The sequence below is a fragment of the Trachypithecus francoisi genome, unplaced genomic scaffold, assembly GCF_009764315.1.
Source record: "Trachypithecus francoisi isolate TF-2019V2 unplaced genomic scaffold, Tfra_2.0 Lachesis_group0, whole genome shotgun sequence".
Lineage (NCBI taxonomy): Eukaryota > Metazoa > Chordata > Mammalia > Primates > Cercopithecidae > Trachypithecus > Trachypithecus francoisi.
This window is the reverse complement of record NW_022681453.1, coordinates 129923584-130168202: the sequence shown is the minus strand read 5'-3', so window position 1 is coordinate 130168202 and position 244619 is coordinate 129923584. Positions and strand designations below refer to the sequence as shown.

Genomic DNA, 244619 nt, shown 5'->3' with positions numbered 1-244619 from the left:
TGCAACCTCCACCTCCTGGGTTCAAGTGATTCCCCTGCCTCAGCCCCCCGAGTAGCTGGGATTATGGGTGCCCACCACCATGCCAGGCTGATTTTTGTGTTTTTAGTAGAGACAGCGTTTTACCATGTTGGCTAGTCTGGTCTCAAACTCCTGACCTCAGATGATCCACCCGACTCGGCCTACCAAAGTGCTGGGATTACAGGAACTACTGCGCCTGGCCAGGTTTGCATTTTTTTTTACTGTTATATTGAGTAATGGTGCTGTGCACATTCATGTACAAGTAAGTATTTGCTTGAGTATCTGTTTTCACTTCTTTTAGGTATATGCCTAGGATTGGAAGTGCTGAGTCATATCGTAATTCTGTGTTTAACTTTTAAATGAGGAACGGCCAAACTATTTTCCAAAGCAGTTGTACCAGTTTACATTCCTATCTGTAGAGTATGAGGGTTCTAATTTCTCCACATCCTCAGCAACACTTGTTATTGCCTCTCTTTTTGATTAAAGCAATCTTAGTGGGTATGAAGTAATACCTTATTGTGATTTTGATAAGCATTTCCCAAATGTTGAGCAGCTTTTCTTTTTCTTTCCTTTTTTTTTGAGTCTTGCTCTGTCACCCAGGCCGGAGTACAGTGGTGCGCTCTCAGCTCACTGCAACCTCCGCCTCCCAGGTTCAAGTGATTCTTCTGCCTCAGCCTCCCAAGTAGCTGGGACTACAGGCGCCTACCACCACACCCAGCTAATTTTTTGTATTTTTAGTAGAGACGGGGTTTCACCCTGTTAGCCAGGATGGTCTCTGTCTCCTGACCTCATGATCCACCCACCTCGGCCTCCCAAAGTGCTGGGATTACAGGCATGAGCCACTGCGCCCGGCTGAGCATCTTTTCATGTCCTTGTTGGCCATTTGTATATCTTCTCTGGAGAAATGTCCTATTCAAATCTTATGTCCATTAAATTTTTTTTTTTTTTCTTTTTGGAGACGAAGGTTTGCTCTTGTTGCCCAGGCTGGAGTGCAATGGTATGATCTTGGCTCACTGCAGCCTCCACCTTCTGGGTTCAAGCGATTCTCGTGCCTCAGCCTCCCAAGTAGCTGGGATTACAGGCATGCACCACCATGCCCCGCTAATTTTTTGTGTTTTTAGTAGAGATGGGGTTTCTCCATGTTGGTCAGGTTGATCTCGAACTCCCGACCTCAGGTTATCCGTCCGCCTTGGCCTCCCAAAGTGCTGGGATTACAGGTGTGAGCCACCTCGCCCAGCCTAAATATTTTTTTGACTGTGGTAAAAAGCATAACATTTACCATCTTAACCATTTTTAAGTGTACAGTCAGTAGTGTTGAGTATATTCACATTGTTATACAACAGATATCCAGAACTATTTCATCCTCCAAAACTGAAACTCTATTCCCATTAAACAATTCCTTATTTTTCCCTGCCCCTGACTCCAGGTAACCACAAATCTGCATTATTTTTGTATAAATTTGACTACTTTAGATGCCTCACATAAGTAGAATCATATAGTACTTGTCTTTTTGTGACTGGCTGACTTCACTTAGCGTAATGTCCTCAAAATTCATTCATGTCGATGCATGTGATAGGATTTCGTTCACTTTCATGATTGAATAATATTCCATTATAGGTATATACCACATTGTGTGTATTCATTTATCCTTTGATGGACATTGAGTTGCTTTCATCTCTTGCCTATTATGAATAGTGCTTCTATGAACATGAGTGTGCAAATATCACTTTGATACCCTGTTTTTAACTCTTCTGGCATATATCCAGAAGGGGGATTGCTGGATCATACAGTATTTCTGTGTTTCATTTGTTAAGGAACTGCCATACTGTTTTTCATAGTGGCTTCACCATTTTAGTCCTGCCAATAGTGCGCAAGGGTTTCAATTTCTCCACATCCTTTTGAACACTTGTTATTTTCTGTTTTTGTTTGCTTGTTTTGACGGTAGCCATCCTAATGGGTATGAGGTGATATCTCATTGTAACTTTGATTTTCATTTCTCTGATTATTAGTGATGTTGAGCATTTTTCATATACTTGTTGGCCATTTGCATATCATTTTTGGAGAAATGTCAAGTCCTTTGCCCCTTAAAAAAATTTAGGTTATTTGATATTTTTATTGTTGTTGAGTTGTAGGCATTCTTTACATATTCTGGATATTAACCCCTTGTATATGATTTATAAATACATTTTCCTATTCCATAGATTGCCTTTCAATCTGTTGATTGTGTTCATTGATGCACAAAAGTTTTTGAGTTTGATATAGACCCATTTGTCTATCTTTGCTTTTGTTGCCTGTGCTTATGGTGTCATATCCAGTAAATTACTGCCAAGTCCAATGTCATAAAGCTTTCCTCTTATGTTTTGTTTTGTTTTCTTTTTTTTTTTTTTTTGAGAAGAGTCTTGCTCTGTTGCCCAGGCTGGAATGCAGTGGTGTGATCTCAGCTCACTGCAACCTCCACCTTCCAGGTTCAGGCGATTCTCCTGCCTCAGCCTCCCGAGCAGCTGGGATTATAGGCTACAGGTGTGTGCCACCACTCCCAGCTAATTTTTGTATTTTTAGTAGAGACAGGGTTTCATCACATTGACCAGGCTGGTCTCGAACTCCTGGCCTCAAATGATCTGCCTGCGTCATCTCTTATGTTTTCTTATAGGAGTTTTATAGTTTTTAGTCTTATTTTTAGGTCTTTGATCCATTTTGAGTTAATTTTTGTTTATGGTATAAAGTAAGGAACTAACTTTATCTTTTCTTCTGGATTTTCATTTTTCCTGACACTGATTTGTTGAAAAACCTGTCCTTTCCCTACTCAGTGGTTTTGGCACCCTTGTCAAAGACCATTTGAACATGAGAGCTTATTTCTGGTCTTTTTCTACTCCATTGGTCTATATGTTTACCTTCATGTCAGTACCACACTGTTTTGATTCATATAACTTTGTTGTAGTATGTTTTGAAGTCAGAAATTGTGAGTCTTCCACGTTTTGTTTTGTTTTGTTTTTTTGAGATAGAGTCTCACTCTGTTGCCCAGGCCACAGTGTAGTGGTGCGATCTCAGCTCACTGCAACCTCTGCCTCCTGGGTTCAGGTGATTCTCCTGCCTCAGCCTCCCGAGTAGCTGGGATTACAGGTGTGTGTCATCACTCCTGGCTAATTTTTTTTGTATTTTTAGTAGAGACAGGGTTTCACCATGTTCCAGGCTGGTCTAGTACTCCTGACCTCAGGTGATCCACCAACCTCAGCCTTCCAAAGTGCTGGGATTACAGGTGTGAGCCACTGTGCCCAACCTGTTCTCTCTTTTTTTAAAAAATTATTTTGGCTATACAGGATCCCTTGATATTCCATATGAATTTTAGGATGGGTTTTTCTATTCTTATAATAAATGCTATTGGCATATTCATAGAGATTGCATTGAGTCTATAGATTGCTTGGGATAGTATTGACATCTTAACAATACAAAGTCTTCCAGTCTTGAACACAGAGTATCTTTCCATGCATTTGTCATCTTAAATTCCTTTTAGCAATGTCTTTTCCTTGGTTAGGTTTATTCCTAGGGTTTTTGTTGTTGTTTATTGAGGCTATTGTAAATTGCTTTCTTAATTTTGTTTTTGGATTGTTCATTGTTAATGTATACAAATGCAAACAATTTTGGTGTGTGGATTTTGTATCTTGTAACTTTGTGGAACTTAACAGTTCAAACTGTGTGTGTGTGTGTGTGGATTATTTAGGGTTTTCTAACATAAGATCATGTCATCTGCAAGTAGAGATAATTTTATTTCTTCCTTTCCAATTTGAATGACTTTATCTGGTTTTCTTGCCTAATTCCTCTGATTAGGACTTCAGTACTGTGTTGAATAGAAGTGGTGAAAACTGGTATCCTTGTCTTGTTTCTGATCTTAGAGGAAAAGCTTTCTGTCTTTGACCAATGTGTATGATGTGATGGGTTTGTCATATAGCACCTTTATTATCTTGATGTACTTTCCCTCTATTCTTAGCTTGTTGAGTGTTTTAATCATGAAAGGGTGTTGAATCGTGTCAAATGTTTTTTTCTGCATCAGTTGAGGTGATCATGTGCCCAGGTGATCAGGTAGGGCCTCACCGAGACATCTGAATAAGTACCTAAAAAAATGAGGTAGTAAGCCATGCATGTATCTGGGAAGGCTTTATAGGCAGAGAAAATAGAAACTGTAAGGGCTCTGAGTTGGCAACAAGCCTGGCGTGTTTAAGGAATATCAAGGAGGCTGTCAGGCTGGGGAGGGGGAGGGCGTAAGGAGAACAAGATATGAGGTCAGAGATAATAGGTAGCAAATTGTCATTCAGTTAATGTGGTATATATTTTGATGATTGAGTTTTCTGTATTGAACCATTCTTTCATTCCAGGAATAACTTGGTCGTGATGTATAATTTGCTACTATTTTGTTGAGAATGTTTGCACCAATATTCATCAGGGATATTGGCCTGTATTTTTCTTGTCTTATAGCCTCTTTGGCTTTGTTTGGTATTCGAGTAATGCTGTCTTCACAGAATGAGTTTGGAAGTGTTGCTTTTTCTTCAATTTTTTTGAGAGTTTGAAGATGATTGGTGTTAATTTTTAAATGTTTGGTAGAATTCTCCAGGGAAGTCATCTTGTTCCTGGGCTTTTCTTTGTTGGGAGGTTTTATGCCCATTTAAAAAAAAATTTTTTTTTTTTTTGAGACAGTCTCACGCCCATCACCCAGGCAGGAGTGCAGTGGCGTGATGCGGCTCACTGCAGCCTTGACCTCCTAGACTCGAGCAGTCCTCTTGCCTCATTTTTTTGTAGAGACAGAGTCTCACTATGTTGCCAAGGCTGATCTCAAACTCCTCGGCTCAAGTGATCCTCCCACCTCAGTCTCCCAAATTGCTGGGATTACAGGTGTGAGCCACCATGCCCAGCCTAATTTGGTTATCTTGTATTGTTGACTTGTAAGAGTTCTTTATATATTCTAGATATTAGACCTTTATCAGGTATGTGACTTACAAATATTTTCTACTAGTCTGTGGATTGTCTTATTACTTTCTTAATAGTGTCTTATGGCACAAAAGTTTAATTTTTTTTTTTTTTTGAGACAGAGTCTTGCTCTGTTGCCCAGGCTGGAGTACAGTGGCGTGAACTCAGCCCACTGCAACCTCTGCCTCCCGGGTTCAAGTGATTCTTCTGCCTCAGCCTCCTGAGTAGCTGGGACTACAGGCACATATCACCACACCCGGCTAATGTCTTTCTTTGTATTTTTAGTAGAGACGGAGTTTCACTGTGTTAGCCAGGATGATCTCAATCTCCTGACCTCATGATCCGCCCACCTTGGCTTCCCGAAGTGCTGGGATTACAGGTGTGAGCCACCGTGCCCAGCCACGTTTAATTTTTATTAAGTTCAATTTTATCTATTTTTTTCTCTTATTACTTGCACTTCAGGTATCACACCATTGCCTAATCCAACGTCAGAAGATTTTTACTTATGTGTCCAAGAGTTTTATAGTTTCAGATTATCATTTGGTATTTGATTTGTTTAGGTTAATTTCTGTATAACGCCTGAGGTGGGGATCCAAATTAATTCTTTTACCTGTGGATATCCAGTTGTCCCTGCACCATTTGTTGACAAGACAGTTCTCTCCCCATTGAATGTCTTGGCACCCTTGCTAGAAATCAGTTGCCTATAAATGTATGGATTTATTTTTGGATTCTCAATTTTAATGTCTATGTCCTTCCTTATGTCAGAACCACACAGTCTTGATTACTATAACTTTGTAGTAAAATTTTAGAATCAAGAAGTGTGTCTTCCAACTTTGTTCTTTTTCAAGATTGTTTTGGTTTCTCTCTGAGTCTCTTGCACTTCCATATAAATAATAAGATCTGCATGTCAATTTTTGCAAAAGAAGCCAGCTGGTTTTTGATAGGGTTTGTGTTGAAATTGTAGATCAGTTTTGGAACCACTCATACATTTTGCTTCACTATGTCATGTGTCCATATAATGTTCTTGATTTCTAGTGCCATCACCTTCATTTGAATTCCTTGATGTTTGCAGTGGCTTTTTATCTCTATGGATTTTGTCTGCTTCTCTTCCAACCACTTGTTCTCACTCTTGTCAGGATGATTTAGCTAAAAGGCTTAAGATCCTCTGGTAACTCCCCATGGCTTTCAGAAATGATTCACTAACTTATTCAAATAAATGTCTCTTAAGTCCTTAATGTGCCAGGCATTATTCTGGGAATACAGCAGTGAACGAAACAATAATAGTTACCCTCATGGAGCTTACATTCTAGTGTTGGGGATGTAATAAACAAAATCAGTCAAGTATACAGTGTGATATGTAGTGCTGCAGAGGGAAAATGAAGCAGGGAAGGGGTAAGGAGAGGATGCAATTTTAAAGAGGGTGATCAGGTAGGGCCTCACCGAGACATCTGAATAAGTACCTAAAACAATGAGGTAGTAAGCCATGCATGTATCTGGGAAGGCTTTGTAGGCAGAGAAAATAGAAACTGTAAGGGCTCTGAGTTGGCAACAAGCCTGGCGTGTTTAAGGAATATCAAGGAGGCTGTCAGGCTGGGGAAGGGGAGGGGGTAAGGAGAACAAGATACAAGGTCAGAGATAACAGGTAGCAAATTGTATATGGCCTTGTAGGCTATTATTAGTGCTGTGGCTTTTACAGTGAGATGGGAAGTCATTGGAGGGGTGGGAAGTCATTGGAGGGGTAGCAAGTCCTGACTAGTTTTAATAAAATTACTTTAGCTGATGTGTTGACAAAAATCCTGTTGTGTCGGGGGGTAGAGTGGAGGTAAGATGAAAGTCGGGGATCAGTTGTGGTAGGCAGCCTCTAAAATGCCCCCAGTGGTCCCTGCCTTCTGGGATTCACACTCTTGTGTAATCTCTTCCCCTTGAGTATGGTCTGGACTTAGTGACTTGCTTCTAATGAGTAGAATATGGCAAAGTGATGAGACATCACTTCTGAGATTAGGTTATAAATAGCTTCCATCTTGCATGCCCTCTCTTGCTCACTTGGTTGGAAGCCAGCTGTCATTTTGTAAGCTGCCTTTTTGAGAGGTCCGTGAGGGAAGGAACTGAGAGCAGTCTCTAGCCAACAGCCAGTAAGAAACTGAAACTCCTTAGTACAGCAACCCATAAAGAACTAAATCATACAATCACATTAATGAGCTTGGCTGCAGGTGATAGATGATACTGCGGCTCTGACAGTTTGACTGCCGCCTTGTGAAAGACCTTGAGGCTTTGGTACCCAGATAATCTGCACCCATATCCTGGATCCATAGAAACGGGAATAAAGTCTATTGTTTTATGATGCAAAATTTTGGGGAATTTTTTTATGCAGCAATACAGAACTAATATGTCAGTTAAAGAGTTAATGCAATTATCCTGAGATGATGGTGACTTAGACCAGGGTGATAACCAGGTTGACAAAAACTCTAAATATTAATGTATTTGAACTCTGGATATATTTTAAAGGTAGGTCTAACTATTTTCTGAGGAAGTAGATATAAATGGGGGGGGGTGCGGTGGTGGTGGTCATAGTGTAGTAAGAAACATCACAACCAAGTGGGATTTATTTTAAGGATGCAAAGTTGGTTTAACATTCGAAAATCAACCAAGGTAGACTGGGTGTGGTGGCTCATGCGTGTAATCCCAGCACTCTGGGAGGCTGAGGTGGGAGGATTCCTCAAGCTCAGGAGTTGTAGATCAGCCTGGGCAACATAGTGATACTCTTGTCTCTACAAAAAATTTAAAAATCGGCTGGGTGTGGTGGTGTGTTCCTGTAATCCTAGCTACTTGGGAGGCTGAAGTGGGAGGACTGCTTGAGGCCAGGAGTTCCAGGCTGCAGTGGAACTGCAAGTGTGCCACTGCACTCCAGCCTAGGCAATGGGGTGACTCTGTCTTTTAAACAAAAAACCATAATCAGCCAAGGTAATTCACTGTATTATCAAACTAAAAAAATTAAAACACATCATCTCAGTAAATGGAAAAAAAGCATTTTTCAAAATTCAACACCTATTCATGGTTTTAACCATGCCTATATAACACTGTACCAGTGTTACAGCACACTGTACTAGCTAGTGTGCAGGGCAGCAACAAGTAATTATAGGCATAAAGATTGGAAAGAAAAAAACCTTTTAGTTCTCAGATGACGTGACTGTATATGGGAAAACCCAAAGGATTCTATACAAAAGAATCATTTGAATGTGAATATAAAGTGAATATGGTAAGGTTGTAGGTTAACAAAGTTAAAATTAATTTGTCCAGGATCATATCCTTATTTTTTTTAACTTTTTTTTTTTTTTGTGAGACAGAGTCTCGCTCTGTCACCCAGGTTGGAGTGCAGTGGTGTGATCTTGGCTCACTGCAATCTTTGCCTCCTGGGTTCAAGTGATTCTCCTGCCTCAGCCTCCCAAGTAGCTAGGATTATAGGCATGCACCAACATGCTCAGCTAATTTTGTGTTTTTAGTAGAGACGGGGTTTCACCATGTTGGCCAGGGTGGTTTTGATCTCTTGACCTTGTGATCTGCCCGCCTTGCCCTCCCAAAGCACTGGGATTACAGGTGTGAGCCACCGCACCCTGCCCCTTATTTCATATTTTATTTCTGTGTTCTAGTAAGGCTAATAGGAAAATAAATTTGAAAATGATTCCCCTTAACGTAGCATAAAAAATCATAAAAAATTAGGACTTTAACAAGAGTAATTGCCAGATATCTACACTAAAGACTACCAGACATGGCTGAGAGAAATTAAAGAAGACCTAAATAAATGGATATATCATGTTCATGGATTGGAGGACTCAAGATGTCTGTTCTTTCCAAACTGATGTATAGATTCAGAAAAATACAAATGAAAACCACATCAGATTTTTTTTTTTTTTGAAAAGTCAATTCATTTTAAACAGAGGCACCATACCAATTCAATGGAGAAGGAGAATATTGTAAAGAAATGGGGTTAAACCAGATAACCTTGTCAGGGGTGGGGGGAGTTGCGGGGAAGGACAATCCTCATTCCTTGCCGCCTTGCATCATACTCAAATGAATTTGAGATATCTTTGACCTAAACATAAAAGAAGTTAAGACTAATGCTTTCAGAAGAAAACACGGGAAAATTTCTTCATGACCTTAGGGCTGACAGAGTTTTTAGAAGTCATGAAAAGCACCTAACTATAAAAGGGAAAAAAATCGGACTTCATCAAAATAAAACGCTTCTGCTCCCCAGAGTGACAACTAAGAAAATAAATAGGCAAGCCACAAACTGGGTGGAAAATGCTAGCAATACATACATAAGACAAAGGACTTATATCCTTACCTTAAAGATTCCTACCATTCAGTCCAGTCTCCAACTCCCAGCGCGAGCGACACAGAAGACCGGTGATTTCTGCATTTTCAACTGAGGTACTGGGGTCATCTCACTAGGGAGTGCCGGACAATCGGTGCTGGTCAGCTGCTGCAGCCTGACCAGCGAGAGCTGAAGCAGGGCGAGGCATTGCCTCACCTGGAAGCGCAAGGGGGAAGGGAATCCCTTTTCCTGGCCAGGGGAACTGAGACACACAACAAACACCTGGAAAATCGGGTAACTCCCACCCCAATACTGCGCTTTAAGCAAACAGGCACACCAGGAGAATATATCCCACACCTGGCCGGGAGGGTCCCACGCCCACGGAGCCTCCCTCATTGCTAACACAGCAGTCTGTGGCGATCTATCCACAAGGCAGCAGCGAGGCTGGGGGAGGGGTGCCCACCATTGCTGAGGCTTAAGTAGGTAAACAAAGCCGCTGGGAAGCTCGAACTGGGTGGAGCGCACAGCAGCTCAAGGAAGCCTGCCTGTCTCTGTAGACTCCACCTCTGGGGACAGCGCACAGCTGAAGACCAACGGGAAGCAGCGGGGGCCTGTGCAGACGTGAACGACTCTGTCTGACAGCTTTGGGGAGAGCCGTGGATCTCCCAACACGGAGGTTGAGATCTGAGAACGGACAGACTGCCTGCTCAGGTGGGTCCCTGACCCGAGTAGCCTAGATGGGAGACATCCCCCACTAGGGGCAGTCTGACACCCCATACCTCACAGGGTGGAGTACACCCCTGAGAGGAAGCTTCCAAAGGAAGAATCAGACAGGTACACTCGCTGTTCAGCAATATTCTATCTTCTGCAACCTCTGCTGCTGATACCCAGGCAAACAGGGTCGGGAGTGGACCTCAAGCAATCTCCAACAGACCTATAGCTGAGGGTCCTGACTGTCAGAAGGAAAACTATCAAACAGGAAGGACACCTATACCAAAACCCCATCAGTATGTCACCATCATCAAAGACCAGAGACAGATAAAACCACAAAGATGGGGAAAAAGCAGGGCAGAAAAGCTGGAAATTCAAAAAATAAGAGCACATCTCCCCCTGCAAAGGAGTGCAGCCCATCGCCAGCAACAGATCAAAGCTGGTCAGAGAATGACTTTGACGAGATGAGAGAAGAAGGCTCCAGTCCATCAAACTTCTCAGAGCTAAAGGAGGAATTACGTACCCAGCGCAAAGAAACTAAAACTCTTGAAAAAAGAGTGGAAGAATTGACAGCTAGACTAATTAATGCAGAGAAAGTCATAAACGAAATGACAAGAGATGAAAACCATGACACGAGAAATACGTGACAAATGCACAAGCTTCAGTAACCGACTCGATCAACTGGAAGAAAGAGTATCAGCGATTGAGGATCAAATGAATGAAATGAAGCGAGAAGAGAAACCAAAAGAAAAAAGAAGAAAAAGAATGAACAAAGCCTGCAAGAAGTATGGGATTATGTAAAAAGACCAAATCTACGTCTGATTGGGGTGCCTGAAAGTGAGGGGGAAAATGGAACCAAGTTGGAAAACACTCTTCAGGATATCATCCAGGAGAACTTCCCCAACCTAGTAGGGCAGGCCAACATTCAAATTCAGGAAATACAGAGAACGCCACAAAGATACTCCTCCAGAAGAGCAACTCCAAGACACATCATTGCCAGATTCACCAAAGCTGAAATGAAGGAAAAAATGTTAAGGGCAGCCAGAGAGAAAGGTCGGGTTACCCACAAAGGGAAGCCCATCAGACTAACATCAGACCTCTCAGCAGAAACTCTACAAGCCAGAAGAGAGTGGGGGCCAATATTGAATGTTCTTAAAGAAAAGAATTTTCAACCCAGAATTTCATATCCAGCCAAACTAAGTTTCATAAGTGAAGGAGAAATAAAATCCTTTACAGATAAGCAAATGCTTAGAGATTTTGTCACCACCAGGCCTGCCTTACAAGAGACCCTGAAGGAAGCCCTAAACATGGAAAGGAACAACCAGTACCCGCCATGGCAAAAACATGCCAAAATGTAAAGACCGTCGAGGCTAGGAAGAAACTGCATCAACTAACGAGCAAAATAACCAGTTAATATCATAATGACAGGATCAAGTTCACACATAACAATATTAACCTTAAATGTAAATGGATGAAATGCTCCAATTAAAAGACACAGACTGGCAAACTGGATAAAGAGTCAAGACCCATCAGTCTGCTGTATTCAGGAGACCCATCTCACATGCAGAGACATACATAGGCTCAAAATAAAGGGATGGAGGAAGATCTACCAAGCAAATGGAGAACAAAAAAAAAAAGCACGGGGTTGCAATCCTAGTCTCTGATAAAACAGACTTTAAACCATCAAAGATCAAGAGACAAGGCCATTACATAATGGTAATGGGATCAATTCAACAGGAAGAGCTAACTATCCTAAATATATATGCACCCAATACAGGAGCACCCAGATTCATAAAGCAAGTCCTTAGAGACTTACAAAGAGACTTAGACTCCCATACAATAATAATGGGAGACTTCAACACTCCACTGTCAACATTAGACAGATCAACGAGACAGAAAGTTAACAAGGATATCCAGGAATTGAACTCATCTCTGCACCAAGCGGACCTAATAGACATCTATAGAACTCTCCACCCCAAATCAACAGAATATACATTCTTCTCAGCACCACATCGCACTTTTGACCACATAATTGGAAGTCAAGCACTCCTCAGCAAATGTAAAAGAACAGAAATTATAACAAACTGTCTCTCAGACCACAGTGCAATCAAACTAGAACTCAGGGCTAAGAAACTCAATCAAACCGCTCAACTACATGGAAACTGAACAACCTGCTCCTGAATGACTACTGGGTACATAACGAAATGAAAGCAGAAATAAAGATGTTCTTTGAAACCAATGAGAACAAAGATACAACATACCAGAATCTCTGGGACACATTTAAAGCAGTGTGTAGAGGGAAATTTATAGCACTAAATGCCCACAAGAGAAAGCAGGAAAGATCTAAAATTGACACTCTAACATCACAATTAAAAGAACTAGAGACGCAAGAGCAAACACATTCAAAAGCTAGCAGAAGGCAAGAAATAACTAAGATCAGAGCAGAACTGAAGGATAGAGACACAAAAAACCCTCCAAAAAATCAATGAATCCAGGAGTTGGTTTTTTGAAAAGATCAACAAAATTGACAGACTGCTAGCAAGACTAATAAAGAAGAAAAGAGAGAGGAATCAAATAGACACAATAAAAAATGATAAAGGGGATATCACCACCGACCCACAGAAATACAACCATCAGAGAGTACTATAAACGCCTCTATGCAAATCAACTAGAAAATCTAGAAGAAATGGATATTTCCTGGACACTTACAGTCCCCAAGACTAAACCAGGAAGAATTGAATCCCTGAATAGACCAATAGCAGGCTCTGAAATTGAGGCAACAATTAATAGCCTACCCACCAAAAAAAGTCCAGGAACAGATGGATTCACAGCTGAATTCTACCAGAGGTACAAGGAGGAGCTGGTACCATTCCTTCTGAAACTATTTCAATCAATAGAAAAGGAGGGAATCCTCCCTAACTCATTTTATGAGGCTAACATCATCCTGATACCAAAGCCTGGCAGAGACACAACAAAAAAAGAGAATTTTAGACCAATATCTCTGATGAACATCGATGCAAAAATTCTCAATAAAATACTGGCAAACCGATTCAGCAGCACATCAAAAAGCTTATCCACCATGATCAAGTGGGCTTCATCCCTGGGATGCAAGGCTGGTTCAACATTCGCAAATCAATAAACGTAATCCAGCATATAAACAGAACCAAGACAAGAACCACATGATTATCTCAATAGATGCAGAAAAGGCTTTTGACAAAATTCAACAGCCCTTCATGCTAAAAACGCTCAATAAATTTGGTATTGATGGAACGTACCTCAAAATAATAAGAGCTATTTATGACAAACCCACAGCTAATACCATACTGAATGGGCAAAAACTGGAAAAATTCCCTTTGAAAACTGGCACAAGACAGGGATGCCCTCTCTCACCACTCCTATTCAACATAGTGTTGGAAGTTCTGGCTAGGGCAATCAGGCAAGAGAAAGAAATCAAGGGTATCCAGTTAGGAAAAGAAGAAGTCAAATTGTCCCTGTTTGCAGATGACATGATTGTATATTTAGAAAACCCCATTGTCTCAGCCCAAAATCTCCTTAAGCTGATAAGCAACTTCAGGAAAGTCTCAGGATACAAAATTAATGTGCAAAATCACAAGCATTCTTATACACCAGTAACAGACAAGCAGAGAGCCAAATCAGGAATGAACTTCCATTCACAATTGCTTCAGAGAGAATAAAATACCTAGGAATCCAACTTACAAGGTGTCAAGGACCTCTTCAAGGAGAACTACAAACCACTGCTCAGTGAAATAAAAGAGGACACAAACAAATGGAAGAACATACCATGCTCATGGATAGGAAGAATCAATATTGTGAAAATGGCCATACTGCCCAAGGTTATTTATAGATTCAATGTCATCCCCATCAAGCTACCAATGAGTTTCTTCACAGAATTGGAAAAACTGCTTTAAAGTTCATATGGAACCAAAAAAGAGCCCACATTGCCAAGACAATCCTAAGTCAAAAGGACAAAGCTGGAGGCGTCACGCTACCTGACTTCAAACTATACTACAAGGCTACAGTAACCAAAACAGCATGGTACTGGTACCAAAACAGAGATATAGACCAATGGAACAGAACACAGTCCTCAGAAATAATACCACACATCTACAGCCATCTGATCTTTGACAAACGTGAGAGAAATAAGAAATGGGGAAAGGATCCCCTATTCAATAAATGGTGCTGGGAAAATTGGCTAGCCATAAGTAGAAAGCTGAAACTGGATCCTTTCCTTACCCCTTATACGAAGATTAATTCAAGATGGATTAGAGACTTAAATGTTAGACCTAATACCATAAAAACCCTAGAAGAAAATCTAGGTAGTACCATTCAGGACGTAGGCATGGGCAAGGACTTCATGTCTAAAACACCAAAAGCAATGGCAGCAAAAGCCAAAATTGACAAATCGGATCTCATTAAACTAAAGAGCTTCTGCACAGCAAAAGAAACTACCATCAGAGTGAACAGGCAACCTACAGAATGGGAGAAAATTTTTGCAACCTACTCATCTGACAAAGGGCTAATATCCAGAATCTACAAAGAACTCAAACAAATATACAAGAAAAAAACACCCCATCAAAAAGTGGGGAAAGGATATGAACAGACATTCTCAAAAGAAGACATTCATACAGCCAACAGACACATGAAAAAATGCTCATCATCACTGGCCATCAGAGAAATGCAAATCAAACCACAATGAGATACCATCTCACACCAGTTAGAATGGCAATCATTAAGAAGTCAGGAAACAACAGGTGCTGGAGGGATGTGGAGAAATAGGAACACTTTTACACTGTTGGTGGGATTGTAAACTAGTTCAACCATTATGGAAAACAGTATGGCAATTCCTCAAGGATCTAGAACTAAATGTACCATATGACCCAGCCATCCCACTACTGGGTATATACCCAAAGGTTATAAATTATTCTACTACAAAGACACATGCACACGTATGTTTATTGCGGCACTATTCACAATAGCAAGACTTGGAATCAACCCAAATGTCCATCTGTGACAGACTGGATTAAAAAATGTGGCACATATACACCATGGAATACTATGCAGCCATAAAAAAGGATGAGTTTGCATCCTTTGTAGGGACATGGATGCAGCTGGAAACCATCATTCTTAGCAAACTATCACAAGAAGAGAAAACCAAACACCGCATGTTCTCACTCATAGTGGGAACTGAACAATGAGATCACTTGGACTCGGGAAGGGGAACATCACATACTGGGGCCTATTATGGGGAGGGGGGAGGAGGGATTGCATTGGGGAGTTATACATGATATAAATGATGAATTGATGGGTGCTGACGAGTTGATGGGTGCAGCACACCAATATGGCATAAGTATACATATGTAACAAACCTGCATGTTATGCACATGTACCCTAGAACTTAAAGTATAATAAAAAAATATATATATTTTTAATTAAAAAAAAAATTCCTACCATTCAGTAACAAGAAAAGTAGCCTAATGAAAAAATGGCCAGACTTTAACAGACATCTTGAAAAAATCATAAATCACCAGTGAGCATATGAAGAGGATTAAACATCATCATGCAAATAACCACACTGAGATACTTTATTAGAATGGCTAAAATTAAAAAGACACCACCAAATGTTGGCAACTGGGACTCTCATAGTTGCTGGTGGGAGTGTCAAATAGTACATACAGCCACTGTGGAAAACTTTTTGATAGTTTCTTATAAACCTACCCTATGACCCTGCAATTCTACTCCTAGTTATTTCACAAAAGAAGTGAAAACATAAGTCCACAAAGGATGTTCATAATAACTTTATTTAACAATAGCCCCAAACTGTAAAAAAACACATGTCCATAAAGAGGAGAAAGGACAAATTGTGGTACATTCATGCAATGAAACACTACTGAGTAGCAGAAAGAAAACCATGGGTCCTGGCACAACATAGATGAGTCTCTCAGACACGCTGAGCAACAACGCCAGACACAAAAGTGACACACTGTGTATTGTCATTTACATAAAATTCAAGATTAGGCAAAACTAATCTATGACAACAGGAATCAGAAAATGGTTGCTGGGACAGGACCAAGAGGGGAATAAATTCACCGCAAAAGGCACAAGGGAACCTTGAGGAATGACTGAAGGATTTTTAACCTGGTTTGGGGTAAGGGTTACATGGGCGTAGAGCTTTATCAAAAGTGAGTAACTATAATCCTAAAATCTATACATTTTACTGTGTACAAATTATATCTGAATACAAACCATTTAACCTTAAATTAGTATTTAAAAATTTGATTTATCACAGGAATCGGGCTGTTCATAGAGAGGTGTGGTGACTTATCTCCATTTACAGTAGGCTTTCCTTTGAGTCAGCTCTTCAATATAAAACTTGAATTTTTGAATTCACTAATTTTCCAGTGAAATGCTTCTATTTTTTTGTCCTAAATTTCTTGTTCATTATTCATCATGTTCTACTTGTATATTAGAAGTTAAAGACAGTAGTCGTCCTAAAAATAGTCCAAACACTCCTTTTTAAATATAAAAACAGATGCCTAAACTGATTGATTTGTCTAGGATCATATTCTTATTACATCTCAAAAATACATTACATTACATAAATCATGCATTGTCATCCTTTGCAAATACTAACAAACAGCTGGGCAAAGACAACAGCTTAACTTTTTAAGCAGATGTAGATTAGACAATTATGTCTGTTCTAACTGGCAACCGAGGAAGCAGTGAAAATAACTGGGTGTCAGGAAACGGGAATATTTTATAGGGAAGTATACATTCTATCATCAGTTATATTTTTTTAAAAATCACATATTTTCTATGAACCAGGGCATTTCCAAATTCACAAGTGCTCTTTGCTGGCTTTTCAGGAATGATGCAATTTCTAGTCTAGTTGAGGTATGCCGGTCTTTACAGCTGGCGCATTCTTATCAGAGTCTTTTCCAGGAGTTGTACTGATGATCTATAAAAGCTGGGTAAGAACTACATTTTAAAAAACTGCAGTCAGTGAAAGGCATAAATGATATCCCTGTCCTCTAATGAAGGGTAAATACAGTAAAATTTAACTTGAAACAAGTTTGGCAGTGAAGGTTGTGATAAAGAGAGAAGCTTAAAATGCTTAAATAAAAGAACACTTTTAATTATATAGGAAAATTTTTATTTGATAAATATAACTTCATAAACTTTAAAAAATTACTGAGAGCTGTACAATAATATACTACATTTACTGACAATGCAGATAATTTTTAAAGGATTACATTAGACAGCCACAGTGTCTCAGGTCCAAAATTTTAAACTAAAAGTATTGCTACAATATTTCCAGATACTCATTCTTCATAAAAATCTAACAATTACCATTATTACAAATGTATCATTAGTTATCTATTTTTTGTAGGAACAACATTCAAGTTATTTCACATAAAACAGCACTTTAATAATGTTTTACTTATATGAAAATAGGTAACTCCTAGAAATAGAATGTAAGTGGGGACCAAAATCAATAAAACATGTTTTACAGAACTCTTTGGTGTGCTATTTTTATTAATACCTGCCCAATATCATACCCCAAACCGATCTTTACAGGAAAAACACCAACATGGAAGATTCTCCCTTTTCCTACAGCCTTCACGAGATTTTCAGAGTAGCATATTTTAAAAACTTTTGGCTCTTAACTGTCAATTTTCTAGTGGCCTTGACTCCTGCTTCTCAGGAGTCTCCAGCTCTCAGGTAAGTTCAATCTCACAATCTTCTGCGGCAGAAACGGCCTCAGTCCTGGCACTAACCGTAGGGCAGAATGCAAGTGTTCCCTAAGGCTGATTTGCCTCTGTGTAGTCTCCTGTTCAGGACACTGCCAGGGCGGGGCCCAGCTCTGGAAGCCTTTGTATATCATGAGCTTTAGACCCAAGAAAGGATGGTTAGAAAATTCAGACCATAGATTCTCCCCTTTTGTCAACTCAACAGCAGGTCTTCGTAGCTGTAGTTCTCCCTGGCCCGTACTTTGCTCCGCCCAGGGTGAGCCTATGCCTGCTAAAGCTGAGGCAGGGTGCTGAGTCACTTAAAGCCTTAGCTGAGGGGCAATTTTGGAAACTGACTTGGTGCTTGCCACTATCTTCAGGCTTACAGCCCTCAGACAAGGCAAAGGGAGGCAAATCGATTTGAGACCACTGGTTAACTAGCAATAACATATTCAGCATTTTGCTCTGCTTCTGGCAGATAAGGGTTATTTATCAACATCATACTTTCCAAAGAATTTTAAAGAAATATGCAAAGGGGACACTTTCCTTGTGATTACTGGTTACGTAGTAAGAGTTTTACAAGATGAATATAGCACTAGGAAACTACTGAAAGCTTGTAGACTGCATTGTTACTTTCTTAAATAGAAAATTCTTCTTAAAATCAAGATAATTTTGCTTTAAAAACGGAGTGGATTTGGAGTAACAGTTTAGGATGAGCACACTAGTGGATGCCATTTACTTTTTTTTTTAAAAAAATAAAGTTCTCTTAACTAACTTCAAATGGTGAGTACAGAAAATTATATCAATCACACTTTAAGCACCATTCTAGGCGAGCTGACCTCCTGTCTTGCTGCAGTTGGTCATAGGCTACTTTATGACTTTGGAGTCTTTGTCTAGTGTCAGTACTCAGTTTATTTGATGGCAAATAAACACTGTCATGTAAATGTAATGCAGGCCTATTGAATGTCATTTTGTTATATGTATGTTTTATAAGAGACTTTATAAGCAAATTTCCATATCCTCCACTAAAGTACTCTACTGAGTATATCTGCAGTATTCCTTTTCTGGAACATGAATTAGTGAATGCAGACACTGTACGGTGTATTATTCTTTTAAAGTATTTCCAGAATAACAGATCTTCCTAAATCCAGCTATGGAATATCTTAAGTTAAAGAAGGACTGTTTTTGAAAATTAATATTTAGCTTAATAACAATATCCTTACATCACTGGAACAGACAAATGTTACATTAGCAAGAAAATAGTTTACAAGCAAACAAAGATAAAGTCTTAATTTTTGTCTCAACCATTCTTTCCCCTGCCAGCCCAATTCTAGAAGCCTTATATTCATGAAATGGGAAGGAAGCTTAGGGCTGCACAATAAATCTCCATAAAAGAATGACATTTTCAAGGGAAAACTTGGTAAAACCGCATTTAACCATTTTCTTAATATGTATACAATCATTATTTGCTTAGAGCTTGGTAGTAATTCTTAAGCTAATAATCACTTCTAAATCTTAAGACAACATTTCAACAAAACAAAAACAAATGACAATACAGAACTACTTGATAAATTCAGGATGGAAGTTAGGTTTTGAAGTGCAATGAGTTAACTACAGTAACATCTACCCGATTAATCATTCTTAGCATTGTAATTTATTGCTAACGTTACCTGATACAAGTTTAGCATTTTAGACTTTAACAATTTACATTCCATAGCCACACCTGAAAATATGCCTTGCACTGGGACACTGGCAGAACCCACTGTATTGTGGTAGTGTGCTATAACTTAGATAACATAACCTGAAAATAAGATTATTAACTGAAACCCTTTATTCTAAAATCTAGCTTACAAGGGGAAGAGCAATTCTAAGTTGGCCGCAGAAAGAGGCTCTTCTCTTTTTATTGATTTAATTACCCATACTATTCTGATTTGTATAATTAAACATATTTGCAATATTTAAATACTGTCCAAACTTTTTATTGATATAAACTTTACAACGATGCCATGAAATACTATACACAGAGCCTTCGGGTAAAGAGAAAAAAAGCAAATTTAAATGTGTTAACCAGATTAAAGCATGCAAAAGATCCAATGATAAAGACATTAAATTAATTATATGTTAATGGTATCTAATTTACCCACTATAGGGTCTTCATACTCTGTCACAAAAATATTAGTAAACATCAATTTGAAGTTCGGTGAACAGACCTGATCCCTGATTTGTATATCTGATACACCCTTGCATTTATGTGGCTAACTTTACAGGCTGTGTTACAGTACAGTTAGAGGAATTGGTATCCATACTGCAGTAAATAATGGTTGGAAATGATTCTCCTAATTTGCTCTGTGAACTCAGAATGCACTAATGAATTAACAACACAGGTCACTGAGGGACCAAAATTCCTCAGTATTCACATTAACTTTTCCCATGAAAAGTTTCAATATAACTCTAATAAAAAAATAGAGTTCTCAAGGCAAACTTTCAGCATAATTTACAGAAGCAGATTTAAATAGAAGAGTCAATAATCAGGCTAATACTAAAAAATACACATGACTAAGATTTATCTCTTTTTTCTACATTTATATTAAAATATAATGGCCTCAGCAACAGACTGAAATGCCATTAGGAGTCCCATAAGCACAAGGGACAAACCAGACAAAGAGATGAAAAATGTCTCTTCTCCAATTTTAACATGTTCAGATTCAAATTAAGGGTGTTAGGAGGGGCTTGTATTAATGCTTTCTGTTTGTCTGCCATTGTAACTCAGAGTGGGTGTGAACTGTTACAAAGATTTCGGAAATTAATTTCAGAGCTAGTGTGGCCATTAACAGGGTGAACACACTGAATTTTAGGAAAGGAGGCGAAATGGCTCCCACAAAGCACTACAGCCCCTTTAACAAGTAGATGAGTCCATTGTGGAGAGAGTCAAGATGCTCCTGTCGTTGGTATAGAAAGGATCCGATGCACTCCATGATCTAAAGTAACAATAAGAGAAAAGTTTGGCTCACCAGGACCTATGTTTTAATTGAGAAAAAAATTTACTCTAAAACTTAGGACCCAAATGCAATCACTGATTGATTCATTTAAATGGTAAAGAGAGGTTCTTCATACTAGTATTGAATGCCCAAACTTTCTATTTATATTATATAAAAACTTGGGAAAAATAATGCTCTAGTCATTATATAAAAATATTAGCCAAAATTCAAACATTCATTAGCATTAAAACAGTTTCTATATGTAGTAAAGCATGAGATGCTTTTTAAAGTCTTAACAATTCAATAAGAAGTATGTTATTAAGAGTTATGCACATTCAGTTTTACTGAAAAGTTCAGTTTACAAAAACAAACCCAAATCCCACTTACCAAAGGCTTTGGAATGAAACAGTAGTATGTTCCTATTATTGATCATTTCATTTCAGCTATAAATCCTATTCTAAAGACTTCAGCATAATTAGCTTGAATGTAGTGAATGATGTATTCAAAAGGCATCAAAGACACCTGTAGGTCACTAGTGTTTTCACTTAACTAAGAACAAACAATCCTCTACTGGTCTGGAAAAGTTAACTGGTGTCTGAATGATAAGGCCCTAAAGCAATTCATTACATAATACTTTATGTGCAGCTGTAAACTTAAATTAGCTTGAATTAATTTAAGCTAAAATAACTCAAGACCAAAAGTAGCCTGCCATGCTTAAAATAGACTAACCTAGTTCAAGGACAATGTTAGGACTGCCAAGTGAAAGGTTGCTTTTCTTACTAGACTAAACACATTTAACAATAAATACATTTTATGTAACTTTTTCCAGGGTTCCCACCTTCCCTAAACAGAGATGTTACAGGAAGAGACGAGCATTAAAAATGGCTCCAATTCACCTTTGTCAAATATTTTCTTTTTCCCAGAGATGCTAAGTTTGTATGTAGCTCAACTTTAATTCGACTAGTTTCTAGAAAAGCTGGAACAGTATCTACCTTAGGTTAGGGAAGGACTAGTTCACTACTGTCTGCCTAGCATCTAGAATTGTGTCTGACATATATTAGGCACCCAGTGTTTGCAGAATAAATGAATAAAATGAGAAGATGAAAATTTCTTTAACAGTAAGTATTTACAGGGGAAAAGTATGCTTTTAACTATAACTTTTAAATATAATATCTATCAATATCCCAGTTATCTGGAGTCAGATGTTCAATTCCAAACTGCCATACTTTATATTAGTTTTTCTTCTTTCCACATTGCTTACACCCAAGAATCTTATTAGATAACGTCTCCTTCATTTAAAATTTTTTTTTCAAAGCACACATTGTGCATTCATATGTTAAATATAATTTTTGACAGAACATTAAACACTTGAACTACGTATTACTTTCTATTTAGAAGATAGTTTTGATTAGGATAAAGTAACTTAACTGTTAGTAATATACGAACAGAAAATCTTTTATTGCTAAAATCCAGCTCTTTAGGGTGCAACATGGCATATCCTTTCTATAGCACCATGATGCTCCCTTTGAAACTAAGCTTGCAATATGGGATACTTCACTGACACCACCAATTAATAAAATGTAAGTCGATTTTTGTGCCTGGATGGTAAAAATGTAATCACCAAAGAAATCTGTCATATAAAAAACACTGGTGGTATTTCTCAAGCGATGCCCATTTACTCTTGAGTTTAATATGTTAATGGAACACACAGCCAAGGGCTTCCACATCTCGTAATGGCAGTCTCAGCCTTGCCTACTTCTTAGACATGAAATAGAAATGTAGAATAGATGCTGCTCTAAAGTCACAATGGAAATGCCCACCACATTTCACAAATACAATTATATGTAAAAAACAAAACCAGAACTCTACATATCAAAATGACTTTGAAAGTTTAAATATAATGTTAATGCATCTACGGCAATTTTCACATAGCCCTTGAAAAGCACCAGGTAGCTTGGTGTTATTATATGACTTATCCCCTAGAAAAGAATGAACAGGTCTGAAAAGACTTTCTAGATTATTCACATGAGAAAAAAGCTAAGAAAATAATAGTAACCAATAATATAACCTGTGATGTTGGAGAAAACTGGAAGGGCATTTATAGCCTGTCAAATATGATATTAATTACTAAGTTAAACATTTTATTAGGAGAATAAAAAATTCAGACAAAAAGAATGTGGCATAATTTTAAGTGAAAAGAAGTATAGATGATAATAGCTACATGTCAAAGTAAATTCAGTAACTCCTGGGGCAGGTTCCAAAGAGGTAATGCCGCATCAAAATGGCTACGTAAAGAATAAAGGGGGTATATTACCTACATAATTGATATCAAGAAAATTTTTATAATTTCTATATAGTAGAAAAAATTTGGGGCTCATTTAAAATTAATTCTAGTTTAAAAAAATCACTAACAAAACCATATATTGTCATTAAAGAGAAATTTTCATTGAAACAGAAGTTGAAAAAATTCTGTAGAGGTTCTATTGTATCTTAGTCTAACTCCTATCTTCATTCTGTGCAATGAAGCTGTGTTATTAGGTAAAATAATATTATAAATCAAGCTCTTTTAGAACTTCCTTTGGGAAACTTGCTGGCCTAGGTACATGACAGAGCCACATTTTATAATACAATTATGTGAATCATAACAAAGTCCCAGAGTTTAAGTGCTCATCCTTCTACATGAAATGAAATTACTACAAAATGATATCACAGCATTATGGAAATATTTCAGATCACATGTTATAATCAAGTCAGAATAAATGGGGATTGAAACCACAGACATATGTTAACATAAGAATGCTATTTATAAATTCAATCGTAACATAAAGGCATGGCTAAGCTAAAGCTAAAGTGAGGAACTAATAAGTTCACCAGTAAAAGTTACCTGAATTTTATAATAGATGAATGATATCATACTCATTTTTTTTAAAAACACAAAGCTAACCAAATAATAAAAATCCCTTTTCCAGTAGATAGGAGTAGTGCCTTCTTCACTCTTTATAACCTGTTCCTGGGGTAATTTCCAACCTTTTCCAAGCCCTGGCACATGTACAAAGTGCTAATATTCATGTAGCACATTTGGGACAATGGGAAACAACATCTCTCCCTGCCCATTTGTACCCTCCAAGCATACCGTGTACTGCTGCACTGATTTTGAGAATATGGTATCATTCACCTAAAGAACACCAAGGGTGGAAAAAGCGCTTTCTACCCCCTAACATCCTCTAAATAGTGATATAACTCTTGGAGACATGTATGAATAAATAAATTAATTGCACGTTTCAATGGATTTTAAATGGTATTTACCAAAAGGTGGTATTTGTTGTTGTTGTTGTTGTTATGGTGCACAACAGCAGGCATGGTGATAAATCTCATTCAAGAAATAGATTTAGAAGGGGACAAAAATGCTAAGATTCTTTTACTCCATAATTTAAAGAGCCTGTTCTAACTCATACACTTTTAATTAGACAATAACTACCAAGCAAAAGAAACTTAAAAATCACAACTCATTTCAAAACTTCATTACAGACATAAGAAGATGTAGGGGAGCAGAAATACAGCCTTTTGTGTTTATAAATACCTCAAAGCCTCAAATAATCAACTGGAAAATATACATACAGAGTAAGAAAAGGAAAGCCTTTGGCTTCACTGTTATGTTATTATTTTGTAAAGACAAAAAGCAAAAAAAATTAAAAAAATAATAAAAAGGAAATAGTATATGTATAATTTAAAAAAGAAAGTTATACAAACCATGAAAGAGTACCATATACACACTCCTACTCAGCACATTTTAGAAAGACTATGAGACAAAATGTTTTGTTCATTAGATGAAGTCTCTTCAAAGGTGCTTTCTCTTCCTTTGTGAGTGAAAAAGCCCTTACCCCAAAGCCACAAAGTGAAATCTACCACCAAGGAATGCTAATAAATAGCAGACTTCCTGCTTCAGTTGGTAAAACCAGCTGCTGATTTATTAGGTATCTAGAGCTGCAGGTTCATCCTGTTCCAGATAGGATACTCATTTGAAGCAAAGGCTACTTAGAGATATTTCACACCTGCTGATGTGGGTCGGACTACATCTTCCTATAACTCGTTCCAGCATTCTTCCAACAGATGTGCATGCTGCTTCTCCTTCCGGGAAACAGCACATGGAGTCCAAGCACTTGATACCTGCATTTGTTTCAGTAAGCTGCAGAGGCGAAGCAGAAAACACTAGTTATTTAAAGATCTGGACTTCTAAAAAGCATTAGAAAATTACAAGCACTTTCAAATCAAAGGTAATATATATAAACTAACTAACATGTTTTTCTATAATATGGGAAACATATGAAAGGCTTTAATTTACTAGAGTATAACCATCCAAAATTATTTTAAAACCTTGTATCCTAAATTAGAGGTCTAGTAAAATAATTACATACATTAAGAAGCTGGATATTATTTAAATCTACTTTCAATGTTTTATTTCAATCATTTATTACGGTCAAAATGATTTCCATCAACCACTCAGGAATGTAATGAATTCCAATTCTGCATGGAGTTTTTCTTTAGGTAAAATGCTCCTGCAATTTCAATGAAAAATGTCTAACAACCGAGATAAGTGGAGTATGAACTATCTTGAAGACTGGGAAATAACAATCAGGCAGGGCCTCACCCCAATCTTCAATAACAACAACAATGGCAGCAAACACTTTACGTATGCTTTACTATGTGCCAGGTTCTAAGCACTCTACAGATAGCCCCTCCATACTTATCTTTGAAAAAAGCATCATTTATCATAAATTGCTAAAAACTTTTAAGTGGCAATCATCCCATCATCAGCTCATCCTGCTTTTTAACAGTTAGCTGACAGCACATAGATTACAATTTATTAAACAAGTGAATAAGTAGTACTATCAAGATTTGAAACTGAATTACTTTCTGAAAATATGCAAGATTTATGTTGATTCAGGCATAAATAGCCCAGCAAGATAATTTTATTCCACACTACTAACAATTTTAACTGAACAAAAATGAGGGGGAAAGATGGTATGACCACGTAAATCGATGAATCCCAACCCTGGTATTGTTTGTCAAGGATGCTCCGAAATTTTTCAAGGGCTGTTGTTTTTTTAAAAAAACACCTTATTTCAATTCACTGTCTTTTACATATATAACATCCTGCATAACACATCTTTTGAGGATAGAGGAGAATAAATACAGGGTTGCACTTCCACGAAGGTTGGGCGTCACCACGTGCTGGGTGCAGGCATTGGCAATAGAGGATGTTTGTGGAGATGCTCACAATGAACAGAAGAGACAGACATGGTGGAACAGAAACCTGGCATTCTGAACATAAGCAACTGCTGATGTCCTGCAAGATGCATGCTCAGAAGATTCGACACCACCCAGTGTGAAACAACGTGGTTCTTATCTGGCAACTGCCTGATGACAGTGCCCTAGAATCAGCTAAGCACTGAGAAAGAGCTAAACTTTACTTGTTCATTACAATACTCTTGGTTTAGAATTGTGTAGGGCACTGTTTCTTAAACTGTTTTGTGAGCTATTTACACACATTTCATGAAAAAAAAAAAGGCTGTGTTCAATTAAATTTGGGAAACACGAATTTAACAAAGTTCTAAACAGACTTTTAAAGTAGAGGACGGTCAAGTCAGGATACATGGTCATCTCCATGGGGGAAGCCTGAGATATTGTAATTCTCCCACTCATTTTCTTAGTGGGAGAAACCATACACTTCCACCCTCCCAACCAGGAAACACTAAGCAACACCAGGAGGATCATTCATATTCAGAGGAATAGTTTAGGAAATGCTGGTTTAGGTAACAGGATTTCATGAGTTTTCCAATGTCCTCTTTGGGTCACTGGACTCCAGTTTCTCCAATCTCAAATTTACCCCTTGTAGCAACCCAGACTCCAGGGCTCCTACATGCTCAAAGGATAAAGCCCCACACCCCATGAAGCCTTGAAGGCCTTTTACAGCCTGACCCCAGGCTGCCTTTCCTGCTCTGCTTCCCAATGCTCTGGTGCAGTATCCACTCCAGCCAACCAGGCAGTGTTCCCTGCCCGGAGGCATGTGTCGGGGCCTGCCATCAATCAGGGTCAGAATGCTGACCCCTACACCAGGGTTCAGCTTAAACCCCACCGTCTCCATCTAACTTCCCTCACCTCTCCAACTATGAGTCATCTCTTTTTCTGATTCTATTTCACTGCTTATTTGTATCACTTAATTGGCACAAGCACTTAAACTTCTATTCATTGAGCAAGGTACTGTGCCAGTTTCCACAGGAGATAGTAACCCTGTGCTCAATCAGGTGAGGTAACAGTAAGGAAGAAGGTGGGAGAGAGGACAAGTCAGGAAGACATACTAACAGCAGTTACATTAGTGGAGTGCTCACCACGTATGCCCCAGTGACTATGTAAGATGCTTCTCACGGATTGTCTCACTGAAAACTTCAATAGCCCTTAGGAATAGGCATCATGATCACCCCCAGTTTAAAGAGGAGGAAACAGTTAAGAATTTGTTCAAGGTCACCCACTTAATCTGGGGCTTGAATCTTGGTTTCTTTGCTTTCAGAGCCCAAACCCCTTTACCACGTCACTATTCTGCCTTATGATTGTAAGAGGCAGACTACTCAGAAAATAGGAGGGAAAGCTCAAACCCAGTTGCTGTTAGTGGTACTGGTGGGAGGGCATGAAGATTTGATGAAAAAGGTGGCATTTAAAATACATCTTAAAGGACTCGGGAGGCATTTCAATACAGCAGGAGACGGCGGAGAAGAGATATTCTAGGCTGAGGGAGGAGAAAGAGTGGCTATGTGTGGGCAGCAGTGTGGTATGTATTCAGCACAAGCTTAGCCTAAGTGTAAGGGAGTGGTACTGTCCCCTTGCGAAAAGACCAGTTGTGACTCAAAGTGTGGTCCATGGATCAATGCTAATCCATAAACACTATTACTGGTCCATGAAGAAATAAGCATTTCTAATCTGTGAGAATAAGAGCTTAGAAATTTTTACAGCAGTTGGACAAAGTATGTTTATAACTGTTAAATTCAGTAATTTAAAAATTGGGGCTTATTTTATATATCTTTTAGATTTCATTTTCCTGTAATTCATTTTTTATTGTATTTGTAAAAGCATTGGCTCAAGATAAACTGGAAATTAAAACAAAACAAGAAAATAACAAACTGGTCCTTTACTACATTTACTTGGGAAGAACTAAACCAGAAACTCAAAAGAGCAAGGATCTTGTCTGACACTTTTTAGTTTAACAACATGTGCTGTGCTCAAAGCTGGTGCTCAACCAAACTGAGAAGAAATTCATCGAGATGACACCCAGAAGGTAGCCAGCACTTGAGTATCCATATATACGCAAGACACGGCCTTGGTCTGGATCTGACCTTACGTAATCATCTTGCTTTGCATTAATCACCTTTCACTTTATTTTTATTATTTTTAGAGACGGGGTCTTGCTCTGTCATCCAGGCTGGAGTACAGTAGCACAACCGATCATAGCTCACTGCAGTCTCAACCTCCTGGGCTCAAGCAATCCTTCCACCTCAGCCTCCTGGGTGGCTACTACAGGTGTGCGTCATCATGTCAGGCTAATTTTTAATTTTAGTAGAGACAGGGTCTTACTACACTGCCCAGGCTGGTCTCAAACTCCTGGCCTCCAGTGGTCCTCCCACTTCAGTCCCTCAAAGTGCTGGCATTACAGGTATGAGCTACTGAGCCTGGCCATCCTTCGCTTTAAAACTGAAGGACAGTTATTAAAATATAGACATCCCAACAGAGAAGGTAAACATCTTGAAATGTCAAAAATTTTAAGAAATGACTTCTTTGGATCACTTTTTGAACTTGTATATGTGTATATATAGTTTGTATTTATATGTTTCCTTTCTTCTCTAAAGAAAAAAAAGAACTCAGCTGCCTGTTTTTTTTGGGTTTTTTTTGTTTTTTTTGAGACTGAGTCTCACTCTGTTGCCCAGGCTGGAGTGCAGTGGTGCAATCTCGGTTCACTGCAACCTCCGCCTCCTGGGTTCAAGCAATTCTCATGCCTCAGCCTCCTGAGTAGCTGGGACTACAGGCGCCCGCCACCACGCCCAGCTAATTTTTTGTATTTTAGTAGAGATGAGGTTTCACCATGTTGTCCAGGCTGGTCTCAATCTTCTGAGCTCAGACAATCCGCCCACCTCAGCCTCCCAAAGTGCTAGGATTACAAGCATGAGCCACTGTGGCCAGCCTCAGCTGCTGTTAAAATGCTGAATGCTGGCTGTGTTTCTGTAAAGCTATCTATAGAAAATGCTATACTGTTCTCCAGCAAACCTCTAAGCTCTACTACTTTCCCATATATATATCTTTGATCTCAATATTCAGGAACTGACAGCTCGGCCAGAGTACCTGTACAGCCATAGTTGCCAGTATAATTGGGCAAGGGAGAATGGAGTTGACCATTCAAGCTCATTTCATTCAAAGTAAGGAGAGGAAATCATTACATTTTTTGGGAGACCACTTATAAATAATAAAAAAGAAAAAAAAAGCATAGTAATGGGAGTGAGACCCTACCTGGTGGTATCAAGAGGTAACTTTTCATTTACTAGAAGTTGTGATTGGTAAGCCTCACTTTCCACCACACTTGCTCCCAGGAATGACCACATAATTTAGTGCTAGAAAGGCTGTCAAGCAAAACAACTATGCCTATTCAACATGACTATGCACAGATAATAAAAATGCTCATCTTCACAGAAATTGCCCTTTGAAATAAATTCTGGTTCACTGCTTTTATTTCCATTATTTTCATGTCAATGACAATAAACAGATATTTCTTATTGCTTATACAAAATATCTTCCTGAAACCTTACAACCTTCCTTAAATCTTATAAATTTTAGAAAAATATCTTACATTTCTAACATTTTTTAGTCACACCTATGACATTCTATCAAATCAAATAAAGGTTTTTGTTTTTTGAAGTTTAGATAATAACTGTCAAACAATTAACTATGCTAGATCTTTTGCCCTGAAAGGTGTTTTATATACTATATAATCAAAGTGAGCACCTTGCATGGCCTTAAAGGAGTTATTTGGAAAGAAGCTTTCAACTCTAATTATAAAAACAAAATGAAAAAAGAGGAGGTTTGTGTTTAAGGAAATGTTTTTCTTTCTAATGTAAAATCAAGTCATCAAATATTACATTTTCAAATCTGATTAAGAATCATAACATCTCTAAAACAAGTAATAAGCTTCATCTCGTAATTCAGAATTGTGATGGAGATAGCCATGAAGTGATGAAATCTGGGTAACTGGTATATCTTACTCAAGGCCTGTTTCTCCAAAACATTCTTCAAGCTCATATTCACTCTTCTAAACTCCCTTTCCTCTCTCCTTCCCTCTAAGTAAAATAAACAACTTAGAAAGATGGTTATAAAATACTTCCATACTGTCTTTTAGGAATTTCTTGAGAAGGAGATTTCTGTATGTATTACCTAAATTTAAGTATGAAAATAAGAATATGGGCCGGGCACAGTGGCTCACATCTGTAATCCCAGAACTATGGGAGGCAAGGAAGGTGAATCACTTGAGGCCAGGAGTTCGAGACCAGCCTGGCCAACAAGGCGAAACCCTGTCTCTACTAAATATACAAAAATTAGCTGCATGTGTAGTCCCAGCTAGTCTGTCGGCTGAGGCAGGAGAACTGCTTGAACTCAGGAGGTGGAGGTTGCAGTGAGCTGAGATGGTGCCTCTGCACTCCAGCCTGGGCAACACAGTGAGACTCTATCTCTATCTCAAAAAAGAAAACAAAAATATGATGAGAATTATACTGATTTGGTAAATTTATTTTGATAATCTGGCTTATTCCTAGTTTGAAAGAGGACTAAGGGCCTTCTGTTTTAATGATATACTCACTCTACTGGTTACATAAATAACAACATATGACCAGGAATTTGTAGTTTAGGTGAGGAAGAAATTAATACCTGTGAAAAATGATAAAATCCCCAAACTTAATGTAGAGGGTAAATTAACATCACAGGGTGTAAGAGATAATTCACTTATCATTCCTTTGCAAAAGTCACCATAATAAGGCTTCTGTTATTTAATGGGAACATTCTAAGAACCCAATTCTCAACTGTATTGTACATTTAATGGACATATTAAAGCAAAGCAGTATCAGATCCACATCGTATGAAATATCCACTAGAACTCGAATGTGTGGGGAACTTTTATCACAGAGGACACAATCTTATAGTTTTGGTATTATCAGGTCTCAAGTAGATAATCTGCTTTGTAGACTGTCCAGGGCATAACATAAATCCTAGGCAGCAGCAAGCTCTTCACATGAACTTTCTTTGGAGCTCAATCAGAGCATATTAAAAAAAACTAAACATCTTTCTACAGCAAGGCACAATGCAAGAGAAATATACTGTAAATATCATATGAAGCATACCAAAACAAATAAAAATTCCGAATTCTTCTGAATCTTTTCAACTGATATTTAATAATAGAGTTGATTAATTTTTCATGTAGGGCAATCCACTAATCTAATTTAAAAACTGTATCTTATAGAATAGTTCAGATTCTTTAAATTATTCTACCTGTTCCAAGGTCTGATTTATAGTGCTGTTAAAAGATTTACAATTTTCAAGTGGCTTTGTTACAAAATGTCATCACTGCTTATCCCAACAGCACTTTCTTGACTAGTAATGACAATAAATAAAATAGCAATTAGTCCAAATAATACAATTATTAGTGGCAGGAAATTTTATCCTCCATAATTACTACCAATCAAAATATTCTGCATATCCCAATTAGGTCTAGAAATGTTGTCAGGGTTATTCCTCAAGAGAAGAGAAAATCAAGCTCTCATCAGTTATTTCTTTTTTTTTTGAGATGGAATCTCATTCTGTCGCCCAGGCTGGAGTGCAGTGGCGTGATCTCAGCTCACTGCAAGCTCCGCCTCCCAGGTTCATGCCATTCTCCTGCCTCAGCCTCCCAAGTAGCTGGGACTACAGGCGTCCACCACAACATCCAGCTAATGATTTGTGTTTTTAGTAGAGATGGGGTTTCATGTGTCCGCCAGGATGGTCTCAATCTCCTGACCTCATGATCCACCTACCTCAGCCCCCAAAGTGCTGGGATTACAGGCATGAGCCACCACGCCCGGCCTTTTAAAAAAATTTTTTATTAAAAAGATACAACTATGAAAATTTATGAGCCAGGTGTGGTGGTTCACACCTATATCCCAGCACTTTGGGAGGCTGAGGCAGGTAGATCGCGTGAGCCCAGGGGTTTGAGACCAGTGTGGGCAACATGGCGAGACCCAATACAAAAAACTAGCTGGGCATGGTGGGATGCACCTGTAGTCCCAGCTACAGGAGAAAGGTCTGGGGTGGGAGGACCACTTGAGCCCGGGAGATTGAGGCTGCAGTGAGCCATGATCGTGCCACTGCACTCTAGCCTGGGCGATGAAATGAGACCCTGTTTCAAAAGATTTATGAAACGAATGGAAAGTTTGTTGAATATCAGTCAGCAGAAAATTTCTCAGTACTAAGTCTAAGCACCCTACTCTTTGATCATTCAACTTAAAAGGTGACTTAGATAAGTAATTCAGTATCTAACTACATTAAGACGGATAAATGATACACAACTACAACTTCAAGGGGGAAAATGATTTCAGAGAAAGCAGAACTAGCAAGACATTTTCAAAAGGAGAAGTGAAAAGGAGTATTTTCTTGAATGTAAGACAATAGGTTGTGAGAATATCTTCACAGCTTAGAATGTGAGGTGAAGTCTGATTTATCTTTGGAACTCTAAAGAGAGATTGACAAAATTTTCAGGGATGGACATATGAAAAATGAGATCACAAAAAAGGAAAACAATGAAACCAAAACAACATATGAGGAACAGTGAAGGAATTAGTAACGAAATGGAAATGTTCGGTCAGGTGTCCCATGACATGCCCCCCAAGCATGAGAACTTAGCGGATGAGTCCCCGGGAAGGTCCAGCGCAGTACTACCTAGTGCACGCAACAACTGTCCTGCTGGCTGCAAGCCTCAGCTAGCAGGTGCCTACTGTCCTCCCCTCTGTGCTGGCTTTCAGCAAATTCATATGCTGAGCTGACTGAACCCTTATCTTCTTCCATCTGGAAGGACAGAAAAGCAACAAGTCTCGTATTACAGAATGATACTCTTCACCATATAGAGGTTTAAAATCAAAGCAACAAGTTGGCATCCACAATCTGAGGCACAAAAGAAATGTTCAAAGAACAGCGCATTTACTGTCACAAAAGAGGGCTAACGGGAACTTTTTAAAAAAAATGTATATTTTAATAAGTATAAAGTGTATAAACAATTACGTAAGCTTGTGGAGAAGCTGACCAAGACACATAAATCAGGAAATACAAGTGTCCATCTAAATTTTCTATATTTCATTTTTTTCATAGTATTTATTAAAGGTGTTTAATATACAGTTTCTCATCTGTCATTTTGGAAGTCCTTTATTGTAAAGACAATTCTATTGTCTGATGACAAACAGCAGCCACCATGGTTATTCAGTACCTCCACATTGGATAAATTCAATTTCTTCTTGAGACACAAGTTTCCTTCTGTATTTCTAAGGTAATGTTTTTATTATTTCTGCAGTATCTGGTGGACCCTGATACATCAGCAAATCTGGTGATTTACTTCCCTTAGAATGTTGTGAAATTACAGAAGAGTGAGATGGTAGCCCTGCTGATCTCAAAGCTTCCGATACATTGGGTTTAGGATTGTCTCGTCTGTCAGGAAACCTTATTAATGGAGTGTGTGGTTTGACTACCTGAACGACCCTACTGGCAGACGCCATCTTGCTGCCCATCATGACCCCCAAGAAGGGGCAGTTTCCCTAATGGGAACTTCTTAAGGGGAACATAAGCACACAAAATAAAGCCATGATTTTCCAGTGCACAAAGCTCTAACTAAATATATATTACAACTAAGTTAAAACCAAATTTCTTTCAATAAAATTCAGTTTCTTCTATTAAATTCATTTGCCACCAAGATTTAGGGTTCTTATTGCAAAGGTATGTCCAATTTCTCATCTTTCCTGCTTCCCTTCTCAGAAGACTTCTCTACTCTAACTGGACTTCATGGCCTTAGAAATGTTGAGCATGTGTGCAAAGCGCTTTACCTGATCTATTTGTTAACAAAATAAATTTAATCCTCAATTTGAAACAGATTTTTAATGAGGGTCAATAATTTACACACATTTCAGTTCTTTTTCTGTATTTGTATTAGAGACCTTCTAAGGAAGTTTAAAGTGTGTCTACAGCCATCCTTATTTTGAACTTATTAAATTACAAGAAATGTCCTTAATGAATAAAAAACAATTTTGCCTTATCTCTATGTATTTTCCCAGGATTAAGACTGACCAATAATTATTTCTATGAAAGATGCAATGCTGAATTTCTGATATAAACAAAAGATTAGCAGAATTTTTTGGTTTCAAGCGTATAGTAAGTTTATGTGAAGATATCTTAATAGCTTTGCCTATAATACAGGGGAAGAGTAGAAGGGAAAATACTCAAAATGAGTTTTGTTTATTCAAAAGAAAATTGTTAATAGTTTTGTATTTTTTTGTTTTTTGTTTTTTAAAGAAGTAGTCCCACTCTGTTGTCCAGGCTGGAGTGAACTGGCATGATCTTGGCTCACTGCAACCTCCATCTCCTGGCTTCAAGCGATTCTCTTGTCTCAGCCTCTCAAGTAGCTGGGATTACAGTTGTCTGCCACCACGCCCAGCTAATTTTTGTATTTTTAGTAGACATGGGGTTTCACCATGTTGGCTAGGATGGCCTCGAACTCTTGACCTTAAGGGATCCACCCACCTTGGCCTCCCAAAGTGCTGGGATTACAGGTGTGAGCCACCGCCTGGCCTTAATTGTCCTTAAGAAGTACTAACTTGATTAAAGAAGAAAAAGCTCTTAAAGATATCTGATATCCATACAGTTTTCCTCTCTGTCACAGGAGTAAACAGTTACGCTACTATGGATCACACCCATGGAATACTGCTCAATGCAGTTTAAAAAACCGATGCATTCAAAATTCAGAGGCTGCATCAGCAGAAAGATGTATATGGGCACTTACTCTCCATGCAGCTATGAACAAATGCCCACCTAGTGGTCACTCACTGTTCAATCTGAGTAACTGTTTCTCTGCCTGGCTTTTAGTTGAGCACAGTATTTCTTCTTTTTGTTTTTCTATGATGCTGATGGTAACTAAGCAGACCACAGTATGTAAAATGATCATGTGACAGGTGAAGAACCTGGAGGCCCAGAGTTTAAGTGACTTGGTTAGGACCTACTGGGAGTAGCACCAGCTGCAGCATCAGCATTCAGGCCTGCCGCTCTCTGAACAGCATTCTTTCCCACTTGTTACACGACTGATTGGAGAGTGGCTTGCAGAATGAATACTCAAAATGAGTTTTGTTTATTCAAAAGAAAATTGTTAATAGTTTTGTATTGTTACACGACCTGATTGGAGAGTGGCTTGCAGAATGACCATCTCATCCATATCCTGTTCTCATTGTGACCTTTCACAGATCAATGTTCAGCTTACTGTTTTATCAGAGTATTACAGAATCAGTGATTTCCTTGATTTATGATTTCCTTTCTCCATTATTCTTAAATCTAGCTTTGCTAAAAAAATGTGGTTTGATTTAAGCCAGTATGATATGTGAAAATATGATTTCATAAAAATATGATTATTCACAATATAAAAGTTATCTTTATATGACAAAAAACAGTTGGCCAGAGTGTGCTTTTAAATAATGAGCTTTCCTGCTTTAGAGTTAAATAATTAGATGCTAAAAAATGTGATAGAAAGCCACTGTTTTTAAAGTCACCTACTGATAAAATTGTGATACACATATTTGGCTGAGCCAAAAGTGAAGGTAAATCTTTGTTTTAATTTATTTCTCATTTTAAATATAAAATTTAGTTGACTACCACTTAAACACCCATTTGTATACTCATCTGTAATTATTACACCATTATAATTTGAAATAGAGTATTTTTTAAAGTTGAAGTTAATAATAACCTGAAAGGTTTAATAAATCTTTAAATGGCTCAATATTATGAACTTATAGAGTTTTATAAAAGGTTATTTAAGTGGTGCTGTGTAAAAGCCATTCATTTGATCAGAAAAACACAGAAAGATTAGACACCTTGAGAATAAAAAAGAATTTAAAATTCAAATGAACATAGAGAAAGATTAGAAACCTTGAGAATAAAAAAGAATTTTAAAAAATACGTGATTAAGAATCTGTAAGAAACCAATAGAGCAAGAAATGGAAAAGTGCCAATTTCTAAAAAGAAAAATAATAAGTTATATTACTTTCCCCCTTCAAACCATACCTAATACATAGTTTTAGTATCTTAATATAGAAAGTCCTAAAATTTAAGCTTTCATCCCTTTCTATCAAAAGACATCTCTATACTATTATTTTTTGTACAAACTGACAGAATGCATCTGTCTGTGGAGATAAAGATAAGACATACACACACATTGTTCAATTTATAGATGCACTAAATAGTAGCCAGGATATGAAATGCTTCAGCAGCCATTACAGTATACAAACATAAATATGCACATGTATTTACAATACAAATTAAGGCAAGATTAAAAAATGGGCAACTCTCACTTCCAAATATGTAGCTTTAATTACTCAACATGCAGGAGCATTCATAAATATGAATAACATGACAAGCAGAAGCATTAGAGTTGTACTAGAAAAGATAGTTAAGGTGTACAAATATATTAACAAGGTATAGATCTCTGTTCTGTGATCACGTTGAATTTTTATCTGAATTTTCTTCTCAAAGAAGAAATGGATTTTTTTTTTTTTTTTAGGTTTTAACGTATATGTTAATAAAGGTCAAATTAGCCAGAGACAGGGCCATGCTAACAAAAATGCCCCACTCTTTATTCATGCCTCTGCCCATCTTTTGATATTGTTTAATTGACCTTTAGCATGCAGAAGAGTTAATGAGGTTCTACTCCTCCTACTCTACCTAAGTTTGCTCAGCTGATTCCTTGCCCTCGACAATGGCTGCAGTGCGATGAACTCGTCACTTAAAGCAACTGTGTTGGAGTACATCTATAAGTGGACAGAAAAGGGATGGACACACAACAAGTCAGTGAGCTGTATTCATCACCTAAGAGAGACACAGGACACGCTTTATAAATACATCTGTTCCTACAGGAGGAATAAATATCATACGTGATACACATACATGACTAACATTTGTAGGGCTGTTGGCTGTGCCATCAAAAGAATTTATTATTCACTCTTAACACCACATTGTTATTTTGGAGAAAAACAAGGCTCAGAAAACATGCTGACAGCTCTTCCTTTGATACGATTTTTCTTGCTACTTTTGGTAAACAATGAAGTAGCTGACAGTTTTCTAGCCATTTCTCCATCATTTGAAATCAGGAATGATATAAAGCTAAAATAATGATTACTGACCATAACAAAGGAATAATGTTACATATAGGATTTCAATGACCATATACTGTTTCAGAAAAAAAAAAGGAAAGGAAAAAATACACCAACCCCAGCAGGCTAGAAGATCCCTGAGTAGAAGCAGAGATTTCCTTCTTGGATTAGACCACCTAGAACATCCAGTTAAGTCATTTAGAAGTAAATTTAGTGAGCCAAGAAGGGAGACTATACTAGCTTTTACACATAGATAAAATGATTGATCCACTGTACATTCCATTTTTAATCAAATAGACTAAATCAATTTTAGCTTTATAGTGAAAGAACCAGAATATATATAAGCACTTTTAATTTTTAACTTGTCTAATGGCCTACCTTAAGGTAGTCCAAATATTTCCTATGTATTCCTTTAAAAAGAGGCTACTGGAAAGGTAACAAGAACTAATATTATCACCTTTTATATTATTAAGAAACCTCTATGAACACGTGTAAGTTTGCAAATGCTCTGCCTAAAGTAGATTTTCTAAGGATACATATAAATAAATCTGATTACAGGTTGAGGATCTCCAATCTGAAAATCCAAAATCTGAAACTTTCTGAGTGCAGACATGATGCTCAAAGAAAATGCTAATTGAAGCATTTCAGATTTTGTATTAAGGATGCTGAATCAATAAGTATAATGCAAGTACTCTTTAAACAATCTGAAATCTGAAACAAGCATTTTGGATAAAGGATACTGAACCTATATTTACTCTTATAAAGAATTAAGTATATATTTTTTTGTGAGACGGAGTCTCACTTTGTCGCCTAAGGTGGAGTGCAGTGGCGCAATCTTGGCTCACTGCAACCTCTGCCTCCCAGATTCAAGCGATTCTTGTGCCTTAGCCTCCTGAGTAGCTGGGACTACAGGAGTGTGCTACCATGCCTGGCTAATTTACGTTTTTTTTTTTTTTTTTTTTTTTTTTTGAGACGGAGTCTCGCTCTGTCGCCCAGGCTGGAGTTCTGTGGCCGGATCTCAGGCCATTCTCCTGCCTCAGCCTCCCGAGTAGCTGGGACTACAGGCGCCTGCCACCTCACCCGGCTAATTTTTTGTATTTTTAGTAGGGACGGGGTTTCACCATGTTAGCCAGGATGGTCTCGATCTCCTGATGTCGTGATCCGCCCGTCTCGGCCTCCCAAAGTGCTGGGATTATAGGCTTGAGCCACCGCGCCCGGCCTAATTTACGTTTTTAAATTTTTATTTATTATTATTTTTTGAGACGGAGTCTCACTCTGTTGCCCAGGCTGGAGTGCAGTGGCGCCATCTCAGCTCACTGCAACCTCCACCTCCCAGGTTCAAACGATTCTCCTCCCAAGTAGCTGGGACTACAGGCGCCCGCCGCCACATCCGGCTAATTTTTATGTATTTTTAGTAGAGACTGTGTTTCACCATGTTGGCCAGGATGGTCTCCATCTCCTGACCTCGTGATCCACCTGTCTTGGCCTCCCAAAGTGCTGGGATTACAAGCGTGAGCCACCGTGCCCGGCCTATTGTTTTAATTTTTAGTAGAGACCTAGGCTTTTGCCATGTTGGCCAGGCTGGTCTCAAATTCCTGAGCTCAAGCCATCCACCTGCCTTGGCCTCCCAAAGTGCTGGAATTACAGGTGTGAGCCACTGCACCCAGCCTCAAGAATTAAGTCTTTAAAACAATGCCATCCATATATTTTGGTGAAATATAACTATATTTAGGTCAAAACAGGGAGACAAATTATTCTCCATAAAGATCTAGAGTAAATATAATGAACAAAGCCTTAAAAATAGTACTCTATTATTGTAAATTTTTTTTCCAGAGGATTAGGAATAGTAAGCTAGGCAAACCTTCTGATATATGTTTAAGTAATATGTTGCAGAGTAGAAAAGTCTGTCCACACTGATATAAATATATATGCATGGACAGATAGAGGAATCAGATTATGCAAATTTTTTAGCCCCATTTGGAGATCAGTATAACAGAGTAACATTCTCATCTTCATTTTACTTATAATGATAACTGTTTTACTGAGGATCAACTATATACAGGCTCAGTGTGAGGCACTTCATACTCATTATCTCTAACAACCATGTAAAGTAGTAATTATTTATCTGATTTTATAGAGGAGGAAACGGAGGCTTATGAAGTGCTTGATCAAGGACATACATATGAACTGTTGAAACAGTATCTGAATTCAAGTTTGTCAGGCTTCACAAGCCTATGCTGTCTCAATGGTGTGAATGTGTATACTGGCTAGGATTTGGTTATTGAAGCAAACAAATGCTAAAGAAATGTTGTGGACATGACCAACTGAAATTAAAACTAATGCACTGGTCAGGAAGCCTAACTTACATCACTAAATGTTTAGGAAGTAGTTTTTCTATTTGTAGGATGAATATACAACTAAATTTCCAAAATTCATCTGGCATGCTACAAGCGTGTTTAAAAAATCTCAACCTGGGAAGAACTAAATGATTAATAAACTCAGGGCATAAGAGTTGGCTAGAATATATTTTTGAGAGTATTTATCCAATACTACAATATAGTTAAAAGGACAAATTGAGAGATTTCTAGCTCAGGTACTACTCAAATATATAAAAGAGGCACATTCAACTAAATAGCTACAATTTTTGACCATCTAATATGTATTTGGAAATTTTTTCATTTAATCTTCACTAGAAAGGTAATAAAAAAGATATTTCTATCATAATTTTACCAATGAAGAAACTGAGATTTAAAGTCACAGAGATACCAAATGGAAGACCTGGGATTTGAACTGAGATCTATCAGGCCCCCAAGATTCTTAAGCACTACGTAACATACTGCTAGTATTTGCTGTAGTTTAATGTTTATTAATACATGTTTAGTGAGATAATATGTTTTTAAAAATTCTATTCTGTACAAATTATTGAGGTTAAAGACCTCATTTCATACTTTTTTGATGAAAATAATATGATCAGAAAAAATATTACTCAGCCAGGTGCAGTAGCTCACGTCTGTAATCCCAGCGCTCTGGGAGGCCGAGGCAGGAGGATCACGAGGTCAGGAGATTGAGACCAGTCTAGCCAAAATGGTGAAACCCCGTCTCTACTAAAAATGCAAAAAATAGCCGTGTGTAGAGGCAAGTGCCTGTAATCCCAGCTACTCATGAGGCTGAGGCAGGAGAAGTGCTTGAACCCAGGAGGCGGAGGTTGCAGTGATCCAAGATCATGCCACTACACTCCAGGCTGGGTGAGAGCAAGACTCCGTTTTGGAAAAAAAAAAAAAGAAAAATTCCTCAAATTATTATGTGTCTAAAGACATGGCTATAGATCTTCATTATATATATATGATAGAATGTGGTGATATTACTTTAAAAATATTTACTATTATCTGGATATAACTTGATAGTTTCATATCTAAAAACATCAAGTTTTATTAACACAATGTAATTAAAAATAATTTATCAGTAGTCATAAAATTAATAGAAATAGTAAGAAATAACTTTAAAAATATCACATTGAACAATGTTTATGTTACAAAATACTTGAAACAGGAATGGCTAATTTCCTATTTTCTGACATAAGCAAATTATGACAGCTATTCATCATTAAAGATCCCTAACTAAAAAGATAATGAATTTATTATAAAAAGTGGTTACCTGTGCCTTTTCAGTACTTGTAGGGTAGAGGTGTCGGTCAAATACCTTCTTTACGATATCAAGAAATAGACATGTAACAACCATGAGGATTATGGCAAACCAAGCAGAACCACTTGATAGGAGCTGAATAAACACAAAGTACATATTCTGGGAGCCCAAAAATGGCCTGCAAAGAAAGACAATGTGCTTAATAAAAGTGGAAACTGAAAGACTTAAATCAGGACATCATATAAAGACACTACAGTTGAACATAACAAGTACTCCAAGAAAATGTTCAAAACTGAAATTGGGATAATTTAATTAACTGAACAACTAACAAAACAAGATAAGCTTTAATTGTTAAAAATAAAACAACTATAGTTTTTATTAGGAAAATGGCAAGCAGTTGACCAGATAACCCTATCTTAGTGGTAGCGTATCAGAAGAATAATGTACTAATACAGACTTAAGGGACCAAGCCAAGCAAGAAAAAGTGTGTAACAAAATATTTGAGAAGACTGATTATCCAAATCTTAGAATGAAAGCTTTATTCAGAAGCTCTTCTTCAAAACGTATTTTAAAATTAATGTACTCACGAATACTAGTTTTACATAGTAGTAGGTGTTATAAAGATATTCTTTTTGGGTTTTTGCATATACTACCTCAAAAGAATATGGTGAAATATAGAAACATTCATAATATCCTTTTATGATCCTAAATAGAAGCTAATATTTAGCTAATGCAAATTTTTTTGGCCTACCTTCAGAAGTTTTTTTGTCTGATAGATGAATCAAAGACATAGCAGGCAAATGTAATATAAATTCTCCAAAAGAGAGCCTTCAGTTATCCATCACTTACCAAAGAATCTTAGGAGAAACATTAATTTTTAATCTCTCAGAGTAGCCAGTTGAGTATCTGATTCTATCAATGAAGATGATGCATAGTACTTACTTTTGTGAGAAAAGTTAATGATTAATATTTAATGGCTCTGTGTGACTTACTTTATTGTATATATTAATACATAATACATTAATACATAATATAACTAGTGTAAAGAAAATTAATTGTGAAATAAGACAACTGGGGTTTAAATCGTGGCTTTGCTACTTTTTTGTCTTTGTGACCCTGAGGCTCAGTTTCTACACAGAAAAAAACAGGGATAATGATTGTGATGAATCAATATAATATCTTACATAGAAAATCTAGAAAAATTGTAGATATTCAATAAATGTTAGTTTTTTCCTCTCCATATCAGTAAGATCAACTGAAAGAAGTAAACTTACCAGGAGTCTCAAATCTGTTATGAGCAGATATGTTCATAATGTAACCTATCACAATAAAGGTTTATTATGTCGAAGCAATCCATTTAAAATACAACATATTCACTCACCAGAGAATCCCTCCATAAAACAAGGAAAACACAAAATAAAATATAATAGATCCCCAGGTAACGAGATGGTTGATCCAAGTCCAAAAATGGGTTTCCAGAGCCATCTAAAAAAAAATTTTTTTATATCCTTAGAAATATAAACAAATAAAGCTTTACCTTAACCTTTCAGATAAAACTCAAGAATAAACATAAATATCTAAAAGTCCCTCAGAAGATAGATATAATCCCTCAAAATCCCTCAGAGATAAATATGAATGAAAAGGTCCTAGTATAAAATGAAATAATTTCAAGTTTATAATATTTTTCTTCTTTGAGGAAGCAGCATTCAAATTTCACGTGATTACTCTATTTTCAACTCCATGGCCTAAAACAAATTACATTGTCTGGCACTATACACAGGAAGCAAAATTTTAGAGATTTTAAAAAATGTGATCATAAAAATCAGCTGAGGCTTCCTAAAATAAACTTTAAAAATAACTTTTGACAAAAATTTAAGTGAATTATTAAAATAGTAATCAGTGAAATTAATCATTTTTGAAAATGGAAAAAGGAAAAGTATCTATGGCTAAAGAAATGAAGAAAATTAACTAATTATGTAAACAGTTGCAAAATGTGTCCACATTTCTAATTTCAGTACCATACCTTTACTGTGACTGTAATAACCATGACTGTGAAGACCAAAGTGCCAAATGTCCAGTTTCCAAACATCTAAACAGAAAGAATACACTATTACATTATGTGTTAACATAATGTTAAATAAAATGTCAGGTAAAAAGTCGTCTAATTCTCTACTAAAAATCCCTTGAAATTTTTAAGTCACGTACATTTGAAACTGGTGACTATAAAGTTAAGAGTATGAGAAGAAACAGCATAAAGCATTATTTACATGTGTTATTAGTACACACAATGATCTTTTAGATATCATTATCAGACTGGAAACCCAAAGACGGGTTTAGAATGGTGTGGCCCAGACTATTTTTAGTTAGAATAATGTAGTCATTAGGCTCTGCTTTATTGCTGTCGCACAGTAAAAATGGTAACAAAATCCTTTTCAATCACAAGTATTTTCACAAACCTTTCCAACCAGATGTCACAGCAGAGCACCTGCCACAGTATTTTTGGATACAGTACAGTACAGCAAGAGGAAAGAAATTTACACTTAAAACCTGTATCTGAAAGGAAGGATAATGGATCATGGAATTACTCCTCAAAGGATTCCATGTAAAAATTCTATTATTGCCAGTCAGAAAATATTCCCCCGGGCTTTAAGCCAAAACTTATTAAGGTATTAAACACACAGAACCCCAAAAGAGTTTCAGGATTTTACCTCTACAAATAAGAATACAACCACAAGTTTAATAATTTAGTTTACAAAGTAATCGTTGTTAGTCCAAACTGCACCGTTTTGTAAGCTCCCTGCTATTTTGCAGACCTTGGTCAAAGTCAACATTTCGCAGGGGTTCGGAACCTGAGAAACAGCCTGCCTACCACCACGTGACCACCATAGAAAGGTCGCTATCACGCCAGGTGCGGTGGCTCATGTCTGTAATCCCAGCACTTTGGGAGGCTGAGGCGGGTGGATCGCCTGAGGTCAAGAGTTTGAGACCAGCCTGGCCAACACAGTGAAACCCCATCTCTACTAAAAATACAAAAAATTAGCTGGGCACAGTGGCGGGCGCCTGTAATCCCAGCTACCCTGGAGGATGAGGCAGGAGAATCGCTTGAACCCGGGAGGTGGAGGTTGCAGTGAGCTGAGATTTTGCCGTTGCACTCCAGCCTGGGCAATGAGAGCGACTCCAGCTTAAAAAAAAAAAAAAAAAAAGAAAGATCCTTATCATATCTTGCTGGATAAAGGAACACCACGAAGACATCCCACCAGAAAAAGGGCCAGAACCGCCTCATCATGGGAACATCTTGTCAATATCCTGCCAGACAGTGGGCCATACTGCCCAGACCCCTCCCGCCTATACCTGTAAGTACCCCCAGTCTGTAAGCAGCTGATGGGCTCTGGCATTAGGCTGGTCCCCCACTTCTGTAGGTTTTATGCTGGACAAAAAGCTTGCATTTGCTCTTGAGCTGCCCTCTTTCTGTGTCTTTCTTTAACTCTCACCTTCCCTTCAAAACCTAACAATCATTATCTTAACACTGGTGCAAAAAAATTATTAAAAAGGCTATGTTTTTATTACAGATTTCTAACAATTATCATTTACTTAACAAATTACTTAACCTCTGTATATCTCACTTTCTTCATTTGTAAAGTAAGGATAAATCTCAGTTTTCTGTAAGTTTTCAATTGGGGTATACAAAAAGAACGCAGTACCTGGTATACAAAAGGCAATCGGAAAATAATAATTATGATTATCAACAATGAAACATCAATTAATATTCCTTTGAGAGAATTTGAGGAATGTATTTGCCAAGAGAAGAATCAAAAGTCATATTGAACCTGTGTTTATCTGTCTGCTTTTATCATCTCTAGAAATGACCCAGAAATACTGATGATCAGTGGGTCTCAACTTAGCTCTCTGAGGAGGAGTGTTATTCTCCTCTTTCACGGGTATGGACACAGATACTTTTTTTTTTTTTTGAGTCAGGGTCTTGATCTGTCACCCAGGCTGGAGTGCAGTGACATGATCTTGGCTCACTGCAACCTCCACCTCCTGGGCTCAAGCAATCCTCCTATCTCAGCCTCCCAAGTGGCTGGGACTAGAGGTGCACACTATCACACTTAGCTAATTTTTTTTGTATTTTTTATAGAGACAGGCTTTCATTATGTTGCCCAGGCTGATCTTGGACTCCTGGGCTCAAGAGATCCACCTGCTTTGGCCTCCCAACACGCTAGGACTATAGGTATCAGCCACTGTGCCCAGCTGGGAGAGATACTTTGATGCAACCAGGGAACCTGGGACTGGAAGTGGTAAGGACATGTCTATCCTTCAGTATCTGGTTTTACTGGTCCTAGACTGGGGCATGTTACATGGTATTTTCCTTAGAGGAGAATTTAGGGCTTCCTCTTGCATAGGCCCCATTCAAGGCCCTAGAAGAACCTATACAAAAGCATTCCCATAGCTTTTTGTGGGTAAAATTATACAAAGTAATGTATTTCAACTGTAATCAACTGGTTACGACTGCTGTCTCTTTCCATTCTGATTTGCCCTTGAGCTGGTAGGTGATAATGTGAGTGGCAAAGGGCATTTTGTATATTTGGCTAAAGATTAGCTTAGAGGCTGGACGCGGTGGCTCACACCTGGAATCCCAGCACTTGGAGGTGGAGGAGGGAGGATCACCTGAGGTTACGAGTTTGTGACCAGCCTTACCAAAATGGAGAAACCCTGTCTCTACTAAAAATACAAAATTAGCAAGGCATGGTGGCCCATGCCTGCAATCCCAGCTACTGGGGAGGCTGAGGCAGGAGAATCACTTGAACCTGGGAGGCACAAGTTGCGGTGAGCTGAGATAGTGCCATTGCACTCCAGCCTGGGCAATAGAGCAAAACTCCATCTCAAAAAAAAAAAAAGAGCTTACATTTGGTTTGGGATAAATGAGACATATTTGTCACTCAGTCATCTGCATATATACTTAAGTTCATAGTTGTATGTTTTTTAAAAATTTTTTTCCTAAAGAGGGCCTGTGAAAATGTTTAGATTCTACTAAACCTGGATCTGTCCCTGTTCAGAAGAGACAGATGCTCAAAATACTTTCTTTCCCACTCTGCTTGGTTTCTAGATCACTTCTTAGATGAGAAGAATGAGTGTACCCAGTGCACTGATGAAGATCTGATGGCCTGGAACTATGTCCTAGGCCACTGCTCCATTTAGAGTGGTGGGTCTCAAGTGTGGGTGATTTTGCCTCTGTAGGGACATTTGGATGACACCGTAAGAAGCAAGATAACGTTTTCTGTTCTCTTCTAAGGTACAGCTATATCTAATACTTAATAAAGTGCCTGGAATACTGTTAGTGCTTAAATTTTTGTCTCATGAATAGATGAATATATAGGGGAATTCTATAAAGAACTAGACAAAGATCTTTTTTACCATATAACCTTTTATTAAAAAATCTGTATCTACCTCTAGGAATTAAGTTATATGCATTCTTGAGTGACCTGACTGGTAACCACAGTAAATCATTTGAATTGAAATAAAGGATACAGCATTCTCTGTGGAATACAGATACAAAATAGTATGTATTTCTTGTCTTAACAGAGCTCTTACCATTTGATCAGGTTTCAACAGTTGATGATAATGTATAGTATGAAAAAAAATTAAGGATAGGAAATAAGGAGAGAAATCATTAAAGATTCAAGAGAAAATAGTAGTAAATACTACACAAAGGTTTATTTTTCTTTCAAAATTACAACCTGAAGTTTCATTTCCTCAGTCTACCTTGTATTGCTAATTATTTACCCCAGCTAATCTGGTTTAAATGCTTAATGGTCTAGAAGATAATGAAGGGGTGAAGAATTACATTCTCTTCCTTAATCCTTTGTTTTCCATTTAATTTTTAATGTGATATAGTATATGATTTTTTTTGGAATGGTGCTGACGGTCTGACAATCAAAATCTCTACTGGAGAAGTCAAATTGGATTTTTTTAAAAATCAGAGATGGGATCTTGCTATGTTGCCCAGGCTGGGATCAAGTGATCCTTCTACCTCAGCTTCCCAAAGTGCTGGGATTACAGGCATGAGCTACTGTGCCCAGCCCAAAGTGGAATTTACATACTTTGATAGCTTTCTACTTTTTCTCCCAATCCTATATTTTTTGGATTTTAATTCTTTAAATTTCTCAAACTGGGTACACTTCCATAAAGAGAAGAAAAATCATTAATAATAGATGCTTTCCTTTGAACTCCTGTACACTTTAGTAAAAGAGACAAAACAAAAGAAACTTCTTATTTGGGCAGGATTTCATTTTAAGGAACAATTCGTAGTTGAGAAGAAATGGAATAGATTTAGTGTTTGGGTCCCTAAGTTAAAAAAGAATTCTTTTTGTCTTTACCGTCTTTTTCTCCTGAAGCCAGGGAAACAATGACATGAAATACTACGATGGGAACTCAGCTACCTCTGAACTATTCTGGTCTTTTCTTTCCTATATCAACCTAGTTTTCCGCTCTCACCATATGACAATTCCCTCCTTCTTGTTTCTTAATTGTAATATTCTTACTCATTTAATATACTCTTAAGGCAGCCATGAGGCTTTTTCCATTGCATTCTGTATAAGTCTCTTCTAACTGGTGGTGAACTCTCTTAATCTGAATTGTTTCTCTCACTTTTCCCCATCACTTTCTTATCTATAATATCTTAATTAGTATCTTTTTTTATAATTCTAAATAGCTTCTTTCCTGAGGAAGTTTCCTTACTAAGATCACAGAAAGACAACTTAAGCTACTTCCAAAAATATTTTGTACAACAGCAACATTGTTAGAGTAAGTAAGTTATATACTAAGATGACTTATTCTGTAGGGGCCAACAAAAGAAAAGATACATTCTTCAAAAAAAAAAAAAAAAGAAAGAAACAGTCCTTAGTTACCCCTCTCATTTACAGTATATTTAATAAACATGTTTCATTGGTATTGACCTTCAAATTATTTAGCTTTTTTTTTTTAATAGCATGTGAGGTTTTCTGGTAAAAACCTAAGAGTTCTAAAAGAGCTGTAACAATTACTTAGGTTTTTTAAAAAATGATTTCATAGGTAGTCAAAGTTCATAGAAACAGATAAATAGAATGGTGGTTGCCAGGGATTGGTTGGGGGAGAAAAAAAATTGAGAAGTTATTTAATGAGTATAGAGTTTAGTTTTGCAAGATGAAACAGTTCTGGAGAGCTGCTGCACAACACTGTGAATATTCTTAACACTACTGAACTGTACATTTAAAAATGGTGAAGATGGTAAAAAGAACTATCAAATTGTACATTTTAAATATGTGTAGTTTATTATATGTCAATTATACCTTAATAAAGCTGTTTTAAAAAGGATTTAAGTTTTTCTAAATGGTATATTTTGGAGGGACTTAAAATTTTTAAAGTTACATCAAAATCTCTTGTAAGTATTTTATAACATAATTTTACCTTTTTCAAAATTGTAAGAAATGACGATTGTACATTTCTTTAATGGTAAATTTACTTAAAAATTTAAGGTAGCAGGACAGTAAAAATCTACCACTATCAAACATAAACCTATAGTATTCTATGAAGCCCTGTTTAAAAACAATTACAAAAAAGTTGACCCAGATTACAGACAGAATTTAAAGTCTTAGGCTCACAAAAACAAAGAAAAATAGATGGGACTTAATTAACCTAAAAAGCTTCTGCACTGCTAAAGAAATAATCAGCAGAGTAAACAGACAAGCACAGAGTGGGAGAAAATCTTCGCAATCTATACTTCTGACAAAGGACTAATATCCAGAATCTACAGGCAACTCAAAAGGATCAGCAAGAAAAAGACAATCTCATCAAAAAGGGGCCTAAGGACATGAATGGACAATTCTCAAAAGAAGATATACAAATGACCAAGGAACATGAGAAAATGCTCAACATCACTATCTGGGAAATCCAAATCAAAACCACAATGTGATACCACCTTACTCCTGCAAGAATGGTCATAATAAAAAAATAGAAAAATAATAGATGTTGGTGTGGACATGGTGAAAAGGGAACACTTTTACACTGTTGGTGGGAATATAAATTAGTATAACCACTATGGAAAAAAGTGTGGAGATTCCTTAAAGAACTGAAAGTAGGCCGGGCGCGGTGGCTCACGCCTGTAATCCCAGCACTTTGGGAGGCCGAGGCGGGCGAATCACAAGGTCAGGAGATCGAGACCACGGTGAAACCCCGTCTCTATTAAACATACAAAAAATTAGCCGGGCGCGGCGGCGGGCGCCTGTAGTCCCAGCTACCCAGGAGGCTGAGGCAGGAGAATGGCAATGGCGTGACCCGGGAGGCGGAGCTTGCAGTGAGCCGAGATTGCGTCACTGCACTCCAGCCCGGGCGGCAGAGCGAGACTCCGCCTCAAAAAAAAAAAAAAAAAAAAAAAAAAAAAAAAGAACTGAAAGTAGAACTACCATTTCATCCAGCAATCCCACGCCCTCTATCTACCCAGAGGAAAAGAAGTCATTATACAAAAAGATACTTGCATGTTTATAGCAGCACAATTTGCAACTGCAAAAATAGGGAACCAGCCCAACTGGCCATTGGTTAAGGAGTGGATAAAGAAAATATGGTAAACGTATATACCATGGAATACTACTCAGCCATAAAAGGAATGAAATCACGGCATTCGCAGGAATCTGGATGGAATTGGAGACCATTATTCTAAGTGAATTAACTCAGGAATAGAAAACCAAACATCTTGTGTTCTCACTCGTAAGTGGAAGCTAAGCTATGGGGACGCAAAGGCATATGAATGAGACAACGAACTTTCGGGGCTCGGGGAAAAGGGTGGGAGGGGGTAAGGAATAAAATACTACACACTGGGTACCATGTACACTGCTTGGGTGATGGGTGCACCAAAATCTCAGAAATCACCACTAAAGAACTTAATCATGTAAATAAATAAATAAATAAAAAACTAAACAAACAAGAAAAGTCTTAAGCTTATTTTTAACTTTAAAAAATAAAATGAAGATTACTCAATATATTCAATGAATTACTAATCTATGACTTCTTGACAAATGTCCATGGTAAGATGATACTACTGTATTGTTAAGACAAGTCCCACTTTTTAACTAATACTTATATTTAAATACTGTGACTACTTTAAGCTTAGATAAGGGCTAGGCAAATTTTATGTGAGAATTTTTTTTTTTTCTTTTGAGACGGAGTTTTGCTCTTTTTGCCCAGGATGGAGTGCAGTGGCCTGATCTCGGCTCACAGCAACCTCCGCCTCCCAGGTTCAAGTGATTCTTCTGCCTCAGCCTCCCTAGTAGCTGGGATTACAGGTATGTGTCACCACTTCCGGCTAATTTTGTATTTTTAGGAGAGACGGGGTTTCTCCATGTTGGTCAGGCTGGTCTTGAACTCCCGACCTCAGGTGATCTGTCCGCCTCGGCCTCCCAAAGTGCTGAGATTACAGGCATGAGCTGCCACGCCCAGCCGTGAGAGTTTAACTCTTCTACTATTTAGGAAGAAAAACAAAGCTAAAAATTAGTCACTAGTTCAGCCTTCTTATTAACATATTTTTGTTCTCTGACAACTCATTAAGGAGTGATAGTAAAGGAGTATCTTTTTATAGTGCTCTGAAGGTAAAGAGCCTTCTTAGAGAAAATTGATCAAGACTTATACTTTACTAAGGGAAAGAAAGGCCTGTTAAAAAGATGTGAGATAAATACATGAAGAATGACTAGTTCTTTCCTAAGCTAAACTGAAATTAAGAACTAGTGAATACTTCAAAAGTATTTGTTGAAAATTAATTAATATAAAATTGCTATAACCTACTACAAAAAAAAAAAAAAGGGATAAAGTCTTAAGTTTCTCTGAATCATTCTGCCCTTAAACCCAAACTATTGCAACTCTTCCTCCTGCTCTTCTCCCAGGATCACTTGTTTGCAATGACTTCATCTTTGCCTCTAGTCACTCCTCTCAGCACTTCCCTCTAGTAACTTTGTCTGCTCTAGGCCCTCAATTGTTTACTGATACCTCATGCTATAACAACAATATTTAGAAAACAGGAAGCATCCAACATACTCAGTGCTGAGCAATGAGACGCGGTCTAGATAGACGTCTAAAAGGATTTTTAGCACAGGGACACATAAGAGGGAGCTGGACCAAAAGGAAAGGGGTCTGTGGGCTCAACTGTGAAGAACAGGTGGTGGTGAGAGAGTCTTTGGGAAAAGGAAGCATGAGCATTCTGGAGAGGGCACATAAGCAATGTCTTAGAATTAGAGAGTAGCATGGTGCATTCTGAGAGACAGCAAGGTGATTTTCAGTTAAGAGAGAGTTTCTGGGAGAATTAGACCAGGTGGTATTGAGTAGGACAGGATCTTTCAATATAATGATTTGATAGTAAAAATAACAATGAACACTGCTAAGATGTAGTGAATACTTCTATATGCTAGCCACTATGCTTAATGCTCTACAAATAATATATCATTTAATCCTCACAGCAAATCTATAAGGTGAGGATTATGTGCCTTTTTACAGGTGAGAAAACTGAGTCTGAGAGAGGTTAACTCATCCCAAATCACTCAAACGATAGCTACAGATGCCAGGATATGAATCCAATTCTGACTCTAACGTGTGCTTCTTTATTACTACACCTAGTATTGGGGGTAGGGAGTGGCAGATTAATTTCAATAGACAGTAAAGAGAAAAAAGCTTTCATACTCATGGCCAATAACAATTTATCCTTCACTAAGGTTTTATCTTTTGCATAAAGAATGTTCAAGATTTTATTTTAAAAAGTTACTAAAAATTAGAAACAAATTCTCAAATTAAGGGAATACTTAAATTATGACAATGTAATAGAGTATTATGTAATCATGAAAAATGTTCTTGAAGCATTTTTAATAACATACGAAATCACTTAGGCTACAATGTTAAGAAGGGATACAAATTATGAGGTTAATGAAAATAGCATAAAGGAAGAATTGAAACAAATATGTAAAAATAATAAAAGTAATAATATCTGGGTAGAGGGCCACCAGGTGATTTATTTTCTTTATACTTTTTCCTACAAACTTCAAACTTATCACAATGGGCACCTATTACTTTTAAAAATTAAAAAAAGTAGTGACTAGCAATACAAGATATATCTTTAATGTCCTTTTCATCCAATGATGAAGATCCAAATTTCCTTCTTAACTCTCCTCCCGTCTTAATTTTCTCTGGTTTTCACCCCACTATTTAAGGTGGAAGTGTGCATACTCATTCATATGTCTATATATTTGATGGCAATTGCACTGATGGTAAGACTGTGCAGAAGGGCACCAGGTTAACAGTTGTTTCTCAAAAGAATTGAGAATCATGACTAAGCATGTAGGTTTTAAAGTCACATAGATCTGAGTCTGAATTCTATTACTGTAATTTGCTTACTGTGTGAACTTAGGCAAGTTTCTTAACCTCTCTGAGGTTAATTTTCTAACATGTAAAATTAATAATGATATTTTTCTCATACAGAGTTAGAGCAAATGCACATAATGTACCAGGCATAGAGAAAAAAACTCAACAAAAAGTAGTTATTATTTGGGAAGTGCTGTAAGCTTTATGCTACAAGATTCATATTTTCATCCACATCAGTCTAAATATGTCCTCAAAAGTGAACTGGCAATTATATTTATGTCCCTATTCTACAATATAAAGGGATTTTGCACAGTTAAGGCCTCTACATTTGAAACCCATTTCCTTTACTACACTGGTGTATTTTGTTATTAGTTTACTTGCTCATTTTCTGTATCCTTTTCAAGATTCTAAGCTCCATGACCAAGTTACTTACCAGAGCCTAGTATAGTACTTGGGAATAGCTGGTCTTCAATAAAGATCTGTTGAGCAGGTAAAACTTTATAGTGTTCCAATTTCAAATTCTGTATGTCTGTATCTCCAAACATATTTTGCAACACTTAAGTGGTGGGAATGGAAAAGGGAAACTAAAAGTGACAATCATTTCCAGTCCACCAGAGTCCCTACAACTGCTGTCATTTCTTTTCTTCCTAATCCATTTAGCTAAGCCTTGGAAGAGAGGTCTAGCTCTGCCAAGAGTCTCTCAACATGAGCACTCCAATGAGAACACAGTGTAACAGTGTACTGTCGAAAATGTACTCTTCCCTAATTGCATACTTCAGAAAAGTGGCCAAATTAAATACTAAGTTATGACATCTATTGAGAATTGTGAGTGTGCAATGAAAAGTATGGTAGCATTTCCTAGGCAAACAACAATGCAATTAAAAGCAAACACTAAGTCCTCATTTCTCATCTGAAAAATGGGAGTAATACCACCTCCCTAATAAGATTATTGGGAGGGCTAACGGAGATGGAGCATATAAAGTACTTAGCACAAAAGTAAGTACCAAATAAATGGCAGCTATCAATAAAACACAATACTAAGGTGAACAGCATGCAGGGGCAATAACATATCCCCTGTGTGAGCTAATTTTTGAATAGTAAAATTGTCTAGTAACTTGAGTTTCATTTTGAGATTACACTGTATTGCCTGTCAATTTTCATTTGTATGAAACTTTATTATTTAACCCCCAAAATTTAAATCTTTTTATATTTGCATTTTAATACTTGAAGTTCTATAATTTAAATTTTACTTTATGACAAAAGTTATAAAAAACCCATGAAATATTAACAAACATTCTTTAAAAAAACTATATACTTTACCTGGCCATTTCCAAGCAGAGATGTATCTTTCCCTATTAGTAAATAGGAGCCGAAAAAGAAAATAAAGGCATGACTGAAACCCAGGATGGTCCAATAAAGAAATGTTTTAATACTTAAGAGGCGGTTTTTACTAATGTCTCTGTTAAAAAGAAGAAGAGAAAAAGAAACACATTAGGGATCATTTATTATTTGCCTACTAAACAATTATTATAATTTGATAATTAAAAAACAAGGTATTTTAAATTTAAAATTGTTTGAAAATATTAGCACAAAGAGTAAGTAAATACGGCCGGGCGCGGTGGCTCAAGCCTGTAATCCCAGCACTTTGGGAGGCCGAGACGGGCGGATCACGAGGTCAGGAGATCGAGACCATCCTGGCTAACACGGTGAAACCCCGTCTCTACTAAAAATACAAAAAACTAGCCGGGCGAGGTGGCGGGCGCCTGTAGTCCCAGCTACTCCGGAGGCTGAGGCAGGTGAATGGCATAAAACCCGGGAGGCGGAGCTTGCAGTGAGCTGAGATCCGGCCACTGCACTCCAGCCCGGGCGAAAGAGCAAGACTCCGTCTCAAAAAAAAAAAAAAAAAAAAAAAGAGTAAGTAAATACAAATTTACAAACCACTACTTATAATATCATACATCTGTTTAATAGCTTATAGTTCACATAATATATTCAAATACATCTCTTCATTTGATAAAGAGATATGAAGACTTGGCACAATGGCTCACGCCTGTAATCCCAGGACTTTGGGAGGTCAAGGCAGGCAGACCACGAGGTTTAAGAGATCAAGACCATCCTGGCCAACATGGTGAAATCCCATCTCTACAAAAAATACAAAAATTAGTTGGGAGTGGTGGCACGCACCTGTAATCTCAGTTACTTGGGAGGCTGAGGCAGGAGACTCGCTTCAACTCGGGAGGCAGAGGTTGCAGTGAGCCCAGATCACGCCACTGCACTCAGCCTAGCGACAGAGCGAGACTCCGTCTCAAAAGGAAAAAAAAAAAAAAGAAGTATGATAGGCTGGGCATGGTGGCTCATGCCTGTAATCCCAACACTTTGGGAGGCCAAGGCAGGAGGGTCACCTGAGACTAGGAGTTTGAGACCAGCCTGGGCAACACAGCAAAACCTTATCTCTACTAAAATAAATAAATAAAAATTTAAAAAAATTAGCCAGGCATGGTGATGTGTGTCTGTAATCCCAGTTACTCCAGAGGTTAAGACGGGAGGATTGCTTGAGCCTGGGAGACTGAGGCTGCAGTGAGCTATGATCTTGCTACTGCACTCCAGCCTGGATGACAAAGCAAGATCCTGTCTCAAAAAAGAAAAAAAGAATTATGATATAGGCATAATATTTCACTTTAATTTTGAAAAGTTGATTTATCTGTTATTATATTCTTCTGTTAACATTCAGTCACTCTGCCATAATGGTCTCTTTTTAGTGAGGTTATCTGAGTTAGGTTCAGCACTGATGCTCTTAACTTCCCTTCTAATAATAGCTATTATGGGAAGAACAATCTATGCCAATCTTAGGTCAAGCCCTGTCCTAGATAACCTGAGGAATCAAAGTCAATTAATCCAAATCTAGATAATGAGATGCCTCTATAAGTGGTACTTCAATAGCTACCTCTGTAATAGCTTATGGCGAATACCATAGCTGGTACTGAGGAACAGGTCCCAGTCACATCTCTGTGATTACTTGGTTCTGGGGAAGCAGGAATAAAGCAGAGAATCTGGGGTGGGAATTAATGTCCTCACCTCTGGATTTTGCACTAATTATTACATAAATTTTGCTAAGAGTAGAAAAAACACTAACTTTTAGGAATTCTAGAGATTATCAATTATGAATAACTTCTTTTGTGCACATGAAATAGAATATTACTGGTTGCGACAGTAAGTGCAAATTACACAACTGCCCGGTGCATTCCCAGGATGAAAGTGCTCATTCTTAAAAAACACTGGAAAAATTAATTCAAATTTTGTCTTTGAAAGAACCTTTTTTCTCTGATATTCAACAACTGTAAATCATACGACAACTGAAGAACTTTCCTTAGGAAAGCATTAATCACCAAGACATAAATAAATCTGCTTATTTTTTACTTAAAAAAACCAAACACCGCATGTTCTCACTCATAGGTGGGAACTGAACAATGAGATCACTTGGACTCGGGAAGGGGAACATCACACACTGGGGCCTATCATGGGGAGGGGGGAGGGGAGAGGGATTGCATTGGGAGTTATACATGATATAAATGATGAATTGATGGGTGCTGACGAGTTGATGGGTGCAGCACACCAACATGGCACAAGTATACATATGTAACAAACCTGCACGTTATGCACATGTACCCTAGAACTTAAAGTATAATAAAAAAAAAAAAAAAAAAAAAAAAGAAAAAAAAAAGATACAAAAAAAAAACAAAAACAAAAACAAAAACTGAGAAGGCCATTTAATACCAGAAAATACTTACCGATAGAGAGTGGGCTTATTTTGTAACACATGAGGGTCTACATGCTGTTCCAAAAGACTATATATCAGAATAGGTAGGGAAGTAAAACAAATATTGTATAAAGTCAGGTACACGCCATCATACAACGTCTAGAAAGAGAAATTGGTAGGAATGTTGAGATTCTGAATTATGCATTACTATTATGTATATATCACAACTATGCATATTAAAAACAAAATTAAAGTTTTAAAAATTTATACTAAAATCCATTTTAGTAACTCCAATTAAATAATTCTAATTTGTTTTTAATATTGACATAAATATATAATGTTCCCAGGTTGATACTCTTTGTCAGAACTGGAATATTTTGCTATGTCAGGTGCTTCTGGAATTACAGTGAGTTAGATCAACATTTCAAGATTCGCCACAATTTGATCACTGTGAAGTAATTTTATATAATTCTTCTCCATGTATTCCAGGCATCTTACTACTTGTTCCACATGCAACACATATGGTTTACCTTTCATGGCTTTGTCTCCCTTTCTACATCCTACCCTTCCTTTAAGGCACTGAACAAGACTATCTTCTTCCATGAAACTCTGCACGATGGCTTAAGTCCTTAATATCCTGCTCCTCTAAACAGTCACAGGTACCACTGTTGGTACTAATCACTTAGCACTTTGCCTATGCTTTACATATTGTTTTTATTGTTATTAACACTGCCTCCCAAATTACACTATAAACTCTCCAGAAAACCTAATCAAAATAGGTCAGTTTTCCTTGTCATATTGTCTTACCACATTCTTTAGTTCATTCAGGTAAACAAACTTTTACTGGTAATCAATGCCCAAGCAAATATTTGGAATTTAGAGTTACAGGTTGTAAACAGGATAAAACAGCTGGTAATCAATGCCCAAGCAAATATTTGGAATTTAGAGTTACAGGTTGTAAACAGGATAAAACAGCAATTAAGAATAGGAAAAACTCATGAAAAACCTAAGATAATAAAGCTCTTGTTTTTTTCAATAAACTAGAACTAATGTCTTGATCAATTTGAGATGTATAGTATGGTATGTGAAAAGGGTGCCTGCCACATTAGTCAGAAGCAGTAGGTCAAAGTCATGGTTTAGTCAATAAGTTAGCAAGGCAAGTTACTTAATTTCTGTGGATTTCATTTTTCTTTTCTAGAAATTAAAACAAAGTAGATCAGGACTGGTAAATATGGGACATGCATGCAAACAAAGACCTACCCTGTGCCCATTACAACTACTGCTAACAAATTACATTTTCCCTCTGAGCCTGCAGCTTTAGAAACCTTTTCAATATACTCTAGGTGCCCCATCAATTATTTAAAGGGAGCTTCTGAGGTAAAACCTATATGTCATCCCTGGACTAAATCACTATTGCTCCTTCCAAATCTAAGACATTTCGAACCAAAAACAAAAATGAGGTGAACCTCCAAGTTTTCTGGCCTGGCTTGATTTCGATTTTACAGGAATATCACAAATAAGTTATCAAAATTCTCTCATAAGCTGTTAAGGGTTATTATCTATTTTTAAAAGCATCCAGAATTATATTTTGGTATTAAAACTTACCTCAAACTGAAAACCAGAATAAATAAATATTATGAATATTATGCTGGTTAAATATACTAAACAGTTTTGTCTGGTTCCCTGCAGGACTAAGAAAAATGAAAAAAGTCTCTTCAAACGTCTATCAAAGTCTGAACATAAATACCTTACTCTAAAAGGACAAAACACAAAACACAAGTTTCTATTTACTTACTTGCTGAGAAAACAAACAGTAGAACTGATACAAAAACTGGGGTGTGATAAAGCACACATTCTGAAAAACAAGATTAAATGGAAAATAATTAAAATATTTAGGTCTACAAGACAAAATAAAAAATAAAAACAATGGCTTTAAAGTATCCAAAAACAATCTCAGTTGGTACGGTAAGTAAAGGATAAGGACTTGTCTATATATAACACGAATGCAGGATTCCCATTTTATCAAAAAATGTCTAAAACCATTCTAAGCAACAGTGCAGATATCAGAATGAAAAAACCCTTGACTCCTCTCATTGCCAAGCAATACTATAATTTTGAATTTACAACCTTCAAAGTATTACTCAATACTTTTCATAATAGTACAATAAGTAAGATTTACTTAAACTTTAGGGCTAAGATATCTTTACAACACAAAAATGTTTAAAACACACAATAAATCAAACTACCAAAACTTCTTCCCATCTCAATATACTCATATTACAAGTAAAAGCTAGAAAAATAAGTTAGAAAAAAACTGCCATCATCATCTTATAGCAATATGCAATCTACATGTGTTCTATCACTGGATTGTAGCTATCAATTATAGAAATATATGCAACCTAGTACACTCTGGTGTTATTAAATATATCGATAACAGGGGCTCTTAATGTGGGTTCTACAGACTCCCACCTTATACAAAAGGACCCAAAGACAGGACAGTATTTCAACATAATTTGTTTCTTTGTAACCCTATGTATTTTACTTTATGCACATAAAAGCTCTATATTGAGGAGCTCACACATTTCACTAGACTACTAAAGGGTCATTCATGGCATAAAAAAGGCTAAAAACCTCTACTTGAGACCATTATATTGGTGTTAAAACTTATTGCTGGTTCAGGACAAAATAACTTTAAAGATATCAAATGTACTGTGTTCCAATTTGCACGGAACCCATGGGCCACAGGCAACCACTGATATGCTTTCTGTCAGTATAGAATAGATTCATGACAAAATACTGTTATTTGTACTTATTGAAACCATTTTAAAGAAAAATGTATATAACATTCCTTAAATTGAAACTTCGTATTACTGTATCAATAATTGGTTCTAAATACATGAAACTCACCTTATAAAAAAAATACTGTACAAGGGTAGCTATTCTAATATAATAAAAATGACCATGAACAAAAAGCAATTTGGAGAGGAATTTAAATCTGGCTATTGCATAGTCACTGTTTCTTGCAGCCTGTCTTCCTTCTTTACCCATGATTCCTATAATAAAAGGGACAAAAGATGTGTTCACTGATAACTGGTAAGTGTAATTTTCATGATAAATCTGCAAATATCTTATTTATATTAGTTGAACATGCACTTAGGAACTTTAAATCCTAATATACAACAGATGTCCAAAAGGTTGTTCTACTTGAATATGTAATTAATATAAAGCTACGATATTTATCAGACACATAACGCCAATTTCCAAAGAATTAGAATATAAAAAGATAAAATACAATATAAAAAGTAATAGTGAAAGTTAAGGATTTAGCAGGAACATCAATATTACACTAATTAGCACAAGTACTGGGTAACAGACTTCTGACAGACAGAATGCTGTAAAATACTTAAATACTTAACTTCACTATTTTCAATGAATATAAAAAATATTCAAATTGAGTCATTTGAGATTAGCAAAATAAGCATGCTTAACACTTTCATGAATAAGTCAAAGTGCGCTTTTTAAAAGGAAAATGTGAACTTAAAATAAATTTTTAAAAATGTACAATATCATTTGAAATCAGTGCATCATTTTATCTGACAAAGATGAATACTTTTTTAATGGTTACAATATTCCTTAAGGTTTCAAAAGAGAAGAAGAGTCATTGCCAAGTTTGTATTTTTCAATCTAGAAGCAACTTTTAAAAATTATTTTTCAAAACTAAAACTTGTCACAAAAGGATGAAAGTGTTCCAAAATGTATAAGCAACGAAAAAAAAAACTGTATTCATAATCCCTAGAGAAAACCCCTGTTTTTAGTCTGCATTCTTTTAGAAATTTTCTTTCTGCTTATTTCATGTCTGCGTGTGTATGTATTTCATACATACAAAAACATCTATAAAAATGTGGCTCAGGCTGGGCACAGTGGCTCAGGCCGGCGGGGGTGGCTCAAGTCTGTAGGATCCCAGCACTTTGGGAGGCCAAGGCAGGTGGATCACCTGAGGTCAGGAGTTCAAGACAAGCCTGGCCAAAATGGTGAAACCCCATCCCTACTAAAAACACAAAAATTAGTTGGGCATGGTGGCGGGCACCTGTAATCCCAGCTATTTAGGAGGCTGAGGCCGGAGAATCGCTTGAATCCAGGAGATGGAGGTTGCCGTGAGCCGAGATCGGGCTATTGCACTCCAGCCTGGGAAATAAGAGCAAAGCTCTATACCAAAAAAAAAAAAGGATTGTTTTACAACTTGCTTTTGTTGCTTAACAGACTACAGACACTGCTTAAAATGTATACTTGTAATGTGTATCTTTATCAACATGCTCAATTTTTTTCCTACAGGAAATTCCTGCATGCATAATTGCAATGTCAATAGGCATACATTTAAAATTTTGTTTTGAATAATAATGCAGGGCATGCCAATTTATGCTCCCACTAACATTGTATAAGACCATTTGTTAATCTATACCTTTACCAACTCCAGGTTTATCAAGGTTTATAATGGATGCCAATCTGATAGGAAATTTTAATTTCCATTCCTTGGAATGTTAGAAAAACTAAACATTTTTTTTCATACATTTAGTATTCTTTTTAGATTTCTCCTTTTGTGACAATTGATTGCTCACATCCTTCCGCATTATTTCTAATGGAATGTTTTTCTTATTCTCATTAATTTGTTAATACTCTGTAGACCAGGATTATTAAAACTTTGTCACCTATTTTACAAATATTCTTTACTAGTTTGTCCTTTGTTTTTAAAATTTGTTTTCGGAGCTTTTACCTCTGCATGGTCTTTTCCCTATAGTTAACTATATAGTTCCTTGCTTTGGTGCTGTCCTCAAAAGATTCTTCCACACCTCAAATAACAGAATTATTCATTAAATTTTCTTCTATTACTTTTTAGGGTCTTTGTAAGTTATTTAAATCCTAATCCATCTTGAATTTGTTTTGTTATAAGTAATAGAAAGAGATTCAACTTTTCTTTTTTTCCAATCACTAATCAGTTTTATCCATTTATTTTTTTACTAAATAATTTGTTTTCCTACTTATATGAAATATCTCCTTTGTTATATTCTAAACTTCCAGATGCTTAAATGTATTCTAGTCACTGGTCTGCCTGTTATCATTACAGAATCAAACTGTTATAAATACTGTAGTTTTTTTATGGCTTTAAATGTATGGTATAGGAAGTTATCATCAAATTGCTATGAAGATTTATGGAAAATAACGATATACAAACTAGAAGGAAAATTAAGTTTTCAAAATGAAGAGTTAATTATCTGAAAGAGGAAGGAGTTGATTTGAGAGGCACACAGAAAATATCAGACCTGATAACTACCCATTCAGCACATTATAGAGACTATTCCAGAACAGGAATTAGCTTAACTCTCAAATTTTATCCTTCCATAAAAAATACCGTGCCCATACTTTTCATTTTGCTCTGTATTTCTACAATAAGATTATATGGCTAAAAAGGAAAGGATTAATAAATTAACTATAATGAAATGATACTAGCAGTCTGAATCTAATAAAAGTTTTAGGCAAAAATAGAAAAGAATAAGGATAAAGATTATTAAAATGAGAAAACTACTTGAAATTCTATATTTTATTGCAGTTTGGTACAATTTCCTGTCTTTATAATTATCTTTAAAAAGGACTGTAGGATCTTTAGAATCATAAATAAACGGAGTTAACAGTAAGATTCTAAAACAAGAACTGTAAGTGCAGCTATGTAAATCACAAATTTAGAATTTAAAAAGGATAAAATAACATGTGAAGTACTTTAAAAGGTACAAAATGGCATGTAAAAATAAAGCTACTTTTATTATGAAAAAGAATTGGCAAAGATAAAATTCACTAATGTGGTATTTATTTCCTTTAAAATCTGAAACTAAAATGGAATGAAAATATACTAACCAGTGGGCTTAATTATAGTAAGTTTCTGACGGGGCACACTGTGCTATATTATTACCATGTTGCATTTAGTTTTCATTCACAAATTTGATACCGCACTTTAATCTACAAAAAGAAAATTCAAAACCACCAAGTAACACTACCAACTTTAAAAGTTCAGGAAAAACTTTTCAGGAAAAATCAATCACCTATGCCAACATGGGCTTCTTGTATCATGCTTACGTCATTAGCACCATCACCAACAGCCAATGTTATAGGTTTCTCAGGTGATATTTTTATTAGTCTTATTACCTGAAAGACATAATGAATTAGTTATTTATGACACAATTTCAATTTTCTTGCATTTATATAATCATTTATCTGAAATGACTCTAGTAAGAACACTAATGAAATAAATATTTAATTTTATATTAGACAATAATATGCGTTGAGGTTCATTTTTTTGAGGGTGTCTCCATTAAGCTTTTAGAAATGTCTTTCAGAAATGTTATAACAAAAACAGAATTATCTTTGGATTTTATGATGAGAAACAAGAATCTTTTAAATATAGCTTAAATATTTAGAAGGCTTAATAATAGTATAAAAAAAGACTGCACTTAATTGAACTGTTAGGCAAATTTTTTTAAGAAGTTATTTTTTCATTTGATATGAAAGAAGATAATTGTTTCCTCTTGTAATAAAATTTTAAGAATTTAAAAAATCAATCGGCCGGGCGCGGTGGCTCAAGCCTGTAATCCCAGCACTTTGGGAGGCCGAGACGGGCGGATCACGAGGTCAGGAGATCGAGACCATCCTGGCGAACACTGTGAAACCCCGTCTCTACTAAAAATACAAAAACTAGCCGGGCGACGTGGCGGGCGCCTGTAGTCCCAGCTACTCGGGAGGCTGAGGCAGGAGAATGGCGTAAACCCGGGAGGCGGAGCTTGCAGTGAGCTGAGATCCGGCCACTGCACTCCAGCCTGGGCGACAGAGCGAGACTCCGCCTCAAAAAAAAAAAAAAAAAAAAAAAAAAATCAATCAGATTAAATTCAATGAACTCAAAAGAAATGTTTCTTTGGAATTCTTAAATGTACTTTTATAAAGAACCTGGGTATTTGCTCTGTTTGGTCTCCAGTTTTAGTCTCCACAGACTGGGGTACATGAATTGTCATAATATCGGCACTGTAACAAAATTCCATGAAGCCCAAAAAACTGGATGTCTAATTTATTAGACCTATATGGGAAATAATCAGTATTCAGATGTGCATTGCAAAGGATATTTGTGAAAAATAGTCTAAGACCTCAAATTCCAAATTTAGAATTAAAAAAAATGTTTATATAGGCTTTCACTTGAATCACATAGGTAGCTAAAATTTAAATATTTCCTATACATAAGCTTTATATTACAAGTTAATTGGCTTTTCAACTTTTTACACTAAAGCTCTATTTATCACTTTACAGCCAAAAGTAACAGAGAATTATCACTTCATGAGAATGTTATATCACTATACATCACTATAACAAAGAATTATCACTTCACGAGAATGCAAGAATAAACGGAGATCAACAGAACCATCTAAAGGTGCAAGTAATTGATGTCTCCTAGGCTCCTTCACTTGCTAAGTAGCTAACTTGGGAAACATTAGTTATCACAGTTTAATTTCTGCAAGATCACAAACTGCTACTCATCACAGGTTTTCTCGGTCACTATGAATAGTTGAAACTCACTCTGAGAATTCCAGAAGTCTGATGTGCATGGTTAAAATTTACAATATGTGATTGACTCTTGGCAAAATTTATATATTGCACACCACCAAATGGAACTATGTAAGGCATTAACTTTAAATAATATGTTTATATCTAAATAGCTTTAAGGGACTTTTTATAACACATATACATACTTTTGCTTTCTGCAGTGGAGCCATACGACAGCATAATACAGCTGAACAATTTCTGCAAACTTCCATAAATAATTTTTCATGCTCCCTGAGTGCAAGAGATAGGCTGGTCCCATCCACTACCAGCCCATGCTGAATCACATGATCCTCTGTAATTCTAAAAGACAAAATAATTATATTCTCTGTAAGGTACTTTGAAGCCATATTATTTACACTCACATAGAACAACACATGCTTACTGAAAGATGGATCTTTTACCCACAGCCTTTACTGTTACAAGACTGTTATGTCAGGAAACAAACTGTTTTATTACCTTAAGTTTAAAATTAAGCAGAATTGAGTCACTAATGAGTAAAACAGATAATATTCAATTTTTCTTTTTTTTTGAAACAGGGTCTTGCTCTGTCACCCAGGCTGGAGTATAGCAGCTCACCGCAGCCCTGACCTCCTGGGCTTAAGTGATTCTCTCACTTCAGCTTCCTATCTGGGACTATAGGCACGAGCCACCATGATTGGCTAATTTTTGTTATTTTAGTAGAGATGGGGTTTCACCATGTTGCCCAGGCTGGTCTCAAACTCCTGACCTCAAGCGATCCGCCTGTCTCAGCCTCTCAAAGTGCTGGGATTACAGGTGTGAGCCACTGTGCCCCGCCTAATATTCAATTTTACAACGAACTGATATAGATACAGTAATTATATTTTCTAAAATGTGAATTGTAATACATAATCTGAGGATATTCTCCCAAATTGTATGGAAAGTCTTACGAAAATCAAACCATTATTTAACATTCAGCAAATCCTAATTAAAATAAAAAAAATTATATGAAATCAAGGATCTTTAGGAAAACCCATGAGCAAGATTCACTACACGCATAACAAGCAAAGAAAAGAATGAAGGAAGAGTACTGTCTTGCAATAGGAAACCGATGATGGATCGTAATGCCAGATATTACTGTGGTAGAAGATGGATAACACCTCAAATGTGGGCATATGCTACTCCAAGTACAGTCTCACTGCTGGAAGGCAGGCAAACTATTTGTTGCCAGGAAGAGATAAGGAGCCTACACCAGAATGTAAATCAACAGAATCACTAAGCACACTATTTTATTAAACTGCTTCCCCCTGTAATTCTTTGGTAATAACACTTTCTTGATGAAGGAAGTATACCTAGATTTACATTTTGATGTAAGCTCCTTTATGTTGTTGAAAGCCAGTACTCAGTGCAGCACTGTGCTATATACACCACAGAAAAGCACCAAAGGTTCACAGAATAGCAGACTCTGCTGAGAACTATCCCTCCAATTAAAAATAAGAAGTGGGAAGACTATTAAATGAGCACAAGGTATAAAAGCTAAATATACATTGATAGATTTTAGTCTTATAATAAGAAACTTTCATAAGTTAAAGCAAAGTCTTTCATAGTATGCCTAACTACTGTTGTGTTGTACTATAGCTATAAGTGGTAAGCAATTCACTTTATACCATAAAGTTTTATAAAATGTATTTTTCTCATTATTACTAATTCTCCAATATCTGAAATCAACACCTACATAGACTACTTTTCTTCCCTGTTGGCCAAACTTTATTTGGCAACTTGTGCTAACTCCAATGTCTTCAGCCTGTTCAAAGCACTACCTGAGCAACAGGCCTCAGAAATGCTAGCAGTCAAGAGTGGGACAGAGATTATTTTCCTAGGAAAAGTTTCCAAGGCACAGGCAATTAGGTTTTCCTCTGGACAGGCTTCATGAATCACATTATGATCTTACAATCCATGGAATAATATTTAAGAAATATGGAAAAGCACCTACATCTCTGGCACATAGGTAGCATTTACTCATCTCTATAGCCCTCATGCATCACTACTCTTCATACCCTGTCCCACCTATACCACTCCCTGGCCATACTTTCTAATTATTTCCTTGAATATGCCCTCCTCTCTCTCAGCTCTGAGAATCTGCATGCACTGCCCCCTTTGCTGCCTTTCTTTTTCTGACACAGCAACTCAGTCACCCAGGCTGGAGCGCAGGGGTGTGATCACAACTCACTACAGCCTTAACCTCCCTGATTCAATCCATCCTCCCACCTCAGCCTCCCAAGAAGCTGGGACTACAAGTATGTGTCACCACACACGTCTAATTTTTGTACTGTTTGTAGAGATGGGGTTTCACTATGTTGCCCAGGCTGGTCTTGAACTTCTAGACTCAAGTGATCTGCCTGGCTTGGCCTCCCAAAGTGCTGGGATTATTGGCCACTGTGCCTGTAAATCAGGATTATGAGCCACTGTGTCCAGCCTCCCCTTTGCTTCTTTGTGTCACTCTCTGTCCAGTGAACATCTGGCCCCACAGGAGGCAACACAGTCATTGGTTGTTCAGAGCTCTCCCTGGTACCCCTGGTCTAGGCTAGGCTTCTCTCTTCTGTCCTCCCAGAGCTTCTGTTCTTGCCTCAGATACAGTTCTGTAGGGATAGGACTATGACAGTGCATTTACTTTTCTGTTTTCTCTACACACTGTAAGTATCCAGGGTGTAAACAACACACCTATGTCTCTGTTCCAAATGCCTAGACAGGTGACAATATATCTTTGTGAAGGAATGGATATATATACTAAAGTTTTCAAAGGTACGAAATTCTTTGTGTGACAGAAGATTTGTATCAAGATTTTTAGAATAGATACTTCCTGAAAGTCTGAATGAATGGGTCTATTGACTTTTATGGTTATCTCATAAAATGTATTCCATCAAAAGGTATCTCTAAAATATAACATAAACTTCACATAGCAAGCGCTATGGTTTGAATGTCGTATCCCTTCCAAAATTAACATGGAGAGTTAACCCCCATTGTTATGAAGCGGGGCCTTTTGGGACGCGATTAAGTCATAGTGGCTTTGCCTTCATGAAGGGATTAATGGCCTGATAAAAGAGGTTTCAGTGATTTGCCCTCTCTTGCCTTTCATCTCTTCCACCATGTGGGGACACAGCAATCCTCCCTTCAGAAGGATGCAGCAATAAGGCGCTATTTTGGAACAGGGAGCAGCCCTCACTATACAACTTGCTGGTGCCTTGATCTTCAACTTCCCAGCCTCCAGAATTGTGAGAAATAAATTTCTGTTCTTTATAAATTACCTAGTCTCAGGTATTTTGTTACAGCAGCACAAACAGACTAAGATGGCAAGCCTAAAATTCACTTTAAGAGTATAGTCTTCGTTTTATAATACAGCTTTTGTACAAAAAAGAAAACAAATACTAATGATTAGCATATCTGTTAAAACCACCTATATACAGAAGACTTAAATAGCCTAAATTACAAATAATAATCTTCTGATGACTTTATTATGTTATTAACCACTGCATAAGCTTTACAATTTTTAGCATTTTTAAAGTAGACATTTATTATTTTTATAATCAGAAAATTTTTTTTAAAATTATTTTTATTTTTTAGGCGAGAGCACAGTTCACTGTAGCCTTGAACTTCTAGACTCAAGTGATCCTCTTGCCTCAGCTTCCAGAGTAACTGGGACTACACGCCACCACACCTGGATAATTTTTAAATTTTTTGTGGGGACAGGGTCTTGTTATATTGACCAGGCTGATCTCAAACTCCTGGGCTCAAGCGATCCACCTCAGCCTCCCAGGGTATTGGGATTACAGGCATGAGCCACTGTGCCCAGCCAGAAAAAAATATTTAAAAAGGCATATATAAAGCAAATGATTCTAAGCAATTAATCTCTGTGTTTTAGGGAGTTCATGATATTGTAGTATTTAAATGTTTAAACAGCCACAATGTTGCTGACACTGTCCCCAAATTGTAGTATAATTAGCTAAATCAATTGTCTTTTTGCACTCAAAGATCCAGTGTGACCCTATTTAAGACATATTTTAAAAAGGCCCTATACAGGCCAGGGGCGGCCTGTATATAATATAACCTATAATCCTAGCACTCTGGGAGGCCGAGGCAGGCAGATCACCTGAGGTCAGGTGTTTGAGACCAGCCTGACCAACATGGAGAAACTCCGTCTCTACTAAAAATACAAAATTAGCCAGGCATGGTGATGCATGCCTGTAATCCCAGCTACTCAGGAGGCTGAGGCAGGAGAATCACTTGAACCCTGAAGGCAAAGGTTGTGGTGAACCCAGTGCACCACTGCACTCCAGCTTGGGCAACAAGAGTGAAACTCTGTCTCAGAAAACAAACGAACAAACAAACAACAACAACAACAACAACAAAATAACTCTGTATGGTCTTTTAAAAATGTCTCTTAAATAGGTTTTAAAAAGATGAAATCCAGACTTTGGTATCACATAAATGCCTGCATAAAAAATATAAATATAAAACACTGAATGTATATTAACAACTACGGTATTGTCTCTCTGTGTTTATTTTTCTGGATTAGTATCACAAGACAGCAAACAACAGAAACCTGCAGGAGACCTAACACACTTACATGCAAGCAGCCCTGAGACTCGAATGAAGCCCTCCCTAGTTTATTGTGAAAAATCAGACTGTGTTAAATGGGGCATCACTTGCCCCCATATGCGGCAAAACTTTGATATGCCCATAAAGCATGGATTTACAAAAAAGATAGAATTTAGAGTATAAATTCTTATGAAATAATCTTGAACAGTAAAATGCAGCTTAATTTCCCAGTTTGGTCATGCAAACTAGATCAGGGGTTGGCAAATGTTTCCCGTTATGGGCCAGAGAGTAAATATTTCAATTTTAGGTTTTGTGGGCCAAGAGGCAAAATTGAGGATATAGGTAGTTATCGAATGAGAGGAAAAAATCTCAACAAAATTTTCACTAAGAATGTAGCAATCATTGAGTATAATTTTTTAAATAAGAGAGGTTTACTAATAAGAAGAATGAAAATATTTCTTTTGGGCAAGGGATAATACTTTGTTTAACTGGGGTTCAAAGTTAACACTGCAAATGTTCATCTGTTAATGCCCATCTGTAACGAGATTTTTACATTTCAATATGATAGAACTGTATGTAATGAGATTTATAATTCATCTTTGAAAATGTCTTTTCAAACAGGTAGCACAGCTAACATATCAATGCATAATAAACAATGCTTTGCCATCTAATTCAAAAATAAAATAATCCCCTATCCACGGTGATTTTAAAAAAAAGTGTAATGTTAAAAGTCCACTTTTCTTTTCTTGTTTTGACATGATAGCCTATACTGACAATAAAAAATGGTAAAATGTCACGATATGGTGCTATGCATGGCACTCCAAACACTATCATATTATATGTATCTCACTGTGATTTGCAGCGTATCAAACAGCAGTGTGAAGTTGAAGAGAAGTATTTTGTAAAGTCTCTGCTGCAACTACTCAATTCTGGTGCTGTAATGTAAAAGCACTCGTTGATAATATGTAAACAAATGAAAGTGACTGTGTTCCAATCAAACTTTATAGACACTGGAATTTGAATTTCATATACATTTCACTTCATGAAATATTATTATTCGTTGGATTTCTATTTATCTATCACAAAATGTAAAAACTACTTTTAGCTAACAGGCTGTAAAAAACAGGCAGAGACAGTGGGCTATATCATCGGGCCCAGGGAACCACAGTTTGCTAACCCCTGAAAGGTACGATACAGGTACCTATATTCTTACCTTCTGGCAAGCTGCCTCAATTGTTCAGCACATTCGCTGTCTGATTTCTGGTTTATAAGTTCAAGGATGTTCATGGTTCTATGAAAATGGCCACATGATAAACTCACACTAACAGCTGTTTCATGTTTATCTCCAGTAAGTACCCATACTTTGATACCAGCCATTCTCAATGCTTCAATAGTTTCTCGAACTTTATCTTGTAGTCTGAAAAGAAACAAATTAGTAGTAGAGAATACTTTTATGACTGTATTTTAAGCTAAACTACACAGTATATTTAAGGATAATTCTAAACTCCTTGACCTATGCATGTTACTACATCACATAGCAATATAACTGGAATTTCCTCTCATTAAGAAACATGAATAAACAGATTGGTGATTGGTTAACACAAAATCAACCAATTCAAATCTACAATTTCATATATTAAGAATGTATCTTCAAAGTTGCTATTTATAGGATGAAACTATGTGCTCTTCATCAACTCCTGTTTTATTAGGAAGTCTTACATTTCAAAAAAGAAGATTTTTCTCTTTTTATTTTGATTTAAAAAAAAAACTCAAACCACTCATATAGTTCAAAAATCAGACTGTAGAAAATAAAGGTCTAGCTAACTTTAGGTGAGTCTCAGAAACCTTGTAAGGACAACCAAAAAGTAAATGAAAACCTAGATTTTAAAAATATGCAAACACCCTTAGGTCTAGGTGGTGGAGGCAAACATAACAACAGACTTAATCTGCAGAATTTAATCTCAGAATTCAGCTAAATTTAAGAAACTGTGAAACACATTGAGATAGGTGCTGGGAACAAAGACAAAGAATAAATGGACTTCAAGGATTTCACAGGTTAACAGAGGAGAAGTCTTTAAACAAATAATTAAAATATAGTGCCACAAAGACAACAACAGAACTACCTACAATGAGACTTCACAAAGAAGAGAATTTTTAATCCTCTTAGGTGTCAGGAAAGGTCTTACTGGAGTGGAACTAATATCTAAGCTATACTTTGTGAACAGGTAGTCACAGAGGGATGGTGAAGGGAAGAATCACCCAGGCAGAAGGCCAACATAGGCACAAAACAGAATAGTTTTAGCTACAGATGGCATGCAGAGACAGTTTGGTATTGTTGAAACATAAAGCAGAAGGAGACAGCGGTAGGAGGGAAGGTTGGAGAATTAAGCAGGTGCTTCAAGTGTTTGCATGACAGCTGAGGAGTATTCTAAAGATTCAAGCCTATAAGAAAAAACTATAGAGAGAGCTGGTTTCTTTCATGTATTTCAGATATCTGGCTAGAACAAAAATTGTACATACTGACTGGGAAAAATTAAGGCTTTAGTTCTCTATTTTGATCTTAAATATATTAATTTATCATAGGATGTTAGTAAAGAGAATTTATGCCACATATTAGAACACTTGGTTACAAAAATTCTTATGAGAGAAAAATAATATTGTTTACTTATCTGATACTTACCTGTCTTCTACTGCTGTGGCTCCAAGTAATATCAGGTCTTTCTCTATGAACTGGAAAACATCTGCTAATTTCTCTTCCCGCTGCTGCAAGGCAGTCCTGGCTTCAAATATGCGTTTATCTACTTCCTCATACTCTTTTGATGTAAATTTTCTATATGCTATACACAGAGTTCTTAGCCCTTTCTGAAACAAACAAAAATTAAAGACAAAAATTGAACACAAACAACTAACAGAAAATCAAGAAGTCACTATCAAAATACACTGAGGACCAAGTACCAAAAGTCAATCACAAATCATTTAAAAAGTACCATCACCTAGTGACAGGAAATAAATAGTGTCACAAAGCCCTACTGATCTGAGTTATGGGACACATATACATCTTTCAACTTCTGATGTTTTCTTAAAAAGTTGCTGAAAATAGGCCGGGCGCGGTGGCTCAAGCCTGTAATCCCAGCACTTTGGGAGGCCGAGGCGGGCGGATCACAAGGTCAGGAGATCAAGACCATCCTGGCTAACATGGTGAAACCCCGTCTCTACTAAAAATACAAAAAACTAGCCGGCGAGGTGGCGGGCGCCTGTAGTCCCAGCTACTCGGGAGGCTGAGGCAGGAGAATGGCGTGAACCCAGGAGGCGGAGCTTGCAGTGAGCTGAGATCTGGCCAGTGCACTCCAGCTTGGGTGACAGAGCGAGACTCCGTCTCAAAAAAAAAAAAAAAAAAAAAAAAAAAAAAAAAAAGTTGCTGAAAATAGATGGGGCGCAGTGGCTCACGCCTGTAATCCCAGCACTTTGGGAGGCCAAGGTGGGCGTATCATGAGGTCAGGAGATCGAGACCATCCTGGCTAACATGGTGAAACCCCGTCTCTACTAAAAATACAAAAAATTAGCCGGGCATGCTGGTGGGCACCTGTAGTCCCAGATACTCAGGAGGCTGAGGCAGGAGAATGGCGTGAACCTGGGAGGTGAGCCGAGAGAGCACCACTGCACTCCAGCTTGGGCGAAAGAGTGAGACTCTGTCTCAAAAAAATAAAAAATAAAAAGTTGCTGAAAATAATTAAGGTCACTGAATTGTAGAATATTAGAGCCTAGAATAGATCATAAAGACTATCCTATTAGTGGTTTTTAAACTGTGTTACATGGAAAGCCAGAAAGTTCTTAATACCTTCAAGGCTGTTGAGAGAGACAGCTGCAGGTTCTACCTTCCTGTTTTAACTTACAATTCCATTTTTACCTACTTCATAAAATTTCTAAAGCAAAGGAGACCATAATTTCCTAAAGGTTCACAGTATGACAAAATTTGCCTTTCAAATAAACAAGTCAATAAAATGGCCATTACAAAAAATACTTTTTAGATTTATCAAATAAATGATTTTAAGGAATATATCTTTACCAGTGAATTGGAATCAAAATTGATTATCTGGTTCTACCAGGCTCAAAGTTTTCTTATTGTATTCATCTCTGAAAACTGGTATCTAAATCTAAAGACTTATAAAAGTTCCTTTTCTTGTTACATGCATTTTCCTCAAGAAAACCAATAATAAATATTCTTTTTTATTTTTAGACAGGGTCTTGCTCTGCTGCTTAGGCTGGGGTGCAGTGGTGTGATCTTGGCTTACTATAGCCTTGAACTCCTGGGCTCAAGTGATCCTGCTGCCTCAGCCTCCTGAGTAGCTAGGTCTATAGACATGTGCCACCATGCCTGGCTATGTTTTATTTTTTTGTAGAGACAGGGTCTTGCTACATTGCCCAGGCTGGTCTCAAACTCCTGGCCACAAGTGATACTGCCTCAGCATCTCAAAGTGCTGGGATTACAGGCATGAGCCACTGCGCTGAGCCCCATAATAAATATTCTAACAACTTGGAAAGCATAGACTTAAAAATACTATATGACACTATTTAGCAGATTTCCCTTTTTTTTTTTTTTGAGACGGAGTCTTGCTCTGTTGCCCAGGCTGGAGTGCAGTGGTGCGATCTTGGCTCACTGCAACTTCTGCCTCCTGTGTTCAAGCGATTCTCCTGCCTCAGTCTCCTGAGTAGCTGGGACTACAGGTGGGGTTTCACCCTGTTAGCCAGAATGGTCTCAATCTCCTGACCTCGTGATCTGCCAGCCTTGGCCTCCCAAAGTGCTGGGATCAAAGGCGTGAGCCACTGCGCCCAGCTCTATTTAGCAGATTTCTAAATACTGCCATTCCTTGACTTATAAATGATCCATACCTACAAATGTGCTTCTTTTAGTTGATAAAGAACTATCTGTTATTAATACATGAATTAATCCATTCTATAACAAATACTGAGCACGAACTATGTGCCATCATTATTTTAAATATTAAGATGGTGATAAGGTAGAACCATGTCTTTGTTCTCACAGATGTTACAATGTGGTGGATAAACTGGAACATAAACAATTAGGGAACAAATAATGGGGAAAAAATCATAAACTGTTAAAGAAGGCAGATGAGCAGAGGTGAGTGTGGAGTATACATTTACAGAAATGCAAAAATGAGAGACCATGAAGTTCTAAGACTGAGACAGAACTGCATAATAATTTTGTTATTTACATGAATGATGGCTCTTTGTTTTAATAAGATTCCCCTGTATTTTTAAATTTTATAAATAAGAGATATAATTCACATACCATAAAATTCACCTCTCAAATAGTACAAATCAGTGTTTTATCGCATATTCACAGAGTTGTGCAATTATCACCACTATCTAAATCCACAATATCTCACTGCTCCCACGAAGACTCTCCTTTTTCTCCTTCCTCCAGCCCCTGGCAATCAGTAATCAGCTTTCTCTGTGAATTTGCCTATTCTGGATATTTCATATAAATGTATTATTAATATATAGCCTTTTTTGACTGCCTCTTTCACTCAGCATAATCTTTTCAAGATTCATCCATGTTGCAGCATATATCGGTACTTCATTCCTCTTAACAGCCAACTGATATTCCATTTTATGGATATACCACATTTTGTCTATCCACTCATTAGTTGGACATTTGGGTTTTCCATTTTTGTGGCTATTGGAAATAATGCTGCTTATGAACATTCGTGTATAAGTTTTTTTGTGGACATGTTTTCAGCTGTCTTGGGTGTACACCCAGGAGTAGAACTTCTGTGTTACATAGTAACTCGATGTTTACCTTTTGAGGAACTTAGCCAAATTATTTTTCAATGTGGCTGTACCATTTATAATCCTACCAGCAATATGTGTATAAGGGTTCCAGTTTCTCCACATCATTAGGATTCCCCTATGTTTGTTTAATAAACACTCTTTTAAAATAGTGTAGTTTGAGTAGACTTTGCAACCAGAAATGCCCTGACTATAGAATAGGTTTGAAGAGAAGATATATTTTAGCTTGCGTTAAAAGCGTTAAAAGTCAGTTTTCATAAAAGGAATGTGGAGCCAACACACAGTGTAACACAACTGCAGAATTTCTATAATTTTTGATAAATTATAAGAAATAAAGTCTGAAATTTTTCATAAATATATCTTTTAGAATTTTTTAAATCATAGAAATTTGCACTCACCAAAGCAAATTCATCTACATGAATTCTGGTTTTTTCTATTTCTCCGCCTATACATTTAGGGAGAATTGATGACTCAGCTCCTTTAGCAAATAATAACTTCTCACCTACAGACAAAAAAAAAAAAAAAAGAGTTATCAAACTCTTAATATTACATAAATAAAAATTCATGAAAGTTTAGATTGGTTACCTGAAGGTGCCTGAACAATTACACTCATTCTCCTACGATCTGAATCAAATTCCAGAATATGAAGCAGTTTGTACCTAAAGAAAAAAAAGTAAGAAAGACAAAAACTTTACTTTTTAAAAATAATATGAAGTGACTATACGGAAATAATCCATATATAAGATAAAATGGCTAATTTAGAACAAGAATTAATCACATTTTCATGATAGTTTACATGACATTAATAACAAAACAGGGAAGAAATAGAAGAGACTGACACTGAGTAATTACCAAATGCCATGTATTTTACATATCTTATGTCGTTTAACCACCAAGAGAAGCCAAGAAAATAGGTCTTATCTCATTTTTATAGATGAGGACTATTAACCTCAGAAAGATTAAGTAATTTGTCTAAAGTCACGTAAGCTTGTGAGTGGCAGAGCAAAGACTGGAATCCACGTCTGCCCAGCTCCATGTTTTTCTGACTGAAAAAGGTAACTGATTCTCAGTGCTTTTTTCTGTCCTAATACACCTGACAAACACAACACACATTAATATCAAAGGCTCATTACAGCAGTGACTGTGAACCTGGGTGTGTGTGTGCAGGGGTCCATTCCCTCATGCCTCTCTAGGGAGCTGTAGAAGAATTTGTGTGGCTACATGAAGTGTGGCTTAAAGTCTTCCAGATGAATCTTACACAGTGATTTACATATGAAATCTTCACACAACTCAAAGAAAAACAAGCTAGACAGACTCTCACATAAAAGTAGCCAAAGAATTGGCCCCATTTAGTATGGAAAAGCATAGTTTGGAAAAGCACAGCTGGAATTGACATATGATCAGAACTGCTAAAACCATGAAAGGAGTAAGTATATTAAGCATGAACTAATTTATCAAAGAATGGAAAAACTAGATACAGACAGCTGTTCCTTCATGTTTGAAAGATAAAAATCACAGGAAATATAAGGAAAGTTTTCTTTATTCACTGAGTAGAAACCTACAAAACTCATTACCCAGGAGCATCTAAAAATAAACATACAAGTAAATTCAAGAATCATTAGCTAAAATATAGATGAAATATTCAAAGCAGACTATTGTTATAACTATGATGAGATACAATATAATGTTAACATCATTCTAGAGCAGAGTTCAGTAACTTTTTCTGTAAAAGGCCAGAGAGTAAATATTTCAGGCTTTGCGGCCATATATGGTCTCTGTTGCATATTTTACCTCTTTTTAAAACAATCCTTTAAAAATGTAATGTGGGCCAGGTGCGGTAGATCACGCCTGTAATCGCAGCACTTTGGGTGGCCAAGGTAGGTGGATCTCTTGAGGCTAGGAGTTCCAGACCAGACTGGTCAACATTTCCACTAAAAATACAAAAATTAGCCAGGTATAGTGGTGCACGCCTGTAATCCCAGCTACTTGGGAGGCTGAGACACAAGCATCACTTGAACCTGGGAGGTGGAGGCTGCAGTGAGCCAAGATCGTGCCACTGCACTCCAGCCTGGGTGACAGAGCAAGATTCTGTCTCAAAAACAAACAAACAAACAAACAAACAAACAAAGTAATGTGATTTGTGGGCTGTAGAAAAACAGAAAATAGGCCAGATGTGCCCTGTGAGCTACAGTTTACTGATCCCTATTCTATACTATATACACTTAACACAGAGAACATTCTAATATATGAAAAAAATTACCGTTCCAGTTTTCCAAGTGTTTTAACTTCCATAGTTTCTTCAGAATTGCCGATAAACACAATACCAATCCTAGACATTAGAAGGATAAAAAAGTGAGACTTAAGAAATAATATTGCATATTTCACAATGTCACTATAGCTTAACTTGAATAAAAAAGTTTAAAATGCATTTAAAAATATTTCCTTTTAATATCACTACTTTGGTGCCAGGAGTGGTGGCTCATGCCTATCATCCCAGTACTTTGGGAGGCCAAAGCGGGTTGACCACCTGAGTTTAGGAGTTCAAGACCAGTCTGGCCAACATGGTGAAACCCAATCTCTACTAAAAATACAAAAATTAGCCAGGTGTGGTGCCCTGTGCCTGTCCCAGCTACTCAGGAGTCTGAGTCAGGAGAATGGCTTGAACCCCAGAGGCTGCACTGAGCTGAGATCATGCCACTGCACTCCAGCCTGGGTGACAGAGTGAGATTCCATCTCAAAAAAAAAAAAAAAAAAAAAAAATATATATATATATATAGACACACACACACATTATATATATTATATATATACATTTATATATTATATATAAACATTTATATATTACATATTCACATTTATATGTATATATATATTCTTATATTCTTTTATATATATAAAAGAATATATATACACATACACACACATATATACTTTTAAGGACTAGAAGGATTAGAAGGATCAGAGTAGATGTAGTACAACATATACACAAGCATTTTTCATAAATTCTATTACACAGATTTGTATAGTAATCAGAGTTTCAAAGAGATCTTAAAAAAAGAATGCAAGCTTGATAATAAAATGACTTCAAATTGTTATTTAAAATTTAAATTGTACTTCTATTTTTACGTATTTATATGAATTCTGACAACTTAAAATGATAAATTTATGTTTGAAAATTTTAAATTATGATTCTGATATTGTTGCATTTATTTAAACGGTGTTTTTCCGAAGATCTGGAAATCAGACTAAATTACCTTGCAGCAGCTTCTACTAGTGCCTTTTCATCTGGTGAAGATGCATAGTACTCTAACTGCGAGGGTGCCAGGTTGGATTGCCAGGGACCATCACCAATACAGTCAGTCTGAACATTGCTAATCTGAACAGTGTGACAGAGACTGACTGCTTTAAAGAAGAGATCATGTTCTTTAATCTGTAAAAATGTAATTCATATTTATGATAAAAATATCATTTCCACATACCATTTAGGAAACCAGAGGCAAAATTCTAAGATCTAGAACAAGAGTGCTACAACCTTGATTGCCTGAATAATAGTTGGTTGTTTCTGCCTTCAAAAAGTAAAATGTCACATTTGCTTAGGACCCTTCGACATGTGAGCATCTTTTTAGGAGGTACAACCAAATTGCAAGTAGGGGAGAACACTTTTTTATAGAAGAACTGAGGTCTCAAAAAGTATTTAAATAAGTTTAAGCTCTATTTTTCAAAGAAAGTCTTCTTCACTTCAAGGCAGTAAGGGCTTTTCTTAACTATATTCCATTTAAATACTCAAAGAGCTAAGGCAGACAAGTTAAACTGTCTGATATGAATTTCAAATATGTATTCCTTGCTCTACTGACACAAACTTTTTTTCCTGCAACTCATCAACTACTGCAGATAATTATTTCATATGAAACCCTTATTTATTAATTTAAAAATTACTTACCAGTTCAGTTTCATTTTCAGGACTGGATCTGAAAGAGGAACTAGTTGTAAGATGGGATAAGTTGTTAAGATGGGATAAACTACTAAGATAAGATAAGTTTCCTTCTGAAGAGTCTGGGGTTGGTCCTTCGGGTACAAGTCTACCATTGATTTCTTGGTATTTCATGCCATTAATTGAACATTCCCGAAACTGCATCTCATTTTCTGTCAGTGTACCAGTTTTATCTGTAAACATGTACTCTACCTATAGAGACAGAAAACAAAAGAAAATAAACCTTTGTGCTCACGGTCCTATGTTAAGCAAGAAAAAAATCTCTGTCCTCGCTGTCCTGAAGTCAAGTTTATCTATTAATATCGATATATAGATGCTGAGATTCTTATAATCCAAGCACAATTAAAAAAATAAAGATGCCAAGGAAAGAAAACAGGGTAACACAAAATAGTTTAAAGCTACATAGATTTTGAAGTTTGTGGTATTTTTACGTACATGTTTATCTGTAGAATTGACAAGAATTTGGTATTAATGCTTCTTTTCTGTTTCTTGGCTAAGGTATTTTAAGTAGTAGGACTCAAGAATTATCTCTAAAGCAGGGCAGAAAGGATGCTTAATAACATAGAATGTGAAAGGTTATCTGGGTGAGGAGAAATAGTGCAGAGCTGGGAATAGCAATACACAATGATAGCGACAGCAATACAAGAAGTTAGAGGTGTGAATTGTCTGAAACAGAGAGAAGTTGAAACTGAGGAAAGAAAACAAATTTAGTGAAAAAAATGAATGTGTAAAAGAAAAAAATATTTTTAAAAGCAAGTAAGACAAATTATTTCATTACTTTTGGAGGCCAATTCCAGAAAAATTACTTTAAAAGAAGGTATGTCCATGATAAAAGAAGGATGTAATAGTCAAGTCTTGATCCAACTAGGATCATCATGAAAATTTGATTATTGCAATAATGACTTGAGAAAGAAGTCCTTTAAACAGGGATGTAGAAATCACAAGAAAAGAAACAAGCTACAGACCAACATCCCTTATAAAGAGATGCAAATCAAATCCAGAAACATATAAAAGGATTATGTACTACAAATATGTGGGATTTATCCCAGAATTGCAAGATTGATTCAACATTTTAAAAAATTAACGTAATCCATCATATTAATAAAATGGTACCTGGCCTTCATTTTATTAATAAAATAACCACCAAAATAGGTGCAGAAAAAAGCATTTGATAAAAATCCAATACCCTTCATGGTAAAGGCATTCAACAAACTGGAATAAAAAGGAACTTCCTCAGCCTGATAAAGCGTATCTATAAAAAACTCACAGCTAACATCATACTTTATGCAGACAGACTGAATGCTGTCTTCCTAAGATCAGGAATAAGACTGCTTTTGTCACTTTTACTCAACATTGTACTTAAGGTTTTAGCCATGACAATTAGGCAAGAAAAGGGAAATAAAAGTTAACATGATTGGAAAACTATCTCCATTTGCACATGATATGATCTTGTATACAGAAAATTCTAAAAAATCCACTAAAAAAACTAGAATACATAAGTTCAGCAAAATTTCAGGATAAAAAGATCGATATCCAAAAAGAAAGGTAGGGTTAAATTTGGCAGAAAATTACTTTAGGTAAATTAAATAACTTACCGAAAGTCAAAAAGCAAATAAATGGTGAAACTGGAAATAAGAGCTAGAATACCTTATCTTTACTATTCTATATTAAATGTTGCCCAGTATCTATAGCAATGTTGAGTTGGAAGTTAAAGGTAGATATAAAGACCCCATGCAAGTTAATTAAAAAACACCCACAAGTGTAGATCAGAAAGAATGAGGGACGAGTTATAAAGAAAATATATAAGATACATTAGCAGTCAAACAGAAATAACACTCCATAGGATACTAGATACTAGAATACAGACTGACCTATCAGTCATGGAAGATTCTTTAGAAAAAAGATTAGATGGTAGGGATGGATAAAATAAATTAATTTTGATTAAAAAAATATATATAAAATCACGAAGTTTAATCTTTTAACTTTGGTGATAAATAGGTCACCACTATAAACCTTCCTAAGCGTTGTTTTTTTGGATAATATGGAAATGAAAGAGTATAGAAGAGTATGAAATAAAGTAGATTTCATTGGTATAAAGACAAAATAGGAATAGAGGCAATACACATACATGAAATACTTGTAGTTTCAAAAGCAAAAAGAGAGGCTGAGAAAATCAGTAATTAAAGAAATAATCACCAGAAGTTTCTTAAAGACAAAGCAGGCCGGGCGTGGTGGCTCACGCCTGTAATCCCAGCACTTTGGGAGGCTGAGGCAGGTGGATCACCTGAGGTCAGGAGTCTGAGACCAGCCTGGCCAAATGGCAAAACCCTGTCTCTACTAAAAATAGAAAAATTAGCCAGGCATGGTGGCAAGCACCTATAATCCCAGCTACTTGGGAGGCTAAGGCGAGAGAATCGCTTGAACCTGGAAGGTGGTAGTTGCAGTGAGCCGAGATTCTGGGTGACAGAGTGAGACTCCGTCTCAAAAACAAAAACAAGAACAAACAAACAAACAAAAAGACAAAGCAGACATGAGTACGCCTACACAATGTGGAGTTCCAGAAAAACAAAAATTCTATCATGAAGGAAAAAGGAGGGGAAGAGAGTTGAGAAAGAAAGGTCAAAGGTAGATCGGAAAAAATTTATTCAGAAAAGTAAAAATGGGCCTTTAGGCCTTAAATATATAATACATAATTAAAGAAATGTGACAATAATTGATATTTAACATAAATTATTAAGGCCTATAAATGCATCAACTTGTGGTTAAATATGATAGGTTGAGCACATTTAATTATTTCTGGTTCTCTTAAAACTTCACCATGAGGATAAAAAAATAGAAAAAGAACAAAAAAACGGTAAAAAAGTCAACATGAGAGGGAAGATTGACACAAGTTTGGAAGATGGAAAAGGAGATGAACGAGTGGTAACTGATTTACCGGAATTTAGAATCTGAAACTCAAGCGATGAGGAAACCCATTCTCAGAAACTATCAGGAAGTAGACCTACCAGCTAACCCTGAATGTGGAAGTACAGGATGAGGCTGAAAATACAGGCTATCAGGAGTAGTTTAATTCTGAAATCTCTTTAAAAGTTGCAAACTTCAAAATGCCCCTCATCCATTGGAGTAACGGCTGGAAGGCTAGTAGGCTGAACCAGACAGAATCCGGTCTCCGCAGACAGCTGAACACAGAAGTAAGGCAGCTAAAAACAGATTTCCAATGGCCAATTCTAGCAGTCATAAGCAGCAGAAATATTACCTGCTGGGCCTGTCAGCCCATTACCTTCAGTGGCCCACTGAATCAATAGCTTCTGATAAGCATATTAGTGGTTTTTTTTTTTTTTTTTTAATAGACAAGGTTTCACTCTTGTTGCCCAGGCTAGAGTGCAATGGCACAATCTCGGCTCACTGCAACCTCCATCTCCTGGGCTCAAGTGATTCTCCTACCTTAGCCTCCCAGGTAGCTGGAACCATAGGCACACACCACTGTACCCGGCTAATTTTTGTATTCCACCTAATTTTTTATTTTTTGTAGAGATGGGGTTTTGCCATGTTGTCCAAGCTGGTCTTGAACTCCTGGGCTCACGTGATCACTCCCCTTGGCCTCCCAAAGTGCTGGGATCCCAGCCTTTCGTTTTTGTTTGTTTGTTTGTTTATTTATTTATTTATTTATTTATTTTCGAGACAGAGTCTCATTCTGTTGCCCAGGCTGGAGTGCAGTGGTGTGATCACGGCTCACTGCAGCCTCAACTTCCTGGGCTCAAGTCATCCTCTCACCTCAGCCTCCCGGACAGAGCACTTTTAAACTTGAAATGATAGCCAAAGATTAGCATCCATTTGAGGATCACTCCTTACATAAAAGGTAGAATCTGAAACAAATTATAATCAGTTCTGCTGTAACACTGTCTTGAAAACACAAATTTATCCCGATGCAAATGATACAATGAGGGACAATTTGAGTGTAATCAAAACTTTGCTCAAATTTTGCCCAAACTTCAGTTACTAGCTATCTCAGTTCACCATGTGTTATGAGCCACACTCATCCACGTCTGGTATTACAACCTTCCCTCTGATTTCAGATAACCTTCCTTCTAACACTTCACAGTAACACATAAGCTGCAACCCTTCTGATGCCTGTCTTCCACAGGCAAACTTCAGGTCTTTTCCAGATAAGTGCCATATTTATTGCAGTATTTGCATATTCATGAACAATTTGGCAAGTGCTGCTTTTATTAGGTTCCTATCTTTTAAAAAATGTATTATTAGGCCGGGTGCAGTGGCTCACGCCTGTAATCCCAGCACTTTGGGAGGCCGAGGTGGGAGGATCACCTGAGGTTGGGAGTTCGAGACCAGCCTGACCAATATGGAGAAACCATGTCTCTACTAAAAACACAAAATTAGCCGGGTGTGGTGGCGCATGCCAGTAATCCTAGCTACTCGGGAGGCTGAGGCAGGAGAATCGTTTGAACCTGGGAGGTGGAGGTAGCGGTGAGCCGAGATTGTGCCATTGCACTCCAGCCTGGGCCACAAGAGTGAAACTCCATCTCAAAAATATATATATATATATTATTAATGTTTTTGTGTTCTACCCTTAATCCCATTCTCTCATAAACCCTGTGGCTTTAACTAATCAATTTTGCATTATGCAGTGAATTTTAGGAATGCATATATCACATTATAGCAGAACTCACTGTTCTGGAAAATGCACTACAAGCAAAGATAATACAGGGGGCAGAAGAAGACTTCAATTGACTGTCATTAATATCCTAGGGGAGGTAAAAGAATAGATTATGCTCAAGGAATGGGATAAGAGGCAATTTAAAAAAACTATCCAGAGAATACCAAAATATTAGAAATTAAAAATACTGTAGCAGAAATAAATCAAAAGATACTGAAAAGATAAACCAGAGACATTCTACCAGAAAGTAGAATTATAAAAACGAATAAAAACTGAAAATTGAAAAGAATTAAAGGGTCAATATAAGTGGTATGACATGCAAATAGTTAAGTTTCAAAACAGGGAAACATAGAAAGACATGTTATCAAAAAAAAAAAAAAAAAAAACACAAGAAAATTTCCTAGAATTGAAGGACATGTGTTTCCAGGCTGAAAAGACTCAGAGTTAACTGCCAATGAAACAAAACATAAAAAAGGAAAAACCAACAACAAGGTACACCATCATGAATTTCACAACTATTGCATAAGGAGATCCTAAAGCTTCCAGAGATACAACAACAGATCATACATAAATAATTGGGAATCAGAATGGAACTGAATTTCTCTAACAGCAATACTAGAGGCTAGAAAACAATAAAATCCCTTAAAATTTCTGAAGATTTCAATCTGGAATGCAATACTAGCTAAATTATTAATCAAGCATGAAAAGAGAATAAAGATATTTTCAGATATGTCAAGTTTAAAAACATTTTCCTCTCATACATCCTTTCTCAGGAAGTTGTTAGAAGATATACAGCACCAAAAAAGAATAAGCCACAAGTAGGAAGACATGGGATGCAAGAAAGAGGAGATCCAAAACAGGAGAGAGGTAAAGGAATTTCCAGGGTGATGGTAAAGGGAAGTCCAGAGTGACAGTTGAGAAGGAAGCCCAGAAAGAATAAGAGAATAATCCAATTGAAGCAGAAAGGTGGAAGCCTCCAAAAACACTGTCACGAAAAAAAAAAAAAAGAAAGAAAAAAAAAAGGAAGGTGGGGAGGAAGAAAGGAACTCCTAGATTACCTGATATGTTTGAATATGTAGACAGATGCTGCACATATTATCAGAGACTTGTTTGTGGTATATGGAAATTAAGGAAATGAAAAAACAGAGCAATTAACTCTTGGGAAAACAAAATATATAACAAGGGAAATGTAATTATGGTATTATAGAACACACCTATAGAACTGGTAATTAGTGAACAACATTAAAACAATCATAATAATGTTAATAAAAATATTTATTAAATCCCAAATTGTGATATGATAATATTAGGGGGCTATGGAGAAGCAAAGTGGATACGTGTCTGGGTATGTGTGTGTGAATAGTAGTATAAGAGCTATGTCTTTATATTCTATAGTAGATAATGTCTAAAACTCAAGAATAAGAAAGAATATCAAATAGAAATATAGTGATAAATAACAAATGAAACAACTTAGGGTTTAAAAATTGGGAACAGCTGGGAGTGGAGCAAAGGAGTGCTGTTTTAGGTATAAGCGTCATAATATCTTGTTACATTAATCTTTGCACATGTATTGCTTTGATAAAAATAACAAATTAGAGAAACAAAATATTAGGATCATTTTCACCTGTCCAAGCTCTTCGTTCAGATCGGAAGTATTGACTTGAGCTTTCTGATCTGATTCTTCATGATACAGATCAAGATCCCAGCCAATAAAAAATGATCCAAGAAATTTCTGCATTTCAACTGTCACATATAATGAAATTGGAATGATGAAATTGTAGAGAACCAAAAAAGCAAGGAAGTCTGAAATAAATCTCAGAATCTAGAAAAAAGGAAATAACTGATAAGAAAAAATACACTAGAATTTCTTCAGTATTACTGATGAAAATTACCAGAAAGTTTCATGTCTACATAGACTATCAACTATATTCTGAGGTAGAACAGTCTCATGAATTGAAATCCATTTGTTGAATTGTCTAACATTACATTTCCTCTGGTTATTGTATTGCTCATTAGAATCTTGATGACGTAAATGATGAAAAGGTTAAATTCAAATAAGTTAATTTGTTACTTTCAGAAGCTAACAAAAAGCCTGGTATGACTGAAACTACCTTTGGCAAAACTATAATATCTGGAGTGTACTTATCCCATTCTACTATTACCCTTCAAAATCAGATAACTACTAAAAGTTGAGTGTAACTTTACAAAGTTATAAAATAATTGTGAGGCTAAAAGTGCTAGAAATTAAAACTCTTAAGTACAGATTACATAGGAATAGCCTATTTTAATGGCTTTAGTGGTTCCATATTTCAACATGCATTTGTGAAAGGAAATGTACCAAACTGTGAATGATATTAAAAATATGACCCATGATTATTTGCTTTGTAGTCTCGAGATCCAAATTTGTCTTCCAATACATAGATTTTAATCTAAAGTGAAATTTGGAGAACAATTATTTACCAAAATTATAGGTTAAATTCTCTTGGTAGTCTGTGTTTAATCAATTTAAAACATATGACATAATTTGTATATTAGTTCATATTAAGACTAATAATAAGCATCCTTGAATTATTAAGACAAAATGAAAAATACACCTATTTACTTTTTGATTCATTTATAAGACATAGTAAATGGAAGAGAAAACTGAGTTTGTAGTATTATTAATGTGAAACGCAAAGATAGACGGATTTAAAATTTTGTGACCTCTTTGAACTATTCAAGTCATGCCACAGGGAATACAACTTTTTATGCTGTAAACTACAAAAAGCTATCAGTACAAACACGCTGGCTTCTCTGCATCTGCAATGCCATTTTTGTCACCCTTCAGTACCAATGGTTTTAGGATTACAGTGGTCTCTCCTATGAGAAGTCGTTACCAAAGCACTAATTGTGCCAAATAATAGTTTCCTTTATGACACAGTCAATAACACCATAAAATACCTTACTGCTATTTCTTTGATGTTCTGTTTTTTGGTTATACCAAGGTTCATCCCATTTTTCTTCAGTTTGCCATGTATACTTCAAGATAGTGCTGATGACAGCTTCAGATATAAGAATTACTAGATAAATTATCAAAAATGTATTCATTGACCTAAAGGAAGAAAAAGAGAATATAAAACATACAAATCATTTATTACTATATTCATCTGCTTGAAAATTAGTACTTATATTAGAGAGGATATTAAAACACAGAAGGTACTACTGTAGCTATTTTAAAATACAGTTTTTGTTTTCAAGAAATAACCATTAAATAGAATTTATTTATTAGCAATAAAAGAACCAACACACACAGGTTACAAGCCTATTTAATATAGCCATGTTACCATTCAAAATGCTTATATTAAGTGACAGTTTTAAGTCAGTTATTTTTGCCATAAGTAATTATTCTGTTTTTTTTTTTTTTTTACATTTTCAGCACCCATCTTAAGTGTAATAGCTAAAAATAACATTTGCATAGCATTAAAATTTTATAAAATGTTTGTCACATCTACTACCTTACCTAATCTATATGAAAACCCTTAAAGGGGAAATTATTACACACTTTTTAACTGACAAAGACCAAAGCCCAAAAATAATTCTGTAAATTTCCCAAAATCACACAAGTCAGGAATTGACTTCAGAATCCCTCTTCTCTTTACTAGGTAAGCTTAATGCCACATGTCTTTGATTTTAAGTTTAAAAACATATATTATTAATACAATTAAAGGAACTCATCATTGTAAATGCAAAGTATACAAAACAAGCGATGTTATAATGAACTCTCACATCCAACAAATATTGAGGGAAAATGCAAATCACAAGCTTTGTAAAAACCCTTAAAAGATTGAAAAATGCCTGAATTCTGATTTTTCTCTTTAGGCCTTCCATAATTTAACCTAGTCTTACCTATGGAATAAGTTGATTCCACCATGTTCCAATGTAAACTCTATATATTCTGCAGTGACAGTAAATAAGGAACGTAAGAAAGGAACTGGCTTTTGTTTGGTTATTACGTGTTAGGCATAGTATTCAGCACTTCACCTACAGTACTGCTAGCACTTTTATACATGAGAACACTCAGATCAAGAGAAGAAAAAAACTGGTCCAAAGCCCCACAGAGCTAGTAAGGAAGGGATATGCCATTCAAATCTACATCTGTCTGACTCTAAATTTTGACCTCTTTTCACTAAGCTAGTCATGTCTCCTTGTGGCAACAAAATGCCTGATTTATTTCCATCTTTCTTTGCTCATGTCTACCCTCATCAGACATATTCTCCTTTTTCCTGACATTATTAACCTATTTTTCAAAATTTAACTCAAAATCCATCTCCTTCCTAAAGTCTGTCCTAATTACATTGGTTTACATTCAGCTTTCCCTTATTTAAATTTAAAACTAGTACCACAGCACCTATTACCTAATTTTTTTTACTGTGTATTAGTTTTAACTTTCAACTTGATTGAAATCCCCAAAAAGAGATTGAATTATATCTCAGAAAACCTACTATAGCAACAGATACGCAAAAAAGCTGAATAAAGATTTCTAGGACATTGGGCTGTTTCCAGTTTTTTGCTGTAACAAATAAAGTGGCTATGAACATTTCTGCTTGAGTTTTTGTGACAGCATAAAATTCATTTATCTGAGTTAAATGCCCAAGAGTGCAACAGCTGGGTCATATGGTAAACATGTTTAGTTTTGTAAGAAACTCCCAAACTATCTTCCAGAGTGGGTTTACTATTTTTAATTCCCACCAACAACATATAAGAGATTCAGTCTCTCCACCTCCTATCCATTTGGTATTATCACTATTTTTATTTTAACTATTCTAATGGGTGTGGTGATATCCCAATGTGGTTCTAATTTGCTTTTCTCAAACAGGTAATGATGCTGAATATCTTTTCATGTGCTTGTCATCTGCAGCTTTTCTCTGGGGAAATATGTATTATGCATTTGGTGAAATATGAAATATGTCTTTTGCTCATTTTCTAATTGGATCACTGAATAACTGTTGAGTTTGAGAGCTCTTTATGTTTCCAAACGTAAAGCCTCTGAAAGATTTGTGGTTTGCAAATATTTTTCCCCAGTCTGTAGCTTGTCTTTTCATCCTTTTAAGAGGGGTTTTCATAGCACCAAAGTGTTTAACTTTGATTAACTACAACTTATTAATTTTTTTGATTTAGGAATTACACTTTCAGTCTCATGCCTTCTAGCTCTTTGTCTAACACTAGGTCCTGAAGATTCTGTTTTCTTCTGAAAGTTTTATAGCTTAATGTTTTACATTAAATCTATGCTTCAGTTGAATTAATTTTTACACACAGTGGGGGTTTGGGTTTGTTTTGCTATGGATATCCAATTGTTCTAGCAACATTTGTTGAAAAAGATTATTGTATTGCTTTTGTGTTGCTGCCAAAAATCAACTGGGCCTATTTGTGTTGGTCTGTTCTGGGGTTCTCTATTGTGTAACACTGATCTATGTACCTATTCTTTCACCAACACCAAATTGTCTTGATTACTGTAGCTTATATAGTAAGACTTAACATCATTAGCAACTCTTCCCACTTTATTTTTCATTTTCAAAACTGTTCCTTTGCTTTTCTATCTAAATTTCTGAATAAATTTTCTACTTCTACAAAAAAACTTGCTGAGATTTTTATAGAGATTGCATTATACCTATTAATCGATTTGGGAAAACTGGCATCTTTACTGAGTCTTTCAACCCATGAACATGATATATTGTTCCATTTATTTAGATATTTGATTTCTTTCCTCAGTGTTTTGTGATTTTCAGCATAAAGATTTGTATGTATTTTGTTAGATGTGTACCTAGGTTGTTCTTTCTTTGGGGAGCAACTGTAAATGGCATTGTGGTTTAAATGTTAATTTCCCTTTGCCACTGATGTTTCTGTTCTAATGTAAGTATTTAGTGCTAGAAATGTCTATACTGCTTCAGCTGTATCCCACAAATTTTGATATACTGTATTTTCACTGATATCCAGTATTTTTTAAAATTTTCTTTAAGATTTCCTCTTTGACCCTTGGATTATTTAGAAGAGTTCCAGCTGTTCCAAATCTTTACCAGTACTTGGAACATTTAGTCTTTTCAATTTTTACCATCCTAGTAAGTTATGTATTTGTATCTCCTTGTAGTTTTGATTTGCATTTCTCTCATGAGCAATGATGCTGTATACTTCTTTATGTGCTTATTGGCCATTTAAGTGTCTACCTTCCACCTTTTGGCCATTTTTTTAACTGTCTTGTTTCTCTTTTCATTGTTGATTTATAGGCAGGTTTGTGTGTGTGTGTGTGTGTGTGTGTGTGTGTGTACACAAATGACATAGTTATATACTCAGGATACAAGTCTTTGGTCAGATATGTTTTCAAATATTGTGTCCCAGTTCATAATGTGCAGGTTCATTTCTTTAAATGTTTAGCCTGATGAGCAGAAGTTTTTAATTTTGAGAAAGTCTAATTCATCAATTTTTTAATTATTATATTTGTATCCTAAGAAATCTTTAACTACTCTAAGTCAGAAAGATACCTTTCTAAGTTTTCTTCTAAAAGTGTTTTTTGTTTTGTTTTGTTGTTTTAGACGGAGTTTTGCTCTTGTTGCCCAGGCTGGAGTGCAATGGCATGATCTTGGCTCACCACAACCTCCGCCTCCAGGGTTCAAGTGATTCTCCTGCCTCAGCCTACCAAGTATCTAGGATTACAAGCATTGGCCACCATGCCCAGCTAATTTTTGCATTTTTAGCAGAGACAGGGTTTCTCCATGTTGGTCAGGATGGTCTCGAACTCCCGACCTCAGGTGATCTGCCTGTCTTGGCCTCCCGAATTGCTGGGATTACTGGCGTGAGCCACCATGCCCGGCTCTTCTAAAAGTTTTATAATTTTAGCTTTTATATTTAGGTCTATGACTCATTTTCAAAACTTTTTGGAGTACAGCATAAGGTAGAAGCTAAGTTTCATGTTTTTCTCATTTGAATATCCAACTGCTGCATCATTTGTAGAAAATACTAATTTTTTTATTGAATTGACTTGTTGCTTGGTTGAAAATCAACAAACCCACACATGAATGGTCTACTTCTCAACTCTGTATTTTATTCTATGTTAATACCACACTGTAATTACTGTAGCTTTATATTAAGTATTAAATCAGGTAAGGTAAAGCTTTTAGCTTTCTTAAAAGACTGTTTTTGCTGTGCATCTGAATATGCATTTTGGCTATTGCATTTCAATATACACTTTAGTATTACCTTGTCAATTACTACAAAAAGACTGCTGTGATTTTGAGACTAAGAGAATCTATATAGTAATTGATAGCTTAACAATACTGAGCTTGACAATCTATTAATGTGATTTCTCCATTTATTTAGGTCTTAATTTCTCTTGCCACATTTTGTAATTTTCATTATAGAAATCTTGCACAAGTTAAAAAAAAAAACTTATTCCTAAATATATTATGCTTTTTGATACTACTGTAAATATAACTTTTTAAAAATTTCATTTTCTGTTTCTTACTATTTATATAGATATAAAAATGATTTATCAGCCGGGCACATGGGCTCACACCTGTAAACCCAGCACTTTGGGAGGCCTAGGCAGGCAGATCACGAGGTCAAGAGATCAAGACTATCCTGGCCAACATGGTGAAACCCTATCTCTACTAAAAAATACAAAAATTAGCTGGGTGTTGTGGCACGTACCTGTAGTCCCAGCTACTCAAGAGGCTGAGGCAAGAGAATTGCTTGAACCCAGGAGGCAGAGGATGCAGTGAGCCGAGATCACACCACTGCACTCCAGCCTAGTGACAGACTGAGACTCTGTCTCAAAAAAAAAAAAAAAAAAAAATTCTCTTTATTTACCTTGTATTCTGAGACCAACTTGCTTATTACAGTTTTCTTGTTGAATACTTATGCCTGTTTATATGAAAAATCATGTGTTTTCCAGTAGGACAACTTTACTTCTTGCTTTCTAGTACTTACGGTTTTCAATTCCTTTAACTTGTTGCACTGAATAAGGCTTCCAGAATAATGTTAAAAAGTAGTGAGATTGGATACTCTAGGTACAAGTCCTTTACAAGATATGTGCTTTGCAGACATTTTCTCTGATCTATGGCTTGTCTTTTTAAATTTTTTATTTTAGTTTCTGGCATCTTCATAACATAAACAGTGACTTTTTAAGGATCTATGGAGCTATCCCCTCTTTCATCCCTGACATTGGTAAATTTTTACTTTTCTTCTCTTATACCACTTCTCTTTTGCTTAATCAGTTAATCTCAGCAGGAATTTATCAACTTTATAGCTAGAAATTTCCCTCTAAGCTGCTGGGCTTTTCCTTGAGTCTGCAAATGTAGATGTGTTGGGTTTAAATTACCATCCTATTTGAAGAAATTTAAATTTCCTTTGTGATTTCTCCTTTGACCCACGAGTCAGTTAACAGAGTTGTTTTTTAATTTCAAAATATTTGCAGATTTTTGTTATTGATTTTTAATCCAATTCCCTCATTGTCAAAGAACACACTTTGTATGATTTCAATCTTTTGGGATTTGTTTTATGGCACATCATATGATCTCTCTAGATGAACTTTCCATGTATAATTATGGAATTATTCTGGTTTTCAGTTTTCATAGGCTTACAATATACACAGTATATCTTCTGATGTCAACCTATTTATATCTTTGTATGTAAACTATGTTTCTTCTAGGCAGCATGTAGTTGGGTCTGGCTCTTTTATCCAATCTGACAATCTCTGACTTCATTAGACTGTTTGATGCATTTACATTTCATGTAATTTTTGGTCAAATTTAGGACCACCATTTTGCTATTTGTTTTCTATTGTGTCATTTGGTTTTCTGTTTCGCTATTCTTCCCTTCTTGCTGTTTACGGTGTTTATCAAACATTTTAATATTCAGTTGCTCTAACTTACTAGCTATAAATCCTTGCCTTATTGTTTTTAATGGAAGCTCCAGAGATGAGAATATGCATCTTCATCTTATTGTAATTTATTTATAGATGCTACTGTATTACTTCATGTAAAATGTAGGACCTTTGTAACAGTTCATTTACAGCCCCTCATCATCTTTTGTGCTCTGTTTATATAAGAGAAAAAGAAAGCTTAAAATTAATCATTTGAGTTCATCTGGCACCATAAGAAGTTAAAGAGGAACAATGAGACCCAAACTGAGAAGAAACACAGGAAATTAATTAAGATGTGAGCTGAAGCCAATGGAAAAAGAGAAAAAAAAATACACAAAATTAAAGCCAAAAGTTGGTTCTCTGAAAAACATGAATCAAGTGTCTTTTTTTATTTTTTGAGATGGAGTCTCGCTCTGTCACCCAGGCTGGAGTTCAGTGGTGTGATCTCGACTCACTGTAACCTCAGCCTCCTGGGTTCAAGCAATTCTCCTGCCTCAGCCTCCCAAGCAGCTGGGACTACAGGCACACACCACCACACCCAGCTAATTTTGCATATTTAGTAGAGACAGGGTTTTGCCATGTTGGCCAGGTTGGTCTTGAACTCCTGACCTCAAGTGATCCGCCCACATCGGCCTCCCAAGGTACTGGGATTACAGGTGTGTGCGATGAATGAAGCGTCTTTCTGTGCTTGCTTGCATCACTTAATGTAATGATTTTCAGTTACATCCATGTTGCTGCTAATGACACGATTTCATTCTTCTTATGGCCAAACAGTATTCCATTGTGTAGGTATGTATACATTTTTTTATCCATCCATCTGCTGATGAACTGTTAGATTGAATCCTTATCTTTGTTATTATGAATAGTGCTGCAACAAACATGCAAGTGCAGATATTCCTTTGGTATACTGATTTCTTTTCCTTTGGATAAAACCCAGTAGTGGGATTGTTGGACCATATGGTAATTATGTTTTTAGTTTTTGGAGACATCTCCAGACTGTTTTCCATAGTGGCTAGCCTAACTTACATGCTCACCAACACATATAAGAGTTTCCTTTTCTCCATATCCTTGCCAGCATCTGCTATTTTTTTATTTTTGTCTTTTTAATAATAGCCATTCTGGCTGGCAAGATGACATCTCATCATGGTTTTGATATACTTTTGTTTTGTTTTGTTTTTGAGATGGAGTCTCGCGCTCTGTTGCCCAGGCTGGAGTACATGGCATGATCTCAGCTCACTGCAACCTCTGCCTCCTGGGTTCAAGCAATTCTCCTGCCTCAGCCTCCTGAGTAGCTGGGACTACAGGCACCCGCCACCATACCCGGCTGATTTTTGTATTTTTAGTAGAGACGGAGTTTCACCATGTTGGCCAGGCTGGTATTGAACTCCTGACCTCAAGTGATCCTCCTGTCTTGGTTTCCCAAAGTGCTGGGATTACAGGTATGAGCCACCACACTCAGACTTGAGTTGATTATTTCTTTGGTGAAAGACAGGGATCCAGTTTCATTCTTCTGCATGTAGCTATCCAATTTTCCTGGCACCACTTACTGAAGAGGATGTCCTTTCCCCAGTGTCCTCTGTTGTTTCTGGTAAGAACCGGTTATCACTCATATTGTTATTCACTTACATGTGAGGCATTTCTCTTTGGCTCCTTGAAACATTTTCTTTTTTTCTGGATTCTGGTATTTTGACCATCATGTGCTTTGGGGTGGTTTTCTTTGCATTTTTCCTGCTTAGAGTTTACTGATCTTTGTAGTGTAGGCTGAAACTTTCCCCCCAAATTTTAGAAATTTTCAGTCATTATTGTTTCAAATATTTTTATTGTCCTTTTTTCTCTTTATTTGGGAATCAATTACACATATGCCAAACAGCTTAATATTATCCCACATGGCTCTGAAGCTTTGTTCATTTTTCCTAATCTTTTTTCCTCTCCATTTTTCGACTAAATAATTTGTGTTTTCTTCAAGTTCACTGGTCTGACTGATTCAGTCTGGTGTTGAGCCCACCTAATGATGTTTCCATTTTAGTAATTATGTTTTTCAAGTCAAGAGTTTTCATTTATCTGCTGAGTTTTCCCACATGTTCATTCAAATTTTCCTTTAGGCCCTTGAATATATTTATAATAAATTTATAGTATCTGCTTTAAAGTTCTTGTCTACTAAATGCAAGATCTGGATCATTTTGGAGACAGTTTCTATTGAGTGCTTTTTCTCTTATGGATGAATTACATTTTCTTCACCTTCTGCTTATTTTTTATTGCAGACTGGACTTTATAAATAATACATTGTAGACAGTCTGTATTCTTTTATGTTCCTCAGAAGAGTGCTAATTTTTATTCCAGTAGGCAGTTAATTTCACCTGGTTCAACAAACTGTATCTCCAATGCAATGAGCAGCAGTAAAATTCTCGGTTGAGTTCTTTGTTTCCCTTGCACACGCATAGGTCTAGCAGTCAGCCAAGGACTTGGGCAGAATTTATGTGCAGTTTTTAGAGTTAATTCCCTTCTGTAGCTTACCTCTCATTGCTTACAGAAGGGAATTAATGCTAATCCCCTTACATTATTTTCCCCTAACTTTCCAGCTGCTCTTCCAGCTATTAACCTTGTCCTCTGATACTTCTATCCAGTAAAGTTCAGACTTTTTGATGTTCCAAGCAGCACATAAACTGGGGAGTGTCCTCAGACAAAAAGCTACACTCTAAAATTTTCCCCCTTGCTGCTATCATCTTTCAGGATTACACTCCCTGCCCATTTCTATTTGATTCGGGTTTGTCTTCAATGTTTTCAAATAGTTATTAAAAAAAATTTTTTTTTCAGTTTTAGAACCGTAATCTGCAGAAGCATTAGTCTGATTAAGTGATTCCACCATTTATTCAATAGTATTTATTTTAAGTCATACCATAGACCATCAACTATATGCTCAATACTGTGCAAAATGTTACTTGTATGTAAAAATATAAGAAACACTCACTGTCCCCAAGGTTATCATCCTGTTTACTTAATATATATATTTTTATATAAATATTTTATACCAAATGAATAAAAAATGTATAGTTATAATTACATATAAATAAATGAAAACAGTTTTCTTACTTTTCTACTGCAGATCGTTTCTGTGATTTGCTCTTATAATTTAATGCCATCTTAGTTTCCATTCCAGTGTATATAGCAACACCTGTAAAATAAAACAAAATTGTCTCTTAAAATAATCCTCTAGCATGTTTCACAAGAAATAAATATACTTATCAGCATGAAAGCTTTCAGTGTACTGCCTGACAGTTGTTATAATTTTGCTTTCCTGTAAGTGTTTTCAGAGTTTTAAAAGGCTTTCTGAGACCAATTTTGGGAAGCCCCAGTCAAGTGGCTAAATGGGGGAGGGCCTGGATCCTGTTCCTGAGTTATAAAAGACATCTGAATGAAAAATGTATTACTTGAATTGGAATTGACAGAGGAAAAGAATCTGGAAAGATAAAAGTGTCAGGGAAGGCCATTACAAATGGAGCAGTATTAACAAAGACAGATATGGAAAACCTCACTTTCTGTTAGGTTGGGACAATGGACTGTGGCCACAGTGTGAAAAGCCCTGAATGCTGGAATTGGGGGTCTAGATATTATTCCATAAGCATCGGCAAGACAATATGGAGGTCTGTCAGAGTAAATCAAGTAAGCACACGGAAAGTGCTATTTAAAAAATGTGTGCCTACTGAATGACTTGAGATGAGCAAAGATGATGGTAGTAATGCGACTAAAACTGGACAACAAATGGAATTAGGTGAGACCAGCTTATAAAAAAACTTTGCAGCTAGACCTTGGTTTGAATTCTAGCTCTGCCACTTATTAGTTCTACATCCTCGGGTAAGTAATTTCTGTGAGTCTCAATCTTCCCATCTTTAAATGGGAAAAAATACCTCATAGAGTTGTGAGGTCTGTACAACAAATTAACAAAATGCCTAACAACTGAGAGATGATCAACAAATGTTCATTCCCACCCCTAAATAGTACAATTTGAAAAGCAATATAGAACCCTTCATGTGCTCTTCCTAAATACTTGTCCTGGAAGTTTTATCTTGACTTATTCCTTAAAGGCAGGGTATTACAACTCAAATAGAGATTATAGAAATGTGGTAAAATAGCCAGAATGATCCAATAGGGAGAGGTGGTACTGAGACAAAACAACAGAAGACAGACCCATCTAAAGGCATTCAAATCCACATTTTCTTTTAAGAGTGTACAAAATTTGGACGCCATTCATTATGGTTTACTTTAAAGTAAACAGGAGTGACGAAGTTACTACTAGAAAGATGTGTTGGCCAGGTGCGGTGGCTCATGCCTGTAATCCCACCACCTTGGGAGGCCACGACAGGAGGATGACTTGAGGTCAGGAGTTCGAGACCAACCTGGCCAACATGGTCTACTAAAAATACAAAAATCAGCCAGGCATGGTGGCACGCGCCTGTAATCTCAGCTACTTGAGAGGCTGAGGCAGGAGGATTGCTTGAACCCGGGAGGCAGAGGTTGCAATGAGCCGAGACCATGTAACTATACTCCAGCCTGGGCGACACAGTAAGACCTTGTCTCAAAAAAAAAAGTGTTAAAGTACAGTGTTACATTAGAGGATCTAAAAGCCCTGAAGGTTTACTCTAGTTTCTGCTATTAGAACATTCTTATGGATTTCTTTTTAATTGTGGAAAAATATACATATTTACCAGTTTAAAGTGTATAATTCAGTGGCACTTAGTACATTTGTAATTTTGAGAATATTTTCATCACCCTCAAAGAAAACCCTGTACCCATTAAGCAAACATTCCCCATTCTCCTCTACTCCCCAGACGTTGGAAACCACTAATCTGTTTTCAGTCTCTATGAATTTGCCTATTCTGGGTCTTTCAAATAAATGGAATCATACAACATGTGGCCTTTTGTGTCTGGCTTCTTTCATTTAACATAATATTTTCAAGGTTCATCCCTATTGTAGCATGCATTAATACTTCATTCCTTTTTATAGCTGAATAATATTCCATTATATGGATATACTATATTTTGCTTATTCATTCATTATCTAATGAACATTGGGCTGTTTCCAACCTTTGGCTATCATCATTAGTGCTGCTATAAACATTCTTGTACAAGTTTTTGTTTGAACACTCATTTTCAGTTACTTTGGGTATACATGTAGTGTGGGATCACTGAGTCATATAATTCTACGTTTAACTTATTGAAGAACTGCCAAAACTATTTTTCAAGGCAGCTGCAATGTTTTACATTCCCATCAGCAATGTACAAGGGTTCCAATTTCTCCACATCCTCACCAACACTTGCTATTTTCTGCTTGGTCTTTTTTTCTCGATATATGGACTTCTTTATCAGAGAGTCTAACACTGAGAGGTAAGATACAGTACAGGTAATAGAAAAAGAGCAAATGAGAAAGAAGATTTCACAAGCTGCAGACAGTCAGTGGCTAACACAGTAGGCCAAGATACTAAGGGCCATTCCTGAAATGTGAGGAGTTAGCTAACAGCTAAAGGTTATCATCAACTTCACAATTTGCTTATAGTTGACTCAGAGTGTACTATATTAATTTAGATCTCCAAGGCAAGAGCAGTAGTTATTCATCCTTTTGATCCAGTCAGTGTATGTTCGAATAGTACCTAGTATATATTCAGATATCAGTAAGAAATTTGAATGAATATATGAATGAATAAATCTGCAGTTATTAATCCAATCTAATAATCATAATGAAATTACAGAAGTGGTTTACTGTACCATGATGCCAGATTATATTGGTTCTCACTCACCATTACTAGAAGTGTTATATAAATTATCCACCCTCAGTTTCACAAGTATCCATAAAGATAACGTAAAAGCATGGTTCTAGTCTACTATTAAAAAATAGGGATCATCAACAGAACAAAAGTATAATATACAACTACTTTAATACACACTTTATAAGAAAATTGTCATGAATGATAATTAATAAATTATCTAACCAAAAGACCACAAATGTTGTACTTTTAGAAGTACTTCATATAAAGCATTAACACAAATCAATCATTTAAAATGTTTAAATATGTACCAACCAAAAATTTCTTTTGTGTTTTTTAATCTGGCTCCACGAAGCAGGAGACTCTCTGGACCCAGAGGTCTAGGAAAAAAAAAAAATAACCATAAAGCACTGAATATATTAAAAACTCAATTCGATTCTAAAATGGTGTCTTCAGCAGAAGGTACTTAAGCTATAGCTATAATACTGCTTTCATAAAAAACCGAAATCCCAGCTACTATAAAGCTTCCTAGGGGCCGGGCGCGGTGGCTCACGCCTGTAATCCTAGCACTTTGGGAGGCTGAGGTGGGCGGACTGCCTGAGCTCAGGAGTTCGAGACCAGCCTGGGCAACATGGAGAAACCCTGTCTCTACTAGAATACAAAAGAAATAAGCCAGGCGTGGCGGCATGTGCCTGTAGTCCCAGTTACTCAGGAGGCTAAGGCAGGGGAATTTTTTGAACCCTGGAGGCAGAGGTTGCAGTGAGCCGAGATTGCGCCACTGCACTCCAGCCTGGGCGACAGAGCGAGACTCCATCTCTACAAAAAAAAAAAAAAAAAGAAAGAAAGAAAAGAAAAAAAGCTGCCTAGGCCAATCTGATGTTAGTTACTGTAACAACCTGCTTTAAGATTAGTGGCTCAGAAAAATGATTATGCATGTAAATACAGTCACAAAGCCACTAGTTTCAAAATTTTTAAACATAAAATTCAGCAAAATCAAAGAGTAAGCAGTGATTTAAAAATGTGTGGCAGAAGATGAAATTTTAAAAATTTAAAGCAAAGTTAATAAACAGCTTTGAAAGGGAAAATAATTAGAACACAATGTAAACATAAATTGTAGTATGATTTGCATATAAATGCATGAGTTCTGCACAATTAAAATTATACTGAATTATAAAACACAATGTACAAAGTATGTTAGTACTTTTTCTAGGCAAGATTGCACAGTATAACTTGACTACTTGCATTGCATACTTCTTGAAGCCCAGGTCTTCTTGCTGTTTGAATTTCTCTCCATAAAGGAGATATAAAACGACAAGGAATAACTAGAAAGGAAATTGATCTTCTTAGTGATAGCAAAATAAGAATCTTCTATGGATAAGTTAAAAAGCCATTATTTTTTGCTATTCCTTATACTTTTCTGAAATATCCATACACAGCCATACAAACCAAACAGAATCTGAACCATTTATGAAGATACCTGCAAACCCAAACAGTGTAAAAAACTGCAATGAAGCAAAGAGAACCAATACAGTCATATTTGGAGTATACTCCATGGATAGTCCAAAATCAATGTGAAAACTATTTTAGGAGCTACAAAATAGTTCTTTTTCACTCAGTGGTGCCTCTAACAATAAACAGAAATACTTTTAGCTCACATTGGCATGTAAAATTGGGATATAATGACAACTTCAGATTAAAATATAACTCATCAGTTCAGTCAGGTTGTTTTAGTAGAGAACATGGTTCATTTTGTTTAACCATTCTAGGGGCTGAAGTAATGTAACTGCTATTTTCCTTCACATATTAATGCAATTCAGACTATGTATCCAAACATTTCTCACTATTTCCCTAAAAAAATCAAAATAAACCTAGTCATAGTTATTCAGCAGGGATCCTACACATACAAAGGTCTTGCTGCAGAGTTTACTGAACATACTCCTATGTTAATGCTTATTAAAAATGTGAATCAATGTGAATGTATGGTATTTTTGCTGACTTGTCTTGAGGATTTCATTTAAAAATGCTCATCTCTTTCTGTTAGTGACTTATCTCATGCAGCCAGTATAAACTGAACATGTCCCCAGAAAAGCGGTAGAATGTCAAATACGATTAGAAATTCAAGAGCTGATTCCAAGACTGATTCCAAATTAGGTTTACGCTCATGAGTAACAATGTAATCATATCTCATCAGCATATCTTTGAACTGACACAAAGCTTTTCATTTAGGAGCCAGAAATTAACCCAAATATTGAGGGGAAACAACCAACCAAGAAAAAAAAAATCAGAAAAGTAGCAAGCGGTTCTGGATTGACCAGCAAACACTCCAGCTTGCACTGAATGATTCTGAAATGAAGAAGAGCATAGCATTTATACTTGTTAAACATTATATAAAACATTTTTCATATTCTAGACTTACTAAGCATCGTGGGTTTAAATGCATAAGGAGTGAATAAAGCAGCTATGTTTCCTTTTAATATTACTACCTAGTATTATTAGAAAAAGAAATACAAAAACACAAATAATTTTACTAAACTATTTTGATATCATTTCATGGGATTTGTTTCATCCTCACTTGCTCCTGCCACAAATTACTAGCAGATGAAATGCGAAGTGCTTTTAAATTAACCCTTTCCTGGAAAAGTTTGGGTATTAATGCAGAAAAGGAGAAGTAACAGATGAGGGTAAATGAATGAATAAACGGGTTACAAGTTGAGGGAAATCTCACATTACATTAACACCTTGAAGGAGGCTCAGAGCAAGAGATTACATTGTCTCTTAGGTCAATAATACCAGATGCCTGAAGGAGTGAAGCTGTATATTTGCTGAGACCATTGCTGCTTTTGTAATCTGAAAAGATTGATAAGAAGCCTGCAAACCTGAGTGACCTTACTCTGGGAGATACTTATCCACTATGATGGACTGGACTAATTATTAACAACTGAATGGGATTCTAGTAATGTGGCAGTATCTTCGAATTGTATTACTCTTTTGATGTAAGGGATTTGTGTTTGAAAACTAGGGGATGGCCTGTGACATTACGACATATACATCAGTTTTCATCCATGGTCCCTGGCTCATAACTCCCATAGCCCTTGTTATAGTCTTTTTTTTATAATGTTGGGTGTGCTCGGCCTCAGGGGCAGGCTTTTGACCTTCTCCTGCCCCCGTTTCACCCCAAGATAGGACTCTACTCTTCCCCCACCTTTCTAATTGTAAGTCTAAAGGCCCTCCCCAGAGAGGGTCCTACCTGTCCTATACTCTGGGGTAAAGAAAGCTGATATCATGAAGCTTCCATAAAAAACCAAGAGAAGTGGGTTGGGAGGGCTTCCAGAGGTTTCTGGAGAGTTGCACACCCAGGAAGAGCAGGGAAGCTCCACAACTCTTCCCCAATACCTGGCCCTGAGCAACTCTTCATCTGTATGCTTTGTTTACATTTAGTGGTTTATTATAAAGGATATGGTAAACCAATCAGAAGAATAAGTAAGCAGTTCTGGGTTGACCACTAAACACTCTGGCTTGCACTGAATGATTCTGAAGTGATATAATAAACCACGAAATGTAAACAAAACAAAACAAAAAACAACAAAATTAACCCTTTCCCATGATGGGCTGCTTATTTACATAATCTCCCTTTGGAACTTCTAGTCCCTCCCCCAAACAGTTCCCACTTAAAGGTAATTAGATAACAAAAACTCTTACCTTACAATTTCTTCCATTTGTTGGGTTATGATCATTCGTCCCATGAATCTATCAAAAAATTCACCATATTGCAAAATTATATAATATCACTTACGACATCAATGGCTGGTTTTTTGCACCATTTTTTTTTTTTTTTTTTTTTTTTTTTTTTTGAGATGGAGTCTTGCTGTCGCCCAGGCTGGAGTGCAGTGGCGCGATCTCAGCTCATTGCAAGCTCTGCCTCGCAGGTTCACGCCATTCTCCTGCCTCAGTCTCCTGAGTAGCTGGGACTATAGGCGTCCACCACCACGCCCGGCTAACTTTTTGTATTTTTAGTAGAAACGGGGTTTCACCGTGTTAGCCAGGATGGTCTCAATCTCCTGACCTCGTGATCTGCCCACCTCGGTCTCCCAAAGTGCTGGGATTACAGGCATAAGCCACTGTGCCCGGCCTGAACCATTCTTATATATGAAACAAAAATCAACCATTTGTATATATGAATGGTCCAATATTCTTGCTATAATTATTTTAAAATACTTATCAGTCCTTAAGCTTTAAAAAATTTAGAATTCTTGCTATCTCTATCCCAGCTATGATGAGGTAATGAATAAAAAATGTTTTCAAAATGGTAAGAATCTGGAGCACTCTGGATTTTGAGTTTGTGGATTAGGGATATTCAACCTGTAATTCAATCAAAAGGTATACAACAATGTTTACTCTATCAACCGTCAACAAATAAACAGCAAGGCCTGCAAGATGACAGATACTGTTCTAGGTGCTTGAGATCCATCAGTGAACAAAATACACAAAGATGCCTGCTCTAGAGTTTACATTCTAGTGGGAGAGATGGTAAGCAAGGAATATAATAAAAAAGTAAATTACATAGTATACTAGAAAATATTATGTATTATGAAAACAGAAAAGCAGAACAGAGTAAGAAGGATCAGGGTGCAGTACTAAGTAGTTAAGGTAGGCCTCACTGAGGAGGTGATTTAAGCAAAGACTTGAAGGTGTTACTGAAGCATTAGACAAGGGCTAGGTCTAGTGACCAGGTGGGAGTGGACATGGTATGTTCAAGGAAAAGTAAGGCGGTCAGTGTATGTGGAGGATGAGCTAGAGGGTGAAGGATAGCAAACAGGGCAGAGAAGAAAGGTTGGGGATGGGGGATGGGGGCAGATCTTAGAGATGGTTATAGAGATATGGGCTTTGACTCTAAGTGACACAGTGAGCCAGTACAAGGTTTGAGCAGAAGAGTCACATGATCTGACTTATATTAAAAAAGGAACACTATGACTGCTTTTGTGAGAACTGACTATAAAAGAGCAGTAATCCAGGCAGGAGATGGTACTGGCTCAGACAAAACTAGGAAAAGATGGTCAGATTTTGGATGTATTTTGAAGGTAAGCCTTCAGAATGTTCTGATGGGTTGGGGTGAGATGTGAGTAAGGAGGTGAAGAAAGGTGAAGGGAGAGGAGATGTGATAAGTTATGGCTGATTCCACGGTTTCTGGCCTGAGCTATTGGAAGGATGGACCGTATCAACTGAGATGAGAAAGACCGCTGGTAGAAAAGGTTCATTTCAGGAAGATTAGCAGTTTAGTTTTCAGCTTGATTATTAATTTGAGATTTCTACTAAATATCCAGGTGGAACTGTGAAACAGGCAGCTGAAGTTTGGGAAAGTCGTCTGGGATAGAGAAATAAATCCAACAGTCAGCAGCATGTAGCTAGTCTTTAAAGCCAGGAGGTTGGGTGAGATCACCAAGGGAGTGAGGGTAGATAATGAAAGGTATAGGTAGGGAAGGAAACAGTGCAAGTCCTGGGGCACTCTAACAGAAAGAAGTCTGGGACAAGAGGAAAAACTAGCAAAGGAGACTAAGACAGAGGGAATAGTGAGGTAGGAAGTAAACCAAGAGAAGGGAGTGTCCTGGAAGACAAGTTAGCAAATTGTATCAAAGAGGAGAAAGCAATGAACTATTCAACCACTAGATTTTGAACTGGTGAATTTTATTTGTAATAAGGTACCATACAGTATTTGTAATAGCAAAACAATGAAAAGAGTCAAGTATGGAAAGGTTGGGGAATGGTTAGGTTCTATCTAGTACATGCACTTGGACTATTCATAGCCATTTAAAATGATCATTAATTCAGCTTCCTGCAATATTTTAAAAAAGGTCAAGAATACCATTCAGTACAATGGAAAATACTTTTTAAAATCACAAAACCAATCCACATTCTTAAAGGAAATATTCAGCTGGGTGGGGTGGCTCACAACTGTAATCCCAGCACTTTGGGAGACCGAAGTGGGCGGATCATTTGAGGTCAGGAGTTTGATAACAGCCTGGCCAACATGGTGAAACCCTATCTCTACTAAAAATACAAAAAAATTAACAGGGTGTGTGGCACACGCCTATAATCCAGCTACTTGGGAGGCTAAGGCAGGAGAATTGCTTGAGCCCAGGAGATGGGGGTTGCAGTGAGCTGAGACCGCGCCACTGTACTTCAGCCTGGGCAACAGAGCGAGACTCTGTTTCAAAAATAAATAAAATAAAGAAGCATTTAAAAATATGGAAAAGAAAAAGATGATTAAAAATCAGCAGAAATCCTACCACAAGAATATTACTAAATTTTCATCTATAGTTCCTCCAGGTTTTTCTTTCTGCAGCTATCAATTATTCTATCTTGTCACCTAATTACCTATTTAGTATATATACACACATATTTATTTATTTTTAAACATTTAGGTTCAGGAGTACATGTGCAGGTTTGTTACATAGGTAAACTTGTGTCACAGAGGTTTGTTGTATAGATTATTTTGTCACTCAGGTACTAAGCCTAGTACCCAACAGTTATTTTTTCTGCTCTTCTCCCTCCTTATATCCTCCATCCTCCAGTAGGTCCCAGTATGTGTTGTTCCCTTGTGTCCATGTGTTCTCATCGGTTAGCCCCCCACTTATAAGTGAGGACATGCAGTATTTGGTTTTCTGTTCCTGTGTTAGTTTGCTAAGGATAATGGCCTCCAGCTCTATCCATGTTCCTGCAAAAGACGTGATCTCTTTCTTTTTTGTGCCTACATAATATTCTATGGTGTATATTTACCGCATTTTCCTTATCCAATCTGCCATTGACAGGCATTTAGGTTGATTCCATGTCTTTGCTACTGCACACACATTATTTTTACATAACTGGGATCATATGAGAGGCCCAACTTTGTATCTTATTTCATTTAACATTATATTTCAGTATGTACCTATATCATTCAATTCTTGAAAAAGATTTTAAATATCTATATATATACCTAAGCATTTTCCTACTTGGACATTTAAAATATTTGCAGTATTTCACATGTAATATATATGAATATATATATATAACATACAGCACATATATGTGTTACAAGTACATAATAAAATGAAAGATATAATTTTATATAAATACTGTCTCTAACTCCTATGAGTTCCTCAAGGAGGGAAACTATTCCTATTCATCTTATTCACCTATCACAATGAGCACACAGATTTAGCTAAACAGTAATTTGTTAAATGAATGAATGAATAAAAATGGCAATCAAAGATTTTAAGTAGTGATATAATTACGAGTTTTCTTTCTATTATAAAAGGCTGTTGCAATGATTACATTTTACTTATATTTAAAACAAAACATATACTTCCAATAAGAGAAACTATTTAAAAAATTTTTTTTCAAACTTTCTCCCCATATTCCAAGATAATGTAAAAACCATACACCAAACTATTAGTTACACTTAATCTCATATTGATCTGATGCTTGCTTAGTTCTTAGTTGTCCATTTTCTGTTTTTTAATAATTTTTTATAATTTGCCATTGCCTCAGACCAGGATATAGCAGCAATATAGAAATCTTAAAATTCTTCATCTTTCACAGTTAAATATGTCTTACAGTCAGTCTATCAAGTGCTTTTTAAGCATATGATTCCAAAGTTTTTAGTTAATTGGCAAATTCTACACTGCATTTGACTTTGATGAAAGTATACAATTTTTATAACATCACATAGAGAAAATCTCCATTATAAAGATGGATCCAAAAAAAAGATACCTAAGAAGTTTGGAAAAGCCAACAGCTAAAGACTTTTGAAACATTTCAACCAACAGGGGGTGATATATAATATGACAAGAAGCTGAGGGTGATTTTTACGAAGTGATTGTAATTTATAGTCTACCACCATTTATTGAGTAAAAATGAACTTAGTTTATCATTTAATTTTTTAATAATGAAAAGTTGTTTCCATTCCACAGCCCACATATAACTGGCAGGATTACTGAAGATGATCACTGAAGGTATACAACTGAAGATGATCGCTGAAGGTATACAACACTGTATTTAGCAAATCGTAATGTTAAAAGAAGTTAGCTCCTCTGTTCCTTTCTCTCCTTTCAGAAACAAGATCTTTAAAAATCTAACAAACTGGAAAAATATATTTTTTATTTTGTGTTCATTGTGATAGATAGTAAGATGAATAGCTTCTGTCTTTGAGAAACTCATAGCTGTTAAATATAATATTTATAGAAAATTATTTTTTCTTTATTATGTGCTACATATAAGTAAAATATTGAAAACCTTTTAAGGTTCTAATTTAAAAGTAGTATCCTCTATAGTAGTAAAAACAAAGACATAGTCCCTGGCTTCATGGAGCTTACCAAAAAAATCATTATTTTCTTCTAAGAAAATAATCTTATGTCTACTGTTACAGCTACAAAGTGAGCATGACAGTTCATAGCAAAATAGAAGGTAATGTGAAGAAACTTGTGAATAAAAACTCTGGCTTTGAACTATTACCCTTTGCTTAGAATTCTAGCAATTTCTGCTCTTAGTTTTTTTTCACCATTAATTGCATCCCCCACCAACCCACCCCACAAATATTGTCTCCAATTAGCTAAAGATCTTATTTTATGTTTATGGGTATTTAAAAATGAGGTCTGTAAGTAGGACTTAAAATAAGTATACTGAATATCACACCATACCTGTATAAGTCTGCTTCTGGTTGCTGGCATTCTATTACAGCTACTAGAGTGTCCAAATTGGCAACTGTTTGTAATAATGCTGTTTCTGGAACTGCCAGATGTGTCTGAAAAAAATGAATAAAATTGTAGAGTTTTCAGATCCAAATGGGACCTTCGATATCAGTTATTTCAAATCTCTTTTGTAGGTAAAGTAATGGCAGAGAGATCACTCAGCTAGACAACAGAAGAGAAAGAAACATGTAAAATAAACAAGGCGCAAAGGTAGCTATCATTCTCTGTCTACAGAGGCCATCTGCACATAAGGAAATTAAGTCTGTGTGCATAGTCACTATTACTCTATCATAAGTAATTTAATAGGAAAAATTGTGAATTTTCACCTTTGATTACACTCTGAAAACAGAAAATATAAATTTGTCTCTTATCTTTTAAAAGTACCACAAATAGTAAAAGATTGTATTTTTCCTAAAAACACTTTGTTTTTAACTTGGATTAAACCCATGTGAGGCTGCCCTTGAAATAAAGATGTAACATCAATTCTTTCTTAAAACCTTTTAATTTTTGAAATAGTAATTTTAAAAACTTTCCCTTAATCTAGTCAAACTTTACTACTTTACCCAAAGAAAAGTATAATTATAATTCCAAGACATTTTGTTCACCAAGAGCAATACTCAAACATATGCAAGCAAACCTTCAGGTTAGTTTCTCCATCCAAACTAGCAGTTGTAACGTGACAGGAACCATCAAGTCGATCTGAGGACAGAAGCACCAAGTCTGCAGGAAAAATTTCATCTTTGGCTATTCGAACAATATCACCCACCTATAAAGAATTTTGGGGAAGAGTGAATTTATAAATTTTAAAAGGCAAGGACTTACTTTTATTGGGCTCTAAATAAGCAGCCTATCACAGTATTTTAGCATAGGAAAGTAGGCTTTTAACTAAAATGTAATATCAAGATTAGAATTATGTCCTGTGATATCAAGGTAAAACTGATTTTCATTATTTACCAGATGCATACCCGAATGTTTTTGGATCTAGTTTTTACAAGGCCACCACTTCGAACAACATAAACAGGAGCTCCATTTACTTCATTATCTGAGCTATGACGTAACCAATCTTCATATCCCTGTAAATATCCAAAGGGTAAAAAATAATTTTTCAGTATAATTTGAAGATACTTTTATCAAATAAGAAAAAATCTTCCCTAAAACACTACATTCCAGAATCATATTAGGCTATTTGGCTGCATACGCTCATAGGTATTTGACATTTGTTCCTACTGGAAACACTTGGTTCTTTTTTGTTATATACATTTTCCTGGCTTTCAAAGGACCTCTAGTTATTTCTTCCTTTTTTTTTTTGAGACGGAGTCTCGCTCTGTCGCCCAGGCTGCAGTGTGCAGTGGTGCGATCTCAGCTCACTGCAAGCTCTGCGTCCCAGGTTCATGCTATTCTCCTACCTCAGCCTCCCGAGTAGCTGGGACTACAAGCACCGGCCACCATGCCCGGCTAACTTTTTGTATTTTTAGGAGAGACGGGGTTTCACTGTGTTAGCCAGGATGGTCTCAATCTCCTGACCTCGTGATCCACCTGCCTCGGCCTCCCAAAGTGCTGGGATTACAGGCGTGAGCCACCACCCCTGGCCTATTTCTTCTAAATGTCCTTATGGAGGCTCCTTCTATGTCACCTTTATGGATCCTTTTCTCACATTTCTCTTTTGCACTAAGAGATTTCTTCTATCCCTGTGTCTTCAAATAGTATAAATACGCTGGTAATTTCGAAATGTGTATCTCCAGCCATATATCTCTTTTGAACTCCAAACTTGATATCTAATTGCTTTATTAATATATCTCAATTTTATTGTCTCATAAATGTCTTAAACATATTCAGAACCAAACAGATGATGTCCTGAAAATGTGTTGCATGTCCAATGTTTCCCATCTTGACAAATGACATCACCATCTACCAAGCTGTTCTTGCCAGAAATCTGGGGAGTCATTCTTGACTCCTACCCTTTTCCTAACATCTACTCAATCACTAAATTCTATTGTTTCTATGTATAAATGATATTTTAATCATAAAGCATAAATTCACAGAGCATTAGAGACAGTAAGTAGAAAAAAATGAGCAGATTTTTGGAACCGAGATTGTGTTCTTTTACTTTCTTAAACAGTAGACTGACAGAATTATAATTAGTACAGTTGACCCTTGAATAACACAGGTTTGAACTCCACAGGTCCACTCATACATGGATTGTTTTCACTAAAAGTTACACTGAGTGTGCCTAAATCATCTTCCTCCCTATCCACCTCCTCTACCTCTTGTGCCTCTGCCACCCCGAGACAGCAAGACCCACCTCTCCTCTTCCTCCTCAGTCAACTCAATGTGAAGATAAGGATGAAGACCTCAAAGACAATCCATTTCCACTTCATGAATAGTAAATATATTGTCTTTCTTATGATCCCCTTAATAACATGTTCTTTTCTCTAGCTGACTTTAAGAATACAGTATATAATACATATAACATACAAAATATGTGATAAACTACTGTTATGATATTGGTAAGGCTTCTGACGAACAACAGACTACCAGTAGTTAAGTTTTGGGAGAGTCAAAAGTTATACACGAATCTTCAATTGCACAAGGGGTTCCCCTAACCCCTGCACTGTTCAAGGGTCAACTGTGCTTAACAAAAATATGTTAGCCCGTATGGATCATCATTAGGAAGGAAACAGACAGACACAGGCATTTCACAAAGAATATTTTGATTAAATATTAAGGAATGGTGATGTTTTTCAAATGGAAAAGACTTCTTGTGCCACTTTACGAAAATTCAAGAACTCAGAGATACAGTACAAGTATAGATAATGGAACGATATCTAAGAGTAATAAGTGAATAAAAAGATAAGGTACAGAACAGGTTTTGTTCTACGTTACCATTTGTGAAAAGATATGCTTGCCTATGTGAACACTTTGCATAGATAGTCTGGACTAACTTACAAATAATTGCTCCCTGGGTAGGAGAACTAGGAGACTGGGGGTTAGGAGTCTAAGATTTACTATATGCTATTTTGTGCTGTTTCCCTTAAAAAAAAAAGTGCATCTATTATTTTTAAAATATTAAGAAATTATAAAATAAAAAGCAAAATACGAAAGACTATTTTGAAGGTATACTGTTTTCAGGTGGAAACCTTGTGGGAAAGTACTCTTAAGACACCTAAATTATGTTGGCCTTATTTAAGTTGTAGTGTGTCATTTTAGAGAAATTTAATTGAGAGTCAAAATATTTTTTCTGAAACTGTCAAAAGCACACTTTCCTTTACAGTCAGATGACATTAATAGCAGAGCAATAATTCAAACATTATCTTTTTTTAATACAAGCTCATAAATTCTAATCCATCCTACACATTACTGCCAGATTAATCTTCCCAAAGCATTGTCTTGATTCACTATCCTGCTCAAAATCCCTTCAGTGATTCTCAATGCTTACAGCAAAGCATCTTCTGGCTTCCTTAACTTAGAACCAAACTATACTTCTATTATCTTGTAGTACTTTCCTAAATAGGATCAAACATTAGTTCGACTTACAATTCCCCAAAATAGGTCTTGCCTCTTCTTGCACTTGGGCCTTTGCCCAGGTCGTTCATTTCTACCTCATCTTCTTCATCAACTGTCATTTTACCCATATTCCTAAACCCATCTTAATAATACTTCCTCCATGAGAATTCATATTTTCATCTATTTATCAGCAATTTGCATTTATTTTCTTGGAGATGATCTATGCCTTTTCACTTATTTATGTTGAAGAGAAAGGTATGTGCTCTTGGTAAAATATCTTTTAAAATTAAGATCAGCTGGGCATGGTGACTCACGCCTATAATTACATCACTTTGGGAAGCTGAAGCGAGAGAACTGCTTGAGCCCAAAAGTTGGAAACCAGACCGAGCAACATGGTAAAACCCTGTCTCTACAAAAAAATACAAAAATTAGCTGACTGAGGTGGAAGGATCACCTGAGCCTGGGAGGTCAAGGCTGCAATGAGCTGTGATTACACTACTGTTCTCCAGCCTGGACAACAGAATGAGACTCTGTCTCCAAAAAAAAAAAAAAAGATAAAATTAAGGACATAGGCCCTTTGTTATACATAACACAAATGTTTCAGTTTCCTTTTAATATTATTCAGACTTTTTCTTAAACACTCACATTTTATTTTTCCTATATGATTTCTTTCCTTGCTTACAACAGTAGATTAACTGATCAATTCCCAAATTGAAAATGAGATAACATTTCATCTGTATTTACTTCTACTACTTCTGTAGTTACATATATTCAGCTTAATAATCCAAATGAATTTTATTTTGCTATATGGTATGAAGTATGAATCCAACTATTTTTTCTAAATATTCAAATGATTATCACATCACAATTTATTGTCCGATATTTTACCCAGACTTGAAGTATGACCCTTACCATGAATAAATTCTTAAATTTATGTAAAAATAATATTTCCTCCACAAAATCATCTCTGATCATCCAGATGAAAATGAAGTGTTCCCTTCCTCCTCTGAATAGCTAGCTACAGCTCCCTGGATTTTACTACTACTCTATGGAACCATAATTATTTTTATATTTGGTCTTACCTTCCTATTTCATAGGTTTTAGAATCACGGAGGGCAAAGACTTATTTCCTAGAGCACTATATCTTGGATTACACAACAGGAGAGAAGACTTAATATGTAAATACAGTTGGGAGAACCTAAAAGCAAGCAAACAACTGACAACCTCATTCATATTATAGTGTAAGTAACTGATAATGGAGCCTTTTCCTATTTTGATAGATGTACAAAGGGAAAAGGCAGACTAAAAGGGGAGAAGACAAGAAAGAAAGGTTGGAACGTGGTAACTTTCACTTTTACAATTTTTCCAAAATTGTGTTCTACTGATCTACAGTAATAAATAGATACATAAATCTGAACAATGTATGGAAGTATTCTGTGTGTTTATTAAATGACAAGTTAGGAATAGTTGTTGCAAAAGAGAAAACTCTGAGTCTCAAAATTTTGTTTTAAGTTAAGGAGAAAATCTTTGTGGATCAAATTTTCTCTTTGAAAACTGTATGACTAGCAAAGCATCTTTTGGCTTACAGCAAAAGCATCTTCTGGATTCCTTTTTTTTTTTTTTTTTTTTTTTTGAGACAGAGTCTTTCTCTGTCAACCAGGTGGGAGTGCAGTGACATAATCATGGCTCACTGCAGCCTCCACCTCCTGGGCTCAAGCGTTCTTCCCACCTCAGCCCACCGAGTAGCTGGGACCACAGGTTATGTGCCACCACACCCTAATTTTTGAACTATATAATTTTTACTCACAAATGTTCACACCAGAAGTATATACCCTGCTCTCTATAAACATATCTTTTTTGAATTGTATTTCCTTTAAATATCACCAAACTCTACAAAGATAATAATTAGGAAATCTATTTCATATATAAACTGGTTTCTACATATATAATACTTGTTTTTGGATGCTTTCTAGCTCTGTCAAGGGAACAACATATTTTAACGATGTTAATCATCCCATGAATCACCAGGTACCTGAAATATAACAGAGTGGCTAATTCAGTTTAATTTTACTACATACCAGACAAATTTGCTGCTTTCTCACAGAAATTATTTTCACAACAATAAATGTTCTTTGGAGTGGAAATATTTAGCAATTTCTAAATGACTTAGAGGAAAATAAAAAGAGAAAGTATCTCATACCTGCTTTATGGCGGTTACTGTTATCACAAAGAATAATGGAAGTCCACTGGTAACTGGACTGGTAGGTGTATCAATCATAAGCTAGATTTATAAAAAAGAATAGAGAATATTATATTTTTATATCGTGCACATCATACTATTAACATGTAAAATTTCACATTACACAGCGAGTATACTTTAGTTCACAATATTACAACTTCACTTTGTTGGCTATTATGTGGGGTTGGAAAATTATTTAAATCTATTGCCTTTCCACATACATGGCTAGATTGGACTCAGTAACTTAAACACAAAGAGTCCTTAAGTTCTTCAATATTCGCCAAGGAGTGGAACTACAGTTACTCAGATCTCATTTCACATTTCTTTGTACATCCTGATAAATGCTGAAAAGTCTGTCAGCAATTTTTACCCTTGGATTCAGAATGATATCAACACTAGGGAAAGAAAACTAGGAATGGGACTATGGAAAGAATTTTTTTCTATAAGTGATTTTGTTACATCCAACAGAGCCAGAGGGGGATAACTAGGAAAATGATGTTCCTTTACTCCGGATAGGCCAATTAAATTTGTTCTATTCCATGGACAAGCTGAATTCATCTTAGCTAATGATTTCACAAACGTATGGATGTTACGTGGATATGGTTAGTATACATTTCTTGCTTTTCCAAGAAAACGAAGCTAACAGTCTATGGGCAGAAAATCAGAAGTTCCTTCTCTGTTCATGAAGGAGAGCAATTTTTTTTTTTTTTTTAAAGCAAATGTTTCCTAAAGTATTAAAATGAATATTTGACAAGTTTCAATTTTTCATTTGAAATCCCAGGTTCTACTGAGAGAAGAGTTCAGAGTTTTATACATTCAATGCTACACTGGAATTGCAAAGTTTTATCAGAAAAGAATAACTTCTTTTTTTTTTTTTGAGACGGAGTGTCGCTCTGTGGCCCAGGCTGGAGTGCAGTGGCCGGATCTCGGCTCACTACAAGCTCCGCCTCCCGGGTTTATGCCATTCTCCTGCCTCAGCCTCCTGAGTAGCTGGGACTACAGGCACCGGCCACCTCGCCCGGCTAGTTTTTTGTATTTTTTAGTAGAGACGGGGTTTCACTGTGTTAGCCAGGATAGTTTCGATCTCCTGACCTCGTGATCTGCCCGTCTCGGCCTCCCAAAGTACGGGGATTACAGGTTTGAGCCACCGCGCCCGGCCCAAGAATAACTTCCTTAAGGGAAAATGGCAATCACTATTTTAAAATCTTGATTTATACTCATGTTTCATGGGCTGTTCTCTTGATTTTATATATATATGTGTGTGTGTGTGTGTGTGTGTGTATATATATAATTTTTTAAGCACAGGGTGAAAATTCAGAAACTGTCTAACAGCCTATAATAGATACAGATTTAAGCAAAGAAAATTGTCTCCTGGAAAAAAAATCTATACTCACAGGGATACTTAAAACTTACAATTCTTTTAAATAACTTACATTTAAGTTAAATTTAAATTAAAAAATTAAAAGCCAAAGAAAAGTTTACTTTGTACAAAGATGATTCCATAGGCAGAAATGTACCAAAAACATGCACTATATATTAAAAGCCTAAATATTTATGTTCTGAGGCAGAATATCTGAAAGACATTAGGTTACATTCTTAGCTAAGATTATGGTTAATCTAAGTACTACAGTATGGTTAATCTAAGTACAGTACAGTAAGATTATGGTTAATCTAAGTACTACAGTACAGTACTAAGTAGTACAGTACATTATTGATGAAACAATATACAATTGATCTTAAAGTTTATAGGCTATTTCTTTTAGAAATTTAGATATGATAGATCATTGTAGTCACTGAACACAATGCAGAAGCACTGCAGAAAAAATGGTCACATGGTCAAATGATTAACAAAACATAATTTTTCTTTGTTCTAAGACATATTTTTAGGAACTATGTTTACCAACTTAATATTGAGTAATAAAGCTTACCTGAACCAAAAATATAATAAGAAAATAAAAGTTTGCCACTCTTCTGAACTGTTCAAATAAATTTTTTGGAACAAAATTCCACACAGTATACTAAAAAGAAAGAGATCAATAAATCAATATTTAAAAATAATATCAAGTATATAGACATAATATTAATAAGTAAAGTAAAATCAGATTTACTAACCCCTTAGACAAAATTCTGCAAGTCTATATGCTACAGAAATGATCTGGCTTTTAGAGTTCAGAACTTTTATTCTACTTCCCTTTTTTCTTCCTTTTACTATTTATTGGCAATTTTATTATAATTTTGAAAAATGAAATAAGCTGAAACCCAACAATTTTGCTATTAAATTCTGGCTTTTTTAGAAGTTAGAGAAAGCAGATCTAAAACAACATTTTAACAACTTATTTTGGATTCTGGTATACAAAACTAAACCTAATGCTAAAGATAAATATGAATTGATAGAAATGATACTAGATACAATTTGTATTTTATTTAGTTTAGCATCAGAAACAGAGGAAGCAGTTTGTTTAGTATGAAACATGACAAAATAACCTAGAATGTTAAAGAAATAAAAATGCTTTAGATAAGTGATCACTGCGATAACCACCAAGAAAATTTCATGAAGGATATGAAAATCTGTCACAATATCAATTTTAAAAGGTAAGATAGTACAGTACAATGGTTAAAAACATAAATGTTTGGGGGTTAAACTGTGGTGGCCCCAATCTTAACTTTAATACTCACTAAATGACCCTGGACTTAATCTCTCTGTGTCCCACTTTGCTCCTCTATAAAACGAGGATAATATTAATCACATCTTATAGGGTTCCTATAAACATTAAATGAGCTAACATACTGACGAAACACTTAGGACAGAACGTGGCTCACACTAATTGCTATCAAAGTGCTTATTATTACTCAGCCCAAAAACCTATAATGCTGTATTACAAGGGCAGAATAATATGCTGCAAATTTTATTTGTATTATAACTCACAACATAACTTCATATATGAAACAGGGAAATGATTTATAGAATTTTTACTTTATGTACATTCTCCCAGAAGAATATAAGATCCTGAGGCCAGGGATATCATTTTATTTACTGTTCCACCTCTAGCACATATACTACTCCTTGGCACATAGGTGGAGATCAAATATTTTGCAGAATAGATTAATGAATAAATAAATATGGTTGACAATGGGTTTTTTCTCAGATAATATCCTGATCTCAGGCAATGAAGCCTCAATGGTTATTGACCAATTCAAGATTTCCAAAGAGGTACTTTACCTTACCCAATTTTCTCTGGTGTCATGTCAGACGGCTCTAATTTTTGGATTTTCATTGTCAAAAGTTCACTTCTTAATTAGCTGTTTGAGACCTAAAACACTGTTTCCCACATGAACAACCTTATAAATAGAGTTAGGTTCCCAGAAAAGCCCACAAAAGCCTATCTGACCCAGGGATATGGAAAGACTAGTCCAATACCCAATAAACTTTCTTTGGTGAAATTATATTTTCAGTTTGAATCTGGAATATGTGAAACATATTTTCTCTGAGCAGTGGCAGCACCAGGGGTTCCAGAATCTGAGGATGGGAAGTATGTTTAGGGCTCTAGAGAGAAGAGAGGTAGATACTTCCTGGAGCCAAAGGAAGTCAATGTAGTTACTATGGCCAATTAAAGACATACCATGCAACCACAACATGCAAAACACTTATAGAAATAAGATGTTTAATATTAAGTAGAGGAGACTAAGAACAAAATATTAATAGCTATATTCAAAGGTAAAGTATATGAAAAAAAAATAATGAAGATGGTCGTATTTGACATGTGCTTTAAAAGAAGAACATTCAACAGGCTGAAAATCCAGGGCAAATAAGGGAGAACATTTCAGGAAGCTAGGACAGCACAAGCAGAGGGACAGGAGAAAAGCTCATCATGGCTTTGTGAGACAGAAAACAATGCAGTCTGGAAGGAGACCAAGAGAATAATAGGGGAGTGAAAAGGTAGTAAAATGAGAGTAATGAGAAGCAGGCTTCATTCATGCTCAGGAAAAAAAGTGACAGTATCTGTGTAAATATTTACATTCTTGAAATTATGGTCAAAGACATGAATTCTACCTTTCTACAAAAACACAAAATCTACAATGTCCACAAATACATAAAATTTACATTTTAAAAATTGTGGCTAACAACATGAAATCAAAGCAAAGGTACAATGATAGGAAAGTTCAACATGAGTTTGTGGAATAACAGGTAATCTGTTTTGCAAGGAGTTTAAGAAAGCAATAGTGGCATAATAAAAGAAGTAATAGGTAGTAACGAGAGAGACAGTCCTCATTTATGGTAAAAATTTAAAAAGGCAATATTTCTTTAAACATCCACATTTTAAAAAATATGGTCAAAAACATTAAACCAAATACTTCTGTGTACAAAGACAGTCATATAAAGATACTTATTTAATCCCAAAAGCTTTCCAGGAGGACACTCAGTTTCCACTATCGGCAGAGAAGTGGTCCTGTGAACTCCCAGCAGATAAGAATTATAAAGATCACATTTTAAAAACTGTCAAATCCTGGAAAGTGTCCAAAATATAGATGGAAACAGTAAGAGAGTTTAATTTCAAAAAATTGCAAATGGAAGAAGTATAAATTGTGAATTTTTGGCTTCCTAGCTTGGAGACAGTATCCAACTACCACACACAGCAATGGCTGCAAAACAGCTTGGGAAAAACTACAGCCTCATCAACAAAATGTGACAGAGATTAGAGTTCAGGGCTGGAAAAGAAGCTGGAAATGTAAGGGGGAAAATACTGATTGTGAGAGAACCACACAAAGAAAATGGCTTACATTCAAAACATAAGCCATCCAAATTCAGGCCGACAGCTAAACTATGCACTAGAAAGGAATGAACTACTGATACTAATACTTGCAACAACAAAAATGAACCTCAAAAGCATTATGTTAGGAAAAAACAGTCAGGCACAAAAGACTTTGTGTATTAGATGAAATTCTAGAAAAGACAAAACTATAGTTACAGAAAGCAGATCAGTGGTTGCTAGTGTTAGGGGTGAGGAGGAGGGTGACTGGCTGCAAAAGCCATGAAAGAATTTTTTGGAGCAATGGATATATTTTACATCTTGATTAAGGCAGTGGTCAGATTTGTCAAAACTCACCAAACTGTGTCACTAATCTAATGCTCATCCATTATCCTGGATTCTGACATTTCCTCTCTCTACTTTCTGCTTTAGAATCATCATCCAAAATGAGAGATGGCACTAAGGGTATGTTACACACATAAAGAATGTGAAGGCAGAAACACAGGGCAGGGCAAAGAACTGCTGACCTAAGACAACATCCTTGGGAAAGACGAGGTTAGGATTAGAGGAAAGATGTTAGTTGCTTTCGAAGAGAGGGAAGGAGCAATGCAAAGATGCTTCTTAAGGTGCCCTTTCAGGCAATAGTTATGATATAAGGAAAACTTTACCCTCAGTCTCTTTGACTCATAACCTCTGTAACTGTACCATCCAATAAGGTAGCCATTAGTCACATGTAACCATTGACATTTAAATAAAAATTAAATTAAACTTCAGTTTCTGAGTTGCACTAGCCATATTTCAAGGCCTTGATAACCTTGTGTAGTTATTGGCCATCACATTGGACAACTGCATCATGAGAGAAAAGTCTACTGCAAAGTACTATTCTACAATATTTAGCTTCAGAATAACCTAAGACATCTTAAAAACGCCACAGGGAAAAATGAAACAAGGAAGAATATACAAGAGTGAAGCTGTACTTTGGCACCACAAAACGTGTACAAATGGGTGATAAAATTGGAGGAAGCTGGCTTTAAAGCAACACAGAACTGAGTTTAAATTCCAATCTATGGCTGGGTGCGGTAGCTCACACCTGTAATCCCAGCACTTTGGGAGGCTGAAGCGGGTGGATCATGAGGTCAAGAGTTCAAGACCAGCCTGGCCAAGGCGGTGAAATCCCGTCTCTACTAATAATACAAAAATTAGCCAGATGTGGTGGCGGGCAACTGTAATCCCAGCTACTCGGGAGGCTGAGGCAGAGAATGGCTTGAACCTGGGAGGTGGAGGTTGCAATGAGCCAAGATTGCGCCACTGCACTGCAGCCTGGGTGACACAGTGAGACTCTGTCTCCAAAAAAAAAAAAAAAATGGGGGTGGGCACGCGCCCAAGAGGGTCGAATAGGAACAGCTCCAGCCTCCAACTCCCAGCGTAACACAGAAGATGGGTGATTTCTGCATTTTCTTTCTTTTTTTTTTTTTTTTTGAGACGGAGTCTCGCTCTGTCGCCTGGGCTGGAGTGCAGTGGCCGGATCTCAGCTCACTGCAAGCTCCGCCTCCCGGGTTCACGCCATTCTCCTGCTTCAGCCTCCCCAGTAGCTGGGACTACAGGCGCCCGCCACCTCGCCCGGCTAGTTTTTTGTATTTTTTTTTAGTAGAGACGGGGTTTCACCGGGTTAGCCAGGATGGTCTCGATCTCCTGACCTTGTGATCCGCCCGCCTCGGCCTCCCAAAGTACTGGGATTACAGGCTTGAGCCACCGCGCCCAGCCAATTTCTGCATTTTCAACTGAGGTACCAGGTTCATCTCACTGCAGCGTGTGGGACAGCTTGTGCTGGTCCGCGGGTGCAGCCCGACCAGCGAGAGCTGAAGCAGGGCGAGGTATTGCCTCACCTGGGAAGTGCAAGGGGGAAGGGAATTCCTTTTCCTAGCCAAAGGAAACTGAGATACACAACACCTGGAAAATCGGGTAACTCCCACCCTAATACTGCACTTTACCAAGGGTCTTAGCAAATGGCACATCAGGAGATTATATCCCACACCTGGCCTGGAGGGTCCCACACCCATGGAGCCTCCCTCACTGCTAGCACAGCAATCTGAGATCTAACTGCAAGGCGGCAGTGAGGCTGGGGGAGGGGCGCCCACCATTGCTGAGGCTTAAGTAGGTAAACAAAGCCACCGGGAAGCTCGAATTGGCTGAAGCGCACCACAGCTCAAGGAGGCCTGCCTGCCTGTGTACACTCCACCTCTGGGGACAGGGCATAGCTAAACAAAAAGCAGCAGAAACCTCGGCAGAGGTAAATGTCCCTATCTGACAGTTTTGAAGAGAGCAGTGGATCTCCCAGCACGGAGGTTGAGATCTGAGATAAATGTCCCTGTCTGACAGTTTTGAAGAGAGCAGTGGATCTCCCAGCACGGAGGTTGAGATCTGAGATTAATGTCCCTGTCTGACAGTTTTGAAGAGAGCAGTGGATCTCCCAGCACGGAGGTTGAGATCTGAGATTAATGTCCCTGTCTGACAGTTTTGAAGAGAACAGTGGATCTCCCAGCACGGAGGTTGAGATCTGAGAATGGACAGACTGCCTGCTCAAGTGGGTCCCTGACCCCTGAGGAGGCTAACTGGGAGACATCCCCCACTAGGTGTAGACCGACACCTCACACCTCACACGGCTGGGTACACCCGAGACGAAGCTTCCAGAGCAAGAATCAGACAGCAACACTCACTGTTCAGCAATATTCTACCTTCTGCAGCCTCCACTGCTGATACCCAGGCAAACAGGGTCTGGAGTGGACCTCAAGCAAACTCCAACAGACCTGCAGCTGAGGGTCCTGACTGTTAGAAAGAAAACTAACAAGCAGAAAGGACACCCACACCAAAACCCCATCAGTACGTCACCATCATCAAAGACCAAAGGCAGATAAAACCACAAAGATGGGAGAAAAGCAGGGCAGAAAAGCTGGAAATTCAAACAACCAAAACACATCTCCCCCTCCAAAGGAAAGCAGCTCATTGCCAGCAATGGAACAAAGCTGGATGGAGAATGACTTTGACCAGCTGAGAGAATAAGGCTTCAGTCGATCAGACTTCTCAGAGCTAAAGGAGGAACTACATAACCAGAGCGAAGAAACTAAAAACCTTGAAAAAAGATTTGACGAATGGCTAACTAGAATAACCAATGTAGAGAAGTCCTTAAAAGAACTGATAGAGATGAAAACCATAACACGAGAACTATGTGACAAATGCACAAGCTTCAGTAACCAACTCGATCAACTGGAAGAAAGAGTATCAGTGATTGAAGATCAAATGAATGAAATGAAGCGAGAAGAGAAGTGTAGAGAAAAAAGAGTAAAAAGAAATGAACAAAGCCTCCAAGAAATATGGGATTATGTGAAAAGACAAAATCTACATCTGATAGGTGTGCCTGAAAGTGACGGGGAAAATGGAACCAAGTTGGAAAACACTCTGCAGGATATCATCCAGGAGAACTTCCCCAACCTAGTAAGGCAGGCCAACATTCAAATTCAGGAAATACAGAGAACGCTACAAAGATACTCCTCGAGAAGAGCAACTCCAAGACACATAATTGTCAGTTTCACCAAATTTGAAATGAAGGAAAAAATGTTAAGGGCAGCCAGAGAGAAAGGTCGGGTTACCCACAAAGGGAAGCCCATCAGACTAACAGCAGATCTCTTGGCAGAAACTCTACAGGCCAGAAGAGAGTGGGGACCAATATTCAACATTCTTAAAGAAAAGAATTTTCAACCCAGAATTTCATAACCAGCCAAACTAAGTTTCATAAATGAAGGAGAAATAAAATCCTTTACAGACAAGCAAATGCTTAGAGATTTTGTCACCACCAGGCCTGCCCTACAAGAGATCCTGAAGGAAGCACTAAACATGGAAAGGAACAACAGGTACCAGACATTGCAAAAACATGCCAAAATGTGAAGTCCATCGATGCTAGGAAGACACTGCATCAACTAATGAGCAAAATAACCAGTTAATATCATAATGACAGGCTCAAGTTCACACATAACAATATTAACCTTAAATGTAAATGGATTAAATGGTCCAATTAAAAGACACAGAATGGCAAAATGGATAAAGAGTCAAGACCCATCAGTCTGCTGTATTCAGGAGACCCATCTCACATGCAGAGACACACATAGGCTCAAAATAAAGGGATGGAGGAAGATCTACCAAGCAAATGGAGAACAAAAAAAAAGCAGGGGTTGCAATCCTAGTCTCTGATAAAACAGACTTTAAACCATCAAAGATCAAAAGAGACAAAGAAGGCCATTACATAATGGTAAAGGGATCAATTCAACAGGAAGAGCTAACTATCCTAAATATATATGAACCCAATACAGAAGCACCCAGATTCTAAAGCATGTCCTTAGAGACTTACAAAGAGACTTAGAATCCCATACAATAATAATGGGAGACTTCAACACCCCACTGTCAACATTAGACAGATCAACGAGACAGAAAGTTAACCAGGATATCCAGGAATTGAACTCAACTCTGCACCAAGCAGACCTAATGGACATCTACAGAACTCTCCACCCCAAATCAACAGAATATACATTCTTCTTAGCACCACATCACACTTATTCCAAAATTGACCACATAGTTGGAAGTAAAGCACTCCTCAGCAAATGTAAAAGAACAGAAATAACAAACTGTCTCTCAGACCACAGTGCAATCAAACTAGAACTCAGGACTAAGAAACTCAATCAAAACCGCTCAACTACATGGAAACTGAACAACCTGCTTCTGAATGACTACTGGGTACATAATGAAATGAAGGCAGAAATAAAGATGTTCTTTGAAACCAACGAGAACAAAGATACGACACACCAGAATCTCCAGGACACATTTAAAGCAGTGTGTAGAGGGAAATTTATAGCACTAAATGCCCACAAGAGAAAGCAGGAAAGATCTAAATTTGACACCCTAACATCACAATTAAAAGAACTAGAGAAGCAAGAACAAACACATTCAAAAGCTAGCAGAAGGCAAGAAATAACTAAGATCAGAGCAGAACTGAAGGAGATAGAGACACAAAAAACCTTCCAAAAAATCAATGAATCCAGGAGTTGGTTTTTTGAAAAGATCAACAAAATTGATACACCGCTAGCAAGATTAACAAAGAAGAAAAGAGAGAAGAATCAAATAGATGCAATAAAAAATGATAAAGGGGATATCACCACTGACCCCACAGAAATACAAACTACCATCAAAGAATACTATAAACACCTCTATGGAAATAAACTAGAAAACCTAGAAGAAATGGATAATTTCCTGGACACTTACACTCTCCCAAGACTAAACCAGGAAGAAGTTGAATCCCTGAATAGACCAATAGCAGGCTTTGAAATTGAGGCAATAATTAATAGCCTACCAACCAAAAAAAGTCCAGGACCAGAAGGATTCACAGCTGAATTCTACCAGAGGTACAAGGAGGAGTTGGTACCCTTCCTTCTGAAACTATTCCAATCAACAGAAAAAGAGGGAATCCTCCCTAACTCATTTTACGAGGGCAACATCATTCTGATACCAAAGCCTGGCAGAGATACAACAAAAAAAGAGAATTTTAGACCAATATCCCCGATGAACATCAATGCAAAAATCCTCAATAAAATACTGGCAAACTGAATCCAGCAGCACATCAAAAAGCTTATCCACCATGATCAAGTGGACTTCATCCCTGGGATGCAAGGCTGGTTCAACATACGCAAATCAATAAATGTAATCCAGCATATAAACAGAACCAAAGACAAAAACCACATGATTATCTCAATAGATGCAGAAAAGGCCTCTGACAAAATTCAACACTCCTTCATGCTAAAAACTCTCAATAAATTTGGTATTGATGGAACATATCTCAAAATAATAAGAGCTATTTATGACAAACCCACAGCCAATATCATATTGAATGGGCAAAAACTGGAAGCATTTCCTTTGAAAACTGGCACAAGACAGGGATGCCCTCTCTCACCACTCCTATTCAACACAGAGTTGGAAGTTCTGGCTAGGGCAATCAGGCAAAAGAAAGAAAGGGTATTCAGTTAGGAAAAGAAGAAGTCAAATTGTCCCTGTTTGCAGATGACATGATTGTATATTTAGAAAACCCCATTGTCTCAGCCCAAAATCTCCTTAAGCTGATAAGCAACTTCAGCAAAGTCTCAGGATACAAAATCAATGTGCAAAAATCACAAGCATTCTTATACACCAGTAACAGACAAACAGAGAGCCAAATCATCAATGAACTTCCATTCACAATTGCTTCAGAGAGAATAAAATACCTAGGAATCCAACTTACAAGGGATGTAAAGGACCTCTTCAAGGAGAACTACAAACCGCTGCTCAGTGAAATAAAAGAGGACACAAACAAATGGAAGAACATACCATGCTCATGGGTAGGAAGAATCAATATTGTGAAAATGGCCATATTGCCCAAGGTAATTTATAGATTCAATGCTATCCCCATTAAGCTACCAATGACTTTCTTCACAGAAGTGGAAAAAACTGCTTTAAAGTTCATATGGGGCCGGGCGCGGTGGCTCAAGCCTGTAATCCCAGCACTTTGGGAGGCCGAGGCGGGTGGATCACGAGGTCAGGAGATCGAGACCCTCCTGGCTAACACGGTGAAACCCCGTCTCTACTAAAAATACAAAAAGCTAGCCGGGCGCGGTGGCGGGCGCCTGTAGTCCCAGCTACTCGGAGGCTGAGGCGGGAGAATGGCGGGAACCCGGGAGGCGGAGCTTGCAGTGAGCCAAGATCGCGCCACTGCACTCCAGCCTGGGCGACACAGCGAGACTCCGTCTCAAAAAAAAAAAAAATAAAATAAAGTTCATATGGAACCAAAAAAGATCCCGCATTGCCAAGACAATCCTAAGCCGAAAGAACAAAGCTGGAGGCATCATGCTACCTGACTTCAAACTATACTACAAGCCTACAGTAACCAAAACAGCATGGTACTGGTACCAAAACAGAGATATAGACCAATGGAACAGACCAGAGCCCTCAGAAATAATACCACACATCTACAGCCATCTGATCTTTGACGAACCTGACAAAAACAAGAAATGGGGAAAGGATTCCCTATTTAATAAATGGTGCTGGGAAAATTGGCTAGCCATAAGTAGAAAGCTGAAACTGGATCCTTTCCTTACTCCTTATACGAAAATTAATTCAAGACAGATTAGAGACTTAAATGTTAGACCTAAAACCATAAAAACGCTAAAAGAAAACCTAGGTAATACCATTCAGGACACAGGCATGGGCAAGGACTTCATGTGTAAAACACCAAAAGCAACGGCAACAAAAGCCAGAATTGACAAATGACATCTAAAGAGCTTCTGCACAGCAAAAGAAACTACCATCAGAGTGAACAGGCAACCTACAGAATGGGAGAAAATTTTTGCAATCTACTCATCTGACAAAGGGCTAATATCCAGAACCTATAAAGAACTCAATCAAATTTACAAGAAAAAAACAAACAACCCCATCAAAAAGTGGGGAAAGGATATGAACAGACACTTCTCAAAAAGAAGACATTCATACAGCCAACAGACACATGAAAAAATGCTCATCATCACTTGCCATCAGAGAAATGCAAATCAAAACCACAATGTTGGAATGGCAATCATTAAAAAATCAGGAAACAACAGGTGCTGGAGAGGATGTAGAGAAATAGGAACACTTACATTGTTGGTGGGACTGTAAACTAGTTCAACCATTGTGGAAAACAGTGTGGCGATTCCTCAAGGATCCAGAACTGGAAATACCATTTGACCCAGCCATCCCATTACTGGGGATATACCCAAAGGATTATAAGTCATGCTGCTATAAAGACACATGCACATGTATGTTTATTGTGGCACTATTCACAATAGCAAAGGCTTGGAATCAACCCAAAAGTCCATCAGTGACAGACTGGATTAAGAAAATGTGGCACATATACACCATGGAATACTATGCAGCCATAAAAAAGGATGAGTTCGTGTCCTTTGTAGGGACATGGATGCAGCTGGAAACCATCATTCTCAGCAAACTATCACAAGAACAGAAAACCAAATACTGCATGTTCTCACTCATAGGTGGGAACTGAACAATGAGATCACTTGGACACAGGAAGGGGAACATCACACACCAGGTCCTATTGTGGGGAGGGGGTAGTGGGGAGAAATAGCATTAGGAGATATACCTAATGTAAATGACAAGTTAATGGGTGTAGCACACCAACATGGCACATACATATTTAACAAACCTGCACATTGTGCACATGTACCCTAGAACTTAAAGTATAATAATAAAACAAAAAACAAAACAAAAAAACCCAATCTAGCCATTTACTAGTAAGCAACCTTGGGAAAATTATTCAATTTCCTGGCGCTTCAACTAAGGAAACTGATTTAAAACGAGTATAACACTGCTTTGTAAAATAGGTTTCATAAAAGCTATCTCATATCTCAAGCTTTTTATTTCATAAAAGCTACAACATATTATGTTGTAAGGATTAAATGATATGAGAAGTACTTAATATAGTTTCTGGTACACAGCATAAATATTAGTTCCTTAGTTTACTAGCAACTAAAGATAATTTTTTGGCATGTGGGCTACTGGTATAAGCAATTAGCAACTCCTTTTATTCTACAGTTAACCATTTTGGTTAAGATAAATCGACCACCATTTTCTTGAATTTGTAAGGATATAAATAAATATATATACACATATATAATCCCTTTTAAAAATAAAATGATCTATATCCACAGTTTCAGTAATTTTTTTTTGAGACATGGTCTCACTCTGTTGCCCAGGTTGGAGTGCAGTGGTACGATCACGGCTCACTGCAGCCTCGACCTCCCAGGCTGAAGCCAGCCTCCAGAGCAGCTAGCAGTACAGGTGTGCCACCACACCTGGCTAATTTTTTGTAGAGACGAGATCTCATTATGCTGCCCAGACTGGTCTCAAACTCCTGGGCATAAGCGATCCTCTCACCGTGGCCTCCCAAAGTGCTGGGATTATGGGTATGAGTCACTGCACATGGCCTAATAATAAAAACTTAATTCTTACCTTAGATGAAATGATCCGGTTATCTATAAATTTCTGAGGTGTGTAAAGGCCATTCTGAGGAAACCTGTTGGCTACGTAGATGGTTCTTGTGTCACTCTGATGTGGTGGGTCAAAACCCTAAGAACAGCCAAGCAAGAGAAAAAGAAATACTAGTCAACCAGGTTAGTTATGATACTTTACTGTTAGCTTTATTTAACTGGCCAGAGTACATACATTACTATTGCTCTTAAAATGTATATAGACTCAATCTGTTTAATTTGAAGAGCTATGCCGCCTATTTTTTTTCTTTCACAGGTAAACAGGTACATTATCTCCAGATAGAAACTTAACTAGGTAATGCCATTAGTAATGAAAACCAGTTCATTCTCTGTCAGAAATACTCCTATATTGAAAAAAAAAAATCTTATGAGACACCTATAGAAGTATTTGAGGACAAATTTTCTATCACTACTGCATTCCTTCCCTTTCATTTCTGTGGATGGATTTCTACTCAGTGATGTGGAAGTCCTGTGTAGCTACAGCCCAGTAAACACCTCCCACATCTGATGGCAAAGGTTTATATTTATTTCACTTTTCCCATCACCAGACTGACTTGGTTGCAAAGAGCTTTGTTCCCAGATGACTTATAGTAGTACATTAGGTAGGATCTTGCCCAGACTCATTCCACACAATTACTTATTGGTGCCATTATAGTATCAACTGACTTACTGAAATATAGATATGAATACGCTGTAATTCCTGGCCTTCAGGAACTCATATCCTGACCTCAAATTTAGAAGACCATCTGTCAAGGCATATTAGTAATCATCTCCAGTAGAAAAGATTCCACGGGTGACAAGAATACTGAAACTTCATCCTCAGAGGACTGTACTATCTTCCACAGTTGCAAGTGGATCTTCAAGACAACTTTAACATTCGACATACTGTCTAGGGGTTTGAAAAATTAGAGAAACAAACAAACAAACAAAAAACCAGACTCTTTTGGCAGATCCTGGGAACCCACTGATAGGCTGAAAGCAATATACAAATGAAAGCCTTTCTTTCTTTGGTTCTAACAGGCAAATGATTCAAAATTCCTTAGGTTTCTTTCTTTTTTTTTTTTTTAAATAGTGGTCATGGGCTATAAAACTTGGTATTCATAAGCTACGATAATCCATTTTTAGATATTAGTAAAGGCTCTAATTTAGTAACCTACTAAGAAAGTACTCTGGCTGCCATTCAATGCTTACCATCCCTGTAATATTTCCATTAAGCACAGACATACACAGACAGTGGGAGATCCCATGTAACCTAGAGGGATATTTTGCTTAGTTCATTGGAATATTAAGTGTTATGTACAGTATTCAATTGTTATTATTCTTGGTTTTAAACTTTTATTCTGTGATCTCAGAAACAGCTAGTACAGGACTGTACAAATGCATTTGTATGCATCATAACAAACGTGTTTATTTGTTCAGACTATTTAAAGTCCTAAGATTTTTCTACCCTGCTTTTGCAACACTTTGCAATAGTGATGAACACACTTTGTAGATGTGAAAATAGCATTATGTGTCTGATTTCAAAATCGGTCTCTTCAAGGAAAAAATAATGGTGGCATAAATATTTATTTTCCTCATAAGGTGTCTTTAAAATTTTTCACAATTTGGCAAACAAATGAATAAGTGAACAAATGAATGAACAAACCGTTTGAAGGCTACTCCTTTAGTCTAGGACTGTATTTCTCAAAAGAGGTTCACAGGAGGTTTACCTATAAACAGGTATCTGGAGCATTAGACTGCAGGAGGCATATTTATTCAGCGTCTGCTTCGTAAACATGTTAACATCTCCCCCCATACACTAGCTCCTGCCTCTTCATATGCTTTCTGCCATCTTTCTCTCCAGCATCACTCTGCTTTCAGCTCAACTCAACAGATTCAGATGGACACCTGTTTAAGAGCCTATTAAAACATAAAATGTTACTAACATGTTATTACTTCTCTTCAACACCAATTTAAACACTGATTTATAGCTTCTGGGATTTTTTTTAAAAAAGAAAGTAAATTTCAGGGCCTCAAACAATACATAAATCTTTAAGATGTCAAGAAAACTGAGACTGAGAATCACTTAAAGAAAATTTTAATTTTTTGCTAAATTCTCACCAAGACTGGAATTTATGTACATCTAAAGTTAAGAAACAAAAAACAAAGGACCCAAGGTAACAGCAAGATAACTACAGCAATACCTCAGTTATGACTAGAATTTCTATTAACATATAAATGCACATAATTTACATGAAGCAAATGCTCATCATTTCCCATTTATCTCTACTGGATGGATAAGAACCAATGACCACATACTAAAATTTTGGAACTCCTGAGGGTTCTATAATTATTTCAAAGGGATATATTAAAATGTTCCCCCTGGCTGGGCACGGTGGCTCACGCCTGTAATCCCAGCACTTTGGGGCGCCAAGACGGGCAGATCACAAGATCAGGAGAGTGAGACCTTCCTGGCCAACATGGTGAAACCCCATCTCTACTAAAAATTTAAAAATTAGCTGGGTGTGGTGGTGGGCGCCTGTAGTCCCAGCTATTTGGGAGGCTGAGGCAGGGGAATCGCTTGAACCCGGGAGGTGGAGGTTGCAGTGAGCTGATATTGTGCCACTGCGCTCCAGCCTGGCAACAGAGCAAGACTCCGTCTCAAAAATATATATATATATATATATAATACATTAAACCGAATTTTAAAAATCCTATAGAGCATTTCTATATTCCAATTAAAAATAAAATGACAAATCTAAAAGGAGAATAACAAACTTTTCCATATTTCCAATGATGATATAGTATCTACTTATGCATTCTGAGGTTTTTCATTAATTCACATAATCTCATCCAATCATATTATAGTCAATGGCATGCATTTGTGGGGATGTACGTGTGTTATTTTCTTTCATATGCAAAACAGTTAAACTTAATATATGCGTCTATTGTATAAATATGGCCAAATGTCCCTTATGGAAATTAAACCTATAACCTCAGTTGATTAATATTTAATATCAACTTTGCTGCAACAAATTAAACTAGCCACAACCTAAATAAAAATAAAAGAACAAAACTATCCAAAAATGAAGAAAGTGATTTAGAGCAGGATCGATAAATGGGCTTCAGGTCTCTGAATCCCTAAAATTATGTGTAAATTTGCATATATGTGCATTTTTCTGACAAGTGTGTACATAGGTTTCATGAGCTGTACATGATGAAAAGAAGCTTAAAAGTACTTAAAATCGCGCTTTGTAATTAGTTCTCTAGCTTGAAATTCTACATTTAAAACTACCTCAAGAGAATCTTTATGTTTCAGTGATACCTTTCTCTTCTTTAACAGGAATCAAAACAAGCTATTAACAAAATTATTTGTGTAACTACATGTTTAGTATGAAGTTCAAGCATATTTTCAAACTATTTCTAGTAAGCATTATCAGCAATTCTATGACACTGGAGAGGAAATATAATTTGAACTCCCTAATCACTAGGTCAAGGCTACATGCCAAGGTTCAGAAACCTTTGGCACATAATACACTTTCTCTTGTTATCCCAGGTTACTCATTCACACCCTCAACCCCTTGATGCTTGCCTGCTCCTTTCTTCTCTGATTTTATCTTGTCCCGGGCAAAGGAACTGAGACAGATTAATGTTATTCCAACTACCCTGGTTTAATGTTAATGTCTACTAAAAAGTAGAGTTTAGGTATTGTAGGCACACAAATTTAAACTATTTGAAAGCTATTACAGTCTTAAAAATTATGAAATTCAAAATCCCTTTTTTTTCTTACTGGATTTGTGAGCATAGGTTAAAGCCATAGGTACTCAAAAAAAAAAAAAAAAAACATTGTGGGGGAATATTTAAAAGGGGAAAAGTCTCATGATGGCGGATGGGGAAGAACTGTTAATACACAAGACAGGATTGATTTGAACGAGACTCCTCTTGTAACCAAACTGAATGAGACCTGGGGAAATCAAACCAGCAAACAGCTATATCAATTTTAGGAGGAGGTCTCTGGCATAAAACAATACTTAGGAATGAATCTCAACACTTTCAATTGTAGGCCAAGTATATTAGCCTCTTCATTATCTTAAAATCCCAAAGATTTTGTAAGCATTACAAATAAAAGAGCTAAGAAGAGACTAAAACTACAGTTATGAATAATTTAGTTAGTCATACTTCTTTAACATAACTAAGAAAACATTATCCTTAGAGTTCACAGCGCTTTCTAGCATTCCTACATATGATCTATTTGCTCTATGACAGAAAGAAAAAGCATCAAAACAAACAAAAGACCTCAAAACAACAAAAACAAAAAGCAGCTTCAGTGTCAAAACTGTAATACCATTAGGTTATTAAAACAAACGAACAGAATTTTATTTAGATCACATGTATGACAGAAAGTGATTTTTGTTGGCTATATGTTTCAAAGTATACAGGCACACGAAAATGCCTAGGGAAAAAAAATACCAATGCTTCTGGGGAGGAATTATTTAACGTCTTTTACTGAAACCTACAAAGTTAATTGTGAATTACTGTTTCCTAGACATAAACTTTCAATAAAACATACCTATTCAGTAACATCTACCTATATAAAGGTACCATTAGGGCAAGATAATGTGACACAGTTAACAGACCAGAGTAAGATGACAGAGAAAAGCTTAAAACACCCACAATGTAAACAGTTGTAATTTATCTTAGCTTTTTGCTTTGTATTACATAACTTTCACTTCAGGATTTAAGTTAGTTTGCCATCTATCAGACCAGTCTGGTCTTTCAAGAGCTCCGGCTTAGTGCAGGGGTGAGTTGGGACTGGATTTTTCAAGTTGTAGGATATAAAATCTAGTGTAATCTTAACGAAAGATAACTCAAAAACTCTCAAATCATTTGCCAAAGTTTTACTAAAGGTTGCTCATCTCTTTGTTATAACATTACTTCCCAAACTTGATTTCCTATTCCAATGTTGGCTCCAGCAAAAGCCTACTCATCCTTCATTTTTCAGCTTAAGAGTTTCCTTCTCAATGGAGCTGTGGCTGATGTCCCTCACTCCCCAGAGACAAAAGAAGGCATGTGTTATGTACCACTCTCACCAAATCTTTTATACAGTCCCAGTATAGATTTCATTACACTCAATTGTAATTACTTATCTCTATAACTATCTCCCCCTCCAGATGGTAAGATTCTTTTGAGATCAAGCCTTGATCTGTCACCCAGGCTGGAGTGCCAGTGGTGTATTCACGGCTCACTGCAGCCTCGACTTCCCAGGCTCAAGCGATCCTCTCATTTCAGCTTTCTGAGTAGCTGGGACTACAGATACACATCACCATGCCCAGCTAACTTTTTAAATTTTTTGTAAATATGGGTCTCACTCTGTTGCCCAGACTGGTCCCAACCTCCTGGGATCCAGCAATCCTCCTTCCTCAACCTCCCAAAGTGCTGGGATTACGGGTGTGAGCCACTGTGCTCAGATTGTGTCAGATGTCTGACACAAATTAATTCTTTAAAGAATATTTACTCAATGGATTAAATTCTCTAGTTTTCACATTCTAAGTTTGGCTTTAAAATATCACTAAAGGCCGGGCACGGTGGCTCACGCCTGTAATCTCAGCACTTTGGGAGGCTGAGGTGGAAAAATCACCTGAGGTCAAGAGTTCGAGACCAGCCTGTCCAACATGGTAAAACCCCATCTTTACTAAAAACACAAAAAATTAGCCAGGTGTGGTGCATGCCTGTAATCCCAGCTACTTGCAAGGCTGAGGCAGGAGAATCGCTTAAACCTGGGAGGCGGAGGCAGCAAGTGAGCCAAGATTGCACCACTGCACTCCAGCCTGGGTGACAAGAGCAAAATTCATCTCAAAATAAATAAATGAATAAATACATAAATATAAAATATCACTAAAATGTCAGCCAGGCATGGTGGCTCACACATGTAATCCCACAACTTTGGGAGGCCAAGGCAGGCGGATCACTTAAGCCAGGAGTTCAAGAACAGCCTGGGCAACATGGGAATACTCTGTCTTTACAAATAAATAGAAAAATTAGCCAGGCGTGGTAGCATGTGTCTATTGTCCCAGCTACTCGAGAGACTGAGGCAGGAGGGTCACTTGGGCCCAGGAGGTCAAGGTTGCAATGAGCCATAATCATGCCACTGCACTCCAGCCTGGGCAGCAGAGTAAGACCCTGCTTCAAAAAATAAAAAATAAAAATAATAAACAAATGTCTACCAAACTGAATTTAACTTTTATGTTATTTAATTTGGAAATGGAAAAAACGTAAAAGTGATACTGTAGAGTGAAATATACCATTACTAGTATAAGAAGGGCTAGCAGGAAACTTTTTATTCTGGTGTTCCTAGAAATGTCTTATTCTTCTCAAAGCTATTTATTACAGTTTTACAGTTGGTGGGGATCCATTCCTGAATGTCAAAGAAATCAACTTCCATTAGGGGAATACAAATCAAAACTACAAGGATATAACACTTCACATCCATTAAGATAGTTATTACAAAGACAAATCAAAACAAAAAAACCAAAAAACCCCACAAAACAGAAAAAAACTATTGGCAAAAATATGGAGAAACTGGGACCCCTGTGCATTGCTGGGGGGAATGTAAAATGGTGAAGCTACCGTGGAAAATGTATGGCAATTTCTCAAAAAATTAAAAACAGAATTAACATAAGATCCAGCAATTCTACTTCTGGGTATATAATTCAGAGCAGTGAAAGAAGGAGCTTGAAGAATATTTCTACACCCATGTCCATAGCAGCATTATTCACAAAAGTCAAAAGGTGGAAGCAACCCAAGCGTTCATCTACTGATGAACGAATAAACAAAATGCGGTATTATACAGGCAATGAAATATGATACGGCATTCAAAAGGAAGAAAATGTTGGCACATGCTGCAATATGGATCAACCTTAAGGACAGTATGCTAAGTGAAATAAGCCAGTCACAAAATGACAAATATTGTATGATTCCTCTTATATAAGAAATAAGAGTAGTTAAATTCATAAGACAAAAGCAGAAAGTGGTTGTCATGGGTTGAGTAAGGAAGAGAATAGCAAGTTTATGAGTACAGAGTTTCAGGTTGGGAAGATAAAAAAGTTCAAGAGATGGATGGTGGTAATGATTATACAACAATGTGAATACACTGAATGCCACAGAACTGTACACTTAAAAATAGTTAAATGGTAAATTTTATATTACGTATATTTCACATAATTTTTAAAAATCAACTTCATCCATCTGGGACTTCACTATGGATTTTCTGCATCAGGCAAGTCCTATTTGGCCATAATTCAACCATGATAGTAAATATCCCTTATATGCTGGACTGGTAGTTTCCATGCATGGAAACACAGGGGGTTATTTATGATAAAAATAAATGTGTAAGGTTGTTTTAGTTTAGATCAAATGTAAAGATCACAGGTTTCAGTAAGGGAGAATCTAAGGTTTCTATAACCAAGAACACTAAATTTGAGTTCTTTAATTTGCCTATCCAGGTAACCATTGTCTGGATAAGGAGTGAAACTAGTAAATTTTATAGCTACAGTACCCAGATTGGAGATAAATGGGTAAAAATACATTTTCACTCATATCTAAAACACTTCTGAGCTTCCTCCTTCTCCCCCAACAATCACAAACAAAAATGGCCATGAAAATGCTTTCTAAATCCTCCTTGGTACATCAGCAATAGCTGGCTACAACTCTGCAAAGAGGCTGGAGACGCAGTCAATGAATAAACGTATCTTTTTCACAATATCTTCAAAGTTTACTATTTAAAAAACATACCAGTCACAAATGTACACAAAATTCTAAACAACATTAAAAAATACACTGCAGTAAAAAAAAGACGTCCTGGGTGAATCCTATTTGGTTATTTAGACAAGAATTAACACAAAAAAAGTTTAAAAAAGTAGAAAAAAGGTGGATGGAAGATATGCAATTTTGCTATTAATTTTACATGCTGGAAACCTGTTTTCAGTAATGCCTAGACCAAGAAACCATTACTAAATAAATAACAGCAGCAGCAACAACAAAAACCAACTACCTCGTACCAGTCTCACTACAATCTAGTTGTCCTACTTTTCATCTTCTCATAATTATAAACATTTTTAATGTTTCTCAAAATACATAATGCTCTTACATATAATGAAAGTATATGCTGTTCCTGTTATCAGATACTTACAATTAATATAAAGAATTTAAATTGGACAAACCAACCAAAATAATAGTATCACTGAAGTAACGTTTCCAAATAATCATATACACTTAGTATTCTACAGGCTCTTCGATCCACCTATCATTTTCTGATTGGTTGCTTAAGTATGTTTCCCTATTCTCATATAGCAAACTGTATGTACTAGTTATATTATAGTTAAAAGGTGTATGCCTCAAAGTCAAAACTCCTTTTTGGGGGATGAGCCAAAGGAAGGAAGGTAGACTTCTAGGGAACTTTTCAGAAATAAAGTTGGTATTGATTTTCACAATGATTGGGGGGTGCTAGTGGCATTTAGTTACTGGGTGGATGAGGCAAAAGTATTAGACATTCTGCAGTGGATTGCAGAGTCTTGCCAATGAAGAACTGTCGTATGAGCATCACAATTTCCAGATGCCATGTTTGCAAAAATCCCTTTGAAATAATCCAAACCTTCTATTTAAACATAAACAAAACAATTTTATATGGATTTATGAATTTCCTAGGAATGCAATTACCAGGTAAATTGAAGAAAGATTATACTTTTTGTCAGAACTTTTATGAAGTGGTGTTTACTGTTTCAGAAAATCACATCACCAGCGAAAATGTTATGAGTCACCGTAACAATATATTTTTAGCAGTATATTTTAGAGCCACAGCATTCACAATGACTTCAGCATCTGATTATTCATTATATCTAGTGTAGTCACGATTGTTTACATACTGAAATAGATTTTATTTAATATAAATGTATTCATTTATTTTTCCATATGACAATTAGGGTGGTAATGTGGATTTAAAAAAATTACTTGTATAAGCAAGTTATTTAAATTTTATTTCAGGATTAAAAAAGGAAGAAATATTTATAAAATATTTGATAGGAACAAGGGAAATATGTCTGACAGGGTTGAGAATCAACTATGTACTTGGATGCTAAAATGTAAGTTACACCACAAGTATTCACTATCTCTTAAGTTAGAAGGTGCTGCTTATCTCACATGAGCAGTACAGACAGTATTCACACCAGGAAACTACTGTACAACAAATATTTCCAACTACAGATTTAAAAATAGGATAAAGTATAGGTAAAAATATTCTCAACAGTAACAGCACAAAAACCTACTGAGGTCAAAGAATAAAGATGCTACGTGAATCCTATTTATTTAGATAAGAATAGAAACAAAGGTAGAAAAAAGTAGGGTGGGAGGAAGATACACAATTGTCTAATTTTATATGTCAGAAATGTGTTATCAAGAACCTGGGAAACATGCTTCAAAAGAAAGTAAAGCATGCCTACACAGGGAAAAAAGTAAAAAAAGACTCAGTAAATCCTAAACTAATGCTATGAAAAGTAAACTTTAAGTAGAGAAATGATTATTTAGCATCACTGGATCACACTAACATAATTCTGAAAAATGTATTTATTTATTTATTTATTTTGAGGTGGAGTCTTGTTCCATCGCTCAGGCTGGAGTGTAGTGGCACCATCTTGGCTCACTGCAACCTCCGCCTCCTGGGTTCAAGCAATTCTCCTGTCTCAGCCTCCTGAGTAGCTGGGATTACAGGCACCCACCACGATGCCCAGCTATCTTCTGTATTTTTAATAGAGACGGGGTTTCACCACGTTGGCCAGGCTGGTCTTGAACTCCTGATCTCAAGTGATCCGCCTGCCTCGGCTTCCCAAAGTGCATGAGCCACCGTGACCGGCTGAAAATGTATTTTTGGAAAACAAAAGAATTTTAGCTTATTTTCAGTTATTTCCAAAAGCAGCTCATTTACCCTGTATAATAACTATGAAAATTCTACCGCTGATCTGCAATTCTTGCCTTCTAATATCTTCCTGTATTCAATTTTTTAAAAATGTACTTTAGAAACCAATCAAAGAATACTTACTGAATACTTACTATGTGCTTTGTAGTGTCCTAAGGACTAACGATGATGAAAGAAACACATGACTTAGTCCCTGCCCATATGGAATCAATGAAATCTTAGTGATTTATGCCTTAAGCTATTTCATCTCAAATACTTAAGATCAAATTAGAATTGTTTTCTGTTTCAAATGTGAGACAACTAGCATGGATATCTAACAATCTGGTAAGCAACTGGATATACTTGTTTAGAGCTTAGAAAAGAGGGCTGGACTTTTGGAACCCAGCAAGAAAAATGGTGACAGTTCAAGTAAAGGATGTGTACAGAATTGCCTGTTAGTGTACAGAGCGGGCAGGGTGTGGTGGCTCATGCCTATAATTCCAGCACTTTGGGAAGCTGAGGCAGGCAGATCATTTGAGGCCAGGAGTTCAAGAACGGCCTGGCCAACATGGCATAACCCTGTCTCTACTAAAAATACAAAAATTAGCCAGGCGTGGTGGCGTGCCTGTAGTCCCAGTTACTTGGGAGGCTGAGGCAGGAGAATCGCTTGAACCCAGGAGGCAGAGGTTGCAGTAAGCAGAGATGGCACCATTGCACTCCCGCCTGGGCGACAGAGCAAAACTCCATCTCAATAAAATAAAATAATTAAAATAGATAAAATAGAATATAAATAAAAAGTAATTAGGAAACTTAGAGTCTTTAATTGTTAATGGTTATCACACTGACTTCTAACAACCAAAGGCATTGGTTCTCAGAGTTTTGGATTTCTATTTTTTTAATCTCCTATAGGAGCGAACAGTTCTGGATTTTACAGATTGGTAAAACTTTTTAAATTAGGAAACTGGCATAGGGGTCCCAACTTTTTATTTTTCCAACCAAGAATATTAAGAAAAAAGAAAGCAAAGGAAACAATCTAAGACTTTAAAAAGTCTGAGAAACTAAACCAGAAAAGGGAAATTAGGAAAAAACTAATAAAATTCCAATAAAGTATGGCGTAAAATAATAACACATCAATACTGGTGTAACAAACACAGCATATAATATAAGATGTTAACAATAAGAGAAACTGGGTGGGAGAAGAGGGTACAGGAATCCTCTCTACTATATTTGCAACTTTTTTGTTAACCAAAAACCATTTTAAAATAAAGTTTATATTTAAAATGTTAAAAAATTACTCAAAAATAAGCACATCTATAAATTTATGCAAACACACAGATTACACTGACCTCATTTTTCTCTTTTTGCCATAGACCACTGAGAGCTTTATCTCAATCTACATGAAACATCATCATTACGGAACCCATGGCCTGGGAGACTACCAACTAAAAAAAACTGTTAAAAGCATTCTTTAGAAATTTTGACTTTCCCTTTCTCATATTAAATTCCTAAGATACTTCAGCTTTTCCCTCTTTTTAAAAAAATACTACAAATATATGCTGGAAAAAAAGTTGATCAACATTGGCAGGTTAGCACTGCATCAATTCCTTTTAACTTCGCATAAAGATTTGGATCCACAAAGTATGAGGGTCTCCTACATATCCAAGTTAGAAACCAATTCCTTTACAACACTTTGGAAGTTCAACAGGAAAACACAAGAGTAGAGAACTACTTTACAGTCTCTCCACAGTAAACAATCAGGCTCATTCTCACTGTTTCTGAACTTATTGTACATTGAAGAGCATAGTGTAGAGCTAAGATAAGCAAGAACATCTACATTCCTCTTATAGTTCAGGAGGTGAAAAAGAAACAATTTTCGAAGTAACATGATTAAGACTTGAACTTACTATATTGTGCTCAAGCTTTACCTGCCAATTACACTCATTTCAGAAGACTCTTCCAAGCAAAATCTTACAATACCAATGTGTAACACTTAAAAAGAAAAATGTGTTTGCTGCTCTGCTAGGCTCTGTACCAAATTTAAGTTAAAATGTTTGATCATTCTGAAGTATCACGCCACTTAGTATTTCATCTTATAATTCAATTTATAAATACCATGAGCAAGGTAATACGCTTGGAACTATGGAAATACCAAAATGAGAAAACCACGCCCCTCCCCTGAATAGAATTCATTTTTTTAAAAAGCCCTTTTAATAAGCACAAAAAGTAAAATATTATGTAGAATGAGTACAATTTTGACTAAGATAGTATTAAATTATACATGACTCACTTATTTTCCTACAGACTATTATAAAATATAATCTTAATAGATTTAAAAGTATGGCATAATTTCCTTATGGATATGATAAAAGCTATTATTAAAAATGGGCAACCACCTTATCTTTTTGCTGCATTTCTAATTTCTATTTCAAGGTCACAAATTTCTCAAACATCAAAATAATTTTTGAGCTCCCAAGGAATTAAAAACTTTCAAAAACTCTAAAAAATAATTTGCCACACTGTTTAAAATCAATGTACACATTGCCATTTACACTATACAACATTTGTAAGAGGAGACATACATTAAGATATAAGCCAGGCCTAACTACTAAAATATATTTCACATTGAGAATGGCCATGTCTGGACTACAGAAACTCTTGATTACTCTTTTTCTTTTTCCTCTACAAACTTGTCACCACCATCTCCAGAATACCACTGCTAGATATTCCTTCCCCTAATGCATTCTGTAGTCTTACCTCACTTTCAGGCAGATTTAAGAGGTAATGGTGGAAGCTACTGCTATTTCATTATTCCCACTACAGCTAATTCTATTCCAAACTACTAAACTCCCTGGAAAAACTCTCTAGGTTCGAGTCCTGGCTGTGACATTAATTGGCTATTGGCTTTGGGAAGGTCTACATTTTGAACTGTTCCCTTTACTTCACAAAAGCAAAGACAGATAGTCTTTTTATTTTTCTTTTTAATTAATACTTAGCCAAGCTTAACATAAGATAATCATTTCTGTCATCAGGGGCTGAGCCTCTGGGACTCTCAGTGTGGAAATAAGCAGTCTGAAGTTCAACTCCTATAGGATAAGAATAGCCGGGTAAGAATCAGCAGTATCCCCCTTTGCACCAGGGTTCTAGAGTCAGGTTCAATTAACAGTATTGTGCTTGGGTCCAGGCTTGCTTCCATCTTTGAAAGAAGGCTGGAAAAAGCTGGGTACCTTTAAAATAAGTATGTTTAAGATCTCCAAAGGAATAATGGAATAATATTTTTAATGAAAAATTATGAAACAAGTCAGGCACATATGCAGAAAAAGCAGACAGAAATGAACAAGGTCCAATAATAGACACTGAAAATGAGAAATTGTCATTTAAGTAAAAATTCAGAAGAGAGGATAAACTCCTCAGTAAAAACAAGAGAATTGGTGGACTTGAAGCTAGAAATACAAAATTTCCACTGAAAACAGCAGATAGAAAATGAGACGAGAATAAGAAAAGAGCCATAGAGGACAAATTAAGAGGCTTCAACATATGTCAAGCAAGAGTTCCAGAATGAGAAAACTAAAGGCTGAGAAATAATATTTTAAAGAAAAAATGGCTAAAAATTTTTCTGAACTGTATAGTCTTCAGATTGAAAGCACACACAAATGCAGAGCAGGAAAAATAATATGAAAAAACATGATGGATATATCATAGTAAAATTACAAAATATCAAGGACAAAGAGATAATCTTAAAAATAATGTGAAAGATATTACCAACAAAGCAATGACAATTAGATTAAAAGCATATTTCATACCAGCAATTATAAATGTCAGAAAGTAAGCAGTATCTCCAATATATAGAGCTAAAGTAACTATTAATCTAGAATTCTGTATCTAGCTAAATTCGCATTCCATAGTGACTATGAAATAAAAACATTACCACTCATGAACCCTTGCTTAAAAACAACTGAAGAAGTTATTTCAGCAAGAATAAAATTAAATCCAGAAGAAAGAGGTGGTATGCAAGAAACAATAATGAGTAAAAGATATCACTAAATCCTTGTGCTAAATCAAAATTACCATATTAATTAAAAATTAATGTTAAAAAAACGTTGAGTTTAAAAAGAAGGACTACAACCCACATTATGGGAGAAAATATTTGCAAATCACATATCTCATAAAGGTCTTATATCTGGAATATATAAAGAAGTCTTACAACTCAAGAATTTTTTAAAAAACACAAGAAATAACCCAATTAAAAATAAGTGGCCAGGCGCAGTGGCTCACACCTATAATCCCAGCACTTTGGGAGGCCAAGGCAGGCGTATCACCTGAGGTTAGGAGTTCAAGGCCAGTCTGACCAACATGGAGAAACCCCATCCCTACTAAAAATACAAACAAACAAAAAAAAATTGGCTGGGCTGGTGGCACGCACCTGTAATCCCAGCTACTCGGGAGGCTGAGGCAGGAGAATCACTTGAACCTGGGAGGCGGAGGTTGCCATGAGCCGAGATCGCACCATTGCATTCCAGCCTGGGCAACAAGAGTGAAACTCCGTCTCAAAAGAAAAAAAGAGAAAAAAAAAGCAAAATATCTGAATAGGCATTTCTCCAAAAATACTACACAAATGGGGTATATATATTAAAAAAACTGGACAGCATTAGTCATTAGGGAAGCACAAACCAAAATCACAGTAAGATACTATTCATACCCACTAGGATGACTACAATCAAAAAGACAGACAAAAGTAAGTGTTGGCAAGGATATGAAGACATTGGAACCCTCATACATTGCTAGTGGGAATGTAAAATGGTCCAGATAGTTTGAAAAGCACTTTGGCAATTCCTCACAAAGTTAAAAACAGAGTTACTATCCGACCCAATAAAAGTCTACTCTTTAGGTATAAGCCCAGATGAAAATACACATCTACATAACAACTTACAGATGAATGGTGATAATACCCAAAAGGCAGAAACAACCCAAACGTCCATGAATTGATGGATGAATAAAAAAATGCAGTATATCCATAAAATTGAGTATTATTTGGCAATAAAAAGAAATGAAGTAGTGATACATGCTACAACATAGAAGAATCTTGAAAACATTATGCTAGGTGAAAGAACACTGTTACAAAATACCACATATTGTTATGATGATATTTATATAAAATGTTTAGAGTAGGCAAATCTAGAAACAGAAAGTGGTTGATTTAGGCTGGGGGCTTGGAGTTTGGGAACATGGGGAATGAGAGTTAATGAGCATGGAGTTTTTTTTGGGAAGAAAAAATGTTCTAAAATTAGAGTGTGGTGATGGTTACACCAACCTATGAATACACTAGAAAAAAATTGAAACATATACTTTAAATGGGTAAATTGTATGGGATGTGAGTTGTAGCTCAATAAAGCTGGTAAAAGAGAAAAAAATAGAACTAAACTACTATGCAATTGTAATGCGGAAGATGAGAAAGAACACTGGAGTTAAAAAATCTAAATTCTTATGTTATTTGTAGATGTATAGAGATGCTCAATGACTATAGGCATAACTAGAAAAATAAATAAAAATGAAAATACAATCCACAGCTTATAATCATCAAAGGGAAAAATATGAAGAAACTTAACTTCAATGCAAAGCTAATCAAAATCTAGAATGATTTTCCATGGAGTTTGACAAACACAGTAAGTGGCATATGGAAGAATAAAAGTCAATATAATTCTAAAAAGAAAAAAAAAAAAGAAGATGGGGGTTCTGCCTGCCAAATACCAAGACTTATCATTAAAATACTATAATTAAGACAGAGCATTATTTGTGTACCAACAAATGAATGAAACGGAATAGAGAATCTAGAATGAGACCAAGGTATATGAAAGAGAATGCTGGTATATAACAGAGTATGTGAAAGAGAATGCTGGTATGTGTCGTAAATGTGTCATTTATGACAGAGAAGGCAAACAACACAGACTTGTGGAGGAAGGATGCCTCATTCAATAAACAGCATTGACACAACTTTCTATATGGGAGAAAACAAATTCCCTACACAAAATTCCATACACAAAAATTGATTCCAGGTATCTTTAAAGATCTAAATGTTGAAAAACTAAATTTTAAAACAATTTGAAGATAATGCTAGAGAAACAGCTTTATGATCCTAGTATAAGAAAGGAATTGTCAAATATGTCATAAAAAGCAGAAATCATATGCCTAATAAATTTACCTACAAATAAATTTAAAATTTCTGTATAAAAAAGATACCATAAACAAAATTAAATACAAGGGACAGACTAGAAGATATTTACAACATATATAACAAAAAATTAGCATCCAGGCTATAACAAGAACAAGGAAAGGCCAAACTACCCAATGGAAAATTGGCAATCTATTCATACGAATGAAACTGAGGATACCTGCATCTCACTAGCAATCAAGAAAATGCAAATTAGAACAAAATGAGACACTGTTTCACACCCATCAGACTGGTACATTTTTTCAAGTCTGACAGAACAAAGTGTTGAGCAAGATGTAGGGAAAGGAGAACTCTGTTTTAGAAAATACTTTGGCAATATTTAGTAACAGTCATAATGTACATAACCCATGACCCAGCAATTCCACTTCTAGTATTTCACTTCAAAATAAATAAATTAATAAACAAACAATAATAGTCATTGTAACACTTTTTGTAACAGGAAAAAATTGGCAACAATCCCAACACACATTAGAAAAGAAGAACCCCCCCCAGAAGATTGGCTGGGGCAGGGATTACTTCATTTTGGTAGTTCCAAAACTTAGCAACAAACATGCTATCACAGAAAATTAATTCACTTACAGAAAATGAGTGAATTCACGGCATGGGAAAGAAATGGTGTCACCTAAAAGAGGATGCAGAGTTGAGAAATAGCTTTTGTTAAATGGAAAACAAAACCAAAGCAGACAAAATCCCTTCTTTCCTGAGATAAACGAGACAAGTAAGTTTTGGAGTAGGTTAAACAGTGTTAACTTCTGAGAAATCAAGCAAGGAAAGGCAACGGGGAAGTATTGGGGAGGGTCAGAACATTATACTGAATGGCTGGAAAAAGGTTCACTCACGAATAAGGCAATATTTGAATAAAGACTTGAAAGGAGCAAAGGAGCCAGCAGATGTCTGTAGGAAGAACATTCCAGGTAGAGGTAGTAACAGTCAGGACAAACATTCTAAAACTGAAGTATGCCTGGGACTTCTGATGCAATAAGGCTAGTGTGAACAAAGAGTGAGAGAAGAGTGAAGGAGGATGAGAAATGAATTGGAAGAAGTGTAGGGGTTGGGATACAGATCAAGCAGAGACTTTGGCTTTTACTCTGAAGCAAGCAGAGACTTTGGCTTTTACTCTGAACAAAAGAGGAAGCAACTGGAAAATCTTAGGCAGAGGAATCATATGATCTAACCTGTTCAATAAGATCACTCTGGTAGGTATATTGAAAACAGACTGCAAAGACAGAAAGGGAGAAACAATGAGATGAACTAGGAAGCTTTTGCAATGATTTAGGTAAGAGAAAGCTAGTCACGGGTGGTGGCAGAGAAAAGAGAGAAACGGTTCTGGATATATCATTTTTAGCAACAACGAAAAGGGAGATATGATTTGCTCCCCAAACACTTAAATGCATTCATGTTATAAGTAAAACACTTTTTAAAATGCATTTTTTAAAAATGGACAAAAATTTTGTATATTTATGGTGCACAACATTATGTTTTAAAGCAAAGCATTTTTGGATTCATGTATTTCTTTGATTTCTTCTCCCTACAGATGTATCCACAGAAAAAGAGCAGCTGACTTTTGAAGAACTACATCTTCTGCTTAGAATTTGACAGAGTCTTGACAAATTTATTAGCAATATATATTATGCATATACCTTTTGTTATTAATATAACTGAATTAAATCAAGTTAAGGAGAGAGTTTTACATGAACTTATATTAATAATCACCGATGTAACTGACATAAAATTTCTACACTTGTAAAAATAAGAATTTGAGAATGGAAGGAAAGGAAGAAGCAATTTTGGAGATAAATACAAAAATATTTATGGGTAAAATTATATAATGTCTAGGATTTGCTTCAAAATAACTAAAGGGAGTGAGGATAGTGGGTGGGGGGAACAGATAAGACAAGATTGGTCATGTGCCGATAATTATAAAAGTTGGGTAAAGGATAAATTATACCATTTGCCCAACTTTATAACATAAAGGGGCTCATTATACCATTTTCTCTACTTTTGTATGTGATTGAAATTTTCTGTAACGTAATGCTTAAAGAAAGAATTAAAAATAACCTGTACCAGCTTTACCGGCTTCACACAGTAAGAATAAGCTACATATATACAACCTCTGTTTCTGTTCCTAACTTTTCCAAAATGTAGGGGAATGAATGAATGGTTGATAACGATGCATATCATCCTATTCATCCTCCTTTCCTGAGGGGCACTCCACTTCCAATTAAAATGTGGAGACAGACACAGCTTAACTAATTAATATCCTTAACTTGATATTTCATCTAAATTTTGGATAATCTAATAGTTTTAAAGAGAAACAAGTATGATTATCTGCATAAGCTATAACTTAATGTTAAGGAGGACAGACTACATCCTAAAAATTCCAAAGGAAGGCCTGGTGGGATGGCTCACACCTGTAATCCCAGCACTCTGGGAGGCCAAAGTGGGTGGATCACCTGAGGTCCGGGGTTCGAGACTGGCCTGGCCAACGTGGCAAAACCCTATCTCTACTAAAAATACAAAAAATCAGTTGGATGTGGTGGGACGTGCCTATAATCCCAGCTACTCAGGAGGCTGAGGCAGGAGAATCGCCTGATTCTCCGGGGGGCGGAGGTTGCAGTGAGCCAAGATTGCACTACTGCACTCCAGCCTGGGCGACAAAGCGAGACTGTCTCAAAAAAAGAAAAAAAAAAAAAATTCAAAAGAATTTGCCAATACCATGTATAGGATAAGAAAATAAGAAAATTAAAAACTGTACAATTTTAAGTGAGCCAGTCAGCAAAAAAATTTTAGTGTTCTAGGTTTCTCCTAAGCACACCCAAGAGTCAAATAGTTCCCTCAGAGCCATTCCCAAGTGCTGAGAAGTAAAGAAATTCAGTGCATGTCATTCCCAATACAGGTGAATGTTTACTAAATGCATTATAACTACATATGCAAAAGAATTAAATACAAACATTGTCTGGGCACAGTGGCTCACACCTGTAACCTCAGCACTTTGGGAGGCTGAGACAGGAGGACTGCTTGAGGCCAGGAGTTTGAGACCAGCTTGGGCAACATAGTGAGACCCCATCTCTACAAATTCTTTTTTTTTTTTTTAATTAGCTGGGTGTGGCAGCAAATGCCTGAAGTCCTGGCTACTCAGGAGGCTGAGGAGGATCACTTGAGCCCAGGAGTTTGGGGTTGCGGTGAGCTGTGATCACACCACTGCACTCCAGCCTGGGAGACAAAGTGAGGCCTTATTTCAAAAAAAAATTACATATATATTTTCTAACTTGTTAAAAATAAGTCTCCTAGTATTTCCCATATAAATATCCAATTAAGAATGTTTTTGTTTCTTTCTTTTTTTATTTTTTAGAGACACAGTCTCACTCTGTCATCCAGGCTGGAATGCACTGGCACAGTAATAGCTCAGTGCCCCCTTGAACTCCTGTGTTCAAGCGATACTCCTGCCTCAGTCTCCCAAGTAGCTGGGACTAAAGGCAGGCACCACCATGCCCAGCTAATTTTTAATTTTTGTAGACACAGGGTCTCACTATGTTGCCCAGTCTGGCCTTAAACTCCTGGCCCAAAACAATCCTCCGGGTGTGTCTCCCAAAGTGTTGAAGTTACAGGTTTGAGCCACCACACCTGGCCTAGAATGTTTTTCTTATACTAAATTTTATAACAGAGAAACTCCAGGAAGAAAAGCAAAATGAAGACTACCTGAGAATGAAATCTTTCAACTATGTTTATAAACTCAAATCTTGAGTTTCATTTTGATATTTTAAAAAAATACATGTTTACTTCCTTTTGAGAATAAAAAAATTAAAATTAAACAATAAAAAAATGCCCATTTCTAGCAAAAACTAAGCTAATCATGAATATTCTCTTGCTTAGAATGATCAGCACTCAGATAACTGCAGGAACAAAATGAAGAATAAACAGCATGGCTAAATCTAGAACCCTACAGCAGTCAACAGAAAACTCACAGAAAAAAAGCCTGGGTAAAATCAGAAAGTCCTTAGAATCAAAAACTTTCTTGAATCTGCCTATGCCAGACATTATATATTGTTACCATAATCTAAAACAATGCTGTCAAACAGAAATATGACCTAAGCCACATATGTTAATTTTCTTAGTTTCCACATTTAAAAAAAGGTAAAAATAAACAAGTAACATTTAATATTTAACCCAATATATGTGTATTTATATAACCCAATATAATTTCAACATGTAATCAATTAGAAAATGAATGAGATATTTTACATCCTTTTTCCAAACTAAGTCTTCAAGATCCATTGTGTATTTCATTCACACACATCTCAATTCAGAGTAGATACATTTCAAGTGCCTACATTTTGACAGCCATATGTGGATACCATGTTGAATAGCACGGGTCTAGAAAACATTTAATGACAATAATGGTAATCATAAGGCTCTTTAGAGGATCTGGAGCAAGGTCCCTACTTCAGTGTTGCTGGGAATACCTGAGATTCCTCTAAAGCTCTATCCTCTTCCTAACCAAATGCAAAAGTGGGTATCTAAGAATATATGTCTGAAAATTGAGATAAAGCAGCACATATTCACAGATCTAGGTTCTTAAACATTAATTATTGAGGTTAAGACTTAACCACAAAAAAAATACCACCATAGGCCAGTGCTTCCTTTTTCAATTCCTTCATTCATTCCTTGGAAAAGAGGCAAAGAAAGCAGGTATTTTCAAACTGATGCTGAATTAGATTTGATACTCACTCATTCATTTATTCAACCAACATTTACCTACAATGGGCCAACTGCTGTCTTGAGTGTAAGGAATATAAACACAAGTAAGATATGGTTCTTATCCTAGTCTAGTCTAGTAAGTGAGATATCTAGACTTCCATAATGCGTTCTGTAAAAACAGGAGCTCACTATTCTTTTCAGACAGGGTTTCACTCTGTCACCCAGGCTAGAGTGCAGTGGCACGATCATGGCTCACTGCAGCCTCAAACTCCTTGGCTCAAGTATCTTCCCACCTTAACCTTCCAAGCAGCTGAGACTACAGGTCAGTACCACAATGTCCAGCTAATTTTTTTTTCTTCCCTAGAGATGGGATCTCACTATGCTTACCAGGATACAGAAATTCACTTTTAATGTTATATAGCAGCACTAATAGAAACAGAACATGAGTCACAGATGCAAGTCACGTAGGTAACTTTAAAATTTCTAACCACTTAAAAAAAAGTAAAAAGAAACACATAAAATTCTAAAAATTTATTTTACTTTACCTATATATCCAAAGAATTATAATATTTCAACATGTGACTAATAAAAAAATGAGTTTTTTTTTTTTTTTTGAGACAGAGTCTCTCTCTGTCACCCAGGCTGGAGTCTAGTGGAGTGATCTTGGCTTACTGCAACCTTTGCCTCCCAGGTTCAAGCGATTCTCCTGCTTCAGCCTCCTGAGTACCTGCAATTACAGGTGCCCACCACCATGCCAGGCAAATTTTTGGATTTTTAGTAGAGACAGGGTTTCATCATGTTAGCCAGGCTGGTCTTGAACTCCTGACTTCAGGTGATCTGCCTGTCTCGGCCTCCCAAAGTGCTGAGATTACAGGCATGACCCACCGTGCCCAGCCAGGTTTCACATTTTTTAATACTGTTTTTGAAATCCAATGTGTATTTTATATGTAAGAATAACTCTACTCAAACCAGCCACATTTCAAATATATCAGCCAGCATAGTTTTATAGAATAGATCTGTTTTTCAGAAAATTAAAAATAATTTGGCAGTTACAGGTACAGGAAAAAGTAGCAGAGAGAGGCTTGAACATGTTCACAAGAGAAAAGAGAAAGAAAAGAAACATACTAACAATAACTGATGGAGTACGGACAGCAGTATGAAAGTAAAGGATCAAGAGCTTAAGTGGAATTGTTATCTTGGAAAAGAGGGTTGCATCTTCCTTGTGATTGTGGGAAAGAAGGGAAGAATTAAGTACCAATATAAGCAAGTTTGGTGAGTGTGAGAAAGAACAGTGTTGAGTGAGTTCAGATTAAGACCTCCTCATTTTTCTCAGTTAATCAGAAGACAATTTTAGCAGCCTCCTACCACCATCACCAATACAATCTAAAGGGTTTACATTTATGGAACAATTTAAGAAACAGTTATCCTAGTAATATTGTTTTTGTGTAATTACTTATTTTCTAACTTTTTTCTGGGCTAGTCAATCTTAAATTTTGTCACTTTTGTCTCCAAACACAGAAACAACACTACAGATTCACTCTTTCTTTCCTCATCTATTATTTGTTCAGCAACATGTACCCAATGTCTACTCATGTAGAGTAAGTGTGACCCTGACCAACATTTGTACCCCCAGTATTCAGCATATTTTAATACCAGCACACAGCAAGTGCTTTATTACATTCAAATGTGTACTGACAGAGACTTTCATTTAAAAGCCTAACTTGGTGCTGTCCACTACAATTTTCTGTGATAATGAAAATATTAATGGTCCAATATGGTAGCCAATGGCAGCCAATAGACATATGAATTCTAATTTTAATTTTAATAGTCACATGTGGTTCAAATTTTAATTTTAATGGCCACTTGTGGCTAATGGCTACCACACAGGTCAAAATATTAGAATACAGTGAGTAGCTAATGGCATTTCCATAATTGCAATCAAGGTATTGTCATCTCTAATGAGTTAACACATCAAATATGCTATTGAAAATGAGTGCACTTTGAATAATACTAACTGTACCACAAAGACACCATAAGAGAATTTTTAGTGTAAAATAACTTTAACATTGTGTGCCAAAAAACAAAAACAAAAAAGAAAAGCATATTCCAATCTTTTTCATTTTCAGTCTACTTTCCCAATAGAAAAGATCAAGCTTCTGTCAACCCTCTGGTTTTTTCCATCTTTTCAAGTAGTGAAAATACTCTGGCATCATAAGGAGTCACACTTTTTTTTAATTAAAAAGAAATTACTAGAGCACAGGTGTTGTTTCTTTAATAAAAGGACAACTTTTTTTGAGACAACCTTAGTTGAAAATCGAGATTCATATAATGAATTAAATATGCTTATAACTCCAACCTGTCCTTAGGATTTGCTTGTCAATTTTCCCAAATTTGTCCTATTTATCTGAATTTTAAAATAAACCCATTGCTGAAAGTCATGGTGATTCAATCCATTAAGCCAATGGAAGTATAATCTAAACTAGCTTTCACCTGGGTTGAATAATTCCTGGTGCAATAACTAGAATAGCTGTTTATGACTGGGATAGTAAAATATACTTTCCTTACTCTGTATCCAGTGTCCTTGATGTTTACTTTACGTGACCATACAAACTTAACCAGAAACACAAAGTCCTACGCTGGCCCAGGTATGATTACATATGTAGAGGATCTGATAACTTAAAGCCAGTGAGGTGAGCAACTAAATGTCAGAGATAGCATTTTTTATGCACAGCAACTTGTTCAACTCGTTAACCATCCCTGGAAGACGGCTGCCTTGTAAAATAACCACACACAACTTCCGGCCCTTCCTTTTAGCTGTGTTCATTTGAAGCCATTTTAAAAAACATTATCAGCTTTTCTATCTTGAAGATGAGCGTGGTTATACAACCAGGATTTTATTCTGGCTAAAAAATATCTAACAGTGCGAAAGGATGTCTCAATATATTTTTAAAAAGCTTCAAGAGAACCACTTTAAAATGATCTTCCTACCACACAAAAACACCAGCAGGTAAATCAGCCCTCTATACACGAAGCTTTGGCAAATCAAAAGCATAAGATCAAACCTGCAATAATTAACTTCCTGAGTAAAATTACTGTGCTACAGCTTACGGCAACAAATCCAAAGTATTATAACAAGATGGTATTATAATGACATCATTAGCTTGGTTTCCTAATAAAGCATATATCTGGGATATCTGAATTTACAATGCTAAAAATAGAGAGCCAACATTTGTAGGAGGGAGTGGTAGGCAGTTCTTATTTATAAATCTTTTTTTTTTTGAGAATGATGCCCACTGCAAAACGAAGTAACAGAAGGCTGGCTCTGAAACCCCACACTTATTGGTCTTAACGTTAAAATGCTTTTCTAGAGCAGAAGGGAAAAAGAGGTATCAATGCTTTCGTCCCACAAAAATAGTTTCTGTTTCACTAAATGGTACCATTGCCTTTAGAATTAGCAAATGAAAACACTAACTTGTAGAAGCATTAAGTTAATGCGATTTAGAAATTAAATAGTAACCGGCCTCATCACACAGATAAGGTTAGGCTTCTCAGCCAGGGGCAATTTCTGTCCTAATTGTCACAGCTGCCTTAGTGCTGTACTTTCTGCGCTGTAGCTGCCAGGAGGCAGAAAAGATTTTTCTCTTTGAATTAATTCTGGGAAAGGTGGCACTTCTTATAGGCCTCAAATCACCCTTTTCTAAGATTTTTTGTTGTTGGTGTCCAGATGTTCCAGTAATACTGGAGAGTTAACTGTTCCTTCCAAACCTGTCTCGCTCAAACTGCCTTGAGGAGAACGGGAAAAAAGTAAGGTTCACATTCGAAAAGTTTCACTCGGGGTGGGGTGAGGACGAGGTAGGAAGGAAACGACAGTACGTATCGTTTCCGAAGCTAGACCAGGAGCTGGAAGTCTTTCCCCTTTCCAGGTCCTGGGGAGAAACGTCTCTCGCTGAGGGGGTTAGACTACCTACGACAGCCTCCTCCTCGGGAATCAACACAGCTCTGAATCGTGACACGCTTCCAGATGTCCGTGACGAGTGGGGGCAGAAGACAGGTTCTTCGCTTCCCCTTCACCCAAACACGTCCCAAATTGTTCGAGGAAGGAAGCGCACGCCTCTCTCATCTCCCCAAGACCTACTCTCGCTCAGCTCCCTCGCCCTGTTTCCTCAGAGGGCACCGCCACTCCGCTCGGGACTCCCTCCTCTGGTCACAGCCGCCCCGGAGCGGCAAGGGGGAGGAAGTAACGGAGAAGCGCCAGCCTCGGGGGCCCGGGCTTGGAGGCGAGACGAGCGCGGGGGCCGCACGGGGCTTCTCCGGCTCTGGGCCCCGCGCCCGTCCCCGCTGCGGCCTAGCCGGGCGCCCGCGCCCTGGCCTCCCGGCTCGGCGCCGCCGGCCTTTCCCCGCCACCCCGGGCCGAGAGGCCGCGCAGGGGCGGACGAACGGAGGTGGAGGGACGGGAGCACCTACCAGCTGCTGCCGGATCCAGCGCCACATTCCCCCGTCGTCGCTGTCCCGGTCCCGCGGGGCGCGGGGGCCGCGGGGCTGCAGGTGGAGGCGGACAAGACAGAGGCGGGAGCGGGCGAGCCCCTCGGGCCGAAGTTCCGCTTACCGCCGCCGCCGCCACTGCCTCACTCCCCGCGCCGCGTCCCCATCCCGCGGCGTCGGCCCCGAGTCCTATAGGCGCGGTCCCGGCGCCGCCCCCGCCCGGCGCAGCTGAGCCTGCCGCCGCGCCGCAGCCACCTTCATTACTGACCGTTGTCACCCAAAGCACCCCTGCAACCCCACCTCCGCCCCGCCCCGCCCGGCCCAGCCCCCCGACTCCACCCGGGACCGCCCCCGGTACCCCGGCCCTCCCCCGGACGTGACGAAAGGGGATGGGCGGACTGAAGGGGGCCTGGCGTGCCCCGCCGTGGTTTCGAGCTGGGGGTGGGGGTCTGTGTTGTGGGTCCCGGAAGAAGCGAGCGTGGAAAGGTCCCGGGTTCTCGGACGCTCTTTCTGTCCACCGCCACCCTCCTCCCCGTTCTGAGAGTGGGATTAAGTCGTGTCTGTGGGTCTGGCCGTCCCTGGAGTCTGCCGCTTGGGGCTGATTCCTCGGTCTCTACCTCCTGTTGCAGGTCTGTTTCGGGCTGTCTGGCTTCTTGATCCACCAGTCTCCCGACGAGCATACGCACAGTCCTGAGCGTATGTGACTGAAAGTTAATCCCCAGAAGGCCCAGTTTGGGTTCCATCAAGTTGTCAGAGCTTTTGTCTCAACACAAGTCAGGCCTCTTCTTTAGCAAACGGCTGAGACGGGGCTAGGGAAATCTTGATCACACCCATTAAGTGATTGGAAAGCATTGCAACTCCCCTGAGCCTGGTACAGCCTGGGCCCGTGTTTCTAGGAGAATGGATGAGATATTCTGTCTTGTCGTGTGCTAAATTGTACAGGTTCAGGGGAAGATAATTTGTATAAAAAGGTAGTTCTTTACTGTTAACTGCCAAATTTCTGCAATCAAAAACACCCGTAGAAGTAACTTGACCTGGGTTAAAAAAGTGTGTGGATGACAAGCTCATAAGGAATATACAAGCAACTGGAACAAGGCTTTGACTTAAAGGTTTGGCGTTGTTTAAAAGCAGCCTCGTATACATACTGTGTTATGTATATGTATTGAATGCTGTATTTTCGCTGAATTAAAGCACACTTCACCGACAGACGTTTGTGGTTAAAAAAAAAATTAAGAACAAATCTAAATGAGATTAGCATGACTAGGCAGGTCGTTGCATATGTATCCTCAATCTTCTAGTTTCAGTAGACCTTTCTTATTATATAATGCTTATCCAGCACCACAAATAGAATCTTTCTTTGGGGATATTTATGATCTATAAAACCAACATGAAATTTTATATTATAAATCATCCAGCTTCAAAAAAAGCTAGATACTTGAAAAGTCATCTTTTATTCTTATGACTAAACCCTACTTTATGACCCTAAAAGGAAGTTTGATATATATTTAGTAACAAAACCTTACTACCATTCATGGAGCACTGTGTCCATTCATGGAGCACCCAGGTCCTGTATCAAGTTCTTTCTTTGTATGCTGTAATTTAACTCCAATCAATCCCTTGAAGTAGGTATTATTCCCATTTTGTATAGATGCAGAAATGGAGGCTCACACTAATTGGGCAAAGCTAGGATTCAGATTCTGGATTGTCAGGCAACAGTGCTCATGCTCTTAAGCTATGTCTAGAAATAAAAATATGGTCATGCCTAATTTATTCATCTGCAAATGGTTTGATTACAAATGAGGCCTGGAACTTTTTATTTATATGCCTCTAAAATTTCAAGATAACATAAGAAATAGCAATCTGGAGAACACTTTGTGTATCATTATTTAATTGTGCCCCAAATTTCAAAAGGAAGAAATTGGGGGAAGGAAGGGGTTGATCCCTAGTGCTCTGGTGGAATATGGTAAAGAAGTAATCTCAAGGTAACTATGTAAAGATCAAATTGAAGCTCAAACTGTCAGGAACAGAATGAACAGCCCAAGTAGTATTTTAAGCCTTTTTTTTTTGTCTGAGACGGAGTCTCACTCTGTTGGCAGACTGGAGTGGAGTGGCCTGATCTCGGCTCACTGCAACCTTTGCCTCCCAGATTTCAAGCGATTCTCCTACCTCAGCCTCCCGAGTAGCCGAGTAGCTGGGACTACAGGCGCATGCCACCACAACCAGCTAATTTTTGTATTTTTAGTAGAGACGGAGTTTCAGCATGTTGGCCAGGATGGTCTTAATCTCTTAACCTCGTGATCCCCCTCCATGGCCTCCCAAAGTGCTGGGATTACAGGCATGAGCCACCGCACCTGGCCATTTAAAGCATTTTTTTAAGAGCAATACTATGCACCTCATGTTAATACAAGGGACATAAGATAGGAGAGCGTTTTTCTACTGTAGAGGTCAAGGGAAAGCTTTCCCCCTTGGCCCTCTGAAGATTTGCCGAAAAATCAACTTGTAAAAGGCAGATTAATTAGAGAAAAGGCATATAAATTTATTTGATGTGCACATAGTATGCACATGCGGAGAATCATAAAGTGATTGCCCACCCCCTAATGTGGTTGGCAAGCTTATATACCATCCTGGCAAAACAGGTTATGGGAGTGGGGAGAAGAGGAATTCTGTTGAGGAAGTTTTTAGGGAAGATGAATGGATCAGGGAACAGGGATTAATTAACTTGTATGTTATTTTGTCAAAGGGTCTATTAGGTGTGGTTACATTCTTGGTCTTACAGGAAGGGGAAGGAAAAACAATTATTCCTTTTGATGGGTCTAGATCTTGGGCAGATAAAGGAACTTCAGCTTCATCATGTGCTTTGGGAGAGGTGGTGGGGGCAAAGAGGGGAGGCCAGAGAGATTTTACGGCTTCTTCAGTTCAGCATGTCGAAACCCTACATTTGGGATATTGATTTCTGAGTCCCAACAATACTGTAATTATAACCCCTTGGTGGTGAAATCAATTTACTGTGTCATGATCTGTATTTTAAAAAATAAAATAGAAAACATCAGAATACATGGCACAGAGTAAGTACTTACACGTATTGTTTTGTGAATTTTTCATATACATGTACATCGGGTCACAATATAAAAGCAATTTCTTCCTATTGGTTATGGTTAGAAAGCTTTGAAAAACACTGAGATGAGTAAATACAGAACTTAAGGACTTAAGAAGGCAGGCATCAGCTATAAAGGAAAGGGGGAAAAAAAAACATGCTTGGAGCCAGTGGTAATTTATTCAATCCACACTTATTTCTTAACATGTATGAAGCATCAAAAATGTATGCGTAACAACTGCCTAAAACTAGGAGGAGACACAAAGGCAACTTTTAAGGTGAGCCTCTTTTCTCTGGATAGTTTAAAATCTAGGTGGAAAAAGAAGTTGCAGAGGGGAATCAGTTAAATAACAATCCAAGTCAGTATGGGATTAAGTCCTAAAGAACTATACTGACAGTAGACGCTAATTTCAGAAAATTGATGTGAGCAATAGCAGTTGGGGAAGGCTGCAGAAGAAAGGAGCTGAATTTAAGCTGATCTTGAAGTGGGAGGATGAAGGTAGGAGGGAAAAACTTTCCAACAGGAAGAACTGCAGGAGCAACTACAGAGTCAAGAAAGCTCAAGTTGTTTCAGGTATAACTAACTTGGAGTAATAAGAAGTGAGACTGGGTAAGTAAGAGGAGGCATAGTGTGGGGTGAGTTTCTGTCTAGTCATAAGAGTTTACAGGAAATGGGCAATCTGGAATTTTGTGATCAGGTTAATGGCAGGATGAAATCAGAGTATTAGTCCATAGACACCATATGTGATAGATTGGAGAGAGAAGACAGGTTAGATAGGAATTTACTGTGAGAGTGAAACATTAAGTTGAAAAGTGCTGGACTGGCAAAGAACCAGAAGTAACAAACTGTTACAGGAAGCTGTGCTGTGATGCAGGGAAACTGGAAAGTTAATCTGTTCCAAGGGAAGTAACAACCTCCCAGACAGTTTACCTGCATCTCGTAACAACCACTGAATAAATGGTAAATATGGTTCTTATTGTTGAGTAAACGTGTTAACATAATTCTGTGCTAGTTATACTGTGAGACATATTCATTCCCAAGAGAAAAACATCTCCTAGTTCAGTACAATATTCTCAGCTACAGCACAGACAAAACAAAGAGGGCTATTTTTCCTGATGAGAACATCTTGGACCGTCAATAGGAAGCACAGACTATAATCAACATTTGTGGCTCATTCGTTCTGGTACCCACAGCGTCTAAGGAATACTCAATAAATGTAAAATGAACTAAGAAAGCCAATGACTGAGTAGATATGGAGAAAAACATCAAAGTGATATAGAGCCAAGCACACCGAATAACTTTAGTAGATCCCAAACTATGTAGTAAGACCAGTGGTCACCATCCTTTAGATCCAGGGCACCTCCTGTTGTGTGCCTCTCAGAACTCTTCAAGGGTCAGTCTGCTTGAAGGACACAGCCTTGCCAATCTGTTGCCCTAAATATTTCTATAGTGATGGAGATATCAGATGGGCACCAGAATCTGCTCTATCTCATTTTTTAAAAGGACAACTTTTGGCCAGGCGTGGTGGCTCACGCCTGTAATCCCAGCACTTTGGGAGCCAAGGTGGGCGGATCATGAGGTCAGGAGATCAATACCATCCTGGCCAACGCGGTGAAACCCCATCTCTACTAAAAATATTTTAAAAATTAGCCAGGCATGGTGGCGGGCGCCTGTAGTCCCAGGTACTTGGGAGGCTGAGGCGGGAGAATGGTGTGAACCCGGGAGGCGGAGCTTGCAGTGAGCCGAGATCAGGCCACTGCACTCCAGCCTGGGCGACAGAGTGAGACTCCGTCTCAAAAAAAAAAAAAAAAAGGACAACTTTTCACAACTTTTCACTTCCTCAAAATTATCAATCTAGTACTAGGTTACAAATTATTCCATTTAAAAAGCAGTTTCCTTCTGATTATCATTTCAGGATTCCCAGACCAGACTGTGTATATATTTTTAAGCCACCTTCAGTGTTTTTTGAATAGAAGAAACAAAGGACAATATAAGACATAATTATTCATGATTATGCCACAAAGATGAATTTTAAAATGAGGTAATGAGCTTCAAATAATCTAATCTGAAGATTATTCAATTTCCTTACCTCCACCATAATTACACGTATATTTTCACTATTTTACAATGACTGTATGTGTAATTTGTATGAGTAAGAGATTGACAGGAAAGAAACAAAATGATGAGTAAAGGCTGAAGCCAGGTAAGGCAGGGTGTGAAAAGAGGGGAAAGATGTAAGTGAGAAGGAAATATGCTGAATCCAAGAGAAAGCACCGTTCTTTCAGGTTGCAAGAAGTAGCACGGGTTGGAAGTGGAGAACTGGGAAATACTGATTCAAAGAGACTGCTATATGGGAGACAGGAAGAAAGTGGCTAGTGGTTCAAGAGATTAGCATTCCCACAGTATCCAGTATCTCTGCAAGTACTTTGCACACTGGTTATCATGTAATTGTTTGCTGTAACCTCTTTAATGTCTGTCTTCCCCATGAGACTGTTTTGAAGGGCAAGGACTCAGTTTGTGGAATTCATCAAGAGCTCAAGTGTTCGTTTGTGTGACCAGCTGTTCTATAAAGAATAAGCAAATTTTATGGCTAGGTGCGGTGGCTCAGCACTTTGGGAGGCTGAGGTGGGCAGATCACTTGAAGTCAGGAGTTCAAGACCAGCCTGGCCAACATGGTGAAACCCTGTCTCTACTAAAAATACAAAAATTAGCCAGGCATGGTGGCGGGTGCTTGTAATCCCAGCTACTCAGGAGGGTGAGGCAGGAGAATTGCTTGAACCTGGGAGGTGGAGGTTGCAGTGAGCCAAGATCTTACCACTGCACGCCAGCCAGAGTGACAGAGGGAGACTCCATCTCAAAAACAACAACAACAACAACAACAAAAAAAAAACACCTAGCTTTTAAGTGATCAGTGAAGAAATCAGGGAATTTTCTAGACATCAATGATAAAATGGACTTTTATGAGTGAAAAAAGGGATAAAAGAAGATGACTTACTAATTGAAAAGACCAAATAAGTAAGGGATGTTTTCCTACACAATACTGATTCAATCAGAGACTTCGCAGACTATTTAATGTTGCTATTCTGGTGAGGTAAATTGGTTTCCTGTAGATAATTCCTAGTGAAATACAACATAAATGTGTCATTACAATCAATTGCTGACAGTTTTATATGGCCCATTCATAAAATCATACTAAGCACTTTCCTATTCTGGTATTCAGATACTAGCCTCTAGACCTGTCTCTCCACCATCACCTTTTCTGCCACCATTCAGTTATTCAACAAATGTTTGCTAAGCATGTAGCAACCACTAGCCATTGTCCTAGGTGCCTGGGTGAAGAGTCCTATGGGCCTTGCCTTCAAGGAGTTCATAGTTTAAGACTTGGGACACTGCTTCAGAATTAGGTTATTAACAACAACACAATTTTATGTCTACCATCTTGAGTATAATAAAAATATTGTAGGTGAGAGTATTCAGACAGGTACTGACCATATCTGTGTTGGAAATTACAGATACATGGAGTAAAAGATAAAGTTTAGAAATTGTTGGTTTTGTCAGCTCCCATTTAAGACTTTCTTGTTCACTGACCAGGTCCTTAATAATTCCACAGAGACATGATAACTTTTTTGGATGGATCAATACTTCTTGCCAGTCAGCATATACACACCCAGTGACCTTGCATGAAGAAACATCCTGTCTGCAGAAGATTGTGTCTCATCTACACAAAGCAGGAGTGGTGTTGTCAGTGTGTGTGCACGCATTTATGTATCTGTATGCTTGTGCAGAGAGGGGAAGATGGGGGAGGGGATGTGGGTTTGTTACTTAGTTTGCTTGATTTTTATCCACAGTTATTAAGAGGTAAAATATTGTAGCTCAACCCCTAGAAGTGGTCGTTAGCTTTACAGAGAGGAAAATCTCTGTCCCATGACCATGGCTTGCACTTCCAGCCCAAAAAGGCAAAAAGAGGGAGCACGTAACTCAGTGGAATCAATAGCATGACCAGAAAGTCAATTCAGTCATATGATGGTGGATCAGTATCATCACTGTAAAGGAGAGGAGATCACTGTTACTGTTAGGTGCACCACTCTGACTTTCCCCCATCAGTGTGGAAAAAGGAGGGAAAAAAACCCTCAATCATAATAGGAAAGGTAAACAGTTTTTCGAACTGACAAACGTATGTACATGTCTTCCTCTGTATTATTTTATATGTGTTGTTTTTATGTATGTACCAGTACAAAGAGATGTAAATATCACTTAACCTTGAGTAATATAATAATATGTGTGAATTCTAATTAATAGGTTTTAATTCCATTAAGCATTAATAATTAACGGTAACTTCATTGAGTGTGAGAATTCCACAAGTTTGCGTTAGAATTCTGAATGACATTTTGTTTTTGCTTTACTGGGTTTTGATATGTCAGACAAGAGAATTCAACTTTTCTCCTGTGTGAATGAATTCAATAGTCTGTTGTGAGAGATGCCAGTTTTCAGGTTGCATCCACCATTTTTATTTTTAGCTCCATCTGTTGTCTTTTATCAGTCGCTATTAAAACTCTGATAAAATACTTGGTTTGTAGCATTGATATTGTCCCCACCAGCTTCCCTAAAATGAGCGCTCCAATTCTAGTCCCCAGACGTGTTCTTATGCTCCCCAGCATTGCGTGGGTATGCTAGTCTACTATCAGAAAGAGCCTTTTTTTATTTGAGGCCAGTTCATGGACATGTCAGAGTCCCAGAGTCCTAATAGTTTTCAGTGGGGCTTTTTCTAGAACATATGGATGGAATTTGTCTCCAGTTGACATCCAAAAGTCTCGTCTTCCTGGATTTCCTTCCTCCTCTTGCCCCCTCTGCCCTTTCCCACTACCCCAGTTCCTAGCATCTCCCTGACCCTTGGGTTAGAGCCCAGGGAGAAACACCACTGAATCCAACCTGGGAAAATGACAGGAAGTACGTGCATTCTTAAAAGTGGGGCACTTGCTGTTACTAATCATCTATTTTAACATAACTTGAATGCAGTAGTATTAATTTGTATATTAATATTTTATTTAATAATAATAATTGAGGCTGTCCTCTATGTCAGAGGTAAGCATATACAGTACAGCCTGCTCTTTAATTCCTTTTTCCTCACCTTACTCAATTTTCTGTTGATTAAATGTTAGACTAAGAATAAAAGTATACTTGTTAGATTTGGCTACTTATTGTAAGCTGCAATTTTGGCTAGGCATAGCGTGGCTCATACCTGTAATCCCAGCACACTGGAAGGCCGAGATGGGAGGATGGCTTGAGACCAGGAGTTTGGGACCAGCCTGGGCAACATAGCAAGACCCCATCTCTAGAAAAACTAAAAAATAAAAAAAGAAAAGAAAGCTGCAGTTTAAATGTGACTCTAATCACACTTTTAAACAGTGTACATTTTTGTAACTAATACAGAAGTTTGATTCATAACAAATTTAGTTATTAATAAATGAGGCCTCAATATGGTTCAAAGAAAATACTTGTGGAATGAAAGACATCTTTTGTGACTATACAGTGAGGGAAGTGTCAAAGTCGGTTACTTCTTTATAGTTCTCTCTCCAACAAAATATTACCTCTGTGGATGACAGATCTTCAATATCTTGCTCTTACCTATCTTTATTATCTTTATCCCAAGTGGTTTCAGTTTCCCTCCTCTGCAAGCAATTGTCTTTATTTCATCATTCAGATAGACTGAGCCTTTCGAAAGCTGATGGATCAACAGGAGCCAGAAAATTATGTATGCACGCTGTATGTTTAGTGCTGGTGTGCAATCTGATTACTGTAGGCACAATGTTTTTTAAAAAATCTGTTCAAACAGAGTTTATACGAATAGCCACCTTTGTTCTCTCAGGCTTACCCGAGTGGAAAAAATCCTTTTGAGGCTATAAAAGAACTTGTGGTACAATATTGATTAATCAGTAATGCAAATTAGCTTTGAGTTTACCATTCAAATGTGGAAAAATATCTTTGAATAAAAAAGTGAGATGCTCACTTCTGGCTCTGTGCTTCTTTCAGTGGTAGATTCTCTCAGACATACCTCCCTCATAATTATGATGAGGATTATTACCTTATGAATTTAAAAGAATAATCTGTTGACTGTTACTATCATGCCTGAAATAAAGCTCCTAAGAAGAAAATATTAATTTCAGTTGAAGGTAAGTTCAATAGGGTTTCACTTCATCTCAACCACATTTTCCAAACCACTAGACCACTAAATGTTCACTGGAGATTTTAAGGTCATGGTAAAATTAGATAGCAGTTTGGTAATAATTGATTTGAGGGCCAAGAAACAATAGAGTCTGAAAACCCACAAACCCCCAATCTATTAAATTATCCTGTTTTGAATGTTTACTTTAAAAAAAGAGTAAGCAGATGATTTTAAAACACTCACTTCATTTTGGATTGTATACCCTTTTGAGGAAGGATTAAATTGTACAGTATAACAAAGCATTCTGAAGACTCATGATTTGAGCTGATTTATTTTAATAAGGAAAAATTATTACCTGCTTGTTAATTTGGTCAAACAATATTATTTATCTATTTTTAAAAAATTAGCTGGGTGTGGTGGTGCACACCTGTAATCCCAGCTACTCAGGAGGTGGAAGTGGGAGGATCGTTTGAGCCTGGGAGGTTGAGGCTTCAGTGAGCTGAGATTGTGCCACTGCACTCTAATCTGGGGGTTAGAATGAGACCCTGTCTCAAAAAAAAAAAAAAAAAAGTTATGTATCTCTAAAGTCCCAGAGACGTGAAAATATATCATTAAATTTTAAATTATCAGTAACAATCAAGATTCAAGTTGCTTCAAGAATGCTACAATTGACTTTATTTTATTGTCAGTTCCTTTATATTTTGCCTTTTCTGGATTTGTAGCCAATAAGTCGTTAATCCAATTATGTTTATTAATTTAATTTTCGTTTTCACTATATGACAAACTAGATGTATTCCCAGATTATTGTTTTGTAGGAATTACTCTTTGTTTTTCTTAAAACTATTCACTGGCTTTTTATATGATTTTCTGTGCTCTTATTTAATCTCACAGCATGAGTTTGGTAATTATTTAGTAGCTATATGCCCACATTTTCTTGGCCCTGATTGGCCTTTTAATCACTGTATACAACTTAATCCACATACCAGGCATTAAATAACAACAATAGAATCAATAATAATGCGTACTATTTGTTGAGGACTCACTAGGAGCCAAACCCTGAACTAAATACGTAACACATTATCTTATTTAATCCTCTCTAGTCCCGAGGGCATTATTTTATTGCTATTATGACACTGTTACTATTATATAGCTACCATTTGTTAAGCTTGTTGGTATGAACTAAGTGCTTTACATACATCATTTAATCCTCACAACAACTATATTTTATTTATAGTTACATCAGGTTACTATATGGTTAAAATGTTTGTTATAGTACTGAAATACTTCCATAGTGGTCAGTGAAGAGCTGTTGCCCTGAGTTCCCCAAGTATCCTCCACACCACACCCTATTTCTCCAGTTGCCCAACTCTTCTCCTGGGGACCCCTATACTTTGTCCTCAAATCCAGAAACTAAAGGGTTAACACTGGGCACAGCAGTGCTCCCAACATCAAGGGTGATACCAGAGTCCACTCTGATTGGCTGGTGCCCAAGATGTACCAGTCGTTAAATATTTTGGCTATTAACAGCAATTTAGGTATTATAGTTCCCATTTTGCAGGTGAGGAAAATCATGTAAGTACACAAAAATTAAGCAGCTTGCCTAAGATCGCCCACTTAGGAACTGTCAGAACCAGAACACAAACCTAGGTCTCTTTCAGGTTAAAATCTTTGATCTTAACTAGTATAGTGTGCTAAAAAACGGAGAATACCAGCTGACCATTGATGGAAGCTTCCCAGGCCCAATGTGAATAGCTTTGGAACTCTGTACTCTGTATCTGGCTACTTGTACAATGGATTTAATGTTTTTCATTCTTAAAGCTGTGAAAATACTGTTCTGTTAACTGGTTCCCAGACATAATAATGAGCATGCAAGAACTGGATTGATGATGGGTATTGCTTTGCATTATTTTGCTCTCATCCTATATTCACTAATTTAGCCCATGTTGTGTTATTTTACAACAATCTCTCTATAAGTAAAAATTACCTTATTAATTTTATGACTGTCCCCACATAAACAGCCTTGGTATTCAGGCTAATCGTTAAGCACACCAAGAATGATAAGTTATAAAAGTAACATTTTAATATACTTTTAAACTATGCTTACTTTTATATAATTTAATGTCTAAAATCCAAAGACCAAAGGCTGAAAATCTTTGTTATTACATTTTGCTTCTCTACTTCTGTGTCTCATCTACCGTGTCTTTCTCTCCATTCCTGATAAAAAGCTAACTCCCAATTTAATGTACATCATGTCCAAGCCATTTATACAATTCCGTCCCTAATATTTGAGAAAATTCTAATGCTATTATTACAGTTCTGTGTATCTTTTAAACTCAGTAACTTAGACCGACACATGAACCAACAATTCTGCCAACTACAAAGCACACTTTTATTTAACAAAATGCAGCAAATTCCCAGAACTGAGTATGCCACATCCATTCACCAAAGCAGGAAAATTTGACTAGGAGAAAAAGCAGAAATACTGTGGTCATGGTGAAAGGGTGGTATTTGGAGATAGAAGAGGCGGATCTGTTGAAGATATGTCTGGCATCAAGCTGCGGAGTCAAGAAGTTTTCTTTTTCTCTTTGTTTGTTTGTATGGTTGTTTGTTTCTGACAGGGTCTCACTCTGTCCAGGGTCTACTCACTCCAGGCTGGAGTGTAGTAGCACAAGCATAGCTCACTGTAGCCTCAACCTCTTGGACTCAAGGGATCCTCCCGCCTCAGCCTTCTATGTAGCTGGGACTATAGGCATGTGCTACCATGCCTGACTAATATTTAAATATTTTAGAGAAACAAGTCTCACTCCTGGCCTCAAGTGATCCTTCTGTCTCAGCCTCCTAGTGTTGAGATTACAAGCAGGATCCACTGTGCCAGGCCAAAGTTAAGTTTCTTAATGGAGGCCTCAGCATTATAGCTAAAGGCAGCCTGGCTCTTTGGGACAGCATGTACCTATCGGTTGCTCTGCTATTGCAAAATATATATTTAATCTTGTCCCCCGTTTCCTGGCATAGTGCTCCTAAAATCCTGTATGCTAACGAGATTATATATATATATATATATTTAGACGAGTCTTGCTCTGTTACCCAGGCTGGAGTGCAGTGGCACAATCTCTGCTTACTGCAACCTTCTCCTCCCGGGTTCAAGCAATTCTCCTGCCTCAGCCTCCCAAGTAGCTGGGATTACAGGTGCCCACCATCATACCCAACTAAGTTTTATATTTTTGGGAGAGATGGGGTTTCACCATCTTGGCCAGGCTGGTCTCGAACTCCTGACCTCAGGTGATCCACCTGCCCCGGCCTCCCAAAGTGCCGGGATTATAAGTGTGAGCCACTGCACCTGGCCTGTAGTATCTTTTATAATAAACCAGTATATGTAAGTATGTATTTCCCTGAGTTCTGTGAGCCACTCTAGCAAATTAATTAAGCCTGAGAAGGGGGCCATGGGAACGCTGATTTACAGCAGTTCAGTCAGAAGCACAGGCCACAACCTGTGCTTAAAACTAGCATCTGAAATGGAGGAGGTTCCTGTGGGACTGAGCCCTCAACCTGAGGGATCTGATGCTATCTCCAGGTAAATAGTGTCAGAATTGAATTGAATTGGAAAAGCTACACACATATGGGCGTAACAGAAGTGTTCTGTGTTGTGAGAGTATAAATTAGTAGGAGAAAATGAGAGGTTTTTTTCACATATTCTTACACTTGCATTCAAGTTTGCAGTAGGATTTTGGCTCTATCTGAGGCTCCTGTGACCAGCAGAGGAGTCAATCTCCAGCATCACCAAGCAACCTCACCCCAAAGCAGCAGCAGGGATGAAATACCCACCTGCTCTCTCTCCTGGGCCCTGAGCAACACCTGGGGCCCTAAGGTTGTGGCTGCACAGCTCTCTGGTGATGTTTAATCCTGGGACTTTTAGTAGCATTTGGAAAGGAATGCAGTGTGCCCCAGCATCATCTTTGCACAAGTTCAAGGTGGCTGCAGGAAGGATCTGAGCTCAGAAATTTGTAGGAACACAACCAAAGCTGGAGTTTTTCCTCACCATTCTACCCAAAGAGATCAGGATTGATGGGGAGTAGCCAAGGTGGAAGGTATTTGATTGCTGAGGACTAGTGCAAGCATGGTGTGGGAATTGCTTGAGGACCTAATGGAAGACAGAAGGGACTTGGAAGGGGAGGGCTGAATCTCTGGCACTACCCTGGAGAGGCCTGAGCCAGTGATGATTGTAGTATCCTCATTTCCTTGCATTGTTTTTTTCCTGCAAACCTCAGGAGTGTCCGGAAAAAAAAAGTCAAGTGGAGGGGCTTTAAGATGGCTCACCAGCCACCTGCCTATGGCTACCCCCAATTAGAGCAACTTCACCCTCTCTAGTAGGAGGGCCACAGTGGAGCCACTGCAGCCCCCACCTGAGCATTTCACAGATGACCAGAAGGTCACCCACTTCTACCTACCATAGCTAGTGCCTGCATGCACAACTGGTGGAGGGACCTGAGGACAGGTCCAACTAGCCTGGCTCTGCCACCCTCCCAGTACCCAAGCATGCCATCCAGGGATCTAGGGATTCCCTAGCCCAGTTAACCACCATTTACAGCTGAGTAGTCCTCCCAGGGTCTGAAGTGGGACCCACCCAATCTGCTGCTACTACCACAGCTGGCACCCACCCTGTGAACCTGAGGATTGGTCCACCTAGCCCATCACAGCCACAACCAACACCAGTGCAGACTGCTTGAGTCCCAGAGGGTTGTTCCATGACCGCTACTGCCGTCACTCATGTCACATCTGCTGCCCCATGGCCTGAGAACCCACCGACCCACCCATCCCATCGCCACTATGCCTGGCATCCAAGCAAGTCACCTGGAGACCCAAGAACTGGCATGCCTGGGCCCACTAATACTGGTACCAATTTGCAGTGCCCTAGGGCCCCAGGACAGGCACCACTGCATCACTAGGGCCCAGAGAATGGCCCAGCTGGTGTCCCAGTCCCCAGCAAAATGTTACCAGAGCCTCCACCGACAATAAATACAAATTCAAATAAATACAATTCTAAAAGATCTTCTCCATGGCATATTGCAGTCAAACTGTCAAATGTCAAAGGCAAAGAGAATTCTAAAACAGCAAGAGAAAAACATCTACTCACTTATGAAGGAACTCCCTTCAGATCAGCAGATCAAGATCCACTTGATCTCAGCCAAAAGACCGAGAAATAATAACAGATTTCTCTATAAGCAGAAACCTTACAGGCCAGGAGAGAATGGGATGATATAGTTAAAGTGCTGAAAGAAAACAACTGTCGGTTGGGCATGGTGGCTCATGGCTGTAATCCCAGTACTTTGAGAGGCTGATGTGGGTGGATCACTTGAGGTCAGGAGTTCAAGACCAGCCTGACCAACATGACAAAACCCCATCTCTACTAAAAATACAAAATTACCTGGGTGTGGTGGCAGTCACCTGTAATCCCAGCTACTAGAGAGGCTGAGGCAGGAGAATCAGTTGAACCTAAGAGGCAGAGGTTGCAATGAGTCAAGATGTTGCCACCACACTCCAGCCTGCGTGGCAGAGTGGGACTCCATCTCAACAACAACAACAAAAAGTAAAACAACTGTCAACCAAGAATACTATATTCAGAAAACTTTTCCTTCACAAATGGAGAAATAAAATCTCTCCCATGTAAGCAGAAGTTGAGAGAATTTTTTACCATTAGATCAGTTCTTCAAGAAATGCTTAAGGGAGTCCTACACCCAAAAGTGAAAGAACAATATCTACCATCATGAAAACATAAAAACCATGGGTAGAGAAGACACACAAACAAGGAGGAGAAAAATGCTGAAATGTTACCACTGCAGAAAACCACCAAACCACAGTGATAAACAACAAGAGAGAAAGAAAGTAATAAAGGACACAAAACAACTAGAAATCAATTAATAAAACCACAGGAATAAGCCTCACATAACCCTCACATATCATTAATAACCTTGACTGCAAACAAATTAAACTTTCCACCTAAAAGATACAGACTGACTGAATGGATTTAAATAACAACAACACAGGACCCAACCATATGCTGCATACAAGAAACTCATCTCACCTGTAAAGACACATATAGACTGAAAGTAAAGGAATGGAAAAAGATATTCCATGCAAACAGAAACCAAAAGTGAGCAGGAGTGGCTATACTTATATCTGATAAAATAGATTTTAATTCCAAAACAGCAAAAAGAGACAAAGAAGATAATTATGTAATGGTAAAGACATCAATTCAGCAAGAAGATACAACAATTCTAAACATATATGCACCCAACACTGGAGAACCCAGATATATAAAGCAAATATTATTAGATCTAAATGGAGAGATACACAATATACAATACAATACAATAATAGTTGGGGGCCTCAATACCCCACTGTCATCATTAGACAGATCATCTAGAGAGAAAATTAACAAAGAAAGATCCGAACTGCACATTAGACCAAATGGACCTAATAGATATTTAGAGATCATTTCATACAACAGCTTCAGAGTTCATATCCTCTGATAAGCACATAGAACATTCTCCAGGATAGGCTATATGTTAGGACACAAAACAAGTCTCAACAAATTTTTAAAATTCAGATCTTTTATAGTATCTTCTCAAATCACAATGGGATAAAACTAGAAATCAATAAAAAAGGAACTGTGGAAAGTGTATAAATACATGTAAATTAAATAATATGCTCCAGAATGACCACTGGGTCAAGGAAGAAATTAAGGAAGAAACAAGATCAAATTTAAAAATGAATTAAAATTGAAACACAACATACCAAAACCTATGAGAGATGGCAAAAGCAGTGCTAAGAGGTAAGTTTTTAACAATAAACACCTAAATCAAAAAAGTAGAAAGGTTTCCAACAACTTAAAGATGCATTTCAAGGGACTAGACAGGCAAAAAACAAACCAAACCCAAAATTAGTAGAAGGAAAGAAATAACAAAGAACAGAACAGAAATAAACAAAATAGAGACAAAAAACATTCTAAGGATCAATGAAATGAAAAGTTGATTTCTTGAAAAGATAAACAAAATTAATAAATCACTTGCTAGACTAAGAAAAAAGAGAGATCCAAAGAAATAAAATCAGATATGAAAAAGGAGACATAAGTGATACTACAAAAATGCAAAAGATAATCAGAACTATTATGAGCAACTATATATGAATACATTGGAAAACCCAGAGGAAATGGATAAATTCTTGGTCACATATAACCTACCAAGATTGAATCAGAAAACAATAGAAAACCCAAACAGACAAATAACGAGTGATGAGATTGAATCAATAATTAAAAGCCTCTCCACAAAGAAGAGTCCAGGACCAGATGCCTTCACTGCCAAATTCTACCAAACTTTCCAAGAAGAACACCGATTCTCCTCAAACAGTTAAAAACAAACAAACAAACAAACAAACAAAAAATCATGATAAAGTGGGATTTATACCAGGGATGCAAGGGTGGTTCAACATTTGCAAATCAATAAACATGATATATCACATCAACAGAATAAAGGACAAAAAACATATGATTATCTCAATAGATGCAGAAAAGGCATTTGATAAAATTCAACATCCCTTCATAATAAAGACTCTCACAAACATGACGTAGAAGGAACATACTTTAACATAATAAAGGCCGCATGTGACGAACCCACAGCTAACACCAAACTGAATGAGGAAAAGCTGAAAACCTTTCCTCTAAGAACTGGAAAAAGTTAAAGATGTCCACTTTCACCACTCCTAATAGGAGTACTGGAAGTCCTAGCCAGAGCAATCAGGCAAGAGAAAGAAATAAAAGGCATCAGAATAGGAAAAGAAGAAGTCAAATTGTCTCTCTTCACTAATAATGTGATCTTTTTTCTAGAAAAGCCTAAAGATTCCACCAAAAACTCTTAAGTCTGATAAGCAAATTTAGCAAATTGTAGATAGAAAATCAAAATACAAAAAACAGTACCATTTATATACACCAATAATAAGCCAGCTGAGAAAGAAGACAATCCCATTTACAATTGGTACAAAAAATCACCTAGGAATAAATTTAACCAAGGAGATGAAAGCCTCTACAAAGAAAACTACAGAACACTGATTTAGAAATTGAAGAGGAAACAAACAAATGGAAAGACATTCCATGCTCATGGATCTGGAGACTTAACATTGTTTAAATGACCATACTACCACAAGCAATCTGGAGATTCAATGCAATCACTAACAAAATGCCAATGTCATTTTTCACAGAAATAGAAAAAATAATCCTAAAATATGCAAGGAACCAAAAAAGAGCACAAACAGCTAAAACAATGCTGAGCAAAAAGAACAAAGCAGAGACATCATACTACCTGAGTCCAAAATATATTACAAGCTTATAGCAACCAAAATGGCAGAGCATTGGTATAAAAACCAAGAGATGGACCAGTAAAATAGAATGGAGAACCTAGAAATAAATCCAGATATTTACAACCAACTGATCTTTCCCTAGAACATACACTGGGGAAAAGACACCCTCTTCAATAAATGGTGCAGGGAAAATTGGACTGCCGTGTGCAGGAGAATGAAACTGGGCCCCTATCTCTCACCATATACAAACAACAACTCAAGATGGGTTACAGACTTAAACGTAAGACTCAAAACCATAAAACTACTAGAAGAAGACATGGGAAAAACACTTCAGGACAATGGTGTAAGGCCAAGCTTGTCCAATCCACGGTTCACAGGTCACATGCAGCCCAGGACAGCTTTGAATGCGGCCTAACACAAATTCAGAAGCTTTCTTAAAAGATTATGAGTTTTTTTGTGATTTTTTTTTTTTTTTTTTAGCTTATCAGTTATTGTTAGTGTTAGTGTATTTTATGTGTGGCCCAAGACAATTCTTCTTTTAATGTGGCCCAGGGAAACCAAAAGTTTGTACACCTCTGGCCTAGGCAAGGATTTTATCATTAAGATCTCAGGTCAGGTGCGGTGGCTCAAGCCTGTAATTCCAGTACTTTGGGAGGCCGAGACGGGCGGATCACAAGGTCAGGAGATCGAGACCATCCTGGCTAACACGGTGAAACCCCGTCTCTACTAAAAAATACAAAAAACTAACCGGGCGAGGTGGCGAGCTACTTGGGAGGCTGAGGTCCCAGCTACTTGGGAGGCTGAGGCAGGAGAATGGCATAAACCCGGGAGGTGGAGCTTGCAGTGAGCTGAGATCCGGCCACTGCACTCCAGCCTGGGTGACAGAGCGAGACTCCGTCTCAATAAAAAAACAAAAACAGGGCGGAGCAAGATGGCCGAATAGGAACAGCTCCAGTCTCCAACTCCCAGCGCGAGCGACACAGAAGACCGGTGATTTCTGCATTTTCAACTGAGGTACTGGGGTCATCTCTCTAGGGAGTGCCGGACAATCGGTGCGGGTCAGCTGCTGCAGCCTGACCAGCGTGAGCTGAAGCAGGGCGAGGCATCGCCTCACCTGGAAGCGCAAGGGGGAAGGAAATCCCTTTTCCTAGCCAGGGGAACTGAGACACACAACACCTGGAAAATCGGGTAACTCCCACCCCAATACTGCGCTTTAAGGAAACAGGCACACCAGGAGAATATATCCCACACCTGGCTGGGAGGGTCCCATGCCCACGGAGCCTCCCTCACTGCTAACACAGCCGTCTGCGGCGATCTATCCGCAAGGCAGCAGCGAGGCTGGGGGAGGGGCGCCCGCCATTGCTGAGGCTTAAGTAGGTAAACAAAGCCGCTGGGAAGCTCGAACTGGGTGGAGCTCACAGCAGCTCAAGGAAGCCTGCCTGTCTCTGTAGACTCTACCTCTGCGGACAGCGCACAGCTGCAGTCCATTAGGGGAAAGAGCAGGGCCGCTGCAGACCCGAACGACTCTGTCTGACAGCTTTGGGGAGAGCCGTGGATCTCCTAACGCGGAGGTTGAGATCTGAGAACGGACAGACTGCCTGCTCAGGTGGGTCCCTGACCCCTGAGTAGCCTAGCTGGGAGACATCCCCCACTAGGGGCAGTCTGATACCCCACACCTCACAGGGTGGCGTCACCCCTGAGAGGAAACTTCCAAAGAAAGAATCAGACAGGTACACTCGCTGTTCAGCAATATTCTATCTTCGGCAACCTCTGCTGCTGATACCCAGGCAAACAGGGTCTGGAGTGGACCTCAAGCAATCTCTAACAGACCAACAGACACTCCTTCTGACTGTCAGACGGAAAAGTATCAAACAGGAAGGACACCTATACCAAAACCCCATCAGTACGTCACCATCATCAAAGTCCAGAGACAGATAAAACCACAAAGATGGGGAAGAAGCAGGGCAGAAAAGCTGGAAATTCAAAAAATAAGAGCGCATCTCCCCCTGCAAAGGAGCGCAGCCCATCGCCAGCAACGGATCAAAGCTGGTCAGAGAATGACTTTGACGAGATGAGAGAAGAAGGCTTCAGTCCATCAAACCTCTCAGAGCTAAAGGAGGAATTACGTACCCAGCGCAAAGAAACTAAAAATCTTGAAAAAAAAGTGGAAGAATTGACAGCTAGACTAATTAATGCAGAGAAGATCATAACGAAATGACAGAGATGAAAACCATGACACGAGAAATACGTGACAAATGCACAAGCTTCGGTAACCGACTCGATCAACTGGAGGAAAGAGTATCAGCGATTGAGGATCAAATGAATGAAATGAAGCGAGAGGAGAAACCAAAAGAAAAAAGAAGAAAAAGAAATGAACAAAGCCTGCAAGAAGTATGGGATTATGTAAAAAGACCAAATCTACGTCTGATTGGGGTGCCTGAAAGTGAGGGGGAAAATGGAACCAAGTTGGAAAACACTCTTCAGGATATCATCCAGGAGAACTTCCCCAACCTAGTAGGGCAGGCCAACATTCAAATTCAGGAAATACAGAGAACGCCACAAAGATACTCCTCCAGAAGAGCAACTCCAAGACACATAATTGCCAGATTCACCAAAGTTGAAATGAAGGAAAAAATCTTAAGGGCAGCCAGAGAGAAAGGTCGGGTTACCCACAAAGGGAAGCCCATCAGAATAACAGCAGACCTCTCGGCAGAAACTCTACAAGCCAGAAGAGAGTGGGGGCCAATATTCAACGTTCTTAAAGAAAAGAATTTTAAACCAGAATTTCATATCCAGCCAAACTAAGCTTCATCAGTGAAGGAGAAATAAAATCCTTTACAGATAAGCAAATGCTTAGAGATTTTGTCACCACCAGGCCTGCCTTACAAGAGACCCTGAAGGAAGCCCTAAACATGGAAAGGAACAACCGGTACCAGCCATTGCAAAAACATGCCAAAATGTAAAGACCATCGAGGCTAGGAAGAAACTGCATCAACTAACGAGCAAAATAACCAGTTAATATCATAATGACAGGATCAAGTTCACACATAACAATATTAACCTTAAATGTCAATGGACTAAATGCTCAATTAAAAGACACAGACTGGCAAACTGGATAAAGAGTCAAGACCCATCAGTCTGCTGTATTCAGGAGACCCATCTCACATGCAGAGACATACATAGGCTCAAAATAAAGGGATGGAGGAAGATCTACCAAGCAAATGGAGAACAAAAAAAAGCAGGGGTTGCAATCCTAGTCTCTGATAAAACAGACTTTAAACCATCAAAGATCAAAAGAGACAAAGAAGGCCATTACATAATGGTAAAGGGATCAATTCAACAGGAAGAGCTAACTCTCCTAAATATATATGCACCCAATACAGGAGCACCCAGATTCATAAAGCAAGTCCTTAGAGACCTACAAAGAGACTTAGACTCCCATACAATAATAATGGGAGACTTCAACACTCCACTGTCAACATTAGACAGATCAACCAGACAGAAAGTTAACAAGGATATCCAGGAATTGAACTCATCTCTGCACCAAGCGGACCTGATAGACATCTATAGAACTCTCCACCCCAAATCAACAGAATATACATTCTTCTCAGCACCACATCGCACTTATTCCAAAATTGACCACATAATTGGAAGTAAAGCACTCCTCAGCAAATGTACAAGAACTGAAATTATAACAAACTGTCTCTCAGACCACAGTGCAATCAAACTAGAACTCAGGACTAAGAAACTCAATCAAAACCGCTCAACTACATGGACACTGAACAACCTGCTCCTGAATGACTACTGGGTACATAACGAAATGAAAGCAGAAATAAAGATGTTCTTTGAAACCAATGAGAACAAAGATACAACATACCAGAATCTCTGGGACACATTTAAAGCAGTGTGTAGAGGGAAATTTATAGCACTAAATGCCCACAAGAGAAAGCAGGAGAGATCTAAAATTGACACTCTAACATCACAATTAAAAGAACTAGAGAGGCAAGAGCAAACACATTCAAAAGCTAGCAGAAGGCAAGAAATAACTAAGATCAGAGCAGAACTGAAGGAGATAGAGACACAAAAAACCCTCCAAAAAATCAATGAATCCAGGAGTTGGTTTTTTGAAAAGATCAACAAAATTGACAGACCGCTAGCTAGACTAATAAAGAAGAAAAGAGAGAAGAATCAAATTGACGCAATAAAAAATGATAAAGGGGATATCACCACCGACCCCACAGAAATACAAACAACCATCAGAGAATACTATAAATGCCTCTACGCAAATCAACTAGAAAATCTAGAAGAAATGGATAATTTCCTGGACACTTACACTCTTCCAAGACTAAACCAGGAAGAAGTTGAATCCCTGAATAGACCAATAGCAGGCTCTGAAATTGAGGCAACAATTAATAGCCTACCCACCAAAAAAAGTCCAGGACCAGATGGATTCACAGCTGAATTCTACCAGAGGTACAAGGAGGAGCTGGTACCATTCCTTCTGAAACTATTTCAATCAATAGAAAAAGAGGGAATCCTCCCTAACTCTTTTTATGAGGCCAACATCATCCTGATACCAAAGCCTGGCAGAGACACAACAAAAAAAGAGAATTTTAGACCAATATCCCTGATGAACATCGATGCAAAAATCCTCAATAAAATACTGGCAAACCGGATTCAGCAGCACATCAAAAAGCTTATCCACCATGATCAAGTGGGCTTCATCCCTGGGATGCAAGGCTGGTTCAACATTCGCAAATCAATAAACGTAATCCAGCATATAAACAGAACCAAAGACAAGAACCACATGATTATCTCAATAGATGCAGAAAAGGCTTTTGACAAAATTCAACAGCCTTTATGCTAAAAACGCTCAATAAATTTGGTATTGATGGAACGTACCTCAAAATAATAAGAGCTATTTATGACAAACCCACAGCTAATATCATACTGAATGGGCAAAAACTGGAAAAATTCCCTTTGAAAACTGGCACAAGACAGGGATGCCCTCTCTCACCACTCCTATTCAACATAGTGTTGGAAGTTCTGGCTAGGGCAATCAGGCAAGAGAAAGAAATCAAGGGTATCCAGTTAGGAAAAGAAGAAGTCAAATTGTCCCTGTTTGCAGATGACATGATTGTATATTTAGAAAACCCCATCGTCTCAGCCCAAAATCTCCTTAAGCTGATAAGCAACTTCAGCAAAGTCTCAGGATACAAAATTAATGTGCAAAAATCACAAGCATTCTTATACACCAGTAACAGACAAGCAGAGAGCCAAATCAGGAATGAACTTCCATTCACAATTGCTTCAAAGAGAATAAAATACCTAGGAATCCAGCTTACAAGGGATGTAAAGGACCTCTTCAAGGAGAACTACAAACCACTGCTCAGTGAAATCAAAGAGGACACAAACAAATGGAAGAACATACCATGCTCATGGATAGGAAGAATCAATATCGTGAAAATGGCCATACTGCCCAAGGTTATTTATAGATTAATGCCATCCCCATCAAGCTACCAATGACTTTCTTCACAGAATTGGAAAAAACTGCTTTAAAGTTCATATGGAACCAAAAAAGAGCCCGCATTGCCAAGACAATCCTAAGTCAAAAGGACAAAGCTGGAGGCGTCACGCTACCTGACTTCAAACTATACTACAAGGCTACAGTAACCAAAACAGCATGGCACTGGTACCAAAACAGAGATATAGACCAATGGAACAGAACAGAGTCCTCAGAAATAATACCACACATCTACAGCCATCTGATCTTTGACAAACCTGAGAGAAACAAGAAATGGGGAAAGGATTCCCTATTTAATAAATGGTGCTGGGAAAATTGGCTAGCCATAAGTAGAAAGCTGAAACTGGATCCTTTCCTTACCCCTTATACGAAAATTAATTCAAGATGGATTAGAGACTTAAATGTTAGACCTAATACCATAAAAACCCTAGAAGAAAATCTAGGTAGTACCATTCAGGACATAGGCATGGGCAAGGACTTCATGTCTAAAACACCAAAAGCAACGGCAGCAAAAGCAAAAATTGACACATGGGATCTAATTAAACTAAAGAGCTTTTGCACAGCTAAAGAAACTACCATCAGAGTGAACAGGCAACCTACAGAATGGGAAAAAATTTTCGCAACCTACTCATCTGACAAAGGGCTAATATCCAGAATCTACAAAGAACTCAAACAATATACAAGAAAAAAACAAACAACCCCATCAAAAAGTGGGGAAAGGATATGAACAGACATTTCTCAAAAGAAGACATCCATACAGCCAACAGACACATGAAAAAATGCTCGTCATCACTCGCCATCAGAGAAATGCAAATCAAAACTACAATGAGATACCATCTCACACCAATTAGAATGGCAATCATTAAGAAGTCAGGAAACAACAGGTGTTGGAGAGGATGTGGAGAAATAGGAACACTTTTACACTGTTGGTGGGATTGTAAACTAGTTCAACCATTATGGAAAACAGTATGGCGCTTCCTCAAGGATCTAGAACTAGATGTACCATATGACCCAGCCATCCCACTACTGGGTATATACCCAAAGGATTATAAATTACTCTACTACAAAGACACATGCACACGTATGTTTATTGCGGCACTATTCACAATAGCAAAGACTTGGAATCAACCCAAATGTCCATCTGTGACAGACTGGATTAAGAAAATGTGGCACATATACACCATGGAATACTATGCAGCCATAAAAAAGGATGAGTTTGCATCCTTTGTAGGGACATGGATGCAGCTGGAAACCATCATTCTTAGCAAACTATCACAAGAAGAGAAAACCAAACACCGCATGTTCTCACTCATAGGTGGGAACTGAACAATGAGATCACTTGGACTCGGGAAGGGGAACATCACACACTGGGGCCTATCATGGGGAGGGGGGAGGAGGGAGGGATTGCATGGGGGAGTTATACATGATATAAACGTCATGCACATGTACCCTAGAACTTAAAGTATAATAAAAAAAAAAAAAAAAAAAAAAAAAAAAAAAAAAAAAAACAAAAACAAAAAGATCTCAAAAGCTCAGGCAGCAAAAACAAAAACAGACAAATGGGACTATATGAAACTAAAAAGCTTCTGCACAGCAATGGAAACAATCAGCAGAGTGAAGAGAGCCCGTTGCATGGGAGAAAATACTTGCAAACTATTCATCAAATAAGGGACTAATACCCAGAATATACAAGGAACTCAAACAACTAAACAGTCAAAAAATAAATAATTTCATTAAAAAGTAGACAAATGAAACCCCATCTCTACTAAAAATACAAAAATTAGCAGGGCGTGGTGGGACACTCCTGTAGTCCCAGCTACTCGGGAGGCTGAGGTAGGAGAATTGCTTGAATCCAGAAGGTGGAGGTTGCAGTGAGCCAAGGTCACGCCGCTGCACTCCAGCCTGGTGACAGAGTGAGACTCTGTCTCAAAAAAAAAAAAAAAAAAGGTGAGCAAATTAGTGCAGGATCAGAAAACCAAATACTGCATGTTCTCACTTAAAAGAGGGAGCTAAACATTGAATACAAATGGACATAAAGTTGGGAGCGATAGACGCTGGGGACTACTAGATGGGAGAGAGAAGGAGGGGATGAGGGTTGAAAAATCACCTGTAGGGTACCATGCTCATTACCTGGGTGATGGGATTATGTATACCCCAACCTCAGCATCATACAATATACCCATGTAGCAAATACACACACGTACCTCCTGAACCTAAAAGTTGAAAATTTTTAAAAACTGGGTAAAGAGCATAAACATTTTTTTTCGAAAGAAGATATACAGATGGCCAACAGGCATATGAAGAAGTGCTCAACATATTTTTTATAATAGCAGGAAAATGCAAATCAAAACCACAATGAGATGCCTTCTTACCCCAGTTAGAATGGTTATTATTAAAAAGACAAAAAATAACAGATGCTGGCAAGGATATGGAGAAAAGGAAACTCTTATACACGGTTGGTGGGCATGTAAGTTAAGATAGCCACTATGGAAAATAGTCTGGAGATGTCTCAAAAAACTAAAAATATGATTACCATATGATCCAACAATCCTACTACTGGGTTTTATCCAAAGGAAAAGAAATCAATTTATCAAAGGAATATCTGCACTTGCATGTTTATTGCAGCACTATTCATAATAGCAAAGATAAGGATTCAATCTAACAGTTCATCAGCGGATGAATGGAGAAAAAATGTATACATATACAGTGGAATACTATTTGCCCATAAAAATAATGAAATCACGTAATTAGCAGCAACATGGATTTAACTGAAGGTCATTATATTAAGTGAAATAAGCAAGCATGTAAAGACACATATCACACGTTCTCATTTATATGTGGAAGCTAGAAAAGTTGATCTCATGGAGGCAGACAGTAGAGTAATAGATATCAGAGGCTTGGAAGGATGGTGTGGGTAGGAGTGGGGATGAACAGAGTTGGTAAACGGATACAAATATCTAGTTAGGTAGAAGGTATAAGTTTTTTTTTTCCTTCTCTGGTCCTTGATTCAAAAGTTATTATTATTATTTTTTCCAAGGCATAAGTCCTAATGTTTCATAGCAGAGTAGAATGACCATAGTTAGCAACAACATATTGTATATTTCAAAGTAGCTAGAAGAGAGGATTTGAAATGTTCTTAACACATAGAAATAATAAATGCTCTAGGTTATGGATACCTCAAATACCCTGACTTGATCATTACTTATTTATGTGTGTAACGAAATATCACATGTACCCCCATAAATATGTAAAATATTATGTATCATTTTTTAAAGTCAACCAAATAATGAGAAATTCTGTTTTCTTTAGGGCCACATTCTGAGACTAAATGATCCAGTCATGTATTAACAGTCAGGAAGATAGAAGATACTATCAGGATGGCAAGTTACCTCCGTCCCTCTTGTGAGAGACCATCATATTTGTGCAAGTGCAGCCATCATTTTAACACATATTTACGAACACCTTCTATATGCTAGGAGCTGTATTAGCTATGACATAGTTCAATGGGGATGGAGTAAGTGAGGTCTACACAATCTGAAGGAAACAATGAACTTCTGAATGTCATCCCTGTACATCCCCATCACGTTTATAATACATTCTGCAGCTGAAGTGTGACCTGGAGCACACACTGTTCACTAGTAAGGGTGTGAAAATTTTAGAATAGAAAAGGTTTGCTTGACATTCATCAATACAGAAGGGATTACCTGGGAAAGACTTGGAGAAATGACTGTTTATTATAGAGTCTGTTCCAACATCACAGGATTAGCAAACTTGTTTCATCAATATTTTGAAGTTGATCAGATGTAGAATGTTCAGTTTAGCAAACCTCCCAACAGAATGACATATGAAAACAGAAATATGTTTTCTTTTCTTTCTTTTTTTTTGAGACAAGCTCTCACTTTTTTGTCCAGGCTGGAGTGCAGTGGCACGATCTCAGCTCACTGCAGCCTCGACCTCCTGGGCTCAAGTGATCCTCCCACCTCAGCCTTCCTAGTAGCTGGGACTACAGACATGCATCACCACACCTGGCTAATTCTTGCATTTTTTGTGGAGATGGGGCTTTGCCATGTTGCCCAGGCTGGTCTCCAACTCCTGGGCTCAAGTGATCTGACCACCTTGGCCTCTCAAAGTGCTGGGATTACAGATGTGAGCCACTGCACCTGACCTTCCATGTACTATTTTTCCCCTATGTATTATTTATAAGAGCAATTGTTGAATGTTTAGCTATTAATTATTTTGATTTAATTTTCAATTGTATATTAGTTTCAAAAATAGAAGAAATAGGGATAATGAAAATACAGTGTGTCAATAACAGGCTAGGTTTAATATTAGAGTTTCCTAATGCCTAAGCCTTTGAAAAATTCACTAGCTTTATAAGTTAATTCTCTATTATTATTACTGTTTTAATTAGCATGCTTGTTTAATTGGGCACTAAAGTGCCAATTGAAAGAAGAAAAGCCCACTATATCCTAGGGAAATAACTGATTAAGCTTCCTAGAAATAAAATCCATGGGAAATAGAAAATGTTCCGTAAAATAACTGTCACCTGGGCTTTCTCTCACTGTGATTGTGTCTCTGTGGGTCAAGAAAATTGCTAAAGCCAACAAATTGTTCAAAATAGATGAACAAAATTCTGTCAGTTTTAAACAAGCTAAAGGCAATTTGGTTCCTTGCCAGTGAGAACTCTGACTCCAATGCAAGGTCTAGACTGGGGTCAGGTCTGGCTGGCTGTTCTGTGAATATCTTCCCCAGAACCCCCTTCTTCTCTTGCATGCCCCTCTGGATTCTGCCAGAGCCCTGGTTAGCCTTGGAAAATAACCCCCTCCCCAGAGGAGGATACATTGACCTATATCTGGATTGGCCACAGGATAGGCTGTCAAATCCACTGGGTTTTCTGATGGAAAAACAAAATGAGAGGGAATGTCATCATGTATTCCAACCCCTAGGGAAGCTTCCTCCTCAAAACATTACCCACATTCCCATTCTCAAGAAATCCAATGAAATAATTAATGTTTGCTAAATAAATTGATTTTTAGAACTGCTTTTTTGTTAAAAAAAAAAAAGCTTAATTTATATTCACTCCATTTATCCCCCTAAATAGGAGTATGTAGAGGCTAATAGTTGTGTTATTCCCAATTTCAAATGCTATGGTCTGAATGTTTGTCTTGCTCCAAAATGTATTTGTTGAAACATAGCATCCAATGTGATAGTATTAAGAGGTGGGGCCTTTGCGGAGGTGATTAAGTCATGTCCAAATGAATCGGATTGTGGTTAAAGTACATTCAGTTCAACTTTACAAAAAAGGAAATTAAAATGAAAAATATTTATATACCTTCCTACTAAGCCAATTCATGAAAACTGAGAATTCACCAGATTCTGAAATGTCCTGCTCCCATTATAGTTGTCTTGTTAAACAAAAATAGCTCTTCTACCCAAGGGGAGATATAATTAGTAAATAAATACATGGAAAAATGTTCATTCTTGATGGTAATCAAAGGAATGCAAGCGAAACAACTTTGAAATAGCATTTTATAAAAGAGGGCTGAGGAAGCTTGTTTGCCCCTTCCACCACATGAGGATGCTCCAAAAAGACACCATCTATGAAGGAGAGAGTGAATGCTCACCAGATAGGGAATCTGCTAGCACCTCGATCTTGGACTTCCCAGCCTCTAGAAATGTATGAAACATTTCTGTTGTTTATTAGCAATCCAGTTTAATATATCTTGCTATAGCAGCCCAAACAGACTAAGACACCAGGTTCAGGGATATAATTGAATGTAAGGAGATTCAGGGACAATCTTGGGTTAATTTTTAGTTTGTAATGCTAAATACATATGTTAAAGTTGTGCTTTTAAAAATATCAAATGTAATTATTGGGTACATCCTTTTTCACAAGAATTTAAGCTATGTACACTGATGGAATTTTCTGAATAACCTTCTGTTGTGGCTAAAGTATATTCAGTTCAACTTTACAAAAAAGTAAATTAAAATGAGAAATGTTTATATACTTTCCTACTAAGCCAATTCATGAAAACTAAGAATTCATCAGATTCTGAAATGTCCTGCTCCCATTATATAGTTATCTTGTTCAGACATGCTTTTTCATAGTTTAAGAAAAATATCTCTTCTACCCAAGAGGAAATATAATTAGTAAATAAATACATGGAAAAATGTTCATCCTTGACAGTAATGAAAAGAATGGAAGCAAAAACAATGTTGAAATATCTTTTCATATCTATGAAGAAACAAAAATGTAGAACTTTTTATTGTAACAATTGTCAATGTTAAAGCGAAATTCTGTTTTGTTTTTTTTTTTTTTTTTTGAGACAGAATCCTACTCTGTCTCCCAGGCTGGAGTGCATTGGCACCCTCTAGGTTCACTGCAACCTATGCCTCCCAGAATGAAGTGATCCTCCCACCTCACCCTCCCAGAATAGTTGGGACTACAGGCACACGCCCCCATGTGGGGCGAATGTTTATATTTTTTGTAGAGATGGGGTTTTGCTATGTTGCCAGGCTGGTCTTGAGTATCTGGGCTCAAGCAATCCACCTGCCTCAGCCTCCCAAAGCACTGGAATGACAGGTGTGAGCCACTGGAGCTGGCCATGTACTCATTCTTGATGGCACTGTAAATTAATACAATCCTTTTGAACAGAAATATGGCGATAAGGAACAATAGCCATAGATATAGTAAAATCCTTTGTTCTAGTAATTCTACTTTGAAATAATTAAAAAGAAATGGAAACATAGATACATGAATACTCCCATCCATTACATTTTTATCCATAATAATAAGGCTTTGGTGTAAACTAAATAATTAATATTAGGCTACAGATTAAAATTTTGACTGATCATCTACCACACTCCTTGACCAACCTTAATTGAGAATAAGTACCTATTGCATAGGCCCGGCACGGTGGCTTATGCCTGTAATCCCAACACTTTGGGAGGCTGAGGGGAGTGGATCACCTGAGGTCAGGAGTTCGAGACCAACCTGGCCAAAATGGTGAAACCCTGTATCTACCAAAAAAATAAAAAAAAAAAATACAAAAATTAGCTGGGCATGGTGGTGGGTGCATGTAATCTCAGCTACTCAGGAGGTTGAGGCAGGAAAATCGCTTGAACCTGGGAGGCGGAGGTTGCAGTGAGCCAAGATTGCGCCATTGCACTCCAGCCTGGGCGACAAGAGTGAAATTGTGTCTCCATCCTCCACTAAAAAAAAAAAAAGAAAAAGAAAAAAAAAAAGAAAATGCATACCTACTTCACAATACAAATGTGCATTATAGAGATTATAGGCGCAATCCAGCAGCTGACAGTGACTGATTGATTCTACAATGTAATATCAAATTTATAAAATTTAATTATCAAACTTTAAATAAGGGTGTGGTTTCAAAGCCATTGATCCTAATATGACCTGTGCCTCAAAGTAACCTAATGGTTGATGAGAGAAAGTTTATGTTTTATAGCATTATAGCCAACAAATAAAGAAGGAATAGCAGAACCAAGATATCACTAGGTAGACATTACTCAATAATGGCTGCTAGCATCCCAGGGAGACAAGCAGATACTATGTAGCTTCTGATGGAAGAAACTAAAACCTGTGAGGTAATCTTGTCCTTCACCAAAAACAAAATCTAAAAATTATCAAGTTTAAGATTTTAATTTATAGAAAATACTCAGGCTACAAGAACATGTTGAATGTCTCTGTAGATATTGTCAGCAAATTCAGACAGTGGAGACTTGTGTAGGACTATGACCTTTTTTCTTCAACAATAAAATTACAAGAAAAAAAGAAAAATTTAGGGAGAAGTTTATAGATTAAACGAACAAACAATCTTCAAGGTATATATCAACCAATAACAGGCAGACCTTATTTGTGTCTAGATATGGACAAACTGTTTTTTTAAAAAATGATTGTATAGCTACAATAAGGAAAATGTGAGCACTTGATATTTAGTAATATTAAATAATTTTCCTTTATTCCTAGGGGAGTGGAGGTGCTGTAGCTATTTAAAAAGGGAAGTCCTTTTTAGAGATGCATATCAAAATATATATAGAAGAAATGATGATCTTAGGTTTGCTTCAAAATAATCTGGAGTTTCTTTGAATAGAACTCACATCGATTTTGTTATGTGACTAAAGCCTGTAGAATGCTGTTCGTATGCTCCAGATCTTTCCGTGTGTAAATTTATTTATTCCTTTGAAGGTCCTTATCTTTCTTCACCAGAGCCTATTTAGAGCTTATTTCTGCGTCATGGATTTCGTCTAGCGTCCTCCACCCTTCAGTAGCATATGAACTATTTTTTACATTGGTTTGTTTTTAAAACACACATACACACAAGGACAAATTTTGCTATTAAAATATACCCCTGACCCTGGTATTCTTATCATGAAAATAGAGTCATAGAATCTGAGAGCAGTTAAACTTATCAAATGCACATAATGCATTAAGCATGGAGTGTGATTGAGAGAGGCTAAAAAAATCTGCCTTGAAGAATAGACCATTTAGTCAGAGGACAAAATCACACAGAAACAACTGCAACAACAATGAACATTTATTGACTTCTTACTGTGTATGTGCTCAGTACTTAGCTAAGTGCTTTATGTGCAGTTAATCCTCAGAACTCCGTGAATAGGTACTATGTACTATTATTACTCCTAAAATACAAAAGAGGAAACTGAAATGTACAAACTTTAGATAACTTGCTCAGTGTCACACAGATAGTAGATTGGCATAGTAGATCCTAGACCCCAGGTCTCTCTGAAGCAAAAGCTCATGTTAGGTACAATTGCACAAAACTAGCAGTATCCTCTTTAATTGAGACTTACTCTGAACCTTCATTCTGCAGAGCAATACGCAGCAAATCTTGCCTATTCAAACATTGACTCATGAATGTTGCGATAGCTAATTTTATGTGTCAACTGGTCAAACATCCAAAAACACCCTCAAAAACCACCCAGAATAATGAGATTAACATTTCAATTGGTAGAGTAAAATAGGTTGCCCTCCATAATGTGGGTGGGTCTTGTCCAACCAGTTCAAGGCCAGACTAGAACGTATAAACCACCTAAAGACCCTAGTAAGAGGCAATTCTCCAGAAGACAACCTTTTAGACTTCATTTGCATCATTGGGTCTTCTCTCGACGCTCTGCCTGCTGGCTCACAGATTTGCCTGCGGATTTGGACTTGCCAGTGTCCATAATCATATGAGCCAATTCCTTATAATAAACCCCTTTCTAGAGAGATAGAAGGATACTCCTATTGGTTTTATTTTTCTGGAGAACTCTGACTAATACAAGTGTATTTCAAGAAACCCAAACAGAAAGAAGGTAATATAAATTACCACTAAATTTTGCAATACTGACATAAAATAATTTTATAGGAAAGAGGTCTTTTCTTCCTATGAACCAATTCCTAAAGTAATGTGCTTCCAAAAATCATGAGCGGATGGTCGTACCTGCTGTGTTTGATTTTGTCTTGGACAAAAGGCTAAAGGAAATAGGCTTAAGTTTTGTCATCATCATTTTTTCCAATATAATTCCATTGGTAGAAATGCAGACCTTCTACTATTTCATGAAATAAAATTATTTATTAATTTAGTACACATTGGCAGACCCTATACTAGGCACAGTAAATAGTCTCTGACCCCAAACAGCTTAGTTGGGAGCCAGACAAGCTAAAACTGTGACACCATAATACGATAACCTGCTGTATTGGAGGCATGTCCCAAGTGCAATGGGTACAAAGAATTGGCGTCTAAATCTGTAGGAGAGTCAGGAAGACATCCAGAAATAATAGTTTTAATATAAAAATATATTTTGGTAGGATATCACAGACAGGTTTTTTTCTTTCAGACTTTCACCTAAGGCAGGCTCCAGGTTGCATCAACACAAAAGAAATCCCTATTTTACTTTTTTTCTTTTTTCTTGCTGCTTGGCCTTCTCTACCTAGTTGTAAAATTGATAAGGATTCTACTTTAATATCCATGAGGAACTCATGTTTTCCTAGGCAATTTCATTTTTTTTTCTCTTTCTGGCCTTTACAGAGTCTTTGAAGGGTGGGTTTCTGAGCAAAACTATGCTGAATAAAAATATGCGCATCCAAAATTGAGTCACAACCCTTTTTCTCCTACCTTAGATTAATAATGTCCGTTTCTGACCCCAGTAGCAGATCTCTGATAAAGAGTGATTCATTTCTCCATTGGTTTGTCACACTTTAATGCAATTAAGGATTTTGAAATTGCTCAAAATAATTAACTATAAGCTCTTCTATCTTTTTCCTTCTCTGAATTGGTTTTACTTGGGAGCCAAGCCTGAGAAGTCATATTTAAGAGCTTGATCTTTCCGGAAGAGAAAAGTGGTTATATGGAAGGAAGGAAGGAAAGAAGGAAGAAAGGAAGGAAGGAAGGAAGGAAGGAAAAGAAGCCATTGTTACATTACAAGCAGCTCCTTTATGCCTACTTGCTCAATCATAAAGAAGTTTAATCACTTCAAGGCATGCTGGAACTAGACTGCTCTCAAATTGGACTCCTTGCCAATTCGTGTCTCCTGGAAACTTTCTTGATCCAATTGGAATCTCTAAACTAGAATATTAACACGTTGTTTACATCTATGGATAAGACAGTAGAAAATAAGCTGGGTGAGGTGGCGTGCTCCTGTAGTCCCAGCTACTTGGGAGGCTGAGGCAGGAGAATCTCTTGAGGCCAGGAGTTCAAGGCAGCAGTGAACAATGATAACACCTGTGAATAACCACTGCACTGCAGCCTGGGCAATGTATTTTAATTTCTTAGAGACTCTATCTCTAAAAAAATTTTTTTAGCTGGGCGTGGTGGCACGCGCCTGTAATCCCAGCTACTTGGGAGGCTGAGGCAGGAGAATTGCTTGAACCCAGGAGGCAAAGGTTGCAGTAAGCCAAGATCGTGCCACTGCACTGCAGCCTGGGTGACAGAGTGAGACCCCATCTCCAAAAAAAAAAGGAAAAAAGATTTTTTTTAAAGAGAGAAAGAGCCGGGCGCGGTGGCTCAAGCCTGTAATCCCAGCACTTTGGGAGGCCGAGACGGGCGGATCACGAGGTCAGGAGATCGAGACCATCCTGGCTAACACGGTGAAACCCCGTCTCTACTAAAAAATATAAAAAATTAGCCGGGCGAGGTGGCGGGCGCCTGTAGTCCCAGCTACTCGGGAGGCTGAGGCAGGAGAATGGCGTGAACCCGGGAGGCGGAGTTTGCAGTGAGCTGAGATCCGGCCACAGCACTCTAGCCTGGGCGACAGAGCGAGACTCCGTCTCAAAAAAAAAAAAAAAAAAAAAAAAAAAAAAAAAAAAAAAAAGAGAGAAAGAGAGTAGAAAATAATGATCAGATTTTAGGCATAATTCTATTATTTAAAACTGATCTAATCATACATATATAATATATATAAGAAGTTTAAATCAAGAGAGGTTAGAGTAGGTACATTTCATTTTCATAAAAAGATTTCTGCCCCCTTCTCTCCTTTCTTCTCTCATAGAATGGCATTCTAAGAAAGGAGGAGAGATTTTGAGCTGAGACAGATTTGTGACTTACTGGCTAATGATATTCTGACTAGGGTGTACCTGTGGTGGTTTGGAAAGCGTAACAGCTTGACAATACCTTGCTGAGGTTGGAAGGTGATGGCATACAACAAAGATCATTTGCTTTATGCAGGGGTCAGTGGCCAAATGGAATCCAATTTGAAGGAACAGAGCAGGCAGGTCCAGCTCTGGAAACGGGGCCAGCAGTAGCCAGGAGACAGTGTGGTCCCCAGCCAGCTTGCTGGGGTTCAGAGCTGGGCTGCAATCCCACAGAGATTCAGGAAGGGGGTACAACCAGGCACCAAGGGCCAGCTATGAACCCGGTCATTGTTAGTGAAATTTCAATCTAAAATTTTAGATAAAAATAGTGGCTCCTTGGTGCTCATGTGGGCATCCGGGGCTTGCTTTTCATCCTGGGGAGCTCAGGGGAGCAGATGAGCATCATCCCCATGGGAGAATCATGTAGGAATGAAGCTGAAGCTGGGGAGGGGTAAAAGTTTCAGCCAATTGTGATGGATTTCACAGTTGGAGTCATTCTAGTCGGGATAGCCTGAGAACTAAGAACCAGTGACTCAGAAAGGAATCCAGTGATGGGTACACAGGAGAGATTGCTGTTAATACTTTCCAAAGTCCTATGTAACATTTATCTCTCTCTCTCTCTGTGTGTGTGTGTGCATGCGTGTGTGTGTGTGTGTGTGTGTGTGTGTGATGGAGTCTCGCTCTATTGATAAGATAATAGAAAATAAACTGGTGACATGTCATGCTTCTGCAGTACCAGCTACAGCTACTTGGGGGGCTAAGGCAGGAGGATATCTTGAGGCCAAGAGTTCAAGACTGCAGTGCACAGTGATCACGCCTATGAACAACCACTGCCCTTCAGTCTGGGCAACATAGTGAAACTCCATCTCTAAAAAAGTTTTGTTTTTTTTTTGAGACAGAGTCTCGCTCTGTTGCCCAGGCTGGAGTGCAGTGGCGTGATCTCTGCTCACTGCAAGCTCCGCCTCCCAGGTTCACGCCTTTCTCCTGCCTCAGCCTCCCGAGTAGCTGGGACTACAGGCACACACCACCACGTCTGGCTAATTTTTTGTATTTTTAGTAGAGACGGGGTTTCACCATGTTAGCCCGGATGGTCAGGATCTCCTGACCTCGTGATCCGCCCACCTTGGCCTCCCAAAGTGCTGGGATTATAGGCGTGAGCCACCGTGCCTGGCAAAAGATTTTTTTAAAGAGAGAGAAAGAGAGTAGAAAATAATGTCGCCCAGGCTGGAGTGCAATGGCACAATCTCGGCTCACTGCAACCTCCACCTCCTGGGGTTTGAGGGATTCTCCTGCCTCAGCCTCCAGAGTAGCTGGGACTGCAGGCACCGGCCACCATGCTTAGCTAATTTTTGTGTTTTTAGAAAGAGATGGGGTTTCACCATGTTTGCCAGGTTGGTCTTGAACTTCAGACCTCAAGTGATCCTCCTGCCTCGGCCTTTCAAAGTGTTGGGATTACAGGTGTGAGTCACTGTACCCGGCCAATGTAACATTTCTACTTGAATTTCATTGTCCAGAATGTAGGCACATGGCCACAACTAGCTTCAAGAAAGGCTGGAAAATATATTCTTTTATTCCAAGTGACAGTTTGCTCAGAAAAAAATAGGGATTTTGTTAAGGAGGAAGAGGAGAATTGATATAGGTAGATATAGATAGGCAATAAACCCTTCCTTCCTTCCTTCCTTCCTTCCTTCCTTCCTTCCTTCCTTCCTTCCTTCCTTTCAGATAGAGCCTCACTCTGTCACCCTGGCCAGAGTGCAGTGGCACGATCTCGGCTCACTGCAACCTCTGCCTCCCGGGTTCAAGCAATTCTCTGCCTCAGTCGCCTGAATAGCTGGGATTACAGGTGCCCGCCACCATGCCTGGCTAATTTTTGTATTTTTAGTAAAGACAGGGTTTCCCCATCTTGGCCAGGGTGGTCTTGAACTCCTGACCTCGTGATCCACCTGCTCTGGCCTCCCGAGTGTTGGGATTACAGGCGTGAGCCACCGCGCCCGGCCAACACTCTCTATTACAAACTTTATATGCTTTGTAAAAGCATTGCCTTTGCCTTTTTAAATCCTAACTGCCACTTACTAGTAGTATGATCAGGAACAAGTTAATTAACTTATCTGAATCTCAGTCCTAGTATCTGTAAAATTGGCATATCATTACCTAGCTCACAAGTTTGTGAAGACCTAATGTATGTAGACTAAATACATGTTGGTTTCCCTTGTCATGAAGTTGGTCCTGCTTTTCTCTGGACCACGTTCCTTTACCATTGTCCTGGTGTTATTTTGATTCTTTGATCATGATTACTATAAGGAATTATCACAGCTTGGTCTTACTCATGCAGGCAACAAGGAGAAATTATTCAATTCAATTAATCCCAGGTTCTGTATCCTCAAGGAATGGAGTTGGTAGTATAATGAAACAGATTACATGAATTCTTTCTATTTAACAATTATGGGTTTCATGACAACTTTTGAAGAAATGTATTAACTTGGGCCCAAATTGGTATATTTCTAAATATGGAGCCATAAAAACAGTTACATATGTCATTCTGAAGTTGTAGTTTATTAAAAACAATTACGTTTTTTGTGTCTGCCCTAAATGAAGTTCACAGTTTATGGAACCTACACACTGCAATTGCCTTATGGCAGCATTTTTCTCTTGCCATGTGACATTCACCTGTTAGACCTCATTATCATCATGGACTCATAACTTTAGCTGCAGCTCTCGTTTGCTAGTGTAATGTTGAACGTAGATTAGATATGAACTCTTTGCCAAGCTCAGTAGTGGAGAAAGTCCCTTTAGAATTGCAGGACTTTTGTTCTCTTTTTGACCTCTTTGCATTTTCTTCCTTATCTTGGTAACCATAGAAACAGCTTGGAGAGGTGTAGTCGCATCAGATCCATTTTTTTCATTGCGTGGAAGGCGCCAGTTGCATCAGAGCTTTGTCAATGATTATTTGACACAAAAGGTGAAGGGTTGAACTTAGAACGGCAACTAGCCTGGCTTTTAAAGGCATTTGGGAACAAGGCGGTTTATTACCCCTGCGGTCTGTTTCTGTACTCACACATCACTGAGCCTCTTCACCTCTCCCTCTGCAGGCCCCTGGTGCCCGCCCTTACATGATCAGTCTCTCGTACTTAGACTCCTTTGCTCTTATCTACTTCTGTTGATGTGGCTACCTCAGTGTCCTCTCTCAAGGTGTGCAGTGAATGTGAACTTTGGATTATAGCAATCTCTTATGAGCAAGGGCACCTGGTTCTCAATTTCCTGCTATATATAAAGGAAATAAAACCTACTTCTCAGAGTTATTTTAAGAATAAAATGAGGAAAAAAAGGTGTGTTTGGCCGGGTGCAGTGGCTCATGCCTGTAATCCCAGAACTTTGGGAGGCTGGGGTGGGAGGATCATGAGGTCAAGAGATTGAGACCATCCTGGCCAACATGGTGAAACCCCATTTCTACTAAAAATACAAAAATTAGCCGGGCGTGGTGGCGCATGCCTGTAGTCCCAGCTACTTGGGAGACTGAGGCAGGAGAATCGCTTGAACCTGAGGTTGCAGTGAGCCGAGATTGTGTATTGCACTCCAGCCTGGCGACAGAGTGAGACTCTGTCTCAAAAAAAAAAAAATGTTTATGTATATATTTCTAGTCATACAGTAGGCATTCTATAAATGTTGGTTTATTTCCCTTCACGTTAATCTTTCTCCTCTGACATTTCCACATTCTTTTTACCTGTGAAACTGTACTGCTTAGAGTGGTGTCTGAACCAATGACATCAGAAATGACAAATCTCAGGCTTTACCCCAGGCCTACTGAATCAGAATCTGCATTTTAACAATATCCTAGATGTTTCATATACATGTTAAAGCTTGAGAAGTACTGCTCTACAGTAGACGTCCTCACTTTTTTACCACCTTTCCAAAGGGGAAAGAATAACGGCTACCACTGATTCCACGCCTTGTCTGTTCCAGATTCTAGCTTCTTAACTGCACTTTTCTGATCCTCACTCTGAGCTTGGCACTAATGTCTCCTCTTTACCTGTGAAGAAATGCAGACAAACAGAGTTACCTCCTTAGCCCAAGATTATGCATGGCAGACACACACAAAAAGGATTTTTAATAAACTGTAACTTTAATTTTGTTTTCAGTATGACACGCTTAACTGGTTTGAAGACACTATATCCAGAAATATACCAATCTAGACTCAAATTAGTAAATTTCTCCCAAAACTTGTCATGGTGCTGGGCACGGTGGCTCATGCCTTTAATCTCAGCACTCAGGGAGGCTGAGGAGGGCAGATCACTTGAGGTTGGGCGTTCAAGACCAGCCCTGCCAACATGGTGAAACACCGTCTCTACTAAAAATACAAAAATTAGTTGGGCATGGGGGCACACGCCTGTAGTCCCAGCTACTTGGGAGGCTGAGGCAGGAGAATCACTTGAACCTGGGAGGTGGAGGTTGCAGTGATCTGAGATCACACCATTGCACTCTAGTCTGGGCAACAGAGCGAGACTCCAGCTCCAAAAAAACAAAGCAAAACAAACAAACAAAACGTTATGGAAAGGTCCAGGTAAGACTCTAACTCAGGCCTTTTTTACCCTGAACACTTTGTGCTACTGCCAAACCACCTGGGCCTACTGGCTTTTGTTGCTGGAGAAGACTGAAACGGAAAAAAGAAGAAAAAAATTAAAACCAAAAACCCTACAAAAGATGGAGACGTAAAAATATTAAAGGTAACCTTGGGTTTCAGTGAAATCAATAAGAACCACTTCCTTGATGAATCATTCCATCTGTCCTCAATTCTTTTCCAGGTTCCTTGCCCTTTATTTGATATTGACATACAATGGGCACCTAATAATTGATAATAAAATATTCCACATACACCAAACTGAACGGTTGTTTAATTTCAGCCTGTTTAGTGAAATGATGTATTAGCTGATTGTGGCATCTAATCTAGTGTGTGATTGTGTTACTTTGTTTATTAATTTTTTTCAGTTGTATTTTTTTCTCTCAATAAGATTGTAAGATTGGGGCCGGGCGCGGTGGCTCAAGCCTGTAATCCCAGCACTTTGGGAGGCCGAGATGGGCGGATCACGAGGTCAGGAGATCGAGACCATCCTGGCTAATACGGTGAAACCCTGTCTCTACTTAAAAATACAAAAAACTAGCCGGGCGACGAGGCGGGCGCCTGTAGTCCCAGCTACTCGGGAGGCTGAGGCAGGAGAATGGCATAAACCCGGGAGACGGAGCTTGCAGTGAGCTGAGATCCGGCCACTGCACTCCAGCCTGGGTGGCAGAGCAAGACTCCGTCTCAAAAAAAAAAAAAAAAAAAAAAAAAAAAAAGATTGTAAGATTGGGCTGGGCACAGTGGCTCACGCCTGTAATCGTTACACTTTGGGAAGCTGAGGCGAGGATTCAAGATCAGCCTGGCCAATATGGTGAAAGCCCATTTCTACTAAAAAAAGTACAAACAAGCAAACAAACAACAATTAGCCGGGCGTGGCACGGGCACCTGTAATCCCAGCTACTTGGGAGGCTGAAGCAGGAGAATCGCTTGAACCCGGGAGGTGGAGGTTGCAGTGAGTCGAGATCACGCCACTGCCCTCCAGCCTAGGTGACAGAGCAAGACTCCATTAAAAAAAAAAAAAAAAAAAAGGCTGGGCGAGATGGCTCACACCTGTAATCCTAGCACTTTGGGAGGCGGAGGCGGGCGGGTTGCCTGAGCTTGGAGTTCGAGACCAGCCTGGGTAACAGAGTGAAACACCATCTCTCCTAAAATACAAAAGAAATTAGCTGGGCGAGGTGGCGCATGCCTGTAGTCCCAGCTACCCAGGAGGCTGAGGCAGGAGAATTGCTTGAACCCCGGAGGTGGGGAGGTTGCAGTGAGCCGAGATCACACCACTGCACTCCAACCTGGGTGACAGAACAAGACAAAAAAAAAAAAAAAAAAAAAGAAAAAAGATTATAAGATTGTTAAGGCAAGGCAGCCCCTTCCTTTCTGCTTTTTCTCCTGCCTTCCTCTTCTCCCTTTCTCCCATCTCCCCTTCCTTTCCTTCTTTCTTTCATCCGTATAATTTTGTAATGCCAAGGGGGAAAAAAAAAAAACCTACTAGTATTTGTATTTCTGGAATGAGAAATGTAATTTAACTTCAGATTATTTAATAATTTTAGTTTGTTTGCAATTAACAGATTACATTTTGTTAATGCTTCTGGTTTGGGCAAGGAATCTGTTCTGATTGATTTTGCTTTAGATCGAGAGAGTATCTCATACTTTGTCTATTGCACTAATCTTGATGTCTTAAATTTCTTGTTATGTTAAGAATAAACACCCTAACTACGGGTTTTGAAATTACAAAGGCATGAAAACATTACGCTTGGGAACCCCACTAAATTAGTGAGTTGAAAGTATTTGATGGAGTCTTTTAAAATTAGCCAAAATATTTTTTTCCAATGTGAATTTTAATAATTATACTAAGGATTCTATATGGATCAAAAGAAATAAAATCTAATTGACTTATGTAGAATATACCTTGCTTTCCTCTATAATGTTATTAAGCAATAAGAGGTATGCTGGAATTATGAATTAATTTTTGATCTTATGGCGAGTTCTTTCTTAGAGGCAAATATTCTACCTTTATAGTATTCTTAAATCTCTTGAAGTTCTCATGATATATACTGTAACTATAAATGCATTCCATATTTGAACTATCAGAGTTAACAAACTGGACTGATTTACCTATTTTCCACACTTTTAAGCTTAATCCACCAAACAATATACCTAACTAGTCAGAAATGGGATGATAACAGCTCCCAACGAGGAATGACTTTTTAAAAACTTCTCCACTCCATTTATTTATTTATTTATTTATTTTGAGACGGAGTCTCGCTCTGTCACCCAGGCTGGAGTGCAGTGGCCAGATCTCAGCTCACTGCAAGCTCCGCCTCCCGGGTTCACGCCATTCTCCTGCCTCAGCCTCCCGAGTAGCTGGGACTACAGGCGCCGCCACCTCGCCCGGCTAGTTTTTTGTATTTTTAGTAGAGATGGGGTTTCACCATATTAGCCAGGATGGTCTCGATCTCCTGACCTCGTGATCCGCCCATCTCGGCCTCCCAAAGTGCTGGGATTACAGGCTTGAGCCACCGCGCCCGGCCCACTCCATTTATTCATTGGAATTTACTAAGACATCATTCTGTAAAAGGGGTCAAATATCTGATTTTATCTCCACTGGACATGAAAACTGTACTTGTGAAAGTCAGGTAATGTCCATTGTTCCAGATCCCTGTCTGTTGTGGGAGTGAATTCCAGTTCATGAGCTCAGCTGTGTAGAAAATATCACATTTCCTTATTTTCCTCAAATCAACAGAAATCTGACTCTGAGCCCCCATCCTGCATTCACTGCATGACAGTGAATGGGACAGCATTCACTGTCATGACTGACTCTTCCCATGGGACCATGCTAAGATTCTGGGGGAACACTGATCGTTCTGTTTAGTGAGAGATGGCTCACGCTGGTTTCTGCTGATGTACCTGTGTCTCACCAGCAAGGTTTAAGCGCTTAGCTGCTTCTGGACCATGCCTGGGGTAGGAGAATCTTTGGGGATCCTGGGAGCCCCTGTGTCTGTTCTCCTTAGGAGGATGACAAGCCTTCCCCTTGGATATCTTTCCTCCTCATTTGGGCGTGGCTATCAAGTTATCCATAGGCTCCTGATACTTTTTAGAACCCACCAATGTCTGTCACCTGCCAAGTCTCCAGAATCTGTGCTTCTCTCTCCCTTTCTTAAAATGACGAGTTCAAGGGTGCAGCACACCAACATGGCACATGTATACATATGTAATAAACCTGCACGTTGTGCACATGTACCCTAGAACTTAAAGTATAATTTTAAAAAATAGGGTTTTCCCTCTCTACTTCTACTGCAAGACACACAGCGTTATGTCTTCTATGGACTTTGGTTTTACAGAGACCAGAAGAGCCTCTGACTTCATATGTCTATGTTTTGGGCTCTGTAAAAATTTCTTAGGTAAAAAGTTACAAAGGACTTTCCTTCTTGCTTGAGACTGGAGGAGAATTGCAGGATAATTGAATAAATCAGAATTTAGGGCCAGGGTGGTGGCTGACGCCTGTAATACCAGCACTTTGGGAGGCCAAGGTGGGTAGATTGCTTGAGTCCAGGAGTTTGAGACCAGCCTGGCTAACATGGCGAAAACCGATCTTTACAAAAAATACAAAAATTAGCTGAGTGTGATGGCGCATGCCTGTGGTCCCAGCTACTCGGGGGGCTGAGGTGGGAAGATCACTTGAGCCTGGGAGGTCGAGGCTGCAGTGAGCCGAGATCATGCCGCTGCACTCCAGCCTGGGTGACAGAGTCTTAAAAAGTATCCAGACACAGATCTATGATAATTGCTCAGAGAGGTTTCTTAACTTGGGGTTTTATAAGGACAGTAAAAGCATTTATGTTGATTAAATCTACTTGAGCATGAAAACTCTTTGCTGTAAACAACGTTAAAGTTAAATACACAATTCTCATATAAATTTCCAGTGCCTTCTGGAACCAGGAAGAACCTGTAGCCCGGGTTTAGGTTTGATCTGCATTCCTTTCCCCACCAGGTTCTGTTGATCCCTTTCTGTGTGAGGTTCACACTGACCTTGTCTAGTAAGGATGTCAGTTTGTTATAACAGGGCCCATTTACATTGGGTTCTTAAGCCTTTGCTAATGTATGCATTACAGTTTTCTTTAAATTCTTTGCAGAGACTTTATCCCTGCATTAGCCAGGGTGGATTGTTCTATTTCTACCTTTTATCTTCTACCTGGGTAGAATTGTTATCTTCTACCAGTAGAAGATTGTTCTATCTTCTACCAGGCTGAAGAATTCCAGGCATCAGCTGTACCTGGGAACATGGGGGAGGGTGGCTGATGTGTAGACCTTCCTCTTGCTCAAATCTGTGCACTGTTGGTCCTCTATTTTCTTGGTGGTATTTCCTCTCTTACTGCAGCTCATGGGGGCATTTAAAACTTCTTACGTTAGGTAGAGACATTTTTATTTGGTGTATGAAGGGAAAACAGATTCCAAAGCATTTCCTTTGTAATATAATTATACATTCTTCCTGTTAGACATTCCAGTGTATCATTTTGCTGTGATACAGATTACAGCTGCGCTCACAGGAAACTCTTTCCTTAATTAGAAAAAATATACATTTTATTACATATTTTATGCCAATGCTATTTGGCTTTTATTATATGTTTTGGAAAAAAAATCCCGATGTCCCCCTTTTGCTAATTTAAATTATTTGTTAAAGTAACATGTGAGCCTAGTTTATGAAGTCAAACACTGTTTTTTTGTTATAAACCATTTATGGCTGTTTGATGTTATAAACTGCTGGCTCCCCAGTCCCATTCCCAAGAGACCATGATTTTCAACTCTTTTAACAATTTATCCTGGCACTTGCTTCCACATTTGTAAATAATATCCTGTTATTTCTTAAATTTTTAATTGACAGTGTTCCATGGGAGATGAAGATTTAGCTTGTTCCCCTATTGAACACCACCCCCCCAACCCTCTTCTCCTGCTATAATTAATATAATTGTGTCATAATCCTGGTTAAATGAAAATTCAGGCTACATTATGATGATCATGTGAGTGTGACAGGTGGTGGAATTGGAAGTTTTGATCTAGGCACTGACATACAATTGATATGAGATTCCGGTGTCAGCATTAGACCAATAAGAAATTTCCAAAAAAAAATGTATAGATATATACTGATTTCATGATTCAGATAATCCCTTACCCTTAAGGAAGACAGAGAAGTATAAAAAGTGAAGATTGGAAAAGGATTTTGTGAAAGAAATTTCTTTGGTGAAGCTGTGCTGATTCCCAACTATTAAAGACGGGAGGACGGCTGGGCATGGTGGCTCATGCCTGTAATTTCAGCACTGTGGGAGATGGGGAGGATGGATTGATTGAGCTCAGGAGTTCAAGACCAGCCTGGCCAACATGGTGAAACCCTATCTGTACTAAAAATACAAAAAAAAAAAAAAAAAAAAAAATTAGCCAGCCATAGTGGTGCAAGTCTGTGGTCCCAGCTACTTGGGAGGCTGAGGTGGGAAGATTGCTTGAGCCCAGGAGATGGAGGTTGCAGTGAGCTGAAATCATGCCACTGCACTCCAGCCTGGGTGATAGAGTTGAGACCCTGTCTCCAAAATAAATAAATAAATAAATAAATAAATAAATAAGGGAGGGGAATGTGGGGCACCTCCCCCTTCACCTCAAGTCTGATGAGAGATACGTTTATAGGACCATTTGGAGAGCTTGACATGTGTCCTTGAGCCACCAGGCACAAAGACTCATGTGTGACTCACACCTGTGACAGACTGGTTTCTCTGATTGTGGGAGTGAGGAAACATTGTCTCTAAATTATGAATGTCCTGGCTACTCAGAGTTTGTTCTGGTAAAGAATGTTTCTAGATGTACACTGTGCAAGAGAGAGTGAAATGTTTTGGGAATTCTCTTAGATTCTGTCTAACTGAGCCCTTTAGAGAGGCAATGGGAACTAAGGAGATAGAGACTAGAGATGAGCCACCAGATTCTTGAGGCTGTGGAAAGAGCAAAGTGACCAACCAGAGTAGAAACGTATCGCTTAAGTCAAGGGAGCTATGCAGAGGCCGGGTGCGGTGGCTCATGCCTGTAATCCTAGCACTTTGGGAGGCTAAGGCGGACAGATCACCTGAAGCCAGGAGTTCGAGACCAACCTGGCCAACATAGTGAAACCCCGGCTCTACTAAAAATACAAAAAAAAAAAAATTAGCCAGGCTTGATGGCGGGTGCCTGTAATCCCAGCTACTTAGGAGGCTGAGGCAGGAGAATCACTTGAACCGGGGAGGTAGAGGTTGCAGTGAGCCAAGGCCATACCACTGCACTCTAGCCTGGGCGACACAGCAAGAGTCTGTCTCAATAAATAAATAAATAAATAAAATAAAAACAAAACAAAACAAAAAAAACCAGAAGGCTATGTAGAAAAGCTTCACTTGCTGGGGAATCACCAAGGAACCAATGAAAGCACCTCTGGAAAAAAAAAAAAAAAACACCCTTAAAGAAGTGGTCCAGGAGGCTCAAAGAGTGTGAAGTGAGACCAACTTACAATAGTAATATCTAAGTGAGAACATACCTGCCCTTCTTTCATGCCCTCCACCCCAACCTCAGGGAAATTAAAACAGCAGTTAGGGAATGAGGATGGAATTGACTAGGAAAAATAAAAGAAGCAAGCCACACTTTTTACCCAAAGGTTGCCAACCCACCTGCAAATGGTCCTGGTTGGGGGAGGCCAGGCAGGAGTTTCCCTTTTAAAAGGAGATTGATGAATTGATGTGTTAATTAATATAAACCTTTAATTCTAAATTCTGAATAAAGACTGTGTGTTCTTTTTTTCCCCTTAATTCCCCCTCCTATAATGTTCTCTTTCTTGATTTAATACCTCATTTCAATAGTACCTGTGTTCCAGTAGCTTCGTGTAAAAGAATTCATGGAGATTAAGTTTTTGAGTAACATATGAAATGACTATTTAATCTCACACTTGATTGATAGCTTGACTGGATATAGAAACATAGGTTGGAAATCATCTGTCTTTGGAAGTTTGAAGGCTTTGCTGTATTGTCTTTTCTAATGTTATGGTGAGAAGTCAAGTGTCAGTCTAACCCTTGATTTTCTGTATGTGACGTGTTTTTTCTTCATGGAAGTTTTCAGCGTCTTTCTGTACCCTCAGAGACTGTGGAATTTCACAATCACTTGCTTTGTTGTCCATGGTTTTTCATTCATTTTGTGGAGGACCAAGTGGATTATTTCAATCTAGAAAGTCATGGTCTTCTGAAATATTTTTTAAAAATTTCATAATATTCTTCTTTTCCTCCTCACCCCTTTTTAGTGTTCTCTCTTTCTGGAACTCTTTCTGGTTAGATATGCTAGATTTGTCTTCTAGGTTTCTAATCTTATCTGTCCTGTTCTCTACCTCTTTGCCACTTATTCTAGTAAGGGAGATTTCCTCAACTTTATCTTTAAACATCTATTGTATTTTTAACTCCTGCTGTCGTATTTTTAAAGTAAACTTTTGTATTAGTTATTTATTGCTGTGTAACAAACCACCCCAAAATATAGCAACTTAAGCCTTCAAATATGTATTGTGTCAGTTTCTGTGGCCCAGGAATTCAGGAAGAGCTTAATTGAGTGGCTTGGCTCAGGGACTCCTGTGAAGTTGCAGTTAAGACATTGGCCAGAGCTGCAGTCATCTTAAGGCTCGACTGGGGCTGCAGGATGGACATCTGAAATGGTAATATGCATGGCTATTAGCAGAAGGCCTCACTTCTTTGTTGTGTGGACTTCTTTATAAAGGTACTTGAGCAGCCTCATAACATGGCAGCTAGCTTCTCACAATTAAGTGACCTGAGAAAGAACAAGGCAGAAACACAATGTCTTTTATATCGCAGTCTCAGAAGTCAAATAGCATCGCTTCTGTTGTATTCTGTTGGTCAAGAAGACCAACCCTGATACAGTGTGGAAGGAGATAACATAGGCTTTGAATTCTAGGAGGTAGGAATCAATCACTGGGGACCATCTTGGAAGTTGGCTGCTGTATATTTCCTGTTCTCCAATAATTCTTTTTTTAATGTGAACCTGTTTTTGTTTCATGGATTCAGTGTTTTATCTTTTTTCTCTAAAGATACTAATCATAGCCTTTTTGAAATTTATTTATACCCTGCAGTATCGTCTATCACAGGAAACTATGTTACATATATATGCATCTTCAAATAGAAAATGGTATTTTTGGTTTTGTATGTTTTAGATTTGTATTTCAAGTACATTAAGGAGTAATCATGTACAGATTGATTTAAAAGCATTTAACCAGATGATTTTAAGGTAAAAAATATTTTAAAAGGAGAGTAATATGTTATTTTTCCAGAGTGAACTGATAAAAATAGTTTAACGCAAATTGTATGCCCCTGAGATGTGTGTGATACAGGGTTTTATAAGTGATACCGTGTTTTAAAAGCATTAGGATATGCTGACAAAACTTTCAGTAAATTTTTTTTGAAAAGTGAAGAGTTGTCTGATAGTTTATCTCTTTGTGACATAATGAGATGGTTAATAATATGGGCTAAGAGATCAGACTGCATGGTTTTGAGTCATCTTTACGACTTCTATGTGATATTGAACAAACATCTTAACCTCTCAGAATCTCCATAAGATTAGAATAATAATAATATCTACTTCACAGCTGTCATGGGGATAGAATGAGAAAATACATGTAAAGCACATAGAACTATTCCTCACACATATTTAATACTCAGTAAATGTTAGCTATTATTAACGCTTTTTATATAAAACAAGGCACCACTGGGAATCATCATGGTATACAATCCATCCCACCAATTATTTACAAACAACTGTTATACATTCTTTTGTGAAAAAATTATTGTGTATGATATATTTGACAGATTTACTTCTTATAATAACAATGACGTTTCAGAAAATCCACAATGTGTTATCAAATGTGATTGTCTTCAAGAGCTATTGAACATGATCTCAATCATTAGAGTGGAAAAAGTTCACTTTGAGATAGCATGGAATACCCCATGAAATTCTCTGATATATACCCACCCCTTAAACAATACCCACACCTTCACATATATAGCAGAAGGTACTGTTTGTCTCATTGTTTGCATGCTAAAAAACAAACAAGAGAAATCCATGTCTCTGAAAATATAATGTTGGCTTTTTATGCCAACATATGTATTTTTACTTGGGGAACATCATTTAGTACAGAGGCATTCAAATTTTACAGTTGCTTATTTGTGGCTCTGTATTTTAACTTAGCATCTCAGTCAACCTTTCTGAAGAGTAATGTGTTTTCTTCTTTCTTAAATATTAGTCCTAGCTGGGCGCATTGTCTCAAGTCTGTAATCCTAGCACTTTGGGAGTCTGAGGCAGGAGGATAACTTGAGCCCAGGAGTTCAAGACCAGCCTGAGCATCATCCTGGGGGCCTGTACAAAAAATCAAAAAATTAGCTGGGCGTGGTGACACTTGCCTGTGGTCGCAGCTACTTGGGAGGCTGAGGTGGGAGGATTACTTGAGCCTTGGAGGTTGAGACTGCAGTGAGCTGTGTTCCCTCCACCGTATTCCAACCTGAGTGATAGAGTAAGACCCTGTATGTAAAAAAAAAAAAAAATGGTCCTAATAACAGTGGTATCTAACACTGACTGGCCAATTACTTCATGCCTGTGCTTTCCTTTTATTAGCTTGAAGCAACCCTATGAAATGGATACCCCTTATGTCCATTTTTGAGGTAAAGCATTTGGAGGTGAAGTTTGAGTAACTTGCCCAAGGTCAATAGCTAGTGAGCTACAGAGTCAGGATTTGAACCAGACAGTGTGGCTCTTAAGCCAACTCACTTAACCACTATACCATACTATACACCAAGGTATTTGTTAGTGAGTTAACTGTATGATGTTCCATAAAATGCCTTATTACGGTTTGCATTTGCCATTAGGTTGGGTTTAAATCAAGTGAAAATCAGAAATCTGATTATGTTATAATAGACTTTTATCATATTTTTGTAAAATATTTTATTGAAATATATATTTCTTTCTTTTTCTTTTTTGAGATGGAGTCTTGCTCTGTTGCCCAGGCTGGAATGCAGTAGTACTACCTCGGCTCACTGCAACCTCCGCCTCTCAGGTTCAAGTGATTCTCCTGCCTCAGCCTCCCAAGTAGCTGGGACTACAGGCACGTGCCACCATGCCCTGCTAATTTTTGTATTTTTAGTAGAGACGGGGTTTCACTATGTTGGCCAGGCTGGTCTTGAACTCCTGACCTCAGGATCCACCTGCCTTGGCCTCCCAAAATGCTGGGATTACAGGCATGAGCCACTGCACCTGGCCTATTTAAATACGTATTATCCAGTTAACATATATTTTGTTTTTTAAGCTCTGTTTTTTTTTTTTTTTCTAAAAACAGTTATATAATGAAGCTTGCTTTGTCAAGGACTATGTTGACTGATAATAAAAGTATCATTTTATATTTGTCAAGTGTTTTATATTTAGAATGTCTATAAGTGTTGAATTCCTTATTACAGGAGGGGAAATTCTTCATTTTACAAAAAAGTCCAGCATATTCTAAGAATTTCATTTTCACATTTATTTAACTAACAAACTCCATAATGCTTTTTACTTTTTAACATTTATTTTAGGTTCGGGGGTACATGTGCAGGTTTGTTATATGGGTAAACTGGTTTCATAGGGGCTTGTTGTATAGATTATTTTGTCACCCAGCTACTAAGCCAAGTACCCAATAGTTATTTTTTCTGCTTCTCCGCATCCTCCTACCTTCCACCTTCAAGTGGGTCTCAGTGTCTGTTGTTCCCTTCTTTTTTTTTTTTCTTTTTTTGAGAAGGAGTCTCACTATGTTACCCAGGCTGAAGTGCAGTGCCACAATCTCAGCTCACTGCAACCTCCATCTCCTGGGTTCGAGCAATTTTCCTGCCTCAGCCTCCCGAATAGCTGGGATTATAGGCACCTGCCACCATACCCGGCTAATTTTTATATTTTCAGTAGAGATGGGGTTTCACCATGTTGGCCAGGCTGACCTCAGGTGATCCACCCACCTTGGCATCCCAAAGTGCTGGGATTACAGGTGTGAGCCACCACGCCCAGTCTGTTGTTCCCTTCTTTAAGTTCATGAGTTCTCATCATCCAGCTTCCACTTTTAAGTGAGAACTTACAGTATTTCGTTTTCTGTTCCTGTTTAGTTTGCTAAGGATAATGGCCTCCAACTTCATCCATGTTCCTGCAAAAGATATGATTTCATCCTTTTTTATGGCTGCATAGTATTCCATGGTATATATGTACAAAATTTTCACACATATCCAGTTTGTCATTGAGGGGCATTTAGATTGGTTCCACATCACTGCAATACTCGTAAAGCATCAGGTTCCATCAACAGAGTAAAAGGAACCTGATGCTTTATAAATATCGTCCACTGTCCTCTGACAACAGAAAGGCAAAAAAAAAAAAAAAAAAAAAAAGTAACTTAGTTACTGGCCTCGGGAATGTTGGGCTGATAGGGGAAAGTTCACTTTCTTGCTAATTCCAAGGAGCTTTTAAAAATAAATGGTGTGGAAATTACCTATTGTTTATTCAGGGATAACCCTATCCTTTTAATAATTGATCAGCATTTCATTTGTTGTAAAACTCTTTGTCCTGTGAAGCTAGAGGCCCATGAAAAGTCTCCATGGTGTTCAATTTCATATCTCAAGCCATCCAGGTAGATTTGAGATGGGACTTGGTATTAGGCTAGAGTAAAAATTTTCCTCGATCTACAAGCTTATCTGGTGTTTGAATTCTCCTCATAATTATCCTTGTCAAAAACTTGGCCAGGCATGGGGCTCATGCCTGTAATCCTAGCACTTTGGGAGACTAAGGCAGGCAGAACACTTGATGTCAGGAGTTTGAGACTAGCCTGGCTAACATGGTGAAACTCCATCTCTACTAAAAATACAAAAATGAGCCAGGCTTGTTGGCGGGTGCTTGTAATCCCAGATACTCAGCAAGCTGAGGCAGGAGAATTGCTCGAACCAGGGAGGTAGAGGTTTCAGTGAGCCAAGAGATTGCACCACTGCACTCCAGCCTGGGTGACAGAGCCAGAGCCAGACTCCGTCTGAAAAACAACAACAAACAAAAAGCACATACATAAAAAAACAAAAAGTCTGTCATGCCCCTTCTAGAACAGCCCCACAGATACCTAAGACCTCATCACTTCTAAACGTATCTCCTAATGTACTTCCTCTGCTCTTCCTTTTGTCTCTTCTCTCTCCATTTCTTTCCTTTTACCAGCTCCTTATGACTTATACCAACTTAAAAAAAATCTTTTCCTCAGGGTCATAGAAACAAATCCAGTCTCTGCTACAACTCATGCAGATAAATAGTTACTATCATCTTTATCTACATCTCTCCATCTAAGATAAAAGAATCACTCCAGTTAAAAGTCATAGTTTTCAAGCATTCTGTATAAACCAATATTAGCAAACATTTATTGAGTGCCTGCTATGTGCCAGACACTAGCTATATACAACTTCTAACCCTTACAGCTGCTCCAGGTGAGTTAATGATAGCTAATACTTACAAAGCCTTTACAAGCAACTCATCTAGGATATGGTAAACACAAGTAAAGGGCTTATGCTAGAGGCTGACACATGGTGACATTCAATAAATGTTAACTGTTATTATCTCTTATACTTTGGGAAGAATTTGGAGAATGTTCGACTCAACTACAGTGTTCTACATAGCACTAACCTGGGGAAATTTTTTGGCTCCTGATGGGCTATTTCTCCTACATTTGTATGAACCACACAGTTTGGTCCTTAAAGCTGTTCAAAAGAATGATCGAGGATGAAGGATGGAGACCTGCATTTTTCAAAAGCTTCAGGTTATTCTGGGCCAGGCCTTTGCACAGTTCTTTGAGGTCCGTTTCTTCCACGGAAGAAGCACTATCAGGTACAAGAAGAATGGGACCTGAAAGTTGAGTTTCAGCTCTAATGTGAGACTGCCAAAGAGACAGCTCTAGTTTGAATTTCACAAATTAAAATTCATCTTGAAAAATTGCAACTTTTCTCAGGTCGGTTAAAGGGAAGAGGAAAGAGTTGATGCCCTCGGTTGATCAGGCGTGGGTCTGCTGGTGGCTGCCGGTACTCTAGCCTGAGAACTGACAGGTATAGGTATTGATTGTTTGAGGAACATCATTTAGTAAACAGGCATTAGAATTCTATAATTCATCATTTAAGAGGCTGTGTTTTAACTCAGCATCACTCTTTTGCTCCTACAAGCATTCCCTTGGACTTTTGTGCCAGTTCCCTTAGGCTCACACTTCTTTAAACCCAGAAGGACTTGTCAAACTAGTCTAGGTGATCGGACAAACCTCAGCAGCTGGATACCTGTACCTGCTGATCTGGCATGTTCTCCTTTAGGAAGGGGGGTGTGACCGGGCGTGGTGGCTCATGCCTATAATCCCAGCACTTTGGGAGGCCGAGGAGGGTGGATCACAAGGTCAGGAGTTCGAGACTAGCCTGGCAAATATGGTGAAACCCCAGCTCTACTAAAAATACAAAAATTAGCTGGGCATGGTGGCACATGCCTGTAGTCCCAGTTACTTGGGAGGCTGAGGCAGGAGGCGGAGTTGAACCCAGGAGGCGGAGGTTGCAGTGAGCCAAGATCGCGCCACTGCACTCTAGCCTGGGTGACAGAAGGAGACTCCGTCTCAAAAAAAAAAAAAAAAAAGGAAGGGAAGTGCTCTGGAATAAAGAGTTCCCAGTCAGATTTAGGGGGGAATATGGGAAGAAACCTGGTAGGAGAAAACCTGGGATTTGATTCCTGGGTGCTCCACACAATCTCGGATGGTGTTGGGAACTGTTCTTGCTCTGAATATGATCATGTCAGTTCCACAGCTCTTTCTGTTTCTCTTGTTGGCTCCCTTCTAAAATTTAAATTTGACATAAAGTTAAGGTGCCTTTGAAAGCACACAAAGTCACACTAGTGACCCTAGTCTCCTGTGTCACAAAATGTCAGAGCCAGAAGCAAGGTTGGCTTTCCATGAAGCTAAGGAAACTTTAGCACTAGAGCTCTATCTTGCATGGGCACCTTCCCAGGTCCTGGGAGGGGGCCCTAGCAATGTGTTTATATTGTTATATTGCTAAAAGATAAAGGATACCTTTTTTTAAAGGTAAAATCATGACTTCCATAGATATAAAATAAACGTATCAAAAATTTTATTTAACTCATTGATTAATAAAGGAACAAATAAGAGATTACAACTAGTTTGAAGGAAAATTTAAACTACATATACATCATATATCTAATGTGTGTGTGTATATACACACATATTTTATATGTACACACATTATATATATATATGCACACACATATATATACACACATTTATATATACACATACATTTTATATATATACACACTGTTTTTTTTTTGGGACGGAGTCTCACTCTGTCGCTAGAGTACAATGTCACCATCTTGGCTCACTGCAACATCTGCCTCTCAGGTTCAAGCAATTCTCCCGCCTCAGCCTCCTGAGTAGCTGGGATTACAGGCATGCACCACCATGCCCGAATAATTTTTGTATTTTTAGCAGAGATGGGGTTTCACTATGTTGGCCAGGCTGGTCTCGGACTCCTGACCTTGTGATCTGCCAGCCTAAGCCTCCCAAAGTGCTGGGATTACAGACGTGAGCCACCGCGCCTGGCCTATACACACACATTATATATATATATACACACACACACACATATACACACCCACACACATTTATATATATACACACTGTTTTTTTTTTGGGACGGAGTCTCACTCTGTCGCTAGAGTACAATGTCACCATCTTGGCTCACTGCAACATCTGCCTCTCAGGTTCAAGCAATTCTCCCGCCTCAGCCTCCTGAGTAGCTGGGATTACAGGCATGCACCACCATGCCCGAATAATTTTTGTATTTTTAGCAGAGATGGGGTTTCACTATGTTGGCCAGGCTGGTCTCGGACTCCTGACCTTGTGATCTGCCAGCCTAAGCCTCCCAAAGTGCTGGGATTACAGACGTGAGCCACCGCGCCTGGCCTATACACACACATTATATATATATATACACACACACACACATATACACACCCACACACATTTTATATATATATGTATACACACATTTTGTATATATATATATATACACACACACATACACACACAAGCATTTTATATATGTAGATATGCAACTAGGATTGTGCAGATGCACTTACAAAAGTAGTAAGTGTCCACAGAGCAGTAATCGATAGTATTCCACAAGGTAACATGCATTTGCATTTCTATGGACAGCAATAATTTATGAAAAGGCACAGGCCCGTATAGAATCAGAAAACCAAGTAGGCTGTGCCAATAAGGCACTCATCACCTTTTCTTTTTCTGGTCCATTTCAACGTCATTCACATTTTTTTCCTGGCAGTATGGTCACATGTTTTTAAAAATTTCAATAGTCACACATTCAGCCATAATAGATTTATTTGGTATAACTTTCCACTCCAACTTCCCCTCTATAACACTTTCCCCCAGGGCCTTGGAGGGGCTGTGAACGGTTTTGGGATCCAGCTAAGGGACAGTTAAGCTAGAAATATAGTTAGTGAAGATTTTATAAGATATATTTGTATGTTCACTGTCTCCCGCATGGGTAAAGTTATCGCTAGTCATTCCAGTATAGAAATGGAATGGCTTCGAACCTCTTGCTGACTCACTTGTCATTCTTTACCCAAAAGAGCAGGACCAGAATTCTCATCATGATATGTGTACATCCCATAGCACCCAGGACCAGAGGCAGTGGGTTGTGGAGAAGTAGCGAGGTTTAAAATATTAAGAGCCAGAAACTAGTCTGCTGAAAAATTTTCAAAACCTTAAAGATCATAGATTTTAAAAAACTTGATAGTAGCACTTTTCCCAAATTTGACAGCATTCTAAATATTTATCTGACATTACCAAATATGAATTATGAAGCGGACATATGTTTTGAAATATATCAATAATAAAAAAGCAGAAAAGCTCACCCAGGTTAGAGGAAATACTGAATTACCTTTCTGTGTTCTTTACAGAAAATATTACAAAGCAATTATCAAATGAAGAGCTGATTAAAGAACACACAGCCAAAAATGTAGCAAACAAGTATTATAGTGGGGTGCCAGGCAGTTCATTAATAAAAATATTGTTGCTTTTTGGATCTTGTAATGTTTGTGACATGGCAGCTTTTCAAAATCAATAATTAGTTGTGATTTAATTTCTCATTCTATATAAGTATTCACTTTCATATTAACTTTTTCTATCTTTATCAATCTTTTGGTTAAGTGTTTACAGTCTGATAACAGACACTGTCTCCTATCTGAGCAGCTGGTAGTCAATCAATATTAATTGAGTCAATAAAAGCATAAAATATTGCAATCTGGGAGGGTAAAGTAGACCAGAAAGAGGGTGGCCTAATCTTGGTTTTGGAGGATGGGTAGAATTTGAAGACATGGTAGGGCTAGTGACATTAACAAAGGTGTAGAGATAGGAAAGACTGTGGAGATAGCAGGGGATAACAAATAGTTAATATTGGCTAAAGTGAAAGGTTTGCATTGAATAAGGCAAGAGAAAACAGGAAAGGAAGTTTTAGGCCACATTGAAGTATAAGGATCTTGAATGTCAGTCAGACTAAGGGAATTTAACGTCACCATGTAGTCATGGGAGAATCAACTGGACATTGGTGGTTTTTGTTTACCCAGAACCATGCTTCCTTTTGGTATTAGTACGTTTATATTCTATGGGAGACATGCTTTTTCTACTCTTTTTTTTTTTTTTTTTTTTGAGACAGAGTCTCGCTCTGTCACCCAGGCTGGAGTGCAGTGGCCGGATCTCAGCTCACTGCAAGCTCCGCCTCCCGGGTTTACGCCATTCTCCTGCCTCAGCCTCCCAAGTAGCTGGGACTACAGGCGCCCGCCAACTCGCCCAGCTAGTTTTTTGTATTTTTTAGTAGAGACGGGGTTTCGCCGTGTTAGCTAGGTTGGTCTCGATCTCCTGACCTCGCGATCCACCCGTCTCGGCCTCCCAAAGTGCTGGGATTACAGGCTTGAGCCACCGCGCCCGGCTGCTTTTTCTACTCTTAATCCATGCAGTTTGGGTGGGTTGACATTACCCTCCTGATTCAAGGGTTGGGCCTATGACCCTGCTGTTTCTTTTCTTTTCTTTCTTTTTTTTTTTGAGACAGAGCCTCACTCTGTTGCCCAGTATGGAGTGCAGTGGTCTGATCTTGGCTCACTGCAGCCTCTGCCACCTGGGTTCAAGTGATTCTCCTGCCTCAGCCTCCTGAGTAGCTGGGATTATAGGCAGGTGTCACCATGCCCAGCTAATTTTTTGTATGTTTAGTATGTTTCACTGTGTTAGCCAGGATGGTCTCGATCTCCTGACCTCATGATCCATCTGCTTCACACTCCCAGAGTTCTGGGATTACAGGCGTGAGCCACCGCACCCAGCTGACCCTGCTCTTTGAAATGGAAGTCAGTGTCAGTACTTCTGCTGGACGACTGGGAAAGAGTATTCTTTCTTCTGCTAATGATTACACTTTCACTGTATAGGTCTACAGGTGGTAGCTGCTCTTTCCTCACACTCAGGAAGAACATGTCTGAGAGTGAAGCCAACCAACAGCCCAAGGGTGTGAGGGGAGAGATTTCTAATGACATTGCTTGAGTATCTAGATTTAACCATGTTTGAAGATTTTTGCTTTTTCATTTAAGTGTTTGCCAAATTTTCTTCAGACATTTTCGTTTGAACTGACATTTTTATTTATGACTGAAAACTTCTGACTAATGTAGGCATTAAATGTTTGTGATCAGTGTTTTATGAAGATGAAGCTAGTAGTAGATGGGTTACATAAAGCAAGGTGGTGGCACTGGAAATGGTAAGGGAAAAAAAGAGAAGGACAGAGAAAGAATTAAGAGGGCTTGGTAATTAGAATAGGAGGAGGGAGCAAAAATGACTGGTTTTGGAGACTGACTGAATGATAATGACATTGATAACATTTGTCAATATTAAAATTAAAATATTGGCCAGGTGCAGTGGCTCATGTCTGTAATCCCAGGACTTTGGGAGGCCGAGGCAGGCAGATCACCAGGTCAGGAGTTTGAGACCAGCTTGACCAACATGGTGAAACCCTGTCTCTACTAAAAATACAAAAATTAGCTGGGTGTGGTGGAGTGGGCCTGTAATCCCAGCTATTCGGGAGGCTGAGGCAAGAGAATCGCTTGAACCCGGGAGGCAGAGGTTGCAGTGAGCCGAGATTGTGCCACAGCACTCCAGCCTGGGTGGCAGAGTGAAACTCCGTCTCAAAAAAAACCATAATAATAATAATAAAATAAAATAAAAATATTAAAATTTAAAAATAAAAATTTAATTAAAAATTTAAAAATTATAAAATTAAAATAATTAAACAATTAACATTTAAATTAAAAAATTAAAATGTAAATTAAAAATTAAAAATTGATAACAATTGTCAATATTAAAATTAAAATATTAACATTTAAAAAATTAAAAGGGCACATAGTTGGCTGTATACCTTAGCTTTGTAACTTTCAGTGAAAATGGGCAACTGTCTGTGTTGTCATAACAAAAAGTAGACAATGCAATCTCATCATGACATGATATAATAATGTCAGAAAGGGTACCATGTTCCCCCAACTCCCCCACGGGTAAATACATTTATTCATATGCTTTGAGTTTGAAGTGATAGAAAAAGCAAGGGGAAATATTTAGGAAGTTGCTAAAATGTAGAACTACACTTCAGGAGAAAACTCAGGATGCGAGATACAATAAATACATGTGCTGCCAAGATGGAACAATGTGGTGATGTGAGAGCGGTGAGTCTGTAACAGTAGAATGAGCAAGGAGCTGATGGACAGGAACATCAGGGAGAACAGGGCTAGGAATGAGTCAGGCCTTTTTTCCAGCCAGACATCCACTCTCCGCCTGCTGCTGTTCAGGAAGCAAAGTCTGTGAAATAGTGACATGCCACTTAGGTAGGCACAGCTGCTTAAAAGTGCCCTGTAAGGCTTGAATTGAGCAGTTGGAAGACCTGAGTCTGGGTGAGATATCTGGGGGAGTGGTTGTAGAGAAGAAAGGGATGAAGAGTGAAGAAAACAGATGGGAGGATTGATTAGAAAATTCTCTTGGAATTCAAAGAAAGAGAATCCTTCAAAAAGGGGATCATCAACTTCGGAGAACTGCAGATAGACAAGATGAACCTCACTGGACAGTGTAGATTCACTGGAACTTGAGGTTGAAAATGATTAAAGTGAATGGATGATATAAAAGTGGAAGCAGTGGGTGGAGAACAGAAGTTTGGCAGAGAAGGGAAGGAGAGCAGCAGGAATGTACTAATGGAACAACTTCACCAAGGTTTTTTGTTTCTAGGGCAGAGGAGGCTTTCTGTTTTTTTGTTGTTGTTTTTGTTTTATTTTGTTTTTGAGATGGAGTCTCACTCTGTCACCAGGCTGGAGGGCAGTGGCAGAATCTCAGCTCTTTGCAACCTCTGCTTCTCAGGTTCAAGCGATTCTCCTGCCTCAACCTCCTAAGTAGCTGGGGCTACAGGCGTGTGCCACCATGCCCAGCTAATTTTTGTATTTTTATTAGAGACGGGGTTTCACCATATTGGCCAGGATGGTCTCAATCTCTTGACCCCATGATCCGCCTGCCTTGGCCTCCCAAAGTGCTGGGATTACAGGCATGAGCCACCGTGCCCAGCTGGGGAGGCTTTTTCTGAAGGGGAGACAGAGAGAAGAAGCAGTGAACCAGAAGATACTAACTAAGTGAAATTACTAGAAAGAGAGAGAGAATCAATGGAATAAGAAAGTAGATATGACCGACAGTAGTAGAGAGGACAGATAGAGAGGGGAGCAGTACATTCCCTGTCTGAGACTGGTGAAGAGGTTGAAAGAAAGGGTGTAAAGAGAGATGCTTGGAAGCCAAAGGGAGAGGAGATGAGGCATCTCTAATGTGTTTCCAGCACAGATAAGACAGTAACATGAGATGTCTGCTGCATTCAACAGTCTGTGGATAAAGTTGCAGTGGGGATGTCCAAATTGCTTTACTCCCCACGAGATCTCACAGATTATGTTACTGTAAACTGATGTTTGAGCTAGGAAAAAAATTTAAAAGGACACACAGTCTCTGCTGTATACCTTAGGTTTTCACTTTCAATGAAAATGGGGCAATTGTTGGTGTTTTTATGACAAGAAGTAGATAATGCAATCTCATCATGACTTAATACATCCAACACAACTTGTCATCACTTATATAGAGTAAAAATACAGATTTAATTGAAGGTGACATAAATTTCATAACTGTGTGCTGTGAAGGATGTACACCTTTTTCTGGGAGAATCCCAGAGAAGTCAATTATCAAGTTTGGCAGCTGTGGTTTACTTTGGTGAGTAATAAATTCATCACGACAAGAAGAAAAACTTGCTATGATTTAATCAGAGGCAGAGCCAGGAAGTAGTCTACCCCTGGTTCTTACTCTCAGGTCAAACTATTGAAAGGTGGAGGAACTGGTGAAACCTGCTGGAAAGGAGCGAGTCATTACGCCTTGTTTGATGAAGGTTGCTGCATTCTCTCTCTCGCTCTCTTTCTCTCTCTCTGTGACAAAACTGAATTATTCTTCAAGGCAATACCTTTTCCCCCAGAAATGTAGCTTGTGTTAATGGTGTGCTCTGATGGCTCCTGCCCAGTTCTTCCCTTTTTGATCCAGTCATTTGGTATGTAGACCTCTTTAACATAGTCCCTTCCTGGCACCTTCTGTGCTCTTGGGCACACCCCTCCTTGGGTCTACATAAGGAAATAAAAAGCACAGATGGTAGAAGGACTGGGCGGGCAGGTGAGTAAAGCAGGGCAGAACTCTCTTATTAAAACTTTCTTACTTAAAGATAGTTACTTCAAAGAAGTGTGAGGCTAAGGGAACTTGCCAAAAAGTCCAAGTTGGTACTTGTAGGAGTGAAAGAGTGTGGGAAAACAATTATTTCTTGCAAAATAAATTGCTGAAACCACCTCAGTATCATGAACTAGAGATGACGGAATTGAGTTAGATGATCTGACTATGACAGATGAGAGTACCCAGAGTCCAAGTGTTGTAATAAGTGCACAACTTGTGGGTCTCTGCTGGGATGGGTCAACACACTCAATGGGTATTTGGAAACGTGTGGGGTGTCTAGCATCTAGAAGAGTGCCTTTCATGTATTAGGTATTCGCCAAATATTTGTTAATGGATGAATAAATTTGCTTTTTCTTTATAACAGTTCTGTGAGATAGGCAGAGAAAATATACTCAATCCTATTTTACAGAGATTCTGAACTTACTAAAGTCACATAAATGGTAAAACTAGAGCAGAACCTAAGTGTTTTAAGTCCCCTCCACCGCATATTCTGCTCTGTGTGTGTGTTTTCTTTCTTTTTTTTTTTTTTTTGAGATGGAGTTTCGCTCTTGTTGCCCAGGCTGGAGTGCAATGGTGTGATCTCAGCGCACTACAACCTCCGCCTCCTGGGTTCAAGCCATTCTCCTGCCTTAGCCTCCCTAGTAGCTGGGATTACAGGTGCCCGCCACCACGCCCAACTAATTTTTTGTATTTTTAGTAGAGATGGGGCTTCACTATGTTGGCTGGGCTGGTCTGGAACTCCTGACCTCAAGCGACCCACCTGCCTCAGCCTCCCTAAGTGCTGGGATTACAGGTGTGAGCCACTGCACCTGGCTCTGCATTCTGTTTAATAGTTCATAAGCAGTTCATCTTAGCCATCTTAGAGGATGGAAGAAGAAGGAAGTAGAGTCCTTGGAAAGGTTACAAATCATACCCTATGCACATTCTCATTCACAAAATTGTACCACAGATAGAAAAGAGGGAAGGTTGGCCGGGCGCGGTGGCTCAAGCCTGTAATCCCAGCACTTTGGGAGGCCGAGACGGGTGGATCACAAGGTCAGGAAATCGAGACCATCCTGGCTAACATGGTGAAACTCCGTCTCTACTAAAAATTACAAAAAAAACTAGCCGGGCGAGGTGGTGGGCGCCTGTAGTCCCAGCTACTTGGGAGGCTGAGGCGAGAGAATGGCGTGAACCCGGGAGGCAGCGGAACTTGCAGTGAGCTGAAATCCGGCCACTGCACTCCAGCCCAGGCGACACAGCAAGACTCCGTATCAAAAAAAAAAAAAAAAAAAGAAAAGAGGGAAGGTTTATAGCTACCATGGTTGATCTTTCCCATCTCCACATTGAATCTATGTGTAGCATAGCTGGAGGAGGCAGTTACTTCAAAGAAGTGTGATGGTCCATGGTGGGCTTTGGAGGGAGACAAACCTGGAGCCTACCCCTAATTCTTTTTTGTTTCTCTGGAGATGGAGTTTTACGCTTGTTGCCCAGGCTGGAGTACAATGGCGTGATCTCGGCTCACTGCAACCTCTGCCTCCCAGGTTCACGTGCTTCTCTGCCTCCCAGGTTGCTGGGATTACAGGTGTATACCACCATGCCCAGCTAATTTTGTATTTTTAGTAGAGGCGGGTTTTCTCCATGTTGGTCAGGCTGGTCTTGAACTCCCAACCTCAGGTGATCCGCCCACCTTGGCCTCCCAAAGTATTGGGATTACAGGTGTGAGCCTCTGCACCTAGCCTTCTAATTCTATTACTTACTTGCTATGTGTCTTTAGACAAATTAGTTATCTTTTCTGAGACTCAATTCCCTTTCTTATAAAATGGGAATAACGCCGCTGACATTTTAAAGTTCTTTAAGGGGTTAAATCAGACAGTGTCTAATGTTTGGTGTAGAATAAGTGTTGGATCAAGAGTGTAGGGTTGGAATGTTATGAGGACAGGACTGAATGCACCTAAGAGAAGTTAAATTTTCCAGCATGGCTTCCCTTCACCTACAGATACGACAGTAAAGTTAATTCCTAGCATTTAGAACTGATAGGCCCTTGATACTCATCCAGTCTAGCTGCTTAGTTTATACTTTGAGGACACTCAAGACTAGAGAAGGTGGTGACTTGTCTGGGTTCACTTGGTGAGTGGTGTAGGAATTAGAGACAGAAATAGAACCTAAATAGAATGACTCTTGTTTGTGACTCTTTCTGCTCATAGTTGACATCACGAGGCATGGTAATCTAAGATTTTCACTTACTCTTTTCCTCAGTCGGTGTACACAGCAGAAGCCAGAAGGGTCCCGTTGGTGGCAGACAGGATTATACAGATAGGGGCAGAGCCTATGGGCTCCTGGTGTCCTCCTCAAAGCCCACTTACTGGTTGTGTGACTTGGGCCAGTCACTTCTTCTCACTGAGTCTTAGTTCTACCACATATAAAATAGGGATAATAATACTACCTACCTCTCAAGGTTATCATAAGGATTAAATAAAATAACTCACAAAAAATTGCCTGCAGCATAGCAAACACTCAATAATAGACTTATTTCTAAACTTTTCTTTTTTCTTTTTTTGAGACGGAGTCTCGCTCTGTCACCCAGGCTGGAGTGCAGTGGTGCAATCTCTTGGCTCATTGAAACCTCTGCCTCCCGGGTTCAAGCAATTCTCCTGCCTCAGCCTCCTGAGTAGGTGGGATTACAGGTACCCATTGCCACATCTGGCTAATTTTTGTATTTTTAGAAGAGACAGAGTTTCGTCATGCTGGCCTGGCTGGTCTCAAACTCCTGACCTCAGGTGATCTGCCCACCTCGGCCTCTCAAAGTGCTGGGATTACAGGCACGAGCCACTGTACCTGGCCTTATCTCTAAACTTTTATTAAAAGTGACTTTAAAACTTTTTTAGGGGAAGATATAATTTTGTTTATGTAATACAGTATAATATATAATGTTCTATTCACCTTTGGAAAATATAAAATACATAGCTCTAATGAAATATGTTGATTACCATTAAATATTGGTACCTATGATAGAAATAAAACAGCACGAATAGACTGGTTAATTAAGCCTTCTACCAGACATGTGGTGCTGCAAAAAAAAAAAAAAAAAAAAAAAATACAAACTGTACTAGTATTTCTAATGGAAATGCTAGTACTAAAAAGTGAGTTACAGTACAAAATATATTAGAATAAATTTCTGCATAGTCTGTAAGAAGTAAATATATCAATTAAAATGGGCACAAAGCAGGCAGCAACATAAATTTGAATGCCTCTCTATAAAGGTAGTGACAGCACATGTAGCCAAACAGATAGTTCAGTAAAAGCTAGCATTAAGTATGGGAGCAAATTACTACACTTGAAGCAATGCCAATATTGTAGTCATGCAGGCAGTTACATCAAATACTTTGCAGAATGTTAGGATACAGAAAGCAACAAGGAAATAGACTGAATTCCAACAGAAACCAGCACTGAAATTCATACCACATTCCCATCATAATGAACAGACACATGTAAAAAGGCACCATAGAGGTTTCACTCTTTATTCTCAGAACCTAGGAAGACTTTTTCTTTAACACCAGCCAAACATCAAGCCCACACCCTTTGTAATGCTGAATCTTCATCACTGGCTGTCACTGCCCTAGAAATGGAGCCGACATTCCTTAAAAACAAGAAACCCACATTTTTTAACAGACTGATATCACCACTATCTTTTCCTCTGCAATAGAGTGCTTACTATCAACTCACTGCTTTTCTTACTGTTTTCTCCAAGTCTTCGTACTTTTCTTGGTTATTTCAAGATCTGAATATTACTTGGCAGCCCTATTATGGTCCTTTCTCTCAAAGTCTTAAGATACTAAACTGATTTTAATGTTAGAGAAATCCTTGTATTGCCTTTGAACCATGACTTATGCAAAAGAGAGATAACTATAAAGAGAAATAGAAATTATTACAGGACTAATATAAAATCTACATAGATCAGCTTTGTGCCCTATGACACAATTAATTGTAAGATAATTATTCAAGAGTGTTTTATGTTGCAGCAGCCTGCCGTTAGGAGGGTATCATAAGTACTATTGCCTGTCATTCACTATACTCCTTGCCTCGTGGTACTGAACTTTTTTATTGGTAGTATTTAATTTGACAAGGGATAATTTTGGGGTACCTCTTTCAGTGGGAAAAATACAAAGTTATGTTAACTTATATGATAGTTTAAATCATGTATGTATATAGACACTTTAAACCCCAGGGAGATATTATTTTTTAATGGTAGCCTATTAACCTGAGCATGATAATAGCTAATTTCAGTGCTTTTAAAAACCTGGTTCATGGAACACTTGCATGAGAATTTCTTGGGGTGTTTGTTAAAAATCCAGATTCATAGTCTCCATCCCGTGTTCCCCTCCAAAATATACTGAATTAGAATCTCATTTTTAACACAGTCCCCATTGATCCTAGGCCCACTGAAGTTTGACAACCAGGGCATTTCAGCTTGGAGTTGTTCTTCCCTCTGCCATGTCTCACTGAGCATGTAAAAGCCGCCTGAAGGGAACGGTCCTCTTTGGTATTTGCCCAGATGGCCTATCCAGTTTTGGCTCTGCTGGAATCCCCAGGTTCTTTAAGCTCTTGGGTTTGAACTTTGACTTGTGATGTTTGCCATGGAACCTTCTCCTTGTTTGATCACCTTCCTGAACAGTCTTCTCTTGACAGTTACCGTTTTCCTGACCCGTTTTCTCATGCCCCAAACCGCACACACTCCACTGGCTGCTTTGCCCCGTATACTCCCTTCATTTGGATACACCTCACCTGTGGCTCAGGAGAGAGAACTCCCTGTTTGTGGGGTCCTGCTTAGGCAACCTCTCTCCTCAGCTCAGACAAGCCGTGGAAAGGGGTACTTAAAAAGATATGACATGTAGCCTCCTCACTCAGGGAGTAGAGCTGTAGGCATCCCAAAGAGGAACTTGTGACCAAAAAACATAAATTAGACTTCAGTGGGATGGAGAGTAGATGCTCGTTTGTGACCAAATAACTTTCTACAACATAGAAATGAAGAAGTTTCAAGCTCCTCTCCACCTCAAATTCAGGGCACGTTTTTCATGATGAAAGTTTACACGAAAATCTGAGTTTTTGTGGTATGTTCTTCAGTTCTGGTCCATTTTTAAACAAATTAACTGTGCTAATCAGATCATTTAGGAAGGAGCTAGACAAATGTGCCTGACATTTAGGGACCAGAGTGCCACTTGGCATGAAAGGATCTAGGAGGATTCTGATTGGCAATGTGGAAGATGCCATGAAGTCACCTGAGTGTTTTGGCTACTGAAACAGTAATCTATTATAGGTACTTACAACTGTTGCTAGGTAGGGTTTTCTTAAATGCTGATGGATGGATCTTGGTATACAGCAGCGGGTTTGCCTCTCAACAGTAACTGAATATGACAGTGGTTTTCCGGGCTAATGACTGTTAACACAGCAATGAGTACAAGTGGACCCATTCAAATGTGGAAAGAAAAATATTAAAACTTCTAACTGCTAAAATATCATATGATGAATATGATGAATGTTCACTTTTGTTTTTTCTAGTTTTCATATAGCTTCTAAAAAATAAACAGACGTTTATTGAGAGTATGTGATCAACAGTTTTTTTTTTTTTTTTTTTTTTTTTTGAGATGGAGTCTCGCTCTGTCGCCCAGGCTAGAGGGCAGTGACGCGATCTCGGCTCACTGCAAGCTCCACCACCTCCCGGGTTCAGGCCATTCTCCTGCCTCAGCCTCCCTAGAAGCTGGGACTACAGGCGCCCGCCATCACGCCCAGCTAATTTTTTTTCGTATTTTTAGTAGAGACGGGGTTTCACCGTGTTTGCCAGGATGGTCTCAATCTCCTGACCTCGTGATCCACCCGCCTCTGCCTTCCCAAAGTGCTGGGATTACAGGCGTGAACCACCGTGCCCAGCCAACAGTTTTTTACTAAGATACACATTTAAAAAAAAATTGGAGACCACTGGTCCTTAAGGCAATCAGTTGGCATACAGAGCAGAATAGATTAGATTCTAGTTTGCTAAGCAATTTCTCAATTGTGTGCTATTTACTTGTCATTTAGCCATTGAGTTCTTGGCTAGGAGTACAAGCCTATAGGTAAGGAAGGATCCGCTGCTGGTAATTCAGGAACTCCAAGCAAAACCACAGAGTCACGGCCATGGTTGGCTGCTTTCTCCCCTCCCTTTCCCTTAGGTGGAGGGATGCAGTGAAAACACGGTGGCTTAGGAGGCAGACACACTTCAGTATGACTCCAAACTCTGCCTCTTATTAACTTTATGATTTTGAGAAAATAACAACCTATAACTGAGCAGAGCCTCAGCTCCCTCATATGCATGATGCGTTTTTGTAAGAACAAAATGAAATAACATAAGTTAAGCCCCTAGGATAGTGCTTGGTGCATAGAAGGCACTGAACAAAGGTGGCTCTCTCTGCTTCCCTCATTTCTCACTTGTACATCCCCTCACACATACTGAGAGCATCCCTGAGTCTGTAAGATATGGCCAAGTGAAATATTTGAGAATGAGAATTCCCATGTAGGGAACTAGATGGCCATAAGCCTTGACAAATTAAAAGCAAAAACACTGCAATTAATCATGAAAGGGAACCATGCCAGATGGTGCTGTCTAAATGGAACCTCTTTATCTACACAGAGGGCCTTATACGCCCAGTCTCCACCCAAGGGAGAGGACAGTACAGTATGTAGTCCCAATCTCTGGTGCAGGCCTTGGGTGGCCTCTGGGTGGGTACTCCAGAGGAAAGAATCCCCCCACACCCTCCTAGTGCCTTTCCCTGTTGGAGTACTGCCACGTGCCTGGACATTCTGGCATTTGCAAATAGAGCTCCAGCTGGGCAGACAAGGCAGGGGTGACAGAGCTTTGTGAAGACTATGCTATGACTGGGTGACTTGTGAAGTTTCCTTTCTGATTTGCTTTTGCCAGGATAGAAGTATTTTCCTATGCAGCTGATTTTAACCCAGGATGAAGTAGGATAAGGGAGTGACAGGTTGGCAGGATCATTTTGTGTTCAATGTACTTGATGAGGTTTTTAAAAAGTCACTGGATTTCCCCTTCTCCCTAAAGCATACTTTGTACATTTCCCTTTTCTCCCCTAAAGCATACTTTGCTCCCCTAAAGCTTTTGCTCTGTCCCCCATGCCTTGCCTGCCCCACTGGGGCTCTATTGCAAATGCCAGAGCGTGCAGGCAGGTGGTGGAGCTCCAACAGAGAAAGTTCACCGCAACCTCCGCCTCCAGGGTTCAAGCAATTCTCCTGTCCCAGCCTCCCAAGTAGCTGGGACTACAGGTGTGAGCCACCACGCCTGGCTGATTTTTTTGTATTTTTTGTAGAAATGGGGCTTCACCATGCTGCCCAGGCTGGTCTTGAACTCCTGAGCTCAAGCAATCCTCCTGCCTTGGCTTCCCAAAGTATTGGGATTACAGGTGTGAGCCACTGTACCCAGTCAGTGGTCATTTTTCAACATGAAATTTGGAAGGGTCAAGTATCCAAACCAAAGTATAGAGCAAAAAAGATTTTATTTACATAATCTTATTGGATCCCCACTGTGACTCTATGGCATATATACTATTAAGCCATTTTATAGATGGGAAAATTGAGGCTCAGAAACTTTAAGTAATGAATGGCCTAACATCATTCAGCTAATAAGTAGAGGGATATCGGGATTGCAGCCCAGCTCTGTCTCATTTTAGAGAGCCTGTCCTGTTAATGATTATGCACTTTTACTCATCACTATGTACATTTTACTGTTGAGAAACAAGTCACAAAGAGGTTGGCATTTGCCTGATGGCATAGCAAGGAGGGGTTGCAGATAGAAGCTAATATTACTGATTATTTTCTAGGGTCCTTTACCAAGATATGAAGAGTGAGGAGAAGGTGGGTAACAGACGTTTACCTTCCCTTTTCTCAGACTGTTTACTTTCTTTTCTTTTCTTTTTTTTTTTGAGATGGAGTCTTGCTTTGTCGCCAGGCTAGAATGCAGTGGCGCGATCTCAGCTCACTACAATCTCCGCCTTCCAGGTTCAAGCGATTCCCCTGCCTCAGCAGAGCAGCTGGGACTACAGATGTGCACCACCAAGCCCGGCTAATTTTTTGTATTTTGGTAGAGATGGGGTTTCACCATGTTGGCCAGGATGGTCTCTGTCTCCTGACCTCGTGATCTATCCTCCTCGGCCTACCAAAGTGGTCGGAATTACAGGCGTGAGCCACCGCGCCTGGCCTACTTTCAGAAAAAAGAGTCACACTGAGTCTTTTAGATGTGCCTGATTGGGTTAATGTAAGGCTGATGGTTTCCTATCTTTCTTTTTCTGTCTCCAAGTTTTAGTTTTTGTGTTTGGGTCACAAACGGAAATCAAGAGTGACTCCTTTCTCTGAGTTGCTTCTAACTTGTGAGCAAAGAGATAGAAACTTTAGGATACAAAAAAATCAAAGTGTTGATTGCCACTTTTGCATCCATTTAAACCAATGCTAAACAGCAGTATGATACTTTGCTCTTTCTAGCCCTCTGCTTATGGGGCCTTTTCCTCTTCCTCACCCTTCTGAACGTCTGAGAAGTTGCACTTCTCAATATTTGGGTTTGGGGTTGGGAGGGGATTTTACTCACAAGACTGGGCAGCAACTAAAATACTGCTTCTGAGAAGGGAGTTTGTTCCCCTTCCTCACCTCCCTTTGGGAAGATGGGATTGGTGATGTTGAGATTCAATACTAAGTCCACTCCCTTAATGCACAGGTCTCACAGTTTTTATTTGTTTATTTATTTTGAGACAGAGTCTCACTCTGCCGTCCAGGTTGGAGTGCAGTGGTGCGATCTTGGCTTACTGCAACCTCTGCCTCCCCGGTTCAAGCAATTCTCCTGCCTCAGCCTCCTGAGTAGCTGGGATTACAGGCATGTACCACCACGCCCGGGTAATTTTTGCATTTTTAGTAAAGATGGGGTTTCATCATGTTGGCCAGGCTGGTCTTGAACTCCTGACCTTGGGTGATCTGACCACCTCAGCCTCCCAAAGTGCTGGGATATAGGCATGAGCCACCGTGCCCGGCCTCAGTTTTTAAATGAACAACATGAAAGCATTAACTTTGGACACAGGCAACTCCTCTCCACTCCTAGTCCCCCCAACCAATGGACACTTTGAGTGACAGCCATATTGGGGGTGGCTGTCCACCCCAAATCTAATGATCCATGTATGGATTTCCGACTAATTTTCTGCTTTTTGACCTTCACAGCATCTCTCACCTTCTGTGGCTCCCCATTGTAAGCTTCTTGACTGTTATACAGGGCAAGGTGGTTTGCTTTTACTTGGGATCCCTTCCTACAGACAATGTGGTAGCTCTTTCCTGAGAAATGAGCTAGACAATCTGCGTTTTGTTTTATAAAAATGTGTTACATCTACTGTTGTCTCTTCTCCTATTCTCTTTGTCCCTATGGATTTATACGTTTTTCCTCACGTAGTGACATTTTAGAAAAGAAATAGATGTATGTGTTAAATTATTAGTTTAACCAGAAATCAGCCTTTTCATTTAGTGGTTCAATTTGTTTTTAATTATGTCTCTTTGAGACAATGCATGATGGAATTTTTAAAAATCATTTTGTAAGGAAGACAGAACTTTATCACTATCCTCTTAAAGTTCCTAGGTGGGCCTGAGAAATAAATTGACATAAAATAGATTAACAGGAGAAAAGCATACAATTTAATATGTTTTGCATGACACTGGAGCCCTCATGAGGAAATGAAGATGCAAAGAAGTGGGAAAACCCAAATGCCTTTATGTTAGGTTGAACAAAGATAGCCAGTTATGCAGGTAACTAAATTATGTGGGAAGGTTAAAGGAAGATAAGAATTGTTTTAACAAGGTCTGCTTGTACAGAATTCTCTTGGCTATGACTCCACCATCAAACAAGGAGATACAAGGAGAGCATCTTTCACAAGGGAGTTTTTCTTTCTCTTTTTTTTTTTGAGACAAAGTCTGGCTCTACTGCCCAGACTGGAGTGTGGTGATGCGATCTCTGCTCACTGCAACTTCTGCTTTCCAAGTAACTGGGATAACAGGCGCCTGCCACCACACCTGGCTCACTTTTGCATTTTTGGTATAGATGGGGTTTCACCATGTTGGCCAGACTGGTCTCAAACTCCTGACCTCAGGTGATCCACCTGTCTCAGCCTCCCAGAGTGCTGGGATTACAGGCGTTAAGCCACCACACCCGGCCTGCACAAGGGACTTTTTCAGGAAGAAAAGGAGGGACATTAGAGTACTCTTCTGAATCTGTTGTGTTTTAAGTGCCTTTGGCTCAGAATTATTCTTATGCCAAAGCGGCATGTTTTGGGGAAGCTAATCCGCCATCCACCCATCCATCCATCCATTTATTTATTTATTTACTTATTTTTGACACAGGGTCTTGCTCTGTTGCCCAGGCTGGAGTGCACTGGCACAGTCACAGCTTACTGCAGCCTCAAACACCTGGGCACAAGTGATACTCCCACCTTGGCCTCTCAAAACACTGGGATTACAGTTAGGAGCCACGCACCTGGCCCCAAGATCTGGCTCTTTAGTTTTAGTTTTCCGAATATTTCTATTCCGTAGCTGCAGATTTGATTGGATTATCTATATGCCCTTCGTGAAATTTCAACCTCCCAAATTCCCTATTTTGTTAGAAAATTTTGTCAATATTTTCCACTTGACTAATTTCACCTATGAGACATTTTACAAACAATACAAACAAAACCAATAAAATTATAATATGTATCTAGATTATATTATTATTAATCTAGATTATATCTAGATTGTAATATTATAACATGCATCTTTATTGCTTTACAGGTGTTTTTATGTATACCATTTAATTTTCTTCTGCCAACAACCTGTGAAGGAGGCAGTGAAGATATTCTCCAAACTGACAGAGGAGTAATTGGAACCTGGGAGGGGTTTTATGACTCTCCTAAAACCCATATCTCCGGGAGCCACAGCCAGGCTCAAGTTGTTGCAGGAGGCAGAAATAAATTATTTAGGTAGACAGTTAGGGTAAAGCGAGTCCCCAGCAGAAAACTTTCCTTTTAACAAAAAGCAGCTCAAAGGTAGCTCCCATTCTAACTTCATGCAGTTCAAAGAAGTCACTTCTCTTCTAACAGCAAGCAGCCTGAAAGAGCAGACAGTAAAACTCAGGTAAGGCAGCTCGGACACAGAAGGGGCGGGGCGGCTGCGGGGATGTCTCCTGGGTAATCACCAAACTTCACACCTATATAGTGGGCCCCAGTAAAACAGTGGCCATAATAAGCACATTCCTTTCCCTTTAGGTGCACTAAGATAGGGAAGTTAAAAGCAGACTTGAGGGGTATACCTGCAGCTGCAAGAAGATGTATGGGAACAGACACAGAAACTCTCCCTTTCAGATAGATAGGCAAGACAAGGAAACACAGACTAAAAGTCAGCCTATGTGGCCCAGAAATGGGATGAGAACTGATTAAAAAAAAAAAAAAAAAAAACTCTGCTCTATACAGATAGCACATCTGGTCCCAACTGAACCGTCGGGCCCTGGGAGGATAAGACATCCCCTCCTCATGAACCCCCTCCACACTAGCCCATTTATAAAAACCCTGACATTTTTACTACAACGTGGCAACCTGCTCAGGACTCCTCTCGGTAACAGAGAGCTGTTCTTTCCTTTTGCCTATGAAACTCCTGCTCCAAACTCACTCTGTTTGTGTGTGTGTCTGTGACCTCAATCTCCTTGGCCGTGAGACCAAGAACTTTGGTATTTACCCCAGACAACGAGGGCACTTCATTTTGGGGGCCCGTCTGGGATTTGAAGGTGAATTCATCGGAAGAGTGAGTAAAGGAGCGGACTCTGTAAGGGAGCGGATTCTGTCCTTTCACTTTCGAGGCTTCTCATCCTCAGTTTTTAATTCTCTCAAAGAACGATTGAAAACACTGGTCATCTGATGGCTGATTAAGGAGCCACGAGAGCCTGCCGCTGGTCTTAAAGAGTCATGTGAGGCTTGCGGGGGAGGACCTAGTCAATCCCCCAGTGCCCTCAGGTTGCTGGGAATATTGGCTCTGTCCAAACTGTTTTTTTTTTTCTTTTTTTCACGGAGACACTGGCTGTGGTACTGGAATAGGTCTTGGAGCAACTGAGAATTTCTGGCCAGGGCCACACCCTGCTGTTATTCAGAAGGTTCCTGGACTGATCTCAGGCTCCGTCCGCCCGACTGGGTGTCAGCTACAGGATCTCCAAGCTTTCCTATTGCAAATCTTGTTTTTCTCCTTTCCTTTCCAGGGGTCACCATACCTCCCATCCTATCTCTGTATGCAATGCTGCGGGAGTTTTTATAGCCCAGGGAAATAAGTCAATTAGGCAGGCTTAGCAACCAGCTTAGCAACCAGGAATGCAGGTCAAGGGACTGCTGTTTTTGTGACTCTTTACAGACAAGGGGATTTCATGATCCAGATCTCAAAGACTCTTTAACTTCTAATGATAGCACTTCCTGGGTTTGGGTGGGAGGTGGCTTCCCCCCAGTAAACGCCCCTCTGTCCATCTAGGCTGTTTCTTTTCCCATGTGAGGAGCCAGCACTGCCCAGCTGGACTGGATAGACCCTGTAGGAGGTGAATTAACCTTCTCCCGCTACGAGGTATGCTGTGGGGACAGCTTGCCACAGGTCAAACTTCTCTCTGTCCTTTGTTTAAAGAGCATACGGAGGCAAAGTTACTGCCTGGTATTCCACTAGCATCACCTAGTAGAATGGGAATCCTCTCCAGGGGGAAACTTGCCTGCCCTTTGCCCAAAGCCTCTAGCTTTCCAGTTCTTTTCCCTTTTATGCCCCTGTAACAGAGACAAAACCTGATGCCCCCTCTGTGAGCGAGAGAACTCTGCTTTCAGCAGTGAGGAGGAATATATCCTCCAAACCCGAATTTTAGTCTCAATACTCTCCCTTATGTTCTCTTAAGACACCTATTTTACCTACAACTAGAATGGCATCTAAATAGAAAGGGGATTTATTTTTATTTTTTTGAGATGAATCTCGCTCTTGTCCCCTATTCTGGAGTGCAATGGTGCAATCTCAGCTCACTGCAACCTCCGCCTCATGGGTTCAAGCAATTCTCCTGCCACAGCCTCCCAAGTCCCTGGGATTATAGGTGCGTACCACGACGCCCAGCTAATTTTTTTGTGTTTTAAGTAGAGATGAGGTTTCACCATGTTGGCCAGGCTGGTCTTGAACTCCTGGCCTCAGGTGATCCACCCGCCTCGGCCTCCCAAAGGAGCCTTGATTTTAATCTTATCCAACAATTAGATCTTTTCTGTAGATGGGAGAGCAAATGGCCCAAGGTCCCCTATGTATAGGCTTTCTTTGCCCTGCGGGACAATCTAGACCTTTGCGAGTGTTGCCGGATCGACTGAGCCCTCTTGGTAATCATATCAGGCAGGTGTCTAAATTAGAAAAGCAAGTTTTGGAGGAGCCACTGGAGGCGGCTTCTAAGTGTCCCAGTCCTTCTAGTTTTCCTTATTCAGCCCCTCTCCAACTGCACCATCAGCTCCTCCAGCTCCACCATCTGCGAAGCTCGCCACTGCCCCAGCTTCACTCCTACCCCTACAAAAAAATGCCAGATGGAAGGGGCATCACTAGGGTGCCTGTTCCCTTCTCATTACAGAACCCTAGGCAAATAAAGGGAGACTTGGGCTGGTTTTCTGATGACCCAGATAGGTATATCAAGGCCTTCCAAAATGTAACTCAAGTGCCTGATCTCACATGCAGGGATGTTATGCTGCTTCTAAGCCAAACCCGCACTGCAGCTGAAAAGCAGGCAGCTCCAGATATTAGAAGGAAGCTACAGAAACAGGCCATAGGACCAGGTAGTACCTTGGAAGACCTCCTGAAGGTGGACACTTTGGTCTTTTACAATAGGGACCAGGAGGAGGCCCAGGAGAAAAAGAGAAAGCACAAGAGAAAGACTAAGGCTCTAGTGGCTGCTTTGCAGCCTTGCAGAATTCAGGATCCCCAAGGAGCACCCACTAATCACTATCAGTGTGGCAAGCCCACGCACTTTAAGAAGAATTGCCTAGGCAACAAGAAAAAGTCACCTCAGTGCTGTCCAGCCTGTGGTGGAGATCACTGGAGATCAGACTGCCCCTGGGGACGGAAGTCACCTGGTCCAGAACCAGTCTCACACAGCATCCAGCAGGACTGATGGATTCTGGAGCTCAAACCCCTGGCTCCAGCGATTCAGACTGCCATCATGCTCAGGAGCCCCGGGTGATTCTGGAAATTGAAGGGAGGAGGGTAGGCCCCCTCCTGGATACTGAAGCTAGTCTCTCTGTTCTCCTCTCCAATCCAGGCCTCCCCTCTTCCCATAGCACAACCGTGATGGGTATCTCAGCAAAGACTCTAATCCGACATTTCTCTCAAACCCTTAGCTGTAGTTGTGGGTAGTTATTATCTACACATACCTTTTTGATTATGCCTGACAGTCCCACTCCTTCATTAGATAGAGACATTTTAGCCCACAGTGGGGCCAGCATCCTCATGGCCCCAGGATAAACTCTTTGTCTTCTCTTAGTGGAAGCCAATATTAATCTAAAAGTGTGGGCAACTCAAGGAAGAATGGGTCAAGCTAAAACTGCTAGGCCAGTTCAAATGCACCTTAAAAATCCCACTTCTTTTCCTAACCTGAGACAATATCCCCTAAGGCCAGAAGCCAGGAAAGGGCTAGAAGCTATTATTAATAACCTGAAAATGCAGGGCCTCCTTAGACCCTGTAACAGTCCTCGCAACACCCTGATACTAGGAGTGCAAAAGCCCAATGAGGAATGGAGACTAGTTCAGGACCTTCGTCTCATGAATGAGGCCATAGTCCCAATTCATCCAGTGGTCCCTAATCCCTGCACCTTGCTGACCCAGATACCGCAGGGAACTAAATGGTTTACAGTCCTGAATTTAAAGGATGCCTTTTTCTGCATACTGTTACATCCTGTCTCTCAATATTGTTTGCCTTTGAGGATTCCCCACCAGCCAGACCGCCCAGTTAACATGGATGGTGCTGCCTCAGGGATTTCAAAACAGCCCTCACTTGTTTGGACAAGCACTGTCAAAGGACCTCTCTAAGTTCTTCCATCCTCAGGTCAGGGTCTTGCAATGTGTAAATGACACTTCCCTCTGTGCCCCAATCAAGTGCTCAGGAAGGCATTAAGACTCTCCTCAATTTCTTAGCTGAAAGAAGTATAGGGTCGGCCGGGCATGGTGGCTCATGCTTGTAATCTCAGCACTTTGGGAGGCCTAGGTGGGTGGGTCACTTGAGGACAGGAGTTCGAGACCAGCCTGGTCAACATGGTGAAACCCCATCTTTACTAAAAATACAAAAATTAGCTGAGCGTGGTGGCACGCGCCTGTAGTCCCAGCTACTAGGGAGGCTGAGGCAGGAGAATCACTTGAACCCGGAAGGCAGAGGTTGCAGTGAGCCGAGATCGTGCCACTGCACTCCAGCCTGGCAACACAGCAAGACTCCGTCTCAAAAAAAAAAAAAAAAAAAAAAAGGACCAGTTCTTAGTCTTACCATAGGGAAGGTATTTAATCTTTACGTATCGAAAAGGAAGGAAATAACCCTGAAAGTTTTAACTAGGGCTTGAGGTCCAGCTCAACAGCCAGTGGGTTACTTAAGTGAGGATCTTAACTTGGTAGCTTAAGAATAGTCAACCTGCCTTCAAACTGTTACAGTGGTGGCTTTGCTGGTACCAGAAGCCGCTGGGTTAACCATAGGAAATAACTTAACTATTTAACTCCATACCGTGTAACAGGAATGTTGTCCACTAAGGAAAGTCTCTGACTAACAGACAATTGCCTCCTCAAATGTCAAGCTTTCCTGCTAAAGGGATCTGCAGTCCAGTTAAAAATCTGCGCTTGCCTGAGCCTAGTCACTTTCTCCCAGAGAAAACTGGAGAACCTGAACATAATTGTGAACAGGTAGTGGTGCAAACTGGAAAAACAAATGGTAAGAATTACTGTTTATCTCCTCTGCAAAGTGTTAATTAGTGAAAAAGGATTTTCTTAAAGAGCACTCAGCTTAATTAAAAATGGATATCCAAGTTATGAGTACATTCAAAAGGCCTTTATGTTTCTCTCTTCATAAATCTAGTTTTCCTGGAAAAGGTTTTTTTTCTCACTCGATTGAATTACTTTTCTCCACTCTGTCTTGCCACTCTTGTTGCATGCATGAAAGACCCTACAATGACTTCTGGTGGCCTGGGATGCCTTGGGAAATCAGAAAAGGTGCCACGATCCCATTTTGGGAAAAATCTCTGTTTTCCTTATGGAATCCCTGGAATTAGAGGTGAATAAGTACCTCTCTAAATCTGTCCTTGTCTTCTGGCTATGCTTGTTTATTAGGCCCTGGAAATTGTACTCCTAGCCCTGTTCTTATAGGGCCTCACCCAGAGGCCAATAATCCAATTGGGAAATTGGCAGATGTAAATTTTATAACTACTAGATCTTCTTCTGTTTGTCTGTGTGGTTATATATGTGTTACGCGTGCAATGTCTATTAGGAAGAGTTCTAATTAATTGGCCTAAGAAAAATAAGCACTTAAATCAAATGTTTTTAAAGGAAAAGTAAAAGCTGTGGTACCTTTCAATTCACGTGACTTTAATCTTTAAAAATAAAAACGGTCTTAGGAATTATTGGTAAAATACAAATGTCTTCAAGGTGTAAAAATGTGGTCTAAATTATACAGGCCAGATACTAGGTATGCTAAATGATTTGAGGTTGTAAACTGTTTCTTTTTTTTTTTGGGGAGGGAGTCTGGCTGGGTCACCCAGGCTGGAGTGCAGTGGCGTGATCTCCACTCACTGCAAGCTCCGCCTCCCAGGTTCAGGCCATTCTCCTGCCTCAGCCTCCCCAGCAACTGGAACTACAGGCGTCTGCCACCACGCCCTGCTAATTTTTTTCTGTATTTTTAGTAGAGAAGGGGTTTCACCATGTTAGCCAGAATGGTCTCAATCTCCTGACCTCATGATCCACCCGCCTCGGCCTCCCAGAGTGCTAGGATTACAGGCGTGAGCCACCGCGCCCAGTCATAAACTGCTTCCTTAGCCTTTAAGAGCTGTAAACTTGCCTGCTTCACAATTGGTAAGGCCAAGAACATGTGGAAGTCGCCACGTCCCTAATTGTGCTGGAAGGAGTCAAACTTCATCTGCATCCAGTGCATAATTTAAAAAACATAGCAGGGGTTACGTTAAAGTTAAAAAGTGCTAAGCATTACCATTATGACATGTAATTAAAACTGCTGAACATGGATTTGCAGGCAAGGTATATAAAAACAGTAAAAATGTTTTTAGCTAAGAATTATAAGAAGGCATGAAAATATACATTTTGCTTAGGAATAAAGAATTGCCTTAAAATTAAATAACATAAAGTGAATGGTTTAAGCAAATTGTGAGGAGATTGTAAAAATTAGTCCTGCAAAGGAAACTGTGTGTGACCATATTAACTAAATTCCAAAGGGTATTATATGTTTTGTTTCTGTAAATTAAACACTAAAACAAAAGCACAACAAAGTTTTCTTACAATGCTAATCTACTCTTTACCAAAACTTGTCAAGGATTGTAACAGGTCTGTGAAAATCTCACTTCATGGCCAAACTTGTTAAAATTAAATACGATTGTCTATAAGGTTTCATTAAAAATTAGGGTTGACATTAATAGCAAACTAATGCAAGAGTAAAATTTAACTTTCTGTCTTGAACAGGGTTTTCACGTAATAGAAAAGGCTGATGAATGTTTTTTGCTTTTTCAATTTTTGACTCATTTTGGCAAAACAAAACAAAACAAACAAACAAAAAACCTTATGGTAATCTGAAATTCTATTTCATGATATCGAGTGTTTTGAATTTTGAATATATTTAACAGGCTTCCCAAAATCAAACTTTAGTTTCAAGGTTGTCTTTCCTAAACTTTGGCTTTGGCGTATTGCAGAGGGCCCCTGGAGCATCTGGAAGAGAGGTAAATAGGATTATTTAACATGTTTAGGTACATGGAATTGCCAAAATGATGTCTAGTCGGTTATATTTTAGGGAATAATATTAACATATTTTCCACAACTGTATGGGATGTCTAGGGTTCTAGTGTCTGAATATGTGCAATTAATCACAATTAAGATTGTTATGCTGGGTTGCTGTATATCACAAAAATACCCAAATTTCTTGTCAATTGTGTTTCTGACAGTATCCAAACTGGACATTTTGTCATTTACAGATAATTGTTGTTTTATTTTAATTATCTTCAAAGATGTTTTATAATCAAGCCATGGGACTTGAACAAGTGCTCTCAAATATGGGTCTTTCAAACAATAACAACAACAAAAATACAGAACTCATGAAAAGCTAAAATGTTTATAAATATCAAGCAAAACAAAAGTTAATAGAATGGACTGAACTAATAGAAAACAAAAGCATGTTTTTGACTTTTGCTTGGAACACTGCTAATCCTTATTTTATTTTTCAGAGTCAAGGAAACTTGTCTTGAGCTAGCTACAGCCTTTAACAACTAAGTAAAGTATACTCCTGTAAATAGGACTTGAAGCGTGTTTGTTTCTCTCTGCCTAGTTCCTCTAGAGTTTGAAAACTAGTTGTAAGTATTCTTAAATTACAACAATATAGTTGTTTGCGTCAATGCAACAAGAATCCTTTTTATTTTGCAACAGGACAAAATTGGAAAAACTGGTTGTTTTACCAAGGCTTTGACTGGAAGGGTGTGTTTCCTTTAAGGAGTCAGGCTTGACTTGCAAAGCCAATAAAAAGGCCCTTGGGAAACTGGCCTCATACCTTGGCTACAGCTTCTCAGTATAGGGCTCCTAGCCTGCGGTGAGTAAAGAATGTCACTTTCTGTCCTTGCGATAGTTTGCTCTGAATGATCTCACTCATAGGTGGGAATTGAACAATGAGAACACTTGGACACAGGGTGGGAAGCATCACACCCTGTCATGGGGTGGGGCGAGGGGGGAGGGATAGCATTAGGAGATATACTTAATGTAAATGACGAGTTAATGGGTGCAGCACAGCAACATGGCACATGTATACATATGTAACAAACCTGCACGTTGGGCACGTGTGTGTTAAATTCTAGGTTAAGCACCCTAGAACTTAAAGTATAATAATATAATAATAATAATAATAATAGTAAAAAGAATGTCATTTTCTAACAGGCCTAGAAACTCCATGCTCCTGGAACCTCAAGAAGAAAGAAGTTACCCAATTCACATGTGTTTAAAAGTTTGAACCCATGCCTGGGCTTAGCTTTAAAAGGTTCTGAGGTTCCTCATGGAAAAAGTTTCCATCAAAGCCGATCTAAAAGATGGTTATTCTTGCTGAACTTTATGCAAATAATCAGACCAAGTTTAAAGCTAAAGTCTATTTTGCAGACAGCTCAGTCCTACCATAAGTTGTTTTTAACAAAAATGAGGACTAGAGAGAGAAAAATTACGTTTTAAAACTTATCATACATCTCTCATTGACTTGTAATCTCATTAGTTGTTTTTAAGTTCTTGCCTACATTTTTTTTTTTTTTTTTTGAGACGAAGTCTCGCTCCCACGCCCAGGCTGGAGTGCAGTGGCATGATCTCGGCTCACTGCAAGCTCCACCTCCCGGGTTCACGCCATTCTCCTGCCTCAGCCTCCTGAGTAGCTGGGACTACAGGTGCCTGCCACCACGCCTGGCTAATTTTTTGTATTTTTAGTAGAGATGGGGTTTCACTGTATTAGCCAGGATGGTCTTGATCTCCTGACCTCGTGATCCGCCTGCCTTGACCTCCCAAAGTGCTGGGATTACAGGCAGTTCTTGCCTACATTTTAAACTAACCGTGTTTATTCCTGTCAATTTCTGGTTGCAGCTCAAAGGAAACAAAAAGGCATGGGTAATGTAAAAATCTGGAAACATGTTCTAGTTCTGGACAATTATCCTACAAATACTCACAGGTAACATATAATCCCAAGGTTTCCTTTTTTGCGGGGAAAGCGAGACCAAGGAAGCTAAACAAAGCCAAGCCCCATACACCCACTTACAATAGCACAATCCATCTGAATGGCTCACAGGTATCAAACAAACTCAGTTGTCATGGTTATGGCCTACAGTGTCCCCATTAATAATGGCAGTCTTAATACTCACAGTTGAACCGTATATTCCAAACCCGCTTGTAAACTTTATCTCTTCTCACCTAGAAACCACCAAGCTTCAAATGCTGCTGCAAATAAAGCTGAAAATGAAACCTCTCTTCTACTGGGAACCCTGAAATCAGCCCCAGGAGGAGCCCTAGCTGCTGTTCCCCACACAGTGCCCCTCTCCAGTAGGAAGTAGTCAGAAGTCGGCACCCAATTCCCCCTAACAGCAGTTAGGGATTCCATTTCAGAGGGGGAAAATATGTTATAGGAGGCAGAGAGAAATTATTTAGGTAGACAGTTAGGGTAAAGTGAGTCCCTGACAGAAAACTTTCCTTTTAACAAAAAGCAGCTCAGAGATAGCTCCCTTTCTAACCTCATGCAGTTCAAGTAAGTCACTTCTCTTCTAACAACCAGCAGCCTGAAAGAGCAAACAGCAAAACACAGATAAGACAGTTCAGACACAGAAGGAGCTGGGGAAAGTCTCCTGGGTAATCACCAAACTTCACACCTATACAGTGGGCCCCAGTAAAACAGTGGCCATAATAAGCACATTCCTTTCCCTTTAGGTGCACTAAGATAGGGAAGTTAAAAGCAGACGTGAGGGGTATACCCGCAGCTGCAAGAAGATGTATGGGAACAGACACAGAAACTCTCCCTTCCAGATAGATAGGCAAGACAAGGAAACACAGACTAAAAGTCAGCCTATGTGGCCCAGAAATGGGATGAGAGCTGATTAAAAAAAAACTCTGCTCTACACAGATAGCACATCTGGTCCCAACTGAACCATCAGGCCCTGGGAGGATCAGACATCCCCTCCTCATGAACCCCCTCCACACTAGCCCATTTATAAAAACCCTGACATTTTTACTACAACGTGGCAACCTGCTCAGGACTCCTCTCGGTAACAGAGAGCTGTTCTTTCCTTTTGCCTATGAAACTCCTGCTCCAAACTCACTCTGTTTGTGTGTGTGTCTGTGACCTCAATCTCCTTGGCCGTGAGACCAAGAACCTTGGTATTTACCCCAGACAATGAGGGTGCCTCAAAGTCACCCAGTTCCTAGTAGGGTGCTCTTTTCACTTTTAAATCCTCTGACATTTGTTCTTCACAATAATCAATCAATTTTTCACACACATTGCTTCCTACTTCCACCACCTCAGCCCAGACGCTTGAAACCTCAAGCCCAATTTTCTGAGTCTCCATTCCCCCTGCTTCCCCTCAGTCTCCTCTGTACACACACTGATCTACTGTGCTTATGTCTTCATCCTACTTTCCTGAAGGTGCCTCCTTGCTGCTTACTGCTCAAACTTTTCAACTGATTTTCAAGGCTCTCCAAAATCTCTACTAATAGGTAACATTTATTAGGTGCTTTCTGTATGTCAATGTGTCAAGTGCCACACTATTAATTCTTTTTTTTTTTTTTTTTTTTTTTTGAGATGGAGTTTTGCTCTTGTTACCCAGGCTGGAGTGAATGGCACAATCTCGGCTCACCACGACCTCCACCTCCCGGGTTCAGGCGATTCTCTTGCCTCAGCCTCCTGAGTAGCTGGGATTACAGTCATGTGGTGGTTTCTGTATTTTTAGTAGAGATGGGGTTTCTCCATGTTGGTCAGGCTGGTCTTGGACTCCTGACCTCAGATGATCTGCCTGCCTCGGCCTCTCAAAGTGCTGGAATTACAGGCATGAGCCGCTGCGCCTGGCCTCACACTATTAATTCTGTTAATTTACTTACCCATCTTATGAGATAGTTACTACTTTATTACCATTATAATTCCTGTTTTACAGAGGAGGATAGTAGATGCACTAAGATAAAGTTATTTGCAAAGCTAACCACACATCTAATAAGTGGCAGAGCTAGGGTTTTTGAACCCATGTTGTCTGCCTTTGGAGATTCTAAGGTGATAGATTCTCACTTTGGTATGACTTCCAGCTGTGAAAGCCCCTTCTACAAAACCGCTCACTGCCACTCCATCCTAAAATCTACATGGATTCTCAGACTGACCACAACTAGTTCATTTTTTCTCTTATTCCTTCCTCACAACTTAGACAATCAATGATCTTGTAGTTGCCAAAGACTAGGACTTTTTAAAAAACAGTCTTTTTCTCATCACTTGATCTAAAGAGATACTTCTGGTCAGTTGGATCTTGTGGCTAACTCACTGGAGAAATTGCAGTCGAAGTTGAAGGGCTTTCTTAACCTTCACATTTATCTTGCCCTCTTGAGACCCACAGCACTAGGCATGGTATGTTCTTTGGAACACATGCCCAGTGAGTCCCAAAGTCACAAGGTTATTTTGTTTATTTTATTAGCATAAGCTTGCTTATTGGCCCGTTTTTAAATGCGATATATTATGTACAATTCGATGTACTATGGACAGGACTGCTTAAATTAATCTGAACTAAATATATAAAAATGTTAATGGCTAAACACTTTTTCTTTCTGAAAACAATTTAAAAAAATTTTAATTGTGGTAAAAAACATACAATTTAGCATTGAAACCATTTTAAAATGTGTAGTTCAGTAGTGTTAAGTATATTCATATTGCTGTGCCACAGATCTCCAATGATTAAGCACTTTTAAAACAATACAGTTCTAGGGGGGATATTACTATTGTTTTTGTTAGGAAAGAATAAAATGTCTCAAATATTGTGAATTTAGACAACTGGAAAATATTGGTAGAGAACTTGGGAGGCTGACATTGGGAAATAGAAAATGTGGGAAGCGGCCGGGCGCGGTGGCTCAAGCCTGTAATCCCAGCACTTTGGGAGGCCGAGACGGGTGGATCGCGAGGTCAGGAGATCGAGACCATCCTGGCTAACACGGCGAAACCCCGTCTCTACTAAAAAATAGAAAAAACTAGCCGGGCGAGGTGGCGGGCGCCTGTAGTCCCAGCTACTCGGGAGGCTGAGGCAGGAGAATGGCGTAAACCCGGGAGGCGGAGCTTGCAGTGAGCTGAGATCCGGCCACTGCACTCCAGCCTGGGCGACTGTGAGACTCCGTCTCAAAAAAAAAAAAAAAAAAAAAAGAAAATGTGGGAAGCTAGGAATGGGCAATTTGGGAGGTGGAAATTTTGGGGAGAGGTTATGGTTATCTCCGAGTCATAGTATTGATGATTTTTTGTTAGTATTTTAAATTTGATGGCTTTCCTATACAGTACATGGGTTACTTTTTGTTTACCAGAAAACACAGTTTCCTGGCAGGTATCAAACAATAGACCCCTGTAATAGTTCAACAGTAGGCTATTTTTAGGCACATTTTTGTAAGAGGACTTTTCTGTTCTTATCCAAGATGAAACACTTTCAGAAGTTTGGGCACAAAAGTTCTAGGAAGCTGCTGACAACTGAGGCTTCTCAGGGTTATTCAGTTAGTCCAGAAGATCTTGCTTGTATTCCTAGGTTTTCTGACTAGCTGGAGCACCTAGTCCAATGCATTGAGCCACAAATTAAAACATCCTTTGGTGCCACCTTATGTTAAATGGGAGAAACTGCACCTGTTTAAACTGATTTCACGATTAGGCTCAGTAGCTATAATCTCCAGGAATTAGAGAGATAAGGGACCTATCTCCCTCCCTCCCTCCTTCCCTCCCTCCTTCCTTCCCTCCCTCCCTCCTTCCATCCTTCCCTCCTTCCCTCCCTCCTTTTCTCCTTTCCTCCCTTCCTCCCTTCCTTCCTTTTCTCTCTCTCTCAATAATTTCAACTTTTATTTTAGATTCAGGGGGTACAGGTACAGGTTTGTTACATGGGTATATTGTGTGATGCTGAGGTTTGGGGTATGGATGTTTGCATCACCAGGTAATGAGCACAGTATATAATGAGGTAGTTTTTCAGCCTATACTCCCCTCTCTCCCTCCTCCCTCTTGTAGTACCCAGTGGCTGTGGTTGCCATCTTTATGTTCACGTGTACTCAATGTTTAGTTACCACTTATTAGTGAGAACATGAGGTATATGTATATTTTTTGTTTCTGTGTTAATTCACTGAGGATAATGGCCTTTAGCTGCATTCACATTGCTACAAAGAACAGACTTTGTTCATTTTTATGGCTGCATAGTGTGCCATGGAGCATGTGTACCACATTTTCTTTATCTAGTCCACCATTAACGGGCACCTAGATTGAATCTGTCTTTGCTATTGTGAATAGCGCTGCAAGGAACATACAAGGGCATGTGTCTTTTTATGTAGAACAATTTATTTTCCTTTAGATATATACCCAGTAGTGGGATTTGGGATTGCTGGGTGGAATGCTAGTTCTGTTTTAAATTATTTGAGAAACCTCCAAACTGCTTTCTACCGTGGCTGAACTAATTTACATTCTCGCCAACAGTGTATAAGTATTCCCTTTTCTCTGTAGTCTTTCCAGCATCTGTTTTTTTTTTTACTTTTTCATAATAACCCTTCTGGCCGGTGTGAGATGGTATCTTATTGTTGTTTTGATTTGCTTCTCTGATGATTAGTGATGTGGAGCATTTTTCTCATATGTTTGTTGGCTGCTCGCATATCTTTTGAGAAGTATCTGTTCATGTCCTTTGCCCATTTTTTAATGGGGTTATTTTTTGCTTGTTGATTTAAGTTCCTTATAGATTGCGGATATTATACCTTTGTCAGACACATAATTTGTGAAGATTTTCTCTCCTTCTGTAGGTTGTCTGTTTTCTCTGTTGATAGTTTCTTTTGCTGTGCAGAAGCTCTTTAGTTTAATTAGGCCCCACTTGTCAATTTTTGTTTTTGTTGCAATTGCTTTTGAGGATTTAGCCGTAAATCAATGCTGATGTCAAGAAGGGTAGTTCCTAGGTTTTATTCTAGGATTTTTATAGTCTGAGGTCTTACATTTAAATCTTTAATGCATCTTGAGTTAATTTTTGTATATGGTGAAAGGGATCTAGTTTCATTGTTCTGCATATGGCTGGCTAGCTATTCTAGTGCCATTATTGAATAGGGAGCTCTTTCCCCATTGCTTATTTTTGTTGACTTTTTTTGTTTTGTTTTGTTTTGTTTTTTAGATGAAGTCTCACTCTGTGGCCAGGCTGGAGTGCTGTGGTGCAATCTCGGCTCACTGCAAGCTCCGCCTCCGGGTCCAAGTGATTCGCCTGCCTCAGCCGCCCGAGTAGCTGGGACTACAAGCGCATGCCACCACGCTTGGCTAATGTTTTGTATTTTAGTGGAGATGGAGTTTCACCATGTTGGCCAGGATGGTCTCGATCTCCTGACTTCGTGATCCGCCCGCCTCAGCCTCCCAAAGTGCTGGGGTTAAACAGGCATGAGCCACTGCGCCCAGCCTTTATTTTTGTTGACTTTTTGAAGTTCAGCTGACTGTAGGATAGTGGCTTTATTTCTGGGTTCTCTACTCTGTTCCATTGGTCCATGTGCCTGTTTTTGTTCCAATACCATGTTACTTTGGAGGACCCTATTTTTCTTTTTCCTTTTTTTGAGACAGAGTCTTGCTCTGTCACCCAGGCTGGAGTGCAGTGGCACGATCTGGGCTCACTGCAAGCTCCACCTCCCGGGTTCACGCCATTCTCTTGCCTCAGCCTCCCGAGTAGCTGGGACTACAGGCACTCGCGACCATGCCCGGCTAATTTTTTGTATTTTTCAGTAGAGACGGAGTTTCACCATGTTATCCAGGATGGTCTCGATCTCCTGACCTCGTGATCTGCCCGCCTCGGCCTCCCAAAGTGCTGGGATTACAGGCGTGAGCCACCACGCCCGGCGGAGGACCGTATTTTTCTAACTATAGATGTTAGTTTCTTTCATCTTAAAAAGTGTACCATTATATGATGTGATACTTGTTTGATACTAGGATTCATGATTCAGTTAAATTTTTGTTTGGACAAATACCTGTGTGAAATTTATAAACATTTGTATCATGTCCTAAGACTTGTTTGGGATGATACACATAAAAGGACTTTGTATATGACATCATTGCCAGGGGAGGACAAAGGAGAAAGTCATGGCTAAATCAAAGGAGGAAAAGTGCTTCCCAACAATGGCAGGATCAGTCATTAACAGCAATGACAGTCAACACTTATATGTGCTTACTGTGCACCAGGCCCTGATCTAAGCACTTCTAATGCATTAGCTCAGCGGTCCCCAACCTTTTTGGCACCAGGGACCAGTTTCGTGGAAGGCAAATTTTCACAGAAACTGTGTGTTGGGGAGATGGTTTCAGGACCAGACTGTTTCACTTCAGATCAGCAGGCATTGGTTAGATTCTCGTAAGGAGTGTACAACCTAGATCCCTCGCATGCACAGTTCACAGTGGGGTTCACGCTCCTATGAGAATCTAATGCTACTGCTGAGCTGACAGGAGGCGGAGCTCAGGCAATAATGCTCGCTTGCCACTCACCGGGGTTGGAGACCCCTGCATTAGCTCACTTTATCCTCTTCACAACTCTATCAGGTAGGTACAATCACTGTCTCTATTTTAAAGACCAGGAAATGGAGGCACAGAGAGATTTAGTAACTTGTTCAAGGTCACACTATTATGTAAGTAGCCAAGCCAAGGTTTGAACTTTGAGCCTATGCACTTTGGCTGCAGAGTCCATAGTCATTAGGCAGTACTGCCTCCAGTATTGAGATAGTAGAAGTAATAGTTTTCATTTATTGAGCAATTACTGTGAAGTGGAAGTGCCTCACAGTGCTTCATCTTATTTAATCATCGTGTTAACCTTGTAAGGGAGGTACTGATAATCTCATTTTAGAGATCAGGAACCTAGGCTTAGGGAAGTTAAGTAACTTGTCCAAAGTCACACAGCTGTTAACTGAGTCTAGATCTGTCTGATATCACAATCCAGGTTCTTCACCACACAATTAGTTTCTTAGATCTTATCTAATCACATGTGACAAGAAGAAAAAAAGTTACTCCAAGTAAAATGGTGTTTTGAATAGGTGAGTTACGCCTTCACATTTACTCAGTTTACAAAATGAATCCTGGTTATGTTTTAATGGGATTTGTTCTATAATGCAATACACATTTCTTGCCCTTCCAGGAAAACAACTTAACATTTTCTTGATCTTGGTCTGGACCTCTGGATGGTTTTTTTTGGATTTTTTTTCTTTTCTTTTTTTTTTTTTTTAGGCAGGGTCTTGCTCTATTGCCCAGGCTGGAGTGCAGTGGTGCAATCATGACTCACTGCAGCCTCGACCTCCCATGCTCAAGCATTGATCTTGATCTTTAAGGGAACTCATTGTATACTTCAGCTATCATACAATGCTGCAATGCCTTAACTGAAAATTGTAGTGCTGTTTGCCCAGAGACAAAATTGCTATATTTTTTCAGATGCTGCATCTGTATGTTCAGATTTTTGCTCTGGTCTCTAGAGGGCAGACTGTTATTTCTGATTGTTTCCTATGGTAGCCGGTCTCTCACCTCTAACATCAAGATGTTGTGTACAACTCAGGGAAAAGAGAACTAAGATAAAAGAGAACTGAGATAAATGTGAATAGCCTGAGATAAAAGAGATACTTTAAAATGTAAAACTTGTTAAATATATTTGAATTCTTTGGATAAGTTTTTGTTTGCTGCCTTTATTGTATCTGCATTCTGGATAGTTGAAATGTCTAGACAGCTGGATTCTGGGGAGATGAAGTGTTGCCATACATGGGAATAAAACGGCTACTTTGACTTCATGGCCCATCTTAGTATATGTGATATTTAGCATCTGTTCACACACAATTGAGAAATGGGAAACCATTTTCTTTAAAAAATTTATTAAATACTAAAATAGAGCAGGGTCTTGCCATGTTGTCTAGGCTGGTCTCAAACTCCTGGGCTCAAACCATTTTCTTTCTCTTTCTTTCTTTCTTTCTTTCTTCTTTCTTTCTTTCTTCTTTCTTTCTTTCTTTTCTTTCTCTCTTTCTTTTTTTTTTAGATGGAGTCTCGCTCTGTTGCCCAGGCTGGAGTGCAATGGTGAGATCTCGGCTCACTGCAACCTCCGCCTCCCAGATTCAAGTGATTCTCCTGCCTCAGCCTCCCAAGTAGCTGGGATTACAGGCACCCACCACTACACCCGGCTAATTTTTGTATTTTTAGTAGAGATGGAGTTTCACTGTGTTAGTCAGGCTGGTCTGGAACTCCTGACCTCAGATGATCCACCTGCCTTGGCTTTCCAAATTGCTGGGATTACAGGTGTGAGCCACCGTGCCCGGCCCACCATTTTCTCTAGAGTTTTTTAATGTGAGCATGGCCTTTCTGTTTATGCCATAATTGGTTTCTCCCACTTTATTTTTCAAGGGCGGTCAAAAACTGCTTTATGAAGTTTTGCACCAGTCTATGAATGTGTTTGGTTTCTGTAGTAGTAAGGTTGATGATGTGTTCAGCTACTCCTCTGGGGTTACCTATCTGCTCTCTGTAACTTTTATCCCTGGTGCCAGGGCCTGATCATTTTCTATTCTGAGAACATGTCAGGTGACACATGTGATCTCAATTGAAGCTCTGGGTGGCAGAGGGCAACAACGTGCCCACTGAGGATGAAGGAGGGAGAAATCAGAACGGGTGATATAGGTTGAAATCAGGGCCTTGGTTGTTTCAGGAGAGTGGCTGGTTCCTAGAACCACCTGGGGCTGGGCAGCAGCACGTTGCTCAAGTCTTTTGCTGTAGGTGTGGCTGTGTCAAAGAAGGAGTCAGAATCTTGGGAGGCCAGACATGCGATAGTAGGGCTTGAGTCCTATATGCCCATGGCAGCTAATATCCCAGCCTGGAATACGAATAGGAGTCCTCACGGTCTTCCTCCACATCCTGTCTTCCTCCAAATCCTTCCTCCAAATCCTCCACTGTCTTCCTCCAAATCCTGCAGTCACCACTTAAGGTATATTAATTAGGATTTTTTTTTCCTTTATGCTTATGTGACTGTAGCTAATTCAGAAGGGAAAAGAAATGTTTTGGAGTGTGTTAGATTAGAATCAGGGAAAAGATCTGTAGGCTATTTTCCACAAAGCTACCAGAGCAACTTAATACAAACACAAGTCTTTCCAAACTTTCCACACCAAGGACTTTTCATTAAACCTAGAATAAATCCCTACCAGTCCCTCTGCAATCTGGCTTTGGCCACCCTGATCTCATCTCTGCTACCCTTTCTCTCAGTCTGCTCCAGGCGCTCTGACCCTCCTCCTGAAGTTCTAAGCACCAAGCACCCTCCTGCCTCAGGGCCTTGGGATTTGTTTCACCTGCCTAAGAAGCTCTTTGCTGGACGTTGTGTATGTAGTTCACTCTCTCAATCTATTTAGACAAGTTTACGTGTTTAACATCTCTTTCTTCACCAGAATGTCAACTCCTTGAGACCTGGACTTTACTGCAGACTCTCTAGAGCATAGAACAGGGTCAGGCACATAGTAGGCTCTCAGTAAGTACTGGCTGGAGGAGTAACCAAGTTATAGGTAGCTCCAGGAATGTCAGGGGCAGGAACTGAGAGGGTAATTTTTCTTAGGCATTGCAACTAAAGAGCTGAATGAAATGTATTAAACTTTTTTCTAAAATATATCAAAGAGTAAACAACACAGTGAACCATGATTGGACTGAGATCTAGCAGAGGGTGGGAGGTCAGGGTGTGAATATACCACTGGATCACTTTTGCTGTTGATTCAGAAAAGGCAGCTGTGAGGCAGACCTGAGGTCTCCCTGAGCTAGGGGTGCTAGATTTGAATCCAGGGCACGCAAAGTGCACATGTCCTGATAAATAACGCCCCGCTCCTACCCTTTGGACTGGGAACATAGCTATAAAATTACACTGGCAGTAAAGCAGATGGTGTGTGGTTTACACCTTTCTGATCATATGGGTGGCCCGGAAAATCCCAAGCAACGTGATGCTGACTGCTAGTGCCTCTAGGTGCCTGAATGGAGCAGATAAAAATAACACCTGGAACAGTATAATGCTACTGTTGTCATTCAATTATTTCCACAAATATTTTTTCAATTCATTAGGCGTCAGAAATTAAGGATCTATTTTTTAAGTTATAGGGTAATCGCTAAAGAAAAAAAAATCTGAAAAGAGTATATGTCTTTCAAACTAACAGGGAAAATAGCACAATAAAAACAAAACAAAATAAATAAACCCCCAAGCAATCACTACACAGGAATACAAGAGAGGAGAAAAAGAAAAAGGAACATAGAGCTGTTAGACAAAGAGAGGGTATAGAGTAAGATTATAAATATAACTTTAATACAACAGTAATTACATTAATTATAAATGGATTAAATGCTCCAGTTAAAGAACTGTATGTATGACTATATATACACATATATAATTTTTCAAGCAATCTTTTATATTTATCCACAATATAGATATATCCAAATCTATATCCATAAAGGATAAACATGATAATGGTACAGAAAGATAGAAAGTGAAATGCTTACCCCTCCTTCCTCCCCTGTTTGTTTTACAACTGGAGCAGCTATAGTAATATCACACAAAATAGAATTTAGGCAAAAAGCATTACTAGAATTAAAGGGCTTTGCTTCATAATGATAAAAGGTTAAGCTTCACGGGAAGATACGGCAATTCTAAATTTGCATGCTTTCAATAGCAATATCAACACATAGTGAGCAAAATCAGGCAGAACTGCAAGAAGAAATAAGTTCATCATAAAGAATATTTCAATACATATTTTCACTCATTGAGAAAACAATCATGAGGTATATAAATGATATGAGCAATATGCTTAACATATCTGATGAAACAGAGTATTGCACCAACTACTATGTATTGCATATTCTTTTCAAAAAGTCATGCAGAATATATATAATTATTGGCAATGCACAGCAGCTGTAAAGAAGGTTTTTAATAAATGCGAGAGTACTGAAATCACATAGAATATGTTCTCTAGTATGATGTATTAGAGAAATCAGTAATAAAAAAGATTAATTTAAAAAATTCCCATTTGCTTAGAGTTTAGTCAATATGCTTCTAAATAATCCATGAGTCTAAGAAGAAATCACAAGAAATATTAGAAAATACTTTTATCTGAATAATGGTAAAAATGGTACATTTAAAAATTTTAGAGATGGAGTTAGAACAGTTCAACAGAAAATTTATTGCCTTAAATGTATGTATTAAGAAAGGAAAAAGCTTGAAATTTATTTAGCTGTACGTCAATCTCAAATAGTTAGAAAACAACAGAAAAGTGAATCCACAGAAATTAGAAGGGAGGAAGTCAAACAGATGAGAACATGAATTAATAAAGAGAAAAGCAAATGTTTAATAGAAAGCACTGACAAAGCCAAAGAGTTATTTTAAAAGACTAAAAAAGTTGATTAACTTCTGGTGAGATTTATCAAGAAAAAAAGAAAGAACAAATAAACAATATCAGAAACAAAAACCTGCCAGTCATGCAGGCATTAAAAAGATTATAAAAGGATAATATGAACAAGCTTATGCCAAAAAATTGAAAATTTAGATGAAATGTCCAGAAAAACAGCAAACTTCTAAAAACTGACACAAACTTACTGACTTATCAAAATTGATACAAAAAAAGAATAGAAAATTGAAATACTTTCATAACTATTAAAGCAATGAAATCCCAGTTAAAAGTTATTCCTGTAAAGAAGATTCTAGGCCTGATTGGCTTAATTGGATGGTTCTACCAAACAAGGAAAAAAATGCCAATATTCTATTAACGCTTTCTTTCTTTCTTCATTTTTTTTTTTTGAGACGGAGTCTCCCCCCGTCACACACGCTGGAGTGCAGTGGTGCGATCTGGCGCACTGCAAGCTCTGCCTCCAGGGGAGCTGGGACTACAGGCGTCCACCAGCACGTCTGGCTAATTTTTGTATTTTTACTAGAGATGGGTTTTCACCATTTGACCTGCCTGGTCTCGAGCTCCTGACCTCAAGTGATCCACCCGCCTTGGCCTCCAAAAGTGCTAGGATTACAGGCGTGAGCCACTGCGCCTGGCTTTTTTTTTTGAGACAGAGTCTCACCCTGTAGCCCTGGTTGGAGTGCAGTGGTGTCATCTTGGCTCTCTGCAAGCTCCACCTCCTGGGTTCAAGCAATTCTCCTGCCTCAGCCTCTCGAGTAGCTGGGATTACAGGTGTGTGCCACCATGCCCGGTTAAGTTTTCATATTTTTGGTAGAGATGGGGTTTCACCATGTTGGGCAGGCTGGTCCCCAACTCCTGATCTGGAGTGATCCACCCACCTCAGCCTCCCAAAGTGCTGGGATTACAGGCATGAGCCACGGAGCCTGGCCAGCTCTTTCTTGGTAAATATTTCTGAGGTGTACTTTTCAACTAATTGCAGGAGGCTAACGTAAACTTGTACCAATATCCAATAGGGACAACACAAAAAAAGGAAAAACAGACCAATTTCTTTTATAAGTATAGTTGCAAAAATTCTAACAAAATGTTGACAAACCAAATCTAACAATGTATAAAAATGAGCACATCGTGACCAAGTTGAGTTTATTCTCAGAAATAAAAATATTGGTTAACGTTAAAAGTTCAATAAATTGAGTATTCATATTGCTAGATATGAGGAAAGTCATATAATCAATTGATTCAGGAAAAATATTTGATAAAATCCAACATCTGTTCATAATTAGGAAAAAACTGTTGAAAACTGAGGAATAGAAAAGAACTGTTTTAGGATACAGGATATCTAAAACAAAATAAAACGGAAAACCTGAATGGAATGTTGGAAGCTTTCTCTCTTGGATCAGTGTTTATTATGTTTTTATTTTCTGTATCTTATGATGTGTTGACTTCTTAAAAATCTTGCTGGCCAAGGAGAGACTGCCCTCCCAGGGCTAACCAATTTCTCAAAATAGTAAACAACTTGGGAGCAGGCCTCTAAAATGCAAACCAACCACTCCCCTTTATCAAACTCTCATACACCACTCCATTATTTCCCCTGCCTTAAATCATTGCAGGGCCAGGTACCAGGTAACTAGAGAGCTCCCTATACCCTAAAGCCTGCCGATCTTTACTTAAATTTGCCATTCCTAAACTTGCCAACTCTGCCCTGCCTTGCCTTTCCCAAGGAAGCCTAATACAGGCTCTGGCCTAGGCTTTTCCCTGCTTCTGCTGCTGCCTCCTGACCACACCTCGTGCTCCCCAAGTGGACCTGTATGGTGTAGCATGTCTCCTTTTCCTGGAAAATGAATTCTTCTTCAATGGCATTAATCGCTCTGTGCTGTCACTCACTCACCTCTATAAACAAAAATTCCATGGGTGCAAATGAGACAATCAGAAAAAATACAAGGAAGCCCACTACTGCTATTTCTATTCAGAATTTTAGCACAGTCCTAGAGCAGTAAGATAAGGGAGGGGAGTGGGGGGAGAGAAATACAAGGATTGGAGAGAACCAAAACTCTCATT

At 38.4% G+C, this 244619-nt stretch overlaps 1 protein-coding gene and 1 pseudogene across 7 annotated transcripts; both read right to left on the bottom strand.

Annotated features, from left to right (window-relative positions):
• Nucleotides 1-16375: 16375 nt before the first annotated feature.
• ATP11B (ATPase phospholipid transporting 11B (putative)) lies at nucleotides 16376-151203 on the bottom strand. 7 transcript variants are annotated; one of them, XM_033211799.1, is made up of 31 exons: nucleotides 150923-151115; nucleotides 125572-125688; nucleotides 113677-113766; nucleotides 111710-111790; nucleotides 106971-107078; nucleotides 106643-106771; nucleotides 105955-106058; nucleotides 100979-101026; nucleotides 97595-97659; nucleotides 94611-94692; nucleotides 85568-85718; nucleotides 84252-84449; nucleotides 77902-78144; nucleotides 77216-77391; nucleotides 76222-76290; nucleotides 74547-74620; nucleotides 74360-74463; nucleotides 70831-71012; nucleotides 69364-69567; nucleotides 63743-63896; nucleotides 62051-62153; nucleotides 58866-59011; nucleotides 57754-57813; nucleotides 55990-56117; nucleotides 53522-53660; nucleotides 42849-42914; nucleotides 42207-42310; nucleotides 40838-41003; nucleotides 36756-36841; nucleotides 24779-24912; nucleotides 16376-16996 (listed from the first exon to the last, which is right to left on the bottom strand). In XM_033211799.1, the coding sequence occupies exons 1-30, from the start codon at nucleotides 150947-150949 to the stop codon at nucleotides 24807-24809; spliced, it is 3510 nt and encodes a 1169-aa protein (XP_033067690.1). In that variant the 5' UTR covers nucleotides 150950-151115; the 3' UTR covers nucleotides 16376-16996; nucleotides 24779-24806. The 7 variants fall into 7 exon arrangements, with proteins under 7 accessions (XP_033067690.1, XP_033067691.1, XP_033067688.1 ...); XM_033211798.1 differs by lacking the exon at nucleotides 16376-16996 and adding an exon at nucleotides 18502-20726; XM_033211800.1 differs by lacking the exon at nucleotides 36756-36841.
• On the bottom strand, nucleotides 33121-34356 carry LOC117083790 (annotated as a pseudogene).
• Nucleotides 151204-244619: the final 93416 nt, after the last annotated feature.

Excerpts from the sequence above, each read along its gene's own strand:
- ATP11B (XM_033211797.1), bottom strand. The coding sequence starts at position 150,949 with ATGTGGCGCTGGATCCGGCAGCAGCTG. Across the intron at positions 94,693-97,594 it reads AAACACAAAAGAAATTTTTG|GTGTTGCTATATACACTGGA; the intron begins GTTGGTACATAT and ends TTTATTTTACAG. Across the intron at positions 42,915-53,521 it reads CTCTGCTTGGAAATGGCCAG|ATGTTTGGAAACTGGACATT; the intron begins GTAAAGTATATA and ends CTTTCTGTTTAG.